The 288,358-nt window shown below is 37.7% G+C and overlaps 1 long non-coding RNA gene across 1 annotated transcript; it reads left to right on the forward strand.

Moving 5' to 3' along the window:
* The first annotated feature begins 69,969 nt into the window (after positions 1–69,969).
* Positions 69,970–199,048, forward strand: LOC149120968 (uncharacterized). Its single transcript, XR_016224998.1, has 7 exons — positions 69,970–70,108; positions 74,840–74,910; positions 101,286–101,458; positions 102,505–102,619; positions 109,036–109,179; positions 178,487–178,542; positions 198,693–199,048. It is a non-coding gene; the product is annotated as an uncharacterized LOC149120968 (long non-coding RNA).
* Positions 199,049–288,358: the final 89,310 nt, after the last annotated feature.

Genomic DNA, 288,358 nt, shown 5'->3' on the forward strand with positions numbered 1-288,358 from the left:
AATCACCACAATACCTTCACAACAGTTCATGCTTATAAAAAACATACAGTAAACAAATATATGGGAAAAATTGGAGGGGCCAGCATTATGGCACAGCAGTTTAAGTTGCCACCTACAACACTGGCATCCCATGTGAGCACCAGTTTAAGTCCTGACTGCTTGACTGGAATTGGCAGGGCCCAGCCCCAGCAGTTGCAGTCATTTGGAGAGTGAATCAGCAAATGAAAAATTTTTTTCTGTCTCTCCCTCTCTCTAACTCTCTAAATAAATAAATAGATCTTTTTTACAATTTTGAGGAGAGTTTAAAGAAACCCTGAAGCAAAATATGTATATATACATACTCATACATCAAATATTCGTAAAATATGGCTACATTCTAGTATTATAGAATGCACTTCCAGCTATTTGGAAGTAAAAATCAATGATATTTGTAATCTTTCTTCCCCGTTGTCTTTCAGTCTGTAGAAGTGAAGATTCTGAGAAAACAGTTGCAGAAATGTGATGAATGTCTAGGTAGAAGTGCGAAAGAAATGCTAGAATATGGCTGAGAATGTGGCCTCAGGACAATTGGACCATTAACAGTTCTCTGAAATGAGTGGCATGCAAGACGAATGGAAGATGAATGGAATGCTGTCAGATAGATAGAGTGAGGCATATTGAGAGAAGAAATCACCAGAAAATGCACAGATGTACACTTGTGACTGCAAATGGTTCATTATGGCATCTACAGGTCCATACAACACAAAGGCTCAAATCCAAAGACTTATCTTGGAGAGTGACAGCAGAAGCTGGGAAAGTGGTGTGCTGGGATCAGATCCTGAACCAAGATGATGAATGCACAAACATACATTTTATTCCTTTTTGCTGCCATTTTGGAACATCTCCAGATTACACACATATGTGTATAGATACTTAAATATAAATGTATATAAATTTTATATCTATATACTTAGAAAAATTTATAAATGTGTGTATGTATGCATATATATAGATAATATAGTATATATAATTATACTGAAAGGCATGTTCCAAGTTTATCAATTAAAGCATATATGCAAAAGAATGCACTAATAATTATTTTCTTTAATCTTTTTAATTTTTGGCTGTTTTCTCTCAGTAGTATTTACATTTTGATTCCTCCTGAGCTATCTTACACTTTCTTATTTTATTTTGCATATTACTTGCATCTTAAATGACTCTTATAGTCATTTAAGAGTTTCTTCCTTATTATTTTTAGTCTTGTTGAGAAGTGATTCTCATCCATTGCAAAACCTGACACACAGTACGACTCCATGTCCTCTATTTCCATAGCTATGTCATGCCATGTTGCCTGCCAGCAATTGAATTGTGTCTTGATGCTTCATAAACCCCCAGGAGAAGACTTCTTTGAGGATTTTGTATCACATGGCTTGTGTGGGGTGTGTGCTCATCAGAGTGTTCTTTTTGACCCATCAATTCATACCTTACAGGATCATCTATAGGAATAGGAATCCTGATATGCTCTGCAAGTGACTGTCAGATCGCTGTCGATAGCTGCATTTTGTCAAAGAGTCAGAGTAATAGATAAATAAAAAATAGCTTTATGTAAAAGTATACGAGTTATCTAAATCCCTTTGTTCCTTATTGGATGATCATGGGCGTATCATCACCATTTTATTCTCCAAAATACTAGTTCAATTGCACTTACAGTTCCTCTTTCATAGCTAAGCTGCATTTTGTGCCACTCCTAATCTGAATTTGAAAGATATCTTTAGTTTCCTTAAGCAGGTTATTGAGTTTTCTAAAATAAGATAACTGTCTGGTTTTTTGAGAAATTGAGAGCCTCTTCAAGATAGACTCTTCCATCCCTTTCCTTTGAAGGTAATCATTTGTTGGAAACAGTGAGCCAAGAACAAAAGAGTCACTGAGACATGACTAAAGCTTAGAGAATTTGTTCAGAAAAGTTCCCCAAATGCACATTTTTTTGGAGGCAATGATTTAAGCCTTTGACACACTATCTTTCTGGTCCCCACACATAGGACCATCTGATTATGCCTATTCATAAATGGCTGAATTAATCTCAATCCTTTAAAAAGTTATTTTGTCTGTAGTCAAGAATGTGTTGCTTATTTACTGTCACTCCTAGAAGGTTCAATTTCTCTGGTAGTAACTGATAAAGAAGGGGATTTCTCAAAGTCAATCTCTCAAAATAAAGAACTTAAATCCATTTAACATACCTCTGGGAAGCAGATCTGCATTACCCTAGTCCATGACTTCTCTGGCAATAATAAGATGTAAGAGAGTACACAGTCACTAGTGATTTCTGTAAGTGATACAGTGAGGGGACAGAGACAATGAGGCAAAAACAAAATGGGACCTGGGATTAAGGGATCTTCCACTCAGCCATGTGAAGAACGTTGAAAATTAATGTGGTATTGTTTAGCAAGCAGCTGTCAAGTTATTGTAATTTGCAAAATGATTTTTTTTTCTCTTCTCTTCTCCTTTACTGCAGGCATATTAGAAATGGCTTCATTTCTGAGAGATGACAAAGTTAATCCTGTTTTGAGTTCTATTGGATGAAAATGGCATTTTGAGCTTGCTTTGCATTTACTGAATAAGCCATTGAGTCCAACATTTACTGAGTGCCATTAAGTGGAAGACACAGTGTTAGACATTAAGGTTATAAAGGTAAGTTAAGAATAATCATTTCCATCAAGATATGGAATGTTTGTTGGGAGCTACAAACAGAGCAGAGCATTGTAATTTTCTCTTTTTGTAAATATAGGAGTAGAGATAAGCAAGGGTGATGGACAAGACTCTGGTCAATCTAATGAATTTCTCCAAAGTGAAAGTGCATTGGCCTGGAGGCAGAGCTAAGTCAAACCCACAGGAAGGAGTCTTTGTTCTAAAGAAGGTGCCATGTCACTGCTGGGTTTTTTGAGGCTCTTTCAGAAAACACTCAGAGACAATCTATCCATGGAAACATTTCCCTCTATTGTAACTAGACACTAATGTACACAAGGTACTTCAAAAAGTTCATGGTAAAATGGAATTAAAAGATATTTATTTTGAGGCATAAAAATTGGAAATCTAGGCATAGCTTTTTTCATAATATCCATTTTCCATGAACTTTACTTTGACTACTCTTCTACATAAATTTCAAAAGTGTTTGCACCAAAATGAACTCATCTTTTAGTTCCACTTTCCATGAACTTTTTGAAGTCCACTTATGTTAAAATAACTGAGATATATATCCACATGAGCAGGGGTACTGTGTTTTCAAATCCCAACACCTAGCAGGGTGTGGTATCTTGTATAAACAAAGTAAATATTTGAACAATTGAATCAGAAAATGATAGAAATTTAATTCTACTTAAAATAAGATCTTGAGAACGTTGTTAATACTACAATGTTCAAGTGCAAAAAATCACAAAATTAGGGCTATTATTATGACACAAAATATCAATTCAGATGTTAGGGTGGTTTTACACACTATGGGTCCAACATGGGCAAGGAGAAACTGTCCAGGTTTTGTTCATCGTAAGTGTAGAAATATCTAATTTATAAGAGTCAGTGATTTTTTGATGTGGCAGAGTCAGCTGTTGAGATGACGTGTGAAAAACAAAACAAACCAAGCACCTTTCCTAATCATTCCATGCCACCTACTTTTATGCCAAAGAATGCCAGAACTACAATTCCTTTAAATTTCAATGAATTTTTACCTATATTGCTTTATCAATAAAAACTTTTTTATTATAAGGAATGTACTGCACCCCCAAATGGCAACCATGATGTATATTTTAATCTTTTTGAAAGATGTATTTATTTGAAAGACAGAGTGACAGAGAGAGAGAGAGAGGCAGATTTTATACACACACACACACACACACACACACATATGGAAGCAAGGGCCAGCCTGGAACAAGTTGATGTCAGGATGCTAGAACTACAACTGGGTGTCCCGCATGAGTGGCAGGCATGCAAGTATCCAAGTATTTGGATTATCACCTGCTGCTCTCTCCGGTGCATTGGCAGGGATCTAGATTGGAAGCAGAGCAGCTGGGACGTGAATCTGCACTCTGATGCTGGATGCCTGCAATGCAAGTGGTGGCTTAACCCATTGTGCCACAATGTCAGCCTCTATGATGTTTATTTTGATAAATCACATGCATTCTGTATCTGAGAGGTCTACCCTGAGTGAAGCATATATCAGAAAATTACCCCGGTTCCCTTTTGTTGGAGACTTGCCAACTGTCGGGTAATTAGGGACTGACCGATAGCTATAGTCTCGGTTTGGTCCATTATGTTTTATTCTTTCTGCAGTCAAAAGACTTGTCATTTAAACAAAACTGTCATCACACGATAGTGGATATGATTATGCCATCCAAGACACCCACTCAGTGGCATCACACTTATCCGTCTCTCTGGACACAGAAACAAAGATGCTTTAGAAAACATTTTTCCCATTTCCGTAGATTTTCAAAGTTGGAGTTTCACTTTCGGCCGCCTATTTTGTTTCTAATTTTTTCAGCTTGGGTGAACAAACTATAGAGGGGAAGGAGAGAATTCAAATACTCTATTCTCACCCTTAGACATAAATGACATGGGCAATAAATGTAGATCTGCCACTTTTTATAGCTTCTGATTAAACACTCAGTCTTTCTAAGTTGCATTTCACTTATCTGTAAAGACTTGTGTATTCTTCATTCTTACATCCATTTCTTTTCAACAAGTGTGTGGATATACTGAAAATATAATATGTACCCACATAGGTGCTAGGATCACAATCATAAAGAGAAAGACAATCAATCATGAAGCTTAGTATGCTCCGTGTTTACTGAAAAGCTTTCATATTATAAACATGTATTTTGGAGACTTTAAACTAGTGAGAAACATGCCTGTAAGAAAATGACCTTTGAATGGCGATCTAAAGTCTAAAGATAAGTTAACTAGCTGAAGCAGGAAAGAAAAATTTCAAGTGAAAGGAAAAATCTCATTTGCAAGGGCCCTGTAGTGTGAAAGTTTGAAAAAAAAAAAAAAGGCCAGTGTGAATTTTACAGAGAGGAGAAAGACTATTGCTGTATCAGGACTTTCATGTGATCTTTCATGTGCATATGAACACCTAAGAATTTTCTTTTACATTCAGTTTCCAACTCAGCATGTTTGAAGTGAAACCTGAGATCTTGCTTTTCCAAAACAGACTTCCCAAGTATTATCAGTATTTTTGGCCCATAGACCTCACTTAGAGTAGCAAAGTCCTAATTGTAGTTTGGTTTCTGCTATTCTGGTTAATAGAAGGTAAGTATACTATTTATTTTCACATTACTTAGGAAAGAGTGAAGAGAGAATGTCAGGCATATCAATACAATGGCCGTGTCATTCTCTTATTTCCTTCTCCTCTCACTTTTTCCAGTTTTTACTACTAACCCCTTTCTAAAACATATGTACAGGAAAAAGTATTTTGCTCTACTGTAAATAACTATTCTCTACACAAAAGAAGTGGGATATGATTGGCTTGGCTAGGGTCTCAAACCAAGTGTCTTAGGTATGGTTAAGTTATTGGCTCATCTGTTGTAAAGAGGTTACCCAGGTTAAGGATAGATATATCGGGGCCGGCGCCATGGCGCACTAGGTTAATCCTCCGCCTGCGGTGCTGGCATCCCATAGGGGTGCTGGGCTCTAGTCTCGGTTGCTCCTCTTCCAGTCCAGCTCTCTGCTGTGGCCCGGGAGTACAGTGGAGGATGGCCCAAGTGCTTGGGTCCCTGCACCCGCATGGGAGACCAGGAAGAAGCACCTGGCTCCTGGCTTCAGATTGGCATAGCTCCGGCCATTACGGCCATTTGGAGAGTGAGCCAACAGAAGGAAGACCTTTCTCTCTGTCTCTCTTTCATTGTCTGTAGCTCTACCTATCAAATAAATAAATAAAAATCTTTAAAAAAAAAAGGATGCGTGTATCAAGATGTAATATTTGCGGAGGAGTAAGTCTGAGTTTAACAATGACTCCAGCTTTGTTTCTCCCAAATATATTAAAAAAATGAAGCCATAATTCAAGAGTTTTGAGTAACTGGGCAAGAAACAGAACGAGGTGTCACTTACCTTTGAATAATTTATTTATGCATTAACTTGAGTAAACTAGCTGTTTAAGAAGGGAAGAAAGAAAATTACAAATGTAATACTAGTAATAATAACTCCTCACACTGTATGTTGGAAATAAATAAGTGATTAGAGTCTACCTTTAGGTGCACCAATTCTACAAATAATTTCTGTGGTATCTCAGAATAGTCATTGAAAGTCAACATTACAGGTGATCTGAGATCTCATCATAAGCTCTGCTGGTAGATGTAGACTTTTTATGAAACCACAGATTCTTTGTTTAGTAGGTACCTTTCAGTGGAATGAAAGTTGAAAATGAAGAAGCCAACATAATAATGTGATATTAAGGAGTGTATGTTGTCATAATAGGTAGGCCCCTGCTTGGGATGCCCGCATCCCATCTTGGAGACTATAGGCTTGAGTCCCAGCTCTTCCCCCAATTCCAATTCCCTGCTAATGTATAACTTGGGAAGAAGTAGGTGATGTACTGCTGACATAGTTGTATCCCAGCTGCCTAGGTAGGAGACCAAGATGGGGTTTCCAGTTCCCAGATTCAGGTTGGCTCTGCATGGGTTATTGTGGGCATTTGGAGAATGAACTAATGGACAGAAGGTCTCTGTCTCTTGCTAATTTTCTATATCTTTGCCTTTCAAATAAATAAATAAAAATTAAAAAGAAGAAAAATGTATCAAGGTAGTTTTGATATGATTAAGATGGTTGAAAACAATCCAACAACACATTATAAAACAGCACAAGCTTCAGTTATCTCATGTGACCCTGCATACACCATTGGTTCATCTACTATACACTTTAAGTGTATTCCACGAATATCCTTGACTTTAACATGTTTACCTTCTACCAGCAAGGACAATAATGGTTATGATCAATTTACATAAAAGTTTGAGTGATGGGAAACATTCCAAACTTGCCTGTGTGAGTCAGAAAGATCTTTATAGGAGTGAAAGCATATCAGAACTTTCTGCCAAGGCTTAGAGAATTAGTGGGGGATTATACAGTGGCCGGAATCTAAAGGTAGAACAAAGAGCCATTTACAATTATCTCACATATTCTCCAAGAATTTATTGGTAGGTCCCAATAACCGTATATGAGTATCTGTGTGTGAGTCAAAATAGGATACAAGATCAGGAATAAATTCTGTTGAGAGGAGATTAGCCTAGAGAGGTAGGAGGGAGATGTCACAGACACACATTATTTGCCCTTTAGTTTTATACCTGTTCTCACTTAATGGTCAGGACAACCCTGCAGATAGCAAAAGAAGTATTGGGCAGATTGTTAGCACTTAATTGATATTGATATCAATGGAGTCCTATTGGCACTAAAAGGCAGAATGGTGTGTGTGTGTGTGTGTGTGTGTGTGTGTAAATAAGGGTTGGCAAAACTTTCTACAAGGAAAATAATGGAAAAGAAGTATCTTTATTACTAGATTTTCAGCATTGAGGATGCATAACCAGTGAAAATCCACAAATATTTTAATGAAGATTTAGTAAGAAAAATATTATTTCATTAATTAAAACATTTTAAAATGTTGCGGAAAGCTTCAAATAACAGGCATTGTTGGTAAATATTTTAGAGTAAAGATCCTATTTGATTCCATAAGTACTCACACTTCCAGATCAATGTAGTCTCACTGCAATTCCACTAGGAAATTATTGTTAAAAGGTTATGAGTGAAGAATTGTGTGTGTGTGTAGTTTGGTGATTAGATAATTGGACAGTTTACAATGTTAAGCAGCAGTAACTATAACACAGGTGATTGTAGTAACAGCCTTCTACAAAACATAAATGTCAGTCTAGCTTCTTTTTTAAAAAAACATTTAAAATGCAGAGTGACAGAGAAAGAGGGAAGGAGAGAATGTGAGAGATGGGGATAGAGAGAGAGAGACAGAGGTAGAGATCATCCATTTGCAGAGTCATTCTCCATATGGCTGCAATGGCCAGGAGTAGGCCAGGATGAAGCTATGAGTCAGAAACTCTATCCAGGTCACCTGTATGCAGGGCAGGCCTCCAAACACTTGGGCCATTTATCTGCTGCCTGCCCAGGTGCATTAGCAAGAGGCTGGATGGGAAGTGGAGCAGCTGGGACTGGAACCGGGACTCTAATATGGGATGCCAGTATTTCAAGTGATGTCTTTACTCACTGTACCACAACTCTGGGCCCTAGTCATTCTACCTTCTTTAAGTCAGATCTCATGCTATAAAATGCAGGGGGAGAAGGAAGAACATACAAGATAGCAATTACCTGTTTTCTTTATTGTTTAGTTCACGCTTCTCATTAGGAGACTGCTAGTGGTCTACATATTGTTGTTGAACGAATGTTGTAACTGTGACATATATCTACTGAAATTTACTGAAATTCTTTTCTTGAATGTTGTGTCTGTCTAAAAAACAAAACCATATAAAAAGAAATATCCACACACAGGCACCCATACAAAATGAGATCATGGTCTAGTTTAAATGGCAAAGCTAGGAGGGAACAGAAGAAGGGAACAGAGAGGGAAGATAGTTCTCAATTTACTATGGTTCAGCTTAGTTTTTCAACTTTATGATGGTGTAAAAATGTCCCCATAAAGTCATTCTGTTCTTCACTTTTAATACTCCATAATTACACAAGATAGGCAACACTTAATTATAAAAAGGCTTTGTGTTAGATGATTTCACTTAACTCTAAATGTTCTGAACACATTTAAGGCAGGCTACACTAAGCTATGATTTTTGGCAAATTAGGTGAATCAAATGCACTTTCCATTGGCAGCATTTTTAACTTTAGGAGAGATTTTCTGAAATGTAAACCCATTATAAGTAGAGGAGCAGGGCCAGCTCCATGGCGCAGTAGGTTAATCCTCTGCCTGCACCGCTGGCATCCCATATGGCCACTGGTTCGAGTCCTGGCTGCCCTTCTTCCAATCCAGCTCTCTGCGATGGCCTGGGAAAACAGTAGAAGGTGGCTTAAGTCCTTGGGCCCCTGCACCCTCTTGGGACCGGGAAGAAGCTCCTGGTTTCTGGCTTCGGATTGGCGTAGCTCTGGCCGTTGCGGCCATCTGGGGAGTGAACTAATGGAAGGAAGACCTTTCTCTCTGTCTTTCTCTCTCTCTGTCTGTAACTCTACCTCTCAAATAAGTAAATAAAATCTTAAAAATAGAATAAAAATAAGTAGAAGAGCAGATGCTATTTCTTAAGATACAAATGTCTTTTGATATGAAGGAAAAAACAACACATAGAGAGTGGAGGAGAAATAGGCTAATGAGGCTCATTTTGCTTTCCTTAGAAGTTATTAGTATCTACTAAGAACTCAACACATCATGGTACTTCCACAATTCTATAAATCTACAGTTTGTTGAGAAAAGGGAAGTTTTGTATACACATTCGTGTCAATGTGATATGCACTTCATGACTGTTACAGTTATACAAAACCTGATAGATGCTTAGGAAACATTTATTGACTGCTTAATTAAAATAATGTAATTGTCAGAAGGAGAAAGGTAGTTGTGTCTTTGAATAGGCAATGATGTGTTTTTTCCTCTTTTTCTTTTTTTGTCCTTTTTCTGTAGCATCTCATCTAACTTCTTCTTTCATCTTAAAGAATTCTGTTCAACTCCAAAGGTAAATTGCAGAAATGTATGTGTGCATACATGTCTGTGTGCATCTGTATGTACGAGTTTGTACCTATATAAATATCTGTACTGGTGAATACATATATATATTCTTGTGTATTTATGTACGTATTAATGTGTACGTGTTTATAAGTGGTGTGTGTGCACATAGATATGTAACTGTGTGTAATTGTATCTGTATATGTGAATTTTTTCTGCCTATGTTTCCAGCAATGTGTGTGTATGTGTACATGTTTATATATACATGAGCTTGTATCTGCTTCTCCATATGTATTTGTGTACCTATGCAGACATCTGTGTTTCTTCGGGTGTATATGTCTGTCTGTATTATGAATTTGTATGTTTGTGTATAGATGTTTATCTGTACATGTATCTACTTATGTAAGTTTGTGCATCCCTACACATCCACTGTTAAACATATTTGCTACTTTCTAAATAAATGAAACTGTTGCTTGCAGAAAAAAAATAAGCTATTTAGAATCTAATGTTCTGGAAAAATTCATATTACAAGACATCTGCTTATACCAAATTCTATTTTGTCTACATTTAGCCACAGGTGTTAAAAAAATGATAAGCACTTAGAGAGCAGACAAACCAAAAACTGTAATAGCATTCTTACTCAACTCTCACAGTGAATGAAAGTATAAGCAATGCGAAAATGTCAGTCCAAGATTTTCCTAAGTGAGTTCTTGTTGATGTAAACAGGACTCATTTCTTGTAGAATGTGCTGACACAGGACACACTGTAAAAGTTTATAGTGCAAAGAATCTGCTTACCTGATATTAATTTACTTTTAACAGTTTAATATAATATTGATTGAATTAGCATTTGGATTAATGGCCTTTAAATTCAAAGGGTCTGAAGCAGTAGTCTCTCTCTCTCTCTCTCTTTTTTTTTTTTTTTTGACAGGCAGAGTTAGACAGTGAGAGAGAGAGAGAGAGACAAAGAGAAAGGTCTTCCTTTTTCCGTTGGTTCACCCCTCAAGTGGCCGCTATGGCCGGTGCCTTGTGGCCGGCACGCTGCACTGATCCAAAGCCAGGAGCCAGGTGCTTTCTTCTGGTCTCCCATGCGGGTGCAGGAGCCCAAGGACCTGGGCCATTCTCCACTACTCTCCCGGGCCACAGCAGATAGCTGGACTGGAAGAGGAGCAACCGGAACAGAATCTGGCGCCCCAACCGGGACTAGAACCCTGGGTGCTGGCGCCGCAGTTGGAGGATTAGCTTAGTGAGCCCCGGCACTGCCAAAGCAGTAGTTTCTTAATATAGAATGATAACTGAAAAGTCAAAAAGTTTGAATATCAGTTTTCTAAGTATGTATACCTATCTATCTCACATATCATTACATACTCACAGTATGTGCTAGTATTAATTCATACTATGTAAGGATATAAATTAAATATGCAATTTAGGTGCTATACAGGTATACATGTCACACATAAACACACACACTCATGTATATATGTCACAAGCACACATATATAAAATACATCAAATTAGATTAATGTGAAGATCTCAGAGAGCACTTGTTGAGTGCCTGATGAATGCCAGATGTTATGCTTGGCACAGAATAAGAAAATGAAAACCATGTTCCCAGAACTTAAGGGACCCAGCTTTAAATGGGAACAGGGCTGGCTATACCTTTTTTTAGGTCCTGCTTAAAAAATGAAGGACGTTAGATTTTTGTTCAAAAGGCAGAAAAAGCGCCATTAAAAGTGCATGAAATGTTTCCTCTTCCTCCATATTTTCTCCCTCTCCACTTATATTGCCTTTTTTAAAATTTGCTGGTACATGCTATTATAAATAAAGGCAATTAAAATTGTACATTATTAGTGTTAATGTTACCATTGGTCTTTCTATCACACAATGATAGAGCATTTAACCCTTTTGCAGAATCAGTGACGTTGCACACTGTCTCTGCATGGTTCATCTTTGGAGGGTGCCTTGAGTTAATCAGAGCAGACAAACACAAGCCAAGCTCAGAAAGGCTGGAAGGACAGGAGCGGGTATTTAGCTTAGTGGTTAAGGTGCCTGTGTCCCTTATTGGAGTTCTGGGTTTGATGGCTGGCTCTGGCTGCTGTCTCCAGTTTCTGCTTAATGCAGACTCTGGGAAAAGGTGGTGAATTAAGTAATTGCGTCCATGCCAAGCACAATAATGATGTGGTTTGAGTCCTGGCTCCTGGCTCCACCCCTGGACCAACTGTGGCTATTGTCATTTCAGAAGTGGAGTAGTGCGTGGGAGCTCTGACTGCTCTGTCCCTCTCAAAAAAACATAATGAGCTCTTCAATGAGAAACATAACAGGAACAGATACACTGTACAGTCTCATAATGTCAAAATCCTTCATTGATATTCAGCAGCATCAGTCATTCATAGAATATTGATGAATGATTGATGGAAGAATGGAGCATGCCTGTTACTAGAGTCTTTGCTTTTTGAGATTTCTCTGATTAGCTTTCATTGGTGCATATTATTCATGCTTTTAGGTAACTAGTTAAATCCAACTTGACAACGTGTGGTTAGACTGTTATCACAATAGATATGTGCCTGGGTGCCCCAGATAAAGTCTGCTTATTGAGTATAGACATATATTTTAAAAATTCCTATGGCCTTTGTGTTTGATTGTTCAGGAAGAGAGTCTGTCAACTTGAAGTATCCACATAGAGAAACAACCATTCTTTTTCTCTCTCATCCAGCTTGTTCACAAAGATGAGATTATAGGTCTGAAGTAGGGATTAAAAATAAAGTCAGAAATATTTACAAGACACATTCTTTGTCGCAGACTCATGACAAAAGATGCGACTTCAGGCAGTTACTATGAAATCTGCTTTCCTATTAGGGAGTCCCTAATTTTTCTTTATCCTGTCACTTCATAAAGCTGTCTTCTTTCCTGGCATTCCCAAAGTAACATGTGTTCTTCCTGCTTTATACATATCTGAAATCCTATATTCATTTGTCACAGTGATTGTAAATATATTTGATTATGTGTGTATGTTAAACTAAGTTTAATTTAGTATTGTCTTCAAAACTAAATTACTCAGAGAAGATGGGCTGTGTTATTCTTTTTCCCACTGATACAAGTTACCAGCATTGATTTTTTTGTTGTTTTTAGAACCTTCTCAGTATGTGTTATATTAAATTAAAATCAATTAAATTAATTAGTCCCAATAATTCACCATGACTTTAACATCATACAATGAAATTATTTTTCAAAAACTGGCCTATTAAATGCTTTTTCTTAAGGTATAGCTTAGGTTACAGATTCACAGCCTCTGAGTTATAGACCACTTTATCCAGGTAAGGAGAATGGGAGGAGATCATTTAGGGATGGGTGTAGGTTTTAAAAAGGATCTGATAATACATAAACTTTATTAACAGTTCTTTAATGGTGAATAGTAAATTTTAACCAATATTTTATCAGAGTCTTGAAACTTGGACTTTATAGAAAAATCTCCTCATTTCTAAAAGAGTGAGGAATCTATGACTTGTTAGAAATACAAAAAAAAAAGTCTTTTTTTTAACTTTTATTTAATGAATATAAATTTCCAAAGTACGACCTATGGATTACAATGGCTTCCCCCCCATACCGTCCCTCCCACCCACAACCCTCCCCCCTCCCACTCCCTCTCCCCTTCCATTCACATAAAAAAAATATCTTTTTACATTTGGGGTGGGTGGGGCTAGTCCCTAGGGACACATGAGAGACTTGTATCTGTCCTGTTAAGGAATTCTACTGCACTACAACATTTGCCTGTTTTATTGTCACTATCCTCATTTTTTTTTACTAGTTTAACCACATTTTAATTATTTATTTGACAGAAAAAGAGACAGAGAAAGGGAGAGCTCCCATCTGCTGGTTAACACCTCAGATATCCACAATGACCTGGACTAAAACCCGGAGCCAGGAATGAAATCCAGGTCTACCATGTGAGTGGCAAGATCCTCATTACTTGAACCATCACCACTACCTTCCAGGGTCTTCATTATCAGGAAGTCAGGAATTGGAGTCAGGAGTTGGAGCTGAGAACTGAACCCAGGTACTTCCATGTGGGATGTGGGTATTGTAACCACTAAACTAAATGCTTGATCCTGTAACAACTTTTCAAGTAAGCAGTAATTTATTGAGCACTTGCAAAGTATAAGCAGAACATGTGACAATGAACATACATAAATTTTCATCCTCAAAACAATTCTGTCTGGAAAATATTCTTATCTATATTTTGTAAAATAGGAAGTGAGGCTGCCAGGGAGTCTCAGGTTTCCAGAGTCTTTCATTAGCAGAGCCGAGGATTCAATCCAGGTCACTCTGACTGTAAAGCCATTGTTCTTTCTCCCTAACATGTTTCTTAAAATGTAGCATCTGCTGGCTGGCAGCGTTTGCAAGGACTTCAAGCTGATTGGACTGGACACCAGGTTTTAACATTGGGCAACATTTCCTGTGGCTATGACTTGGGCCTTGGAGCTGCAGCATATATGTTTAAGTGTGTGACATCAAGGTTCTATTTTCAGACATTTAAGCTGATTGGGACTTTCTTAGTCTTTGTTTATTTTGGCAATTCATTTAATCTTTATATATTCTAAGAAAATGTCAATTTTAGCTCCAGTGCAAATGCTGCACTCTGATGTAAACTCCAGAGCTGAACTTGAACAAACTTAATGCATTCCATTTTGTAATGTAATAACCAAGTTTAAATCCGACTGCTCTAGGAAACGACCAAGAATGTAAGGGCGATTTAAAGCCTAATGATCATATTCGCTGCTACTGATGGTGATGATGATGTCTGCTGCTTAAAATGACTGTAGCCAAGACATGCAAAGCAATCAATTATGAGCTCCTAACATAAATAAATAAATAAAAAAGAAGAGGAGAATGTTATTTCATTCAGGAAATACCTTCCTCATTTCCCATAATAAAAAAAAAAATTCAATGGTAGTATTTCTGTTTCCATCTTCGCTGGCTCAGATCCCAAATCAAGAAACACAAAGTTTATAACTCTTCATCTGTGATATATTGATTCTAGGTATTTAAGAAATATTTCTTAGCTTCTGCTTTTCTTGGTTATGGGCTTGCTGCAGGAGGCAGCTTAAATTTAGGGTTAACAGCAAAGGTATTGCAAAAGAATGAGCCATGAATCAGGAGCCTACCTCTCTATAATTGTGGAATACACTTGACCTTGTCACTGTTTGAACTATTACTCCATCACCCTAAGAGGGGATGAAAAGAATGCCTATCTCACAGAGACTGTTTTGAGTATTAAACAAGGTAATATATGTGAAACAGTAAGTCCAGAAGTTGCCATATATTATGTTCTTAGTAATTTAAGTTATTTTAATAAACCATTATAGATTATAGATTTTAGAACAAGGGACTGGTGACTTCATTTCTAAAGATAATTGATTTAGAGGTCTAGACTGGAGAGAGTTGGTCAGCATGCTAGGAGCAGAAAGAGGTGGTGATGGTTCTGCAGCATAACATGCAGAGTGTTTCTGTGAAACTGGTGACAAGGTAACTTCTTAGAAGGAAAAAAAAAAAAAAGAGAGAGAGACCTGGCATTGATTAATTGATCTGTAAGAGTCAGTGCTATACTCTGTGGTGCACAATTATTAATTCATGTATCCATATTTGAAGCTCTGAGAATTAACCAGGAAGCAATAGCCAGAAAAGTTGGAGTGGGCCATTTATTTTAAGGGGATCACAAGTTATAGTGAAAGTAACAGTTTGAGTCCATAACCTTTACTTGCTCTAACAGTTGGAACAGGTCATTTTATGTACAAGTATCTCTACTTTTGCATCTATAAAATATGGGTAATACTGCTTAGGGGACAATTAGAAGAGCATTTGTATAATATTGGAATTTATACAGTAATTTTTTAGACATTGTAACATAATTTATTCTCAATTTTTTTCTCCTCCCACATCACCAGATTTCCTTCCAGTAAGGAAATCTGTCTCTCTCTGTAACTCTGCCTTTCGAATAAATAAATCTTTTTTTAAAAAAAAAGAGAAAGGTCCAGCCTTAAAACTTTAAAAAAGAAGCTGATATTCTCACCTCCTCACTAATTGCTAGAGTTGCTACAACTCATCTGTACAAATACTTGAGTTTATTTTTTGTGTCTTATAAAAAAAGTCCATTTACTTTGGTTTACTTTGCAAGTGAGTCCTCTTGTACTCTATTGCATGAACTTTCATTATACTTTAAGATATATTGGCCGGCGCCGTGGCTCAATAGGCTAATCCTCCACCTGCGGCGCCGGCACTCCGGGTTCTAGTCCCGGTCGGGGCACCGGATTCTGTCCCGGTTGCCCCTCTTCCAGGCCAGCTCTCTGCTGTGGCCCAGGAGAGTAGTGGAGGATGGCCCAAGTCCTTGGGCCCTGCACCCGCATGGGAGACCAGGAGAAGCACCTGGCACCTGGCCCCTGGCTCCGGATCAGCACGGTGCACCGGCCGCAGCGCACCGGCCCTGGAGGCCATTGGAGGGTGAACCAATGGAAACGGAAGACCTTTCTCTCAATCTCTCTCTCTCTCTCACTGTCCACTCTGCCTGTCAAAAAAAAAAAAAAAAGATATGTTGTAATGTCCTCTCCTCCATAAGGCCTTCCTCAGCATTCCTCACCCCACCACAAGGTCTCCCAGATTTGGTCACTTGTTACTGTGATCACATAGCAATGTCCATTTACCTATTGGTACTCACATCCAATAATGTGTGTGTGCACATGCCTGTCTGCTTCTCCAGAGAGTAAACTTCCAGAAGTCAAGCCTTACTCTGTGTTTTTTTTTTTTTTTTTTTTCATATTTATAGTACCTGGTAGAACATCTGGCAAAGAGACAGCACTGAATGGATGCTAATTAATATAATAATATTAGCCCAATGGGTGGCTGGTTAGCTCAGTTGGTTACAGCATGGTGCTAATAATATTAGCCCATTGATATTGCTGCTATGATATGATGAAGATCGGAAATAAAGAAGAAATTTCCATTATGTTTCAAATAAAGTGTGAAAAAATTCTTACATACACACTATATGAGAAATAACAGCAGAGGCATATTATCAGTACATAACTTTCACAGCCTATCTGTGAGTCATAGCACTTCTTCAAAATGGATGCTGGATGTTTCTAGCTCTAAACGACTAAAAGGGTTTTGTAGTTTCATTTGGAATTAAACACCTTTCTCTCGTCTTCCTTCCCACTTTCACCATCAGTACACACAGTCACACCCTAAACTCAAATGCCTCCTGATCTAGTTCCTGCCTTTTAGTGTTTTCCTTAGGAGCATTTTGTCACGAGCAACCAAATCCAAGAACTTTACTCTCACTGTTCTTTCATACATTCACTTTACGTTTGGCCAGGTTATCCCCAGGACCGAGGAGTTGCCACGTGGTGGGCACACTGGCGCCAAATGGAGATGCAGTCAGTTGTTGCTAAGCTATCTCACTCTCCTTGGTAAGGTAGATTGGCCCTGGGCAGCTGAGAATATGTTTTGAACACTTGGCCAACAGCACTTGGATTCCCTAATGGCTCCATCTCGGTCTATAGCTAAGTGGACGTGAAATCAATACGCACTCGTGGAAAGCTGGCCCTGGTGAGATGCATTCTAAATAATGCAGCGTATAGTAACAATCGGATGGTGCATAATTCCCTCCATCTAAAACAAAATTGATTTTTGTCCTCTAACTACTATCCCTGCTCTGCAGAGGGATCTATTTTCATTTAAAGTTTCAAACTTTTCAGCCATGCACCATAAACAAACACTAAAAGATTTCATAATATTCTCAAGATTGTCCACTTTTAGCAGCGAAGAAGTGCCACTAAGAATGCTAAGGGCTAAGAAGTAATAAACCATCAAAAAGCTCCATTGCAAATGCTCTGAAAAATCCTTTTCCTTCCCTAGCTCAGCAGGATGCAGCTCTGCTTGCACTTCCAGGCCAGGATCCAAAAGGTTGCCTTTGGCCTTATCTGACCCCCTTTATTCCATGCCTGAGAGGGAAGAAGAAATACTCCGAAGATAGAATGAATGAACTAAATGGTCTGCTCTGGTCTCTACTCTCTCAATGTCTGCTGCTGGGAGAAAGAAAAGAAAAGAAAAGATTAGATTCTAAACCAGGGCTTCTTATTAATATGCATTTGGATCTCTTGGTGATAGTGATAAATTGCTGCTTCCATAGATTTGGGGTGAGGCCTGAAATTCTGCATTTCTAACAAGCTCCTAGGTGACACTGATGCTGCCAGTCCAAGGACCACATTTCTAGTCTTGTGTTGGGCAGAATTCTAAAGATGTCCCTCTCCCTCCAAGATTCATGGACCTTGGTTATTTAATCAAATAATCATCTAGTGACTCTGGGAAGGGAGTTTGCAATTGTAATTGAAGTCCAGTGTCAGTTTCAATTGACTTTAAGAGAGGGAGGTATATGTGCTGCCGAATCGAGCACTAAGAGGGGGAGGTTATCCTGGTAGATCTGATCTAATCTCATGGGACCTTTAAAAGGCAGAAAAGAAGGCTGGAGTCAAAGAAATGCAACACAGGAGAAAGGTTGACACACTGTTGTTGCTTTGAACATGGGGGAGACTAATCACAAAATGTTAAGGAGACTTCAGCTGGCATGAAATAGGGCCCTCCCATCCAACCTAGGACTGCAAGGAACTTGATTCCACCAAAACCTTGTATGGTCTTTGGAGGGAATGCATGCCCAGAACCTCCAAAAGAGAATGCAGCCTCGCTGGCACCTTGAGTTCTGTCTGGAGAGGCTCTAAGGAGGAAGCCCAGCGTAGTCTCTGAGCCCAAACTACAAACACACAGGTGCTATGACAGGAAAGGGAAATTGTTTTAAGATGTTCAATTTGTCATAATTTGTAGTGTGGCAGTAGAAAACTAATTCATCAGGAAGGTTCTAATTCAATAGAACCTACCAAAATCTTGCCATTCATGTGTGAGTAAGAAGTAAATTTAGATCACTGTCCTTGAATATGTAAGGATAGAATGGCTTTTAGGAAGAGAACAAAGAATTTGTAGTTGGAAATACACATATGACAGTCTCATGGTGCGTTAGTTATCTTTTTTCCTAGTATAATAAAGCACCTGAAGCATGCTAGCTTTATAAACAAAAGGAGTTTGTTTTAGCTCAGCCTTCTAAAGGCAAAAGGCCTAGTGGCCTCATCTAACGATGGTCTTGCTGGCTGAGTCCCAGGGCAGCACAGAACAACGATGGCAACACAGAGGGAACCTCCGCGTGTGAATCTGTTTTCTTAAAAAGACACCGTTATTTGTCAAAAGGGATCTTCTCTAACGACTACATATAATCTTGGTCATTTTCCAAAGGCCCTACATAGAAACACTGTAATGGATTAAGTTTCCTGAAGTAGCATTACCTTATGACTCTGGAGTTTAAATTCTTGCATGAGTTTGGGCGCCACATCATCTTAAAATCATAGATATGTGCTCTCAGTTCTTTCCCTATTGCTTTGACCTTGCAAAACATCTTTAAACTTCTTTGGGCCTCAGAGTGGTCAATGCAAAAGAAACAAGCAAAGCCTGTTTAATAGTACACCTCCTAAACGATTGCTAGAATTGGGTTAAGAATAACATTCAAAATAAGTGAAAAAGCCATCTAAACTATGAAATGCTACAGATGTATACTGAATCAGATACAGTACACATTTAAATTATGCCTCATTGAACTTCTCTCTGGCCATAAAAAGTTCTTGAGTTGCTAAAATACGGTAACTTATTGTTCAAAAGTCTCATCGTTCCTAGTGAGATTAGATGAGAGTGAATATTAACACGTTGAAAATACCTTGTTGTCACCTACTCTTTTTATCAGATAGCAATTTTATAGTGCAATCGCAGACATAATTCTATACCATGTCTTTTTTAAGAGCTGTAAAGTAAAAACTATTTTATTGGATTAATTGGAGAAACTTGTCCAATCCAACTTTCTTTCTCTTTTGCTGTCAAATGCACTTATGGAGATTGTAAATAATTCAGGTATTATTTGCAAACAAGAATGTTCTAAGATGAACTCCATGAACTCCGTGGAAATTGTTAAGAGATAAGATACAGGTGAATTGCAAGTTAGGAAAAAGCAATGCAGAAATGTGCTCAGGATTAATAGGAGTGTTATCTAATATTTAGTATTTTCCTCTTGCATGGTGCCAAATCATTATTTTGTGGCAACCTTTCCCCTGCTTTTAGTGTGTGTTAACTTTCTGTGGTGAGCAGATGTGGCCACACACATTCTGTTTGGCAGAAGGCAGATGCCCGCCCCTGAAATGGGTGCCTGGTTCCAAGGGCAACATCTGGATCACTGGCTTGGCTGTGTTCCTGTCTGTGCTTGTGGCTATACAATGCTCCCTGGAGACATTTTATGATTAGTCTGCGACAGAGTTGGCAGGAGTGTCCTGTCTCCCTGACAACCATTTTCCCTTTGATTCTTATACATCTGCTCAGTCACATACAGTACTTGGGAAACTTCTCCCAGCTCATTGCTGATCACAAAGCAGATGACAGAAGACTTTTGTTGAATATGATATCATTTTTCCTGGTGTCCAAAGCTCTTGTTTCCCAGCATCCTCACAAATGCTTCATACTGCAGTGTTCCTCTCCACAAGGCCACATGGTTTAGGATGGAGTGCTAGACTCTTCTGAGTGCTCACTGGCACACCTTGAAACGGTAAGGACTTCTCAGAAGCCAGGTGGTTGGAGAAGCTGCTGCTTGGCCAGGCTTCTTGTTCTTGAATAAAGATCTGGTTGGATGAACCTGTTTTGTATTCTCTCTCTCTGTCTTCTTTAGAGCAAGCCTCTTATGGCATCAAGAACTCAGGCTTCTTTATCCGAAAGAGCATTAAGCTATACTCTTATTTTTTTCTTTCCTAGCAAATAGCTATTGGTACCAAGTGACGTCACTCAGACTATTCTCTTGTCTGCAAAGAAACAAGAATGTGATTGAGGCATTTCACAAAGCGAAGTCAGTTTTTAGTCATTATCCAGGTGCTATTGGAGAAGAGATTAGAGCTCTGAGGATGACTTTTTTTTCCCAGCATATCTTTGTATATTTTCATTCATAAAGGTTTTGAATTATACACAGGAGGAAAAGAGTAAGATTCACAAGAATCCACTATGACTAGTAATTTAAAGATATTAATTAAAATTATAATACTACCCTTAAGGATGAGAATGTTCATATTCCCATTGAAGCACAGAGAATTCACACAATTTGAGAGTGCAGTAGGGCAATCCTAGTACCTAGCACTTTGTTCTAATGACCTGTGTAATGGGAGTAGTACAGGCTATGCAAAGTGAGGATGATTAATCTAGCAGGACAGAGTTCAAGAATAAATTTAGCATTACTGTTTTCTCAGATCCATTGAAATGATCAGGGTGGGATTAAATATGCTTCCAAACAGAGGGTCTCTCAAGCTGTGGTTTATGGGCTAGAGGTAGGATAAGAGGACATGAGGGGCCTAGGAGCTATTTAAAACAAGTCCAACTCCCCTCTACTGATTCATTCTACCACTTCCTATTGGAAACCTCCATAAATGTCACCCTGACATTTTTCATACTTCCCTGCCAAAAATAAAATTAATTGTGACAAAGATATTAATATGAGATATTAATGGGGAAATGGAAATGGGGTAAGAGGTATATGGGAACTCACTGTATTACTATCTCACCATTTTTGTTTTGTAAATTTAAAACTGTTATAAAATAAAATGTCATTTTCAAAAGGAAAATTTAACAGTAGAGAAGCAGGTATTAGGAGCCTAAAAATCAAGAGATAATTCAGTTCAGGAATGATGTCAGCATAACAATGAGTCTGCAGCTTTTGAGAATCTGTAGGTTACCTTGTTTTATCAGAACAGAGTGTTTGTTTGTTTGGCTAACTGCAAGTTTTGGGTGTCAAGGATTCCTTGCATTCTAGGGTGTATCAGCCCAACATCCAACATAGTGGTACCAGTAAAAATATAAGGTGTCTGAAATTACTTTTCAGGTCCATATTTCTTTCTTTTAATCATTTCTTCTTTATTCTGGATATTACCAACATTCTGTCTGCCTTTTTTCCTGTTATAAATATTATTAAAATATAGCTCTGTGGACTTTTTCAGAGGACAATCTTGGATTCAGATGACTAGAGTAAAAGGGATGGGCACTTGGTCTAGTGGTTAAGGTTCCATTTGGGACGCCCACATCCCATGTTTGAATGTGTGTGTTCAGTTCCTGCCTCTGCTGCCTGCCTCCAGCTTCCTGCTTATGTAGTCTCTGGGCAGTAGCTGATTCCCTTCCACTGCTATGCAAGACCTAGACTGAGTTCCTGACTTCCAGCTCTGTTCTAGCTCAGCCCTGGCTGTTGGGGCATTTGGGGAATGGACCAATGTAAGGCTACCACAAAACACACCAAACACCAGAGTAAGGGAAAGGGTTTATTGCGAGAAACCCAACAGACCAGAGGGAAGAGGCAAAGAGAGAAAAGAGAGAAGAAGAGCATAAGAGAGAGAGAGATCAAGAGACGGAGAGAAAGAGAGCCACGTGTTCAGGAACAGGTCCTCTTAAAACTTTGCTTGGGGGCGGGCAGGGAAGTAGGAGCAACGAATCCCATTAGGATGGGAGTGAAGCTGACTCGGGTGGTTGGACCATGTGGCTACCTGGCTTGCAGCAATGGGGGCTAGAGCCTGGGGTGTAGATCATGCCATCTAACAATGAGGAGATGGGAGTTCTCTACCAGTCTGTCTCTGTCTCAGTCCACCTCCCTCCCCTGTCTCTCTCACAATTAAAATAAATATTTTTTAAAGAAATTAGAGATAAAAAGTATATAATGAGTGAACATGTAATTACAAGAGTGGGGAACATCCGGCACAAGGGTCATATAAGGCCTGTGAAATTTTGGTTTGGCCATGCCAAGGCAACCGCAGGCAGGACTTGAAATTCAATGAACTTATGGCAGGCTAATTTTTAAGTTGATAACTCTGTGTGTGTCATGAATGATGTTATAAGTATCCAAATGGCCCTTGGCAGAAAAAAGTTTCCTCACACTGATAAGAGTGCCCAGTATAGCTATAAAATACTCCAAAAGCTAGCTAATGCTGGACGTTCCTACTCCTATATTAACTGTGTGCTCTTCAGTCACTCAACTATGAGATCTGAAAAAATTTTGGTTTCTTCATCCCTACAATGAGAATCGATAAGAGCACTTACTTTTTGAGACTGTTGTGAAAATTAGAACTGAAGGAAAATATCTGGACAGAGCCTGACTCATAGTAGAACCGTGACTGTAAAAATTGTGCTTTGGGGTTGAGTGTACAGACTTTTAAGGTAGAGATTAGCATGAAAGAGGATTATTGATAAGTGATCTCTAGATCTGTACCTGTGAGTAAAGGCAGGGAAACCAGTCGGACAGGGTGAGCAGTTGGACGGGGAAGCAGCCCGAACAAGGTCTCTACCCATTTCCCCACATAGCTTTGAAGCCTAGATGTCCCTCCTAAATTATCCTGATTTGGGGTGAGGCTCTGTCTCTTTTCTTTTGGGGGAGATAACTTTTGAACAGAAAGCAGTTCCCAGAGAGGATTAGTCCCAGTGCCTGTGATGTTTTATCAGGTTTGAGGGCAGATCTAGGAGCACAGTTGAGCATTTTATAAATGTGTGCTAGTATTACTTTTATGATTCCTTTTGTTCATTTATTAAGGTTGAACTATTTTTCTCCATATTTAAATTCCTTATACCAAAAAAAAAAAAAAGAATTTGCAGAGCCCCAAGCAGTAGTACAGATGGAAGACCATGTGCCATACTTCTAGATATGTAAAAAGTATAAAGCAAGCTTCTAGAAAATTAAATGCATGCAATTCTTATGAATGATGCACTTCATAAGGACCTGAAAAGTAATTTCAGACACCTTATATTTTTACTGGTACACAGTGATGTGGAAAAAACGAATCCCCAGATCCCAGACCATGATCTGCCCTTTTTCCTATCCCCTCTTGGTGTAGCTTCACTCTACACCACAAAAAGCTTACAGTGATGGATATGGAAAACCAATCTATTTCCAAACACATCCTCAAACTCCCACAAATTGGCTGCTCTTTTGTTGTCTCTCAAGCAAGGGGAGGCATGTTGTTGTAGTTGAGAGGGTGGGAACTTTCAGGTTAGAAGGGCTCATGGTTGAATTAATCACCAATAGCCAATGATTTGATCAGTCATGCCTACATAATGGAGCAGACATAACACCCAAAACGGATGAGCTTCAGAAAGCTTTCAAGGCAGTGAACACCTGGAGGTACTGGGAGGGCTGCACTACTTCACAGAAGTTCTGCTCCCCTGTCCCTGTAGCTTGCCCTATGCATCTCTTCCATCTGCTGTTCCTGTTTGTACCTTTTGTTAATAAGCCAGCCATCTAGTGAGTAAACCATTTCTCTGAGTTCCATAAGCCATTCCAGCAAATGATCAAATGAGAGGTTGTGGGAATCTCCTATTTGTAAGCATAAGCACAAATGATAATGTACTTGCTTGGAAGTAGGGAGCACGCTTAGTGTCAGTATTCAGTTCAGTTGTAGGACTCCCATTTGGTGTTTGCAGAAAATTTGACAACTGCTTTGTGTAGGGAAATTGCATACTTCTGGTGTCAGAAGTGAAATATTGAACGTGGCCTGAGCACAGGAAAAACTGGTTTGTTTTTCTTTGTTCAGACCCTTTTACGTCCCCATTCCTTCTGCTTCAGGATCTATGCACACACTCCTCTTTCTCAGGAAGATTGGTGCCTCCTTATACCCTATGCAACTACAACTCTTGTGTACTCTTCAGATGTCAGCTCAGTAGGAGGACTCTGCAGATCTCCTTAAAAGGGTGGTTTGATCTAGCCTGATGCTCTGCATGTGTCACCTGATGATGGCTCTCATCATGTTTGCAAATTTACAACTTTTCCCACAACAGAAAATCATTTGTCAGTCCTTAGCATTCAGAGCTTCTTGCCACACATGCTGCCTTATTGAGTACAGTTGCTCATTCTCAAGTGCTCAGCAGCAGACAAATTCTCTTCGTTTTAGTACAGAGTCTTATGATGCAGAATAGGCTGTCTTGGAAAGCGCATTAATTTCCTCAGGGCTCTGACTGCAATGCTTATTAAATGCTTGGTTGGAGAAAAAGACTTTCTGAGTTTTCTTTTCAGTGTGTGACTGATTTAGAGTTTGAGCAAATTTCTAAAGTACAATAAATTAGATCCTTTGGATTTTTGTGGTAAATTCTTCCTAAGTGTAGGGGATGTCAGTCCTAGTGAATTGATTGATTAATTAACAAACATTGATTGAGCTTGTATAGGCCTGCCTCCCTAAATGCATACTATCATGTAAGATAGCGATTAGAGCTGTAATGAAAGTAAAATAGGATAATAAGACAAATCCCCTCTATTTTGGACATCAGGTTCAGAGATGGCATCTTTGAATGTGACACCTGCAAAGACAGAAGAAATGAGCCACTGCGGTGTCAGGGAGAACAGAAGGCACAACAATACTAAAGGCTGTGAATCATGGTTGCTTTTGCAGGTGGAAGTTCACGACAACTGGAAGCCAAGCACAGAGAAGGGGGAGAGGTTGATGGAGAACTGCATGGAGACCAGAATGCATAACACTTCTAATGCCATGTTGTGGAGTTGGTGAGTAGTAAGTGACTGTTTCCACGCAGTCACCTCTGCGGACTTAGTGTGTGAGGTCCTAACATGGGACATCTGGACTTGACACTGATGTGTCTACAGGACAGAGGAGAGCACCTGACCCCTTGTCTCAGTAAGGAGGCCAGCCGAGGGAGGGGGTTTTGAAGTCAGGAAGAACATAAGATGAGCAGAGAAAGGATGGGAAATAGAAAATACTGGATAAATGCTACCTGTTATTAAAAGGCCAACCTGCTAATGTGTTTTAAAACACTCAGGTGTCACATCTCTGTTCCGTATATGTATAATGGGGATACTAATGCTTCCTACTAATAGCGTAGTTGGATTGCACATGTTACATAGCTTCCCCACATTTATACATTTAGTGAATATCTGAGGCTGGCTGTGGGACCAAGGGGTTTGACGACAAAGCCCAGGCTCATATGCGATTACACTGTACAACCATCCTTACCAAGGAATGGAGTGGCTGGGGAGAAGGAAAGCCAGAAAGGCTGCAGGACACCTGCAGCAGGCCTTGTTTGCATCAGAATTCTTTAAAATGTAATTTTATCATAAAAATGTTTTCTTAAAATAGAAAATAACTACCATTTGAAGCAAATTTTTAGAGAAGAATTGATTGTACATTCTAATATTTAAGGATAAACCCTGTGAACTTTCCAATGTGATATAGTCCATCATTTTCCATGATATGTTAACATATATATATATATATATAAATAAAATAGCTAACTTTTCCACCTTTCTTCTGTAGTTACTTATGTACTCCCACGGTATTAAACATGTTTTGAAGTCATTTTTTGATTGTCTACATATTTATCATTGATTCAGTGATTCATTTTGCCCATCCGACTTTCTGATCATTGCATTTGTTTTTAAATTTATTATTACTACACCAGTGCTTCAGTGAATAGTCACATAAATCATTGGAAATACAGTTGGCCTTCTGTGTTCATGGATTCCATATCCTCAGATTCAGCCAATATGAAAAAAAACTACCTGCATCTGTACAGACCTATACATACTTTTTCATGTCAATAATTCAGTATAACAGCTGTTTATATGGCTTTTACATTATTGGGATGTACTATAAGTAACCCAGAGATTATTTATGGTATATTAGAGGGTATGCATAGATTCTGTGCAAATATTGTGCAATTTTATAAATGGGACTTGAGCATCTTCAGATTTTGATATCTGCAGAAGGGTCTTGGAACCAATCCCTGTGGATATCAAGGAACGATTATGTAGTTCAAAATTATTTTCTCATGTGAAAGAATTAAACTATATGCATGTATATGTATAAATATATAGTAAGTATAGTAATAATTTATATACATATAAATATCTTATGTGTATAGACATATATTTTATAGATATAATATATCTGCTTAGTATTTTAATTCTTATTTTCTCTCCTACACTATTTTACTGCCATGCCTAGATCAGTGCCTGACTTATAATAAAAACTCAACAATTATTTATTGAATGAGAGTCTGAATGCAGTTCCTGGTCAAGAGTAAGTTGAAGGTAAAATGTCTTTTAAAGGGATGAAAAGAGTACAAATATTAGGACTTTACAAGACAGGAATGAATCCAGCATTAGCCTTTATGCTTCAGCAAGAGGGAGGCCATGTGTATATGCACTGTAAAACAGAAGACATCTTTAATTGCCCTGTGTTCAGACAGTCCTGGGGTGCACTCATTTCCTGATATTCACCAGAACACCAATCTTCACTTAACACAGTTAATGATATAATTTTTATTTTTAAAAGGGAGTGCTGATGTTCCCACCAGCTTCAGAAGATGTTTCAAATCTGGTTGTGAAGTCGTTCTATTTCCAATTAAGCAGTGGGGGGATTCAATTACAAGCTGTGGGAAGCAAGGCGTTTGTGTCAATAAACCAGCAGTGGTATTAAGGGTGGCTGTCTGGTTTGCAAACACGAGCAGCTTGAATCCTAAAGGCGTATGCTTTTGAAATTATCTAACTATTGCTTCTCATGGAGACAGGATTAAGCATACCTGAAACCCAGCCTGGGGTTTTCTTCAGGAGCATTTTCTCTCCTTGAACTCACAGTGAATTTGGGCATTAAAGAAGCATATTAAAGGGCTCATTGGGAGCCTGTTAAGGAGGTTAGAACCATATTTTAAAAAAGTGTCAAAAAATTATCCAGAACAAGGCAAAACAATTTGTAGTAGGATTTGTTTAGTGAGGGAAAAGTGAAGATTCTTTTAAAGTCATAAGTTTTCAAAGTGATAAGGTTTTTGGATCTCTCTCTCTCTCTCTTACTCTCTCTCTCTATATATATGTATCTATCTATCTATCTATCTATCTATCTATCTATATGTATCTGTGTGTATGTATGATGGTTATTCAAGAAGTTCATGGGAAATGGAATGAAAACTTGTTTATTTTGACATAGATGTTTTTTAAATTCATGCATTGTTTTTCATCATAGGCATTTTTCATGAACTTTTGGGAGGAACTTATATCCATGGATTTCAAAATTTCTTGCACCAAAATAAATTTGTGTTTTTGTTCCACTCTCCATGAACTTTCTGAAGCACTTTTATGTATCATAAAACAGGAAACCGAGGCCTCCAAAGGTAAAGGCAGTACCCTCTTCAGTGTCAGCGCTGCTCCTGGTGCTCTGCTGAGAGGCACACTTACAAGTGCAATAAGCATCTGCAGTCCCCTCTTGGGAACTTACAGTCCAGCTAGAATGTATTAGTCACTCCATAGCTATTTTCCTTTGATTCTATGGACCTATGATCCTTTTGCCAAACCAGTGATCTTCCAAAAGCTCACATTTCCATCCTCTACATTGTCATCTTTCCTGTTGCCTTCTTACACAAGTTTTTCCTGGTTGGAACTACGACTTAAAATTGCTCTGTTATAGTCGGATTTGAAAGAAATTTTTGAAATAGGGCTCCTTGAGAGCATTTAGCCTACATGTCACCCCCGAGGGAAGGAAAATTTCCCTGTTAGATTGGAACATTTAATTCCAAACCTGTATTGTTTCCAAAACAAGGGCTCTTTCCACTTAATTTCCCATGAAGCTGAAAGTAATTCCAGCGTCTCACAATTTGCCACTCACTGTTCCCCTGGGAAAGAGAATAATTCACCTGATTGGTGACTTTGGGAGTGGGAACTAAGCATGTCTCACTCTGCCTTTTTCTCTTCTTTTGTTCTGTTGATCCTTAGGGTAAACCCAAATGGGCATATACTCAGAGCATTGTGCTAAGGTCTAGCTGCGCATTTTGCTTCAGGAATAAGATGCTAGCATGCCCGTTTGGTCATAGATTTGCAACCACATTTTCCAATCTGCCTTTACAGATTCAAAGTTTAGGTTTGACATCTACCTTTAACTGTTGGCTTTTCAGTTGGTTCCTGCCTTAAAGAGGAGGAGAAAGAGGTTTGTACTGGACAACGTGAGGATCTGGAACCACGGTACATAAGTGAGACTACAGAGCATCTATGGAGTAGCTGGATTTTGCTACTGAATGTACCTATCGTTCAAGACAGAGAGAATCATGTCTCCTCACTGGGCCCATGAGACAGCACATTCCTAGTTAGCAAGGCAAAGAGATGGAAGAAACACATTCTTGCTTCTCTCTCTCTCTCTCTCTCTCTCTCTCTCTCTCTCTTCAAAAGACATGGGATTAGTAAGGGAAAGGAAAGGGAGGAGACAGCATACAAAGTAAATTAAATCATGACTTCAAAACTTGAATCCTATGAACTAGCAGAAATTGACGTTTTTCTGGGAGCTTTAGACCATAAACTACAGAAGGCTGGAACATTGCTTTCACCTTTTCTTCCTTTTCTTACGGATCTTCTATTATTTTAAGCATGTGGAGAGAAGATATGACCTTTGATGTATTAAACTACTATCCTAGATATATCCATGCTGCCTTATAGATTAGGGGAAAATTCATCTTTAATAGACTTTCTCCCAGAATGAATTGGGAACTTTGTGTCAGAGTGTTTGTGTATGTGGGTGAATGTGTGTGCAGGTCTGTGTGTGTATACAAACAAAGTCATATATAGGTTCAAGTCTCTGAGGACAAGGGGAAACAGTTAAGGAAAAGAATAGAAAAGGACTAGAAAATTGGCTCCCTAGACTCTGCTCTCTCCCAGAGAAGAAGTATTAGTTCTTTGAAATGAATTCAATATGGAACTGAGGCAGGCTGAATAATGGCCTCCTCAAAGATGTCCCCATGTCAATGCCTGGAACCTCTTAGTGTGGTTTTCATATGTGAGCAAATTGAAGCCTTTGAGATTGGGAGAGTCTTATGGATTATCTGTATGGTGCCAATGGAGTCTTTAGAGTACTTACAGGAAGGAGGCCAGAGGTTCAGAGAAGGAGAGGATGATGGAAGCCAAGGGTAGAAGCCACATCAAGTGTGAGCTGAGGAATCTTCTAGAAACTGCAAATGTCTTCTTTCTAAAATCTACATATGGATTGAAAACTGAAGAGTCTGTTTTAAACAACTGAACTCCAGAACCATAAGACAACACGTGTATGTTGCTTTAAGTCTCTAAGATTGTGTTGATTGACTAAATAGCAAATTGATGCTATGCAATTATTATTTTTATTAGTGGTTTGATGTATTTAAGTATTTTTATCATTATTTCAGAATAGCCTTAAATTTATAAAACAAAAATTTGGAGGTAGTAATACAAAGTGTTTCCATATACGTCTCACCCAATTGTCCTGTTAGCATCTCATCAGTATCTTTCTCACAATTAATTAACCATGCCCAACTTCTACTATTTTTAATCCAAAAATCTTTCATCTCTCCCTCCCAGTCTCTAGTATCATCATGCCATATATGCAGATTGTTTTTTTCCCTTTAATTTTAGCTCCCAAGTATACGGGAAAATGGGAAAACCTGTGGTATTTGTCTTTCTGTGTCCTGTGTATTTCACTCAACACAACATCCTCCAGTTCCATCCTTTTTGCCTCAGATGACAGGATTTCATTTTTTATATCTGAATAAATGCAATTATTGATTTGCATTTATTTGTGATAAAATTATACAACTTGCTTTTACATATGTATAACCTCTGTAATGGTGAGTACATTTACAAACAAGATATGGACCTTTTACTGCTATTTCTTCCCACTGAAAAGCTTTCATGTACATTCCAAATCTTTCATGTCTAGATTTTCAGGTTTAGACCTTGAAGTCTCTGAACTAGTGACTGGTATCAGTTAGCTAATGTATGCTTCCTGAGGGAGACTCTGGGGAAGAGAATTAACCCCTTTAATCCTCCTCATAACCATTTAGTGAACAAGTTAGGGAACTATTATTATGAAAAGCTCTTAGACACAGGGGATCACGCTTTGGGCCTGGCCCGAGTCTTAGACAGAAGAGAAGGCAGGTTTGATGTGAACAGTTATGAGAAGCTTGCAGGCAGCAAAAGCTGAGGATTCATTAACACTAAAAGCCCATTAACTATCATAGAGCCATTCTTCTCTAAGCTCTTCAGTTTGCTTCTTACATAGGAAATAAGTTTAATAGCTTATTCAGGGCATAATTGGATTTTAAAAACCTTAAAATTAATTATAATATAAAATTACTGCATTTTCCTTAAACAAAATAGAGTAGTAAAATTTTGAGTGTCTTAACTAAAGCCATCTTTTTTTCTATAAAACTTTCATTTCAAAGAAGTTCAGATTTTAATAGTTCTTAAGTCTCTCTTTAAAGAAATCCTAAACTTTACTATTATAGTTAAAATTGGATTATAAAATCAATCTAATATAAATTGAATCATTAATTAAGACAATTTAAAAGGAAATAATTCAATTTCATTAAGGAATTGTTACACTGATATTATAAAGTGAATAGATTTCTGTAATTAAAAAGCATTGAATTCCATATGAGCATTTATCGTTTCCCTTCTTTTAACTGTTTTGGTGAATTTCTAAAACAGAATTTAATTAAATGCTGAAACAAAGATATAACTCAAAATTAAAATTCTGTAGAACAACTTGCTAGCCATTCATCTAATGAATTTTCCCTCCAATATTTTAAGAAACTATAGCAAAGTGAAATACTCTCGTATCTAAAATGATGAGAACGTATTTAATAGAATGACAGCTTTAAGTGCCATTCGCTATCCACGTGAACTCCCACCAAGTAAAGGAACCCTTTTCTAAATGTCTTAGATGAACATTTATGAGGTGATTGACATTTTCCTGGAGTGTAGACCAAGACTCAAACTGTGTTTCCCAGCATTAGATTTAGTGTTGTTCAGATCTTACAGATAATAAAGCAGACATTTCTCAGATCATAATTTTGAAGAAAGACTTTTTCAGATTCGAGGGACTTGAGAGTTTGCCCTTTTCTAGTGGTGTTGAGCTTTGTCAAACTGTTAACTTTTGAAGGGTGTTTGGCCTAGTGGTTAAAATGTCCCTAAGTCACATTGGAGTACCCAGGTTGATGATTCCTGTGTCCAACTCCTAATTCCAACTTCCTGTGTTTTTTTTTTTTACTTTTATTTTCTTTTTTATATTCAGCATTTTTTTAAAAAATATTTATTTATTTATTTGAAAGGCAGAATTATGGAGAGGCAGAGGCAGAGAGAGAAGTCTTCCATCAGCCTCATTCACTCCCTAAATGGCCACAACAGCCAGAACTGGGCCAATCCTAAGTCAGGAGCCTGGAGCTTCTTCTGGGTCTTCCACATGGGTGCAGGGGCCCAAGGACTTGGGCCATCTTCTACTGCTTTCCCAGGCCACAGCAGAGAGCTGGATCAGAAGTGGAACTGCTGGGACTAGAATCAACACCCATATGATATGTCGGCACTGCAGGTTGTGGCTTTACCTGCTATGCCACAGTGCTGCCCCCCCAACTTCCTGTTAATGCAGACCTGGTGAGGCAGCAGGTGATGGCTCAAACAGTTGGATTCCTGCCACCCACGTAGGAGAGCAGGATTACGTTTCTCACTTTGGACTATGACCTCAACTGCAGGCATTTTGGAGAGTGAGCAGCAGATAGGTGCTCTCTTGTTTGTCATTCTCACTTGTTTCTCCATATCTCAAAAATAAAACTAAGATAAAATAAGTTAACTGATAACTTCACTGATTCTCAGCTTCTTCATCTGTCGAAGGAGAAACATCTTTCATACAGAGTTGTTATGAGGGTTAAATATAAAATTACTTCTCAACTATCTACTGCAGTCCCCGGAACAGTAAATATTAGAATATTAGTTCATTTTCCTTTCTGTCTTATAAGACTGTGGAATTGTAGCAGAAAGGGGACGTTTAACCTCTGTTAGATGGTATATGCTAGTGGGAAAGACTATATTCTATCATGGCTTCAAAATTATACGCTGCAATTTTCATTATGAAATTTAAGTGGACGTCTTGTAGATAAAACCAGTCTATGACAAAATGGCTTTGACAGTAGGTTTGTAAGTGATGAAAAATGTATACACATACCCATGTGAAGTAATAATGTTATTATCCTACCATTCTACAAGTTTTAGTTGTTGCTATTTTTCATTTTCTCTTCGCCTTCATGGATATATTCATGTGAATGACTTTCATCAGTGATTTCATCCACAGACCTGCATCTTTAAAAAGGCTTTGACTGGGCCTCCTGTTTTTGCCTCTCTCCAATAATTTGGACCACAGCAGTTAATTGCAGTGTCTAATTGTATCCTCAATTGGCTGATTGCACCCACAATTAACTAAATATAAGCACCAAGCATCTTGGTACATTCAATTTTATGCCTCAAAGGGAGCCTGTGTGAGAGGGTAGTTGGCAGTTGGCTTCTCAGCTTCTCAGACTTGGAATTATAGGTCTAATTTTAAAGCTTCCAAATATTTTCTAGTTGGCACAGTCCATAAACCTGGTGACTATCTTAGCTACACTTTCAAGGGCATAAAATCTGGATGGATTGCAGACATGCCACAATTTAAGAAAATGTCAGTAGAAGCTTGAGATTACATCTCATCAGATCTCTCCTTATAATATGCTTGATCAGCTCATGGGATTACTATCCTGACCAGTGTGTGTGCAATCATGGCAGACTGGAACAGAAGTGCATCTCAATCTGACAGCAAGTTGGGAAGCCCATCTTTAGCAAATTGCAAGATCTCTTTGAAGAGTAAGTTGCAACAATGCTTTTGAAATGCAAACACACAAGGCAGGTATCTCAAACCTGACTAGGAGCCAACTTAAATCTTGGAAATCAGATTAGAAACACATTGATGATGGAGGCCTGTCAATTCCTGGGCTTGAACATCCAAATTAGCTCACATCTGGGACAGATGTGCAGAGATAATACTGGTTAATCCACCACTTAAGAGAGAAATTAAAACTCACAGAGTTTTGCAGAGTTTACCCTGCAATCACTAGCATGTTGTTTTGAAAGCAAATCAAGAGTCTTTAGAAGTTTTTAGATTTAGTAACAAAGCAAAACAAAAGTTCCCGAGGCAGATCTATTGAAATGTACAGTTTGGAAACCCAGAGAAAAATGAGGAAAGAGAGATGTAGATGGAACGCCTTTCTAGCCTTTGCTTTCATTTCATAATTTCAGTCTGAGTAGCTCCATTCCTCTGCCACTGTTTTGAGTATAGTCATTGTTTAATAGTTTCAGCAGTAGCCTTTACTATCTCATATCATGTGGAAATCCTACCTAATAGGTGAACTAACCCCAGGATAAGGGTAAGCCTTCTAATTTCCAGGACAAACTAATGTTTCCATAGGATAAACCATGGTTGCACAATGCTGTAATTTTGAGCTGGACAAACAGATCCTAAAACCCATGTAGCTCTAAAAACCATATACTCAGTACGTTAACTAGAGTCTTTAATCCTCTAGTATAATGGACCCGCACCAGCTTACTATAGATCAGTCTTCATATGTGTCTCTTAATTCTTCCTTATAAAAGAGATGAGGTTAAAAAAATCTTACCAGCTGAGAGGTAACCAACACTGTCTGATAAAAGAAAATAAGTGATAAGTGTATTCAAGGTTTACGAGAAGATTAAATTTACAAAAATATTTGAAGATTTTCAAAAATACAAAAAGAAGGAAAGATAAATTAATTGTTCCAACCTGTAGGTGTTGAGGGTGAAAGGAACAACATGAAGGAAATAAAAGGAGAAGAATTAAGGGAGAATGTAAATGCAACCCTTGTTTGGAGGGATTTCAGAAAGACTAATGTCTAACATGAGATTTTTCATTTAGTTTGAGTATGCAAAGCATAATCTTACCTCAGTAAGGTCTCTATTTATGGAAAAATACATCAATTATTTGTGTATTGAAACCAGAGGAAGGACTGGGCTTTGAGTCTGGTTCTATATACCCTGTTCATAATGGAGGAAGAAGGCACGGAAAGGATCATGGAAGAGAAAGTTCTTGGGGCCTCACCTAAATGTAGAGAGGCCCTAGACTTCTCCACATCATGGACATGGGTGTTCCAGACGACCTTGCAAAGAAGCAGCAGCCCAAGAATGGATGCTTGGCCTGTCAGTTTACGACACCGATGTCCCACAGTGCCCAGTTTCAGTCTTGGTGCTGCTCCTGGTTCCAACTTCCTGCTAATGCACGCTCTGGAGACATCAGGCGATGACTCATGTAGTTAGGTCCCTGTCACCCAAGTGGGGTGTCCCTGACACTGGCCTGACCTGGTGCCAGTTGTCATGGGCATTGGGGGAGCGAACCACATTAGTGTTGTTGGGAGTTCTTTCTCTGTCTCTCTTTCATTCTCTACCTCTCAAATAAAGATATATAGTGAAGGAATTTTGGAGTTCCCAGCTAGCATCTGAAATACATAGACATGTTTGTGAAATATATTTCATCTCATTTCCATGAGATGCCCCAACATGGTAGGAGACATCGTCATAGTCAAATACTAACAATATAATGTGATTCAAGCAACAATAGCCACATGCACAACTTGCCGGGCCATTCCTAGGCTGCTCAAAGTCTCTGTGATATAGACGGATTCTATAGTATGAGTTCAGAGGACAGAGGCTGCTTTATCTTGTGAGCCTTAACTTTTGGGAGATCTTATACCAGACATAGACATGTTAGGGTTTCCCAGAACCATGAAAAATCAGCAATTTCTAGCCTTGCCAAGATCCCTTTGAAGAGTCATCTTTTGATACCTATCTCTTATCCTGTTCGGTCTTCACATTGCAACTTTTGTAGGTAGGCTCTGAGAAATCTGAAGTAAAAGCATGTTATTTTCAAGATTGTGGAGTTTTAAAGAGTTTAGAAAGTTCAAATAAGGTTTGCCTGGCAATTTACAATTCTGAGTGCTTTATCAGAAATGTCGTGACGATTGGCAAATCCATCACTAAAGAAAAGCCTGAATGGTCCTTCTTTACTTTTCTTAGAAACAACTCTGCCATGGCAAATGATTCTATTTTTCCATCTTTGAGAGAAAATACTCTGCCTTTACCATTATTAAGCAAGCAGCTGTCATTTATTTTTTGGCATAATTTAAAGTCCTTTGAATGCTTCTTTTTAATTTTAATAATTTCTGAGGTGTTCATTTGTGCATTAAAATTCAGTAAGCTGGCATAGCCCTAGGCTTACCTTCAGGGCAAAACTGTGTGCAAGACATGCTTCTATGAGATAATTTGTTTCCTAATTGGCATCCGTTTGCTGAAATACAATTAAAGTTATTGCTCTAATATTAACATCAACATCTTGATTGCTCTATAAAATATGAATATTTATAAATTTTCTCTTCCATGGCAGATATCTTTGAGGCACTTTATTTTTGGTGTTGATAGTTTCTTATTTATTTAAAAGTTTTAATTTCTTACAGACTAATAATGAGATAAGGAGGGTCTACATGGCCTGCTGAGGTAAGGTTTAAAACTTACACTCTGAAAGTGTTGTTCAGAGTCATTATTAATGAACTGTGTTTAGCCTGGAGCCCAAATATTTTGCAAACTTGGGGGTAGAATCATCTGGTCTACCTAATTTGCGCCATTGTTGTGAAGATTTAGTACCCCTTACTGAATAAGGACAATTCATTGCATATACCCAACCCTTTAGGATTTGTAGTAGCCTTGTACTAATTTCAAGTGTGACAGGTCTAGAAGACATATTTCACTATGAAGTTCTGAGAAGCATAATTTTCACATTTGTAGGTTGTTTTGTTTTGAGAATGAATTGGACCATTCATAGTCGCTTAGAGGCAAGAATGTAAGAATACAGTTCTATAACTGTATATTCAGAATAAAAGGATTAATTTTTATCAGTTAAAATGTTCACGTTGCATTTATTCACCCATCAAATTCTTTCAATGTGCCTTTCAAAATGGAAAAGTAATCCAGGTCATCATTCATGTTAAAGATATCAAATCCTAAGACAAGAAATAATCTTAAAAAAAAAAAACAAACTACCGTTATGTTTGGATATGTAATACACCTCTCCAAAAGCAACTGTAAGAAAGAGCTCCTTTAGCTCCTGCAACTCCTTTTTCTTATCTGGATGACTATCTAAATCATGAGATGAGCCGCCAAGACAGACATCCTGAAGGGGTAAGAAATTCTTCAAAAGTCCAGCACAGTGGTCAGAGCCAGAGCAAAATGAAAAGGAGAGGAGTGCTACTTAATTTGGGTGTAAGTGCATGAGAGGGAGAATAGTGGGGTGTGTATGAGAGCAATTAAAAACTCAGTGGAAAATGCATATTGTGAAAAAACTAAGCATGAATATAAAAAAATCACACCAAAGTAAAGCATTTCATTTTTCCACGAGCATTTGATTTTGACGTACTGTCATGTATAGCGGGTGAGAGTTCAACAACAGGAGTCACTGTGCACTTACTCCTCATGTAGGATCTCTGTCCTTAGTGTGCTGTACATTGAGATTTAATGCTATAACTAGTACTCAAACAGTATTTTTCACTTTATGTTTCTGTGTGGGAGCAAACTATTGAAATCTTTACTTAATGTATGCTAAACGGATCTTCTATATATAAAGAGAATCGAAAATGAATCTTGATGTGAATGGAAGGGGAGAGGGAGTGGATAAGGGGAGGGTTGCGGGTGGGAGGGACGTTATGGGGGGGAAGCCATTGTAATCCATAAATTGTACTTTGGAAATTTATATTCATTAAATAAAAGTTAAAAAAATATATAGTAAAAAAAAAGGAGGGCATCTTCCATCCATGTGGTGAAGGGGACGTTGAAGAGAGGATTGCTACATGCAGAGTATAAATCAATAACTGCTAAATTAATAATGGTAAGAAACCCGGCTTCTCATTATCAGATGAAAGTGTTTTGAATGGAAAAATGGGAGATTATGATGGACCCTGTTGCTGAATTGGAAGGTTTTAGTTTTCAATATATAGCTCTATACATAGATGTATTAGATAAAATACACATACAGATATGAATTGTGTCTATGTTTCTGTGTACATAAATTATTTCTTTTTTTTAAAGATTTTATTTATAAGTCAGAATTACAGAGGGAGAGGGATAGAGAGAAAGGGGGAGAGAGAGAGAGAGAGATAAATCTTCCATCTGCTGGTTTACTCCCCAAAGGGCCACATAGCCAGGGCTGGGCCTGGATGAAGCCAGGAGCCAGGAGCTTCTTCCAGGTCAGCCATGTGAGTGCAGGGATGCAAGCACTTGGGCCATCCTCTGCTGCTCTCTCAGGCACACTAGCAGTGAGCTGGATTGGAAATGGAGCAGCTGGGACTTAAACCAGTGTCCTTATGGGTTGCTGGCACTGCAGATGGTGGCTAATCCACTGCACCACAGCATTAAACCTAATAAATGCATTCCTAATCCTGTCCACTGAAAGGGTTTGTGAGCTCACATCCAAGAACAAGCAGCACAATAAGTAACAAGGTCATGATTTCAAAATATTGCTTTCATTAAATGCAATCAGGACTGCTTGGAGAAACAGCGGATTCTAAGTTTGAAGCAGGGAAAAATAAGTCCAAAAGCACATTAGAAAGTAAAGACAATGCTGGTCTATAAAGATAACACAGTTACCCACTTAAATGTGCTCCTATTGACCAAATCTGGATGAATTTCAATATCATATTAAATAACAAAGTGAATAAGCTAAAATCCATGGAATAAACATAATCCATAGAGGGATGACGCTGTGGCACAGTGGGTTAAAGCCCCAGCCTGCAGCACCGGCATCCCCGGTTCCAGTCCGGGCTGTTCCACTTCCAATGCAGCTCCCTGCTGATGTATCTGGGAGGGCAGCAGAGGATGGCCCAGATCCTTGGGCCCCTGCACCCATGTGGGTGACCGGGAGGAAGCTTCTGGCTCCTGGCTTTGGTTCAGTTCAGCTCCAGCTTGTGGCCATTTGGGGAATGAACCAGCTGATGGAAGATTTCTCTCTCTCTCTCTCTCTTTCTCTCTCTATCTCTCTCTATCTCTACTTCTCTCTGTAACTCTTTCAGATAAATAAAATAAATCTTTAAAAAAAGAATCAATAAAATCATAGTGATATTAGTAGTAAAATTAATTGAAGGTTTGAGGAATGAAGTATTTATGTAATCTTTTCATACCAAATATCTCTAAGTAATAATTAGAAAATAATCTATAATGATGAAGCTTGGAAACACCCCTTTAATAAACTGGTCAAAATTAGCATCCCCAATAATGGACTACATTGAAATGCAGTAAGATAATGTATTGAGAAGAGAGCATTACTTACATGATATAGCTGCCAAGGAGGCATCATCTTGATATAAAAATAAGGGGGCATTAGACAAATCTAAATTGAGGGAAAGTACATAGGGTAACCAGCCTATAAAATGAAAATGAATAAATAGGCTCCCAAAGGATCAGGATCATGAAAGTCAAGGAAGGTCTGAGGAATTGTTCTAGATCAAAGCAGAATAATAGGATAGCAACTAAATTCAGTTTAAGACTCCAGATTGAAAACTTTTGCTATAAATGGTACTTGTTGGAACAACCGGAGAAACTTGAATAGATCAGTGTTGAAACTTGAAGTGTCTGTTGATTAAATAGAATAAAATAGCAAAGTTAATATCCTCTTCTATCTAGTAATATTCTATCATGTTAAACATCATTATGTTGTGGATGTCATTGTTGTTAGGAAATAATCTTAATTACTGAGGGATTGGGGCAACTTACTCTCAAAGACTTAAGAAATTTTCCTATGAGTTTTCAAAATAAAAAGTAAGGGGAAAACTATAATATTTTTCAAGAATACCATTTTAAAATGAAAGTGATTGTTAGAACATATAAATAAATATTTATATTTCCTCATGCAAATGGGAGAGTACATATGTTGCTCTTCATTTGGACTTTTTCTCCTATTGGTGAACTTGGCAATTATCACTTACTAACATATGTACCAGACACTCAAAAGTACTCAAATAAATACTGAAATAAGTAAATCACTTGATTTACTTATTCCAGAGGGGCAGAGAGAGGTGGGAAATAAGAGAAGAGAGATATCTTTCATCCACGAGTTCACTGCAAAAATGGCATCAACAACTACTTCTGGCCAGACCAGAGCCAGGAGCCGGGAACTCCGTTCCAGTCTCCTACTAAGGACACACATACTTAGAGCCATCTCCTGCTGCCTTCTCAGTCACATTAACAGAAGGCTGGATCTGAAGTGGAGTAGCTGGAACTCAAACCAGCACTCTGATATAGAATTCTGACATTTCAAGTGGCAGCTTCAACAGCAGCACCACAACACTGGACCCTCATATTTTTGAAAAACTATGAAATCAGCCATTTATTTCCTTTGAATCACAATTCTGAGTAAAGCTCTGTGATCATATCCTGACCTCAGTAGAAATAGGTCACGTCCTGTAGTTTGTATGTCTTTCTTGGGCCTAGGTATAGCATGGTTTCTCCTGTGTGGCTACATTTGATTTATTTGTACTCTTTTAAAGTCATCTTTTTATTAATTAAATATTATTCACATATATGTGTGTCTGTGTCATGGGGTGAAACTTCTAGGAAAACCCAAAATATTTATTATTATTTTCTTTGATTTTTTTAAACTTTTATTTAATAAATATAAATTTCCAAAGTACAGCTTTTGGATTATAGTGGCTTTTCCCCCCCATAACTTCCCTCCCACCCGCAACCCTCCGATCTCCTGCTCCCTCTCCCATTCCATTCACATCAAGATTCATTTTCAGTTATCTTTATACAGAAGATCTTTAGGATTAGAAAAACTTAAAAAGTCTTTATTTTTACTTATATTTTAATATATTGTTTTGAAAGATAAATCACAACCATTGGATGATTTAAGAATTACACTGTTGATGGAAAGATACTCTCTCAGAGCTCCTGCTGTTTGAATCCTTTTGTTAAGCAAAATTCCTCAGGGTACAAGTACCTGATACCTGTTTTTTCATAAAATGCTAGGTGTGGTTTGATAAACTGAAAGGGCAAAAAGAGTATATTCAACAAAACCACAATTCCAGTGAGAATTAGGTTAATATTGGCTCCTACCGAGTAATGGGTACATTCTGGAAGTTAGAATCTGTGACTTTTGGGGCTGGCGCTGTGGCGCAGCAGGTTAAAGCCCTGGCCTGAAGTGCCAGCATCCCATATGGGCGCTGGTTCTAGTCCCGGCTGCTCCTCTTCCAATCCAGCTCTCTGCTATGGCCTGGGAAAGCAGTAGAAGATGGCTCAAGTCCTTGGGAGACCCAGAAGAAGCTCCTGACTCCTGTCTTCGGATCTACACAGCTCCGGCCATTGTGGCCATCTGGGGAGTGACCCAGCAGATGGAAGACCGCTCTCTCTGTCTCTACCTCTCTCTGTAACTCTGCCTTTCAAATAAATAAAATAAATCTTTTAAAAAAAGAATTTGTGACTTTTGCAGGGAAAATGTAAAAGAGTAGCTATGGAACACTTGGCAGTGCCTCACCCGTATCTCTCAGCCTCCACTGTTTCAGTTGTGTCTTGTTTATCTCTCACCTGCCAGGATCTACATATCAATCTCTGAGTTTTCTTTCAGCATTATGGAGAGCTGCCTTACTTCTGTCTACCACAGATGAGAGGGGCCAGGAAATTAGCACCATGCTGGAGCAACCCATAGCTATTAAATGGCAACAGTTATACAAGAATCTAAATTCCCTAACTCCTGTGGGATGTGTGGGCCTGGTTTTACTCTGTTTTTCAGACATTCCTTCTGAGATTATGCTCCATTGCCCACTTTGTTCCTTTGTGTTGCTTCTTCACTTCTGTCAACATTCCTTCCACTTGCCAAATAAACCACTTACATTCAAATTCTACTGTTAGGATCTACTATGGTAGGGTTGCTAGCAGGACTGTTGGTAGCCAAATAAGGGCCTTGGAAGAAACATTTCATTTAGACATTTAATATGGCACATGCTATGAGATTGCTTAGAAATAAAAGGATGAAAGAATTCTAGGACAGCGTACCAAGTTCATCTAGCAACCACAAGAGCTGATTGAGATTTTTAAATTCTACCCACTTCCATATCTTCAAGGACTAGGAAACTAAGTCCTTTGAAGGTAAATAGTTCTACCTGATAGAAAAGTCTTTTTATATAAAAACAGAATTAGATCCTCCAGTCTTCCAACAAGGACACCAAATAATTTCAATCCCTCTTTCAGAGTAAAACTTTTCTATTTGAAAACAACTACTGTATCTTCTCTGAGATTTATCCAGATTAAATGTTTTCAATCCCTCCAACTCATTCGTATGAAAAATAGTGAGGAATCACATCTTGATCTTAATTTCTGTCTCCTGGAGATGGTGACAATGAGCCAATATTCCTTGGTGGTTCCCAAAATAATAGGAAGTCCAAGGAGGATACCGATTGCTTAAGAGTAAAGTAGGACTCTCATCTCTTCTATACATTGCACAAGTAGAAGTTTAGCCAACATTAATTTAGCTTTTATGTCACTATTTGATCTGGAGACAATTTTACCCAGCCTTCATCTCACCCCATTAACCTTATTTTCAAATGACCATTCAGATGCCAGCTAAAGCACATGTTTCTAGCTTTGTCTTTCTTTGCAGGTGGAGTATAGACTATTATGAACAATAAATATCATATTTCCATGGGGAAAAATCTGATAAAGAGAAATTTTCTTTGTCTAACCATTTTTGCAGCTTTTTTTTACCCCTAAGACAAGGAATACAAGGAACCAAATAATAATGTACACTGTGAAAGTACCTCACCCATGTCAAACCAGATAGAGCCGTCAGGCAGAGAACTTCACCCATGGCAGCAGGGAAAACTGCAAGTCTCTTTTTGCCTTTCTAACAGAGAATCCAGACAGAGTCATCTGCATGGGTCCACGTGTACCTGACTGCTTTATTTAAATTAAGAAAAAAAATCCTTTCAAGAACTTCAAGACATTGGTGACACTTACTGGGGTAGAGATTTGAGGCTGACTTTTAGAAACAGTGCCAGGGAGAATGACATCTGGGTGATACAAGAGGGGAGAAACAGAGCATTAGATAGGTCAGGAGAGGTTAGTGGGGTAGCATCAGTGGGATGTGTCCCACTGAGTCTTTGTGGTTTAATGAGGTCTTAAGGAGTGCAAAAAATGTGCATAGTTAGTTGCACATTATTGTTTAATCCCTATAAGACAAAAGACTCTCAGAGCCTTATTTGCACTTGTCTTTAGAATGCATGAAATTAATTGCATCTTAAAAATATTTCCTAAAGCCATCTGAGTCTTAGCGCAAGGTTCTTTTTATTTTTCCTTCCCTTACAACCATAGTATCAAGAAGGAAAAAAACCAGAATGTCCTAGTTTGGGTCAAGTTATGCTGGATTATTGTCAACCTAGCATGCTGGCCTTGCTCCTCTAATATATCTCCTTTTCATGTGGAGACATCAAGGTCTACCATGAAATATATTCAGTTCTGGATACAGCATTGGAACAATATTATTGGTAAATGGAACCAGGTTTTTCAGAAACAGAGACCTTATAGCATGACTCCATACAATGTCCAATGAAGAAAAGTGGAAGGCATTCTTTTCTTTGAATGATTAATTTATTACATTTGTCCCTCACTTGATCTGTAGCATTCTTGTGTATTAAAACTGCCAACTATCTCTAGCAGAAAGATTCTATGTTCCTTACCTATAATTGGGTTCAGTAATGTTTATCAACATCTTCCTAATTTTAACGTAAAATTCATACTCCAATGAGGGTAACCAAGCTACTTGCTTTGATATTTTATAAGACCACCCATTACACTGTGTATATAGCATCAGTTTCACTATATTGGGAATCTTTGCGTTTGTTGGTCTCCTCTATTAGGCCTCGAGATTGATAAGATACAAAAGAGTCTTGTGACTTCTATGAATTATGAACATATCAATGTACTAAACACATAATATCTCATCAATAAAAGTTGAATAAATAAGTGAAGACCTTCTAACTTTTGGCTGAAGTCATCAGATGAGTACACTTGGAGGGTTCTTTTTTTTTTTTTTTTTTTTTTTTTTGACAGGCAGAGTGGACAGTGAGAGAGAGAGACAGAGAGAAAGGTCTTCCTTTGCCGTTGTTTTACCCTCCAATGGCCGCCGCGGCTGGCGCGCTGCGGCCGGCGCACCGCGCTGATCCGATGGCAGGAGCCAGGAGCCAGGTGCTTTTCCTGGTCTCCCATGGGGTGCAGGGCCCAAGCACCTGGGCCATCCTCCACTGCACTCCCTGGCCACAGCAGAGGGCTGGCCTGGAAGAGGGGCAACCGGGACAGAATCCGGCGCCCCGACCGGGACTAGAACCCGGTGTGCCGGCGCCGCTAGGCGGAGGATTAGCCTAGTGAGCCACGGCGCCGGCTGGAGGGTTCATTTTCAATTTCTCCTTATTGTACTTTTCAGGTTTATGTAAGTTTAGGTTCTTTTAGGTTAGCAGATAAAGAGTACTTCCTCTTCACTCTATATATGATTTTTCCTTTTCCAACCAATAAGAAGTGACTCTGTTATTTATGATTACTACTCTTCTGCTAGCAAAGAGAGAGTTTGTATGAATCACACATGATGGAATCACATTCTGCAGGAGATTTCTGGGCCTAATCAATCCCAGCTGGCCTCCATATTTGGAGAATGACAGGGTATAAGAATGAATGGTGGCCAGCGCCGCAGCTCAATAGGCTAATCCTCCGCCTGCAGCGCCAGCACCCCGGGTTCTAGTCCAGGTCGGGGTGCCGGATTCTGTCCCGGTTGCCCCTCTTCCAGGCCAGCTCTCTGCTGTGGCCCGGGAGTGCAGTGGAGGATGGCCCAAGTCCTTGGGCCCTGCACACGCATGGGAGACCAGGAGAAACACCTGGCTCCTGGCTTCGGGTCAGCGCGGTGCGCCGGCGGCAGCATGCTGGCCACAGCAGCCATTAGGGGGGTGAACCAACGGTAAAGGAAGACCTTTCTCTCTCTCTCTCTCTCACTGTCCAATCTGCCTGTCAAAAAAAAAAAAAAAAAATGAATGGCATCTTTGGTAGAGTAGTTCATTTCCCCATTGCCTTGCTTTGCTGAACTGGCTTCTCTTTTCCTAGCATCCAACTCTCTGAATTATTTTCCTTGAGAATTGAGAACTTACTCTCAATATAATCACATTTGTCAGACTCTTTTGCCAGTTCCTACAACGTATCTTTCAGTGATCCCATTGTTAGTAGCCAAAGAAGTTTCCAGAAATATGTGGCATGGCATAAATGCAACCCTCTTTGGAAGACTTACTAATTATGTTCTTTTTTTTTTAGTAGACTTGAATTACATATTAATTCCATGGCCATTAAAATTTGTGTTTGTCTGCAGTTGTGACAATTATGTTCAGAGTTGCCATTATTGCTCTGCTGAATCTAAATCCCCTAACCTCTACAATACTGTGTAAATAGAGGAATTCCTTTTTTTTAAAGATTTATTTGTTTATTCAAAAGTCAGAGTTAGATGCATAGGCAGAGAAAGAGAGAGAGACAGTTTTCCCTTCCACTGGTTCACTCCCCAAATGGCTGTAACAGCTGCAGCTGAATTTATCCAAAGCCAGAACCCAGGAGCTTCTTCCAGATCTCCCTCATGGGCGCAGGGATCCAAGCACTTTGGCCATCTTCCACTGCTTTTCCAGGCCATCAGCAGAGAACTAGATCAGAAGTGGAGCAGCCAGGACTCAAACCTGTGGCCATATGGGATGTCTGGGCCACAGGCAGCATCTTTACCCACTACGCCACAGCGCCGGCCCCAAGGAATTCCTTTTTGATCTGGTGTGCAAGATTAAATGAACTTTTAGACATGCAAACTGAATTATATAGCCAAATGCTTATGTCTTGTCTCCATTTGTTATTCAACAAGCTCATGTTATAAATGCTCACACATAGTTTTAGAAAAGTTAAAGAATTTGGTAAAAAATTAGAAATACATTATGTGGCTAAACTGAATTTTATATTCATTTTTGCATAGCACCAAAGCTTGGCTTGTGTTTATTCTACCAAACTCTGCTGACTTTGAATATTTGTGCAATACTGATGTTTAAGCAGACTTTTGGAGGGCACGCATTACTATAGTTTGTCAATAATAACATGACAACATGTAATAAAATTTTAAGGAATTTGTAAAATATGACATTACTTAAGCATATGACAATTCTCCATAAAAATGATTTTCAAGTTTCTTTTTGAATTAAGTGTGCACATGTTTCAGTCCATCACTAACTAACTCAAAAATGCTTCTAACATTGTATTCAGTTCCTAACCCCCTTCACGGTAATACTTCCTTGGCCTAGAAAATAAGTTTAAAAGTCAAAGGCACTCCCAAATGCTCAAATGATCCACAAAACATTTGGTCCCAGTCTTTTTTCTTATTTTACTTTTAATTTTGATTGACACCCAACAAATGTACATATTTATGAGGTACAATGTGATGTTTTGATATATATATATGCATTGTGTATTGATACAATCAGAGTAATTAGCACATCTATCATCTTAAGCATTTATTTTTTTGGAGAGACCATTCAAAATACTCTTTTCTACCTGTTTTGAAATACACAGTGTATTATCATTAGCTAGTCACCCTCCTGTGAAATTGAACACCAAAACTTATTCCTCTTGTGTGACTGTAACATTTAATTCATTGAGAAAACTCTCCCCTTCCATACTTTATGCCCTCCTCAGCCTCTGGTAACTGTTATTCTCCTTTGTACCCCAGTGAGATCAGCATTTTAGATTCCTCACGCAAGTGAGATTGTGTAGTATTCATCATGTTGTGTCTGGCTTATTTCACTTAATATAAAGTGCTGTAAATTCATCTGTGATTCATCTGTGTCATTGCAAATGACAAGATTTCATGTTTTTATGGGTATGTATTCCATTTAGCACAAGTGTGTGTGTGTGTGTGTGTGTGAAATTTTCTTTATCCATTCATTTATTAATAGACATTAAAGTTGGCTCCATTTCTTGGGAATTGTGGAGAATGGCCATATTAAACATGGATGCACAAATGTCTCACTGATATACTGATTACATTTTCTTTGGATATATACCCAGTGATGGGATTACTTGATTCTATGATATTTCTAAATTTTTTGAGGAAACTGTAACTTTTTGTGGCCACTATAATTTACATTCCTACCAAGAGATTATAAGAAATCCTGTCTCTCCAGGTCCTTACTAACATTTATTACTGTTTGTTTTCTTTTAAATAAAATTTTGTTTACTTGAAAAATAAAGAGAGATGAGCAGGGGAGAGAGAGAAATCTTTCATCCAATGTCTCACTTCTCAAATACCTGAGACACCAAGGCCTGGGCCAGGTCAAAGCCAGGAGTTCTGAAATCAATCCAGGTCTCCCACATAGGTGACAGGGACTCAAGTACCTGAGTTATAACCTGCTTCCTTCCCTGGTGCAGTTGCAGGAAAATGGAAAGTGAAACAGGAATTTGAATCCTAACACCCTGAAATGACATGTGGGAATCCAAAGCAGCATTTTTATTGCTGCACTGTATGTTTGAGCCTATTTTTTTGGTCTTTTTCATAGCAGTTATTCTAACTAGAGTGAGGTAATATCTCAATATGGTTTTGATTTGCATTTCCTTGAGTATTAGTGGTGCTGAACACTTTAAAAGTATATCTGTTGGCTATTTGTGTGTCTTTTCTTGAGAACGATCTATTCAAGATTTTAGACCATTTAGACATTTATTAGTGTGTTTAGCTCCTCAATATTTTTTTTAATTTTTATTTATTTATTTTTTGACAGGCAGAGTGGATAGTGAGAGAGAGAGACAGAGAGAAAGGTCTTCCTTTTACCATTGGTTCAACTTCCAATGGCCACTGCGGCTGGCGCACCGTGCTGATCCAAAGCCAGGAGCCAGGTGCTTCTCCTGGTCTGCCACACGGGTGCGGGGCCCAAGCACATGGGCCATCCTCCACTGGAGCTCCTCAATCTTAAACTACAATGAGAACAAGAAATCATAGCTGCTTGATAGAAGCTTTTATATGATTTTTTATTCTGTAAACACATTTCACCAAAATTTCAGTAGAAGAGAATGAGTCACTGAAAAATTCAGACTTTGGATCCATTTCCATAGTGTCATCACCCATGAATACTACTCATGTAGTTTATAATTTGCTTTAACTTAACCTTAAAAATAAAATTACAGCCAGTGCTCACAAAGATACAGTGAAATGAGTGCTCTTTTACAAAGCTGCCTTTTCATGATTCATTTGACAAGCAATGTGGTAGTATAGCAAGCACTTAAAATATTTACAAATTTGGACTGGGCATTCAAGCTCAGTGATCAAGATACAGGTTAAGATGTTTACATCCCACTTTAGGGTGACTATATTCAATACCTGACTCTAGATTCCTGCTAATCCAGACCCTGGGAGGTAGTGATTGTGGCTCAGATTCCCACCACTCACATGGGAAACCTGGATTATCTTCCTTACTCCTGACTTTGATTCAATCCAGTTTTGGCCATTGTGGTCGCTGTTGGAATGAACCAGCAGATAGTAGTGATCTCTCTCTCTTTAATAAATGAAGTTTAAAAAGTTAAAATATATTTACAAATTTTTTTTCCTAAAAAATATACTTCTGTGAATATAAACCAAGAAAAATATTCTGAAAACAAAGTGTAAAAAAAGAGCAAACTCTTAAGTGGGAAAAAAAAGTTTATTGTATCGTGTTTTATTGCAGTAAAAAATAGGGGAAAACATTAGGAATTAGTTAAATACCCTATGGTGAATATACTTGGTAGAATATTATGCAATTATTTGAATTATCATTTGAAGATTTCATAATAATATAAAGATGCTTATGGTGCCATATTAACTAAATTTGCTTTTACTTTAACTGCACCTGTATCAATAATCCCTTTGTACTAAATCTTCTATGCCTTTGTTTCTGAGAAAGTTTTCAGGATTCGAACTCATATTTCTATCCCCATGGCTCCTTCCACAACATGTCTTCATTAAAATCTAACAGCTTCTCATGGTCCTGGGAGAGAAGAGAATCTAAGTAGAGATGTAAAATTGATACAGGAGGGATGAGAAGCCCGCAGATGAACAATACAACAGTTCCAGTCTCGGATGAAATTCTGTATCTTTTTTTTCTCGTTTGCTTTCTGAAGATCCTTTAAAATCTTATTTCTCAGTGAGTAATTTTGTCTTTATGGTACAAAAGGTAATTCCCATACCTAATATTGTTTCTAAGCACATGTGAGTACCCTGCTGAGTTATATATGAGTTTTTTTATGAATATGACAAAAAATGAAAATTCCATTTCTAGACTTGAAAAAAAATGTAAATTGACTTTCACGCTCAAGTGAGTCATTTCAGGGATTGAAGGGGGGGCAGATTCAGTGCATCATCTCTTCAATATGCATACGTAATTGATAAACTTTTAGCAATTGTTCTACATTTACAAACTTCATAGTCGCAGAATAAAGTAACAGACATTATTGATTTTAAACAGATCTTAAGTTGCCCTCATCAAAAGTTGCCTACTCTTGGGTAAAGGCATTAGCAATGTCTTTAAAGGATTGTAAACTGCTAAGCACTACAAATTTTTGTGCTTTTGTTGTCCAAGTTAGCTTCCTAGATATCCTGCATTATATCTATTATGTTGTAAGAATTGGGCAGCTGGTATTCTAGCTGTCATCATTCATATTTCTTTCAATTTTTAGGCATTTGTTATAAAGTTCCCTGGATAGATAAACAACACTGTGACATGGGATGAGAAACTGTTTTAGTGACCCCAGCTGATCAATAATAGGAATCTCATTTCTGCCCAAGCAAGCAATTAAAGTTGTGAATAGACAATATATTAGTGCTGAACTGTGAGCTTTTCATTCCAGCACTAATGCAAATGTGATTGTGGATGAAGTTCCACAGAAATAAGATGGTAAAAAAGAAAATTCATGCAAATTGATGATATTTAAGATGGCTTGTTCAGACTATAAGGTATAAAGAGTGAAGTATCAAGTGTTATATAGTGAATTCCCCTTAATCTGTGATTTCATTTTCTGCAGTTTCAGTTACATGATTGGGAAAATATTAAGTGGAAAATTCTAGAAATAAGCAAGTTACATTTTTTTTTGCTTAAAATTTTATTTATTTATTTATTTATTTGAGAGGCAGAGTTACAAACAGAGTGAGGGAGAGACAGAAAGACCTTCTATTCACTGGTTCATCCCCGAATGGCTGCAATGGCCAAGGCTGGGCCAATCCTAAATCAGGATCTAAGAGATTCTTCCAGGTCTCCCATCTGGATGCAGGGCTCCATGCACTTGGTCCATCTTCCACTGCTTTCCTAGGCCATAAACAGAGAACTGGATAGGAAAAGGAGCATGTGGTACATGAACCAACACCTATATGGGACGCTGATGATGCAGGTGGAGACTTAACCTACTTCACCATAGCGCCGGCCTCCACAAGCTATACATTTTAATCTCTGTGCTATTCTGAGTGGTGTGATGAACTCTTTTGCTATGCCACTGCATCCCACCCAGGATGTGAATCATCCATGCTTGTGTATGTTACTCTCCTACTAGTCACTTATTAGCTATCTCAGTTATCAGATGAACCTGCAGTGATCTGCAGTGCTTGTGTGTAAGCAAGCCTTATTTTACTTATTAATTGTCCTAAGTCCCAAGAGTAAGATCCTGGCAGTTTTACTACTGTACAATGTTATAGTCATTCTATTGAGTTATGGTTGTTAATCTCTTATCATGCTAAATTTATAAATTAAGCTTTGGCCAGCGCCGCGGCTCACTAGGCTAATCCTCCGCCTTGCGGCGCCGGCACACTGGGTTCTAGTCCCGGTCAGGGCGCCGGGTTCTGTCCCAGTTGCCCCTCTTCCAGGCCAGCTCTCTGCTGTGGCCGGGGAGTGCAGTGGAGGATGAATGGCGCAAGTGCTTGGGCCCTGTACCCCATGGGAGACCAGGATAAGTACCTGGCTCCTGCCATTGGATCAGCGCGGTGCGCCGGCCACAGCGCGCCAGCCGTGGCGGCCATTGGAGGGTGAACCAACGGCAAAGGAAGACCTTTCTCTCTCTCTCTCTCTCTCTCACTCTCCATTCTGCCTGTCAAAAAAAAAAAAAATTAAGCTTTATCAGAGAGGTGTAACACATAATATATATATATGTGTGTGTGTGTGTGTATAGGATTTGATGCTATCTGCAGTTTCAGGTATCTGCTGAGGGCATTTGAATGTATATGTCAAGATAAGGCGGGAGAAAAATGTACAAATTAATTTTCACGTACAGGACTATTTAGTGTATCCACCTTTATCTTTCACTTCTAGTACTAGGTTGTAAATGTTAGTAGTTGAAGCAAAGTGTAAAAAGCTAATGCTGAAGTAACTGATCAAACTGAGTCATATGACTGCCAACCAATCATGTGTGCACACCTATGCATGTGAGTGCACATAAACACACACTGTATCTTTAATAAACAATATCGATTCAGTTTGACTTACCTCTTGTATGGTCCTTCTGAAAAAACTGAATTATTCTTGCTGATATGTCTGTAAAGGCTTTTATTATGTGAGGCTTAAAATCAGTGCTCAATTAATATTTTTGAAAATGTCTGAGCAAATATGCATTTACAGTGAGATATGTTAAGTGATTTTTAAGTGTGTCTTGGAAAAAATGCTTTACATATTTACTGACTCTAATAATCCTTAGCACAAATAATAGTTTTATTCAAATAATCAGTAGTAAAAGAGAAATTTCTTTTTCCTTAATCACAGGAGGGGATATTTATTTTTTACATTTTTATTTTTATTAATATAAAGAGAACAGATTTCATGTATTTCATTGGTACAGTTCTAAAAAGATAACCACACTTTCTTCTCTCCCTCCCTCTCTCCCTTAACCCCCCTTCTTCCTTCTTCTCTTTTTCTTTAATTTTTCAAAGACATAATTTCAATCCACTCTATAATTGCAGGATTAATGTACCACTAACCATAATATTCAATAAATAAAAGGTAGGAAGATAACAGTTCTACAGGAGTATAAACAAGGGCTACAAATAATAATCATATCACAAGCTGAGTATTTCATTATTATACATTTGTTCGTATTCTATATTAACTGCCACATATCAGAGAAAACATATGATATTTGTCATTTGGGACTGGCTTATTTCAATAAGCATGATAGTTTCCAGTTTTATCCATTTTGTTGCAAAAGACAGGATTGCATTTTTATATGGTTGAGTAGTATTCCATTGTGTATGTATACCACATTTTCTCTATTCAGTCATCAATTGTTGAACATTTGGGTTGATTCCATATCTTAGCTATTGTGAGTTGAAATAATCATGAAGGTACATATGACTCTTTCATATGATAATTTCATTTCCTTTGGGTAGATTCCCAGGAGTGAGATGACTGGGTCATTTGGAAGTCTGTTTTCAGATTTCTGAAGAATCTCTATACTGTCCTCTATGATGGCTGTACTTCTTTATGTTCCCACCAGCAGTGTATTAGTGTACCTTTTCTCCACATCTTTGCCAGCATTTTTTTTCTTCTGTTTTTGCATGATAACCATTCTAATTGAGGTAAAGTAAAAATTCATTGTGTTTTTATTTACATTTCCTTGATGGCTAGTGATCTTGAGCATGCCTATTCATGACCTTTGCTCATTTCTGAACAGAGTTATTATTTTTTTTTTTTGTTATTGTTGAGTTTCTTGAGTTCTTTATAGATTTTGGATGTTAATCCCTTATGAAGTTGCATAGTTTCCAAATATTTTCTTCCATTCTATTAGTTGCCTCTCGCCTTTGGTGAGTGTTTCCTTTGCAGTCCAGAAGCTTCTTAGCTTCATGCAATCCCATTTGTCTATTTTTTCTTTTATTATCTGTGTTACTGGTGTGTTTTCCAAGAAGTCTTTGCCTATGCCAATATCTTGAAGAATTTTCCCATTGTTTTTATTAATGGGATGCAGGAATTTTTCTTAAAGATTATTTATTTCAGAGGCAAAGTTACAGGCAGAGACAAAATTCTTCCACCCACAGGTTCACTCCCCAAATGGCTGCAGTGGCTGGAGCTGGACTGATCTAAAGCCAGGAGCCAGGAGTTTTTTCTGGGTCTCCCACGTGGATGCAAGGGCCCAAGCACTTGTGTCATCTTACACTGCTTTCCCAGGCCATAAGCAGAGAGCTGGGTCAGAAGAGAAGCATCTGGGACATGAACTGGTGACAATATAGATTGCTGGCACCACAGGCAGAGACTTAGCCTACGACACCACAACACCGGCCCCATCCCGATGTTTTCCTCTCATAATTTGATGACATCAGGTCATAGATTTAGATCCTTGATCCATTTTACATTGATTTTTGTGTAAGGTATATTGTAGTATTGTTTCATACTTCTGTATTCATAGATCTAATTTTCCCAGCACCATTTGTTGAAAAGACTGCCCTTTCTCCAAGTATTGATTTTAGCTCATTTGTCTAACATTAGTTGATTGTAGCTGTGTGGATTAATTTATGGGGTTTCTATTCTGTTCCGTTGGTTTACATTTGTAATTTGTTTTGCCAGTTCCAGGCTATTTTGATTATAACTGCCCTGTAGTTTGTCTTGAAATCTGGTATTGTGATGCCTTCAAATTGTTTTTGTTTGTAAGATTGCTTTAGCTATTCAGGGTCTCTTGTGTTTCCATATGAATTTCAGCAAGATTTTTTTCTGTCTCTGAAAAGAATTTTGTGGGTATTTTGATTGGGATTACATTGAATCTGTAAATGTATTTGAGTAGTATGGATATTTTGATGATATTAATTCTTCCAATCCAGGAACATTGAAGATTTTTCCCTTTTTTTGTGTGTCTTCTTCTATTTATTTCCTTAGTGTTTTCTGATTTTCACTGTAGAGATCTTTCACATCCTTGGCTAAATTTACTCTCACATATTTAATTTTTCGGTAGTTATTGTGAATGATACTGATTATATATACTCTTTCTCAGCCATGGCATTGTCTGTGCATACAAAATCTATTGATTTCTATGTGTTGACTTTATATCCTGAAATTTTACCAAACCCTCTTATGAGTTCCAATATTCTCTTAGTAGAATGGTTCCCCTATATATGGAATCATGTCATCTGCAAACAGTTATAGTTTGATTTCCTCCTTGGGCATTAGAGTTGAATAGTATAATTAATAACCTTTGTGGAAAGATGGCATCATTAATTTAGAATGGTTCTGTACCTTAGCAATGGAGGGTGGCAGAGTTGCAAAGACACCAATTGTTCCAGGTTATTACCTTGTTGTGCAAGAATCAAAAATATGGCTTATGTGAGAACATTTCAAGTATATAGACTAATTTTTATAAGTGCCTTTAATGGTCACCTCCTAAAGTCATTGGTCATTATTTGTAATATTACCTATCCTTCCAGAAAGGAAAATGCATCATTTATAGGAAAGAATACAGAGCAGAGCTCCATGCTAAGGATTAACTAATGCTAAACTGTTGAAATCTTTACTTAATATATACTAAATTGATCTTCTGTATATAAAATAATTGAAAATGAATCTTGATGTGAATGGGATGGGAGAGGGAGTGAGAGATGGGAAGGTTGCCGGTGGGAGGGAAGTTATGGGGGGGGGGAAGCCACTGTAATCCAAAAGTTGTACTTAAGAAATTTATATTTATTAAATAAATGTTAAAAAAAGAATTAACTAATGCTATACATAAGAGATGTTAGGGGAACTAAGGATTCAGTGGTCTAATTATAAAACATGGTTAACTGTCTCACTTAGGCAGTTTATAACTGCAAAATAATTGTATAAATGTTACTGCTCTGCTAGAAACAGTAGATAGTATATAGCCAACTCTTATTCAGGGATAGTCACAGAAATATCTTACTTGAATTTCCTGTTGCATGGAAAGTAAAGGTCTCCGGTGATATCAGGAAACATATGCCTTTACAATTTGAATAAAGGATTCTATCTAAAAATCTGGTCATATAACTTCTCTATAGATACTCAATTTAAATGGTGGAAAAAGAAATCTGTCTCAAAGCTTCTTCCTAGGGAAATCTTGAACCTCTGACTCTAGGCAAATTGAAAACATATATTTCTTCTATCTTTCTCTGCAACTGGAACAGCAACTGTTTTTTCTTTTTGTTTGTTTGTTTTGCATTTGAAGAGAAAGATTCTGTGAGCTTAAATTTCTACTATTATTACTGTTGCATTTATACAATAATTTCAGTGCTTTACTTAATACAGGTTATTTTTTACATGAAAAGTTAATAACTGAATTGACATTGTGAAATTTTCCATAAAGGAAGACAGTCTTTCATGAGTGAGAAAGAATTGCTCTGTTATGTTAACAGCAGCAAAGATTCCTTCAGAATGCAATGTCATATTCTATTTTTCATGACATTCTTAACAGCCTTTTTTTGTTGAGACCTTTGCAGAAGAAAGGTAATAGAGAAAAGACTAAGGTGAGACTTATAGGACAATCACCCAATGAGCATGAATTAGAGAACAAATAGTAGTGTACTCTCCAACTGTGAGTGGTCAAAAATAATGGATAAAAAGTCACTGAACACAGAGCCCAAAAGCAACTGGGCCTTTGCATTCATCAGAACATCAGAAATGGGATTTGAGAGGTGTTGGATGTATTATGTGTTCAAACTCAAAGTACATTCAATATAAATTTTCTGAGAGTCCTCTAACTTCTAAGAAAAATGCTAATTGCTGAGCAGATAAAGATAAGGAAGAACTAAGCCAGATTAACACATAACTTATTTGGTGACATCATCAAAAATATAAATAAATGTGATCTATTCATTGTAATAAAATGCCCAAGTTAGGTATGAATTTTTTTCCCTATGAAAATCAAGAGGAAAAAAGGAGCTAATTCTGAATCATTTTAGAGGGGAGAGAGAGTTTTGTGAAGACAAAGATGAGCAATACCAATATCCTGGATATTGTATAGAAAAATATTTCTTCATCTACTCAAGTAATTGCTACTGTTAATGAGTTTTTGAAATGAATATGATAATTCATATGTGATAGAAATATAGTCCTTGACTTTACTCTCTCACTTTGTGTATTTATTCCTGATTCTCTGGCATCCTGAATGTCCAGGTTCTAACATCATTTCCATTGTGCCAATTGTAAATATTATAGATTTGTGTGTTTAGTGTGAGAATTTTCCTGAAAGTGACAGTAAATGGTGTTGAGAAATGACAGGTTTATTGTAACTCTCCAAATATTCTGTATGTAGATCTGTGCTTTCTACCAAAGTCCTTCCTCTTATAATCCAAGGAATCAGCTATAGTGTCAAGAATCTCTGGAGCATCTTTCCAGAAACAGAAGAGTGTAACAGAAAGTATAAGGAGCATCCTTGGCTGTCTTTGAAAGGGGAATTTGTGTTTCCTAAATGTGTCCTTGTCCTGTTTTGGCCCCTTTTGAATGCATTAGAGCTGGCTTCACAACAGGGTTTTTCTTATGTTTTGTACTATGTCCCATTGGTGGACACATTCTACATAATCATTTTCAGTAGGTATGTCTGTCTCATTCTAGACTGTGCATAGAAGGAAATATAGCCTGGGGTCCAAATGCCTTTCTAGAGTCCATTTCTGTGTATTATATTTCATCTTGTCTTTGCCATTTCTACTAACAAGTCATGCTCTTCTGTTTTAAGTCTTGTATCAATAGCCAGTCTGTTATTTAATATTACTACTTCCCCTGCTATATTCAACCTCAGTTGCCTTTCAAATGTGTCTGAATTTTCATGTAGCAGACTTAACACATTTCCTCACTCCATCTAATCTAGATTTATTAATGAATAAAGGATTCTATCTAAAAATATAACATATAACTAGGCAGGGACTGAACAGTCTTCCATGTGGAACCACTTTATGTTAGAGAGTATAGATAGGCATATTTATTTATTTATGTATTTATTTATTTTTGGAATGGGGTCCAGAACCCGCACCCCTTTAAGGGAGGGTGTGCTGACTTTTTGGTGATATTTCTAATGATATAAATGGAACAAAGGTCTTGGCCCTCATTTTTTAAAATTGTTTTTTCTCCTTATTTTGTGCACCTGCCTACCCCCCTCTGACCCTGCTTTTAGATGCTTTGACTTCTTAAATGAGCACCATGTTGATCGGAAGATTTGAATTCTTCCTGGTATTCACAATCATGCCCCTGAGCCCTACCTTGAAAGATTTTCTGCTTCCCTCTTCTAGTGTATACAGGAACTACTACCAAGGAAAAATCCAAAGCTCAGCCCATCAAGACTGGGGCAGGATGCATTCATGTGACAATCACATAATGAGTTGTGAAATCATGATTTTTAATGAAACTCTATTGTCTGCTGTGGCAGATCAGAGTATGTCATCCTCTTGAACAAGCGGAAACATTTCCAGATTGATTGAGCCATCTCCACTGAAGCAGGATCTCCATTTATTTTGCAAAAACCTTTAACCCCTAAGAATAGTAGCTGATTGTAATTGCATAAATGACATAATATTTTAGAGACCTATGGAGAACTTGTGTAGAACGCCTTTTTTTGAGCAGAGCCTGCCTACGTAGTTCTTATTCATCATTCCTGATTTCATTAGTAAGAACATTTGTATGGAAATGGATTAAGGTTTATAGGTTTATTTTATTGTGCTGCAGATTCTGCTGTAATTATACTACTGATGGATTGTATGAAATTGCTTTGTGGGAAGCTTTCAAAACACATCAGATTCCAGAAGTAATTGTGGTCCACAAATCAGCTTTTTTTATGACCCGCCCAGAGTTACAGAGAGAGTCTGCCCTCACTTAACTTACTCACACCTTCCCACTCTTATAATTTTTCTCCTGGACTTGAAGAGCAGCATTAAGTTGGCTGAGATAAATATACTTTTAATACTTTCCAATGCCAAGTCTCTACATTTTCATAAAATTTAAGCAAGATTGCATAATCAGAGAATGAATAACAAGCTTAGTCTTCTTATAGGACTTTTTAATCCCAACCTCTGATATTTTTAAATAAGGAATTCCTGGGATGTAGAAGCATTATAATTAGTGTTTGGATGACCAGCAAGATGAAATGTTTTGTTGTCCTTCTTAGGTAGTTTATGACTTCTGAGGAACTGATGAGGGACAATTTGAACAGATTTTTTTATTATGGAGCCATTAGACTTCAGTTTATTTATCTGCTGATCAGACAACGATCTGGGGTCTTCCAAGCTTGAAGTTGCTTCCTTATTCTTACTTCCTTAGTTTGGAAAGCTGGCATAAAAAGTTTGTAAATCCACAACCTGGCTCTAAGACTATTAGAACATAGGGACTGAAGCCTCTGGCCATTGTTTCATTTAGAAGCTTGTGAGCTTGAAGAAGGTGGAGTAGAATTCAACAGAGATAGTATGTAGTCCTCTCCTGCAAGCACCGAATTTGTTTATCCAGTTACCTATTCCATATCTTCACATATAGAAATATCCAATATGTGCCTGAAATTTCACCAGGTCAGGAAGAAGAAAAATAACTCCATCTTCACAGTCTCAGAATCCTATTTCTTCTCAAATGTGTCCCATCTCAGTAAATGACATCATCATTCCTCAGGACCCAAACACACATCATCTTTCATCGTTCTCACACATACTCATATTTCATTCAATCCAAGACCAGGTTTTCCAGGCTCTAATTTAAAAATCTATCTCACGTTGATGAAGTTTCAGGGCCTCAGCACTATCTACTCCAAAAAAGCAGTGATCTATCTTCTAGATTCTGGATCACTAAAACAACTTCCTTTTAGTGGGTATTCCAACTTCTACTCTTATATGTCAAAGGTCTATTCTCCACCTAAAAACCAGAGTGAATTCTTAAAATTGAAAATCAGAACACCAGTTTTTCTGTGTACATGGCTGTTCCAGGGGCCAGGAGTGTGCTATTGCAATCAGAGTAGATTCCAGACTTTGTGCTGGAGACAGCGTACCTCCAGTATCTTCCTGTTCACGCTCCCTCCCTAATCACGTGCTCAACTGTTCTCCTTGGCTTATTCTTCTTCAGAAACACTGGACTTCTTCTCATGGATGTGACACGCCCAACTCATATTTTTGTTATCTCTTACCCACAATGTTAAATCTTGGCAGCTTTATTAATCTTGCCTCTTTTTCATTTAGATTTCTGTGCAAATATTACCTCCTCACAGACATCTTTATATTTCCTCTATCTAAAATTGCTGTCGACTTGCCCCATATATTCATTCCCTATTTTTTTTACCTCATAGCAAGTCTGTCTGTCTATATATCTTACATTTATTTATTTGTGATTTATTCCTATTTCTCACAGTAAACTTTAAAGTTCCAGGAAAATGAGGATTTTTGCCTCATTAGCTAAGCACTCAATAAAAATTTGTTGAGTTAATGATCAAATGAATGAATGAAGAAAATAAGGTTGAGGCTGAGTCCCAAGAATTTTAAATTTTTAAACCCAAGGAAAGAAAAACAAAGAGATGGAACTAGAAGATTTGAGAGAAATGAAGAGAGTTGCTAAATGTAGTACACCCTTGACTTCTCTTCCATGAATAGGTAGCCCAGTGAGATATTCAGTGCTTCTAGAAAAACAAACAAGTCATCAAATTGGCATCTGGAAACAGGAGGTGTAGGGTGCAAAGGAGAACAGGAATCATTTAGAAGCTGCAGACTGTCCCTTTACCAAATGACTGAATGCTAAATTTAATTGGATGTGCTCCACTAGAGAAAATAGTCTACTCATTAAAACATCAATATATGAAGTTCCGAGCAATCTGGCACTTTTTAAAAATCACAAATGTGCAAAAGAATGACTCATATAATATTTTATTCCAATGGGGTAGTTTTTACCCATAATTTATATCAGGTGTACAACTTACGGAGGTAAGAATTTTCTAGATATTGATCATCTACTTTTGAATCAATGTTACAAACATACCGACATTTGTAAAATTGATAGAATACTACATTCTAGTACCCTGAGCTTAAAGTCAGTTCTAAATGCACATTTTCATTTTCTTTTTGAGTTAGAATTCAAAGTAAAATACCAGCTTTGTGCAGTGGAGAGAACAGAAGCAGAGCAAAACCCTGGGTTTTTGTATTTGGTTTAAATTTTAGTAGTTCCTTAATCTCTGGCTAGTTCTTCCAACTCATTTTCCCTGTGTACATATTTGAAATTGTTCACAGATCTTTGAGAATACCAGATAAAGCAATGTCTATGACTAAATTTCATAAGTGTTAAATTTTCATTAGGAATATTTTAACGTTAAATGTTAATCCAGTGTAGAAGTAACCATAGTCGGGGCGGGCACTGTGACAGAGTGGGTAAAGCCATGGCCTGCAGTGCTGGAATCCCATATGGGCAACAGTTCTAATCCTTTATGGGTGCCAGTTCAAGTCTCGGCTGCTCTCCTTGTGATCCAGCTCACTGCTATGTCCTGCAGAAGCAGTAGAAGACGACCCAAGTCCTTGGGTCCCTGCACCGATGTGCGAGACCCAAAAGAAGCTCCTGGCTCCTGGCTTCAGATGGCGTAGCTCCAGCCATTGTGGCCATCTGGGGAGTGAACCAGCAGATGAAAGATCTCTCTCTTTCTCTCTCTGCCTCTCTGTAATTCTGCCTTTCAGATAAATAAATAAACCTTTAGAGAAAAAAAAAAAAAAAAAAGAAGTAACCACAGTAAGATTGATTTAAACAGTTGTTAATTTATGTATCAGTTTGGGAGTAGAATGTCAAATTTGTCCTATCATCGTCTTTTTTTTTTTTTTTTTTTTTTTAATATTTACTGCATTGTGGCATAGCAGGTAAAGCTGCCTCCTGTGACACCAGCAGCCCACATGGGTGCTAATTCCTGACCCAACTGCTCTACTTATGACCCAGCTCCCTGCTCAGAGCCTGTGAAAAGCAATGGAAGATGGCCAAAGAGTTTGGGTCCCTGCACCCACATGGGAGACTCAGGTGAAACTCCTGATTCCTGGCTTCAGCCTGACCCAACACGGGCCATTGTGGCCATCTGGTGAGTGATCACTGAGAGAAGATACCCCTTTCTCTCTGTATCTCCCTCTTTCTGTAATTCTGATTTTCAAAATAAATAAATATTTTTAAAAAGTGTACTTCTATTCATCTATTTGAAAAGCAATGGCCAGCGCCGCGGCTCAATAGGCTAATCCTCCACCTAGCAGCGCCGGCACACCGGGTTCTAGTCCTGGTTGGGCGCCGGATTATTTCCTGGTTGCCCCTCTTCCAGGCCAGCTCTCTGCTGTGGCCTGGGAGTGCAGTGGAGGATGGCCCAAGTGCTTGGGCCCTGCACCCCATGGGAGACCAGGAAAAGCACCTGGCTCCTGCCTTTGGATCAGCGCGGTGCGCCGGCCGCGGCGGCCACTGGAGGGTGAACCAACGGCAAAAAGGAAGACCTTTCTCTCTGTCTCTCTCTCTCACTATCCACTTTGCCTGTAAAAAAAAAAAAAAAAAAAAAAAAAAAAAAAAAAAAAAAAAAAAAAGCAGTGTGCAGAAAGTGACAGGAGGAGGAAGTGGAAAGGTATTCCATCCACTGACTCACTCTCCAAATATCTGTGACAATCAGGGCTGTGCCAGGCTAAACCCAGGAGCCCAGAACTCCAACCAGGTCTCCAGTGTGGATGCCAGGAACCCTAGCATTTAGACCATCATTTGCTGCCTCTCAGGATCCATTAGCAGGAAGTTGGATTGAATGTGTGGAATAACCAGGACTTGATCAGGCATCACAAATGGGGCTTTAATCCAGATGCTTTGGTCTTTTGATAAGTATATAATGTACCTCAAATAAAATGTTGTCCAGTGACATTTCTTGGCAACTATATGTAAACAACTATCCTGTAGAAATACTTTGTGGCAAATGGGGTTATGCCATCACCTGTGACTCTGGCATCCCATATCAGAGTGCTTGCTGGAGTCCTGATTGCTCTGCTTCTAATGCAGCTCCCTGTTAACGTGCTTGGGAAAGAAATAGAGAATGACCCAAATACTGCATTGATTGGGGAGACCAGGAGGGAGGTCTGGGCCCTGGCTTTGGTCTGGATCTTCTCTTCCCATTGTGGCCATTTGGAAAGTGAGCCAACCAACAGATCTGTTTCCCTCTCTGTCTCTCCCTCTATTCCTCTTTCACTCTGCCTTTTTCACAAATAAAATAAATCTTATTAAAAATGTAAAAGAAGCACCAAGTCCACACACACACATCTTCACAAATAGATTCTTGCTTGCAAAATTTGCATTGCCAAGTTGTATTGACATATAGCACTTACTCACTAGTATTTCCTTCTTATGAATTTTTGGATTCCTTTATTTTCTGCTGTCACTTCCCACTCTACAAAGAATGTTAATCCCATAAAAACAGGAACTCATTCAGTACTATATCCCCAGTTTTAGGTCTGTGATTATAGAAGAAAGGAAGGAAAAAAGGAAAAACAAAAGAAGAAAAGCATGGTATTAAACTGGAAATTCTTTGTGATGAGATTGTGATATTACTGGGCATGCATTCAATGCTTGATAAGTGATAGTTGTAAGTATGGTAGTTTTTGCTCTTGTAGTCAGTGCTGTGTAGGTTCATTGCACAGTAGACAGTAAAATCAATCTTTTTTCCCTTAAGATTTGTTTATTTGAAAGACAGCGTTACAGAGAGAGAGAAAGAGAGAGAAAGAAGGATCTTCTATCCACTGGTTCACTCCATAAATGATTGCAATGGCTGGGGCTGTGCCATGCCAAAACCAGGATCCAGGAATTCCTACGAAGTCTCCCACATGTGTGGCAGGGGCCAAAGCATTTGGGCCATCCTTTGCTGATTTCCTAGGTCTATTAGCAGGGAGATAGATTGGAAGTGGAGCAGCTGGGACTCGAACAGGTACCCTAAGCCACAGCTCTGGTTCCTTTCTATTCCTATTTAATTGTCAGTGAAATGATTTTAGTTTTTCCATACCTGAGGGAATTTAAAATTCTTTTGCTTTTGAACTCTGATATACTGACTAGTAATCCCCTAGTTGTCACTAGGCATATGTAAAGAAGACCTTTCAAAAATAGTAGACATAAAGTTTTCATCATTTACTATCAATAAGGCATCCAGGATTTATGGAGGAAAAAATTCTAAAAACTAACTTGGAGGGAAATGATTAAATACATAGTTAGAACTCAATAGGATACTGATTTTATATTAGCACTGAGAATAATAGTTATTAGGAAAATATAATTATTATCTTTGTTAGTAGTTATTGCTTTTATTATTCTGCATGTTGTTTTGGAAAATTAAGAATATTGATCAGGGAGATATTGATAGTCAATGTCCTGCTTCTCAGGTAATCTTCTATATTAGAGACATACACGACAGGGAGAAAATGGGATAAAAATAAAAATGGAACAAATACTTTTTATTTCATATTGATTTATCCCAAATCCCTCTATATCTCAATAGGTTAGGCTTTCCTGATTACTCAGCATAGGTTAATAAATCTGCAAGAAGTTCAAGTTGTATTTTATTAGGTCATATCTACAAAGTAGCAATTTACAAATGAACTACTTATTGTAACTATTAGAAAGTTTAAATTCAAATGGCACTATTCTGAAAAGAAACATCTTGCATCATTATCTTATAGTCCTAAGAGTCCTAGGTTACATATATTTTTGGGGTAAGTAATCACCCAACTAATATTTGAAACTCTTGTACTTAAAATGTGGTTCATTCAAGAGCTACTACCAAGCTGTAAAAAGAAAGTCTTAAGCTTAAGTTACCTTGTATTCTACTGATTTTGTATTTATCATTCATTTTCTATTCTGCAAATTATCTCTATATTATTCTTACCCTTAATTGGCTTCACTCTTTTTTCATCTTCTCCATTCCAAAGATTACAGAACTTTTCTTTTTTAACTTTTATTTAATGAATATAAATTTCCAAAGTACAGCTTATGGATTACAATGGATCCCCCCCCATAACTTCCCTCCCACCCGCAACCCTCCCCTTTCCCGCTCCCTCCCCCCTTCCATTCACATCAAGATTCATTTTCAATTCTCTTTATATACAGAAGATCAGTTTAGCATATATTAAGTAAAGATTTCAACAGTTTGCACCCACATAGAAACACAAAGTGAAAAATACTGTTTCAGTACTAGTTATAGCATTAAATCACAATGTACAGCACATTAAGGACAGAGATCCTACATGAGGAGTAAGTGCACAGTGACTCCTGTTGTTGACTTAACAAATTGACACTCTTGTTTATGGCATCAGTAATCACCCTAGGCTCTTGTCATGAGTTGCCAAGGCTATGGAAGCCTTTTGATTTCACCAACTCTGATCATATTTAGACAAGGTCGTGGTCAAAGTGGAAGTTCTCTCCTCCCTTCAGAGAAAGGTACCTCCTTCTTTGATGACCTATTCTTTTCACTGGGATCTCACTCGAGGAGATCTTTCATTTAGTGTTTTTTTTTTTTTTTTTTTTTTTTTTTTTTTTTTTTTTTTTTTGTCAGAGTGTTTTGGCTTTCCATGCCTGTAATACTCTCATGGGCTTTTCAGCCAGATCCACGTGCCTTAAGGGCTGATTCTGAGGCCAGAGTGCTGTTTAGGACATCTGCCATTCTATGGGTCTGCTGTGTATCTCACTTCCCATGTTGGATCATTCTCTCCCTTTTTGATTCTATCAGCTAGTATTTGCAGACACTATTCTTGTTTATGTGATCCCTTTGGTTCTTAGTCCTATCATTATGATCAATTGTGAACAGAAATTGATCACTGGGACTAGTGAGATGGCATTGGTACATGCCACCTTGATGGGATTGAATTGGAATCCCCTGGTATGTTTCTGACTCTACCGTTGGGGGCAAGTCAGCTTGAGCATGTCCCAAATTGCACATCTCTTCCCTCTCTTATTCGCACTCTTATATTTAACAGTGATCACTTTTCAGTTAAGTTTCAGCACTTGAGATTAACTGTGTATTGATTACAGTATTCAACCAAAAGTATTAAGTAGAACAAACAAACAAAAATACTAAGAGGGATAACGTATTAAGTTGTTCATCAACAGTCAGGGCAAGGGCTGATCAAGTCACCGTTTCTCATAGCATTCATTTCACTTTAACAGGTTTCCTTTTTGGTGCTCAGTTAGTTGTCACCAATCAGGGAGAACATATGATATTTGTCCCTTTGGGACTGGCTTAATTCACTCAGCATGATGTTTTCCAAATTCCTCCATCTTTTTGCAAATGACCGGGTTTCATTGTTTTTGACTGCTGTGTAGTATTCTATAGAGTACATGTCCCATAATTTCTTTATCCAGTCTACTGTTGATGGGCATTTAGGTTGGTTCCAGGTCTTAGCTATTGTGAATTGAGCTGCAATAAACAGTAAGGTGCAGACAGTCTTTTTGTTTGTCAGTTTAATTTCCTTTGGGTAAATTCCAAGGAGTGGGGTGGCTGGGTTGAATGGTAGGGTTATATTCAAGTTTCTGAGGAATCTCCAGACTGACTTCCATAGTGGCTTAACCAGTTTGCATTCCTACCAACAGTGGGTTAGTGTCCCTTTTTCCCCACATCCTCTCCAGCATCTGTTGTTGGTAGATTCCTGAATGTGAGCCATTCTAACTGGGGTGAGGTGGAACCTCATTGTGGTTTTGATTTGCATTTACCTGATTGCTAGTGACCTTGAACATTTTTTCATGTGTCTGTTGGCCATTTGGATTTCCTCTTTTGAAAAATATCTATTGAGGTCCTTGGCCCATCTCTTGAGTGGGTTGTTTGTTTTGATGTTGTGGAGTTTCTTGATCTCTTTGTAGGTTCTGGTTATCAACCCTTTATCTGTTGCATAGTTTGCAAATATTTTTTCCCATTCTGTTGGTTGCCTCTTCACTCTCCTGACTGTTTATTTTGAAGTACAGAAACTTCTCAATTTGATGCAATCCCAAATGTTAATTTTGGCTTTGACTGCCTGTGATTCTGGGGTGTTTTCCAAGAAGTCATTGCCGATACCTATATCTTGCAGGGTTTTTCCAATACTCTCTAGTAATTTGATGGTGTTGGGTCATAGATTTAAGTCTTTAATCCATGATGAGTGAATTTTTGTGTCAGGTGAAAGGTAGGGGTCTTGCTTCATGATTCTGCACGTGGAAATCCAGCTTTCCCAGCACCATTTATTGAATAGACTGTCCTTATTCCAGGGATTGGTTTTGTATCTTTGATCAAATATGAGTTGGCTGTAGACGTTTGGATTGATTTCTGGTGTTTCAATTCTGTTCCATTGGTCTATCCATCTGTTTCTGTACCAGTACCATGCTGTTTTGATAACAACTGCCCTGTAGTATGTCCTGAAATAAGGTATTGTGATGCCTTTGACTTTGTTTTTGTTGTACAAGATTGCTTTAGCTATTCGAGGTCTCCTGTGTCTCCATATGAATTTCAGATCTGAGAAGAAGGTCTTAGGTACCTTGAGTGGTATTGCATTGACTCTATAAATGGCTTTTGGGAGAATGGACATTTTGATGATATTGATTCTTCCAATCCATTGGCATGGAAGATTTTTCCATTTCTTGGTATCCTCTTCTATTTCTTTCTTTAAGGTTTTGTAATTTTCATCGTAGAGATCCTTAACATCTTTGGTTAAATTTATTCCAAGGTATTTGATTGTTTTTGTAGCTATTGTGAATGGGATTGATCTTAGAAGTTCTTTCTCAGCCATGGCATTGCCTGTGTATACAAAGGCTGTTGATTTTTGTGCATTGATTTTATATCCTGCTAGTTTCCCAAACTCTTCTATGAGTTCCAATAGTCTCTTAGTAGAGTTCTTTGGGTCCCCTAAGTAAAGAATCATATCATCTGCAAAGAGGGATAGTTTGAGTTCTTCCTTCTCAATTTGTATCCCTTTAATTTCTTTTTCTTGTCTGATGACTCTGGCTAAAACTTCCAGAACTATGTTAAATAGCAGTGGTGAGAGTGGGCATCCCTGTCTGGTACCAGATCTCAGTGGAAATGCTTCCAACTTTTCCCCATTCAATATATGATGTTGGCTGTGGGTTTTTCATAAATTGCTTTGATTGTATTGAGGAATATTCCTTCCATACCCAGTTTGCTTACAGTTTTCATCATGAACGGGTGTTGTATTTTATCAAATGCTTTCTCGGCATCTATTGAGATAATCATATGGTTTTTCTTCTGCAGTCTGTTAATGTGGTGTATCACGTTCATTGTTTTTGCGCACATTGAACCATCCCTGCATGCCAGGGATAAATCCCACTTGGTCTGGATGGATGATCTTTCTGATGTGTTGTTGCATTATATTGGCCAGAATTTTACTGAGGATTTTTGCATCTATGTTCATCAGGGATATTGGTCTGTAATTGTCTTTCGATGCTGCATCTTTTTCCAGCTTAGGAATTAAGGTGATGCTGGCTTCATAGAAAGAATTTGGGAGGACTCCCTCTTTTTCGATTGTTCTGAATAGTTTGAGAAGAATTGGAGTTAGTTCTTCTTTAAATGTCTGGTAGAATTCAGCAGTGAATCCATCTGGTCCTGGGCTTTTCTTTGTTCGGAGGGCCTTTATTACTGTCAATTTCTGTCTCAGTTATGTTTCTGTTTCTGTTTTCTATGTCTTCCTGGTTCAATTTTGGTAGGTTTCATGTGTCCAGGAATCTATCCATTTCTGATTGGTTTCCCTGTTTGCTGGCATACAGGTCCTTGTAGTAATTTCTGATGATTCTTTTTATTTCTGTGGTGTCTGTTGTTACATTTCCTTTTTCATCTCTGATTTTATTGATTTGGGTCTTTTCTTTTTTTAGTTAGTTGGGCCAATGGGTGTCAATTTTGTTTATTTTTTTCAAAAAACCAGCTCCTTGTTTGGCTGATTTTTTGTATTTTTTTTGGATTCAATCCTGTTGATTTCTTCTCTGGTTTTAATTATTTCTCTTCACCTACTAGATTTGGGTCTGGTTTGCTGCAGATTTTCTAGATCCTTGAGATGCACTGAAAGGTCATCTATTTGGTGCCTTTCCAATTTCTTGATGTAGGCACCTATTGATATAAACTTTCCTCTTAACACTGCTTTTGCTGTATCCCATAAGTTTTGGTATGTTGTGCTGTTATCCTCATTTACTTCCAGAAAGTTTTTGATTTCTCTTTTAATTTCTTCTATGACCCATTGTTCATTCAGGAGCATGTTGTTCAATCTCCATGCATTTGCATATGCTTTAGGGATTCCTGAGTTGCTAATTTCCAACTTCATTGCTTTATGGTCTGAGAAGCTGCATGGTATGATTCTAATTCTTCTGAATTTGCTGAGACTTGCTTTATGGCCTAGTATGTGGTCAATCCTAGTGAAGGTTCCATGTACTGCTGAGAAGAATGTAAATGCTTTCTGTGTAGGATGAAAAGTTCTGTAGATATCTGTTAGATCCATTTGGGCTATAGTGTCATTTAAATCTACTGTCTCCTTGTTGATCTTCTGTCCTGTTGATCTGTCTATTTCTGAGAGTGGGGTATTGAAGTTCACTAGCACTATTGTATTGGAGTCTAAGTCTACCTTTAAGTCCCTTAACAAATCTTTTAAATAAACCGGTGCCCTATAATTAGGTGCATATACATTGATAATCATTATATCTTCCTGTTAAATTGATCATTATATAGTGCCCCTCTTTGTCTCTCCTAATAGTTTTTGTGGTAAATTTTATGTTGTCCGATATTAAGATGGCTACGCCCGCTCTTTTTTCATTTCTGTTGGCATGGTATATCTTTTTCCAGCCTTTCACTTTCAGTCTGTATGTATCTTTATTGGAAAAATGTGTTTCTTGTAAGCAGCAAATAGATGGGTTTTGTTCCTTTACCCCATCAGCCAATTGGTGTCTCTTAACTGGTCACTTCAGGCCATTAACGTTCAGTGTGACTATTGATAAGTAGTAGCTTTGCCCTGCCATTTGCCAAAGATATTTTCTGATATATGTTTTGAACTTCCTGTGATCTTTTGGTGTGAGATTTCCTTCATTTACCTTCTTTCATATTGATGACTGTGTTTCTGTGTTTCTGTGTGCAGCACATCTTTAAGCATCTTCTGCAGGGCTGGACGAGTGGCGACAAATTCTTTCAATTTCTGTTTGTTGTGAAAGGTCTTTATTTCACCTTCATTCACAAATGAGAGCCTAGCAGGATATAATATTCTGGGCTGGCAGTTTTTCTCTCTTAGTACCTGGGCTATATCTCGCCATTTCCTCCTAGCTTGTAGGGTTTCTGATGAGAAGTCAGCTGTGAGTCTGATTGGAGATCCTCTGAGAGTATTCTGACGTTTCTCTCTTGCACATTTTAGGATCTTTTCTTTGTGTTTCACTGTGGTGAGTTTAATTACAATGTGTCGTGGTGAGGATCTCTTTTGTTCATGTTTGTTAGGGGTTCTATGAGCTTCCTGTACTAGGATGTCTCTGTTCTTCTCCAAACCTGGGAATTTTTCTGCTAATATCTCACTAAAAAGGCCTTCTAATCCTTTCTCCCTCTCCATGCCTTCAGGGACTCCTAGAACCCGAATGTTGGGTTTTTTAATAGTATCCCGAAGATTCCCAATAATATTTTTTAGATTTCTAATTTCCTCTTCTTTTCTTTGGTTTGATTATATATTTTCCTGTGCTCTGTCTTCTAAGTCTGATATTCTCTCTTCTGCTTCCCCATTCTGTTTCTAAGGCTCTCTAATGTGTTTGTCATTTGATCTATTGAATTCTTCATTTCATTATGATTTCTCGTCACTATCACAGTTTCATTTTCTACTGGTTGTTTCATTTCATTTTGATTCCTCCTTAATATTTCATTTTCATGAGAGAGATTTTCTATCTTGTCCATTAAGGGTTTCTGTAGTTCGAGAATTTGAGAACTTCTTAATGTTCTTATCAATTTTTTTGAGATCCACTTCTTGCATTTCTTCTATCTCATCATCTTCATAATCTTGAATTGGGGTGTCTATTTCATTTTGGGGTGTCATAGTGTCTTCCTTGTTCTTGTTACCTTGGCTTTTGCATTTGTTTGTCATATTGGAGATATTCTTTGGTGTTTTCTCATTATACTGTTACTCTAGATTAAGAGGACTGTCTGCTTTTGATGGATCCTTAGAGGCTGTGATGGGTGTGGCCAGAGAGCTCTGGTTCTACAGGGTTAAGGGTGTGCCAAAGGTGATTCACCCTGATTGTTCTCTTGCTGGTGCTCTCTCTCTCTCTCTCTCTCTTTTGACTCAGTTGGGAAGTAATTCCACACAGCTGAGTGGAATTGAGAGTAGTTGATGTATGAAATCTGGCCCCTGTGGGTATTCGTTTGCTTACCAGAGTCAGGTTTTTCTGCTTGGCTAATGAGGTGCACCTGCTTTACATATGCAAAATGGCGCCTGCCCTTTGTCTTGCTTGGCTTTGTAAGGTGAGTGGAGAGGCTAAATGTCTGTGTCCCCTTATTTATTCGATTTTTTTCTCTCCTCCAGCTGCCCTGGTGAACTTTCCCCAATGGGGTTTCAGGCCTCGTTCTCTGCAGGCTCTTTCTGCCTTTCCCAGCTAATGTCCCGGTTACCGAGAAGTTTTTGTCTCACCTCCCCTTCCAGCGCTGGCGCGCAGACTCTGCAGCTCCGGCGGGTCTGGCGGGTCCGAGATTACAGACCTTTTCAAAAAACATTCTTGAATAAAGCCTGCAGGAGATCCTTAAGTTTCTTTTACTTTGATTAATTTTCATTGTATTTTTTTCCTTAATGTTTTCTTTAGGAATTGGATGGAATGACTCAGGCATATTACCCCATACAGTCTCTTGAGTTGACAGTCCATGTTTGAATAATTACATTTCACTAATAGTTAGAACTTCTGTTTGTGGTTTTGGGATTCTAATGTTCTTTTTTTCCTCTCTTTTTATTCTTTATTTCTTCTTGTTTTAAGTATTACTGCCTTTATCTTTTTTAGAATTTATTAGTTTATTTGAAAGGCTGTGTACAAAGCAAGGGGGAGGGAGAGAGAAGGGTGGGGAGACAGAATCTTCAATCAGTCTACTGTTTCACTCCCTAGAGCAATGGCAGTCCAAAGCCAAGAGCTGGAATTCTGAGTCTCCCACATGGGTAGCAGGGACACACATAATTAAGCCATCATCATTGCTTCTCAGGCTCATTAGCACGTAGCTGGATCAGAAGCAGAGTAGCCAGAACTTGAACTGGCACTCTGATACAAGATGCAGACATGACAAGCAATGGCTTGTGGCTGGCACTGTGGCATAGCCAGCATCCTGTATGGGTGCTCGTTTGAGTCCTGGATGCTCCATTTCCAATCCATCTCCCTGCTAGTGTCATGGGAATGAAGTGGAGGATGGCTTAAGTGTTTGGATCCCTGCACCTATGTGGGAGACCTAGAAGAAGGTCCTGGCTTCTGGCTTTGGACCAGCCCTGCTCTGTCCTCTGTGGTCATTTGGGGAGTCAACCAGCTGATGGAGGATCTCTCTCTCTGTCTCTCTCTGTAATTCTGCCTTTAAAATTGAAAAAAAAGGCTGGCGCCGCGGCTCACTAGGCTAATCCTCCGCCTTGCGGCGCCGGCACACCGGGTTCTAGTCCCGGTCTGGGCGCCGGATTCTGTCCCGGTTGCCCCTCTTCCAGGCCAGCTCTCTGCTGTGGCCAGGGAGTGCAGTGGAGGATGGCCCAAGTGCTTGGGCCCTGCACCCCATGGGAGACCAGGAGAAGTACCTGGCTCCTGCCATCGGATCAGCGCGGTGCGCCGGCCGCAGCGCGCCAGCCGCAGCGGGCATTGGAGGGTGAACCAAGGGCAAAGGAAGACCTTTCTCTCTGTCTCTCTCTCTCACTCTCCACTCTGCCTGTCAAAAAAAAAAAAAAAAATTGAAAAAAAAAATCTTAAACAAAAAAGTAGTGGCTTGACCCATTGGGCCACAGTGGCTGACTCTAATGTTCTCTTTTTAAAAATGTTTATGTATTTATTTTACTTGAAAGGCAGAGAGAGAGAGAGAGAGATAATATGAGAGAATGGGGATCTTCCATCTTAGGGTTGGTTCACTTGCCAAATGCCTGAAGCTGCCAGGGCTGAGGCAGGCTGAAGCCAGAAGCCTGGCACTCAATCTGGGTCTCTCACATGGGTGGCAGGGATCATACACTTGAGCCATCGCCTGCTGCTTCCCAGGGTCCATTATCAGGAAACTAGATCAGAAGCACAGGAGCTGGGACTCAAACTGGCACTCAGACAAGGTATGTAGGAGTCCCAAGCAGCAACTTAACCCACTGTACCCACAGTGTCTTCCCCTGATTTTTTTTTTTAATTTTCCTTAGATCACGTTTGAGAGTTAAAAAGGCTAAGACATAAAAAATAAATAAGTAAAAAGGCTAAGACATCCCACAGGGGGAAAACTAAGCATTTTCTAAATTTCCATTAGGAATAAGAAAGGACACTGAATTACACAAATGTTGGCTTAAGTGCTCATTTAAAACCAAATCCATGAAAAGCATTTGTTTTTAGTTTCAAAAAGTTTGATTATGTCTGACTTTAACTCATATATTCCCTGATTTTGATTTTTTGAAGCCATAAAATGTTTTTTCTTCAAACCCCAGTAACTCCCAAGTTTCAATACTGCAAATATTTCAATGACATAATATGTATTTCAAAGTTATAATAAGTGTTTCTGTATGCTCAGATTATTTTTTATTGCTCAATTTAAATTTTATTAGGTGTCATATATAGGATAGTGGGATATAATGGGTTAATACTACATCTTTGGGTTGGGCTGTGGTGCAGTATTGACATCATTGCTCAAGATGCCCTCATTCCATATCAGAGTTTAGATTCAGCCTCCTGGTAATGCACACCCTAGGAGGTGCAGATGGTGGCTCAGATGCTTGGTACTCTGCCGCTCATATAGTGGATCTGGATTAGGTTCTGAGCTCCTGACTTCTGCGTGGCCCGGCACTGGCTGTTGCATACATTTGGGTGTGAACTAACAGGTAGATCTCTCTCCATCTGTCTGTTTGTCTCCCTCTCTGTCTTTTAAATAAAATGAAAATTATTAACTACTGATGTATGTTGATTCTACCAAAATACATTTGGACTAAGGGTTTATTTACACACATGCATCCAATTACTTGTAAGCATATATATTCATTCCTATGAAACACACTAGCTAATATGAAAAATACTAACATGAATCCAAAATAGTCCCTGCAAACAATATAGGACAGAAACAATCTGTACTAAAACATTTTAACACATAGGATTATGGGAAAGGGGGCGATTTGGGCAATTTGGAAGACTAAATGAGTAAAACTTTGAGTTATTATTTTAACAAGAAGAAAGGAAAGTTAGTGAAGCTGAGGGCTAGCATGAACAAAAAAACAGAATAATGCAATGAGGTTGGAACACTTAAATACTATTCATAGTTTATTTTACTACTCTTGTTCTATGCCAAGTCAACTAATTTCAAGATTGTTTAATATATTTAGTGTTCATTGTTTTTTAACCTATTTGTAACTTAATTTCTTCATTTTTTTTTTAAAAAAAAGTTTGAAAGGCAGAGTTTACAGAGGGAGAGAGGGATAGAGGGAGAGAGAGAGAGAATCTTCCATTTGTTGGTTCATTCCCCAAATGACTTCAATGGCCTGAGATGGGCCAGTCTGAAGCAAGAAGCCAGGAGCCTCTTCTGGGTCCCCCATGTGGGAAGCAGGGGCCAAAGGACTTGGGCCATCTTCCACTGCTTTCCCAAGCACATTAGGAGGGAGATGGATTGGAAGTGGAGTAGCTGGGACATGAACTAGCGGCCATATGAGATGCCAGCATTGCAGGTAGCAGCTTTATCTGCTACACCACAAAACTTGCCCCCTGTAACTTAATTTCTTCCTCACTCCTTTTTGAATCTCAGAATTCTTTCCTGCTTGAAGAAGTTGCTTTAGTGTCTTTTAATGAGGATCTGATGGTGATGAAGGCCCTGTTTTGCTTATTTGGGATTTTTTTTTTTTTTTTTTTTTTTTTTTTTTGCTGCCATCATGCTTTGACCATTAATCAGAGGAGCTTATGTATTTGTAGTTACATAATTATTGTTTTATTTTGGTATTTTGTACTCTCTATTTGTCCCACCTTTTTAGGTTTCTTTCCTTCTTTCTCTCATCTGATTTTGATTGAGAACAGTTTTAACCACTTTTCCTATTTATTTGTGTAGTAGTAAGGCTAATTTTTAACCTTTATGACTAATGTGTGAATTAAACATGTATAATTCTCAAATTCTAAGGTCAATCCAGGCCATTATTTTCCCTCCTAAATAACACAGATATGTTGTATAATTTAAATCCTTTACAGTATTAGAGGAAATACTGAAAAGATTTGAACTGGTATTTCCAGTATTTCTTTTTTTCTTTCTCTTTTTTTTCCAAGATTTCTCCCAACTTTTTGCTCTGTTTTCTTCTGTTATCTTTTAATTTCTCTTGAAATTTACTATCTTATTTCTCTGTGCTGAATTCCAGATACTCTGGCTTATGCTTGACCCAGTTCACTCTGTTTTGCTTTGATCCATCAAAATATGTCGTTTGATTATTAAATTGGATTTTTCCATTTAATTATTTTCTTTCCCTTGCATGTATTTCCAAGCTTTTTTCATTTTTATTTTTTAAAGATTTGTATATTTATTTGAAAGAGAGAAAGAGAAACAGAGACAGGGAGAGAAGAGGGACACAGAGAGAGAGAGAGAGACAGACAGACAGACAGATAAAGAGAGAAAGAGAGAGCTGTTATTCAATGGCCACAACAGCTAGAACTGGGCCAGGCTGAAATTAGGAGCCAGGAATTCTATTCTGGTATCCCGTGTGGGTGGCAGGGGCTCTGCTGCCTTCCCAGGAACATGTGCAGGAAGCTGGATCTGAAGTGGAGCAAACAGCACTTGAGTCAACACTCTGATATTGCATGCAGGCATCACAAGCAGCAACTTAATGTGATATGCCACAATGCTGACATTTTCTTCCTTACATTTAATTATTTACTTTAACCATTTCTATGGCAGATGGAGAGAGAGGAGAGAGAGAGAGAGAGAATTACATCTGGTGATTCATACCCCACATGCCTACAACATCTGGGGCTAGACCAGACTGAAGCCAGAGTTATAACTGAATTTGGGTCTTCATGTCTCTGGCAGGAACTCAAGTACAGGAGCCATCGTCTGTTGCCTCCCAGGGTGCACACAGTGGAGCCTGGACTGAGACCCAGGTAATGCAATATGAGATGTGGTCATCCCAAGCTGCAGCCTAACCACTGCACCAAACACCTACAAGTTTTGTTCATTTTAATTTACAGCGCTGGTCTGACGTTTTCAATATTTAAAATTCAGTACATGTCTTTTTCTGCTGTCTTTTTTTTTCTGCTGGTTCTCATTCATTTTGTTTTTTGTAGTTGGTTATCTTCATGTGCTAGTCTTTGCCGTCCAATAAGTGTGCGAATTTCCTGAGGCCTGGAATAAATACACCTGCTTACAAACAAATGAGTGCTTGATTCTGCTAAGTGTCTGAGGGACCTGCCATGTGGGGACTACCCAAAATAAGATTTGTAGCTTGAGGTTTCCTGGCCTGTCCAGATTATGAAAGTCATGCATGGCTGAAACGTCTTAGGAACATTTTATTCTTTTCTCTCCTTTCTCATTCTAACCTAAGCATCAAAGATTCTTTTCGCTGCTTACATTTTTCAAGGGGAAATAAGGATCATATTTATGCTTGCGCATTCATCAAATTCCAACATAATGTGAGGGAGGATATTATAGAAGAGTCTTACTTCCATGAGGCTGGCCTTGAGTTGGGGATTTCTCACTAAGGAGAGGGAACACACCAAAGCCTGAGTGTGAGGTTGGTAAATGCTACCAGGAGAAAGCAGCTTTGCACTTTAATATTTCGTCTCACTCAGTATCTTTCCAGATCTGCAAACACATTGAGATAGTTATAAATTTTTATTCTAGTAATTATATTATTTTCAGTGGAGAGATGATTACAATGACCTCACCTATAACATTGCAGTTTTCACTGACAGCTCACTCTCCCCTTGCTGACTAACATTTATGGGATGATTTTTTGGGCAGATTTTCAAATATTATGGTGTCCTGTTCCTTGAAGTTCATAGGTTCTTTACAGAAACGAAACAAAAGGAAAAGAATCAGTTCTTTTGCATCACCTTAATTTGTTCCTTTTTATTCCATATTGTCTTATTTTGTCATTATTTTCTTGCCCTTTTGAACAATTTGGTTACATATTTTTTATTTTTTTTTTTTATTTTTTGACAGGCAGAGTTTAGACAGTGAGAGAGAGAGAGAGAGAAAGGTCTTCCTTCCATTGGTTCACTCCCCAAATGGCTGCTACAGCTGGTGTGCTGCGCCGAACTGAAGCCAGGAGCCAGGTGTTTCCTCCTGGTCTCCCATGCGGGTGTAGGGACCCAAGCAATTGGGCCATCCTCCTCTGCCTTCCCAGGCCACTGCAGAGAGCTGGACTGGAAGAGGAGCAACCAGGACAGAATCCGGCACCCTGACAGGGACCAGAACCCCTGGGTGCTGGCGCCACAGGCAGAGGATTAGCCAAGTGAGCCACCGCACTGGCCATGGTTATGTATATTCTTACAGCAGTCAGCTGTTTCTATTCTATTATTTTTTTATTATGTGGTTCTTAATTTTTAACTGGGTAACAATTTATAATTTTTGACATTTGTTCTTGTTTTGTAATACCAAAATTGGTATGTCTATATTGCAGGAGACCACAGCAATAGAAATAATGCATAAGAATTTAGCACAATACTGCTGATAACAACTGGAGTATTTCTTGTCCCTTTAGTAGACATTCTGTCATAGAACTATTAAGCATAAGATGATATATTTTTCTTTTTCTTTGGTTAATATGGATAAATGTTCATGAAGTAATGTTATCTTCACTGGTTTATTGCTGACATTTATTAATGACTTCATAATATAGCATTCCCTGATAGGCTCAGATTAAAGAATGCTTTGAAGATAATTCTCTGTATTTGATTTCTGGTTATCATTTGTATCCTGTGTAACTGTAAGTAGTATTCAAAAATGCTTAGAAGTAATTTTCATATTTATTAAGATGGATACTCACAGTAGCAGCAGATAATATGTGTAAAATCCTTATACATGTTTTCTGGAACATATTCAACACTCTGATGCTTGCTGTTTTTAATATCCAAAATTTCAAACAAGTTAGTTTATAATGATGCACAGAGTTTTTGATTTGAAATGTTCACACATTATCATCACTCAGACATTTGAGAGGCACAGGGCAGAAAACTAACAACCCAAAAAAATTGAAGTTCTTTTTCTGGAATTTTATTACTCTTCAGATTAAGCAAGTCAGATTCTCAGCATTTCAAGCAGAATTATCTTACTTATGTGGGTGGTGGGGGTTGGAGGATGTTATTATCACATTATTTTATCTATTTCTTGACCTTGGGACATTGGTTTAGCTGACTACCAGGAATTTTCTTTGCTTTCTAAAAATATTGCACATGAAGTCCACAGTGATAATAGACTGCATCATCACATATTTCAATCTTTGCTCTTCATTAAGTGGATTATTTTTCTCCAGGTGTAGTATATCTGTAACTCCCTCAGGATGTGCCCCATAACAGACTGATTGCTCCTTGCTTATCTCTCTCTCTTAAAGATTTACTTATTTGAAAGGCAGAATTATATATAGAGAGAGAACAGAGGGAGGGAGAGAGAGATGGAAAGAGAGAGAATCTTCCACCCTCTGGGTCATTCCCCAAATGGCCCCAACAACAGGGGCTGGGCCAGGCAAAAGCCAGGAACCAGGAGCTTCTTCCAGGTCTCTCAAGTGGGTACAGGGGCCCAAGGACTCGGGCTGTCCTCTGCTGCTTTCCCAGGCCCATTAGCAAGGAGCTGAATGGAATGGAGCAGCCTGGACATGAACTGGCGCCATATTGGATGCCAGTGTCACCAGTGCCAGCCCCAGACTGATTGTGTATAAAGTCCCTTTTCTCACACAGCTGGGTGTCTGTGATACAATGGAGCCTGAAATGTTCCGGGTTGCTGAACGAACAGCGTCAGGTGTGTACAAGGGCCACTTTTACCTCTCTAGAGCAGCTGGAAAGCAACTTAGAAGCCATCTTCATTGCAGGTGATGAGGGAGCTGAGCACAGCGAGTCACACCTATCACCGGCCTTTATCGTGGCAGTTTTACTTTAGTTACTTCTTAGGTCTCATTGGGCTGTCTCATCAGTGATTCAAAAAACTCCTGTAATCTCCCCGGATCTTCAATTCTGAATCATAATAACTTTCCCACAGCCCTCATTCCTTTGAAGACTTGCTTAAATTTTTCTAAACTCTTCCTAGACTTTCTACTTCATTTATAGACACTTACTTCTCTTTCAATTATTCATGAAGGTATGCAAACAGTTGGAAAATCTCAAAATGTGCACCCAATGATTTTTTTTTTTTAAATTTCAGTTGCTGAGTATATTTGGATTAAGTCTGCCTTGAAATGCCCTCTAGACATTAATTTTCACAAGTTGTCTTATAAGGCCTTATTTTACTTTGTTCACAGACAACAGATGTGAAATCTGACTTTACCAATTAGAAAGAGTTTGGCAGCTTGGAACAGAAGCACTCTGTTCAAATGGACTCAAATAAAAAAGGAAATATATTACCTCACAAAGTAATGAGTTGTGTTGAAACATGGTACACTGGGTGGATATAGGTTAAGCTATTGTAAAAATGAGATTCCAAAATACAGTAGTTAAACAAGATCGGAAATCTACTTATTAATATAGAGTTGAACTATGCATCTACCAGAAAGATGCACATGGACCGTTCAGGAGGTAGGGTGGCTTTGCTTAATGAAGTTTATTCCCCAAAAAGTTCTTTTTGTCATGTAACTCTAGCATCTGCTGTGTTGTTACTATCATTCTCTTGTTCATTTCTTACTAATTTACCCCATATATGGATTCTAGGTCCTAGGAAAGGGCAGTAAGGAGTGTGAAATAAGCAATTTCCTTTTAGAGAGGTGACAGGAAAGTTGATGAACATGCCAGTTTTATTCAAATTGTGTTTCTGAGGACTCACTCCCAATGCCAAGTGTAGCTGTGAAAATGGTTGGCACAATAAATTGAAGTGAAATTTATTAACTGAAAGGCAGAGGGTAAAGCAGATACCACTAGGACGGGGGTATTAGCAAGACTAGCCACATGGTGCATGATCAGCAGCTCGGTTGGATCAACCCCATTCCTTTGCTCTTCACTGTCATCAGTGATGTGTGTTTTCCCTTGTGCCTATTTTCTTCCCTGTCACAAGAAAGTTACCTGTGATCAGAACATATCGTTCTAGATGTGAGCTATTCAGAGGCAAAAAGAGCTATTCTCTTTGAAGGGTTTTATTTCAGGGGTGATTTGATCTTACCTGAAGTCCTTCAGCATACCTCCTCCCTGGGACACAAGCCATTGATGGAGCTATAAAGAGAATCAGAGCACTATGACTGCCCATACTGCCCACTATAACTGCTGAACTGGGCTGGGTCATGGTCCCAATGTCATAGAAATAAGGGTAGTTACTTAACAAACCTGGAATTTTATTTCCAAGAACAACAATGGAGAATGGATACAAGGTAATAATTGCCTACTGAACAACTACATTATAAGACTAATAAAAAGTACAACTGCCCAGCTGCAAGGCTTTCCAAGAATCTTACAGTCATCTGTAATGAAATTAATGCCTGTATAATTTAAAGGATTTACACAAGATCATTTAACAATCTATCAGTTGAATTGTATAAGGTCATTTTTCCAAAAGTCCAAAAACAAATAAATGTGCATATAAATGAACAATGCAGCCCGTATTTCAACATATGCTCATGTTGATAGAGCAACAGCTATGTAAGTTTGTACACATGAATGAACAGCTAGAATTCATTGTAACAATTTCTCAAAAGGGCCTTAAAAATAACAACTGCATTCAAGTTGTAATTTCCTACTTCTGATCTTCCAGAAAAGCAAATTCTGTTCTCTTGGTGACTTCTGTCAGGTATGGGCATTTAAATGGTAGCATGTTTTAAATCAAGTGGTTTTGATTGTGCAGCTATTGTGTTCTACTTCTGCAACTATCGTGTAGCACCTGCAAGGAAATGGAAAGAGCAGAGAAGAAAGATATTACAGCAATCAAGGGACTTCTTTGTTTTGTTTGTTTGCTTTTTTTAAAAAATGATTAGTTATTTATCTAAAAGTCAGAGTTACAAAGAGAAGGAGAGATACTGAGAGAAGAGAGTGAGATCTTCCAACTGCTGGTTCATGTCCCAGATGGCCCCAACACCCAAGGCTGGGCCAGGCCAAAGCCAGGAACCAGGAGCTTAATCTGGATCTCCCATGTGGGTGGCAGGTGCCCAAGCACTTGAACCACCCTCATCTGCTTTTCCCAGGTGAATTAGCAGGAAGCTGGATTGGAAGTGGAGCAGCCAGGACAAGAACTGGTGCCTATATGGGATGCTGGCATCGCAGGCGGCAGCTTTACCCATTATGCTACAACACTGACCTTATTTGCTTGTATTTTAGTAAAGTTTTGCAGTACTCTGAGAGACACAATAGGAAACAACACCAAGCTGAGTATATTTAAAACAATATTAGCTGGTCTGGGTGGGCATTGTGGGGCATTGGGATACTCCCATCCGGCATCTGAGTGCAGGTTCCAGTACTGGTATTTGCTTCTAATCTAGCTTCCTCCTGATGCATTCTGCAAAGCAGCAGATGATGGCTCCAGCACACTTGGACCCTTGCCACCCATTTGGGAAAGCTGGATGGAGTTTTCTCCAGACTTGCGTCTGGCCAGTACTGGCTGTTGCAGATGTCTGGGGAGTGGACCAAAGGGTGAGATCTCTTCGTGTAGGTTGCTAGGTCATAACCTATCTTTAATGGTCATAATTGGAAGTGATGCAAGAACACACTGTGACTCATAGATGATGATGTCTTTGCCACCTTGTAAAGTAGCATCTGCCCCATCCCTTAAAGTGTTTAAGCTGAAATTGGAAGAACACATGGCAAAGAAAGCTTTAACTTCTGCATTCAACCCAGTCAGGTGGAGATAATCAATGAAATTGTTCATCTTTATCATGTAAACACTTTATGATTGTAATGCGAAAGTGAGACCCGAAATGGAAGATTTTAACATACAAAATACACCACATATATGAATGAGAACCTCTAACGAAACACCATGCAGGTGTACTAAGCGTGTATACTAAAGGACAGGAAAAGAGAGCTTCAAAAGTTAGACTTCAGGTGTCGACTTTATATCAGTAGTTTAAATAAGCTGACCCAAAAAGACCAGGTTCATGTTTTCTCTGAACAGCGGTAGCTAATATATACAGTTCAATTTTTTTTAAACAGATATATGAGCAAAATTGACATCTTCTCAACTTTATACCCCTGACCTATATTCCTGTAGAACAGTGCCCTTTCTGCTTTTTACTTGTAGAGCTCTCTATTTAGAGAAACATTAAGCCTGTGATTCTAAAGTAAATTGAATGTATCTTATTGTAAAAAATTAAAAGACATAAAGGAAAGAAATGAAGGAGGCAAGGAGGGAAGAAAGTGTTATTACATTATTAGAATTTTATCAATGAAATACATGATATCTATTCCCTTTATATTATTAAATTTAAAATTGGGGAAAAATGGGAGCACATTTGTTTCCCAGACATTATTGGGAAATTTCTGAAAACATTTTGGTGTTTGCAACTGGGGAGGAGTTTTACACAGGCAATAGAGCCCCCTACCCCTACACCAGGGAAAAAAGAAAAAGCACACGTAGCTCAAGATGTCAGTAGTGCTGGGGTGAGAACAACCTGATTGAAATGAAAAGGCACACTGGCCACTCACTCAGCATTCTTGTTTCCTTTGAAATTGTGAATGCTGTTGGTCATATATTGTGCTGATTTATAGATACATGTGCAAGGGATGCAGGAGCTATGTTATTTCCCCAGTGCGTGCTGTAAGTAAAGCATTGAAAATAAAAAAAGTGTCTAGGATATTATAATAAGACTGCATCCTTCTCACTGTGAATAGCTTCTTATTGTATTTCATTATTAAAATAGATTTCTAGATTTCTCTTCTCAGAGGCATAACATTACTTCAATGTGACATCTCATTTAAAATTGTCCTTGAGAATAGCAGAAAATAATATTGTACCTGGCTTCATAATTTGGCTCAAGTGCTAAATACCAACAATACTTGTTAAGTATTTTATTTAAAATTGATTAATGTATGAAAAAAAAAGCACACATTAGATTGACAGCTTTCAAAAAGATCTATTTGAATCATGGCACAATAAAAATATTCCTTAAACTCAGTAGCAAATTTGATCAGTAATATAAATCTTGTGGACTATTCAGTCAAGGTTTTCTGACAATGACGATTGGTAAATGCTGGAAATGATGGTGCAGCCAAGTAGGGACTTTGCTGTGCTCTGATAATTAGATGAGTCTTCAGAAATCTCCTAGGTTTTAGTGATGGAGCAGAACACAGAGGAAGAATGTCCAAAGCCTCACATTTGATGCTAGTGACTTACCTGCAGTACAAACCCAGGCCTTCTGACCCCTTAACCAGTGCTCCTTTCAGCACCTCAGACCTCAGTTTAAGGAGAAAACCCATTTTTCCATGGAAATTTTCTATTGTAGGGTGTCCTCATGGTGGCATTTGGTATAACTAAGATACTCAAGAAGAAAAAAGGAAAAGCAAAACTTTTTCCCAGAATCAAGTAAGATTTAGAGTGTTGCATGTTATACTCATGAATATATTTGTCCCACATTCGCCTATGAAAGATATTCAAGTTCATTGCAATTAAAATATGTCCATCAATGATGACTGGATAAAGAAATTGTTGTATGCATACAGGGCAGAATACTACTCAGCCTTAAAAAAGAATGAAATTCTGTCTTTCATAACAAAATGGATGTGACTGTAGACCATTATGCTTAGCGAAATACACTAGTCCTCAACAGACAAATATTGGATGTTTTCCCTGATCTGTGGTAACCAATATACAGAGTACAAAATAAGTAATGTATATAAGCAAAATTGACATTTTGAGATTTAAATATTGTTTTTAGCCCTTATTTATACTCTCAAGGAACACTGGATTTTCTACTTACTACTTGTTGAATTCTGTATTTAGTGGAGCATTCAGCTTGCAATTATGAAAGTATGTTATTGAAAAATAAAAAGGAAAGTTAAGGCAGAGGGAGGGTAGGATGGAAAATGTCATTATGATCTTAAAATTGTGTATGTTAAATACATAAAATTTTTCCCTTTATATAAATAAAAAGTTTTTAAAAAAAGAAAACGTTTCATTAACTGAAAAGACACTCAACTTCTCACCTTGGTTTTGAATTTGTCCATGAAAATCTACATTCAGAGAGAACCTGTTAATGTTTCATCTTCCACAGCTTCTTTCTCAATATGAAATCAGCCCACGTCAGTCTTGCTCAATGATCCCTCTATCTGAAGTGACTTTCCCTCTTCTCCTTCTTGGCCTGACTCTCCATTGCCTTGCAAAATCTCACACCGAGCTTTGCATCCTCGGAAAGACTCTCCTGGACACACTCTGGCTTAGGTGTCACTTCTTCACTTGTAAGCCTTCTCGGAAGGTATCTAGGACAAATCACATCACACTGTAATCTGTAGTCATGCTTTCTCTGTCTCCCACTCCAAAAATTTTCTTTGCTCCCAGTTTACATGAATCCCAGGAATAGAGCTGATACATAATACGTCCAATCTCAGTATATATTAGATTTGTCAATTTTTCTTCAAGCTTCTCTAGAGAAGAAATCCCAGGCATTCTGTGCTCTTTCCTCTTGGAAAATATCGTGTTCAATTTTATTGAGATCTATTATTCTGTCAGCAAAATGCATGTCCGACTGGTAGCATCTGAGTTGATGATCTCTGAGTTCTTTAATACATTTGTATACGTATATGTATGTGTAAGTGTGTGTCAATTAATTATATATTTAACTATCAAATATAGAGATTAGAGGAATGATGTATTTCACTAACCTGTTTTTGATGCTTTTCATGAAGTTGTGATATGTTTATATTTTGTCAAGCTCATGAAAAGATAATTGATTCTTTAAATTTTTTTATAGATGTATTCATTTATTTGAGCAGCACAGTTACAGACACAGAGAGAGGTCTTCTGTCCTCTGATTCACTCCCCAAATGGCTGTAATGGCTGGGGCTGATACAGGGGCCAGGAGCTTCTTCCAGGTCTCCCATGCGAGTACAGGGACCCAAGCGCTTGGCCCATATGCTGCTGCTTTCCCCGGCCATTATAGGCAGCTAAATCAGATGTAGAGGAGCCAGGACTCGAACCAGCTGCCATATGGTATGCCAGTGGTACAGGCAGAGGCTTAACTTACTATGCCACAGCCCCAGCCCCAAAGATAATTGATTCTAATACATCTGCCTCTGGATGTGAACCAATGGCACCTGTGATTCCAATCATGCAATGCTTTCACAAGCTTGTGATCTGTGAATATTCTAGGAGCCATAGGATGTATATGCTAAATTTTGTAAACATAAGAATGAAGAAAAGCAGATTGGCTGTATCTTAAATGTGATGAATTTTAGTAGCACTTTTTGAAATTTATTGTTTTTAGTTATTTCCTAGGTAAGTTGAGTTAATATAACTATCTCTGAGAGGCTGCTCCAAACATTTGCAAATGTGCTGACTCATATATTGTGACACTATATTTAATGCTGTGATAGGGAACTTGAACAATTCAGGAACTCTGGGATGTGGGTGTCCTAAGCATCATATTCGTTTATTTTTAAGAATTATTTTATTTATTCGAAAGGTAGAGTTTCAGAGAGAGAGAGCGAAAGAAAGAAACAGGTCTTCCATCTGCTGATTCGCTCCTCAAATGGCCCCAGCGACCAGGGCTGGGCCAGGCCAAAGCCAGGAGCAACTTCTGGGTCTCCTGTGCGGGCACAGGGGCCCAAAGACTTGGGCCATCCTTTCCAGCTTTCCCTAGTGCATTTAGCAGGGAGCTGGGTAGGAAGTGGAACAGCTGGGACTCAAACCAGCACCCATATGGAATGCTGGTGCTTCAGGCCAGGGCATTAACCCCCCTGTGCCACAGCACTGGCCCCAGCAGCATATTCTTTAAAAAATATTAGGTTATTTGAAAGGCAGAGTAACAGAGGGGGAGAGACAGAGCGAGAAAGAGGTCTTCCATGTGCTGGTTCACTCTCCAAATGGCCACAATGATTGGAGCTGGGCCAGGCCAAAGCCAGGGTCTCAGAAGTCCATCAGGTCTCCCATGTGGGTGGGAAAGGCCCAAGTACTTGGGTCATCTTCTGCTGCTTTCCCAGGTGCATTAGCAAGGAGTTGGATCTGAAGTGGAGCAGCTGGGACTTGAACCCACACTCTCATATGGGATGCTGGCTTCACAGGTACCACTGCACTAACTGTGCCGTAATGCTGGTCCCCACATTTGGCACCTGCACTGCTACCCTCAATACCCAGCCTGGCTTCCACTCTTTCTGTGGTGGTTTGAGTTGACATGTTTCTGAATGTGTGTATTCATCACACATTTTAAACTTTGGCTGTTGTCCTTAAGCTTAGTGACTGCACCTGGCTACCTCTTTTTGACCCTTGGTTCTCTTTCTTTGGACTCAGGATGCTTTGTTGAAAATGTTTGTTTTACCCAGCCTGTGGCTGTGGTCTCGCTACAGTTCCATGTAATACAAGGAGTTCCAAAGGATCGACTGGTCAATATATTTCTCTGGTTATAATGCCCCCGTACAACAATGCACATGTGAAAAATTATTACATTCTTGAAGACCGCTCTCAATCCTTTCAAGAAAAAGCAGTTTATCAATACTGCTTATCTCCAGTTTCAGTCATTTCTTTCATAAGTGACTCTCTGTCACTCTTTAAAGGAATAGAGGAGAAAGTAAGAGGCAATATTATTTACTGCAGTGGCTCTCCAGATGCTGCCCTTGGACCAGTAGAAGCCAAACTACATGGAAACTTATTTGAAGTATGCCTGTTTAACTCTGATTGCAGACATACTCTGTAGGAAACTACAGGGTTGGAGCCCAGAACTCTGACATTTATGAAAGCTCTCCAGGTAATTCTGATGCCTGCTGAAGTTTTAAAAACTCTGATGTCACTGTTAGGAGTCCAGACTCTTCACATCTGCTGGCTACTAGAGACCGTTAGTTTGTAAACTCCTGGTACCCCAGGCCAAGTTCATAAATTGAATCCTCATCTCTTATGTGATAGTATGTGGAGGTGGGAGTTTTAGAAAGGGATTAGGTCATGAAGATGGAGCCATCGGCAACCCAGGAGAAACTTCTCACCAGAACTTGGCCTGGGTGGCCCCTGGATCTCAGAATTCCAGCCTCCAGACAGTGTGAAGTAGAGCCACCCTACCTGAGGTGCTTTGTTACAAAGCCTGGAACTCACTAAGACACTGGCCCTGCTCATTATATGCTATGTGGCTGTGGAAAGAAATTAAACTATCCTGTGCCTCTGTTTTGTTCTTGAAACACTGGATAATAATGGAATCAAAGTGAAGTATGTGTAATAAATACAGGCAATACATTAAAAACTGTGCTTGCCAACTAGTAGGGTGTCTGATACCAATAATTCTAGTAAAGACCAAAGGAAGTCATTCTAAACATTGGGCAAGTGGATAAAATACTAACATGCCAGACTCATAGATATATATTCACTTTATAGTTTTTGTTATTATTTTAAAGAATTCTGTCCTGTTCTGCCTGTTGCTTTGAATGGGAGACATTGATAGTGGTCAGGCCAAATTGGCTCCTTGATTTCCAGGGAAAGTTAGGAGGAGAAACAAGTGTACTTTTCCTCCTCTTATTAAAATGCTAAAAAGCTGTCTTGGAATAGGAAAGTAAAAGTACAACAATTATACGCTGAGTGTTATGTAATCAAATGATATTCCCATTGGAAGCATCACAGAGATCAGCAATTGCTGCTGTCTGACAAACACAAGCAACGTATTCCTGACAAGGCTTTGTCATCCGGGATATCCTTGGTAAGGGTGGACCCACCACCTCATGAAGAAGGCTGTCACTTTAGTGGGCATTTTTAATTGTCAGCATATAAGAAAGCTTACTATCTCTTACTCTCTATCCTTACATTTGCAATCTGCAGGACAGTGTACAAGCTAATTAACCTCCAAGAGCTTCTGATTTTCTGCTTTCTCTGGAAGGGAGATAAACATGTCAACCTTGCAAATGTATTCTGAGCGTTCGATGCAAAGACACCCACAGAGCACCAACGAATGATGGCTTACTGTAGAGAAGCTTCTGTAGGATAGGAGTAGGCAAATGCAAATGAGACTGAAAGTCTCAAATATTGCTGTTCCTTTAAAGCAGATAATTGTATGGGGGCAATATTTTAATATAGAGGACAAGATATGGAAAAACAATTGGGTCTTGCCAAAAGGTGGTCTAAGTTAAAAAAAAAAAAGTCTGTATACTTCAATACGTATGTTGCAGCTACAATATGCATGTAGCATGTTTTCTAACAATTCTACTTTGACAGTTCTCATTGCTTTTTATGCAATTGTTTTATTTTTGGCTATATTAGTATGTGATTTCCAAGCTTCCCTGCTTATTTAATCTTTCCTACTCCTTGATACGTTCTTCCCACTTGTGTTTGCAAGTGTTTGGATGTCACCTTTTTGTTAATTAACTCTTTTGGTTTTTTTGGTCTTCCTTTTGTGTGCTCTGCAGGTTTCTTTATTTCTTTTTTCTTTTTGATTTCCTAGTGACAGCTTCCTTTCAGTCCCTCTTCTCTGTTTGCCTCTCTGTAGAAGAAGCCAGTGTCAAAATGTTAGCTCAGTCGGGTTTCCCATTACTAGCTCTGCAAGTCCCCAGGCCCCTCCTCTATTTAACAGTCTAGGAGCCATTATGGCCCAAACATCATTTTCAAATTGTCATGTAAATAAATTCACAAGACTCAAGAAAATGGGAAAAATAAAAAACACCTGTGAAATAATGATTACTTTTGCCTTACCTCATGCCCGTCTTGTGTTAGATTTGTCCAGACTCTTTCACTGCAAGCTGATACTGCTATGCTGTAACTGTGAAATTAATTATCAGCTAGGAGGGTTAAGGACTTAAGGTGTGAAAATTGCTGGCTGACAAAGGCCGCGGCTCCACTACATCTTCAAAACCAAGTAGACATTATGAGCTAGTCTCAAAACCCGTCTTAAGTTTATTGGTTTGTTAACACATTCTCCTGTCCCATGGAAAAGAGTTAGCTAAGGAACAACAACAAAATAAAATGAAATGGAAAACTTCTAGATGTAGTATCCTTTCTGACATGGAAGACTCTTAAATAGATACTTGGGCATAAATTACAAGGTATTCATTTATTAAGAAGCATTTGAGGTTGTATGAAATAGAAATATGTAATGTGTCTGTGTAGAACAACTGTGGAGGAAAAGCTTTTTCCTGGTCACAGTTCAGTACCATGCCCCACCTCAATAGAGCAAGATTGTTATTTAGGCAGAAACAGATTAACCCAAACTGTGAATACAGTGTCACAGTAATTGTTACAAGCAGGATATGTGGCCAATAGAAGCATTACTAAAACTCCTTGATATGGGATAAACTGATGTTCTCTTCTGGGTTGAAAGTTGTAATAAAGTTACTTAGCTTTGTATTGTCAGTATTCATCTCTCCTCCTTCCTGAAAGAATAAAATGGAAACAGGAGTTGAAGGTGATTATTAGAGAGAGAAGTGTAAAACCCTTGACAAAACTGACTCTATGCAAATCTAAGTGAATTCATTCTCCGAACTTAAAAGTTTCTACATTGGTAATTATTTCAACTTGAGCTATCTACGTTGGCATTCTGATAGTTGCTACCAAAAGACTTGAGAGTAATATAGAATTTTTTCTAAGTCTGTCTCAATTCCAAGATGCACTATTTTTTATTGAATGCCTAAAATGATAGGTCTGTAATAAGACAGGGAGTACAAAGGTAGCTAAGAGACATCTTGGTTCAGATGACCTGTTCACCTCTTTGGGAAAACAGGACACACTGTATGAATAGATCCCTAATGGGGAAAAAAATGGAAAAAGGAAAACACAACAACGGGTATTCAGAAGGCTGACTGTAGCAACTAGAAGCTAAGAAATCAAAGAACAGTAATTAAAACAGCATAGTAATTGCATAAAAACTGACACATAGATAAGTAGAACAGCATAGAGAGTCCAGAAATCAATCCACATCTATACGGTTAACTGATTTTTGGCTAAAGTGCCTGGACCATGTATTGGAGAAAGGATAATCACTTCAATAAATGGTGCTGGCAAAATAGGGCACACTATATGAAAATTAGATCCTTCCCTCTCAACATACAGAGAAATCAACTCAAGATACCCCAATGACCTAAATTTAAGACCTGAGACTATGCCATTGCTGGAAGAAAATGTAGGGGATATACCTCAAAGACATTGGTGTAGGTGATGCCTTTTTCTTTTCTTTTCTTTTCTTTTCTTGTCTTGTCTTGTCTTGTCTTGTCTTTCTTTCTTTCTTTCTTTCTTTCTTTTGACAGGCAGAGTTAGACAGTGAGAGAAGGAGAGACAGAAAGGTCTTCCTATCCATTTGATCACCCTCCAAATGGCCGCTGTGGCTGGCACACTGAGCTGATCTGAAGTCAGGAGTCAGGTGCTTCCTCCTGGTCTCCCATGTGGGTGCAGGGCCCAAGCACTTGGGCCATCCTCCACTGCCTTCCCGGGTCACAGCAGAGAGCTAGACTGGAAGAGGAGCAACCGGGACAGAATCCAGTGCCCCAACCAAGACTAGAACCCGTAGTACCGGTGCCGGAGGCGGAGGATTACCCTAGTGAGCTGCGGTGCCAGCCAGGTGATGACTTTTTGGATAAGATCCCCAGAAGTACAGACATCAAAGGCAAAACAAGACAAATGAGATTGTACCAGATTCTGAAGCTTCTGCACAGTCAATAGAGCGAAGAAATATTCAACAGAATGGGAATGCAAGTTACCTATCTGACAAAGGATTAATATCCAGAATGAATCAACAACTAAAACAAAATGAAACAACAAAAAACAATCAATCCAGTTAAGAAATGTGCAAAGAACCTCAATAGATAGTTCCCAAAAGAAGAAATGTGAATGGCCAGCATACACATGAAAAAATGCTCAACATCACCAGCCATCAGAGAAAATCAAATCAAAACCACAATGAGATATCACCTCACTGCTGTCAGAGTGGTTATTCTGAAGACAAAATGTAACATGCTGGTGAGGATGTGGAGAAAGAGGAACTCTTATGCACAGTTGGTCAGAATGTCAATCAGTGCAGCTGCTTTGGAAAACATATGGAGATTTCTTTCTTTCTTTCTTTCTTTCTTTCTTTCTTTCTTTCTTTCTTTCTTTCTTTCTTTCTTTCTTTCTTTCTTTCTTTCTTTCTTTCTTTCTTTCTTTCTTTCTTTCTTTCTTTCTTTCTTTCTTTCTTTCTTTCTTTCTTTCTTTCTTTCTTTCTTTCTTTCTTTCTTTCTTTCTTTCTTTCTTTCTTTCTTTCTTTCTTTCTTTCTTTCTTTCTTTCTTTCTTTTTTTTTTTTTCCCAATAGGCAGAGTTAAACAGTGAGAGAGAGAGACAGAGAGAAAGGTCTTCCTTCCGTTGGTTCACCCCCCAAATGACCGCTACGGCCGGTGTGCAACGATCCGAAGCCAGGAGCCAGGCACTCCCTCCTGGTCTCCCATGCAGGTGTAGGGCCCAAGCACTTGGGCCATCCTCCACTGCACTCCCAGGCCACAGCAGAGAGCTGGACTGGAAGAGGAGCAACCGGGACAGAACCGGTGCCCCAACCAGGACTAGAACCCGGGATGCCGGAACCGCAGGCGGAGGATTAGCATATATATACATACATACAATGTATATACATACATGTATATGCATACATGTATATACATACATACAATGGAATATTATTCAGCTATAAAAAGAATGAAATTCTATCATCTGCAAAAAGCTGAATACATCTGGAGGAAATCATGTTAAGTGAGCCAGACACAAAATGACAAATATTGCAGTTCTCCCTTTTATGTAGGTGTTGAAATTAAAAATGAAAAAATGAAAGAAAAAAAAAATAAAGAAATGCCAGTGTGTCAGTATTGCAGCAAATATAGTTGTATCAAACTTTATATTTTTGTCAAACCAATGGTTAAGAATGATATACTTGCCCAGCGCCATGGCTCACTAGGCTAATCCTCCACCTGCGGCACCGGCACCCCAGGTTCTAGTCCTGGTTGGGGCACCAGATTCTGTCCTGGTTGCTCCTCTTTCAGTCCAGCTCTCTGCTGTGGCCCGGGAGGGCAGTGGAAGATGGCCCAGGTCCTTGCCCTGCACCCACATGGGAGACCAGGAGGAGGCACCTGACTCCTGGCTTCGGATCGGCGCAACGCACCGGCCATAGCGGCCACTTGGGGGTGAACCCACGGAAAAAGGAAGACCTTTCTCACTGTCTCTCTCTCACTGTCTAACACTGCCTGTCAAAAAAAAAATTGATATACTAATATACTTTTAATGATTTGTGATTATTTTAAAATTTACTTTATATGAATGAAATTGTCATCTTTTCATTTGATTATTATTTAAAGCCCTTGATTATTTTTATAGCCCTTGCCTATAGTCCTGTTGAACTATGGTCTTACTTGATGAATTATTTTATGTACTGGAGCATTAACCTTTGAGTTCAATGTAAATTGATAGATGTTATCTCAAAAATTAAAAGAAACAAAGGAAGGAAAAAAGAGAAAAAGGGAAATTTCAGTATATTTTTAGAATTATATCCATGAACTACATTGAATCTGTTCTCTTTGTATTTACTATCCCATTAAGAGAATTGATGAGAATTGTGTTGTAGTAATTATCATACATTTGCTCTGACCTGAGACTCTAATGTATTAATAAATTCCTTTTAAAAAAAGAAAGAAAGCCATGACAGTGCTGTTTTACAAACAGATCCTCAAAAACTTCAAGAGTTAGTATAAGGGCTTCTTCAAGGGAACTCAAATGTACTTTAGAAAGGCCAATGAACTACAAAAAAATAGTGTTCATGGGAAGGTCATACCTAAGTTAAACCTTGTTTAATTTCATATTCACTCTGTACATATTTTTTTCATTAACCTTATTCATGGTCTTTTGAAAGCTACAATTCATCTTAGCAATGCTGTCAAAGGCATTATTGAGTTGCTAATTAGTGGGGAATTTTCCTTTTCTTAGTGTAGATCTTTAAAAAGTGTTACTAATAAAAAAGGAGATAGAAGTGGTACAAGAAATACAAAATAAGATGGGAAAATATTTGAAGAGAAGGTAGTATTAAGATCAACAGAATATGGAACACATGCTCGAGCTGTCCCCATAGATATCACCTTGGAAATTGTGTGTTTTATGTCATCAAAAGATATAATAAGATAATGGATGAAACTGGTTCTATAGGAAATCATCATTAGCTATGTATTCATTTATGCATTGATTCACTCTTTCAATAAATACTTATTACTAACTCTAAACTAGGCACATCACAGAGGTGATGTGGTGACTAGGTGAGATATGGCTGTTTTCCTCATGGGGCTTAAATTTTAATAGGTAGAAGGATCTTTAAACAAGTAAACATATGCAAAAATGGCTTATAATATTTAATTTTTAGAGGAAAAGAAAATGAGCAAGAGCATTTTTATCCTCTGGTTCATTCCCCAAATTCTTGCAATGTCTGGGGCAAGGCCAGGCTGAAGCCAGGAGCCTGAAGATCAATCAAGATCTCCTATTAGAGAAACAGGGCCCCAACTGCTTCAGTCACCGCCTGTTGGCACACAGGAGGCTGGCGTTGGGAGTAGAGCTGGATCTTAAACCCAGGCATGCATCCTAGCTGGCGTCCTAATGTCTAGGCCAATCATATAACCCAGGAAAGTGCTCTTTATAGCTTAGAGAAAATATTTATTCCAAAGACCACAGACAAAATGGAAAAGGGCCCCTTGGGTTATGATATTCAAACTGACACACAAAGAAAGAGATGGAGCCAGCAATTTCAACAGCCAGCAGCAGAGCTTTCAAAGAAGAGGTCACAGCAAGTGCCACACCTTGACATCGCAAGGGGGCTTGAAATCCATGACGCAGCAGGAAGCCAATGTGGCTGCAGTGTGCTCAGCAAGAGGAATTGGCATTGTTGCATTTGGAGACCTCTGCCACGTGAAGCAAGATTTCGCAGGGCTTTGAATGTCATGAGCAGCACTTAATTTCAATCAAATGGCAGCAGGAACAATTAAGAGTTTTAAGAGGAAAAGTGGCATGATCCATATAGTCATAATACCACTATGGATGTTCTGAGTAGAGTGGAGTAGAGTGGATTATGGTAGAAGAAGGAGAAGAAAAAAAGATACAAGTGCCTCACACAAGGGTAAAAATTGCCAACACTGGATGCATATTTTTGAGGTACAATTAATGTATTATGGGCTCAGTAATCTGTATGGCCCCTTTCAAATCTACTGTAGATTCTTAGAAACGTTTCTGCACATTTAAGGGTAAAGATAAAATATTGATAGACACAGCTTTGTAACACTATGTACTCCCTCCCATTTATTTGGGCCATATCCCGCATAGATACCAGGTATTGCAGAAGCTATGACACTATTACCTCAATAACTGTTCTTCTATCAGATACATTCTTGAGAAAGATAAGAATTTCCATATGATGTCAGGTCACAGGCTAATAATTTCTTGTCCTACAGTTTAGTGCAGCTTTAGGAAGATGCTGTCCACACAAAGTCCTCCAGGTTGACATCCTGTTCCATGAGCCCAACTCTTGCCTCTCTGATCTGCGTTTATCCTTGAATCCTCTGCACTGACTTCTGCCATTGTTTGTGATTAATAACTGCTGTTTTTGAGTTAGAAACCATCTTAGAGTTGTCCTTACCTGCATTGTACTATTTTCCCATCTCTGCAAGCACTCTGAACCCATCACATTTTCTCTGTTTGTCTTATGTTACTCTGTGGAGTCCAGACACCCCCAACACAATGGAAGTTGAGAGAGGCAAGATCTCGGCCCACTAACTCCCTTGCTTGGACACTCATTGTTGGTTCACAAAAATTTTACTTCTTTGTATTTCTTTTTGTTGTCCCCATGATCTCTTCTGAAAACAGATGGAGCCGACTCGCTTCAGTTTTACTCTGTCGTGAGGTCTAAGAGTGCTTTCTGAAGTTAGTCCCCTGCTCAAATGCAGATTGTGAAGGGCTTAACTTAGTAAGCAGTGATAGTCAGTGAGAAAATAATGCAAGATAGGCAAAGCATAATTGTAACTGCAAGCACATGGCTGAATTTATATGACCCCTGACATTTACATTTAGTTCTAGTGTTTTATAATTTTTTTTTCAAAATTTGTTGACAATTTAGACACAATTATTTGAAAGACGAAAGAGATCTTTCATCTGCTGGCTCACTTTCCAAATCCTACAACAGTTATGGCAGGGACCCAAGAATGTGAGTCCCTGATGCCTCCAAAGGTGTACATGAGCAGGAAGCTGCTTTCAGAGACAGAGGCAGGATCCAAATCTAGGCAATTTGATGTTGGGTATGAGCATCCCAAGTGGCGTCTTAACCCAAGTACCCAGGTTCCTGCCACCTCTGTGGGAAACCTAGATTGAGTTTCATACTCTTGGCTTTGGCCTGGCCTATCTCTGGTCATTGTGGACATGTGTCTAACTGGCTCTCTGCTCTCCAAATAAAGTGAAAATAAATAAATAAAAATTGAAAAACAAAATGTTCTTTTCACTGTGTCCTTGCTTACTTCCTTATTTAAAATTTCCTTGACTGTGTGTGAAGAAAACATCAGGAATGCTACTGAAAGTAATTTGTTTTCCAAAAGAACACTTGGAAACACTCTTGGTGTTACTCATATCCTTAAATTTTCATTAATGTTTAAAATGGTTATTTCTTAATACATCTAATTTATGCAATTCATCTGTTTAAATTAAATTACTCAAAACTTCTACAACTTCATTTTGAGTTATTTGACCTGCCCAAAGCTGGGAAAATTATAATAAAGTAACATTCCATTTTCTAAGAGATTTTACTTAATTTAGTTCAGTTCCATTTTTTTGTTACTTAATGGTTTATGATTCTTAACTATATTATGAATTGTGTCTTTTGCCACTATGAAATGATATTTGTCCTCCTATACAAAGCTGTTTCGCTTTGATTTTCACTCACTTTGAAATAAATAATATCTCAAATTATCTGACAATCATTTTAATATTTTTGTAGCTACATTCATTTACACAGCAAGCACTTACATTTGGATTGGGAGAATAGGGACCCTGAAAATAGTTATTATATTTGAGATCTTCGGAAACCATTCACATCTCTGTCATAATTAACATATTTCTACAAATGAGATAAAAATTCTGATGTACAAATACAATCACATTTTCTTCACCTTCAGTAAATGTTCTTTTTTTTTTTTTTTAATTTTTTTTTGCCAGGCGGAGTTAGACAGTGAGAGAAAGAAAGAGAGGGAGTTATAGACAGTGAGAGAGAAACAAAGAGAAAGGTCTTCCTTCCCTTGGTTCACTCCCCTAATGGCCGTTACAGCCGGTGCTGCGCTGATCCAAAGCCAGGTGCCAGGTGCTTCCTCCCAGTCTCCATGCAGGTGCAGGGACCCAAGCACTTGGGCCATGCTCCACTGCCCTCCTGGGCCATAGCAGAGAGCTTAACTGGAAGAGGAGCAGCCGGGACAGAATCCGGTGCCCCAACCGGCACTAGAACCCAGGGTGCCAGGGCCACAGGCAGAGGATTAGCCAAGTGAGCCACGGCGCCGTAGTAAATGTTCTTTAACAAATACAATCTTTAGTGAAAATTGAGCTATCAAAGGTATTTGTATATTGATATATGATCACCATATTAGTTTTCCATTTCTGTGTTAATCAGAATAGGGCAGATTATTCTGTGGCAATAAATGCGTAATGTAAAGGTAAGGAAAGAAGGTGGGAAGGAAGGGAGAGAGAAGGAAGGAGGAAAAAAGTCTCAGTGACATAAGGCGAGACAGTCATTAGACATTGCTGTGGACCACTTTCAGGTGCTTCTCCTGATGTTTCTCTTGCAAACGGTGACTCAGAAATCCAGGCTGTTTCCATGCTATGGCTACACTACCCCCGGGCAGCGTGGCTCCCGAGTTGCTGTAGCGCAGTGGGATTGTGCCCTGTACAGCACTCTCACCTCCCTTCTTTATTTTATAGACCTTTCACGTTTTTGCTTGTTTCCTGGGAGAGCTTCTTAATTTGTCCCCTCTGCTATTAATCCCATCTGGTGCCATGTCAGTTCTTCGTTTTACTGTCTGCATACATAAATCCTACTGTTGCCTTTTCAATCTCCTTACAGCTTCTTTCCACTATCAAACAGCTGTCTTTTTCTTCCTCATAATGACACATTGTTATCCCAGAGGCAAAGTGCTGAGGGGAGAAAAACTGTTTTGCAGATACTGAGGCAATTGGGGTTCTTGGAAAATGCAAAACATTTCCCTAAATCTTCTCCTGGCTCTAACTGTGATTTTTTTCAGTGATAGGGTCATCTGAGTCTTCATGATGCTATCCTATTCTTTTCTTCTCACACCCGCAAGTCTTGCTTTTCTTCCATCTACCGGCTCTGCCAAGAACGAGGAGTGATCTGAACTGACTCAGTTCCATCAGTCAAACTGAATCCCCTGTCAGGTATCTTTTTTGCCTTTCTCATACCCTCACCTCTGATTCTAGCTGAAGGTAAAATTCTAGGTGGACCACAGCTCATTTTTGCTTCATGCGTGGGATTTACTGTCTTCCCTGGAGTTATTTGGCTAATTCTGAGTGGGCCTCTTTGCGCTCCTAGAAAGGCTCTGGTGAGATCTGGTGCTACTTGTACATTTGCCAACTTAATAAAATGCATTCATGGTACCATTCTTTCCTGTTTCCCTCTCCATGGCCCCTTGTTCCTGTTTTCTGGTATTATTTTCCAAATAAATTCCTCTTTTTTCTGCATTTTGAGTGAATCATGGTAAGACAATGTGTTTTGTTATCTTGATTATTGCTGAACCTCTCCCCATTTCATGTCTCTATAGGGAGAGTTCCTGGATTATGAAAAAAAAAAAAAAGCTTTTTGCTTTTTCCCCCCCTGCAGTTTGTAAAGTAACCAATGAAGGTCGTTTGATGCATTGAAGTGTATCTTTAATTTTATCTCAGTTCCCTAACATATTTGGCAAAGGATATATCAAGAGATAAAACCACCAGGCTTAATCTTACTAAGGTTACCCATATCTGAGTTCCATTGTGTGGTTTCGTACTTCCAAATTTGCTGAACTACTCTCTCTTTTCCTTCTCTGTCATGCCATGTTAATTTTGATAATGATAAGTTGATGTTTTGATACAGAAAAAGAAGTAATAATAAAGTCAGTGCAAGGAGAAATAATATACTATAGTCACATCAAAAAGTAATAATTACATCAAAAAGGAATATTTGAGAAACTTTCTGCTTGAAACAATTCTGGAGTCCCTGGCTCAGGGGAAGAGAGTGAGAGAGTATGCATTTTTTTCTTCTAAAACTAGCATGTTTTTCTGCAGTAGAAAATGTGAAAAATTGGTGCCCAGGAGTTCAGATTCCCAACTGAACTACAGGGTGGTAAACAAAGTTGATAGTAATCTGGCTTGAGAGAATTTTACACTGTCTGCATTGACTTGTTTCTGTGGTCCATTTAAGATATTATGCATTTCTGTAGGAAGTAGGAAAGCTGAGATATGCAAACCAGGTATTATTATTTAGATGCCACTCTAAACTTTTAGAATCTGTAGTTATATTCCTCAGTAGTTTCTAACTCATAAGGAAATAATATTATCTTGCATTTTCCAGTTTGCTAAAGCAAATTAACTGCATTGTTGACTTTCCGTGGTCTCCCTTTGAATGGGAAAAGCAATAAAAATGAAATAACGGTAATAATCACAGTTGCTGGGAGGTTTTCTCCACTGTGCATCTATAAATGAAAGCCTCTGTGATCAGATCTTGCTGAAACAGGTCACTAATTAGCTTCTATAATTAATACCTCACTCTAGTAGGGAAAGCCAGGTAATTATCTGGTATATTCTAAAGGTGAGTCACCCCATTTTAAGTAGCCATCATCTTAGAAATACAATTTTGGATAACAAGTACTTCTGCATGTTTAAAGGAGTCATGAACCTCTGCAGCAGTTCTAACTCCAGCTGTATAAAACAGATTTTCCTGTTTGTATCAGCAAAGAGATTTTGGCATAGAGCTTTATCTTTTTAATATGATGCCAATAAACAGCTTTCTTCATTTTGAAGAGGATACCCATACTTTTTGATGCAAGAGATTTAACCTATTTGAACATTTCTTAAGCAACTAGAATTTTTGAAGTTGTCTTTTATATATTTCTATTTCCTAACCCACTCATACCTCACACTAACGTTAACTTAGATACTTACTCCTGTACAAGTTATAGTATTTATCCCTTCTATCTAAGCTCCATTCAAAGAGGAATTGCACAGGTTGAGGAGAGTTACTAGAAAAATCATAAGCAAAGTTAGCAGATCAGAATTTATAGCCTGCATTATGTATTTCTGCAATATATAGGTTCATTATATCCCATTAAGACACCAAGACCCCAAATTTTAACTTAATTCATTGACCTATATTCTAGTATATCCATAATTTTATATCTATCAGAATCAGGAAAAATATACCCACACGTGTGTAGACATTCATGGTATTATCTGCTTATGGTGATTAAATTTCCTGTTACTGCTATAAGAATAGAACATTAGCTGTCACTTAAAAAATCTTAAATGGATATGACACCATTTTAAGTATTTTGCCTCTATTAATTCTAATACTTAAAAAATGTTAAGAGTCATGATTCTCATCCCCATTTATATGCATTTAGTGGTTCATGTCTCAGAAATGTTCACAAATTCAGATCCATTTTGGTAATATCACTTGCATTACTCTGTGTTGCTTTATATGTTACCACTGTTTGCCAGTAATATAATTGGCAGTTTTCCTTAAATATGTTGATATGAACATATCAGGGAACTATTTTGTAAAGAAAATATTGTGCTGACAGTTTGATTTGGTTACCCATTAGACTAGGAGTGGGATGTCTTTGGCCTATGGATAATTCAGTTAGCCACCTGTTTTCATAAATAAAATTTTATTGGAAGACAGTCACGCCTAATTGTTTCCATATTGTCTATGGGTATTTTAACATTACAATGGTAGAACTGAGTAATTGTGACAATGACTATAAAGAAATTTAGGCTAAAAAATTACTCTCTTATCATTGATAGAAAAACTTCAGTCCTTGGACTAAATTATATATAGTAACTATGTGGATGTAAGGCTTTATAAAAGCAACCTACCTATGTATCATTGAGTGATAGACACAAAAATATTAACTAATTTTCCTTCCATTATGTAAAATTCTGCCTTGATATCTAAACCCCTCTTAAAACAAAAAATTATAATCATGTATTTTTGCATTTTTCTTTCGCAATATATTCCTTAAATTGAATCTAAACCTGATGGTAACACTCTGTGGTCATTTTCTTATCATAAACATCTTTAAATAATGCCTCAATTATGTGCAGCCGATCACCAGCTGTGGTCCATTCTGCCTCTGACAGGGTTTTTGAATTCAAGAATTCCTTTCTTTTCACATTTTCATCATTTTACCCTTTATAACTTAAATAGTATGGTGACCTTCTTCTAGACCCCTTCTTTTCTCAAAATATGCAATTTTAATTTCTTCATTCCATCTGTCATGAAAGTAAAAATAAGAACAAGAGAAAAAGTACACTTACATAGTATTTACCACTTACACACATTTCTATCTACTTGTCACCGCTGTTCTATGAGTTTTGATTGTCACAAAACAGATGAGGAAACCCGGGCAGTGGGGGATAAATAACTCGTACTGGAGTAAGTATCTAAGTTAACGTTAGAATTCATATTGTTCTTGACCATATTCCTCATGCTCAATATAAGTATTTCTTTATCGAGACCTCTGGGACTGCCTGTGTGATCTTAGAGTGGCCATTCTCGTTCAGATTTTGTGAGCTGCCCCTGCTGTCCCCTGCATCCCCTCCTTCAATGCATTTCCACCTCTCTGAGAACCATGGTCTTTGGTCCACCATGGCATTGGGAGTACATGATGTGAAGGTTCACAGAGCCTCTTGGAACCAGAGAGCTTAGAGCACATGCTTCCAGCATGGTGGGCTTTGGGCTGAGTATTGATGGCTACTTCTTACCTCATTTGGTAAAAAGGAAAGAGAGCTGGACTTTCAGCTGAATCTTATCTGTAGATTAACCTTACTGTTCTTTTTTTCTCAACTGGGCCTTGCTCGTATCAGCGCTTGCTATGCTTCTTCAATTATGGTTTTCTAAATATACATTTTTTTTCCACTGTGTTCATCTGATTTCTCCTGTCTGGATTCTTTGTTTTGGTTTCTCACCTTTTTACATCAGAACTGACTTTGAAATTCAGCTGAGGAAAGGCAGCAGAGAGTTTGAGAAGAGTACACAGCAGTCATAAGGCTAGGGCTTCTATCCCACTCACAGCGCTCCATGACTCTAAGGCCCAAGGTAAGAAACAGGTCATTTCTGAACCAACACTCCATTTCGCTAAAGTCAGATATCAAAAGAGTGGCTACCTACTACAAGATGTTATTATGGACACTTCCTGGGATAATCCATGGGAAATGCTTAGCGTATGACTGGTACATGCAGTTTCTTTAGGAATGCATACAATCTTGGGAATATATAGCTCCCTTTTCCAGGATAGGGTTTAGTAAACTTTTTCTTTGAAGAACAATATAATACATGTATTAGGATTTCTGGGCCAAGAGAAAAAAGCAGGGGAGAGTAAATATACTTGGTTTTGTAGACCAAAGACAAAATTGAGGATATTGTATAGGCGTTTATATGACATTTAAAAATTTATACCATTCCTAGTTCATGTATAATATAGAAACAAATGGTGAGCCAGATGTGGCCCAAGGATTCTACTTTGACATCCCCTACTCAAAGAGCTGAATAAAAAATACAATTAACAGTCTTTTTTTTTTTTTAGTCTTTACAAGTAGATTGCAAACTCTTATATGCCAACATTTATTTCCTACCATTTTTGTTATTTATCTCTTTAAAAAAAACATACTTCAGTGCAGAGTGATCATATAGACATTTCTGTATGTGTATATGTAAGTGTATAGAGAGATAAATGTGTCTACATGCCAAATGCCAGTCCCTGTCAACCATATTTTAAAGTATATTTTTCCTTCATTTAGGTATTAAGGAACTTTTCTTCCTGTCTTTTTATACTTTGTATTTTACATTTCTCTCTACAAAAAACATGTGCTTTTTATTTTATTTGAAAGGCAGAGGGAGTCAGAAACAGAGGGAGACGATAGTATCAAAGATTGAAGCAGTAAATACATTGAATTAGGTTAGACATGAGGGTAACATCCATACATACTTGTTTTCTGTTTAAGGTAAAGATTCAGATTTGACAGTGAATTCCCTCTGCACGACTTTCCATTGGAAGGCATCTGAGGCTGGTGCAGGCGACAGAGCAGTAGCATGTCTCGAAAGCAAATGGAGACACTTTAAAGGAGAGGTTCAAAGGAAAACAGCCCAGGTTCTAGACGATGACACGTGAATAAAGGTTGGTAAATTCAGTGCACTTCTTCTTAGGAGAAAAAGTAAAGTGTCAGAGGCTTTCTGGTGGCTGTTGTTTCCTTTGTCTTTGATGTGGAAATAGGAAGGCCATATAGTACTGAGTATTGAGCCTGAGATGGGTACTTCCCCGGTATTATTAAGTAATCATCACAGGATATCTCAGTATACTCATGCAGATGAGAGACTAGTGTGTGAGAGTAGTCCCTAAAACTAATGCAACTATTAAGTGACGAATCTATGAATTATAGCTCACATGCATTTTATTCCCATACCTGTGTAGGTATCTGAGAATATATTTTTTAGCAAATTAATTTTAAAACCAGCAACCCGCTATACTTTTTGAACATAACACACTAAATTATTTTAATTAATATTATTTTCTTTAATAGCCTTATTAATTCTAAATATATATTTTAATTTATGAGCTTATTTGTAGTGTGGTAGACTGTAAAATCTTAGAGGAAAGGTATATCTGTTTTGTGAAAGTAGATATGGTTTTTGGTTTTTTTTTTTTTAAAGATTTATGTATTTATTTGAAAGGCAGAGTTACAGAGTGGCAGAGAGAGAGAGAGAGAGAGAGAGAGAGAGAGGTCTTCCTTCTCCTGGTTAACTCTTCAAATGCCCACAATGGCTAGAGCTGGGCCAATCCAAAGCCAGGAGCCAGGAGTCAGGAGCTTCTTCCAGGTCTCCCACATGGGTGCAGGGGCCCCAGCACTTGGGCCATCTTCCACTGCTTTTCCAGGCCATCCATAGCAGAGAGGTGGATCAGAAGTGGAGCAGCCGGATTAGAACCAATGCCCATATGGGATGCTGGTGCTGCAGGCGGCAGCTTTACTGGCCACAGTGCCAGCCCCGCCCAATATGGTCTTAATAGCCTTGTCCCAGTTTTTTAAACTAATCTTGGTACATTGCGGCAATATTCTTGGTTTCACGGATCTTTCTACATGAGATGCTATGTCTTTTCCTACATATTTTTTTTTTTTTTACTTTGTCTGTGCTTAGTTATTTACTCTACATTCTTTGCCCCTGCAGTCTTCATCTGGCGTCGTGGCCTCAAACAGACACACAGTTCCAAATCAAGCCCTGCAGCTGCATCTCCTGAACTCTGATCCAAACCATGCTCCTGGTCTAGAGGAACCACTGAAAGGTGATCTGATGGAAAATGACCAGTGTGACATAGTCAGCTTTCTGTACTTAAATTGTTGGTGTTTTATTCACGATGGATTTTTTGCATTAGTTTTGATTTTTTTAAGTTGCATTTCACATCATTTATCTTAATTACTGAGGTTTTCAGCATCCTCTTAAATTGTGTGCCTCACATAATCCTAGTTCCTTCCCTGATGGGAACAAATGGTTCCCAAGTCCAAAAGCCACTATGACTGTGCTTCAATCCTAGATCCAACAATTCCTGGCCAACTTTCCATTAGCAAGTTTCTTAAACTCTGTAGACATCATTTTGACCATTTGAAATGATAGTAACACAACCCGTATCTTTGTGATGAAGGGGTGTTTAGACAAAAATCTATCTTATGTAATTCATTTACTGAATCAGTTTCTCTCACGCTAAGGCTTAAAATAAGTATTTAAAGAAATGAAACAATATAAAGCATATCCTTGTTTTATAAGGATATGTTTTATATTGTTTCTGATGATCAGCCTTGTTTGGGAAGGACTGTGCAGGATGACTTCACAATCCTTCTTTTTAGCCATTTGTCATTCTTCTCAATATCTTAGACTAGGTTCATATCTTAATTGATTCCTGCATGTGTTTGTTAAAGAATATTCTGTATGATTCCCTTTCATTAAAATTATAGTACTGTAAAAAGTAGAACGGGATAGTTATTGAAAACCCATTGCGGGAGCTGGCCTTGAGGCCTGGAGGATTAAGCCACCATCTGCAATGTCAGCATCCCACATCAGAGTGTTGATTAGAGTCCTGATTACTCCCCTTCTGATCCAGTCCCTGCTAATGTGCCTGGGAAAGCAGTGAAAGACAGCCCAAGTATCTGGGCTCTGGCCACCCATGTGGGAGACCGTGGTGGAATTCTTGATTCCTAGTTTTGGCCTGGGCCATCACTAACTATTGTGGACATCTGGCGCATGAACCAGTAAATTAGCAAATGGAATATCTCTTTCTCTCTGGCCATCTCTCTCTCTAACTCTGCATTTAAAATAAATAATTTAAAATTTTTAAGAAGAAAAACTATCTGACAATATCATTACCTTTCTTGAAAACCTTGACAGTGAAAGCTAGAGACAGCCAGAATTCTTTTTAGAGGGTACTTAAGCCCCTAATGACAGAGAATTTGTCAAAATGCCGAGGTTCTTCAGTCTATGCAGTTATAGGTAAATATTTGAAATACTATTTTCTAATATGGTATTGATATTTCCATGCATTTGTAAATATTGTGCTCTTTGTTTAAACATTCACATCTGTCTATGCCACTTCTTACATAAAATTTTATCTTTTGAAAGACAGAATCAGAGAGAGAGGGTTTGCTGGCCCACTCCACAAATGCTCATATTAACTAGGGCTTGGCCAGGCTGAAACTAGAAGCTGGGGGTTCAATCCAGTTCCCCCTAATGGGTGAAAACAACCAAGTATTTAAACCATCACTTACTGTCTCTCATGGTGTGAATTAGCAGAAAAGTAGAATGAGAAACAGAATCGGTACTGAAACCCAGGCATTCCCATACATGGTGCATCTTAACTGCTACCCCAACTGGCTGCTCTTGTGCTTCTTAATCTAATATGCCCTCCTCCTTCAAAATTCAGTTCAAATGTAATCAAATGTAGGGTGCTTTGTTGCAACAGATGTGTCTTTTCCATGTACCTATTTTGGTCAAGTCTGCACTTGGTGCTTCAAGGAGCACAAATGAATATGCCCAGCTATTTCTTTGTAAATGCATTGAAGTCACTTAGCCTGAATATATAATCTCTGGTTCCTAACACATACATTGCTCATTGTGGGACTCAAAAATTACTGAACAAGTGAGTGTACAAATAGATTGAACATAAGTCTTTTACACTAAACTGCTTGAGAAATCTAATGGCTCTATAAAATTTAAGCTAATAATGCCTGTATTTTTGTGATTAGGAGATAGCTGAATAATTTGCTTCCAACTCTTTCTCTCTTCTGTCCTTATAATCAATCTGTCACCAAGCCTAGATGGTTTTATCTTACAAATAATTATTTCATGAAGCTATTTACTTCTTTCCATTTCTACCCACAGCCCAAAGTAGTTATTTCAAAACATGCATCTGATATCTGACACCTTTATGGATAAAGGCAAAGATTAAATAGTCTTCCAGGCCTTCTCTAGTCCAATTGAATGCAACCTCATTATGGTGGATAATATTTCTTGAAAGACAATTGCAACCATATGTCTTCCTGCACAGGATGTCCACACTTTCATTGAGTCAATCAGTGTGCCCATTCTTTCCTCTAAACGGGGATACCTTTGTGACCAACTTGATGAATGCAGTGTTGTCAAAGCACTGCTAGGCCATAGAAATATCAGGCACGTCCATCTTTTTCTCTGAGTACTGACTCTGGATTCCCAGCTGCCATGCTGGGAGGAAGCAACATGAGTGTGATCCGGCTGAGCTTTCGGTTGACAACCAGTAATCCTTCCAGCTACGTGTGTGATGCTGTTGGCCTCTCCCTTGGAGTCACACCTTCCAGCCGCCATTGCTCCAGCCACATGAAGCAAAGAAAAGCTGTCCCTACTCAGCCCTGCCCAGATTACACAGCCATCAGAGAAATAAATGTCATTGCTATCTTAAGAAAATAAGCTTTGTAGTAATTTGTTTCAGCACTAACTATAACACACATCGTGTGCTGTACTCCCACTGGTGGCGCTCTGCGCTCTAGCCGCACTTGCCCCCTTTCTAATACCCATCACGTTCCCCTTTTCCACTGCTTTCACACACTGTTTTCTCTCCCTAGGATTTTTCTGTCTCCCTGATAAATAACTTTATCTGCCAATTCTTATTTATCCTTTAAGTCTGTGTTTAAGCACAGACTTCCAAGACTTAGAGTCTACTCTCAGTTCTTCCCTTTCCAGTCTTTATCACAGTTACAAGTTTTCCTATTGCGATCACAGTTTATTAAAGCCTAATCAAAGCAGACAAAAATCCCATGAAAGTCAACTTCTCGAAACATGCATTATTCTAGGTACTAGGAATTTGCTGTGAGCCAACAATATCAGACCCTATATTTAAGAGGATCATGTTCTAATGCGGCAGAGAGAAAATACTGGGGACTGGTGCTTTGGTGAAGCCAGTTAACCAGACATCTACAGTGCTGGCATCCCATTTGGGGTGTCCTGGCTGTTCCATTTCAGATCCAGCTTCCTGCTAATGTGCCTGGGAAAGCAGTGGAGGATGGGCCAAGTGCTTGGGCCCCTGCACACATGTGGGAGACCCAAGTGAAGCTCCTGGCTCCTGGCTTCAGCCTGGCCCAGCCCTGGTCATTGTGGTCATGAAAGGAGTGAACCAGCAGTTGGAAGATCTCTCTCCACTCCCTCTCATTCTCTCCCTCTCTCGTTGTAACTCTTTAAAATAAAATAAATATTTAAAAAAAAATGAAATAATTTCACATAATGGTAACATGCTATGGAGAAAAGCAAATCAGAGTAATAGAGGAGAATGAGAAGAAAGATGGGATGAGTATTTGATAGGACTGATGGAAAAGATGATGTGTAAAAGATGATGTTTAAGTAGGAACTTGAGTGAAGATGCCTTCAGGATAAACTCCTATAACAGAGTCAGGTTTAACATTTAAAAACTAGAAAGAAGTAGGATAGAATGAGCAGAGAGTGAAAATGGGAGAGAAAGATGAATTAGGTGATTTTTACTATAGATTGTTGAATAAGACGAGATTTTCTTTCTAAGTGTGATGGGAAACTACTGATGAATTTTGAATAAGGGAGCCTATGTGGAAAAATCTACTCAGTTGAGTGGGATACAGGAGTGTACTAAATGTACTAAACACTAGCATAATGGTTCGGAAGAGAGTATCGTAGCTTATACTAGAGGCCTTTAAAAGGTAATGAGAGGTTCAGAGAGAAGATTGATATAGAAGGTAGAACTAATGGAATGTGCTGCATTAATGAGTGAATAATCCACCCTCTCCAGGTTTGACCACGTTTTCTTTTTCTCTTCCAATGCCTTCCAATTTCTTTTTCTCTTCCCTTTCTTCAAATGCCCTTTCTTCTGTGCTCCTATCGATTCTGACTTTTCTCTCATTACTATTCAGTTCTTTAGAACTCTGGCCAAATATTCAGGTCCTCTGTAACTTTTTATGTGCATCTGGTACTTAATGACAAAATTAAAGTCTTTGAGTTTGAGACCGTGCTTCAGTGAATCACTATTTCCAGAAGTCTAAGTTCTTCAGATCTGCAGTTCTTTTCCCTGTTGCAATAAACAAGAAATCCTCCTTGGGTACTTTTGTTAATATGTATGATTGTAGTCTTCTTTCCCACCCATGTGAGATTGAATGCAATCTCTTCCCCCAATACCCAAATGCCTATGCAGCTTTAGAGGTGAAATTAATTGTTCATTTCATTTGATTTTCTACAAATGAGCTCCAGTTTATTTCTCCTAGATTTGTCATTGGCAGATTTATTTTAAAAGTCTTTTATTTCAGTTTCTAAAGTATTTATCCTCTGGGTCTCTTCTCTTTCCTGTAAGATGGGAGACTAATTATTCTTCTTCTAATGAAGTTCTAAATGTATCCCATATGGTGGCATCTGTGTGTTCAGAACAAAGATGCTTTGGGATAAAATAAGTAAATTTCTCTCTTGGGGATTCCCTGCAAGCTTCACTTTGTAACAGAGATAAGTTCAGATATTCACAGACTTCAGGTTGCTATAGAGATCGTCTTCTTCCTCCTCCTAAACTTTGTCTTGCATTGGAGGGGAAGCTCAAGAACCACTGAGTCACATCATGAGAGAAATGAAGAAACTTGAGATCTATTCTTAAATTTTCCAGTGACATTTTAAAATGCTTTTTATGTTGCAGCTACTTGATTTCCAGATGAGAAAACTAATTCAAACAGACAAGGAGGTGATAAATTCCTCAGGGGAGTGTTGCCTGGCCCTTCCATTCCAAGTCAGGCTTCTTTCCTTCAAAGTAATTATCTGTTTGTAAATAATATAAATCAAGTAATTACACTAATGACAGTCTGAATCCCTCCCGCCTGATCAAACAGACTTTGTATGCTTTTGTTCACCCTATTTTATAGATTGTAGTCACTAAATAAATATTTGCTGAATGAATGAATCAATTATATAATATTATGAAGTACATATTAGGTGTACAATAGTATAGCAAACACATAATCTATGTAAATTAACTTAATGCACAAGAATGACGACATTAACTTAATCTTCATAGGAAGCTAGTAGTATCTGGAATTAATAATGCTTTTGAGCAATGAGAAACTGAGCTTAAGAAAGTTTAAAATTACCAACCTGCAGAAATATAGCATGGATGTAAGGGGACTTTAAAAAGTTCATGAAAATGAACAATAAGATAAATTTATTTTGGTGCAAAACATTTTGAAATCCATGTGTACAAATGATCTTCAGAAAGCTCATAGAGAGTTTTGAGCACAAAGTTGAAAAAAACCCATCTCTTAATGGAAACTGTATGTGATGAAAAAAAATAGATGAATTTCAAAATTTTTATACCACAATAAATTTAAATCTGTTTTCCACAGACTTTTGAAGTACTCATATAAGTCATCTTATATCTTTTTTAAAAAATATTTATTTACTTATTTGAGAGGCAGAGTTACAGAGAGAGAGACATCCACTGGTTCACTCCCCAGTGGCTGGACCTGGGCCAATCTGAAGCCAGGTGCTTCATCCAGGTCTCCCAAATGGGGGCCCAACCACTTGAGGCATCTTCCACTGCTTTCCCAGGCCATTAGCTGGGAGCTGGTTCAGAAGAGGAGCACTCAAGACAGGAACTGGCACCCATAAGTGATGCTGGCACCGCAGGTGGAGGCTTCATCTACTATGCCACAGCGTTGGTCCCAAGTCATCTTATATCAAAATCAAAACTATTTCCAAAGCACCAAAGCAATAATTATCATTTTTGCTAACATCTTTATGTATTAGGTGTCATTAATTTTTCAAAACATCCCCCTTAGAGAGAAGCAGTCGTACTTCCATAATGAAATGAAAACTGCATTTCTTGATTTTCAGGGTCAAACCATTAATAAATGGCTAAGAATTTGAATCCAGATTTGTGTGACAAGGCTTTACATTCTGAATTATTGTATTGTAAATTGTGATAAGTTTAACATTCACTTTACCAGAGCAAGACTTATATAATTTTGAGAATTAAAATGAAAACTTTTAATAGTTTACTGAAGATATGAATTTCTTCAATGAAAGCAAAAAGTATTTAATATGGCCTTACACTGATGTTCCTGGATATAAAAGTAAAGGACTGTCATAGATGATCCAAAAGATTTTCAAATAAATATGTCAAAGATAAATGGTAAATGCTGGACAACTGGCAAATTTACAAGTTTGGTTTGGCTTTCACAGAAATTTTGTGATTTCGAACCACCATGTCCCATGACCACAGCTGTGGGAGATGCTGACAGTCAGTTATTTGCTGAAGAGCAGCGCTAATCACATCTCCTTGGACTTCTCAAAAAGTAACTCGGCTGCCTTCCCCAGGTCTTTCAAGTAAGTTCCAAATTCCTTGCAATGGGTTTACATCTTAACCACAAATACTTTTCATGCTCATCTTCTCCCACTCCTCCCTATGCAGTTTTTTCAAGTACTCAGCTGATAGAGCTTCCAGAACCTTGAGGTATTTCATGTCTTTGAGATTCTGCCCATCCCCTCTTTCTTCTCTCACTTCACCAGGCAGCCAGCTGCTCCAGCACACCCTGCATTACCTATTCAAATGGTAGTCATATTCCCCAAGAATAGGCCAGCCTGCTAAAGATATATTAAATGCGAGGATGGAGGGTGAAAGTGAGTTAAAGAGGAATTGATGAGTCTTATTTCTAACAGTGTCACAGATTTCACCGTTTTCAACATGTACCATGGGCTTCATAAATCATATAATTATTTCCCTGCTGCAAACTGTGATTTTGATGAAAAAAATCATCAAACTTCTTTCTAGGCATTGAGTTTGATAAGAAGCTTTTTTGCAATAATAAGTTTTTGTTGCTACATAGTGATTGTGTGTGTATGAAATACCTAAATATGCATAACTATACAATCTGGGTGATATAAACTTACTCTAAGAGGAAAATGGAACATAAAAGAAGGGAAGTACCATTTGTGGTGGGATAACCACTTGCCAGAGACTGGATCAATCATTTTCCCTGCTATTTGTTCCCATATTAAAGTCATCAGGGCCATCTGGTGACCTCTATGTTGTAGATCAAGAAAATGAACTCTTGAGAGTGTAAGTAATTTGCTCAAGGTCACATGTAGAGTAAGCACTAAAGTAGAGTTTAAATCTAAATCCACCCCTATCTGGCTCTAAAGACATTCACTAATTTATTTGGGTGAAAAGCTCATTGTAAACTTCAAATACTTAAACCGTTTTATATCAAATCTTCTATAATTAAATGGAAAAGGCTTTTCGGAAAAAAAAAAGCAAGTCAGCAGCTACAGCCCCTTCACCCAGAATTAGCAACTGTTAACATATTTGCTTATATGCTTTCCTCGTTTTTGTTGTTACCCAATGAGTTTTCTGGGGGAAATCCTGCTATTTATTTTTAGAAGAGGAAAAATGTGTATTACAAAAATTAAATCAATAGAGAAAGTTACCAAAAAGAATATATAAAGAATCACATCAATTTCTACCATTAAGTGCACATGTGAAAGTGGGATGGAGGGACTAAGGAAAGAAAAGTGAGGAAGGAGGAAAGCAGGGAAGAGCAGAAGAAGGAAGGACGCAGACATAAATACCTCTTCAAAATTAGATCACATCAAAATGCAAATTAGTTCTTCATCAGAAATATCATTTGCTGAAAGATTCTCTTAAGTTAAAATAAATGAGATTATGGAAGAACTGTTGAATATTGTACTCATTTTTGTGGGGGGGCCAGGCGAGCATGCACACACACACACACACACACACACACACAGTCTTTTACCTGCCGTTTCATGCCCAAATGCCTACAACAGCCAAGGCTTGGTTAGGCTGCGATCAGAAGCCAGGAACTCCATCTAGGTCTCCCACAACATCAGGGTCTCCCTGCATAGATGTTAAGGACTCAAGCAAGTCTGTAAATCTGTGTGTGCTGCCTCCTACACACATCAGCATGGAGCCAGATCAGAATCAGAGTGGCTGGGGCTTGAACCAGGTACTCTGATATGGGATGCAGCTCTGTCAGTTAACAGCTCAATCTACTGCAGAACAATGCCTGCCCCACAGGCCAGTGTATTTTTTTTCCTCTATGTGAATAAGGTGTTTAATTTGCCTAAATGCTTGCAGAATTCCTTTATAATCTAAAAGTTTGGCAGTTTATCTGAGATATATATTTGTCAGATTATTTTGGTATCCTATGCTGCTATGTATTCCTTTGATCCATTTATTTAATTTGTATTTCTTTTCAGCAATATGTATTGCATACAATTAGACTTTTCTATTTTTCTCTTCTATATATAGGATATTTTACTTGAGGGGCACCAATTACCTTATGCCAAATGAACACATCTTCCAAATATACTTACATCTAATTGTTTTACTCTATTGTTTTCATCTGTATTCACTATGATTATCCCAGTGTCAATAATTTAGGCTTAGAATATTCCATTTTTGCATGCTTTTTCAGGTTATTAGTTGCATAATGGTAATAGTTAGTCCCTAATGTGTTTCCGTTATTCTGCAGCTTCCCTTTTAGTCTTATTTGATTGTGATAACACCTTCTGTTTAAAACTGCCTTATTGAATCCAGATTCCTATTAATTTATTTGATGGCATGAAGAAATTTTAAGGAATCATGAGTTAGGTTGGTATTGTGTTCTTGGATTCTTGTCTTTATGGTACCTTGCTTTTTACTGAAATTTTTAAGTGTTGGTTGTAAATATTCTATAAAAGCTCTTTGCTCCTTAATTTTTAAAAATATTTTTATTTATTTATTTGAAAGGCATAATTTCAGAGAGGGAGAAGGAGAGCAAGAGAGAGAGACAGAGTGATCATCCATTCGCTGGCCCACTCTCCAGATGGCCGCAATGGCGGGGGCTGGGCCAGGCCTAAGCCTGGAGCCAGGAACTTCCTCCAGGTCTCCCACATGGGTGGCAGGATCCCATGCATTTGGGACATCCTTCACTGCCCTTCCCGGGCCACTAGCAGAGAGCTGGATCGAAAGTGGAGCTTCTGGGACCCAAACCGGCATCCCTATGGGCTGCTGGCCTGGCAAGCAGCAGATTAACCTGCTGTGACACAAGGGCGGCCCCGCTTCTTAGTATTTTGAATAACTCTTTGTAGACTTTCTATTATTTTGCTTGTCTGAGCAGAGTTTGGGAAAGTCTGTGACTCACACTATACAGAAGAGCAGTTTTTTTTGGTTTTGTTTTTATTTTGAAGAGCTTCAGAGAATTCTCCTTTGTGTTTTGTCAACTTTTCTATACCTAAACTCAATGAGAGAGCACAGATGGGACTGCAACCTTTGTAAAACTTGTGGGTTTTGCTTTCTGGTAAAAGTATTTATGATGGATTCATTAAATCCTCAATCGAAATCTCAGAGGTTGAGTTCTTACTATTCTCACCAATTTTAACCACTTCCCATTTAACGTGCTCAAGTTCCCAGTTTACTCTTCTTGCTGGAGTAGGGTTTCTAGGGCTTGTGGGGTGAAACATGTAAAACAAGACAATATGGTTGCTTGCTAATTATGAGAATTTCAAGGATAGTGTCATCTTAGCACTTGACTTTTCAGGGAACATCGGAATTCTGGGAGGTGGTGTGATGCAGTGGGTACAAGCCAGGGCCTGTGAGGGCAGCATTCCATATTAGCATCAGTCTGAGTCCCAGCTGTTCCGCTTCCGATCCAGCTCCCTGCTAATGCACCTGGGAAAGCAGTGGAAGATGGCCCAAGCACTTGGGTCCTGTCACCCACGTCGGAGACCCAGATAGAGTTCAGGGCTCCTGGCTTCAGCCTGGCCCAGCCACTGCTGTTGTTTTCATTTAGGGAGTGAATTAGCGAATGGAAAATCTCTCTCTATCTGTCTCTTCCTCTCTATCTGTAACTCTGCCTTTCAAGTAAATAAATAAATCTTAAAAAAAAAAAACCTCTCCACTTTATTTCAAATTATTTTCTTTCTTCTTCTGGGCAACAATTGTGAGTTACTGTATCAGGTTTTACTGTTTTTTTTGGTTTATTTTCTGTTGGTTAACCTTAAAAATTTTTAGTAGTCAGGTTATTATTTATTTATATACAGAGAACAGATTTCATGTATTTAATATATGCAATCTTAAACATTTAATGATACTTCCTACCTTCTTCCTTCCCTTTTTTTCCTTTTAATTTTCTCAATAACAAATTTTCAATTTACTTTATAGTCATAGGCTTAATGCTCCACAAAATGAGAATTCAACAAGTAGAAGTTAAAAGGACACTGTTCTGCAGGAGTTTAGATAAGGCTATAAATAACAATCAAATCTCAAGATGTCAGTTTCATTCATAAACATTACATTTTCATACTCTATGTATTAGCTACCATAATCAGATAAAACATGATATTTGTCATCTTGGGTCTGACTTATTTCACTAAGCATGATGTTCACCAGTTGAAGCTGTTTGTTACAAAAGACAAGATTTCATTTTTTTAAGGTGGAGTAGTATTCTATCATGTGTATATCATTATTTTATTAAAACAGGAAGGGAGAAAATTCTTTGAGTTTTAAAATACTTATTTAAATCTGAATTCTAAAGTATGTTATGAAGCCTCCATACTCCAGATCACAAGCCATGTGTTCCAACTCTTCACCATGAATTCAATTCAGCTGGAAAATCTAGCTCATTACTTTTTAAATCACATTTTCTTATTTGTGCAAATTATTCTGTTGTCTTCAGGAAATTATAGGCTCCTTGAAGGCAGAATATTTGCATTCTTTCTTTTATTTTTGTTCTCCTAGCACCAAGCCCATTTCTCAATGGGTGTATTAGATGGAGCCTGACATATTCTCATCATAAGGACTTGGCTCCTAATAGTTGGGCTGCCTAAAAATTAATGCAGAGATTTTTTTTCAGTGGAGTGTCCATTGGTAAAAGTACTCAAACTGGGGCTTGAATGTTTTTCTGAAAAGGTTGTGTGGAAGGAGATAGTCTATGTAGTTGACATTGATAGGGTTATGTTAAAAGAGTTCCCAAAAGTTTTCCACAGACAGTGCCAGCTAAAGTTCCCTTAGGAAAAGAAAGAAGCTGTTATTCCCCTAATATTCTGAAAACACCTAGTTCTAAGATGGGATTATAGCCTAAGTATTCTTCACTGTTAAGTTTGTCACTCACCATCTCTTTCTAGCTGGCCTTTTTTTTTTTTTCAGTTTTCTTTTGTATTTATTTATTAAGATTGTATTTCTTTATTTGAAAGGTAAAGTGACACACACACACACACACACACACACAGATCTTCCCTCCACTGGTTCACTCCCCAAGTGGCCATAATGACTGAGGCTGTGCCGGGCCAAACTCAGCAGCCTACACTCCATCTGGGTCTCCAAAGTGGGTGATAGGGACCCAAGTACTTGGACCATCTTCCACTGTCTTCCCAGTTGCATTAACAGGGAGCTGGACTGGAAGTGGAGCAGTCAGGACTTGAACCGGTGCTCCAGTGTTGGGTGCTGGCATTGCAGGGGATGGTGTAACCTGCTATACCTGGGTGCTGGCCCCTTCAGTTACTTGTAATACAAACAGAATGACAATAATAACAACAATAATACTGCCAACACAGCAATAGCAATAGCAATAAGAAAATAAATATGCCAACCTTAAATAAATCTCTTTTGGTATTCCTCTTTTGAATATGAAACTCTGAGGTTGCGTGTGACTGTTTTGAAGCCAGTGCGAGAGTTCACTCAGGTGCATTTTTAAGCTTATGATTATTAGCTTTCGGAACCTGGCAGTTCCCTGGTGGTCTCTTCAATAGCTGTGTCCTCTACCTGACTTTCACTCTCTGCCCGCAAACAATCATGGGAGTGCAGACCATTTTAAAGTAAAATCACTCCAGCAGAAAGGTTTGTTTCCCCTCTTTTGTTGCCTATGTAAACTTGAAGGAAAATTTCTGATGTCCTTGCTTTCCATTCCTAGAGATCCAATAAAGCACCAGTTTCTGAGAGTAATCATCTATTTGTAGATTTAGGGGAATGGTGAATAACCGAAGTAGGATAAACTACAATAGGTCAGGACTTAAAAAAAAAAAAAAAACAAATTCTGAGAATTCTGACAACGTGGATATATATCCTTCAACATTTTTATGTGACTAATAACATCTGCATAATAATTATGATAATTGTGGAGTATACCATGTCCAAGTATGGTAGCTGCTCAAAATACCACATGATAGCATTTGAAAATTGCTTTTTATTTATCTGAGCAGGAAGAGTTAGATCCAGAGTAGACAATCAAATTGGTAAAATTTTGAACTGAAAGTTGAATTGAGTTCTTTCTGATTTTAACATTTTTATGAAACAATATCCCTGTTATTAAGGAGGCCTGACAACAAGTTTGGAATAAAAGACAATGCCTGGCTTTAAAATAAAATCAAGATTAAGGTAAAGTTCTGGGAGGGTATTTTATATAAGGAGCAGAATATTTTGATAAGCTAGCTCATAGAAAAATAAGTAAATAAATATTAAGTACTTCAAAAGGCTTATGGAAAAATGGATATTTTAGTACAAAATATTTTGAAATCCGTGTATGGTTTTTCTACAATATGCATTTTACATGAATTTTTTGAAGACCCTTTATAATTACAAATTTCAAACATTTTTCCACCAAAATAAACTTGTGTTAATGTTCATTTTTCTACAATTTTTAAAAAAGGTGTATTTTATTTATTTGAATGGCAGTTTCAGAGAGACAGCTGGAGAGGCAGAGACCTCTCCATCTGCTGGCTCACTTCTCAAATGGCTGCAAACAGCCTGGGCTGGGCTAGGTGGAAGCCAGATGCCAGGTCTCCCATGTAGGTGCAGGGGCCCAAGGACTTGGACCATCTTACACTGCTTTCCCAGGCCATTAACAGAGAGCTTGATTGGAAGAGGAGCAGCTGGGACTTGAATGTCACCCATAGGGGATGCCTGTGCCATAGGTGACAGTTTAACCTGCCATGCCACAATGCCAGCTCTAATTTTTTTTAAGTACCCTTGTAAAATAGAGCAGGGTAAGGGGATTCTGAAGGTGTGAAGTTTTCAATGAATCTATTAAATAGTTTGGACAGAAATCCTATTTCCAAAGATGACATTTAAGCAGAAAATTCATGGAGATAATATAGTTGAAATTCACTTATATCAAAGAAATGAATTAGAGTCAGAAACATTGATCCCTGTGAAGACTTCATGGCAGGAGCACCCTTAGAGAAGTCATGGAAGGACAGATAGCTGAGTGGAGGCGGAGAGGCATAGTTGGGCTGGGTAGCTGGGGAGGAGTCGGAACTGAGGGTAGGTGATGGAAGGTAGTGAGGTCTCAGAAACTGCATGACCAGCTGGGTGCCAGTCACTGGGCAGTAAAGTCTGTGCTGACCTAGAGAGTGCACACCACACAAACCTCTGTGATTATATTTTATCATTCCAACAGTTCCATTCAACAAAATGCATGGAGGGCCAGAGTGTGACCAGTGGCACACTAATTTTTAATTCCTGATTAGGTTCAGGTGTTTGTATAAAATGATGCTGGGCCCATAGACCCTTATATTACAGTGAGCATGTGCCTAATGTTGGTTTTCTGCAATGTCCCTTCATTTTCCCTTTCCTTTACAAAATGTACTGTGATTTGGAAGAGATTTAGAAAATGATTTTGTACATCAGCTAGGAGAAACTTAAATCCCCAAAACATCATGGAGTGACTTAGAAACTTTGCAATATGATTGCATAGTCCGAAAGAACAAGTTTGCTTTTTAAAGACCAGTTTGTTCAATCCAGAGAAATGTCTCTAAATCCCCATGATAGAGTGCGGAATGCAGCATCAGTTGAACTTCCATCAGAGTAACCTAGTGAAATGACTTTTGGATCAAGTTAATCCCTTCCTTTTTTGGTCTAGTTCTGTAGAAACTATCACTTCAGATGATAAGGACTCTTCTTCAGCATGCGTTTATCTCTCTTATCTTTTAGAACATTAAGCTTTAGGAGTGCAGCAAGAGACTGTCAGTGCCTCTGTTATGTGGTCTTTAAATTACTCTCTATGAAACATCATGGTGAGATGGAAAGAGTGTACTCTATGGTTGAAGAGCCCATGATGTACATATGTGGGTAGATGATAGTTGGTAGATGATAGATAGATAAATAAAGAGATAGGTAGAGCTGGAATATTGTATGTGCATGTGTGTAGTTTTCTTCTTTTGTAATCCAAAGAACAAGATAAAATAATTCATGCTGTACAAAAATTTCTATATGGCTTAGTACACTCTAAAATTCATTTCTAAAAAATCCTCTTCAACAATCGTAGAAGAGTTCTACTTTAGATCTTACTAAAGACTAGTTCCTTTACATGTTTCTATGTGCCATATAATATATGCAGCATCATGTCTTCCAAGTAACAGTTGACTTTGACTTATAGCTAATTGGATGAATGTGTAGGTGAACGGATAGGTGGGAAGATACGTGAATTCATTAAAGAATAAATAGACTGAATTACTTTTCAAAGTTGAGTACTTCAGTCAATCAATCTTGATATCTAATATGTCATCTGGTCAATGACAATATCTAAAATTACATCTGAGATTCAAATTTTATAATTTCATAAGTCATGTCAATTTCATACATCATCAAGTTTGCATCATATTTGGAAGAACTATTTCCTTCTTTTATTTCTTTTGTTTGTTTGTTTTTTGGCTTTGTGTTATTATTTTTTTTTTTTTGACAGGCAGAGTGGACAGTGAGAGAGAGAGACAGAAAGAAAGGTCTTCCTTTGACGTTGGTTCACCCTCCAATGGCCGCCGCAGCCGGCACGATGCGGCCGGCGCACCGCACTGATCCACAGGCAGGAGCCAGGTACTTCTCCTGGTTTCCCATGGAGTGCAGGGCCCAAGGACTTGGGCCATCCTCCACTGCACTCCCTGGCCACAGCAGAGAGCTGGCCTGGAAGAGAGGCAACTGGGACAGAATCTGGCGCCCCGACCGGGACTAGAACCCAGTGTGCTGGTGCCGCAAGGCGGAGGATTAGCCTAGTGAGCCGCGGCGCCGGCTCTTTCTTTTATTTCAAAGTTTGATGTATTAGTTGCATACATGAAGTAAGAATATGGGTTCTAATGATTCACAGAAAATTGAATGGGATTAAATGTGAGGATTACATTGGTAATGTAATATACCATTATACGTTTACTAGAGACTTGTATTTTATTGAAAAAAATGTACTAGTAGATACAAGAACACTCGAGAACTTTAAAGGGATATTCTCTGCGGCCAGTGTTGTGGTATAGTGGGTGAAGCCTCTACCTGCAAGGTCCGCATCCCATGTTGGTGCCGGTTTCCATCCAGGGTGCTCCATTTCTGGGCTAGATCCCTACTAATGGACAGGGAAAGAGCTGCAGAGGCTAATCCAAGTATTTGGGTCCCTGCCACCCATGTAGGAGACCCAGATGAAGCACCTGACTCCAGGTACTAGCTCTTGTGGCCATCTGAACTAGTGGATGGAAGATCTTTCTGTCTCTGTCTCTCCCTCTCTGTCACTCTGACTTTCAAATAAATGGATGGATCTTCAAAAAAAAAAGGGGGTAGTGTTCTCATTTTATAACAAGGGATTGAGCTTTATTTTCTTTTCACTGTAATATAAATTTAAAGGATGTTATCTCAAAAACTAAGAAACAAGAAAAAAGGACAGAGAGGGAGGGTGAAAGGCAAAGAGGGTAAGGCAGGAAGGGAGGGAAGGTGGATGGGATTATCATTATATTCTTAGAATTTAGCTATGAACTATATTGAATGTGTTAAAAACCAATTAAAATTAAAAAAATAAAGGACTGAGACTACAATCAGAAACAACTTTGGTCTGATTACATTTATTGCTGTCTGAGGTTACTTTAGGCTTATTCTTAATATTTATAAAAAAGATTTATTTATTAATTGAGATGCAGTTACAGAGAGAGGGAAAGACAGAGAGAGAGGTCTTGCATTTGCATCCCAAATGGCCGTAAGGACCAGAGCTTGGCTGATCTGAAGCCAGGAGCCAGGAGCTTCTCCTGGGTCTCCAATGCTCATGCAGGGGCCCAAGCACTTTGACCATCCTCCACTGCTTTCCCAGGCCATCAACAGAAAGCTGGATCTGAAGAGAAGCAGCCAGGACATGAACCAGTGCCCATATGGGATGCTGGTGCCAAAGGTGGAGACTCTACTTGCTATGCCACAGTGCTGGCGGCCTAGGCTTATTCTTTTTAACATGTTAAAGCAGAGAATGTTTTTAAGACAATGAGACACAGGTCAAATATTAAATTTAGACGAATAGAAATGTAACTTGCTGATGTTTGATAAAGCTGTACAACCTTTGTAATCACTACACACTCTTATAGAAAGATTCAGATAAAAACCTGTGTTCTTTGCGGATTTTCTTTTTCTGATAAGTTAAATTTAAAAATTAATCCAATGACCCCAATTCTATGTTTCTTGTTTTACAAAATAGTTTATTGATTGGCCAAGGTATAAACAAAATTTCCTACATGATTTATTGATCAAAAATAAAATATGAGAGCTTATTAACGCCATTGTCAGATGCATTCCCTTATTCCTAAGTTTCTTTTTTTCCTACTTTCCTTTTACAGTAATAAAAGCAAAAGACTTACCTACTTTTACACTTTACCAAGCATAGATCATTCACCACTATCCTATTTTTCCATTGGGAATGCTGGAGATATTGTACATTTCATAAATGAAACCCCCAAAATAAAATTATTTAATAATCACCAATATATATATTAGAGAAAATGTAGCCACTAGTTCTGCTTATTTTGAAATAAAAATTTCTAGAACAATCTAATCATGATACAACATATAAACATTAAGAAAATAGAGATTCTTTTGGAAACTGTTTTTTGACTATTTCTCATGGAAGAGGGATTCTCTCATAGAAACTTTCCATTTTGGCAATAAAATTTGAATAGACTGATGACTAAACTTATTTCATATTTATTCACAGCTTCCATGTATAAAACCAGTACCCAATTTGGATAAGTTGTCCCACATTTACATGCATGCATTTTAATCTGTATTTATAAGATGTCATCTTTTGCTATGATAACTATAAAACTTATCATCTAAAGATAGCAAAAGATAGTGTCACTAATAATTATAGTGGAATAAACGAATCGTATACATTGGGGACTTAGAATCACCTTATACTGAGTTGAATACATGATAGATCCTGCTTTCTCCTAAGCATAGGCTCTACTTTAATGATGAGTATTTTAATCATTATCATACCAGGGTATATTTCAATGAAAAAATTTTTCTCTTCAAATCCTCTAATTCTACGCATCTCTGATTCAGTTTTCGCAATGAATTTCCCTGGCCCCATTGCTCTCATTAATTGCGCTTTCAGAGTTTGCACTGCACATCATCACTGGCCCTGAAATTGTTTACTTTTGTTTATATATGTGTAAGTTTTGTCTTCCCAAATATAGCATACATTTCTCAAAAGCAGGGAGGAATTCAATTTCCTTGAGGTCTTACATACAAATCATCACAAGTGATCATATATTGAATGATCCAACTTGATGGAGTATATTTTTCTCTCGAACATCTACCTCCACATTTTCCATTGCTTGTTGCAGCAACACTAGGCTAATACATCTTCAACAGTCTGAGCATATCAACTATGTAGTGTTCATTCAGTCAGCCTATCAGGTTTTCTTCCATTTATTTGCACCTTGAGTTTCTTGCTTTACTTTCTGCTCAAAAGTTGTTTTTTTAAAGATTTATTTGTTGATTTGAAAGGTAGAGTCAGAGAGAAGACAGACAGGAAGACAGACAGAGAGAGAGAGAGAGAGAGAGAGAGAGATACCTTCTGGCTGCTGGTTCACTCCCCAAATGGCAGAAATGGCCAGGACTGGGGTAGGCTGAAACCAGAAATCTGAATGTCCATTCAGGTCTCCAACATGGATGGCAGGGGCCCTAGACGTGGGCTGTTTTCTTCTGCTTTCCCACGAGCTAGATCAGAAGTGGAGCAGCGGAACTCAACAGGCTGCAATATGAGATGCGGCATTGCAAGCAGCTGCTTAACTTGCCACACCACCACAACGCAATCCCAATTTAGAAAAGAATTTCCTGGCACCATCTATATTATACCCACGTCCTACTCCATGAGACTTTATCGCTACATTGCTTAGCTACTCTGTAACTCCTATTTGCTTTCTAATGTCTAATATTAAAGTGCGAAGATGTCACCTCAATCTACAATAATAGGAAAGTTTCATATCTTGTTCATTCCTAGAAATGTGCTAGGATATAGTATGCCCTAAACAAATATATGTGTCTTTCAAACAAGTATTACAAGTTAAGAAAAACATGTTCAAATAAAGTGATAGTGGGAATAAAGGAAGAGGTGGAGCAGTGTATTTTTATAGAATATGAATCATATTATTGCAATGTGGAAACTGTGCTTCTGTACTTGAGCTCAGATCTGTCCTTGACTTGATTCCCCATGAGATTAAGTACATCATACTTAATGATCACCAAGCCTCACATAAATTCTGAGAAATTTTCCGTCTCTAAAAATTCTTCAAAATATCTTCTTTACGGAGATGTGAATGATAAGTAAGATTTGTTGTGAATTTCTTTCTCAGATGTTAACCAAAAATGAGCAAATAGTAACATCATGCAGTATTGTTTTTTTTTTTTTAATCAGATTTTGGATCTGAAAATGAAGAAGTATGGAAGTAATCTACTCCAGTTGTCTTAGATACTTTGCATATAATCATGTTTTAGGAGACAAATTGAAGCTCTGTTGCTTTAAAATAACCATACATGGCTCAATGAAAACGACATGCTTCAAACAAAGTACTTTAATGGATTTTTGCTTTTGTGTTGTCAGTGTACATAAAATTTAACCATTTCCTGGAAGGTCCTTTTTTTGTTTTTGTTTTTACAAATGTAACCGTATATATAAAACTTGTTAGACTATTATCCCACACTAATTTCCCCTGCCATCTTGAGAGTCATTTTTTCTTAGTGATTATATTGTCAGAATAGAAGATGCTACCATTACAAACGATCCACAGAGTGGAGACTTGACCCAAGTTCAGCTCACGGAGATAGCTTGATCATACCTGATCAAACCCACACCAATGAGAATCTTTCTCATGGATTTATCAAATTTGGATTATCAGGAGAAGCCATTTTCTCCTTGGCGACAGAAGCCTGGAACTAAGACTTAATTTGGCCTTTATGTGTACAAAAATCTGCTTTTACAAGTAAAAAAGAGGACAGAAAGCAAACTAGAAAACAAAACAATGATAAAATCAAAGTACAAAATAGTTTGACTATATGGGTATTTGACTGTTGGGTTCCAGTTGCTCAAGATAAACTAGTTAGTGAGTTATACCTTGTTTTCCTTTGCTTTAATGAAATAAATAAGGAAACTCTTTCTGGAGCTTTTGGTATTTTTGTTTTTCTCTTACTCATTTTTGGAATACTAAACAAACCCTAATTTTTGTTGCAAACCTTTAGGGGGATCTTCTCCAGGGACATCTATATTGAAATGTTAGATTAAGTTATTCACTCACTCTTTTCTACCATATTTTCTATTTCTTGTTCAGATTTATATAATTACATGTCCTATTTCAGTGTTTGTGTGTGTGTATGTGTGTGTGTTTTGTTTTGGATGTGAGCTCTGCTATATTCTACTCTCTGTGAAGAGTAAGTTTCTGTTTTATCTCCATGTCTAGAATTCAATACCTTAATGTCAAACATTGGGTACTCAAAAGTACGTAAAGCAATAACCTTGGGAAGTGGATCTCTTTGTCTTGCTAAGAAATGAGAACTCTCCACCAGGTTTCACTCCTGACATTGAAAGAAATAATAATAATTACAAGCAGATAAATAAAATGACAAAATATTGAAATGGACATTGGAGACAAAAATCTATTTTATATATTCTATACAACTTTTTGGTAAATCCCAATGTTTTTCTTTTGCAATTTCAGTTATAATCTCTTTCTCTGGAAATGCTTCTTCAAAAATACTCTTAGCTTGCTCTGTGATTCCCTTGGGTATTTTTATTATAATCTCTTAATTAAATGATACTCAATATTATTTTATACGTGAAAAGCATAAATATGCACATAATGCAAATAAAATATCAAAATGTTTTCTAACTAAATATTATTCTACTTAATTCACCTTGTTCCATGCTATAGAATTTTATATCTAACATTAATGATAATTTTTTGTACTTTATGTGGATTTTTTATTTCTATTAAATATAGAGTAGAAGAATGAACTTTCCTGGCATGGAAGTGGTTATTTTAATGGGTGGTTTGCTTTTAGGTTTAGTATCATAAATGCTCATGTAAAATTCCAGATATGTCACCTATTTGCATAAACTTCTATAATTTTATCATACATGGATTTTAGGGAGTGATATTTAAAATTTATTTATGTGAAAATCAGATTTATATTGAAAAGCATCCAGGGGAAATACATAGCAAATATTTCTGTTGTTAAAATTATGCCATTAGGAGAATATTCAAGGAGAGTGCACTTTGCAAAAAGGCTTAGTACAGTGTGTTTATCTTGGTACTGGCAGGAGCAGAGATGGTTTTACCTAAAGTATATTAGATAAGAATCACCCTCAGTGAATCCAAGCTAAATTTTAAGTAAAAAAGATTTCTAGATTCACACACTTTCTTCCCTAATGGAATTACATTTGTTTGAATTTATGCTTTTTTTCTGTGTCAAAAGTTCAACCTTGCAGCTATTTTAACCATTCAGGAAAATTTAATAAAAGACCAAATATTTAATCTACATACCAGAGAATCTTTATTATATACAAGAACTCAAAAATTTCCACTTGTTTCAAATTTCAATATGACTTATTCTAGGCCATTATGAGAATTGAGTATCCAAAGATATGAGTATAGTTAGCCTAAGTGCAATGATGTTTGTACTGACCTGCCAGCTAAAGACACTTTGTTTCCTCTGTATTGGAAATATAAGCTTCACTGTAATTTAGCCTTCCTAGACTATCTTCTGATTTTCTCTTTTTTAAATTCTCTTCATTCGTTTACAACTGGATCCTATATTCTAAATGTATTGATCCCATTTTAATTCTCTAACTATGTCTCCTTATTTGCATGCATTTTTGTGTGTGCCTCATCTGCCTAGCATATCTTTCTCATCACTCAATAACTGTGACATATCATTTTTTTAAAGGATGAGCAGATTTCCATTAGGTGGTCAAGAACTTAACTTAAGCATTAGGCACCTTTTGCTGTGTCACTAATTGTTTGACGATGGGCAAATTGCATAAATTCTCTCTCTGCTCCCGTTTCTTAAGTGTAAAATGGTGATACCATCTTACCTGAAACACTAGTTTCTCTGTGCATAGATTCAAGTATGTAGGTGTTGCTTGTTGGTATAAACACTACCAATAAAAGAGTGGACATTTGGCCTCATTGGTTAAGACATCCACAGCCCAAATCAGAGTACCTGGGTTTGATGGCTGACTCCAGCTCCTAACTCCAGATTCTTTTAATGCAGACCCTGGGAATCAGCAGGTGATGATGCAAGCAATTGGGTTCCTATTGAATTCCCAGCTGTTGGCTTGTTTTGGACTATACCTGACCACTGTGGGAAAGGGGAGAAAACTAGTGGACAGGAACTTTCTCTTTCTTTAGCTCTCTCTTGCTCTTAAATAAATAAATACATATTAAATGCAAAAAGACTACCATAAATAAATAAATAAAAGTGAACTAATGTAATTCTGTCTATACTACTGTTTCTTTGACCTGATGATATGCAGATAGAAAAAAAAATAGCCCAAATGATACTTCCAGTGAGAAGTAGTGGATGGCATAGAATGAGGATGGCATATTATCAGAACTATCTGATGACTTTATAGAAACCCAGTGCTCATGGACTTCACTCCTCTCAACTCCGTAAGTTGATGTCAAGTAGCATGCAGCAGCATTAGTCCCAGTGTTACTGGGGCCTGTTCTCAGCTGCTATGTGGCCATCGTATCATCATCTTCTTCTTCTTCTCATCTTGCTGATGTCCTCATTATGCTCAACTAATACATTCTTTGAAGCTGAAAAGCTAACTGAAGTCTCTCCTCTACTTCTATTGTTAGGCACATATTTTTTCCACAGATTTTTAAAAAATATTTTATTTATTTATTCGAGAGGCAGAGTTACAGACAGTGAGAGGGAGAGACAGAGAGAGAGGTCTCCCTTCTTTTAGTTCACTCCCCAAATGGCTGAAACAGCCGGAGTTGCGCCGATCTGAAGCCAGGAACTTCTTCCTGGTCTCCCACGCGGGTGCAGGGGTCCAAGGGCTTGGGTCATCTTTTACTACTTTCGCAGGCCACAGCTGAGAGCTGGACCAGAAGAGGAGCAGCCGGGACTAGAACCGGCACCCATATGGGATATCACCACGGCAGGCAGAGGATTAACCTATTGCACCATGGTGCCGGCCCCTCCACAAATCTTAATTAAGCCTTCTTTACCTGTGGGTAGTATGCTCTCTGCTAGGTGTTCATTGTTTACTATTTATTCTAATGGCAGTTATGATGCATGACAGGAATTCAGACCTCGTAGTCTTTAATTCCAGGTAAACCAGTGCCATCTGTTGTGTCACACTGAATGGCCTCTAACTCACTCATCATTGCTCAAACATCTGTAACAGGTGCACAGCATCAGCCTCTCTGGATTTTTTGTGAAGTCTTATATGAGATCTTTGTTGTTATCTGATAAGTAAAACATACTAGTTATAATTTTTGTTGATAGAGATATTAGTAGAAAGGAATATGATATAAGAAAGTCAACAAGTGAAAAATTAGAAGGTTTGATAAGGTCTATGAAGGCCAAGAACTCGAATGCTGGATGAAATGTAGAAAATCAAGATTCAATAAAGTGATCCAAGAAAGCTTCTTGAGTTGGTACATAAATGATAAGAATGGAAATGGCCCAAGAAAACCAGAAGCAAAATATTTCTGGCAGGAGAGGTGTATCTGAAAGATTGTCTCAGAGAGTTATCTAGCATATTCCAGAGACTGGAAGGAGGGTGTACAACTGTGGTATACCAATGGATTATTTCAAAGAAGTTATCACCCATGGCTCAAGGGCCACTAATGCACCAACATCATCTAAAGACGTTCTCTGCCCCTGGGCATCATAGCTCTCTCCTAAGGTGGTGGATAGTGTTCTTGTCAGAGGTAAGAGGTCATCTATGTAATCTATGATAAGTATAGCCAACCCCACCCATGCACAAGATAGACTCTGTAGCAGTTACCCCCCTGGAGTCCCTCTTTCTTTCTACCCTGTGTCTTCTTTTCTGAAAATTGTTACTGCATGTGAAATGCCTTTTATATTTTAAGTGTTTTATAAAAGTATTAGTAAATAGTTCCTTTAGGCTAAGTTTCAGACACACGTTACTGGATGAATAAGAGTTAGACACAAGTGTCATATTATGATTTATACTCCTGTTCTGCTACTTAATTGCTTTGTGACTTTTTTATATATGTTTTTAAATGTTACATTGAAAAATTAAACACAAACTTAGTGACTTAAAATGAGACTCATTTATTAGCTCACTATTCTGTTAGAAGACTGAATGCGGGGCCCATGCCGCGGCTCAGGCTAATCCTCCATCTTGCAGTGCCGGCACACTGGGTTCTAGTCCTGGTCAGGGTGCCAGATTCTGTCCTGGTTGCCCCTCTTCCAGGCCAGCTCTCTGCTGTGGCCAGGGAGTGCAGTGGAGGATAGCCCAAGTTCTTGGGCCCTGCACCCCATGGGAGACCAGGAGAAGTACCTGGCTCCTGCCATCGGATCAGTGCGGTGCACGGGCCACAGCATGCCGGCCGCGGCGGCCATTGGAGTGTGAACCAATGGCAAAGGAAGACCTTTCTCTCTGTCTCTCTCTCTCACTGTCAACTCTGCCTGTCAAAAAAAAAAAAAAAAAAGACTGAGTGCGGAATGATTGGACTCTCAGCTCAGGGGTTCTCAAAGCTGAATTCAAGGTCTCAGTCAGGTTCTTATCTTGACTTCAAGGTTCAAGGTAGCCTTTCAAGCTCAAGTCATGGTAGATGAATTCATTTCCTCGCTGTTGTAGTATTGAGGTCTTTGCTTGCTGGCTGCTATCCATGAACTTCTTATAGCTCCTAGATACTATCCCACTATCCACATTATTCTTTATGTGACTTCCCCCATTCCCAAAGAAGCAATAGACTCTCTCTTATGGTGAGTGCCACTCACTTTTCAAATGCTTTCTTCATGAGATTGTTTCTTCTTAAGACTTTATCATGTTCGCTCCAATAATCTCTTTCTTAAATTTAACCATGTCTTATAATATAAAATCAACTACCTACTATTTCTTCATGTTCAGAGTGCATACTTTTTTTTTTTTTTGACACAGGCAGAGTGGACAGTGAGAAGACAGAGAGAAAGGTCTTCCTTTGCCATTGGTTCACCCTCCAATGGCCGCTGCGGCCGGCACGCTGTGGCCGGCACACCGTGCTGATCCGATGGTAGGAGCCAGGTACTTATCCTGGTCTCCCATGGGGTGCAGGGCCCAAGCACTTGGGCCATCCTCCACTGCACTCCCTGGCCACAGCAGAGAGCTGGCCTGGAAGAGGGGCAACCGGGACAGAATCTGGCACCCCGACCAGGACTAGAACCTGGTGTGCCAGCGCTGCAAGGCGGAGGATTAGCCTAGTGAGCCGCAGTGCCGGCCCAGAGTGCACACTTTTACCTGAGGGCATTGACAGAAATACTGAAGGCATTCTTGGAATTCTCCCTCCTATGCTTTTGTCAAAACTTTCAGCCATAGAACCCCTTTTTGAATCAATTATAATGATGGTTTGTTTTTAAGACTGATGTGATAAATAAATGGAATAATTGGTATGGAGTACTTACGATAGTCACTGGCATATGAGAAATCTTATGGTTTATCAATCATATTATACTCATGGTAATATTAATACTATGATCACCATTAGCCCCTACATAGCCATATTTTTAAAATACAAATGGATCTGTGGAAGATGGCATGCCGTCTATATTCCAGTTTATCTTTTCCCTTTGTTTTCTTTTGTTCTCCTCTGAAGTGATTATATGCCTGAGAAACTGTCTTGGCTCCAAATAGACTTCTAGAAGATTTTTATTCCTCGTTATGCCCTAAGGAATGTGTTCCCTTGAATTAACACAGTGGGGCTTTCATATACTCATTTCCTTCAATACACCCCCCCCCCACCACCATAAACTCTAAAGCAAGAGACGTGATCATTTCAGATGTGTTTCAAAATTACATGAAATCTTAATTACGTCCTGGCTTTACCTGGATAGATAACTTCAGGGAGCTGCCACATTCCATACTGTAACACAGATGTGTTGTTGATGACTATCATGCAGAGCAACAGCCAGAATTAAATTACTATGCAGTAACTTCTGATAAATTATAGTTATTTTATAAGTAAAATCTAGCACAATTTGTTAATCCAATCATGAAAATTAGTCTTGTTGAAAATTTCAAATCTGATACCCCCAAAATATAAAATGTGTACTTTTTTGCATTTTTAATTCAGAAAAAAGATGCACATTCCTATTTGTACATCACTAGGTGAAGTTTTTTGCTTTCTAGATACCCACAGGATGATGCCACTTTTTAAGGAAAACTAAACATTCAGTGTTCTGCAGCGTTTCATCTTTGCGTCTATGCAATCCAATCCAATTTATTCTAGAACAGGTCTCCGGGTGAAATCTCAAATCCTTGTCTTATAGGACATGGAGAATGCTGTAGAGGGGTGGATTTTGATGGATAGCCTGATTGGAAGCATCCGAGTTAGTTTCTCTTACCCTGAGCATCCATGCTGATTGAGCAGGAACAGAATTGAGCTTTTTACGTCAATTTGTGACGTCTGCTATGATTCTCCACCTTAGCCACCTTAACCAAAATGTGTTATCCCTACAGAGCAAAAGAATAGTTACAGTTGAAACCGCAAATATCAGTAAAAGCTTTTCATAAGGTAGGAAGCTAAAGTAGGAGAGATATATTACCTTTACACCCCAAAGAGGATGAAATGAATTTGGTGACATTAGATATTTCACTCACTGCTATGTATCTCCAAGGTTGAATTGGTTTTTTTTGGTTATGTTTCAATATAAATATAATTTTTTTCTTATCTTCATTTTGAATGACATAGTGTTATGCTTCAGAATTTGAAATGTATTCCAAGCACAGCCATACTCCATTGAAATGTGATTTTTTTGGTTTGTCATTAACATTTTATTTCTGATGATTGGCTTTATTTTTATTGCTGATATGCAAACATGCAAAATAAAGATCCTAAGACAAAAACACAAATTTTTTTTTGAAAAATAAAAAAGTGTATGCTCCTGTGTAATATGACTCTATAACATGAGGCAAGCTGGCCATGAGATTCCATGCCACATCTATATAAACACCACATTCACACTGCAGAAGTATACACGTGACATAAAATTTACTGTCTTAACCATCTATAAATATACAGTTCAGTGGCACTAATTACATTCACAAGATTGTGCACCTGATATGGGGAACCTAGAAGGAAGGTTAGGTAGGAAGAAGTGAGTTGGAATTTTTGCCAGCCCTGGATTTTTTTTTCCCAGAACCCTTTTATTTAAGGTACACAAACTTCAAGCATTTTATAAATATGTTAGGAAAATAGTGATAGTAATTATTCCTGCTGTACCCACCCTCCACCCCCACTTCCATCCTTCTTCCTTCTCCCTCTCCTATTCCCATTCATATATTTTTTACTAAGATCTATTTTCAATTAATTTTATACACACAAGATTAACTCTATACTAAGTAAAGATTTCAACGAATAGTATGAAAACCTTCTTCAATAGTTTTTTGATTTCTGTTTGGATTTCTTCTATGACCCACTGCTCATTCAGGGGCATACTGTTCAGTCTCCATGTGAAGTATATGTTCTAGAGACTCTAGAGTTGTTGATCTACAGCTTTTTTATTTTGTGATCGATTTAAATTCCTTTGAATTTGCTGAGACTTGCTTTATGGCCTGGCCTGTAGTCTATCCTAGAGAAAGTTCCATGCACTGGTGAGAAGAATGTGTCTTCTGCAACTGTAGTATGAAAACATCTGTAGGTACCTGTTAGGTCCATTTGGTCTATAGTGTCAATTAACTCTGTTGTTTCCTTGCTGATTTTCTGTCTGGATTATCTGTCCATTGCTGAAAGTTGGGTATTAAAGTCCTCCATTACTATTGTATGGGAGTCTATGTCTCCCTTTAGATTCATCAACATTTCTTTTAGATAGCTAGGTGCCATGTAATTAGGTGTATATACATTTATTATAGTCACATCTTTCTGTTGAATTGATCCCTTAATCACTGCACATTGCCCTTCTTTGTCTTAACAGTTTTTGTATTAAAGTCTATTTTGTTTGATATTAGGATGGCTACACCAGCTCTTTTTTTGTTTTCTGTTAGCATAGAATATCTTTTTCTATTCTGTCACTTTCAGAATGTGTCTATCTTTATTGGTGAGATGTGTTTCTTATAGGCAGCAAATAGATTTTTTTTTCCATTCAGCCAGTCTGTATCATTTAACTGGAGAGTTGATTCCATTTACATTCAAGGTGATTATTGCTAAGTAACGACTTCACATTGCTATTTTTCCACTAATATTTCTACTGTTTACTTTGGATTTCCTTTGTACTTTTACTGGGAGAATTTCTGCCTTCACCTTCTTTCATAATGATGTCTATGTTTCTGTGTTTCTGTGTGTAGCACATCCTTAAGCATCTTTTGTAAGGCTGGACGAGTGGTGACAAATTCTTTCAATTTCTGTTTGTTATAGAAGGTCTTTATTTCACTTTCGTACATGAATGAGAGCTTTGTAGGGTACAGTATTCCGGGTTAACAGTTTTTTTTTTTCTCTTACAACTTGAAATATATCTTGCCTTTCTCTCCTAGACTGTAGGGTTTCTGGTGAGAAGTATGCTGTGAGTCAAATTGGAGATCCTCTGAAAGTAATCTGCATTCCTCTTGTGCACATTTTAGAATCTTTTCTTTATGTTTTACTGTGAAGAGTTTGACTATATCGTGTCATGGTGATCTTTTCTAGTCATGTTTATTAGGAGTTCTTTATGCTCCTTGTGCTTGACAATCCTTTTCTTTTTCCAAATTAGGGAAGTTTTCTGTAATCATTTCACTAAAAAGGCCCTTTTAATCCATTCTCTCTTCAGGAACTCCTAAAACCTATATGTTGGGTTGTTTGATAATATCCCATAGATCTCCAACACTGCTTTATAATTTTATAATTTCTTATTCGTTTTTGGTCTTCTTGTAAAATTTCCAGAGATTTGTCTTCTAACTCAGATATTCTTTCTTCTGCCTCATGATTCTATAAGGCTTTCCAGTGCATGTTTTATTTGATTTATTTTTATTTTATTTTATTTCTCTTTACAATCTCAATTTCACAAGAAAATTTTTCTTTCATGTCATGTGCAGATGTCTGATTATTTTTAAGTAATTCTATGGTCAATTTTTTGAATTCCTTTCTGGCATTTCTTCAATCTCTTCATTTTCACATTCTGGTATTGAATGTTGTTGTGTTACTTTGGGGGCATCATGTTGTCTTCCCCATTCTTATTTCTTGAATTGTTGTGTTTATTTTGAGGCATTTGTGGAGATATGTGTTGGTTTTTTTTCCCTTGTGATGGGTTTTATCTTTAGACTATTCCTCTGTGAATTAGAGAAGTGTCTACTCTTTCAGTGAATACACTGAGACTTGTCCTGGGTGTGGCCAGAGAGCTCTGTTCAGTGCTCCAGGGTGAGAGGAGTATCCATTGTGACTCCCAAATTGGGTGGTAAATCGCTTCCTCCCTCCCTCCCTCCTTCCTTTCTTCCTTTCTTCCTTCCTTTCTTCCTTCCTTCCTTCCTTTCTTTCTTTCTTTCTTTCTTTCTTTCTTTCTTTCTTTCTTTCTTTCTTTCTTTCTCAGAGGGGATATTTGCTTCACTCTGTTGGCATAGTCTCATGCTCATCTCCTCTCCTCCAAGGAAATCAATACCTTGGCGCTAGCTCCAGTGGATACAATATTCAACCATGATGCCACAAGAACAACACAAAGGATTGATGCAGTCCTTGGTGTGAGCACAGCAATGACCCTCACTTGGGAATTAGGAGCCTCTAAGCATGCGGAGCTACCCAAAGTGACTGCCAAAAGACCCAGCCACACCTTGTGCCCTCTCATGCAGCCACGGTGTTTTCACAGTCCTAGCACATGAGCCTCCCACAGTCACCCAGCCCCCTGTCAACTCTCCCAGCCAGACTCAGGCATCTCCTCCAGACTGGTTTCTGGGGGTGCAGACAAGAGCTGGCGCAACTGTTACCTATCCAAAATTGTGCCTGCCAACTTTTGGCTAGTTACAGGACATTGGTGCCAGGTAGTTGGGGAGAGAGAAACACTTATTTCTCTTTCTTCTTCCTCTTGGTTGGCAGGTATACTGTCCCCCACAGGACTCCAAGCCAGACTCATGCCAGGCTCTTCCTGCAGCTTTATTGCCAGTGCCTTCAGCTGCTACAGTCTGGTCTCACCTCACTCTCCAAAGCTGGCACTGAGGCTCTCAAGCTGCTGAGGTCCTGAATTGTGTGTGTCCATATCCTACACACAGATCCACAGTGTTCCTCTAATTTGTGTGCCATTTTTCCTTAACTCTTCCCTGAGATTGTGCTCTCTCCATTTTTTTTTAACTATCTTTCCCTAGACTAGAGCAGTAAGCTCTGTCTTTAACATTTTGATTGTACATTTAGTAATTAATGCTGCATTTTGCTAAACAAAATTATTTATTGGTTCAATAAATAAATACTCATTCAATATATAGTTATTTCTAGGCACAAAATTGGGCACTGAGATTACAGATAGCAGCATTTAGTTGCTTTAAAAGAAGAGAAGAATCAGATTGTATGGGATTCATGCATACTAGCTAAAGGAACTTAAATAAGCTACCTAATATCCTTTTGCATCATTTAAAAATCTGTATAGTGTAGATAGTAATATTACCTCTCATAAGATTGCCATGAGGAAAAATCACATTAATTATAAAATGTTTAAAAGATCTACTTAATATATAATGAGTTTTGTGTATGCTTAAAAATTATCAATAAAATTGGCACCTCTACCTTCATATAGCTCAGTCTTTAGGAGGACAAGTGACTATAAAATGGCCACATCTCATTATGTACAATATTAAAAATGGAGCCTTTACAAAGTGACATAATGTAACACCTAATGCAATAGAGACTATGAGTATAAGGGGAATAGAATGGTCTTCAAAGGAATAAGCTCCACTGTTAGCATTGTAGACTGAGAAGGGATTGATGAAGAAAAAGGGTGAGAGCATTCCAGGCCATGAATACTTAACATTGCAGCAAAACAACCATAAGATTGGGTAGCGGAGTCATGGATGATGAGGCTGCAGAAATAGACAGGCATCAGATCATGGAGAGGGTGTGTGTTTGATTTTTTTTTTCCTTTGAGGGTAGTAAAGTCACTGAAGTACAAGTAAATTAAAAGAGTTTGTGGAAAAATGGAATGAAAAAAAGGCCTATTTTGGTGCAAAAAGAAATGACATCCATGCTTAGTTTTTCATGAACTTTCTGAAAACACCTAATAATTTGACCAAAATCAATTGGAATGCTTGAAGAACTGTGCCAGTAAGGATGAGGAGGGAAGAGGTTACAGGGAGAGCATCCAATCAGCAGGCAACAGCACCAGATTTGGCTATGATATGTCAACAATGATGGGTTAAATAGACCCAATACATGATGATAGGATGCAGGTGGCACAGAAGAGGAGGGTGTTACATTCCCATTTGAGGAAAAACAAGGAATTTGACTTACTAAACACCAGTTTTTTAAAGTGTAATTCATCCATTTATAATATGTGTCAAAAATAGCATTTATGAATTTTTAAAAATATTGATGGCAAATATTACATTGTCAGAACTTCGTGAATCAGTTGAACAGAACAATAGACCAGGCACTTGACTTTATCGTTAGAGAATTAGAGAAGAGCAGAATATGGTGACTGGTTCAAGTCCTAACTACTTCACTTCTGATCCAGATCCCTGATAATATGCTGGGAAAGAAGCGGAGTATGACTTGAGTACTTGGGCCCCTGCCACCCATGTGGGAGACCAGGATAGAGGATAGAGTTCCAGGCTACTGGCTTTGAACTGGCCCAGTCCAGCCATTTGGAGAATAAACCAACAGGTAGAAGATTCTCTCTCTCTCTCTCTCTCTCTCTCTAACTCTGCTTTTCAAATAAATGAATCTGTAAATCTGTTTTTATAAGTTGGACATAAAGATGAACTTAGTTGTCACAGTTGAGATAATATTTGAATTGATTTTCAACAACTAGATAGATAAATTTTGCAGAACTAGGGATAGTTTCAGATCTCCTGCTTTCTAAGACAGTACATTTTTTACTACACCAATAAATGCATGGATTAAGAGTAAAACACTATCTGAGGAGATTCCCTGCCGTTAATTAAGAGCCATGTACTCTTGGAGGAAGGTTAACGTAAGCATTTTTCAGCTTGTGTGTTTCATTTTGAATTCTGCATGTTGAATTTTGGAGTCACATTTGCTGCTCTATTTTCCTCTAAGTAGCCCTGCATTTTGTAGTTTTCCATTATGTTGCTATCTTATTAATGAAGAATTATTATGGCAAAGAAATCTTTTGAGGCAGTTTAAACTGGGAAAGTGCTTAAGGGGGAGGAAAGGATGTTTTCAAGTTGTAATCAGGGACTCCTAAACATTAGGACACATATCATCTTGCTCCCAATCTCCCACTTGAGCCACGATCATAATGCATTTCTTTTTGGAGTTTCAGTAGGCAGGGGGAGAAATAAATAGTACTCAATAAAAAATAACTGTGTAGAATTTTTAGTGAAGCAGATATTTACACAGGTATTAAACCTGGAAATAAGAAAAAGGTGAATCTCTATAGACAAGTAGCTATGTAGAATCCAAAATTAAATTATGGAGTATGGAATTGTCTCTTTGAAAATAAATGCTAAATAATCAACAAAGAGAAAAAATGGTCAAAGAACTTGCCTGTGATGAGGCTGAGGAAAGTAACTGACCCATACATTCCCCAAGGAGGTAGAGAAATGAAGATGCCTTTCTTTTCTTTCAGAATAAGGAGTATTATTTGTGTGATGTCAGTTTTTACTTTCCACCTAAATGCACATTCTTTCTTTCTTTTTTTTTTCTTTTTGACAGGCAGAGTGGACAGTGAAAGAGAGAGAGACAGAGAGAAAGGTCTTCCTTTGCTGTTGGTTCACCCTCCAATGGCCGCCACGGCTGGTGCACCGCGCTGATCTGATGGCAGGAGCCAGTTACTTATCCTGGTCTCCCATGGGGTGCAGGGCCCAAGCACCTGGGCCATCTTCCACTGCACTCCCTGGCCACAGCAGAGAGCTGGCCTGGAAGAGGGGCAACCGAGACAGAGTCCGGCACCCGACAGGGACTTGAACCCTGTGTGCCGGTGCTGCAAGGCGGAGGATTAGCCTATTGAGCCACGGCACCGGCGCACATTCTTTCTTACTATTCTCTTTTTTTTTTTAACTTTTATTTAATGGATATAAATTTCCAAAGTACAGCTTATGGATTACAATGGCTTCCCCACCCCCATAACTTCCCTCCCACCCGCAACCCTCCCCTTTCCCGCACCCTCTCCCCTTCAATTCACAACAAGATTCATTTTCAATTCTCTTTACATACAGGAGGTCAGTTTAGCATATATTAAGTAAAGATTTCAACAGTTTGCACCCGCATAGAAACACAAAGTGAAATATACTAGTTATAGCATTAAATCACAATGTACGGCACATTAAATACAGAGATCCTACATGAGGAGTAAGTGCACAGTGACTCCTGTTGTTGACTTAACAAATTGACACTCTTGTTTATGGCATCAGTAATCACCCTAGGCTCTTGTCATGAGTTGCCAAGGCAATGGAAGCCTTTTGAGTTCGCCTACTCTGATCATATTTAGACAAGGCCATGGTCAAAGTGGAAGTTCTCTCCTCCCTTCAGTTGATGACCTGTTTTTCCACTGGGATCTCACTCGCGGAGATCTTTCATTCAGGTGGTGGTTTTTTTTTTTTTTTTTTTTTTTGTTTTTTTGTTTTTTTGTTTTTTTTGCCAGCGTGTCTTGGCATTCCATGCCTGAAATAGTCTCATGGGCTTTTCAGCCGGATCTGCATGCTTTAAGGGCTGATTCTGAGGCCAGAGTGCTGTTTAGAACATCTGCCATTCTATGAGTCTGCTGTGTATCCCGCTTCCCATGTTGGATCATTCTCTCCCTTTTTTATTCTATCAGTTAGTATTTGCAGACACTAGTCTTGTTTATGTGATCCCTTTGACTCTTAGTCCTATCATTATGATCAATTGTGAACAGAAATTGATCACTTGGACTAGTGAGATGGCATTGGTACATGCCACCTTGATGGGATTGAATTGGAATCCCCTGGTATGCATCTAACTCTACCGTTTGGGACAAGTCAGCTTGAGCATATCCCAAATTGTACATCTCTTCCCTCTCTTATTCCCACTCTTATATTTAACAGGGATCACTTTTCAGTTAAGTTTCAACACTTAATAATAACTGTATATTAGTTACAGAATTCAACCAATATTATTAAGTACAACAAACACAAATAATACTAAGAGGGATAACGTATTAAGTTGTTCATCAACAGTCAGGGCAAGGGTTGATCAAGTCACTGTTTCTCATAGTGTTCATTTCACTTTAACAGGTTTCCTTTTTGGTGCTCGGTTAGTTGTCACCATTTCTTACTATTCTCTTAAGATCTCAATCCAAATCAGGACAATAAAATGTGCCTCTATGATGGGGAAAGACTTCTGATGTGTTCCAGGATGGGATACTTCGTGAACCCTGGGAAGTGACTAATCTACAGGTCAGGATTTAGTAAATTCAGTATCATTTCAGGCCTAATGATGTTGGAATGAAAACAAACAAAAGGAGGAAACAGAAATTTGATATTACAAAATGTGTTAGTAACAAGGATTTATGTCAGTTTCCTCTTCTGTGGATTCTAAAAACAACAATTGATGAGGTGATTACTCCATTATTATCTGTTCCTGTGGAACAAATTGCCTCAAAATTAAGACACATGTTTATTATTCCACAGTTTCTGTGGCACAGTAATTCAGGAGAGGCTTAGCTGAGGGATCTAGGGGTTGGAGTCACACCATCACTCAGGCCTGTCGACATCTGAAGACTTTGCTAGGGTTGGAGAGACAACTTTCAAATGGTTGTCTCTGATAGTTTTTAGGACTCAATTCTGTGCCGTAGACACCTCTCAATACAACAATTATGAGTGTCCTAAGGTAAAAATATAGGCTGTCTAGTTAAATTGGAAAATCAAGCAAACAACAAACACATTTTTAGTGTAAGTATATACCCGAGATTGCAAGAGATACAAAAATAATCATTTTTTTTAATTTATTTGAGAGATAGAGTTAGTCAGAGAGAGAGACAGAGAGAAAGGTTTTCCTTCCATTGGTTCACCTCCCAAATGGCTGCTACAGCCAGAGCTATGCAGATCTGAAGCCAGGAATCAGGTGCTTCTTCCTGGTCTCCCATGCGGGTGCAGGAGCCCAAGTGCTTGGGCCGTCCTCCACTGCCTTCCTGGGCCACAGCAGAGAGCTGGACTGGAAGAGGAGCAATCGGGACTAGAACCCAGTGCCCATATGGATGCTGGTGTCACAGGTGGAGGATTAACCAAGTGAGCCACGGCTCCAGCCCTCATGTATTATTTATCTGAAATATAAATATAACTTTTTAATATTTTCATTTGATAAATATAGCAACTCCATCACACAGAATGGCAATTGGCTTCTCCCATTCCATATATGACCAAAGGAGAAAGAAAATCAGAAGCCATTGTCTTTTTGACATTTTTTGAAAGTTACATGCTATCATATTTTATTCATCAGAAGCAAGACATACAGTCTGGCACACACTCAAGGCATGGGCAATTAGTATTCACATTTTGTAAACAGACTTGTCAGGTAATTTGTACATATCTGAAAACCACCATAAATATATACACAGTCAATACATTTGTGTATTGTAAGGACATCCTTTTATATTCAACATTGACCTTAATCATGTATATTTAAACACACACACACACACACATCAATTGGACTTCACTGTACAGAAATGTATTAAGTATACAGTTGGTCCTCCATATGCAGAAGTTACATGTATGGTTTCAAGCAACTATAGATTGAAAATGTTCAGGAAAACATATTTCATTTGTATTGAAAATCTAGACTCTTGTCCCTTTTATTATTTCCTAAGTGATGTGGTATAGTGACTATTTCCACAGCATGTACATTGTATTAGGAGAGATGGAGATCTTCCATTGCTAGTTCACTCCACAGAGAGCAGCAACTGCTTGGGCTGGGCCAGGCCAAAGCAGGAGCCAGTAGCCAGGGTCTCCCATATGGGTGGCAAGGGCCCAAGCATTTGGGCCATTTTCTGCTGCTTTTCCCAGGACATTAGCAGGAGTTGAGATGGAAGTGGAACAGCCGGGATATAAACTGGCTCCCCATGTGATACTGGCATTGCAGGTGGCAGCTTTACCTGCTATGCTACAACACTAGCCCCTCAGTTATTAATTTTCCAAAAACATATTAATACCGATGCAATTTTTATGTTTTTCACTTAGTAATATTTTGCTATCATTCATGTTGCTGAAAATTCTGAAAGTTCATTTGTTATAATGGCTGAATCAGACTCAGGTTGTTACTGTATTAGATTATCCATTGACTTAATACCTTATTGATGGACGTTGATATTGTCTAAAAATTTAGCATGAGCAATATTGCTGTGATAATACTTACACCATTTAATTCAAATATCTAAAAGATTAATTAGTACATATACATATGAGTGGAATGAAGTTATATATAATTCTTTTTTAAAAAAGATTATTTATTTATTTATTTATTTGAAAGTCAGAGTTACACAGAGAAAAGAGAGGCAGAGAGAGAGAGAGAGAGAGAGGTCCTCTATCCACTGGTTCACTCCCCAGTTGGCTGCAATGGCCGGAGCTGCGCCAATCTGAAGCCAGGATTCAGGAGTTTCTTCTGAGTCTCCCACATGCGTGCAGGGGCCCAAGGACCTGGGCCATCTTCCACTGCCTTTCCAGGCCATAGCAGAGAGCTGGATTGGAAGTGGAACAGCCAGGACTTGAACCGGCCCCTGTATGCAATGCTGGCACTGCTGGCAGCAACTTTACCTGCACCACAGCACTGGCCCCCAAAGTTATAGATGATTCTTGTAGTCAAGAAAAAACAACTCCTACCAAGATTAAGAATAAATTTCTGGATTTTGTTAGTTTTAAGATGACAGGGCCTGGAAAATATCAAATAATGAAATAGTTTTGTGTATTTCATTGCTCAATGTTTCCTCCTTGCTATTTTGTCTTTTGTTAGCTATTAACATGTGATGCAAAAATCACCACACTTCTTATCTTTTCCTATATACCTGGATCCAATGTAGCCCTGCTTTTCTCTGAGCTTTTCATCAATTTCCTTCAGTTTCCATGAATCCATAAATATTCTCACCTTAGACCACATTTCTTTCTACATGAAAAGCAGAATCAGCTGTCACTCTTGAATCTCTGCTCATTGTAAAGATTTTTTTTTTCCTTTGACACTATCTTTTATGGCTATGCCTGAATAAAGCTTTAATACATTTGACATCCATTTTGGGCTTGAATACCTTCAGACTCTTGAATTATCCATAAAACATATCTATATTTTTCATTCTTTTTGTTGTTATATAGTGCTTTGTCTCATGGCCATAGGTTCAAGGATACAAAAATGACTTGTGAGATGGGAATTTGGGCTCATACATCTTGCCCATGCCCTATGGTCCTAAGCTTAATCGTGAATATATCATTTTCTTTTATTTTTAAGATTTATTTTATTTATTTGAGAAGCATAGTTACAGTCAGAGAGAGGGAGAGACAGAGGGAGGGGTCATCTATTTACTTGTTTACTTCACAAATGGCTGCAATGGCTGGAGCTGGGTTGATCTGAAGTCAGGAGCCAGGAGCTTCCTCTGGGTCTCTAAAAGTGAGTGCAGGGGCCCAAACAGTTGAGCCATCTTCCACTGCTCTCCCAGGCCATTAGCAGAGAGTTGGATCAGAGAGGAGCAGCAGGTACACAAATAGGATACTGGCCTCACAGGCAAAGGCCCAACCTACTACACCACAGCGCCAGCTCCGTGAATATACCATTTTAATCCTGTGATGAATTGCTGCTAGGTCTGCTCCACTTTCTTGCTTGTTAAATATAACAGAACACAACTCATCATAGGTAGTTACTAATAAGATCACTCAGTCTCAAGATCAAGCATTCCATCTCTACCAGGGCTCATTAGGGCATCAGGTATTTTTGCAAAGGTTGTATAAATCTCCACTACAGATATACAGCCTAACTCCAGAACTATGATTTTCACACTAGAAAACCACACACAGACATACCTACACAAAGCATCTTCTACTACACTGATATCTGCAAAAGAACATTCTCATTTACTGAAGCATCCCCCCAAATCTGTAGAGGATCTATGACTTCTCTGCTTATTGATGCTCCCCCCAGCAATAGAGCTTTGTTGCTATCCAGTTTCAAATTCCTATCATACTGCTGACTTTTTCAGGCCTTTCCTGAGACATCCTTTTGGAATCAGACCTTGAAAAAGGAGGTGTCAGATAATTAGCAGCAAAGAGAGATGTGTTGAAGTATTCTTTTTGGATGATGGAGGGAAAGAAGCTTTCTGAGATTGTAGTACCTGGAAAGGATAAATGGGAGAGAGGAGGAGTGGGACTTGTCATATAAGTTCTTCATATAGTAATGCAGATCTGACTTCTGTGAAAGCAAAGAGAGGAAGAAGTAGAAATGGATAGGGGAAACCTCAGCTAGAGAAGCAAAAAATAATTGAATAGACTTCCTTGACATATTTCAAATTTTAATTTTTGATACTTATCTACTCTTTATTAGAGATGGAGATAGAGATAGAGAGAGAAAATATGTGTTAGTTCACTCCCCAGATGCTTGTATTGGCAGAGTTTGGACCAGACTTGAGCCAGGAGACAAAAACTCTATCCATGTCTTCTCCATGGGTGACAGATTCAACTACTTAAGTTGACCTCCAGGATGTGTCATTAGTGGGAAGGTGGAATTGGGAATGGAACTGAGACTCTAACCAAGTCAGTCTGATTTGGGATGTGGGTATCCAAACTGGCACCTTAGCCAATGGGGTAAATACTAACCCCATTTTAACCTATTATTTTACTATGACTGTCTGTGATAGAATCTACAATCCAATGTGTTGCGTTCCCTTTAAAATATCCTTATTTCTTAAATGTCCTGTTTTTCTGGTCTATGAATTTTATTTCCCCTAGAATATTAGCTGTGGGGAACTGCAGGCTGGCCACCTGTGGGAACTTCCTCACTTTGGTGTTTGCATGGCCTGTTATAACAGCTTGTGCAAAACAAGTTAAGGAAGTGCTGGCCACTGAGCAAAACAAGTCAAGGAAGTGCTAACCACAGGATGTGCCTGAAGACACACAAACAACCCTGATGGAGCAAGATGAACTTTCGACCTGAGGCACTATGTGCCCTTCAACTTGATTGGACTGTGCCTGCATGGACTGCATGTGAACAGACTTGCCATTGGCTGAGGGTGTTATGCTAGGGAAACCTTGGGTATATAATGAGGATAGTATTGTGCAGGGGGGCTTGGCTTCTTTTCTTTCACCTTGCATCTGGATGAATAAAGTTCCATGAGAACCGAGCAAGCAGCGATCGTGTCTTTACTATGCTGGACTCTCGCTGGCGAGCGTCCGGCAATTAGCCACTTACCAGACCACAATGAGGCATGCTGCTCATATTTGACTCCTTATGCTACCATGGCAAGATCTCTGAACCATCAGATACAATAAATGGATACTCTTTGTCTTTAGTAGTGTTCTTTGACCACCCTGTCACATCCATGCCAGACCATTTCCTACTCCAGGTCAAAGTCCACTGCCCACCCTACACAAAGTATTTCAACATAGTTCCATCAGTTGTATATATTTTTTTCTGCTTTTGTCCCTTTGGTGTTTTCATTTTATAGATCCTTTACATTTAATATTGGGAGCAGGAAGTAGTAGTTCAATAAAACAGTAAAACAATGGACTGGCATTGATTTTCAATCCTTATCGTACAGTATCTTATATGTGTAAGTACAGTATGTTAAAATGTGTAACCAACTTTGGCATTGCTTTTCATTCATGTTGAATACTATACAATGCAATCTATATATTATCTCTTTGAGGTATTTAACTGGTGTATTCTTCTCCAAGGGCATGGCATTTGAGCAGAGATCACAATGGAGTAGAGGAGAACCCACTTAAAGAATTGTGAAAGAGTATTCTAAATTAAGGACTCCAAAAGTTGAAAGCCCTAAGGTTAGATGACCTTGATGTTTCGCTAGTGAAACAGGAAGGTCAGTAAATGCCTAGATGAAAGGGTATGGTGGCATTAGCTAGAAAGCAACAAGATAGATACCAGCCAAAATTGCTGGGTAGGTGTTAGAAAACTTTTTCTATAGATAGAAAATAAATATTTTGTGCTTTGTAGACCATATGTTTGTTCTCTGTTGCAATCACTCAGCTCTTCAGTAATAACATAATAATGTCAAATACAGTATTCAAATACATGGGTGCAGCTTTGTTCCAATAAATTTTATTTATTAGGCAAAGAAAAATGTATATGAAATAAAAGAAAAAATAGATTGGACTATATCAAAATTTAAAATTTCTGGACATCAAAGGGCACAATCAACAAAATGTAAGGAATGTATGGAATGGGAAAACATTCGCATATCATATATCTTATAAGTTAACATCTGGAATAAAGAACTCTTTACAAACAATCCAATTTTAAAAAATGGGAAAGAATTTGAATAGATATTTCCCTAGAGAAGATAAAGAAGTGTTCAAAAAACCCCAAGAATCTACAACAAACATATTAAAACATACTAACACTAATCATTGGAGAAATGTAAAAAAAAGACACAGACACACAATGTGTACCCACAAAGTTGGCTACTATAAGGAGAGTAGAAGCGGTAAGAGGAAGAGGGGTAGGAGGAGGGAAAGTGTGGAAAAGGGAAGGGAAGGGAAATGAATGTTTGGCAGGATGTGAATAACTTGGAATCTTTATGCATACTTAGTTGTAATGTAAAATGGTAGAACTGCTATGGAAAACATTATTATAGTTCCTCAAAAAATTAAAAATTAAATTGTCATGTTATCCAGTAATTCCAACTATGAGTATATGCTCAAAAGAGTTAAAGGCAAAGTCTTAGGGTGGGCATGTGTAGCAGATGGTTAAGTCCCCAATTTTAGATGCCCACATTTCTTATCATTCGCCTGATATCAAATCCTGCCTCCATTTCCAATATATTTCCCAGCTAAAGTGTCTAGGAAGCAGCAGATGATGGCCCAACTACTTGGATCCCTGTCACTCCCATGAGTAACCCTGATGGATTCTTGGTGCCTGACTTTGGCCTAGCCCAGCCCTGGCTATTGTGGACATTTGGGTAGTGAACCAATAGATGGAAGATTTCTCTTTCTTCTTCTCCCTCTGTATCACTATGCTAACATTACTGTTTTTTTCATAGTAACATGATTTGTCATAACCAAAAAGTGAAAGGAAACTGTGTCCATTGGTAGATAAGTGAATAAACAAAATATGGTATTATACATATAATGAAATATTATTTGACTTATAAATAAAGGGCATTCTGACATATGTTCCAACACAGATGAACCTTGAGGACATCATGCTAAATGAAATATACAAATTATAAAAAGACAACTACCATATGAATACATATATATGAAGTAAATAGAACTCTTTAAAGACACAGAAAGTAGAATTACATTTTCCAGGAGCAGGGAGGATGACAGAATGAAGTTACTCTTTAATGTGTTTACAGTTTTAGTTTTACAAGATGAAAATAACCTTTGAGATTGAATTCACAATATTGTAAATATACCTAACACTACTGTATCACATACTAAAGATGGAAAATATGGTAACATGTATAATTTACCACAATTAAAGGCAAAAACAAAATCACAGGCAATGTGAAACATTTGACCTATGGGTCTAAATTAACTGACTCCTAAGGAAAGATTTTGTAGATTATTAGAAGATTTTGATTTATTGTAAGTATGATAAATATTATTTCAGTTTAGCACAGGAATTATAAGTGCCACTTATAACAGATATCTTTGATTATTGAGAAAAACAATGTTATCAAGAATATGAAGGAATAGAAGGAAACAAACCAGCTATAATGATATTGAAAAAGTCCAGGTATGAGAGGCCAGTTTCCAAGTAGGGAGATATTATCAGAGTAAAAGCATATTTTGAAGATAATGCAGATTGGCCATGGTTATATGCCATACGTATAAAAAGAGAATAAATTATTAATTTCTGGATTTCGGCTATAAGTGAGTTAATGATGGAGCTATATATTGAATTTAGAAACTTGTAGAATGAACAGATTTGAGAAAAAAGTAAAAAAATTATATGCCATATTTGAATGTCTATTATGAATTTAAAGGGAGATATCTGACATGAGGGAAAATGTGATCCTTGAATTCAGGAAAAGGGAGAGATTCAATATGTAAATGTGGAGCTGGGATGTGGCACAGCTGATTAAGCCAAGTCTTGAGACACTGGCATTCTTTATCAGAATGCTGGTTTGAGTCATGGCTGCTTCCAAACCAGCTTCTTGCTAATGTGCTTGGGAAGACATTGGTTGATGGTCCACGTTTTGGGACCCTGCACCCACATAGGTGACCCAAATGGAGTTCCTGGCTCCTGGCTTAGTCTTGGTCTAGTCTAAGGTATTGCAAGCATTTGGGGAGTAAACCAGCAGATGGAACAACTTTCTCTTTGTTCTGCCTTCTCTCTCTGTCATCTATCTTTCAAATAAATACATTTTTAATATAAATAAATGCCTTTCAATAAGTGCATTTTAAATAAATAAATTAATTAAGAGAGCGAGCGAGAGAGCATAGAGTTTTCAGCGTGTATGTTTATGTATTTCAAATCATGAAATTGAGAATAGGTGCTAGCACTGTGGTGCAGTGGGTTAACGCCCTGGCCTGAAGCACTGGCATCCCATAAGGGCGCCAGTTCAAGACCTGGCTGCTCCACTTTCCATCCAGCTCTCTACTATGGCCTAGGAAAGTGATAGAAGATGGCCCAAGTCCTTGGGCCCCTTCACCTGCATGGGAGACCTGGAAGAAGCTCCTGGCTCCTGGCTTCAGATCAGCACAGCTCCAGCCTTTGCGGCCAATTGGGGAGTAAACCAGCAGATGGAAGATCTCTCTCTCTCTCTCTGCCTCCCCTCTCTCTGTGTAACTCTGACTCTCAAATAAATAAATAAATCTTCTAAAAAAAGAAACTGAGAATAAATGGTTCCAGAAAAGAGGAGTAAGATGGATGGATAGTTGACTAAATAAATTAATAAATAAGTTAATTAAAAATAAATACAATTCAATAACCTGAAAATAAAGTGAAGAGACTTGATTGTTCTTTACTTTACTTACAACACTAGCTAAATGATGAAAAGGTGCCTGGTAAGATGACTAATCAGTGATTGTCCAGATTGATATCACTGAAAGTAGTCTTGTTGAGATCGTCGATGAAGTAGTGATTAAGAAGGCTCAATGGGAAGGGCTGAAGAGAAAATGGAAAAAGTTGAGACATCATAACATATGGATAGATATCAATGATGGCATATTTAAAAATTTTTATCTGTGTATTTTATTTTCCTTGAAAAATAGAGAGACAGAAAAAGAGTGAGAGATCTTCTATCTATTGCTCCATTCCTCAAATGCCCTCAACTGCCAGGACTAGGCTGAGTGAAATTCAGAACTCAATCTGAGTCTCACACGTGGGTGACATGAAACCATGTACTTGACCAACCATCTGCTGCCTCCAGGGTGCCTATTGTCAGGAAGCTGAATTGGAAGTAGACTAGGTGGGCGTGAAACCAAGGACACAGGTGTTCCAGACAGCATTGTCACTGCTGTGCCAATACCAGTGCCTGGGGTTATATTTTGAAGGTAAAGTTGTCATTTTATCATTTTTGTAGTTCAATAATTTATTGAGGTGTATTCATGTACAGGTAAATTCACCTTTTTTGTATGTATATGTTGTGACAAACATAGATAGTTATGTCACTACTAGCTCAATAAAAATATAGAATTGATCCATATGCCAAGTCAAGGTAGTTTAGCTAATGCCAAGGTTACTAATCATTGGATTTAATGTAAAATTTCTTTTACTGATCTGAATTTTTGTGACAGAAATTCAACCAGAAATTAATATTGTTTTTCAATATTTTATAATACAGTTTTTACAAGTTAGTATCCTGTGAGGAAACCAAGATAGGAATTTAAGAAGTCACTAGGTACAGTAATTCAAATTCGGAACTCAAAAGGTCCCACACTATGCAGTTAAATACTGAAAACAAGGGGCCAGCATTGTGGTCCACAGAGTTAGTGATCCTGGCATCCCATATCTGAGTGCTGGTCTCATACCAGCTGTGCTGCATTAGATCCAGCTCTTTTCTACCGGGAAAGCAGTAGAAGACGGCCCAGGTACTTGGGCCCCTGCTTCTCACTTTGGAGATCAAAATGAAGTTCCAGACTACTGACATCTGACTCCTTTTTGTCCCAAATGTTACAACCATTTGGAGAGTGAACTAACAGATCTCTTTCTTTCTGACACTCTGTCACTCTGCCTTTCAAATATATAAATTATTAAATCTCATAGAAAGTGTAGATAAGTAATTTTTCGGGAGAAGTTCTTTTTAAAATGATGTTCAGGAACACTGTGGTTTGGACATCCTTAGCAATCTTTCTCTGAACTTTTGTTAGTGATGCCTGGATGTAAAATTGCGAAGTATTAAATCATGACAGAACTGAAGGAAAAATATATGCTGAACACATTCTTTGTTTGACTATTTGTTGTAGCCTAGAAGCACATGAGAAAACATTTCAAATCCTCAAACAAAATAAGAGGCTGGTGCTCAGCATTCAGTATCCTAAAAATAACCTCAAACGTCTCTTCAAACATTTTATCTCCCCCAGAGATTAGAAGGAACAGAGACTGATGACATCTAAGTGTTTTATAGCGGTAAAATGAATAAGCCCATTTTTCACATTCATTTTAAAAAAATTAATAGCAGAAATAAAACACATGCCCTGTTAAATCATCTGTTCTGAGAAGCAATGACAAGTTCTTCTCCTGATGCTGATTTCAGACAGGGCCAAGTGCACAATTCCTGCTCAGTGAAGATTTTAATGCATGCACACTATCTCTATATCCAAAAAACTGACAGTGGAATGATTGCTTTGTAGTAATATTCCAAAATGAAGATAAATATCAGCAAGAATTGTTTGAGAGGACTTCAAAGTCTGCCAGTCCAATTTTAATGAGAGTTAAACTGCCTATATAATAGTACATTATTTATTTCATAAAGGCAAGACCTTTGTTAAAATGAACAATAAAGATCTGAGGATATATTTAAATACTATTAGAAAATAATAGATAAATAGATTTCTGTTTCCTACTTTAATGTACAAAAAGGATCAAGAAAACCAGGACTTCGCAGAATGCCACTTTGACTCTGTCAAATTCAGCATGCCCTGCCACCCACTCCATGCCTCTCCACACACCTGCAAGAGCCTTTAACAAATAGACAACTTACATCTTTCAAGCAATTATCCTTCAAAGCTATCATTTAGGTCATAACCTGAGAGTGCTAAGAAGGAATGGAAGCATTAGAGGACAAAGAGATGAAAGTACGAAAATAACGCCAAGCTTTAACAGATGAGAGCACTCGAATGCATTGTAATCACAAACATGTAAGTCAAGTGGTGGAGAAACAAAGAATAAACTAGAACCACGTATTTCAATGGCATAATAAACTGACATAGTGTTTTTCTGTGATATCAATAACAATAAAGAGCTTGGCAACTGGTGGTTTATAACGCGGGGTGAAACGGAAAGATCTGAGTATTGAATAGGGCAGATTTCTGTCATTTTTATGTTCCTCATTATCAGTGTTATCATTTGGACCTTTATTTATTTTACTTTATTTACATTTACTATTCATTTTAAACTTATCATTTCACAGTGATTACTTCTTGACTCAAGAATAAATAGATAATACACATATATTAACATGTTAGAAATGACATACCAACATTTACCCAAACACCATCAAATGTAACCTTGTACCATTGCTAGTAAATGCACCATTTTCTGGAAGAAAGTGTGGCAGTTGAAGTAGTTTCATTTAGTCATTCTAGAATTAAGACTTGTATATTTTTCTTAGTTCTTGTAATACTCAAGGCCCAGTAGGGAAGAAAATTCACATAATCAGATTAGGCTGGATCATTCTTATGATTCTTTTCCACTCTGAGATTCTATGATGTTCTGTAGGAATGGGGCAAGTTAGAAGCCAACTTTGTGAATTCTGTAGAGTTATTTGACTCTGCAAATATCTCTAAAGAGTTAACATTCATCTGATATTTAGAAACTTGAAAAAGCAATTTCAGGGAAAAAAGACTTCTTCCAAGAAGATATTATAAATCTATTAGATATATCAAAATAAAAGGTCACCGAGTCAAGTGAGCCAGGAGGCTTATATCCAGGAACAATATTTGTAACTATGAATATAATGAAATCTTTTGCTTTGAGAGTTAATTTCCCCAGTGTATAGTTGGCTGAATAATTGGCTCAACCAACACAGACAAGATTTCCTACTTCTCAGAAGCAGTACTGGCCACTGCTCATTTGAAATCACCTGACTTTTTTCCTGGGATGGCACATGTCCTGTTGCTATTAAGCAAATTGAGTCTGTGATAGTTGTCTGTATGTGACAAAAATATGGGAGACATTCTGTCACTCAGCATCAATTGAGAGTTTAATGCTAAATGTTCTTGTCATCAAAAACTCTGCACATGAGTCCTAACATGGACAGTGCTTCAGTTCTGATGTCACTGTCAAGTTGAAGACAAAGGAGATTCAGATATTCAAGTCCTGATGCATACTGCAGCTTAAATTTAGAAATGCCCTTTCAACATTCCGAAGAAAAGTTTCTGAAAACTGTGCTCTCCAAATTTATATCTAGGGTACAGCAATTGGATTTATGTTTTGGTTCTGTTAACCTGCCTTGAAACTACAGATTTGTATTAATTTTAAATGTCCTTCAATGACAAAGCAAAATGAGGGCTTTCCTAAGGAAATTTGCATCATAAGACTAGAAGAGTTTGTCATTGTCAGGAAGGAATTTTTCCTATCTCATTTTCCAATTTCATCATGCCACCCACTAAAAGAGTTGCTCTAAAACAGTATAAGTATCTTTGTCACTTCTTGGCCAGTGTTCTCTCCATATTATCCATGGCACAGGAATTAGCAGGAAGTCCTCTGAAACCACAGGAGTCACCATGGAACTTGTAAAGGAAGGGGAGTTTCTTGTCAAAGAACTCAGGAACACTTCTCTGGACGATGTTATTTTATCTTTTTAGCAGACATTTTAGGTTCCTGTAGCCCTGTGTAATAATCCTACATGATGGAGTGAAAATTTAGTTCAATCGTTACTCTAAGAGGGAACAAGAGTAGGAGAACAACGCCACAAAACGGGATTTCATCACGCTATGCTTTCTACCTCTCTCTCTACCAATCTTCATCATCTCTCCATATCATTCTGGACATAAAAAACAAATAATTTAGTGGAAAACTTGTGTTGTAAAGGCGGGGTGGGGGGATCAACTTTGAACTCAATCGACCTCATGTTTGAGTTTTGTGAACCATCTGAATTTAGTCCAGGTGCTTAAGTTACTGTCTAAGCTTTCAAACTTGTAAAGAAAGAGAATATTTGACATATTTTTGTCTGATAAGTGTCTAATAGGTGCTTGAAAATGATCACCTATAAATATTCTCATCATCTATGTTTTATCAAGATGAAATAACAATTCCTCAGGCATGAATAGGATGTTCATTTATGGCGAAACTTACAGAAATGATTGCACCAAAGGGAAGGTGGCAGAAGTAATTGTCTTGATGATCTTATCATCCTATATGTAGCCATCCAATATCTCAGGATCAGACAAAATCTCTCTAGAATACATACGTTTTTGAATTTAAAAAGCCTAAACTATTCATCTCTGAGGCAATGGTCTATCATGATTCGAATTCCACAAAAGCAACATTAAGCAGAGGAATGCAATTTCATGGAAGTTTTGGATGTTTTTTGCTCCCGAGCAAGTAATCACAACTTGAAAAGGTTAGTGAGTTTTAGTGCCAGATAATTAATCTTGGCTCTTTTTGATATCACATCACTTTTATTCACTAATAATCAAGAACTTTCTCTCACCATAAGTAGCATTTCATTTTAGCAAGCGTATGTTTTAACCTTTCCACTAGCTTTTTCTCTTCAATGCTGTTGATCCTGTTATCTCTAAAAAACAAATCTTCAAACTGTGTGTGAACCTTAAGCTAATCAATGTCAGAAATTTCCAATTTTTTAAAAGAAATGGATCAATTTCTCCAATAAAAATCTCATACAGATGCCCAAGACATAAGACAAATGAAAGTAAGCATTGTTTGAATTAGCATAAGTTTGATGTCTCTTCACTGGTATAAAGCATATTATTTTCATCAGTGCAATACAGATGTCTTATCTTGTTTACTAAAAAGAATTATCAGGGCAGGTTTTCAGGTACAATGGATTATGTTGATACTTGGCACATTGGCATTCCATATCAGGCTGGTGGTTTGAATCCAGCTTTCTGCTAATGTAACCAGGAATCAATAAATAATGACACAAGCACTTAGGTCTCTGCTACCCTTGTGGGAGACTCATATGGGTTTCCCAGCTCCTGGCCCAGCCCTTGAAGCTACCAGCATTTGGGAAGTGAACCAGTCAATGGAAGATATATTCATTTCTCCCTCTCTCTCTCTCTCTTCTCTTTCTCTTTCTCTCTCTGCCTTTCAAATACATAAATCTTTAAAATTTAGAATTTAGAATCATCTATACTTCAATTCATATATCCCCATTAAGGCATCATCACTTCTTCCATTCCATCAATATAACCTAGAACAGTCTATCACATGACACTATCTCTCTTGTTTTTTGCAATGACAGAATTCATGGCCTATTTTACTGAAAATTTGTTTCCATGATTGGTAAGGAAGACACAGTGCGCTTTTAGAGATGGAGGTTATTATGTTCTTAGCATTAGAACAGTGTAACATGGAAAGAGATTTCCTGACAATAAAGTTAGAACGTTCAGAGGTAATGCAATCCAGAACCCCAGAAGAACAATTTATATCTAGACCCAGATACAGTCCAGGTAAAGAAACCTCCCCCTCTAATACTGCTGAGGTATTGGATGTTGTTAATTCATCAGAGTTATTCATCAGTGGTTCCTCAAAGAGACTGACAACCTCTCTTTCATCTCTTTTTCTTCTTTGTCCTCTGGCTCATGGATCCCACTTCTTTTTTTTTTTCCCCAAGATTTATTTATTTATTTGAGAGGCAGAGTTACAGACAGAAAGAGGGAGAAGGAGAGACAGAGAGATTTTTCATCTACTGGTTCACTCTGGAAATGGTCTCAATGGTCAGAGCTGGGCTGATCCAAAGCCAGGAGCCAGGAGCTTCTTCTGGGTCTCCTACATGGATGCAGGAGCCAAAGCACTTGTTCCATCTTCCACTGCTTTTTAAGGCCATCAGCGGGGAGCTGGATCGGAAGTGGAGCAGCCGAGACTCAAACCAGCACCCAAATAGGATGCTGGTGTTGTAGGCAGAAGCTTAATCTACTACACCACAGAGCTGACCACCAACTTCTTAAAGTGGCAGTTTCCTACAATGATACACATTCAATAAAAGCTAGAGAGTTTTTTTTTTTTAAAGATCTATAGATAGAGTTTTTTCAGAAAGATAAGCAATTTATCTTCCTAAAATCGGTTGTTCAGGAACCAAAAAATGTATACAACTAACTGGTAATGGTAGAGATTAATGCAATGCACAAATATAGGGGAACATCATTACCATTCTTTTCTTTAGATTCTAAAACATAAATCATTGTAAACTTTACTTTGAGTGTAGTTTCTTAATAAATGCTGAGCACCCATTGTGGTATATATGAATTAACCTGAATATCAGAGTGAAACATGGCATATACACAGACACACACACTCACAAAATGTGCCCCACTTTGTTTCCCTGTAGTTGGGGATGACACCATTTACTTTACTTTAAAAAGCAGAGACAAACTTATTAATTGAGGGAAGAATCTAAATATTCCCACATCTTTATGAGTTCAAAATAATTACAAGGTGACAGATCTGATATTTGAAAACTGAGGGAACTGAGAAGATTTTAAAAAAAACTGTCATTATTCCTCAATTAGCTCGTTTCTGCCTTGAGTAACTGCCTATGTGCCATTATAGGGTATCTCAGCCTTTTTGTTATTCTCTGGATCTTATATGTCAAAGGCTTCTCAATTTGTTTATTCCTCAATATATGTTGATCAAATGTTTATTTATGTATTAGGTTCTATGTTGGATATTAAATAATAAAAACAAATATGAAGTCATGTTCTTTCCCTCAAAAAATTATTACATTATTACACATTCAGTAACAACATTGTTTAATTATGTCAACTACTCTTGCTCTTAAAAATGCTCAAAAATATGGAAAGAAATAGGGACAGAAATCATAAAATTGCCATGCTATATATTTCATTCATATAACTTTTTTGTGCATTTACTATGTTGCAGGTACTATATTAGATGTTGGAGATAAAGTGATTAGCAAAAAGTTCCAGCTGTTGTGGTCAAACAGGGGAAATTCAATGTATAAATAATTTGAGTGCTAGATAGAAGGTCTAGAACTTTTTGAACAGTCATAAGTAGGATGTTCTGTCTGCATATCTAGTCAAAATGTGTAATCCAGAAAAGAAGAAGCAAAACATAACTTGAAGAAAGAATCCAGGGTATCCAGACAAAGAGGGGATCAAAGGGGAAGCGTGACAAAGGTACAGTGAATATCAAGGTATGGGAAGACTGTCCATAGAGGACATCATAGAATATCACAGATAGAGAATGGGAGAATGAAAACATAAGAGATAAGAGGGCCTTTGTAGGCTCTATTAAGATGTGGGCTTGATGGAAAAAGCAAGAGGGGAATACAGAAAGTTATAAGCCAGGGGATCATGGTTAATTTTTTTGGCTGCAGTATAGAAAATGGTTTGACATAGAAAGTTTATATTTTCTTTTTAAGATTTATTTATTTATTTGAAATGCAGAAATACTGGGCGGAGGGGAGAGAAAGAAAGAAAGAGAAAGAGAGAAAGATAGCTTCCATCCACTGGCTCACTCCACAAATGGTCATAATGGCTGTGATTGGGCCAGCCAAAACCAGGAGCCAGGAGCTTCATCCAGGCATCCTAATTAGTGTGGAGGACCAAGCACTTGGGCCACCTTACACTGCTTTCCTAGGCACACCAGCAGGGAACTGGATCAGAAGTGGAGCACCAGGACTAGAACTGGGGCCCAAATGGGATGCCAGCACTGCAAACGAAGATCACAGCACCAGTCCCTATATTTTTCTTAAAAAGTACGTAAAGATCATGCTCTGGAATTAGGATCAGAGTCTTAGAGTAGTGTTTTTAATGCATTTGTCCAAATCCTCTAATCTTGCACCCTTTGTACCATAACATTCTTGAGGTAATTCCTGGAATATGCACAATAAATTAAAAAAATAGTGTCTAATCAGCTATGTAATGAAAGGAATATATTTCTTGTTTGAATCCAAATGTTTAACAAACTCTACCTTATCATTATCAGTTGTTTAAGTGCAGAGTCAAGTTGCTTAAAATCACAACCATAAAAATAAATGTTTCAGAAATAAATATCAGCTAGTACAAAACTATTAAAACTACACAGCACTGGATATTATTGATGTGCTAGGAGAGTGATCTTGTTTAATTGTCTCAGTTATCCTTTGAGTTACATACGAGTATATAAAAACTTAGGAAGTAAACTGAAATTCAGACAGATTAAGTAGTTTAGCAGTCATGCAGCCAGTGGGGTGAAAAGTCCAGGATTTAAAACCAGGCTTTTATGTTTACATTAAAAAGCAGAAATAACTATCTATTCTATCTATGAAATACATGAAATGTGTCCTCGCTATATTAGTAAAAATTGTTCAAAAAGCAGAAATAATTCTTACTTTCTGTGGAGACTGTGGTAGAGATATTTTGGTATTCTAGTCCCATTTCACTTAAATTTTCCTCTATTTTTGATCCTTGAACTCTTTTTTTAAATTTATTTTTAAGGAAAACAAATTTCATGTAATTCATATTACAGATTTAGGAACATAGTGTGATACTTTCCACCCTATCCTCTCTCCTGCCCATACTCCTACCTTTCTCCTTCATCCTAATTCCCTTTCTTAATTTTTACAATGATCTGCTCCCAGTGTACTTTATACTAAGATTAACCCTAAACTAAGTAAACGATTACAAAATACTAAGAAGAAAAAAACACTGTTTCTCAACAATAGAGATAAGGATTATAAACAACCATTGAATCTCAAAATGCCAATTTCACTCCTATAAACTAAATTTTTGGAAGTAAATTAGTACAACCATTGTGGAAGACAGCATGGAGATACCTCAGAAAGCTGAAAATAGATCTACCCTATGACCCAGTAATCCCACTCCTGGGAATTTACCCAAGAGAAATGAAATCAGCATATGAAAGAATTATCTGTACCCCCATGTTTATTATAGCTCAATTCACAATAGCTAAGATATGGAATCAACCCAGATGTCCATCAACTGAAGACTGGATAAAGAAATTATGGTATACATACACTGTGGAATGCTACTCAACTGGAAAAAAAATGACATCCTGTGTTTTGCAACAAAATGGATGCAACTGGAAGCTATTATGCTTAGTGAAATAAGCCAGTCCCAAAAAGACAAACACCATATATTTTTCCTGATCTGTAGTAACTAATAAAATACCTAAAATGTAATGTAGAGGATCTTTGAACACTTAAATGAGAGGGAATATTGGGATGCCCATTTTCCATCTCTCTCTGTGAAGCAAGAGGGCAATGGAGAACCTCCATTTAAAAGCAGGGGAACAGAGATCCTTGCCCTAATGCCAACACATACTGAGACAAAATGAGTTTGGAAAGGGGGAAAGCACATGTTTCCCCATTATCACCTAACCATTCTCACGTGGCTGCAGTTTTCATCCTCGCTCTGAGAAATACTTCCCTTTACCCAACAATGAACAATTATACCCAAAACCCAATGTTTTAGAAAATGTAGATATATAATTATATGATTAAAACTTTGTGATGATCTTATCAACAAAATTGAAGTTAAACCCTTGACTTATTGTATGCTTCATTATGTCTTTGCCCAAGGGAAGGCAATTTGACTTTTGATGTTGCCTTCTTTTTCTCTCCTTTCAAAGCTATGATTAAGAACTAATTTATTTAGATCTGCTTGTGATTAGTTGAATGATTCTGCTCCTTGTTGTAATTAATTTTCAGACACTTTAATTGATAGTACCTGTACTATATTTAATGGGTTTTGAGGTGCCAGAATAAAAATGTTGCTTGTAGAAACATTCAGATTTCACTATACTAAATACAAAACTGATGTGCTCTATGTCATTTTTTGTATTTGTTTCATGACTATCATGGAGGGGAAATGTTAAAATCAGTTGTAGGGTTAGTGCCCAAATATATTAGTAGAAATAGCGGAATAGTTTAAAAAAAAAGTGGACCTTAGCCTCAGATTTTGTAAAATCCTTAAAATTATATTTACATATGCACATACATGCAATTTTTGGCAGTTTATCTAACAAATACTTGACCTCAAAAATTTTTCCATGCCTATTATACGTTTGAATTCTACATGTATATTGAAACACCTATTAAGCTTTTAAAACTACTAACAGAAAATCGATATTAAAAGTGGAATACCTTGGATTTATATATTGAGACTTACCCAAGTTTCAGACCCAAGGTGTACACTGGTATGCACTATATAATAGTTAAGTAGTTATGTTTTTTAAACCTCATAAAATATTTGTGACATTGCATTGTCAAGATGAAGGAACTAAGAAGTTAAGTTGACATATGGTTGAAATATATGTGTTGATTACGGATTAGTTTTAGCCATGTTCAAACATTTTTGAAGCATACATATTTTTAGAAATATAATGGAAAACTTTTTTGTGTTTTATATTCCTGAATTTAGTTACATTCTTTTTTTCAGTTACTGTCTTCTTGACTTTTTGATTTACTTATTTTCTTTTATTTATTTATTTATTTATTTTATTTTTGACAGGCAGAGTGGACAGTGAGAGAGAGACAGAGAGAAAGGTCTTCCTTTGCCGTTGGTTCACCCTCAAGTGGCCGCCGCTGCAGCCAGCGCACCGCGCTGATCCGATGGCAGGAGCCAGGAGCCAGGTGCTTTTCCTGGTCTCCCATGGGGTGCAGGGCACAAGCACCTGGGCCATCCTCCACTGCACTCCCTGGCCATAGCAGAGAGCTGGCCTGGAAGAGGGGCAACCGGGACAGAATCCGGCGCCCCGACCGGGACTAGAACCTGGTGTGCCGGCGCCACAAGGTGGAGGATTAGCCTATTGAGCCACGGCGCTGGCTCGATTTACTTATTTTCTGAAAGGCCTGTGTGTAATAGGCAAAATACGGCTACATAGTTTTAGATCTATTGTTCTACTTTACTCTTGAAAATAATATTATTGAAAATAATCAGTCTGTCTGAATTTCCTGGTCTCCCATTTCCTTCCTCTGAGGGAATACAGTATTACCCCCTCCTCTTTCACTGAATTGCATTAAATATCATACCACACACTTTTGACATTCATCATAATAATCACAGAATCTTTTCCACCTAATATTTCATTGATAGATCTTCCATATTATAATGTTATATCCAAATATTGTGTATTTTAAAGCATTTTAAAAATCATTCCATTTTTTGGCTGAAAGTTTCCTGACAGAAATGCATGGGGGAAAGAGCAATGCAATTTAAATGTCACATTTATCCCTGCAATAAATTGTACATTCAGGCAGTTGTAGTCTCAAGGAGGTTTCCCTGTCAGTTATAAGCTCTCAGTTAGTTGAAATTATAAGGTTCAGGAAGATTTTCCTAGGCATAGCCAACTTGTGCCTTAAGAATGTAGACAAATACAGCCAGTGCTGTGGCATAGCAGGTGGATCCACCATCTGCAGTACCTGCATCCCCTATGGGTGCTGGTTCAAGTCCTGACTGCTCCACTTCCGATATAGCTCTCTGGTTAGGCCAATGAAAGCAGTGGAAATGTTCTACATCCTTGGGACCCTGCACCCAGGTGGAAAGACCCAGAGGAAGCTCCTGGCTCTGGAAGACCTCTCTCTCTCTGCCTCTCCTCTGTGTAACTCTGACTTTCAAATAAAATATATCTTAAAAAAAAGAATGTGGGCAATGGCGGGCAGAACTTTTATTATTATGATTCATGTTTACTTAATGAATCTGAGGACAATTACAATAATTTTCTATTTTCCTCCCAAATGCTTGCTCCATACCTTAGTGTAAGATGGAAATTTCTACAGGTTAGTATATATCAGAGTAGCTTTTTCTTAGAAAATTACGAATACTCAGGGAAGAATTTAACAGTGTAGTCTACAGCTGCTCAGCATCTGGTTTTCTGCTCCTCCCCTACCTCTTCCAAACAGGAAGCTTATATTTCCCTAACACTTTGAAATTTAGGCCTGATCATCTGAACTTCTTTGCCCAGTGAAATATGAATGTGGTGATATGTGAAACTGCTAGGTGGAAGTATTTAATCACTGATGCTTGAGGCCTCATTTCATTGTGTACATGTATGAGAGAGCTTCTTAAAGTGCATGTAAAATGCATACTATGGGAAATATGCACAGGGTTCAAAATTTTTCCATTAAATAATATTTTCATTCATTTTTATTTGGAAGACAGGGTGGCAGCAGAGAGACAGGGAGACAGATGGAGAGAAGTGTTTTTTAGCTGCCGACTCCTTCCCCAGATGCCTGCAACACTCAGGCTGGACCAGGCTGAAGCCAGGAGCCTGGAACAAAACTCACTCCCCACATGGGTGATGGGGACTGAAGTACTTAAGCCATCTCCTGCTGCTTTCTAGGAGGAGCACTAGTGGGAGGCTGGATCTGAAGGGGAGCAGCTACTCCAGTGTGGGATACAGGCGTATCTCAACTGCTGAGACAAATGCCCACCACTAAAATAATCTTTTAATTCCATTTGCCACCAAATTTTTGAAGTTTCCTCACATACTCTTTGTTGTCTTTTTAAAGATTTATTTATTAATTTGAAGAGGAGCCTGTATTCAAACTGCTTCATCTGCTCTAACAAAACAACTGTTGCTTTAAACATCTCTGTTAAGTTAAAGTCGAAAAGTTGACCTGGAGGTGCAAAGCTAAGCCAGCACTTAGAGGACCATTGCACCTGGACAGTATCCCAGCCCACAACAGACTCTGTGAGCAGTAAATAAAACTAGCATATGGTGAGTGATACTTTCCCTGCACAGCAGAACAATCCCAATGTGATTCTCTGTCCTTCGATGTCAAATAAGGGCTTTAAAATGCCCTAAATTTTACTTCAGAAAACACCTTTTTACAGAATGTAAATTATTATATGAACACCCTGCCTTGTTTCTATAGTTTTTCCAACATTTCATCTACAGCTTTTCTAACACTGTATTAGTGTCTCCCATACTAAGTGTGACGACTTCAAAATACCTGGAATTGCAGAGCATATATTTTGAATAACAAATGCTAAAATACTGTATCAAAATTTTAAACAAGAAAGCATCTGTCCAATTCACAAAATCAATGCCAAAGCCATTCATCCAGTGATTGTTAATGGAGATCTTGAATCCATGTCCACGTGATTCTAAACTTTATAATCTTATCACTAAAATTGGAAACCTTTTCCTAGCTAATGAAACCTAGCTCCCAAAGTTGTCATGAGAATTAAATAGGATTTCATGTGCAAAGCAACCAGACCAGAGCCTAGCTCCAAGAAATAATAAATGTTAATTTATCTTCAGAAATACTCATGATGCCCCTTAAATTTTAATCAGATGCCCCTACATATTAAAATTATCAAACAGCAATCAGTATGGTCCTCAGTGATTAGTATCTTTTCCACAATAGATCATAGTGCTCTTTCCAGACCTTTAAAAGGAAATTGCAGCTTAATCCAGCATACCTTTGTTTCAGCTTGCTAAAGCATGAACCTGTGCCTGGATCTACATTATGAAACAGATAAAATTTTCAGTGCATTTTATTTACACAAAATTGCTTATTTTCTGGCTGGAACCACTTCTTTTGGCATCATGTTGATAAACCATGGAGGAATCCATTCCTAAATTCCTTCTCCTCTAGCAAAATTCACTTTATGTAACCTTTAGACAACACACACACACATAATATATATGAAGGGAACTCAGAGTCTTTAGAAAATGGAATTAAAAGATAATTTCGATGCAAGAAAATTTTGAAATCCATGCATAGATTTAAAATTTTATATCATATTACCTCTCCACAAATTTTTTTAACACAACCTCATATATATCTAATCTGAGTTTAACCAATGTATTGAATTTACATTTATATACTCCTTTTATTGATCTGCATGTGTGTTTTATTATTGATTTTTACAGGATAAGATAAAATTAAACCAGTTTCTGAATTGTGGGTAAGATAAGGGTATTTTCCAGTGACTCTTAAATATAATGTTACATATATTTCATCCATTTCTAAGCAAAAAAACAATTTCATAGTTGATATTAGAGACTGGTTAAGGATATACACATATATATATACATATATATAATATGTGCATGGATTTCAAAATTTTAGCTATAATTCATATATATTGATATACGTAATTAATGATCAAGCGAAAGAATGTAGTAGATTTGATGTTCATTAGGAAACATGGGCAGAATTGACATATTGTTGTTTTGTTCATAATATTAATGCTGGCTTACTCTGTTAGGCTATTTGCTATCCCTAATGCATGTGAATACAGCATTTCAAAACATGTTCACTTGTTTTACTTTTCTAGTACTTACTGAATATTTATCACTGGGTTTCTACTTGCAGATTAGGAAATGCATTTACAAACACTTAGAATATTGGAATTTAAAATATCTTTAAACATCCTCTTAATATGCCCTTTCAGTTTACACAAATGGCACCTACACTTAAAAAAAAAGACTAAGTAAAATATTGTGCTTGCTTATAGCTTATGACTGGTCATAGTCACGTTACTACTTGGGAGGTGGGGTGGGCACAGACATTTTCAGTTTCTGAGAAACAGTAAAACTTAAACATTTGATTATTTCACGTGAATTCAGGATTACAGCCAGACCCAGTCATGTCTCTTACATTTACTAGCTATGTGAGGAAACTTAAATATATCTGGGAAATGTTAGGCATAAAACATTAAACCACCACAAACATCAACAACACCAAATCAAACTAACCTCTTTGACTGGAAAATTTAGATGGGTTATATCATCCTTAGTGTCCTACCTTTCTCACTGGATAGATGTAAAGTTAAATGTGAATATATATCATAGAGGATAAGATACTTTGTAAGTATAAGCCAGTCTCAGCCTGGACATTGCCACAGGGGGGTTAAATATTTCAACACCCAACCTTAGGATATTGTATTGTGGAGCATAAAGATAAACTTCTACTTTAACAGTGTGGACTCTGATGATAAATTGCCTGGAATTTAATCCCAGCTCTTGACTTGCTAGCTGTAAATTGACCTTAGACATGCCACTTAATCCCTCTGTCTCAAGGATTTTTCACCTGTAAAATAAGATACTAACACTTCTGAATTCAGAAACTAGTTTAAGAAATAAACAAGTTCATACATGAACAATGTTTGGGAAACCAGGTGAATTGGCACGTGCTGAATGTAATGTATAATAAACATAAGTGGACTTATTTTTTATTGTTGGTTTATTATAATTTTCAAGACTGCTAAGAACCTCAAGCCAGTGTAAGTTCCACATCACTTCTTCCTAAGGTTATACAAGAAATATTTTTGCACTTAGTTGAAGATAAGGGCTTGGCGTTTTGTTCCTTTTTTTATTGACCATCCTATGTGATTGAAGTATCTACCTACATTACTTAGGTTTACTGTCATGCCCATGGTTCAAACTCCAAGTCCGGGTCTTTGTTAGACTCTGCTAACAGTGTCTATCAGTTTAAATTCCAAGGATTTATTGTCTCCTGCGTCCTAAACATCTTGATCAGGGATTTCTCCATGATGAAAAGAAGACACTATTTCTTGTTCTTTTAATGATTTATTCATCTATTTGAGAGGCAGAGTTACAGACAGAGAAGGAGATACAGATGGAGAGGTCCTTCATCTGCTGGTTCACTCCCCAGATGGCTGCAATAGCTCAAGCGGGGCTGATCCAGACAGGAGCCAGGAGCTTCTTCTGGGTCTCCCATAGGGGTGCAGGGGCCCAAGCATGTGGGCCATCTTACACTGCATTCCAAGGCCGTTAGCAGGGAGCTGGATCAGAAGAGGAGCATCCAGGACTAGAACTGGCTTCCGTATAGGATGCCAGCGCTTCAGGTGGAGGTTTGACCTACTACACCACAGCGCTGGCACCAAGAACACACTATTTCAAATGTGAAGGATGCTTTGGCTTTCCTTCATGAAAGCTTTTGCTTTCATGCTGTGCTCAGCGTTTTCTCCTGATCCACCCGCCCACGTAGTTTTTAGAGAATTTGAAAGGAGCTTTCGCATCAACACAAGATTTAGCTAATCTCAAGTCTAAATGATTAATCTTAGTGATTTATCATTGAACATAAATCCATTTCATTTTGTCAGTCTAATATTGTATTTTGATAGATCCCTTTGACTATTAACAGTGCTGACAAACTATCTAATAATTAGACACAAAATTGATTAATAAGGTGTGATGGGTAACAATTCGAGTTTACTGTCTTATCTTGACACTTATTGAAGATTTTTCTGCTGTTAAGCTGATAACTTGAATGATACATGCTAATTGATTTGCATCTATCATCCTCTTCATTTACTCATCTGTGCTGTACTTGTAACCATTGGGTCGCCTGTGGTACGTATTCAGAAGGTATTCAGAAACCAATCTCTCCCCAAATCTTTGCTTTATTGCTACAGATTATTAAGCAGTTCCACCTTATAGACACAAAAAATGACTTGGGATTCAAATTAAAACAAGTTTAAATAGACTGCAGAGGCTTTCCTCAGCAGACTGGCTTCTACATTAAATACCCAAATTAATGCACATCACCATTCAGGCAGAGGAACTACCATTTTCTGGACTCTAAAATATAAAGGCTACTCTTTAAAAAAATACAATGAAATTTACATAAAATATTAAGTTAATTTTCTATATCATTGCATATCATATTTAATATATCAAAGCAAAAACTTTAATATATTTTAGTTATTACAAATATCATCAGATAATATTCAAATTGTACTTAAAAGACAAAACTGATATTATCTGAGCTTTACATATTTGTTCATTCATTGAATCATTGGTTCATCCATCCATTCATTCAACTATTTGCTGGATTCCACTAGCCTTTAGTTGGTTCTCACTAATTATTACTTTTGCATTGATTGCTTTTTTCTTCCTTCCTAGAAGTACTCCATATTTTCCAGTCCAGAAATTTGGAACATTTTTATTTTTGCATGTGGGTTTGGATTAGCTTGAGGCAATCAAAATCATCATCATTCTGTCCAAAGTGATAGGATCAGGTTGTACTTGAAGGCCACAATTTACAGTGATGATATAAGAAGTAAGGATATTTCTATAATAAGTACCACAGCATGTAACTTCACAAAGCAGAAAACCCTGGAGATAAACAATATAAGAGAGACAGAGATATAGCAAAACAAACAAACAAACAAAAAACCAGGAAACTGCTATATTCAAAAACTGGTATTAATAAATGTTAGCATTTACCATTTATTTTATATTAGATATCAATTGACATAATGATGCTGTAATAACAACCCCAAAGCCTCAGTGGCATAATAAGCATCTATTACTCAGGCATCAGGGTGCTCAGATGGGCATCACTTGGCAAATATCTGAGATTTGGCAAGCTGTTATCTGATGAAGGTACTTTTGATAGGAATAATTGGAGCAGTTTACCCTCTGATCCATGTGTCTCTAATGCTTCTTTTGGGATTGCTTGCTTAGCTTGGGCATTTCTTTCTCGTGGTAACAGGTGGGGAGAGAATGACTCAGCCCACTAACTCTTCCAATCCTCCTTTTATGTTAAGCTAAGATTCATTTGACCCAAATCAAAGCACATGGCTGAACTCAGAGTCAAAGAGGGAGAGCGCTACAAAGATAGATGATCAAGGAGATAGGACCTGGAAGTGTTGAAGAATTTTAGGCCATATTACAATCTATAGCAGACTTTACTCCTACTAAGGCTGCATTCTGAGAACATTGTATACCTAAAATAATGTCATCTCTTTTTTTTTTCTCCCTCAGTTGCAATCTTACAATTTATCTTCTACTCTCGCTTTCATGGTCACTGTTCTATACTTCTTAATTTAGCCATCCTTTGTAAACATGTTACTGCTTTTTGAGGCTACCTGAGTACAAATTTGGTAAGCAGAATGGTATTTGCCCTGTCGGTAATATTTATTATCCTGTAGATAAATCAAGGTGGAAGAGAGGGACCATATCATAGGATGAAAAGAAGTCTGGATTGTTGACTTGTAGTTTTGAATCCTGTAGCTTCCACTTAACATTATATGTGTTTGGGCATGTGCTTTAAAAGAGAGAGAGGTCTTCCATTCTTTGGTTCACTCCCCAAATGGCTACAGTGGCAGGAACTGGGCTTATCCAAAACCAGGAGCTTCTTCCGGGTATTCCATGTGCATGCAACAGCCCAAGGACTTGGGCCATCTTCTGCTGTTTTCCCACAGAAGAGAGCTGGATTGAAAGTGGAGCAGCTGGGATTCGAACCGGCACCCATATGGGATGCTGGCTCTGCAGGCGGCAGCTTTGCCTGCTATGCCACAGCACTGGATCCATGGTTTACTTTTTGTAGCAGGTATATAAGCCCCAGACCTAAAAAGAATTTATCTCAGTGAAAGAAGCTCTTCTACTTTTCTTCCATTTCAGAAAATAGCACCAGAAAATAAATACGAATACTACTTTACAATAAATATCCAACTGTGCTAATCTGTTTCAAATTTTATTTAATTTTTCCTTTAAAGACTTATTACTTTATGATTTAATTATTAATTTGAAAGGTGGAGTTATATAGAGAGAAAGACACACACACACACACACACACACACACACACACAGAGAGATACCTTCCATCCACTGGTTAACTCCCCAGACGGCCACAACAGCTGAGGCTGGACCAGGCTGAAGCCAGGAGCCAGGAGTTTCTTCTGGGTCTCACTTGTGCGTGCAGTGGCCCAGGGTCAGAGGCCATCTTCCAGTACTTTCCCAGGTGCATTAGCAGGGGGTTGGATTGAAAGTGGAGCAGCCATACCTCGAACTGGTGCCCATGTGCAGACTAGAACCAGCTTAACTTGCTGCACCATGGTGCTGCCCCCTATTTTTTTTATGTAAGGAATTTACTAATGTTAGATTATCATGGTCACATCAAATGTATGATAATTACTACAACATAGTTCTCATGTTCATATGATATTGATATGAAGAGAACAGATGCCTTGTAGTTCATAGATACAATTCCAAAAATATACTAATACTTCCCTTCCTCTTTTCCTCGTCCCCCCTTTCTTTCAATTGTATCTTTTACTATAGGATTCCAGGGTAATTTCCTTTCTAGCAGCTGCAAGAAAGGTATGTAGAGGGCAAGTACATAAAATGGCTGTCTGACTGTCTCTGCTTTTGGGGGCTGCATCTTGCCATCTGCTTTTATTTGCATTCTGTTGCCTGTTAGAATCTGCACATCCTCCAGCCACAGGTTCCACACAGAGCTTCCAGTAAGATGAGCTTTGTTCTGGAATTTCTCCGTTATGAATGAAGTATTCCCTTCCTGCCAAGGTCATTCCTCCTGTTCCAGGTGCTAATTTGTGCTGCTCTGGATCCACTAACATTATTGATAGTGGAGTCCTTGGCACGTGTTATATTGAAATATTACTAATGTATGAACTGTAACATTAAATTTCTAATCTAATCAATCAAGTGGCATATATATGCAGTAGATGCTTGGCTAGTAAAAAGATTAATTGCCATGTGCAATGAAAACTAACTCTCTATAAGGTGAAATATTGTATGTCTCCCACAGAAAGATGGAAGCCTGAACACTGTGTTAAGCTAATGACTACTTCTGCCATTCAACCATATGGATTGCCTTTAAGACAAACTGAAATGAAGATTAAAGGCATGTAAAATCAACTCTCTATTAAAGCAGTTAGGGCTTTTCTCCAGATTCTACAGGAAAATTTTGCAATCTGTTGCAAAAGCAGACACTTGTCTCCCAGATGGTGCCCAGAATCTATCTAAGCAAACACTCTTTCCTTGCTCTGTGTAACAAACGAAGCATATTTTTGATTTTCTGTGCTTGATTATGCATCTGAAGACATTTACAGGGGAAAGACCTTGTAGAGTTGTTGTGGATTTGCATTGTAAAACTCCACAATGTTGTGGTAATATACACTTCTGAGAGCAAACCTGGAGTAAAAGATGATCCTGTTTTCTGGGATGCACTGTGTCCTTGATTTGTTAGCTGGCAATATTTTTCTGCTTTTTTTTTTTTTTCTGAAAGTGTTCTACATGCAGTTGTTTCTTTTTTTTTAATTTTTTGACAGGCAGAGTGGACAGTGAGTGAGAGACAGAAAGAAAGGCCTTCCTTTGCCGTTGGTTCACCCTCCAATGGCCGCTGCAGTTGGCGCGCTGTGGCAGGCGCACGGCGCTGATCCGATGGCAGGAGCCAGGTACTTATCCTGGTAGCCCATGGGGTGCAGGGCCCAAGGACCTGGGCCATCCTCCACTGCACTCCCGGGCCACAACAGAGAGCTGGCATGGAAGAGGGGCAACCGGGACAGAATCCGGTGCCCCAACTGGGACTAGAACCCGGTGTGCCGGTGCCACAAGGCAGAGGATTAGCCTAGTGGGCCACGGCGCCGGCCTGCAGTTGTTTCTAAAGTAAACCCATGAGTTTCTCCGATTTTGAATAATGTCTCGAAAATTAATGTAGGATCTTACATTGTGGCATAGCAGGTAACGCCACTGCCTTCGATGCAGGCATACCTTATGGGTGCCAGTTCATGTCCCAGCTGCTCCTCCTCTCATCCAGTACCCTGCTAGTGGCATGGAAAAAGCAGCAGAACATGGCCCAAGTGGTTGGGTCCCTGCCACATACGTGGGAGACCGAGATCAGGCTTCTGGCTGCTGGTTTTCACCTGGCTCAGCCCTGGCCATAGCTGCCACTTGAAAAGTGAATCAGTGGATGGAAGACCTCGCTCCCTCTCTGTCTATAACCCTGACTTTCAAATAAATAAATAAATATATCTTTAAACATGAAAACAAAAAAGACAATTAATGTGAACATGACAGTTTTTTCAGGCCTACTGTGAAGGAAATGCCTTATTGGTATTAGGGCACATGCATTAATTATTATTGAGGGCATTTTGTGCTGGAAAGTCCTTTCATTTGAATGGATGTATGATGGTGTGTTCTTTTCATTCCACAAATGTAGCAAATAGCCTGTGTCATATGTATGGAATAGGGACTGCTAATACATGATATTGCACGCGGAGGTCAGGCAACACATCTTTTCTACTATTTTTTCCTCAGTCTTTTTACTTGTCTTTTTAATGCTCGAAACACATTTCTGTCATTCTTTGATTTGACTATCTCTCCATATTTTCATCCTCACATCAGATTTCAGGAAGATGTTTTTCATCATTTGGAACTGAGTTGGGTGCATGCTATTTGCTTTCAAAGTACCAAGAATATACCAGTCTCATAGACTTATGCCATGCTGCTGTCATAAAGCTAAGCTCTTAGAAATTCAAACGCACTACATTTAAATCTTTTACCTCTTATTTCTTTAGCTTTTCCCCCAGCAAAAATTGTGGCCCTTGACAGGCACTCACAAATTTATTTACTTACTTGCTTGCTTGGTTACAGACCCATAAATAGTGAATGCAGAAGTGAATGAATCAATTAACTGGTCTATATAATGCATGAAGAGAACTTAAATACACACGCACACATACACACACACATGAGCTTAAATACATAGACACACACGTACTTGAAAATGTTAATGGGAAAATGGAATTAAAACATAAGTTTATTTTGATGCAAAATCATTGAAATCTACTCATAGATTTTTCATTATATGCATGTTCATGAATTTTTGAAGATGCCTTCTGATTTCTGTTTTGATGTGTAGAGAGTTGGAAGTTATCATTCTTACTCTCCCAATAAGAGGAGAAACTGACTAAACTGAGAATCAATGGCTTTTCTTAGCTGCATCTGAGAATTGATCACACCAGAAATAACTGGAGAGGGCTACTTCAAAGAATGCATGCCAGTTTACCTGAAGCAGAGGCCCATCAGAGCCAGTAACTGAGAGAAGCACTGAAATGCATTGCTGGCGACAATGCGGACTAGTCTGAAAGTTAAAATCTCCAAGGGGGCCAAACTAAGGGGGTTCACACTTCCATGAGTTTTGCTTGCAGGGGTCCCAGTGAGTTCTGTTGGAGAAGACTGAAGAACTATCCCCTAAGAGCGAGGGTACAGGACAACATATTGAGATAATAACTCAGGGATTTCTCTAAAACAATGGCCCAGCAAGAGAAAAAACTTTACCATTGATTTTCCCCTCTACCTGGTTGCCTGAGCATCAGCTGCCATCACACACAGCCCAGTAACTCTCTACCAGAAAGATCATGGCCATAGAAATGCAATTTTTGTATATAGATTCACACCCCATATGGCAGTGGCAAGAAAACTGACTTTGGCATGATTTAAAGCCAAATACAGACTTCCATGACATGGTGGATGACAAGAAATTGACCTCAAAAAAGAAAACAGTGAAAGAAAATCAAGAACAGAAAGAAAAAAGTCAGGAGGACTGCAAAAGCCAATGTGCGTCATGGTAAAATTGAGTTGGAGATCGGATAATAGCAGAAATGGTGAAGCTTCTTGATGTCTCTGTGTGTGGTGATTGTGCAATTTTTTTCCACGAGAGCATTAGCAAACTAAGGATTATATATTTATGACTTTGTGGCCAGCGTTGTAGCGTATCAGGTAAAGGTGTCACCACAATGCTGGCATGTCATATGGGTGCAAGTTCAACTCCCAGCTGCTCTACTTCCAAACCACTTCTTTGCTAACGGCAAGGGAAAAGGAAAGATGGTCCATGTGCTTTGGCTGCTGCCACCCATGTGGAAAACCCGGATGAAGCTTCTGTCTCCTGGTCTCAGCCTGGCTCAGCCCTGGCCATTGCTGCCACTTGGGAAGTGAGCCAGTAGGTGGAAGACTTTTCTCCCTCTCTCTCTGCAACTATGACTTTCATATAAGTAAATAAATCTTAAATTAAAAGAAAAAAAAGACTTTACCAGAGCCTTAGGAGCCTGAGGGAAGCAAAGCATCCATTTTCTATAAACTTACTGTCTCCCTTTAAAGGGAAAAGACTTAGAAGAATTTATGAAGGTTACTGTCAATTAACACAGCGCTACTAAAAGCCTGCAGCACAAGTGTAAAGTTACAGAATCCTCCTCTTCTTCTATACATTTGCTCCTCATTAACAGGAATCCCATAGAGTAACAGTGGATTATAATTTAAATGACTACAAGGATAGGATTCTATTTAAGAAGAAGTTTCCAGGGAAATCCACATATAACAAGGGAAACAGAAGCAAGGACATTGGTAGCTGCAGTAAAGAGTAAACATAGCTAACTCTTAACTTCTTACAAGTGAAAAAAAGATGACTATATAAAAAATGAAGAATGTCACAGGATTATATGTATTAATATAAAAACCTTAATATTTCTTATTCCTATCTAATGTAATACATAAATATTTGCTCAAGTTATCAATAACAACAGCAACAACGTATAGCAAAGGGATAAGCACAGTAAATGGCAGGCATGTCATATGGCATGAGAAGGAAGGACTGGGAATGCTCTGTTGTAAGTCACCTACACTATGTGAAGTAGGATTTGCACTATTTGTGAACTTGAATTAGTTTTGTAAGTGTATATTGAAACCATTAGGCCAAATGCTATTTTTAAAATAAGAAGTAAAATTCATGGATAAGAGAAAAAAGAAATATAAGCATATTAAATACTCATTTAAAACCTGGGGCTGGCATTGTGGCACAGTGGATTAAGTCACCACCTGCAATACTGGTATCCTGTAAGAGTGCTGGCCCACGTTGCTACTTCTCCACTTCTGATCCAGTTCCCTGTTAATGTGCCTGGGAAGGCAGAGGAAGATGGCTCAAGTGCTTGGACCCCTGCTACCCACTTGGGACACCTGAAGGGAGTTCCAGGATCCTGGCCTTGGCCTGGCCCAACTCTGGCCATTTTGACCATTTAGAGAGTGAACAAGCAGATGAAAGCTCTCCCTGTCTCTCCCTCTTTCTCTGTAACTCTGTCTCTCAAATAAATCAATCAATAAATCTGGAAATAAACAGTGAATACAGAAAATGGGGGAACATTTTCAAAAATCAATAAAGAACAAGTATAGCAATTAGAGAGTATATACAAACATGAAAGGTGAATTCAGCTATGCTGATGATCACTTTAAATGTAGGTTAGTCAAATATGCCAAATATGCCAGTGACTATCAGAGCGTGTAGAAAACAACACCCAGGTATATATCATTTATAAGATGCTTTCTTTACATATATAGACACAAATAGATTAAAAATAAATATATGAACTCTTATTCATTGTCAGTTGGAATGCAAAATGGCACAGCTGCTCCGTTTGTCAGTTTCTTACAAGGCTGAGTGTACTCTTTCACATGATCTGATTCAGCAATTGTGCTCCTTGGTATTTACTCAAATGAGTTGAAATCTTATGTCCAAACAATCCCTGCATATAAATGTTTAAAGCAGCTTTCTTTATAATTGCCAAGCCTGGAAGCAACTAAGATGCCCTTCAAAAGGTGAATGAATAAATAAACAGTGGCACATTGATACAATGGAATATTATTCAGTGCTCACACAAAATGAGCCACCAAGCAAGGCGCAGGTTAGATGGAAACTTAAATACACATTGCTTGGTGAAAAATGCCAGCTTGAGAAGACATATGGTATTATTCCGACTCTATGATACAATGTTCTTGAAAAAGGCAAAAACTATAATAAGAGTAAAAAGGATCAGTCATTGGCAGGGATTCAAGGGTAGGTGAGAAGGGATGGATACGAGGATCACAAGGTATTTTCAGGGCACTGAAACTACTTGCATGCAATATATGTCATCATACATGTGTACAGACCCATAAAATTTACAACACAAAAATAGATATTAATGTAAACCATGGGCTATAATAATAAGAAAGTGACAATATTAGCTCAATAATTGTAATGAATGCACTATACCAATAGAAGATGTTACATGTGTTAGAGTGAAGAGTGGGGATGTGGTGAGTATGCATTTATTGGTATTACTTATTCTGCAAATCTAACACTGTGATGAAAAATAGTCTATTAATTATTAAAATAATGCAACCAAAATGTTGCAACTCCAATTGTACAGTGGTTCCAAATCATGAAAGGTTTTAGTTATAGTTTTGCCCTTTTACCTATCTTAATCCTTCAAACAAGTGAATTATCTACAGAACTGCCAAATCAAAAGTTAGATTGAGAACTTGGTGTTTTTATTCCATATTCAAAAGTTAATAGAGTTGCATTGAGAAAGGAAATAGATCAGTGCTTAGACATCATATAAATCTGTTTTTTAAAAAATCTTGTTAAAGATTTATTGATTTATTTGAAAGTCAGAGTTACAGTCAGAGAGGAAGAGATAAGAAACATCTTCCAAATGCTGGTTCACTCCCCAGATGGCCGGAATGACCAGAACTGGGTCAGGCTGAAGTCAGGAGCCAGGAGCTTTGTCCATGTCTCCATGTGGGTAGCAGGTACCCAAGCACTTGGCCAGCTCTGCTGGTTTTCCCAGCTTATCAGCAGGGGTACGATCATTGCAGGTAGGCACTTTTATCCACTGCACCACAAGGATGACCCCAGAATCTGTTTATTTTATGTAAAAGAATGAAACTCACATCTTGTGATTTGATTAGTGTTTTTAATCCCTTGTCTGTACCCTTGTGGAGTGATGGTCTTTCTACCATGTTGAACATTATGGCTAGTAGTGCACTACTCCTGTGATTATAAAGTAGTTTGAAATTATATTATTGCAAAAATTAATGGAAAAAAAAGGAAGGAAGAAGGAGGGATTGAGAGAGGGACTGTTAGGAGGGCAATATCATCACCATCTTAGATTTGTATCTATGAAATACATGAAATCTGTTATTTTTATGTTAATAAAAATGTTTAAAATGAAAGGAAATATGTATGTTGAATATGGATTTTAATATCACTGAACAAGATTATCTATATTACTTTTTAAGAAAATTTATTTAGGGGTCATTGCTGTGATGTAGTAGGCTGAATCTCTGCCTACAGTGGTGGCATCGCACACGGGCACTGGTTCGTGTCCCAGCTGCTCTTCTTCTCATCCAGCTCTCTGCTTATGGTCTGGAAAAGTGGTAGAAGATTATCCAAATGCCTGGGTCCTTGCACCCACATGGGAGACCTGGAAGAAGCTATTTGGAGAGTGAACCTGGGGATGGGAGACCTTTCTCTCTGTCTTTCCTTCTCTCTGTCTGTAACTTTACCTCCCAAATAAATAAATAAAATCTTTTTAAAAAGATTTATTTATTCATTTGAAAGGCAGAATGACATGGAGAAGGGGGAGAGGAGACAGAGATCGTCCATCCGCAGGTTCACTCCCCAAATCGCTGTGCCATAATGACTGGCCCCAACTATATGACTTTTATTGACTTAATATACATTTATTCTTTAGAATCAATTTCTTTGTAATGACTTGGGTAATGCAATGACAAACTGTGGTTCCTGGATAAGGGTTCATAGTAAATATAAAGTGACATATGAAGGAGCTTCCAAAGCTCATGGAAAATGGAACTAAAAGACAAGCTTATTTGGGGCAATATACTTTGAAATCCATGCACAACTAAGCCATCAGAAAATTTTGAATATGACACACACATGATAGGTAGTTTACTTTGTATCAGTGACTGTAAGAATACTTCAAGCCATGGCTTCTTTAATGCAGAAAGAGAAGGATTTGGCCCGGTGGCTGAACCTCCCATTTACAGTGAATGCTGCTTAATAAGAAATGGTTGGGAAACAATGATTTCATTAGAATGGGTAAAAGGACAGAGCAAAGGTGTGGGGAATTTATTTCTAAGCCATGTGAAGCACAATTAGATGGACTTAGCTACTGATTGAATCCTTGCTTTCTCTGTTCCAAAGTGACTCCTCTTTTACTTGGATGGATTTGGGATTGTTTTATGTCATTCCCCAGGAGAAATCCCTAGATGACTTCGTCTTTGGAATGTCACTGGTTTCTGGGGTGGGCATTTAACCAGATACTCTTCAGCAGCATTAATCCTTGTAGTTTAAATTTCAGTAGCCACTGTACTTACCACATACCAAATTTTTGAGAATCTATTTGAATAGAATAATTTACGATTGAGGGACTTAAGAATTAATACAGGAAATAGAGTTAGAAAACCAAATTCTGTGACAAGTTATTAAAGCATTTATATTTCATGATTATTTAGTATTTTATTGCAACTTTTTGTTCTAGTAAAGATGATATCTGACATTTTAATACATTTGAATGCATAGAACCTCTTACTCATAATTTAAATTCTATTTAGTATACCTGTGTAATTCAAGCTCTTAAGGATTTCATGCTAAGTGAAATTTTTTTGTACTATAATAAATATCATCTAGAGATTTATTTCAGAACTGACTTATAGTATAACCCATTTCCCTTAATATTTCACAGCATTTTTGTGGAAGGATCATGAATACATATATTATTTTTTAACAGTTACAAAGAGGGAGCAATTTGGGGGGTGGAGAGAGGAAAGAGGAGAGGGTGAGGGTGAGAGAGAGGGAGAGGGAAAGGGAGAGAGAGAGAGACAGAGTCTCTAGGTAGTCCCAATGGCTAAGGCTGGGTCAGAACAAAGCCAGGAGCCAGGATTCAGGAGCCAGGAGCTTCATCCAGGTCTCCCATGTGGCTGGAAGGGTCCCAAACACTTGGGTCATCTTCTGCTGCTTTTCCCAGGCTATTATCAGGGAGCTAGGACAGGAACCCATGACTGGCCCCTACTTTTTTTTTTTTTTTTCAGAGTGTAGATTTTTTTGAAAGGAAAAGATAACCTCCATGTGACAGCTTTACATACAGTTTAGAAGCCCTTGTGATTGAAGCAACCTTTTATCAGAGAAATAGTCAGATCTAGGACATTACAGCTTCAGAGTCTTTAGGTTCCCTTTAAACCTTTACTGTGGTGTATTCACGCTTGCTTTAAAGAATGTTATGCCAAATAAAAAATAAATAAAAAATGAAAAGAAAAAAAAAAAAGAATGTGATGCCTCAATCAAGGACAGTCCTACTCTACCCAGAGATTTCAGTTATATGGGTAATAAATCTTGTCATATCCACTCGGTGTTCATGTGTGCATGGTGTCACCAGTCTTGACATGAAAACCAAACTTTGGGCAGGAGCCTCCTGATTTTGCACAATGACTTAATAGTTGTGCTTAGAACAACTGATTTGTATCCAGTTGTGAAACTGTGAGTTTCTTCTTGGTCCCATTGTAGGCCTAACCACCACAAACATTGCTGTCATCAGATTCCTTTACATAGTACACATGGTTAATGCATACATCAGAAAAGTTCTTCTAGCACTCTGTAAGGGGTGAGGAAAGAGGGAATGGCTTGAGCAGAGGTTAGCCAGGTGAAAGAAGGAAGAGCAAATGGAGTGAGCAAAGGGAATTTGGCAAGTGGCTGAGTTTGTGTATGTGCAAAGTACCACAGATAAGAGAGTAGGGAAAACTGATTCTTGAGAACAGTTTGATATTATAATGTCTCATAAGTTATAGTTATGCCTAAGAGCTCACAAAAATATATCATCCTTGGGTTCTTCTTTAAAGACAATTAATTTTCTAAAAGGAAAGAAGGGGGAGGAAGAAAGGGAAAAGAGGAAAGGGGAAACAAATTAAATCACCTTCAAGAAGCAAAAACAGAACAGCCCATGCCTAGACTGTTGAGAAACAGTTCTCTTAGTTTTTTCATTCCATTCTTCTTTTTTCTTTCTTTCTGTTTCTTTTTCTTTCTCGGACTAAACAGGAGAAGGAGGAGCAAGGTGGGGAGTGGGTGCGAGGGCAGGCACAGTGGGAAGAATTACTATGTTCTTAATGTTGTATTTATGAGATTCATACAAATAAAAAGAAGACAATAGGAGGAGAGAAAAGCCAAAAATAAAATAATCAAAGGTTGTATTAAGGCTTCAAGTATAGTTCTTAGGAAACCAATAATAGTATTTGTGTGAAATATAATGATAGCTACCTTTTAGATATGCTAGATATGATCTTTTTATGGGTCATTCACTTAGCAACAACCAGAGGAGCATTGCAGGAGAGTTACAGTTCAAAATATTGAGCAGAGGCCTGCAGATGATGTGTGAGACACCATCTCCAAAATGCTAGTCAAAATTGTATTACCATATAAACTCCTCAGCACAAAAGTGCAAGAAGAACAGAAGTGGACAGTAGGAGAATTTTACATATTGTAATAATATGTTTGGAAACACTCTGAAGTAAAAGAAGTTCTCTAATACTTCCACAGGAAAATAAATTGTCCCCTCAGAACAACAAATCTTCAACACTAATATGAAGTCTCAATATCAGACTGCATTCTGGAAGAAAATTGTATGGATACACTGAAAAGAATTTGAAAGGCCAATGAAAATGGAATCAATTAGAATTATATTTTGTTTATTGAGTCGATTCAATTAGGATACATAAATTATGAATATTACTGATAAGATATATGAAGTATAAGGCCATTCAAAATTCAGAGTATTTTCAACTTCCCACACGAAGAGTCAAACCCGGGCCGCCTGGGTGAAAACATACCAGGGGGCTACAATTTAATCCCATCAAGGTGGCATGTACCAATGCCATCTCACTAGTCCAAGTGATCAATTTCAGTTCACAATTGATCATAATGAAAGGACTAAGAGTCAAAGGGAGCACATAAACAAGTCTAGTACCTGCTAATACTAACCGATAGAATAAATAAAGGGGAGAGTGATCCAACATGGGAAGCGAGATACTCAGCAGACTCCTAGAATGGCAGATGTCCTAAACAGCACTCTGGCCTCAGAATCAGCCCTAAAGGCATTCTGATCTGGCTGAAAAGCCCATGAGAATATTTCAGGCATGGAAAGCCTAGACACTCTGGCAAAAAAAAAAAAAAAAAAAAAAAAAAAAAAAAAAAAAAACACACAAAACAACAACAACCACCTAAATGAAAGATCTCTGTGAGTGAGATCCCATTGGAAAGAACAGGTCTTCAAAGAAGGAGGTACCTTTCTCTGAAGGGAGGAGAGAACCTCCACTTTGACTATGACCTTGTCTAAACAAGATAAGAGTCGGAGAACTCAAGGGGCTTCCATAGCCTTGGAAACTCATGACTGGTGCATAGGGAGATTACTGATGCCATAAACAGGAGTGTCAATTTGTAAAGTCAACAACAAGAGTCACTGTGCACTTACTCCTCATGTAGGATCTCTGTCCTTAATGTGCTGTGCATTGAGATTTAATGCTATAACGAGTACTCAAACAGTATATTTCACTTTGTGTATCTATGGGGGTACAAACTGTTGAAATCTTTACTTAATGTATACTAAACTGATCTTCTGTAAAAAAAAAAAAAAAAATCAATTCCCAACTTGACTCTCGCTGGGATTAAACATGACAATAGGTCTGATCTGATTTCATCATCATTTAAAAAATCATCTATTATTTTTCACTTTATGTTTCTGTGTGGGAGCAAACTGTTGAAATCTTTACTTAATGTATGCTAAACTGATCTTCTGTATATAAAGAGAATCCAAAATGAAAAAAAAAAAAAGAAAATGACTGCAAAAAAAATTCAGAGTATTGCTAATAGTATTTAAAACTATCAGATCATTCAACCATTCTGATCAAAGAGGCGTAGGGGAGGGCAGTGATTTATAATTTCATGATGCAATGACAAAGTGAATACTGTTAACTTCCTTAGTTATTATTAAAATAGTACTCCATGATGGAAGCAATGGGGAATTTTTTGGAGTTATGGTTATTTTCAATTTCACCCAAGATTTTCTCTTAAATCGAATGTATCACAGACTTTTAAGAATCCGTGTGCTTCTCTCTCAAATGTCCTTAGACTTTAAAAATTATTGCCTATGAATTATTTGTTCTTAAAAGAAATATAACTAAATCACAGAAATTACTGTACATGAGTGAGGCAACTAGAGAGGAACTTAATGCACATTTTACTTATCCCTGAACACTAAAGGAAAGGGAGTGGATTTGACGCTCCTTTTGACTTCATCATTCTAGGTGCTAGGAAGAAAACTGACAATGTGATGGTATTCCATGTCTTAAAATTGCCAAATATTTAAGCTAATATGAGTGGTAGAAAAGAGGAAAGTAGCAGAATCAGTAATAGTTAACTTTCCTTCTTTAAGTTGAGAATGTTTTGTCATATCCTCTTTGACACATATAAATTCAACACACATCCTGTATTCTGTAATTCTAAGACTGCTATTCTCTGTTCATGATTGGCAAGCATAGTCTTTGCTTCAATTTAAGAAAGATATTGTGGTGCAGACCGAGCCCCTTTGGTGTTTCCTTGACTAGTGATAGAACTGCTATACTTACCTCTGTACTTTGGGGAATAATAAAGGATGGAGGGCATGTTTCAAGAATGATAGACCATGGTTTGCCTTTTTGCTTATGTCTTACAATAATGAAAGAAATTTCATTATATACACACAGTTGTAAACTTCCCCATATTGTAATGAGGTCAATTAACTTCTACCTTAAAGCTTAATACCCTCAGAGAGTTGGGGTTCATTTGCTTCAGTAAACATAACCCAATGTATTGCCAAACCAGAACTGTAGAATTCAAAGTGTCTCTACCACTGATATGTAAGTATCCTCAAGCATGTTCAATTGTTGTGGAAGTACCGTTCTTATAGTTACAATTCTGGTATTTACAAAAGTAAAGGAAAAATGAATGGTATTCTAAAAATCCATATATGATTTCTTTCTTTCTTTTTTTTTTTTTGACAGGCAGAGTGGACAGTGAGAGAGAGAGACAGAGAGAAAGGTCTTCCTTTGCCGTTGGTTCACCTTCCAATGGCCTGCGCACCGCGCTGATCCGAAGGCAGGAGCCAGGTTCTTCTCCTGGTCTCCCATGGGATGCAAGGCCCAAGCACTTGGGCCATCCTCCACTGCACTCCCTGGCCACAGCAGAGAGCTGGCCTGGAAGAGGGGCAACCGGGACAGAATCCGGCGCCCCGACTGGGACTAGAACACAGGGTGCTGGCGCCGCAAGGCAGAGGATTAGCCTAGTGAGCCGCGGCCCCGGCCCATATTTGATTTCTTTCAATCTGGCATTTAAGCCTTTTTGCTCCCCCCTTAACTCTGTGGGAAAAATCAGAGGAATTATATACTCACCACCCTTTTGTGTGTGCATTTTATTAGAAACATTGCACTGAAATCTGTGGATTCTAAGGACAAAAAGAAAAGTCCCTTAATGCAAAAAATATAAAAGTAATTCAGTGAGAAGGAAGAGAAGTTTATGCTTATAATGAAATAAATTGTTAAATATTGTAGGATGAATTTTTCTAAAGCAATACATATTGAATATTATATTTCTATAGAAAGACACATTAATTGCCTGGGAGTTGAAGTACAGATGTGCAAGAGGCATAGCTTTTATTGCCAGAAAAATAAACAATTATGCAGACTATTTACTGAAGGCCATGTTCATGAATAATATGAAAGGAAATTTCTAAAAGCATTAGATTGTTTAAGAATAATTTTGGATTTTATTTGTTTCTTAAATATTTAAGTTGAATTGCTCAAGTGTGTTATAGCATCACACATTTTATTAAACTTATATAAAATGCAATCATTTTATTTGTTTCAAAATTTTTAATTTTTCATATGCTCTTCACTCTTTAAGAGTAAGAGTTTCCTACTAATTATATCATAGTTTTCAGAGAAAATAATAACAATAAAATGTTCTCTCTAGTTTCAGCTTTCTGAAAATTTCTTCTCAAGATATGAAACTGAAATCATAAGGCTTGTGTGAGTATCTGGAAATGATCTAGTTATTCTACATTACATGGTCAGCACAAGTGGCTATCATTTTCTTGAAATAATAATTGCTGTATTATTTTTCATAATCATGGGGGCAACCATCTCATACTAGCACTCATGTACCTTCCTTATTGAAATAAATTTAAAAAATTTGGATTTTAGTCTTTGTAAGCAATTTATTTCAACTTTCTGACATATTGTTGCTATGTAGGTGAAGGTGACAAGTAATTGCAGGTTTAAAAATCAAAGCATAAGAGTAAAGCTGGGTAAAGCTGCCGGCTACAACACCACAACACTGGCATCCCATATGGGCTCTGATTCTTGTCCCAGCTGCGCCATTTCTGATCCAGCTTCCTCCTAATGTCCTGGGAAAAGCAATGAAGGATGGCTTATGTGCTTCGATCCCTGCCACCCATGTGGGAGACCAGGTGGAAGCTCCCAACTCCTGACTACAACATGGCACAACCCTGGCAATTGTGGCCACCTGGGGAGTGAATCAGTGGATGGAAGATCTCTTTATCCATCTCTCCCTCTCTCCATGGAACTCTGACTTTAAAATAAATAAATCTTTAAAAAACTCAAGCAGAATTTTATAGGATTTATGTGGTTGGTGTGCCTAATGCATCCTTCATAGTACTTAAAGAATATTAAAAAACTAATGGTTATTTTCAAAAAATAAATATATTTTAATATTTATAGTTATGCATAAATATTAAGTAGAGTGACTGAAACTTCCCCATTAAATAGTAGCTTTTGAGCCGAACGCATGAAATCTTAATTTCCAAATGCCATTCTCAACTTTTGCAAATGCTGTAGTTTCTCTTGCTCACCATCACATATAACAATAATTTAGGTTGGGGAGCTAGTTGATAGAAGTTTTATCTTTATTTTCTTAGGGACCAAAATAATCATGAAATAGAAAACTTGTACACTAATGTCTTTGATATTCAAAGATTCTTATGATAAAAATACTGTCACTAAAATACCACATTTGTTAATATCCATGATGACTATGGATTTACTTTAACCCATTTGTACATTCAGTTCTTCCCAAGCAAACATCATATACTTTCCTTACTTATTAATAAGAGCATATGAAACATCACAGGTAATATCTTCCAAAGATCTTGATTTTTAGAGTCAGTTTGGTTTTATAACTATCATCTTCCCTCCATTACTTTCCAAAATTTTTTAATCATGCAACCTAAGTAAAAAAACATTGAGACATAAATCAGATTTTTCATTTCACTTATGAATAAGTCTGGCTGCATTTATCAGAAAAAATACTATTGACTTAAGCAGTGTAGAAAGTTTATATTGTTCTTGTTTTCCTTTGGAATAGACACTTATCCTGCTTTTCCCCAACCAACAGAGTTAACAGACTAGATTTGGAGATATTGAGGTATAAAAATCAGAATTATGGTTAATTACTTCTGCATAATAATACTGGCTTTGAGCAATCACTATATAACAGATTGGGATTTTCTGCATCATCTTCCTTGGTTGACTTAATTTACAACATTTTAAGAATAAATGTTTAGTTCTAGCCTCTCAAAATTTCAGAGGTGTTTAGCCAAAAATGCAGAAAATTTCAACTGAAGAATGTCATTTACAGTCAGCTATACCCACTACTGATGAGAAATGGCATCTGAAAGTTGGCATGTGTTCTTTTAATATTTAATAATTTTATATTTAGAGTTAGATTAATTTAAGAAGCAGGATACTTGACTATAGTACTATTTAAAGTTAATAGAGGTGAATGCATTGTTGGCTGTGACTTGAGTTCACCCTTCACTCACACTGTTCTCTCTGGACCAGACAAAAGGTACAGGATCAGTGCTCACAGAAATAACTAACATATTTTATTTGTACGACCTGCATTTGGGGAAAGGTTTCTGAAATTCCTTTTTAACCAAATATTTTCTAAAAATATTGTACATTTTATAAAATCTATTGTTGCTAGTCTTCAAAAGTTTTCATAGTTCATTCATATGAGTGTAAATATAAATCAGATACTTTTTTATTTATATTGATTATTAGTCAACCCTACTTGTAAGAGAGGCTGGGAAATCTATTTATAAGAATCACATGAGTACAGTTTTTTTTTTAAATAAACAAAAGGGGATTTTTCTAGGAAACTAATAGCTCCTGCTAGTATAATGCAAATTTTTATCCTATATCTACTAGTAATAATTTACTTTATGTTCTAGAAAACTCATTGCTTGCATGAGCAAATGGAACTTTATTGGGGCTGGTGTTATGGCCCCACAGTGGGTTAAGCTCCCTCTCGTGACTACAGCATCCATAACAGAGTGCCAGATCTAGTCCTGGCTGCTATGTTTCCCAACCAGTTTCCTGCAAAAGCCCTTGGAAAGGCACAGGAAGATAACCCACGTGCTTGGGACCCTGTCACTCAGTAAGAGACCAGGATGGAGTTCTTGGCTCCAAGATTCAGCCTGGCTGAGACTTGGCTGCTGCAGCCATTTGGGGACTAAACCATGGATAGACGATCTCTCTCTCTCTTTCTCTCTCTCTCTGATGCTCTACATTTCAGAAAATAAATAAATCTTTAAAAAATGGAACTTTATCTATTCACATATTATTGTAGAATTTCTGGAATTTATTCCAATGGTTTGTAATACTTATCTCACCATGAAAAGATAAGTATTTCGGTTCTATGTTCTTTCTTGCAAGAGATAGAAAACATGTAAGGCCACCACAAAACATACTAAACACCGGAGTTAAGGGAAAGGGTTTACTGACAAGGGAAATCCGACAGGCCGGAGGGAAGGGGTGAAGATGAAAGGGAGGGGGGTGGAGAGAGAGAGAGGTCTAGAGAGCACACGCGCAGGAAACAGGTCCTGTGAAGCTCTTGCAGAGGGTTCGTAACTGGGAGCAACAAATCCCATTAGGATGGGGGTGCAGCTGATACTTGCAGTTGAGCCATTTGGTCACTTGACTTCTAGCAATGGTGATGGGGGCCAGAGCTTAGGATGGTGTCCAGGGTGTAGATTGTGCCACAGAGAAGGCTATGCCATTTTACTAGCAAAACACATGGGGTGCTTCAAAAAGTTAATGGAAAATGGAATCAAAAGATGAGTTTATTTTTGTCCAGAAACATTGAAATCCATGATAGCTTCCTTATAATAATCATTTTCCATAAACTTCTTGAAGAGTCCTCCTTGTATTGGCTTCAAAATTTTTGCACAAAAATAAATTTATCTTTTAATGTAATTTTTTTCATGAGCATTATGAAACATACTCATTGAATGGTATTGTGGCAAAATGGGTGAAGCCTTGGTTTGTAATGCACTCATCCCACATTGGAGTGTTGGTTTGATTCCCTACTGCTCCTCTTCCACTCCAGCTTCCTGCCAATGCACTCGGGGAGGCAGTGGAATCTAGGACTTGGACCCTTGTCGCCTGTATGGGAGACCTGGATGGAATTCCTAGCTCCAGGCTAGTCCAGACCTGACTGTTATAGCCATTTGGGGAGTGAATCAGTTGGAGATGTCTTTTTTATTTTTAAAAACATTTTTATTGAGGTATAATACACATTTATTTCACTGATCTATTTTTACAATTAACTGTCAGTTTACTCTGTTTCATGATATAAAGAATATGCTTCATCTCTCTTCTGGAATTAAAACCAGAAAGAGATTCCTGTACACATTGTAGAACACAATTTTAAGGAGTTTGTAGGCCACAGAAGCCCATCCATGAAACCCCTGGGGGACACATTGGCCAAAGGTACAAACAGACTCTCCCTGGAAACCTTAATCAGAGGAATTCAACATCTGCAGTTACTCTGCTGCTTCACCTCTCAATTCCCCAGTGCTACTACCACTACTATTATATTTTCCCTTGCCTTCTGAGGTATAAATGAATAAAAATGGGGAAAAGTTGGGGGAAAACACTTCTAGTACTTAAATGGCCAGCTACTATTGATAAACATCATAAACACACAAGTGTACTGTACTCTAATGTACATCCAGTGAAAGTGCCAGAAAACAAAATTGGGAATTTTAATTTTATTATCAAATTCACATAGGCTTTTTCTAGTCCACTTTTAAGACTCCTATTTGACAGAACTAAGCTGCCTGTAACTTTTTAGACACATAATTAAATGAAGACATTCACACTCAATTTACATATCTTTAAGGGGGAAATCAGGGAGACATTAAGATGAGAAATTAAGGCTGAAGTATTTATAATAATTCCAGAAAAGACTTCGTAGATTTCACTACATAAAGTTTATTTACTATTTTACTAAAAACGTGTATACCATCACCTACTTTTTAATCGATTAATTTATGAAACCATTCTCTTATAGAATACACATTGGCATTGAAACAGTTTAAAAAATGTAATGGCTATCTACAAAAAATTAGTTTTGATTGTTATATTTCTTCCATACTTTAAGTGTCTTCTCACAAAAAAAGAACCTAAATGTTTTGAACATTTTATATTCAGCAATTTTTTCTTTTTTTTTTTAATTTATTTTTTATTTAGTAAATATAAATTTCCAAAGTACAGTTTATGGATTACAATGGCTTCCCCCCCTATAATTTCCCTCCCACTTGCACCCCTCCCATCTCCTGCTCCCTCTCCCATTCCATTCACATCAAGATTCATTTTCAATTATCTTTATATACAGAAGATCAATTCAGTATATATTAAGTAAAGATTTCATCAGTTTGCACCCACACAGAAACACAAAGTGTAAAATACTGTTTCAGTACTAGTTATAGCATTACTTCACATTGGACAACACACTAAGGACAGATCCCACATGAGAAGTAAGTACATAGTGACTCCTGTTGCTGACTTAACAATTTGACACTCTTGTTTAAGGCATCAGTAATCTCCCTAGGCTCTAGTCATGAGTTGCCAAGGCTATGGAAGCCTTTTGAGTTCGCCGACTTTGATCTTATTCTGGCAGGGTCATAGTCCAAGTGGAGGTTCTCTCCTCCCTTCAGAGAAAGGTACCTCCTTCTTTGATGACCTGTTCTTTCCACTGGGATCTCACTCACAGAGATCTTCCATTTATGTCTTCCTTTTTTTTTTTTTTTTTTTTCTTTGCCAGAGTGTTTTGGTTTTCCATGCCTGTAATACTCTCATGGGCTCTTCAGCCATATCCGAATGCCTTAAGGGCTGATTCTGAGGCCAGAGTGCTATTTAGGACATCTGCCATTCTATGAGTCTGCTGTGTATCCTGCTTCCCATGTTGGATCGTTCTCTCCCTTTTTTATTCTATCAGTTAGTATTAGCAGACACTAGACTTGTTTGTATGATCCCTTTGACTCTTAGACCTATCAGTGTGATCAATTGTGAACTGAAATTGATCACTTGGACTAGTGAGATGCATTGGTAACATGCCACCTTGATGGGATTGTATTGGGATCCCCTGGCATGATTCTAACTCCACCATTTGGGGCAAGTCCGATTGAGCATGTCCCAAACTGTACATCTCCTTCCTCTCTTATTCCCACTCTTATATTTAACAGGGATCACTTTTCAGTTAAAATTTAAACACCTAAGAATAATTGTGTGTTAATCACAGAGTTCAACCAATAGTACTAGAACAAAAAAAAAAAGAAAAAATACTAAAATGGATAAAGTATTACATTGTACATCAACCATCAGGACAAGAGCTGATCAAGTCATTGTTTCTCATAGTGTCCATTTCACTTCAACAGGTTTCCCCTTTGGTGCTCAGTTAGTTGTCACCGATCAGGGAGAACATATGCTATTTGTCCCTTTTGGACTGGCTTAATTCACTCAGCATAATGTTTTACAGATTCCTCCATCTTGTTGCAAATGACCGGATTTCGTTGTTTTTGACTGCTGTATAGTATTCTATAGAGTACATGTCCCATAATTTCTTTATCCAGTCTACTGTTGATGGGCATTTGGGTTGGTTCCAGGTCTTAGCTATTGTGAACTGATCTGCAATAAACATTAATGTGCAGACAGCTTGTTTGTTTGCCAATTTCATTCCCTTTGGGTAAATTCCAAGGGGTGGGATGGCTGGGTTGAATGGTAGGGTTATATACTGTTTTCCACTGCTATGTTTTTTATAAAGGTCTTGACATAAAGTTTCAATTAAAAAAATTAAGGTACTAGGATAAGTGTTTTGTCTTAACAGCATTTTACATTTAACATCTTCAGCTGGCATGCAACTTCTTGCTGTCACATACCTGTTATTTAGGGAAAATTACGCCCATTTTTCAGAAAAATCCCAACATATATACTGCAATTAGCTCAAAACAATGTTAAAAAGATGAGTATGAATGGCACAGAAAAAATGCTTTTTTATAAATAACTGGAATTTCTTATCAGGTAGTAGGCACAGGGAAATCCAATCCTTACGGCTTTGCTCTCTGGAAGAACACCTTTAGGTAATTTTTAAAAACTTTAGCATCAGGCTGCTGAAGTGATTGACTAAACTCCTGAATTATTTCTGGAGCTACCTGCAAAGAGGGCAGGTATTCTTGTTGAAGATACTGAACACATCCTGGGCCCCGTTTGAGATGAATGGTTTTCAGTGTCATTGCACATTCAGATAAGGCCAACACTGTTTGTGCATCTGCCAGGTCAAAGGTTTGTTTTAAAGGTGCTAGGAAACATGCAGGGACAATGTGCTTATAAACAAAATCAGCAAATCCCACTGGTCCATCTTTACCTCCCCAGAGTTCTAGCAACTTTGAAAGAATGATAAAACAGGTTTTCTGGGCAATTGGAGTTGGAGATCTCTTTCTCTGCTTCTGTCTCTTTTTCTCTGTCATTCTTTAAAATTAATTAATTAAAGAAATCTTTTTAAAATCAAAGAAATGTCTTCATATATTAAAGTTTTATTTGAATTTTTATTCCTAAAGGAAATACCTGTTAACCTCAATTTTTTTTTCTTTAGCCAAATGTTGTTTTCCATTGCAAGTAAGATACATTTAGGTATAGGTACCTATTAACAGGATAATGATACAGCTCAAATATTTGCAAGAAATGTGAAAGCAGTTCTGAAGAACTGAAAGCCTAGAACACTACACTGGGGTCTCTGCTCTTTTTATTCTTGTCTTGTCTCTACTTCTGTCTATGTTTCTCTAGTTCTCTCTCATAGCAATAAACTCCCCTAGCTGGCGGACACATAGACCATTTCTGAAGCAAATGCTTCACTTCTTGGATCTAGAAGATGAGAGAACTCTCTCACATTTTCCATCACCAAGATTCAGAAAATATTCCAAATGGCCCAGATTAAGTCTCAGGTCCATCCCTCATCCAAGCATAGTAATCAGGACACAGGGTACCATAATTAGTTCATGTTAATGATATGTGCCAGTCTTTGTTTCTAAAGGATCATGACTTACTGACAAAAGAGGTACAGGATTGCCAGGTAGCCAAGGATAGGCTGGCATCATTTGATCACTCTATTATGACATTATTAATTACTATTATTACTCAGAAAAAAATTGTTTCACTTAATTCATAGTAAAGTGAAATAAATTTCCAGACAATTATAAATATCTGGTACATGGGTCTGATGGTAAAATCAAAGGTCATTTTTGTTGAATGCAAGGGTACTTCAAAAAGTTCATGGGAAAATATAATGGAAAAATAAATTTATTTTGGTTCATTTTATAATCTAGACTTTTGAGGAGCCTTCAGAAAGTTTGAGGAAAATGCAAATTATGAGAAAACAGTGCATGGATTTCAATTTTTTTGCACCAAAATAAATTTACATCTTATTTTTCTTTTCCACAAATTTTTGGGTACCTTTATTCCTAAACAGGAGAGTAATGAGAAGAGACAAAGAATTAAGCACAATGTAAAATCCATAGGCCTCATTTAAAAGCCTTGGAATTTCAGGCCAGAGGAGTTTTTTAAGGCTGTCTAAAATATTTTGATCATTGTAATTTTTGTAAATAAAGACAAACAACAACCAAAAATAGCATGTTAAAGTCATCTTGCCTGAGGTAGTGATAAACACACCTAATGTCATTGAATGAGGGGGACAGGAAGACCAACAGAGAAGCTACGTTTTTCCAGATGTTAAAGATTTGTAAACAGGTTATAGCAACAGCACATTCTGCTTTAAATTAACTTTGCCAAGCAGATTGCTAAAGCTAAAAGAAAGGAAAAACAGAGAGTCTCAGCCACCCAGGGGATTTTCAGTGAGAGGAGTGTGAAGGATGTTTGCTGGTACAGATCACTACATGGGATAAACCTGGTTTTATGTTTCTATTTACATATTAATTGTAATTCAACTATGGCATAATTAGAAAGACTCAACACAAGGTTGCATGAAAACACCAATTGCATAAACAATAAGTATTGGGCTTTTGAGAATTGTTACAAAGTTTACTTAAAATACTGTCACAGTTTTTGTCTCGACTTTATTCATGCATAGTTTCCATTTTAATGATTGATTAATTATTTCTCATAAATTGAAATGAAGCTGGTTTTGGCAGTAATACTCTTTCATTCCATTATAATTTCTCATGGAAAGAATTTTCTTGAGGGCTTTAGACATCACAGTTAGTGATTTTTTTTCAAACAAGGGAGCAGATTAAACAAAATCTCTAGTGATAGAGATTGAAAGTATTTGTTTTTTGCATGGAAATTAGAATAGTATCATGTTGAATTAATATGTTACATTCTTTAGGGGTTCAGATAGATAAAATGAGAATATTTAGGATTCTTAACGTTAAAGCAACTGTGCGATGGTGTTAGAAATAAACCATTGCATACAGTACATACATTCTAAATAAATATCAAGTTCTTTATCATTTCTTATTCCAAAACAACTTTATTTTATGATTAAAAAGAATCATTGTTCCTAGGAAAAAGCGAATTTGTTTTCAACCATGTATTTTTTGCAAATATTTAAAATATCAAATATAATATAATAAACATATAAGATATGATACAACCTGAATGTAATATAATTTGAATTTGGGGAGAAATAAGGTGTTAGGTGGTTATTTTCTAGTTGATTGTGAGATGTATGGGAGTAGGATTTGAAACTATTGATTAAGGAAGAGGAAAGTGGAAGAAACCTATCACTTGTTATTTCAATTACTTTTCTTCTTTATTATCTTATACTTGTTTTACCTTTTTCATCTTATTGTTGGCTGCAGTTATTTTTATCATTTACCTTTCTTCTCTATTGCATCTGATTTCCTCAACTGTATCAATAATTGCAGAGCACAGTAAAACATCATTATAATGAGTAGGTACAATATGTTGGGATTGGTGGGAGTGTATAGGCAGAGCTTGTCAATGAAAAAGTATTTACTATGCAGGAATATTAGAAGTAACAATATGGTCATGCTGTTTCTCTGCCTCACTTTGTAAAAATACCACTTTATTCAGTGGAGCAACCTCTAGGTCAGAAGACTGAAAGTTCTACCATCAACCTTAGAAGTACTCTGATGAATATTTTTTATATATAGACTAAAATGTTTATTTTTGGGGCCGGCACTGTGGCATAGTAGGTAAAAGCTGCTGCCTACAGTGCCGGCATCCCATATGGGTGCCAGTTCGAGTCCTGGATGCTCCACTTTCGATCCAGCTCTCTGCTGTGGCCTGGGAAAGTAATGGAAGATGGCCCAAGTCCTTGGGCCCCTGCACTCTTGTGAGAGAGCCAGAAGAAGCTCCTGGCTCCTGGCTTTGGATTGGCGCAGCTCCAGCTATTGGGGCCAATAGGGAGTGAACCAGCAGATGGAAGTCCTCTCTCTCTCTCTCTTTCTCTCTCTCTGCAACTCTGCCTTTCAAATAAATTAATAATTTTTAAAAAATATTTATTTTCAGACTATTTTTGTATGTAGAAAATAAAATACAGAAGATTGCAAAGAAAATCAATCACATCAAAATATACTGATGAAGGGGTTAGTGTTGTGGCATAGCAGGTAAAGCCACAGCCTGCAATGTTTGGCATCCCTTATTGATGCCGGTTTGTGTCCCAGCTGCTCTATTTTCAATCCAGGTTTCTGCTAATGGCTTGGGAAAAGCATCAGAAGATGATGCAAATGTCTGGGCTCCTGCTACCCATGTGGAAGACCCTTATTAGGTTCCTGGCTGCAGCCTGATCCAGTGCTAGTTATTGTGGTCATCTGGAGAGTGAATCAGCAGATGGAAGGAGATCTCTTTATGCCTGTCTCTCTGTAGTTTGGTAATATTTCTACTTAAATTTGTATTTGAAGGAAGTATAAAATTTAAGTTACAAACTGATGGATTTAAAAATATAATTGATTTTATTTGCCATTTACACTCAAAGAGCATCTTAACTGAATCCATAAAAAACTATATTAACAATCTTGCTATAGATACAAGAAGCCATATTATTATTTCATATTTCAATTTATACCATCAAATTCAGTAGTCCAGAACTTGCCAATTTAAGGAATATAAAACCACCTGGTGACTTTATCATTTTTTCCAAAAAAACACCAGCTATTTATAGTCCATACCAAACAGAGGTGCTTTAGTAAGTAATTTTCAAGGGAACTATGATGCTGACTTGTGTTGGAAAACATTTAAGAAAAGTACAGTCAACTTAAATATCCACTAGTTCTTTGTCCATGGATTCATTCAACTATGGTATCAAAAATACCAAAAAAACTTTATATTGTTGCTAACAAGTATTATATAGTTAGGCTTGTAATGGCTGCAAATGTACACTGACTTACTTTTATTGCCATTGTCTCCTGAACAATACAGTGTAACAGCTATTTTCAAAATACTTATTCTAATAGCTATTATAATTAATGTAGGGATAATTTAATATAAAAAGGAGGATGCTCATAGGCTATCAGCACATATGTCATTCGTGTGAAAGATTTCAGCATGTGCAGATTCTGGCATCTCTAGGGGCTCTGTGGAGACCAAAGAACCCTGCAGTTTCTCAGAAGCCTGGAACTGTGCCTAGTATATTCTCAGTCTAGGTCATAGCGCTCTTACCAACAACAATGACAATACAACAGAACTATTAAGGAAATAATCTCCTACCCAAGTAACTTTTGACAAACTGCCAGATAATTAATCTTTTGTAGGTATGTATTGATGTGTATGTGATATTCTTGAAATTTTAGCAATATAGAAAAATGGGATGTATCCAAACATATAATAAAATCCACAGGAGATATATTTGACTTATTTGTCTCACTCTAACTCTATATATGGTGTAGAAATGAATTTATTGTAAACGCCAAGTTGGAGGAGACAAAAATGGCATTTATACAGAACCTATTATAGTATTAGAGAGTGAGCTCTCGCATAATTTTGCTGTTACAATTTCTGCTTCAGGACTGGATTTTTTTCCCCTTCTTTCATTCTCTATTGTTTTTCATGCTAATCCTGGCTTGAGAAAATGACCTTGTTAACAGGCAACCATTAGTACCTTTCTAAGTATTTTGTCTATTTCTTAGTTCTTTTAGGGCAGTTATTGATATAAACAGGAATGACAGTTGTTTGCAGTACAGAAGTACACCAGGGCGAGAATGAAAACCTTAAACTTCATTACAAAATTAGGGAGAATTGGGAGGTAGCCCCCAAATATAAACAGTATTATGATTCTTATCCAGGAAGCTGTAGAATGATTGTTGAAGATGTTCAAAAGTGAAAAGAAATCCAGATATCCTTCAGAGACCAAGTTAGTATGGGACAAAGTATGAGAAAAGTAAAAATCTCTTATTTACCCTGCAATGTTGGGTGAACAGAGTGTATCTTTTGATTTTTTTTTCTGAACAGTGGTACTTCCAACTGGCAAAATATGGAAAAACAAATCAGAAATTCATTACTAAAGCAATTCTGAAAGTTCGAATTCTAATAAAGTGAAAAAATAGGATGCTTCTCAATAAAAAAAGTAAAAACCACTTCAAAAAGAGGCCAAATATATTTAAGATAGAATAATAGCACTCACCCTATCTTTTCCATTGAATACAAGCAAAAGAAAATGTGAGGACGCTTACTGGAGGATTCTGAAAATTAAATTAAAGTAGGTGAGTGAGATAAGAGACCTCAAATTCAAATAATGAGCCCTAAGGCATATCGTTCTCTGATATTTCTCAGGATACACTTCAGGGCAGCCCACATTACAAATCTGTACATTCAGATAGTAGTCCTCTGAGGCAGAACTTAGAGAACTAAGAAGTGCTCCACTGTACAATGGAGCTCTTTTGATTCTCCCAGCTCTTCCCAAGGCAAACCTTATTTCCAAACTATACCTTGTATTGAGAGTGGTGATGGTAATGGGGTTAGGTAGTCATGTGCTGATCTCTTTTACCATTTACTCAATGTAGAGCCAATCATAAGAAGTGTGCAACAGTGCAGGGAGACCAGATTTCTCACTTTCTAACAAGAACATGAGGAAAACATGAAAGACTCAAGATTACATGTGTGTAGCTCATCATAAAAAGAATGGAGTTGGAAGAAGAGATTTTTTTGAACATATGTACAAGGCCTTAGGCTCACTTTTAACCTGTGCATTTGTGAAACTGACTGGATATAAAACAGCCAAGACTTTGAGAAATGAACTTCAAAACAGACCACTATCAATGACCCAGATTGGTTTCTGAGTGATGAATATATAAAGTGGACCATAATAGCAATGCAAAGCCTTTGAAAAATAAAATGACATAAGAGCTACATTCTACAGAAGGTGGGTCAAGATTTGCATTTTGCATCTAACTGGATTATTGCCTGCTAAAACAATAAAAACAGAAAAAAAGACTCTCTTGAAGACCTTAAAATATATATACAGTGTTTATATATACATATTTAGTGTGTTATTTATTTATTTGAAAGGCACACACACACACACACACACACACATAGACACACTCACACAAAGAGGGAGAGAGGCAGAGAGAGAAAGATTCCAATCCACTGGTTCACTCTTCAAATGCCCACACTGACTTGGGCTTGGCTAAAATCAAAGATAGGAGACTGGAACTGAACCCTATTCTTCCATATTGATAGAAAGAACCCAATTAGTGAGCCATCATTGTTGCTTCACAGGATCTGCATTAGCAGGAAGCCAGAATCATGAGCCAAAGCTGGTTGTTGAACTCAGGAACTCTGATGTGGGATGAAGGAAACGTAACTAACGTTTTAAGTGTTATGCAAGATATTGTTCACCCTTGAATGTATTAATAGGACAAACTCTAATAGTATAATATTCAGACTGTTCAAGATATAATTCAAAATAGCATTCATAAACTAGGGAACACAAGAAAATCAATGATCTTTTGAATTCAGTATATGGAAAAATTTTTAAAGATTTATTTATTCGTTCAAAAGGTGGAGTTACAGAGAATGAGAGAGAGAGATATCTTCTATCCATTGGTTCACTCCCAACTGGCCAAAATGTCTGGGACTGGGCCAAACCGATGCCAGGAGCCTGGAACTCCATCTAGGTCTCCCACATGAGGGATGAGGTCCAAGTACTTGGGCCATCTTTTGCTGCTTTCCTAGGCACATTAGCAAGGCGGTGAAATGGAAGTGGAGCATCCAGGACTCCATCCAACCAGTACTCCTATGGGATGCTGGCATCACAGACAGTGGCTTAGCCCACTGTGCCACAACGCTGGCCTCATATATTTGTATATTTATATAGCAAAGTATATTTGATGATATATAATATAATATAATATAAACCATTACAATGTGGATACACATTCACTAAATGTGTGAGGGAGTGAGACTGAAGTAATGATTTGGATGTTGAAAATTATTGCTACCTAAACATCAAGTATTTTTGCATAATTTAATCAATCCTGTAAATGTGTATTAAGATATATAGAGTTTCTTGAGACTGGCGCTGTGGCATAGCGAGTAAAGCCAACGTCTGCATTGCCTGCAACCCATATGGATGCTGGTTCAAGTCCTGGATGCTCTACTCCCAATCCAACTTTCTGCTATGGACCAGGAAAGCAGTAGAAGATGGCTCAAGTTCTTGGGCCCCTGCACCTGCATGGGAGACCTGGAGGAAGCTCCTATTTCCTGGCTTCAGATCAGCACAGCTCTGGTTGTTGTGGCCAGTTGGGGAGTGAACCAGTGGATGGAAGACCTCTCTCTCTCTCTTTCTCTCTCTCTCTGCCTCTCCTTCTCTCTGTGTGTAACTCTGACTGTGAAATAAATAAAATAAATCTTAAAAAATAAAGGTAATGTTTCTTTTATTTCATTATTGGGGTGATAATCAAAGCCTAGAAATTGTGATAAACATTGATGTTTTGAAAAATCAAAGGATAGATGCATGTGTGCTTTAAAAATTAATAATATAAAAGGTTTATAGTAAAAAGCAAAAGGTTTATGTTTTATGCCTTGTCACTTCCACCATTTATCTCCATTCAAAAGTTTCCTTTTAACCACTTCTTTTGTAGTCTTCAAATTAATAAATAATATACTCTCATTGTCATTATTTTATACCAAATTTGGATAATTACCCTTCTGTAATTCAGTTAGATAATATTCTGCTTTTCAATACCATCCCTCCAAACTTCTCATTCATCAATACAGTATTAGTTATTATTATTGATCATTTTTCAAACTTTTAAAGACATTTTCATACTTTTTCGCATTCTACAAACTGTACATGGCTCATCTTCATTTACCATTCTTATACATACAATCATTAGCACCCTGATTCTTCACCTCAGTTCCTCTTCTCTCTTCTAAAAACAACCCATAGGGGGAAGGCGCTGTGGAGCAGTAGGTTAATCCTCTGCCTGAGGCACCAGCATCCCATATGGGTGCCGGTTCTAGTCCCGGCTGCTCTTCTTCCAATACAGCTCTCTGCTGTGGCCTGGGAAAGCAGTAGAAGATGGCCCAAGTCCTTGGGCCCCCGCACCCACATAGGAGACTGGGAAGAGGCACCTGGCTCCTGACTTCGGATTGGCGCAGCTCCAGCCATTGTTGCCACTTTGGGAGTGAACCAACGGAAGGAAGATCTTTCTCTCTTTCTCTTCCTCTCACTGTCTGTAACTCTACCTCTCAAATAAATAAATAAAATCTTAAAAAACAAACAAACAAAAAACAAACAAAAACAAAAAAATAAGGCCGGCGCTGCGACTCAATAGGCTAATCCTCCGCCTGCAGCGCCAGCACCCAGGGTTCTAGTCCCGGTTGGGGCACCAGATTCTGTCCCGGTTGCTCCTCTTCCTGTACAGATCTCTGCTATGGACCGGGAGTGCAGTGGAGGATGGCCCAAGTGCTTGGGCCCTGCACCCCATGGGAGACCAGGAGAGGCACCTGGCTCCTGGCTTCAGGTCAGCTCGCCAGCTGCAGCAGCCACTGGGGGTGACCCAATGGCAAAGGAAGACCTTTCTCTCTGTCTCTCTCACTGTCCACTCTGCCTGTCAAAAAAAAAAAAAAAAACATAGTAATTACTCCTTTTTAATTCCTGGTTTAATAATGTTAATTATAATACAGACTATAAAATAAGTCTTCGTGTTGGTCTATAGGGCTTTTTTTTGCAGTTTCAAAATCAATATTCAGTATTTGATATTGGAATTTTTAATAGTAATGGGGAGTGTGTTCAATTAATATCTACATGAAACCTTATAATAAAAATTTCAATTTCTTAATCTTGGGTGGAAAAATAAAAAGCAACAAAAAGTCCTATTCTTGTCAATGAAATAAAAATACGTTTATACAGTGTTAACGGACTTATTTAACGTTTTAAAAGTCTGATTCTGGTATTCAGAATTCTGCACTATTAATCAGAACCACAGACAATTCTATTTCAAAAAATCTGTAGACACTAATGAAAAATAATAGTTAAGATCTTTGTTATTCGGCTGGCACCACAGCTCATTAGGTTAATCCTCTGCCTGTGGCGCTGGCACTCCGGGTTCTAGTCCTGGTTGGGGTGGTGGTTCTGTCCCAGTTGCTCCTCTTCCAGTCCAGCTCTCTGCTGTGGCCTGGGAAGGCAGTGGAGGATGGCCCAAGTGCTTGGGCCCTGCACCTGCATGGGAGACCAGGAGGAAGCACCTGGCTCCTGGCTTCGGATCCAGCGCGCTGGCCATTGCGGCCATTTGGGGAGTGAACCAATGGAAGGAAGACCTTTCTCTCTGTCTCTCTCTCACTGTCTAAATATGCCTGTCCAAAAAAAAAAAAAAAAATCCTTGTTATTCAAAGTGCAGCTCTCATAGAGCTTCTGCATAAAATTTAGAATGTTGTGTTAAATTTGAATCTTGATTAAATGAATTACTTCTGGCTCTATACAATGTGAAAGGAAGGTAATGCTGGGTTATAGTACTACTAAAAGCTATTTTTAAAATTTTCATTTTATTTGAAGAAAAAGAGAGAGAGAATCTTCCATCTGTCATCCCCAAACAACTGGGACTACTTCAGGTTCAAGCCAGAAGTTCAGAACTCAGTCAGGGTCTCCCATGTGGGTGTCAGAGTCTCAAGTACTTGAACCATCATTTGATCCCTTCTAGGGTGCTCAATAGTGAAACCTGAAAAGCTAGCATGGAGAGCCGAGCTAGGACTTGAACCCAGGCACTCCAATATGGGTTCTGGATGTTCCAAACTGCAACATAACTACTATCTTTTATTTATGATTGTCCTGAAATTCTTTAAACATAACAAATTTCTAATATTTCACTTAAAGCTAAGAGTCTAAAAATGATATTCCTATCTAGAAAACAGAAGTGCAAACAATATGACAAATTTTCATCAGTTTTGCAGTTTAATGCTCATCTTTCTTTTCAACATCACCATCTACCTTTTAAAGGTGGCTTCAAAATTAAAACTCAGGCAGCATTGATTCTTAACAAACACTACAAATTTGGAAGTTCATGTATCATGTTTTCCAGTTTTCTGATGAGAAAACTGAAATTCCTAAAGTAATTACAGGTCATACAAGTACAACTGAAATTATCTGCAAGGGCATTTAAATGAAATTTCATGAATAAATGAATCAGTGCATGAGTGTTTCGACTTAAAATATATTTCAATATAAATTAGAATGTTTAAAAATACATATTAAATAATCATTGGTTCAGCAGCTTAAAAACATATGAAATGAGATCCAAGTCTTTGAATGTCTAAAAATTATACTTTATTTTTCCTACAATTCATAATTCCCCTTAAACAATCTTAATAATTTCTGATAGCTGAAGAAAGAGTAATGTCCTTTGAAGGTCAAACAAGTTAGAAGCTAAAAAATAGACATAGAAGTTACAAGCTTAAAAGAGAAACATACAAATTTGTTTTTCAGCTAAAATGTATTACTCAAGAAGTAAATTTTACAATGAGGCAATCTCCTTAGGAAATTCTACAATAAACCCAATTTTCTTTCAGGAGAATTTTCACTGTTTCAAATCTCATTTTCTTTTATTTTTTCTAAATTTTTGGTAATACAGCTCAGGAGATTGGTGACAAAAACAGCATAATGAATTTTCAGCCTGCATAATTTATGACTTCATACTCATAGCAACAGTTTTAACCTCCACTCGTATTTACATTTGCCCTCTATTTCCCAGATTCAAATGGTCTTTCTAAGGAGATTGGTTTCGTGCAGAGACAGGATAGTAATCAAAAATTTCTATCTTACTCACAATAAATCAGAGTGATTTCTGTCCACATTTGTGGCTACCATTGAAACAAAATGCACCTCTGACTGGGGGATGCATGCAGGCTATTAACTGCTTGAGTTTTGATTTGCAATAAAGATACCTTTTCAATTTGTTCAGTACTTCCAAACCAGGGGTGTGGTCTCCTGGTGTATTAGAACAGGTTAACTAACAGCTGAAGCCCTTGTTAGTTCACAAAAACAACGTGTTAAACGTCCTAATTAGAGCAACTCTTTATGATGCAGGAAAAGAAAGAGGACATGAAAACAGAGGAGTATGTATTTTATTGATATTTTAAAAAGTGAGCTGCAAACACGTTCCTTCACCTTTTTAATTTGGTCTCTTTCACTGAAGCAAATCAGAATAAGAAAACTCCTCCTACCCCCAACATTAGACTGGAGACACTTAAGGGGATTGCTGCAAACCCGCCAACAACAACAGCAAAAGATGCATACATTACTTGAAAACTTGAGTCAGAAGAAATTGATATTCAAAAGACCCAGGCAGCCCAGACAGTCCATTATCCATTTAACCACATAACTGACTCAGACACAACCACCTGATCATTGCTGGTCCAGACGGTTTAGCTAGAAGACCGCAGCAGCTAGGCATCTGGATATACTGAGTCCTACAGTGAGGATGAGAATATTTAAAGAAACTATGAAAAGACAGGAATTTTTGTTTTTCCAGACAGAATCTGTGAACATGTTACCAAAGTAGCACCCACTACATAGCATGGAGTGTAGGGAAGAGCGAATGATTCATTTTAGTTAAAGAGCAGATATGCGCACAAAATGGAACACACTTGAAGTTTCTCAATGCTACTTAGGAGTGCTGAAGAGGCTGTCCCTACACTGCTTTTGTTATTAGAAATGGACCCAACTCTTAATTTCCAGGTAAGAGTTTGATTCTGTTAAGGATTCTTAATAGCCTGAGTGTTTAATATGTAATACAGTGTTAAAGACAAATATGTGGGCCGGTGCCGTGGATCACTAGGCTAATCCTCCGCCTTGCGGCGCTGGCACACTGGATTCTAGTCCCGGTCGGGGCACCGGATTCTGTCCTGGTTGCCCCTCATCCAGGCCAGCTCTCTGCTGTGGCCAGGGAAGGCAGTGGAGGATGGCCCAAGCGCTTGGGCCCTGCACCTGCATGGGAGACCAGGATAAGTACCTGGCTCCTGCCATCGGATCAGCACGGTGTTCATTGGAGGGTGAACCAACGGCAAAGGAAGACCTTTCTCTCTGTCTCTCTCACTGTCCACTCTGCCTGTCAAAAAAAAAAAAAAAAAAGACAAATCTGTGAAGGGAAAAATCAGGTCAACTGATGAAGGAAAAAGAAGAAAAATTGGAGGTGATATGTCTGTTGGTGTGCATTATGATAAAACAGCTGATAAATTCTGAGCTAAAAGCATTTAAATACCCATCTGGAGTTTCATTTATGAGAAATAAAAAAGGCCATATTTTTCAACAAGTTATTCTACTATATATGCATGGCAGGTAAAATTATATGGGACATTTGAATCTGTTTCCCAGAACAGTTGAAACAAGTTGAGTTAGAGTGAATGCCAAAGCCATGAGTAAATTGGGAAGTAAAAATAAAAGCCATCAACCTGGTGCTGAATAGCCAGCCATTCACTTATTTATTCCACAGATATTATTGAGTATCCGTGACCTGCCAGATGTATTGAGAAATAGTAAGAGTGTACAAGACAAACCATCTTTACTCAAGATGATCATTTCACTGATGATTGTGAGGCTGAAGTTAAATCACTGTTGTTGTCTTCCAACACTGCTCTGCTGGATCAGCTACTGTGGAACTTGGGTTTCTCAGCATTAATACAATCAAGGTTTCCACCTAGTAGGATTCAAATTAAAATTTGAGAACCACTGGTCTAATGAGAATTAAATTGCTAAACTGACAATTTCAATGCCACATCAGGATACAAAGGTTTACTTGTTTCTTTTTCAATGCAATAAATTTTAAAATCATATTAAGGATTTAAAAATTTAGTGTTTTTGATCCAAGTTTTATCATTCTAGTAAAATAGTTTATGTATATCTATATGATTAAAAATTATCTTTTCTTTTAAAGATTTTATTTATTTATTTGAGAGGTAGAGTTACAGACAGTGAGAGGGAAAGACAGAGAGAAAGGTCTTCCTTCTGTTAGTTCACTCCCCAAATGGCCACAACAGCTGAAACTACACCGATCCGAAGCCAGGAGCCAGGTGCTTCTTCCTGGTCTCCCACGTAGGTGCAGGGGCCCAAGGACTTAGGCCATCTTCTACTGCTCTCCCAGGCCATAGCAGAGAGCTGGATTGGAAATGGAGCAACCAGGACTAGAACCGGTGCCCATATAGGATGCTGACGTTGCAGGCGGAGGATTAACCTATTGCGCCACGGCGCCTGCCCCAAAAGTTATCTTTTCTAAAATGCATTTCAACTAAACAGTGAAGGAGAAAATAGCATGTCTTTTCATTTTATAGCATAAACATTATATAACATGAATCTATTTGTACGTTATTTCTACTATTCCAGTAAATTCATTCTTATTTCCTTCCAGTTAATCTCCATGCATTTACCAGATCTGAAGCTTTAATAATGGAACACAGTTGATGGGTACAAAGAAATTACATAGAATGATGAAAAGAGAAAAACAGTTTTGCAGAGTTAATGATTGAAACTATAGAATCAGAATGCCTGCATCCATCTTTGCATATTGGTTGTATGTGGTATGTTTAACTTTAGGAGATAACTGAAGTTCTGATTTTTGCCTCTGTAAATTCTGCTCACTTTTCATATATACAGTCTTTTGTGTCTGGCTTCTTTCACTTAACTTGATATTTTTATATTAAAAATTGTATTAATAGTTGCAGCAGTATATGTATTAATATATCAGTCCTTTTTATTGGGAAGTATTATAACATTGTGTGGATATTCTAACTTTACTTAATCCTATTGATGGACATTTGGTTCATTTAAAGAGTTTTGCTATTAAGAATAAAGCCATTACTGATGTTTTGCAGACAAATATCTTTGTTTTGCTTTAATAATACCTAGGTGTAAAAATGCATGACAATGGAGTTGACATTGGTTTCATTTTATAAGTTATCCAAACTGATTGTATAATTGTTCACTCCTGCCAAAAATGTTGAGAGTTCCACTATTGCACATACCAGTCAATACTGAGTGTCATCAATCATTCTGCTTTTGTTTTTTAACTCCTCTAGTAAATGCAAAACACTATGTAATCAGGGTTTTAACATGCATTTTTCATAGAATAAACATTTTAAATGCTTTTTATGTGCACATTAGTTATATGTATATCCTTTTTTGTCTTATCTGCTATTTATAACTGATTTGTAGTTTCCCTTCTATTATAAATGCAAGTACTTTGTTAGGGATATAGATTTCCATATAAATGGCCTGTCTATTTAGCATGTTTCTGTGTGAGCAAAAGATTGTATATGTGTTAATAAATTCAAATTCATCTATCATTTTTAAAAATTGGTACTGTTTAAACCTAGGGAATCATTGTCTCCCCCATGGACATGAAATGTTTTATATTTTCTGATACAACTTTTATATTTTAACTGATTGATTTATGTCAATGACACATCTTGAATAAATAATCATGCAGTGTGTGATATGGAGTTCAAAGTTAACTCCCGACCATATATGTGTCACTTTAATATGTTACAGTCATCTAAATAGTTTTCAGCTATCGCGTTAACTAGACTATCTTTTTAGAGGAGACTGAGGTTCCTAGTGAAACTGAATGCAGATTTCCCATATACCTCCTGTCCTCCCACCACAAACACACAGCCTCCCTCATTGTCAACACCTGTAGACAATGGAACATTTGTTACAACTGCCACTTCACTATCACCCAACATCCATACCTTGCCCGAGGATTTGCTCTTGGTGTACATTTTATGGTTTTGAACATATGTATACTCATCTTATGACATGTATCCTACAACGTTATACAAGGTAATTTCACTAGGCGCCCCTTCCATCAAAGCTATGCTTCTCTGATTCTTCCCTTCCTTCCATGTAACACTCAGAAAAAATTGATCCTTTTACCACCTTCATTTTACATTTGTACAGAATGTCATATAGTTGAACTCATACAGCATACAGATTTTGCTGAATGGCTGCTTTCATGTATTAATATGCATTCAAGTTTCCCCAGAACTGTTTGACGGCTTGATACCTACCTATTTCAGTGCTGAGTAATATTTCATTGCCTGAATATACTACAGTGTGTTTATTATTCATCTACTGGATGATATCTTGGTTGCTTCCAAGTTTGGTGATGAATGTAACTGTTATGAGAGCGGCTGTTACTCCACAGACTTGCCAGCATTTAGTTTTTTTTTTTTCTTTTTTGGCATTCTAGTAGGTGTATAGTGGTGTTCCATTGCTGTTTTAATTTGGATTCCTCTTATGACATATGATGTTGAGCATCTTTTCATATGCTTATTTTCCATCTATATTCTTTGGTAATTTTACTGTTCTATTGTTTTGTCCATTTTTAATTGGGTTAATTTGCTTATTGCTGAATTTTGAGTTTTTTCACAGTTTGAATTACTATGATTTATCAGTTATTTTTGTTCTTTTCTAGTTATTCCAGAAAAAAATTTCTTAGAAAGATATTCTATTCACCATTGAATTGCATTCATGCCTTCAAGTAAAATGAAATGTTGATTTTCATTCTGGAATGTAAAGTTTGGACTTGTCTTTCTCTTTTTCTCTCTGTTAGATACAAAGGAGAATTGTGAAAGTGGAAGAGTGCATGAACTGATCCCAGACCAGTGATGGGAGGAACAGTGTTGTGGCGAGGCATTTTGTGATCCCACAACCAAATGTAACCCAGGCATAGCATTTTCTCACTCCAATCTCACAATAAATGATGTTTGGTTTCTTCCTAGCATGGAATTGTAGTTGTGTAAGACACCAAATATACCAGAAAGAACTATCAAGGAAGATTAATCAAAAGTCTTGTTGAAAAATAGGGGTCAGAAAAATTTTTCTTATACCTTACAAGGCCTGAGACTCCCTCTTACCCAACCCAGGGACACGAGGGTAGGCAATGCAAGATCTCAGCAAAGAAGCTTCTAGTTTGGGAAGCAGTTTTTCCGTCCTCCATATATAGGGAGAATCCCACAACAGTAAGTCCCCAGAGTCTCCCTTCTTCCACCAGAGGTATAAAGAGTCCCAGTGCAGATCAGCTTCCTTTACACTTCAGGTAGCACATGGAGGGAAAAATAGCATGAGACACACTAAGCAGAACAAAAGATCACCACGAAGTATTTGTTTTCAAATACTTTAAATTAGCTTAGAAGCCAAAGCCCACAAACAAGCCAACGCTTGCAAGATAAACTTAAAGAGAGGTAGTAGTTTCCTACTATAAAAATCTGAATTAGGCAATGACTATAAACACTAATCAAATGAAATGCTTGCTTTTATTCTTTTTGAACAATGGTTTTTATACTTTTTATTTGTTGAACTCTTTATTTAGTGCATCATTAAGTCTTTGGCAATAATGTAAATTGACGATATGTTATCTCAAAAATAAAAAAATAATAATAATTTAAATTAAACCGCAAATCTCTTAAAATATTCCAGCAAGAATCATCCAGGAAACCTTTACAAAAAATCACCCATAATTCCAAAAAGGAAAATTACGACTTGGAAATAAAAAAAGAAAATCAACTGATGCCAATACTGAGAGGAACCAGATGTCAGAATTATCAGACAAGGATTTTAAAGCAATCTTTATAAACATATTCAAAAGCCTACTAGAAAATCTCTTAAACTGAAAAAAATTGAAAATCTCAGCAAAGAAATATGTTCATGAGAACCAAATGAAAATTTACTGTATAGCAAAAAAAAAAAAAAAACTTTCAAAAACTTTAACTGCAAGCACTGAAGAGTCGGTTGATATTAACAGAGCCTATACTCAGTGTACTTCAGGACCGCTCCATAGGCTTTCTCCAATACAAACAACAGAGAGCAAGGAGACTGGAAAAGGCGATGAATAGATTCTCAACTGTGGAATTCTCAGGCATCACTAGACTCCAGAAGGTGAGATGAAAAAGAGGTTGCAGAAGCATTTGAAGAAATAATAACAGCAAAATCCTTAAATTTGGGGTAAATACAGAAACCTATGGATACAGGAAGCTGAACAAACTTCACATAGGATAAACTTAAAGATTTCATGCCCAAACTCATTATAATAAAATGTATGGGAATAAAACAAAATTCTTGAAGAAAGCCTGAATGAAATGACATATTCCCTACAGAGGGAGACCCAAGTGAATGATTTCATATCTTAAATCATGAAATTCAGAAGCAAATGGCACAACATTTTTCAAATGTTGAAAGAAAAGAACTGTCAACCACTAGTGCTGTATCCAATGGATCTATCATTCATAAATGAAGGGGAAAAATACATTATCTGATAAAAAGAATCAAAAAGTTACTAGCAGATCTATCCTTAAGGAATAGTTACAGGGAATTTTTCAAAATAGTAATGAAAGATGAAATTCGGATCATCAAGAACGAACAGCAGTGAAAGAAGGGAGAGCATTTCAGTCATTGTAGTGGATTATCCCCTGATGAGTTTTCTAAAAATATTCTGTGCTAAAGAGAAAAAAAATTGTGAAAGTATCTGATATTCAAGACAATGATATTAGAAGCGAGGATGCTAAAAGGTACTTAATGATTTTCAAACTCATATATATTGAATATATATTTATATTCAATATCTACATCAATAGCTAAGATGATAGTTCAGTGTCCTAGTCTTTAAAATACCTATATAAACTGAGATGGAATCTTAAGGCTGTTTAACTAATACACAAGAAAACAAGAAAAGAAAAACAAAGGGGTAAGAGATAGTGATTAAAAGACAGAAAAATAAAAATAAAATGGTAGATATAAGCAGGAATATAACAAGTAAATTTAATGGAAACAGTATAAATCTGAAAAATAAAAAAATTAAAATATGATTTCTGTATAAGTCTATGTGGAGAAAACTATAATACTTTTATATAATACAACTCAACAAGAAAAAGGCCTAGACAAGCTGCAGCTGGTCCAGGTGAAGCCGAGTGCCAGGAACTCCATCCTGGTCTCCCACATGGGTAGCAGGGGCCCAAGTACTTAGGCCATCTTCTGTTAACTTTCTCAAGTGCGTTATCAGGGATCTTGGTGGGAAATGGAGTCACCCCAACGTCACCCCAACCCCATCCCTGGCACTCAAACTGGCACTCTGATATAAAATGTTGGTGCCACCGTCCATGGCTTGGACCAGTATGCCAGAATGTAAGGCCCAGATAGTTCTTATCCACACAGGTTTAGGAAACTTGGGATGGACATATGCCACTAAGAAGGAAGTAATGTCTAAGATAATCTTGATGAGTGAGTGGGAGTTAGCCTGATGCAGAATTCCAGAGAGAAGTAGCAACAAGGATGAAGAACATGGTGAGAAAACACAAAACTTGGCAGGACTGAAGTTTCAAGGTGGGGAGCTAGAGGAGAAGGCCCGGAGTGGTAAATATTATGTTGGCCATTGAAAAGATTAGGCTTTTACTGGTGGCCTTTCCATAGGAAAACAATTCAATAGTTGAAAGTGATTAGGTTGTGTCTATGTCTTTTGAATTCCTGTTCTCTTCTCTGTTGTCATTTTATCAGCCCATTAGAATTCCCATCTATTGTTGTTCTTGCTATCCCAAACTTGAAGAAAAGTAGAGATGTGGCATGTGTCTGGGATCACAGCATAATCAGTTTCTGTGTTTTAAAATGACACAGCATGAAACGTTGTATTGGACTTTTTAGAAGTCCAGAAGTCCAGGCATGAAGGGAATTAAAAATGAGCTAAATAAAATTGATCTAAATCAAATGCAACTTAAGAAACTCATACATAGATGTATGTGTTTTTAAATAACAGGTAGGGGGAAAACCATCTACCATCCTTCAAGTATAACCTGGATGTCAATAAATAAAAGCAAAGCCGGGTCATCATTGTGAAGACATGCCTGATGGTTGATTTGGAAAGGACAGATGCCTATGACATTGACTTCACTGTGGAGAACACAACAATATTTGGAAGATGAAAAATAAAAATGGACATTTTGTTTTTGTAGTGCAAAGCACTCTGACCGTGTCTGAAATTGCATTTTGTTTTGATTTTCAGAGGGAGATGTCATGGAGATATATGCAAAGATTAAATTGCAGCATGTTGGGTCAATGCAATGCCACACAAACAACATGAGAGTCAACTGAATTAAATTAGCTACTGCAACAGAAGTATTTGGAGTCACCAGTCACAGAAGAGCAGGTACTGTACAATCTCGGTGATCCAAAGGTCTGTTTTCTTATTCTTCCACAATGTCCTTGACTCAGTTGATAATATATGAGCTAATTTCTTTAACTCTTGCCTTTAAGTCTGTTTATTCTCTTAGGATTTTACTACAGGTAATATTTATCTACTAATGAAATCTAAATTTCCTCCAGGACAGTGACATTTTCTGTTTTTGTTACCAGTATATGCCCAGTACCTGGCATAGATCAAGTTTATGATATGCATCTGATGTTTGTGTTGATGAGATAATGACCAAAAGAATAAATTATCACTGAACTCTAGATTAAGAACCAATAGCAACTGTTACCTATTTAGCCTTTGCTGTCTGCGGCTTTTTGATGATTCATTATTTATACATATTTTATATTATTAAACTTACAAACATCTTAACCCTAGTGTTATTATCATAACTTAAAGGACTTCAATTAACATAATATTCATCCACAATTATAGGGTACAATTTGAGGTTTTGATTCATATAAATGGGAAAAATTTGAGGTTCTGAGGGAGCAGGCTATTTGCCCAAACTGTCAGGAATCAGCAGATCCAGTGTTTAAGCTCAGCAGCCATTTTTTCATAATCGAACGTATCAGTGCAATATACAATCCATGGGAAAGACACAGGAATCTAGGCTGTGGACAGAAAAGAAGATAAATTAATTAGATGCTTTATTTATCTCAACTAAATATCTCCAAGTGTCAAATGAAAAATTCATGACAGCTGTTTGAGAGTGTTAGGAAGTTAAACTCATCCTAATGCATATAATGTTCTTAACACAATAAGTACTAGTAATGATAATGACAATAAATAATAATCATATTAATATGTTGTGATTTAGGAATTTATAATATTTAACATTGTTACTGATTTTCAATAAAAAAGAATTCCTAATATTATTTTTTCTTCTCCAGAAAATCATATTCCTGTTCAGTCACCAGGTTAGCAAAGGGAAAAAACTCAATACTCTAGCTGATTAGCATGACTGGCTTTGCTGAGAGAAATAGCCAATAGAATAACATACAGAAAATTTCAATTGTAATTTTCAGTGAGATTTGAGGACTTTGTACGTCATTGTCCTTGCTGATATTAACCTTCTATGCAGGGCTGGGGTTCTGCTGCAGCAAATTAATCCACTGCTTGCAATGCTTGTATTCCATATCAGAATGACAATTCCAGGACTGTCTGCTCTGTTTCCAAACCAGCTTCCTAATATTGCATATCAGAAGAAAGCAGTAGATGAACCAAGCCCATCCCAAATGGGAAACCCAGTCCATTTGGGGAGTGAAGAAACAGGTATCTCTCTGTCACTCTTTGCTCCAAATAAATACATACATAAATCTTTAAAAACAATGGGCTTTTTTGGGTACATATTAATTTCTCCCAGCCTAACGACCTACCTGAAGAGACTTAAATTTTATCTTGAGTTCAGAATATTTTGATTTTGAAGGCACCTTTATGTAGAGACCCAGGCTTAGATGTTAGTCTTTACATAGTCTTCTAAGCATTATAGTCATTGACAAGACTATTTCCCAAAACTTCCTTCAATGTTACATCTTATGTCTCACCCTCTTGGATTTCCAGACTGGCGATAAAGCAACAGCTTCTCAGAGGGCCAAGAGTTTTGTAACCTAAGGAATGAAAATCAAATTGAGGGATAGAAGTCCTTCTTGTGAATAAAGTACTTACGATGCTTGCACGGAATAAGGAAAGAAAGCACTGAATAAATGTTAACCAATGGATTTTTGAAATCAATATATATATATAGTTCAAGAAAAAATAGCTAGTGATCCAAATGTAATTGCTTTTCTAGCTATCTTAAATTGTGTTTCAATAAATATTAAGAATGTGATATAGGCTATTATGATAGTTGTTTTGCTGGGTGGGGGTGACAGTAATGATTGGTAATGACAAAGGTGAGCAACTTGGGGAGATAAATCGGTGGAGTTTCCATTTCTATGTAGGATGATATATTCACTTTAAGATAGTTTATTGATTTCCACCCCTGGGAAAGATTTCTTGTTGGCCAATGGAAGATGAAATGTGGACAAAAATGTAAACAAGTAGTGGGATTTCTTCAGAGGATTCACAATGGTGAAGAAAGAAGCAAAAATTTAATGTATTTTCTTTAAGTAGGAAAATTTTCTCCACTAAACTAAAGCTATTTACAGCGAGAGCTCTCAAATGAACTTGCTAGCCTACATCTTGCTAGCTGTGCAGCCATGGATATATTTCTTACCCTTTTTAGCCTCTGTCACTTCAATTTAAAAAATCTGGTTAATAACATTTATCAATTGATTAGACTGTTATGAAAAATGAGATTGCTTTATAAGCTCGGTTGATACAGTGTCAAGGATCTGCGATTCTCTGTGTTTATGAACTTGGATTATTATTTAAGTATCAGATGCATATCCTGGATTCCAGGTCTATTGGTATGAATATAGTGACATCAGGTGAGAATGAAAAGAAAGCCTTCCAAAGCTAATTATTCCCAGCTGAGCTTCTCATACTTTCATTTTTACCAACAATTGTGACACAGACAGACAGATACAATACTTTTCAGAATTTTTATTGTTGTAGCTTTATGTTCTAGTGCTTTAATTCATGATATGGATATATCTGATCCAAGGGCTTCTAGTATCTTTCTACAGTGAAAAGAACTTAACCATATATTCCATGTTGAAAAATAAAAGTTACACCCAATGAGCTGAAAGCTTCACCTGACCTTGCTTCTCAGGTTGGTTTTGTTCCTGTTTGGGCAGGCATTAATTGAAGCAGAGCTGGAATCTGCCTGGAGCAAGGACTCAGCAGTGTGGGAAACTGAGCCTTCTGCTACCCTCACTTTGAAATACATCACTTAGAATTTATAGATTTACGTGATTTTTCTCTAAGATAATTATATATTGTGTATAAGTTTGGCATTTTATAAACATTCCTACTTATCTCCATTTGAATGACTGACCAACACCAAGGTTATTTAACAAGAGAATTTTATACTTTGTATATGAGAACATTTTATATTATGTGAGATAATACATTGGATATGCGTGATGGATAAGTTGCGTTACTTTAGGAAATGCTGTTTACCTTCTCTAAGCCTCAACTTCTTTATCTCTAATGTAGTGATAGCAATCATAGAATTATTGAGGATTGGATTATATTACATGCTTGTTCCTTCCTACCATCTGTGTTGTGATTATTATTTAAAAAGGGATTTGTTGTATCATTATGATCAATTTTAATTAATTCATTTACTTTTTACATAGTGGGCATGTTTGGATCTCAGGGACAGATAGCAACTTGACCAGGGAATTGTAGCTACCCAGGGGCAGAGTTGGATTTGAAACTCTGGTCTCCCAGTTCCTTAGTCAATATTTTCTTTAGTGAGAGCATGGTGACACCTGAAATTGGACAAAGTGAGCCCAGCCTTAGGACAGGAGCATATTAAGTAATGGAGAGGTAGAGTAAAGAAAAAATTAAAACACAATCGTGTGTGTGGTTCCCATAGATAATTTTGAAGGCATATATTGTCTTTGACTGCCTTCATTTGTAAGTACATCTATTGTATTTTGAATTTTGGATAATTTTAATTTATTCTCTAGAGAAATGAAAGCATAACAAGCAATAACATTATCTGCTTCTTAGTTATAAACCAGCTACTTGCAAATCAAAAATATAATGTTCTATACAAACAAAACAATTGAAAGACATTCAGGATTATTTATAGCTTATTCATTGTTATTACTTTAGCAAAAAAAGTTGATATCTTATTATTGATTATCACCATCATTTATATCCCTTGACTCTATTCCTATGGAACAATGATCTTTCTACTTTTTATTTGTTGAACACTATATCTATTGGAGTTTAAGTCTGTGATTATAAAGTATATTTAAAGTATTTATCACAAAAATTAAAAGAAAGGAAGGAAGAAAGAGGGAAGGAGGGAGCAAGGGAAGTGTCCTTAAGTTCATAGAATTGTACCTTTGAAATACATGAAATCTGTTGTTTTATACTAATAAAAATATTTTTAAAAGTTGTAGAAGAATAATGATCCCAAAAGATTTCTCTGTCCTAATCCTAGAACATGTGAAAACGTTGAGGTATATGGCAAAGGGGAACGTTTTGAAATTGTACAAAGGTTGTTAATCATCTGCCCTTAAACTAAAGAGATTATTTTAGTTTATGCAGGTGGGTCCAACACAATCACATATGTCCTTAAAAGTGGAGGCAGGCGGAAACTCTATGAAGAAAACACTTCCTTTTGAAATATACACAAATTGAAGAAATTTGATAGCTATGGGGTGTTTGAGGACAGAGTGTGAAGAAATGCACACAGTTAAGCCTTCAAGGCAGGAAGAAAGAACGGAGTGGGGAGAGGGAAGGAATTGCCAATTCTCAGGCAGCTGCTTCTGGAAGTGGAGATGTGTACTTTGGTTGATGACACCGTTGCCAGGAGAGTGGCAAGGCTTTTTTGCAGCTGGCTTTAAGATGACAGTTGGTTAAGGAAACCAGACTCTCAAGCACCAAAACTCAACACAATATGATTGATTCAGGTTAAGGTAGGAAGCTGCAAATCTTCATATATGAATTCCAAAAATGAATTCACATATACAAAAGTAAATACATATGAAAATGAGACTTTAGTCTGCCTTTGGAAAAGTTGAAAAGAATTGAGACAGTCGTAGTTACACTTTCATTTAATATCCCGTCTAGATTTCTGCAAATATATTTATTTGATTTCCAATTTAGTGATGTTATCCTTTGCTCCCATTTGTGAAAACATGCCCCCATCTGAGTCCAAGCACTCACTCCTCCTGTTCCATCTTTGTTCCAGCAATGATTCTGCCTATTTTCTTAAGAAAGTGAAATAAAGGAAGGATTTGTACTTGAACATGAATCTTAGTTTTACCAGTTACTAGATGGGTGATCTTACCTTACTCCTTCAGTAGTATTTTCTTTTCATATGTCCTGAGATGATTTCCTTAATAGCAGCAATTGACATAGGTTCTTTAAATAGGTTATTTATATTCTTTATTGCCTGTCTCTACCCATTAAAATGAAAATTATGATGTCAGCAACCATGTGTGTGTTTATATACAATCCCGCATGCCCCCAGTTACAGAACAGTACCAACAAATAGTAGGCATTCAGTTAATTTTGTTGAATGAATAAGTGTCTCTATTCATATTTTAATCATCAGTAAAATCCAGCTGCTAAAATAAATTTCCTGAGTTAATTGTGAAAAATGGAATGTATATTGAATATAAAATGATTAATATTATGTTTTTGGTGTTGAATAATAATAGATTTTTTTTTTGCTTTTGTTCTTCATTAAAACAAATAGCCATAAGTACAGGTAAGAAATAGAGTAGAGTGATTTTTGTCAGCAAAGAGGTTGGAGCCCATATGAGAGGACTGATTTGGGGCATAAGGAACACTAATAGACCGACAACACAACTTATATACACAACATGAATGAGTACTATTGTTTCTAACAGAACTTTCTGTGATGATGCAAATGTTCTGCTGCTACCCACATGTGGCTATGAAACAATTGAAAGGAGAATAGTGAAACTAAGGATATGAATTTTTCAATATTGTATTTAATTAAATTTAAATAGTCAAACACGAATAATGGCTACACTGTGATACAGCATGTCTTAAATCATGGTTCCCAAAATTAAATGAGCTTAATGAAGACTCAATTGAGAGCACTCATTAAAATGCATGTTTTCAAGCTTTACTTCAGAATTTCATTAGAGCTGGAGGTAAGTCCTGGGGCTCAGCATTTCGAAGAATCAATTTGAGGTTACTGATGGAGGTTACCTGTGAACCACTCCCTTTGAGCCTGTCTTTGTACCAATTCCTGGAGTTCTCTTCCTGTCATTCACTTTGTCTTTGGAAGCATCCCCCAACCTTCAATTCCATTTGCTCTCAATGTTAGCTTTGCTTTATCCCAAGAGTTCAGAAATGAAATTGCATTTAGAAGACAGAACTGTTTCTTTAATTTCCTTTGATGCTATTTTTAGATGAGTGCTGGTTTATCATTTGATTATCATTATTCCTCTCTTAATTTGACTCTTCTTATGCTTTTAGAAGATCCAGACTTTACTGTAAGTAGGGTAAGGAGTCCTGATGTCTCCCTATTACACTTGGACTAAATTTAGTAACACAAATTTTTAAATATGTCCAAAGTCATCTCTGAAGAAGGTGGATATTTAGGGACTGTTGGACCCCTTGATGTCCTACACTGTCATTCTCAAATAAGAAATTTGATAACAAAAAAAATGAAGAGCAAAGAGTCGATCATTGCTGTTTCCCTTTCTTCAGATGTTCAGTCTTCAGAGGTCAAAGGAAAAAGTCATGATAAAAGATTAGTGATGATTTTATCCATATGTGAAAACTTACCTGCTTCCCAACTTTCTAAGAAAGGTTACATTTCTGAAACTACATGAGTAATAAGATTGCTTGTGTCCGTTTCCTGCAGTAATACAAGTAGCTGGCACAAATAGGTGTATTTGTTACTATCTTTTGGAAAGAATGAAAAAATATATATGACAGAAAACATGGAAGTACCTGACCTAAATAATAAGCATCATGGTTCACAAATTGAAGTAGTTGGAATATTGGTACAGCAGTTCAGGGTTTCTATAAAAGCTCCAAGTTTGTCATTGGTGCTTTTAAGTTCCTCATACTGATTTTTTTCCTAAATGTAAAGTCTTGGTTGCCAGAAAGTTGTTACAGATCCATGTACATCACTTCCATCCAAAAATAGAGTGGAAGAAGTGGGGGTACGTTTTGGAGCTATCTCTTTGTCAGGGAAAATATTCTTTCAAAGATTCCATAAGCAAACATTTTGTATGTCTCATTGGCTAGAATTTTGACAACTGATGGATCTTACCGCAGAAAAGAATTGGAAACCAAGACTCCAACATTTCCAGTCTTTTTAATGGGAATCAATTTCTTCTGGAAAGGATGGAAGAGGAGATGTGCCTTGGCACAGTTAATAAGACCATGTGGGTTGCCATATAGAGACGCCTGGGTTCAAGTCCCATCTCTTCCTCCAGTTCTAGCTTCTTGTGAAGCTGGAGATGAAGTCTAATTACTTGGTTATCTTCCACCCACAAAGTGAGGACCTGGTGGAGCTCTGGTCTCTGGCTTAAGTCTGGCCCAGGTGTTGTGGGCATTTTGGGAATAAACCAGAGATTGGAAGTCTCCCTCTCTGTCTCTGTCTCTGTCTCTGTCTCTCCCTGCTCCATCTCCCTCTCCTTCCCTTTGTCCCCTTTCTCCTTTCAAATAAATAAAAATCAGAATTAAATGAAAGGACACAAGATAAAGGCAAATGTTTGGGGTTAGGCAACCAATTTCTTCCAGAAGAGAATACGGACTGGCTTAAAACTGTATAGGAACACAGTGGATGAAATAAAGATATTTCCAGCTTATTAATTCGTGTAGAATACTTTCCACCCAATGAATGTCATCTGGGAAATACTCTCTCTTAGAGTGTGGAGGAAATAAAACAATCATCAGATAAGAGGAATGAGCATTAATATGGAAAAAAGAGAATTGAACTTAAATAAAACAAGACTCTTAACATTTTTACCAGAAAAGGATTTGGTGAAGGAGTATAGAATAAATTCTTTATAGCTCTCAGTCTTATATTGAGCTGCCATTGAATAAGATAAACAGTCTACTAGTGTGTGATGCAGAGAAACACAGCGTGAATCAAAGCAGGCAATGTTATTGCTTTTCAAGGCAGTGGTTTGACTAGACTGAGAGTACTATATCTGGTATTTGTCACTATTTCTTAGATAGGGTATAATTTCCCTTGAAGGACTATTGCACTGAGTCATTTAATGATACCAAGCTTCGAAGATTTAAGATGTAAAGAAAGAATGTTAAAAGTTGTGCATTTGTTCACTGGGAAGTAAATGGAAGTTTAAATTCCTGTTTAGCCTTTACAATTCCTATCACTGGCAAACACTATTTCTTCTCCTCATTTTTCTCTTTATTCAGTGCTAGTCCATATTCTTCTGTTACTTCCCCTGCTCAACACTTTAACTGCAGCACTTTATGTGAGTGGTGCAAAGTGAAAAATCAGTGCTGCTCTGGATGAGTCATCTGTCAGCGAGATTTAAATGCGTGCTTCCTACCTGCCGAAAGGAAAATGCAATAAATGCATTTTGAGATAGGGAAAGTTATGTATCCTTAATAACTGGCACGTTTATTATAACCTAAACAGCAATTGTCTACTACTTCCAGGTTAACAACTACTGCTAGATAAAATATTCAGCTTTGTCCACAGGCACATCACAATTAGAACTAAGGCTGTAAGTGTGAGTTTTGTTGGTAGATATGGCATAATAAAGCAAAATCATATTAATCCCCTGCTCTGTTACTTGGTGACTGTACAACTTAAGAAAGACGCATATGCACCCTGAGTTTCAGTTTCTTCTATTGTAAACTGGAGAAAATAATAGTACTCATCAACTTAAATGTAACTTTGTATAAAATGAGATAATGCTTATGAGTGATTGAATTAAAACTGATTCATAGGATTTGCTTGATACACATTAGCTATGATGCTGACAATGATAATACCAACAAAGTCCAAGTAAATAGGCAATAAATAACTTCACTTTTCAGAGGCTGACATTGGGACAGAGTGGACAAGCTGCTGCTTGCAATGCTGGCATCCCATATTGGAGTGCCTGTGAGTCCAGGCTGTTTTGCCTCTGATCCAGATTCCTACTAATGCACCTGCGAAGGCGGGGGATGATAGCTCGTGTTTGGGCTCCTGCCACAGATGTGGGTGACCAGGTTGGAGTTCCTGGATTCTGGCTTTAGCTTGGCCTAGCACTGACTGTTGCAGTCATTTGGGGGAGTTAACCAGCTGATGGAAGATCCTTCTGTCTTTTCCTGTCTATACTGTGCCTTTCAAATAAATAAACCTTTAAAAACAGAAGTAAGCATTACTTTTCAAATAAAGAGAAAGGATATTTTTCATGAATGTACAAATGAATTGAAAGATTAAACTTATAAAATAAATATTTGGATTATAAGTTTTGAAAGCCTGGATTTCAAAGACTGAAAACCAAACCAGTGGAAATAATCATTATATTGCTGGGAAAAATGCTTCTCAGTATTTTAACTGGATATACATACACTCAAGTGTAGGTAATGCTATACTCTTTCTATCTCCACTATGTGGCATTAGAGATTAAGAGAGTGGGAGAAGCTTATGAATCCATGTGGTTCAAACCAGTCGAGACAGCTCATGGTCTTTTCAGAGAGAAAATATAATAGAAATTTTGTAAAATTGTTTTGAAGATTACATAAATGTATTTTGGAAAAACACTTGGAATAGTGCATGACATGTGGTAAGTATGTAAGTAAGTTAAGTGTGGAAAGATACAAAATTCCATCAGTTATTGAAGGGAAAAATGGCCTGGATCCCAACATTACTTATTAATGGCTTGGAATGCACATTTAACTCAAATCAGTTGGGAATAGAATATTATCTTATTCTGCATGTATTGAGACTTAGTGCCAAGAATGATAATGGCTTAAGCAAAATGGAGGCTTATTTTTTCCATCTGAAGATGTGCGCACAGGACATGTCAGGAATAAGAGAGCTCAGTGAGAAGAGAGGGTAACTTTCTGAAGACTTACTCTCATATGACACCGTTATTAAGACTTGACAACACTTTTGTGGTATAAAAGTATGTTTTAAAGAGCTCTGTTTTCCTATTATTCAAGTGCTCAATGGCCGCACGTGACTAGTGATGACTTTATTAGAGAATGCAAGTATAGAAGATATATATACATATAATCATAGAGAGTGTTATAGATTAGTGCTACTGTAGATTTCCCAAGGACTCCCCAACCCTACGTCCAACTCCATATATACATTCAGTTCTTTCATCCACACCTACTGTACTCCTTCATGATTTCCTTCAATCTACAGGAAGTTTCTGTTCATATTTTATATAAAGCAAATTCACACCTAATGCTTTCTCATCTTACAGTTTCAAATTAGAAAACTTCTGGACATAATGGGTTTTGATTTTCCTTAATATCATCAAAAATTTGGGGGAGTCCCCATTCAAACTTAATAGGATCTCAATTCTTAATATCCTCTCCTCTCCATATAAGATATCCAGTTATAAATCCAATATATACATATATGTATAATACACCCCCCACACACATGTATATATTTACTGTGAATCATATCTTCTTCACTCCAACCTAGATCTCAAGTGGTTTTCCATTTTTTATTAGAATATGAACAATAGTATATAACATATATTGGGTGTTTTTCTTTGTTCCACATGATCTTCCTTTTGGTTATATAGATTGCTCCTTTAATCCTCAAAACTATTAGGTGGTCACTATTATTGCCTCCTCTACTCTGACCTATAATGTAGATGAAGAAACAGAAGCAGGAAGGGATGAGATAATTTTTTGATGGCACACAGTAAGAGACAGAGCTGGCTTTAAAAACTAAAAGCCAATTGGTTCCAATAGTAAGCAATCAGATTATGATACTTAGCTTTAATATGTCAATCCTTATACCTCAGTCCATAAATAGATGCAAATTTAGATTGCTGCAGGTAACTGGTTTGGAGGAGAGACTTAACTGGAATGCATACTTCTACACTTATTTTTTTTTTCCTTCCCTACATCATCCTGTGTTATTGAGCCTATTCAGGCATTAAATTACAAAAGAACGTAATAAGCAGGAGAATCAGTCAAAAGGTACTTATTTACAACACGCTAAGTGCCATATTCTCTTTAGACACTAAGAAGTCTCCAAATTTGTAAACTGACGTTGCAAATATTATAATAGGACACCAAGTAATGGAATCACAGTTGACCAAACCCTCAAATGGCTTAGATTTTTTAAACACATCTACAGTTTGCATAAATAAAATTTTCATTATATGACAAAACCTATTGCACGAAGCCCATTTTCTTTTCAATGTTATTCACTAAGACTGCAGCAGCCTGGCATCATGCAGGCAAGCATAAAGCCTCTATTAACTACTGTGCCCAAAGTTTCATAGCTGTGGCATAACAAGCTTTGGAATTTATAGAACAATTATAGAATTATAGAACAATCAAGGCTTTATATAACTGCCATAACTGCTAGCTTCAGTACCACAGGTAGGAGTTTAGGAAATGCTAGTGCTACCATTGCAAATGTTTTTTAAAAAGTATTTATTGTTGTTCTTTGCTTTTGTTATTTGCTTGTTGGGTTGATTGATTTGGTCTGTTTTTGAACAAAGCGTGCTCCCTTTACATTCTACTTCTGCACAGTATTTTAAATGAAATATCTATTCATCTAAAGATTATTTAAAACATGCCCGTTGCTTTAACAAAATTACACTATTCAATTCTTATAATAATCCTTAGTGTTGAGATGGGAAAATTGGGGCTCAGAGTGATTGACGAGTTAAATTGCTTATGGAGAAATAGCAAAATAAGTCATGGCAGAAAATATTGAATCCTATTTTGCTGACCCACAAATGTATGCCTTTAAAACAATTATTTTTGGCCTCTATGTCCAGCCTCTCCTCTCTCCACTCCCAGTTCCTCTTTCCTGGAGCTATTTGGGATAATAAAAAGAATACACTGGATTTTTTCATTACGATGAGCTAGTTTACAGTTACTATCCTGAAAAATGCATTTCTGCCTTTAAACAATCTCCACCCATTATAAATTAAATTAATCATCCTTATTTTTATGTAATTCTTGGAGAATAAAATGAGACAACCAAGGAAAAGCAAAAAGTCCACTTTTTAGATCTGATCATCTTCTATCAGGGGGTTGAGATGAAGGAAACCCTCACCTGTTTTATTTTTTCCTTTGGTCAACATTTGCTTCTTCTTCATTCTTGACTTTTTCCTCTCTCCTTCCCCTACCATCCTTCCTCTTTCTGGCTTCCTTTTCAACATTTATTAGTGGTGTTTTGAAAAAATCAGACGCTGACTACTTCCGATCAAGTGCTACCCAGATACTAAATTGAATTGAATAAGGTTATGTAGGATTGTAACCTCAAATCTGTTCATCTATAAAACTCCAAATACACACTCAAATATTCTTCCCAGAACTTCCATTTTAAATTGTTGATGATATTTCTTTCAGACACTCCAGGCATTTATAAAATTTTGTTCTACAGATTTTATCCTAATGTTCCCACATTTCCTGACTGCTGTACCCTACCTTAATTTCCACATCTTTTATCTACTAATGGCAAGTTGTTAAACATTTGAAGTGGAATTAAACATCTTGCTCCATTGCATTTCACTTCTCCATCTGGCTTTTGCAATTGGAATTTAGTGGGAAATGTAATTTTGAGCTTTGGGGGGCATGTGTGAGCAAGAAATACTGATGCCATCAGCCCACATGTCTATACAACTCTGAACTTGGTAGTTTTCATCATTTTCTGAGGAACAGATGGCACAGAAAATAATCCTAAAATGTCCCCATCATGAGAAAAATAGAGAAAGATGTGTTGGGGTGAGAGGGAAGGAGGGAGAGTGAGAGATACAGAAAGAGAAAGAGAGTCATACAATGAATTTGTGTAGTTATTAGTTTTGAAGAAGTGTTTTTTAGAAAAGCCTTTAACTTTGAATTGCATGGATTCATTATGTAAAAGCGTGTATGAGTGGGTTCAGGCTTTTAGCCTAATTAATAATATACTCATATATTATTAGTAAATAATACATCCCACATCAGAGTACCTGGATTCCTTCAAATCCTGGTTGTGGCTCCTGACTCCAGCTTCCTGCTTGTAAAGACTCTGAAGGCATCAGTGATGGCTCAAGTAAATGGGTTCCTGTCACCTACACGGGAGTCCTTGATTAAGTTTCCAGCTCTTAGCTTTGGTAGGTCCAATCACAGCTGTTCTGGGCAGTTGGGGAGTGAACCAACAGGTGCGGGTTCTTTCTCTCTATTTGTTCTGTCTCAATGTCTCTCAAATAAATCTTTTTAAAGAAAATGTACAAGAAGGCTCTAAAAGTTAGGGATATGAAGGAAAGCACTAGAAATATCACAATGGGAGAGACAAAAGAGTGTGCCTTTCTTTAGTCATTCTGGTTATCTAAACCAATACTCTGAAGAATTTAATGTTTCACAAATTAAATCAACTCTAAGAGAAACCTTCCAGATGACAGCACAACAACATGTCAGGTAGGGCCAGGAGTTGGTCCCTGAGGTATAAATCTGCAAAAATTCAAAGCATAAAATAGAAAGAGACTTGGCAATCTTGATTTCTTCCTGGCTGAACAACTCTATGGTGAAAACACAATCCAACAATTGTGGTAACTGGCAGCAAGGAATTTTGTTTGTGTTTGTTCAGACCTTGAGGTACAATAAAATACCTCCAAAATGGGTAACTCAGTATAGTTATTTATTCTTGCTTTCGAGTCTGTAAACTGGACAGCATTTTGCTGATTCAGTGTGGATTTGGTTGAGCATCTGAAAATTAAACATATGTCAAATGGGTTTGGAGCCTAATTGCATAATAAACACAGATATAATCTACAGGTTTTATGTTTTCCAAGAAACATCAGGTTGCAGAGAATGTTCTTATTCTAGTCATGGCAGTAGCAACAAATAATAAAAAAAGAGAAAAAATGGATAAAACCTCTTGAGGTCTAGGCATACACATGTCACACAACCATTCTACCAATATGTCTTTAATCAAAGCAATCACATGGTTTTCTAGTTATCTACTGCTGTGAAAGAAGTGCCAAAGTTTAGTTCTATTAAAAAATGTATTATTGTACTCTTGGATACTATTTGCTAAGTGTTTGGAAAGGGCATGTGTGGTATGCGTATCTCTTCTGTATTGTGATGCCTGGTCCTCTCCTGAGATGAGTCAAGCGAGTTAAATAGCTGGACTGGAGTTCCCCTTCCAAGATGACATATTCATTCACGTGTTTGTTCTGAGTTCATAGGACAAACTCAGTAGGCCTGTTGGACAAAGTGCCTAAACATGAACTTTCTAGCCCCAGGATGTCACATAGTGACTCCTTGAACAAGTGGTTCAGAAAAGCAAGCAGGAGCTGCATAACTTCTCCTGACCTAGATTCTGCGTGCCTTACTGTTAGCTATAGCTAATCGTTAAGGCCACCTGAGATTACTGGGGGAAAGAATTGGCTCCTGTCTCTTAATGGGAGGGATTTTTGAGATTTTATCATTGTGAATAACTGAGTCCAAACTCAAATTTCAGAGAAAGGTACTCTTCCTCTAGTGAAATATAGTGCGATGTCACATGCATAAACCATGAACCCAGTGAGGTATGATGAACTATAGCTAATCAATCAGTAGCCACAAAACACAAGTGAAAACCAACTGCTGGACATAGGGATGACCTGCTTCACTAATTTCTTTCATGCTTTGTGAGTATGAAAAAGATAAATTGTCCTGTAGGAAGAGGAGACCTCAAGGTCACCTATTTTCTCAAGATTAAAACCTCAAACAAATGGAATCCAGTAATGCTAAGTAAGATACCTGATCAGAAGAAATCTGTTTATTGGGATTGAGCCTGAACAATGTGATACCAAATCCGAGGGAGCAGGACTAATATAAGGTCCCATTTCCCCAATGGAGCTGCGTTTATAGTACATATGACTTAACACACGAGTTCTGGAGCTGGGGATTCTACAACAATGAATGAAAATGATAATTGTTTAGCTAAAAAGGTATCAAAAAATGAGGACAGTACTCTCTAACGAGCTGAATATTTCTAGAATGTTTAAACAATTGTGAGATACAAAATGAAGATTTGTGTGTTGAGTTTCAGTATTATTGGCCACCATATTTTGTACTAGAAGAGCTTATATAATATCTTCTATAATATTCCAGAAACTGGAGTCTATTGAAACCTGTTTCATTGTCGAAAGTTATCAACTTTATGAAAATTTAAAAACTGAATATACTCAATTATTTTTCAGGATTTTTTAAAAATATTTAATTTTTATTTATTTCAAAGAGTTACAAAGAGAGATAGAGTTAAATAGAGAGGTTTTCCATCCACTGATTCACTTCTCAAATAGCTGCAATGGCCAGAGCTGAGCTGATCCAAATCCAGGAGCCAGGAGCTTCTTCTGGGTCTCCCAGGCGGGTACAGGAGCCCAAGCGCTTGAGTCGTCCTCCACTGCTTTCCCAGGCCATAACAGAGAGCTGGATGGGAAGTGGAGCAGCCAGGACTCGGACTGGTGCCCATATGGGATGCTGGCATTGCTGGCTGGGGCTTTAACCCACTGTGCCACAGCGCTGGCCCCAAGGATTTATTTTATGTATTTGAAACGCAGAGTGTCAGAGAAAGGGAGAGAGACACTGAGAGAAACAGATCTTCCATCTGCTGATTCTCTCTTTAAACAGCTGAGGTTGGGCCATTCCCACATGGATGACAGGGGCCCAAGTACTTGAGCTATCCTCCACTGCTTTCCCAGGCACATTAGAAGGGAACTGGATCAGAAAAGGAGCAACCAGGATTCCAACCAGATCTCTTATATGAGAAACAGCAGCTCAACCTGTTTTACCACAATGCCAGACTCTCGGTGATTTTTTTATAAACTTTAAAAGCTGTGTAAGTAATTTATTGATTTAAACATGTGAATATTTCCTACTAACCAAGACATATTTTCAATAATAGTGTACTCTGAATCAGATTTAATAGGAATGAAACAAAACTGAATTCTTACAGGGGTTGGAGACTCTGCATCTCCAAAAATAAAAACCAAAGTGATGCCAAGAGGTTACAATCACAGATTAAAATAAAAGCGTTCTCAAGGCTCTTTTGCCAAGGTTCTAGTTTGTAAAAGTAGAATATGAAAATTTCAGTCGGGGGTCATTACTATTATTCGTATTTTTGCTGACACAGTTGGTCACTCACAGAAGACCAGCTGCACAATCATTATTTCTGGTCGTATTTACAAAATGCATACCAAATATTTAATCTACATCAAGGTTCATCTGTTTAATAATAATCTCATTTTAAATTACTATTTAAAAATGTTTGGTATAAGGATTAGAAGGTTAAGCTTCTGCCTGCAGTGCCAGCGTCCCATATGAGCGCAGGTTCGTGTCCCAGCTGCTGTACTTCCAATCTAGCTCCCTGTTGATGGTCTGAGAAAAGCAGTGGAGGATGGCCCAAGTACTTGAGCTCCTGCCACCCACATGGGAGACCCAAATGAAGCTCCTGACTCCCAGCTGTGGCCTGGACCAGTCCTAGCTATTGCAGTCATCTGCAGTGTGAACCAGCAGATTCAAGAACTCCCTCCCTCCCTCTCTCTTTCTTTCTCTTTCTGTCTCTCCCACCCTTTCTGTAGCTCTAACTTTCAAATAAATATTTTTTTTTTAAAAAAGTGATCTTGACTTCTGAGGCACAGAGACTAGAATTAAATAGCTATTTTATGTGCCAGAAAATGTTTTTCTTTCCCTAGTATTTGGATGCTTTAAGTATAATTCTTAAAAAGCAAATATCCATAGTTCCCAAATGCAATTATTTTGTCTATGGAGAAGTTTACTGTCATAACCACGAGCATAGGTTTCAGTAAATAGGGGGCACAGGAATTCTGGATATTCCCCTAACCCTTGCTATAAAAGCCCAGGCAAACTGCTTTGTAGGAAGACTGCTTAGGAAACTACATCTTCCCCTTGCCTCCTTTACTTGCCACAGGTTAAATAAAGTTTTCCTTTGAACCATTCCCACTTGAGGTTGATTATTAGCAATACTCCAGGTGTACAGACTCCCTGTGTCCAATAACACTGAACTACTTGAATTTTCATTGAAGCTATCTGCAATGTTTAGTAGTTTACAGCTATAACTCAGTTTGTTGACAAGCTTGCCATACCATAGAAATGATCTGTTTTTCATAGAACACAGTCTATGAGTTTATGCATGAAAGATGGTAAGTAGATTATTGAAAGATAATTTTAAGTAATTCATATATTCACATCTTCTGATTAACAAAGCATTAAGATACATTTCACTGGTGACATATTCAATGCATACATAGAGAAATAAATTGTGAAATTTAAGACTAGAGCATTTTACTTTATGTAAAGTCAACCTCAGTTAAGATTAATACCAGGTAAGTAAGTAAGTAAGGCAGTGTCTATTCCTAAGAAGGTGTGTAGACACATATGGTATTTTTAAAAACTATACCTTGGAGACTTCTGCATATAATGCTCTCATTCTATGGAGTTTCTTGACATAAGAAGAAATTTAGTGATGGGCAATTAGCCTACTGTCTAAGATGTTGGTTAAGACTTCTATGTCCCATAGTGGAGTGCCTGGGTTACTTCTGACTTCAGCTCCTGCTAATGCACACCACAAGGAGGCAGCAGTAATGGCTGAAGTAATTGGGTTTCTCCCACCTATGAGGAAGATATGCACTGAGTTCCCCCAGCCGAGGACCTGTACAGATATTTGGGAAGTGAACCAGAGGATTGGAGTGCTCCCTCCCCTCCCCCATTAATTAAGTAATTTATCAAAAGGAAATGTAACCTAGGAAAGTGGACATGACAAAATTTCTCTCCCAGTGATGTATTCCTTTGTTCCTCCATTTATATTGGATTATTCAATAGTTTGACCTTGTCCAACAGGGACATATTTTCAAAATGCAAGCATCACCAAATCATAACTACTTCTTAACGTTTCAGATATCCTCATTACCTTGGTACAATGTTCAAGATTAGCATATAAAGCCTTTAAGCTATAGTCATAAATTGTGTTTACAAATTACCGCTTATTGTTCTACACCTCCAAGCTTTGTTGCATATGCTGTTTTCTTTTCTTGGAAAACCCTTTATGCCTTTTCCTATCTACCTTTCACAGTTCAGCTCTAGCAACATTTCTGTTTTGAAAACTTTTATAGATCTTAATCTTTTATGAGGTTATTTGCTTCCCAAGAATTCCAGGGTACCAAATAACATCATAGTATTATTGGTAGTATTAAGTAAAGTAATTTTGATAGAGCAATTGATAATATCAGAGAGTGATGTATTATGTTTAAATTACAACCAAGAGTTTAGTGTTATTCTGTAACTCAGTTGTGAAGTTTTTTTTTTTCCAGTTATTCAGTTTTATCAAAGATATGTCTGTCTTCAGTATCTTCACTAAATATTGAATAGAAGAGAGTCTCAGGCAAACGGCATTGTGTATAGTAGCACTGTTTTATTTGTTTAGACATCTCTTATATGTTTTGGGATGATGTTTTATATTTGAAGAAGCTTCTACACACAAACTACATCTTGGTTCAAGTACAACACTTTGTATAACTTAGGGAACTTCTGATTACAAATCTTTTACCTTGATAAATAATGTATGTTGGTTGCAGTTGCAAGCACAATCTTTTCTCCAGGGATACTAACAACTAAGTTATTCAAGAAAAAAATAAGTGGTGGAATATTGCTATTGCTTGTGTCACCCTTTTAGTAGTTTTGTAATATGATAAAATCTGTCCCTCAGTTTTATTCCTAAGGAATCTAGAGACTGTAGTAAATGTACATCAGTGTTCACATACTGCAACTAAGATGTCTGCGTGAAAGCAGAGTGTGGTGATTATGGATAAGTACTTAGAGATAGGTGACCTGATTAAATTGCAGCTGTATACTCATAGTTTGACTTCTAGCAGCTTACTTAAATTTTCTATTTTTCAAAATGCATGTCTATAAAACAATAATGATGTTAACAACTATCTCCTAGCATCAATGGGACAATTAAAAAGGAGGTAGTAGCCTTACTACATGTTATAATGCTTCACAAGGAGTAGGTACTCATTGATGTTTGATCATTGTTTTAAACCTCCTTAGAATCCTCTTATCCTGATACAGAACTCACATTTTATTAGAAATGTGATGACATCAAGACCATTATTCTTGCCTGGATTGACCTTTTGCTATCATTGTTTCTAGACCATTCTCAGGGTTCATTTTCTCAAAGCCCTTTCCTCTCTTAAGTGGTTAACTTAGGTAGTATGTAAAATGCACACAAGTATCCAAAAACATTTTTGACTTCACATTACTATCATATCTAGTCAGTCTTCTGAGATTTCATAATAGAAGATAGAGACTATAGATTTCTGTAAACAAAGTGAGATTTTTCTGTTTGAAAAAACATTAGTTTTTTTTTTAAATTTATAGCAAGAAGGTTTTCAATGTTGAGACATTAAGACTTAAGCAGTCACGCACATCCACATGCTGTTTTAAGAAGCCCAGATATGTTCATGTAGTTGCTTGCAAGCTGTTTGTTTTCTCCACTCTCCTCCAGCTGGCAGTTACCTATAGTCCTCTGTGAAGGGATTGTCATCACAAACAATGCAGATTATAAAAAATAAAAAAAATTTGAAACAAAAGCAATGCTAAATCTCCCAGGTCAATGTTTCACAAGTAAATCTTTTTCTTTGCAGTCTTTCATACCAGGAGAGTGATTTTCGCCTGTGGTTCTAAGCCATTCTGAATTTGTATCATGTGAATGAAGGCCATTTGTGGGAAGAGCGTAGTCTACTTCAGCACAATTCTGTTCCCTCAAGACCATTTCGTATATTTACTGTTCAAGCTATTCCAGTAGGAGTCCCTAATGTATGCAGTAAGTTTCTTGATCACCAGTACACATGCTGTGACATAAAATGATGGAATACTGACCAAATTGAAAGGATATGCTTTAAAACTTAAGTTTCTGGGAGATGTATGTGATTTAAAAATAAGCCATAGATCGGGCCAGCGCCGCGGCTCACTAGGCTAATCCTCCGCCTAGCGGCGCCGGTACACCAGGTTCTACTCCCGGTTGGGGCGCCGGATTCTGTCCCGGTTGCCCCTCTTCCAGGCCAGCTCTCTGCTGTGGCCAGGGAGTGCAGTGGAGGATGGCCCAGGTGCTTGGGCCCTGCACCCCATGGGAGACCAGGAAAAGCACCTGGCTCCTGGCTCCTGCCATCGGATCAGCGCGGTGCGCCGGCCGCAGCGCGCTGGCCGCGGCGGCCATTGGAGGGCGAACCAACGGCAAAGGAAGACCTTCCTCTCTGTCTCTCTCTCTCACTGTCCACTCTGCCTGTCAAAAAAAATAAAAATAAAAATAAAAAAAAAGTCATAGATCTAGGCTCAAAATGACTGCTAAATCTGTGCATTAAGCAATCAGAATAGCTAGTGAAGAATTAGAGGACAACATTTAGGCCCATTGTTGCACAATAAAAGATAATGTGATCCAGCTAGTATATTAAAAATCCAGTCTCTTATAAAAGCTGGTATGTATAGAAAAATTACTGTTTGCCTGGAGCCTTTTTACTTTATCCCAACAACACCCCAGTGAAGAAGTTACAGTTTATCTTCCATCTTTGTAGATGGTAAAACTCATGCACAGGGAAGTTAAATAATTGTCCAAGTTTATACAAATTCTACATAGTATGAAGTCTCTAGACTTTGTAATCTTAATGGCCATGCACTCTTTGACACTGGGGTGACAAAAAAATAGAAAGGAGAAAAGTGAACAGTGAACCACAATGTGCATCTTCCTCTCGTCTATCTAGCATTTGCTTATAAGGCCAATACTCATGCTGAAGACAATAGTAGTAAATAATAATAATCCCCATGGTCAAATAGGCAATTTAAACTATTAACTGTGATTTTCAACATGCTGAGGGTGCAAAAGTCAGGAAGAAATGGAGAGGAGAAACGAAGCTGAGCCACCATCATTGTGTTAATCAGCTTATGGAAAGTTTATCAAGGGAGGTGATGTGTTTTTGGCTTCTCACTTTCCTGAACCACTTAAAAGCAAATAGGCCTTTGAAATTATGATCATTGTGTATGATCAAGTGGACAAATTCTCATTTTAATAATGACAATAGCTACTTTTTCAGACATAATTCCATGGCTAGCTCAGTTTACCCTAATATATATGATCATAGCGTAATATTTCTTTTCACTTATTATAACTATCATTTCTTTGTGTAATTCTCCCATATTAATTGCCTTTCAGTTAAAACCCTCATTCTCTAAAGGTAGGGACTACCTCAGTTGCTTTTAGTTCAACATTGTATCTCCTAAATATTGTTACATAATAACTATAATTAGTAAGTTAAAAGATAAAATTGTGTGTATGTGTATGTGTGTGTGTGTGTGTGTGTGTGTGTTTGATTTTCAAGCCCAGGGTTTACCAAATAGTACTAGATACTACAATAGTTTTTTTTTTTTTTTTTTTTTTTTTTGACAGGTAGAGATATAGACAGTGAGAGAGAGAGACAGAGAGAAAGGTCTTCCTTCTGCTGGTTCACTCCCCAAATGACCAAGACGGCTGGTGCTGCGCTGATCCGAAGCGAGGAGCCAGGTGCTTCTTCCTGGTCTCCCAAGCGGGTTCAGGGGCCCAAGCACTTGGGCCATCTTTTACTGCTTTCCCAGGCCATAGCAGAGAGCTGGGCTGGAAGAGGAGCAACCTGGGCTAGAACCCGGGGCCCATATGGGATGCTGGCGCTGGATTAACCAAGTGAGCTATGGTGCCTGCCCTGATACTATCATAGTTTTAATGGTGGAGACAAATGCTGATGAGAATGAAAAGGACAGGCAAACCAAAAACAACTAACATCAGAGCACCCAAACAACAATAGAAATCAAACATAAACATTGAAGTAAAACCTCGAGGCTATTGATTAAAGAAATAAACTTCATTATGATTAAGTATTCTTAGCTCCATCCATTTCAATTTATTATTATTTGTGGCAAATAAATAATGTGGGGAAGAATTGAAATTTTTGTAAAATTATGTTTTAACTGTGGTGCACATGCACACTCATACACACGCATGGGATGGAGGAGGGAGAGAAAGAGAGAGAGATTTTAAAATCAGTTTTGAGCAGGAAAGAGAAAACAAATGAATACATAAAGCTAATATCTCTTTCAAACCTGGGACAAAATAAGATTGTCCTAGAGAGGGTAATGTGGGAAGTTTCCTTTTGATTATATATTCCAGATCTCTACTAAATAGACAACTTTTGTTGTATGTCACAGTGCACAACTAATTCAATAACATTCTGTCTCAATTTTATTCCTTAGCAACTGATTGCAATCATCTTTGTTTTTTTCCAAATAGACTCACCACCAGGAGTGAGGTGATAATTAGCAAGGGGACAATATAACTTCAAAGAAAAGATCACGTCCAATTTAGTGTGTCAGATACCATGTGGGCTTTATTTTCCTTTTAAGATAGACACTGCTTGAGTAAGCATCAAAATTACAGTCCCATCTTAAACACAAATACAAAGGGAACAGTAGAGAGTGAATAATCCCCAAATATGTGGTTTGGGTTCTAATGGAAAAACTAACACCAGAAACATTTTTTGTGATTTTCTCTTACCTAAGGTACAAATAAAATCATCATGATTAAAGGGGTCCAGATATAATAAACTATCATTTTCACCTGAACGACTTTGTGTTTTAAAACTGCAGTGTTCACTGTGTACACATGGACATGACCTCCGCACATCAGACACAAGAGAAAAACTGAAAGTACAACTTAGTCATTATGAGCAGTAATATTAGTGTTATGTATTTTTGTGGTTTTTAAACTTTAGAACTCAATAACTAATATTGGGGAAATTAATTAATCTTATCAAAAATTGAGCTTCTCATCATTAAAATGAAAACATTAATTCCTAACTTATGGGTAGAGTATCTAGGAAATAAGACCATAGAAAATATAAAGAGGATAGTACAGTAAATCTATCCAAACCCAGTAATAACACCCACACTACTTCTCCCTCCTTACTTCTATTCTGACACAATTATACTCAAACTGACAGCATACAAAGAGAAATGGTTTGATTTTTAAAATGGGGATATTTATTTACCTTGTATCAGGTGTACTTCACACACACACACGCACACAATCATTTCAAAGAGTTGTGATATTGGAGTAACCACAAGTTTTAGTGAGATGAAATGAATATAGCAGGATTTATGTTCACTTCTGGTATGTTGTACTAACAGCATTTATACAGTATATTGCCTATGAAATATTTCAATTTAACCATTAACTGGTATTTACCAGAGTATATGTAGGTCTGTAGGTACTATGTACATATTATAACATATACAATGATTCTGAAACATAGATATTTGGAACAAGATCTCTATATTGGAATTGCATACCTCACAAACTAAGTTCCATGATATAAAGGCACTATAACCCTTGGTACTATGTCTATATTCTTTTAACTTCCACCAAATAAGCTAACACATTTCTAGGTCAACAGTGATAATTAAATTATATTATTTATCTACAGAATTAAGAATAGGTATATAGTTAAAAACTAGCAAGCATTTGGAAATTTTTCAAAAAAGATTTATTTATTCATTTGAAGGTCAGAGTCACAGAGAGGAAAGACAAAGAGACAGATCTTCCATCCATTGGTTCACTCCCCAAATGGCCACATAGCTAGGGTTGGACCAGGAAAAAGCCAGGAACCAGGAGCCAGGAGCTTCTTGAACTGGGTTTCTCACATGGGTGGCAGGGTCCCAAGTACTTCTGCCATTTTCTGCTGCTTTTCCCAGGCCATTAGAAGGGAGCTGGATCAGAAGTGGAGCAACCAGGACATGAACCAGTGCCCAGATGGAACACTGACATCTTATGTGGCCATTTTACCTGCTGTGCCACAACACTGGGCGCAGCATTTGAAAACTTTTCAAGTTACAGCTCTGATGTTTCTTGTGCTTTATGATTGTCTTTTGATATTAGATTTTGATTGATAGCATTTATGAGATGAATAACATGGGGTTTTAAATCAAGAAAACAAGATTTAAATCTTTCAATCTTTTTGTGAGTTTAAATTTTAATATCTCTGAAATGATAATACCAACCAGTCAAGGTCATTGTGAGATTTCAAGAAATTAGGTATCATGATGGTTAATTTTATGTGTCAGTTTGGCTGGGTTAAAGAATACCCAGATAGCTGGTAAAAAAAAAAAAAAAAAAAAAGTCATGTCTGCGTGAGTCTGTGAACATGGATCCATAGGTGATCATCATTTGAATGAGTCAATGAAGATCTGCCATCACCAATGGGGTGACCACCATCCAAATTTTTGAGAACCCAGAGAAAACAAAAAAGGTGAAGAAAGGATTCATTACTTCTCCCTCTTTTTTTTTTTTTTTAGATTTTTATTTATTTATTTGACAGAGTTACAGACAGTGAGAGAGACAGAGAGAAAGGTCTTCCTTCCATTGGTTCACTCCCCTAATGGCCGCAACGGCCGGAGCTATGCAGATCCGAAGCCAGGAGCCAGGTGCTTCTTCCTGGTCTCGCATGTGGGTGCAGGTGCCCAAGCACTTGGGTCATCCTCCACTGCCTTCCCAGGCCACAGCAGAGAGCTTGACTGGAAGAGGAGCAACTGGGACTAGAACCCAGTGCCCATATGGGATGCTGGTGCCTCAGGCGGAGTATTAACCAAATGAGCCACAGCGCCGGATCCTACTTCTCCCTCTTATTGAGCCATCACATTCTTTTTTTTTTTTTTTTTTTTTTTTTTTTTTTTTTTTTTTACATAGGACATCACAGATCCTGGTTCTTGGGCTTTCCAACAGGTGAACAACTTACTAAGTGTCACCACTCTCCTCCCATTGCCATTGTTTCATTCTCAGACCTTTGAATAGAGGTTGAATTACATTTCCAGGATTCTCGCTTTTTAGTTTGCAGATGGAATATTATGAAATATCTGGCATCCATAATGTCATGAGTCAATTCCCATAATTGATATTCTCTTATATATCTTCTCTATATATACCATTGGTTCCATTTCTCTGAAGAAGAATCCTAACTCACATAGAATTAGAAGGAGCTTACTTCAATACAATGGAGGCCATATATGAAAATCCCATAGGGTAAAACTAAAAGCTTTTTCTCCAAGATCTGGAACAAGACAAATATTTCCACTTATGCCACTTATATTCAACATGATATTGGAAGACTTCCCAAAGCAGTTAGGCGAGGAAAAGGAATAAAAGGCATCCAAATCAGAAATAAGGAAGTAAGATTACCTCTGTTTATAAATAATAGAATACCGTGTATAGAAAACTTTAAATAGTCTCCCCAGAAAAACTATTAGAAATAATAAATGGATTAGTAATTCACAGGATACAAAATATAAATATAAAACTTGTGCTATTTACACAAATATTTAAAATATATTATTTTAAATAATTTGTTTGCCTGGTTCTTAAGCTTATCTTCTCCTCTGCAATATTTGATTTGTTTACCTTGTTTGTATCCAAAATCAGGACTCAAAAACCCCTTGATTTATATTTCATATTCAAAGTTAGAAAAAAGAAAACTTACTCTATTGTCTTCTGTCCGTCTACTCCTGTGTTTCTAGAGTCCAGTGCTATTCTTTTACAGAATAAAATATATCATTGTCATGGTTGTCCAAAACAAATGGCTTTCCTCAAACATTAATTTGGACTCTTAGTGGCAAGAAAATTCCAACATCAAAATAGCTTACAGTGAGAGACATTGCCTTATTTTCTTCTCTGTTCAACTGTCAAGAGTATGGCCTGTTTGATGGATTTGTGCAAAGAGTATTATCAAAAACTTTTAAAAATAAGCTACCTGATTCTTCAGCTAGTGGAATACAGCTGCTGACCAATATCCTAGTGGCAGAGTACAATCAATAAGCATTTAGTGAGTGCCTACTATGGATTAAATAAACACCATGTAAAATCTGTAAACATAAAGACTACAAGGTTCATGCAGAGGAACTTTTAATTCAGTGGTAAAGGCTGGTATGAACATAAAGAAGCAATACGCAAACTAAGTAAATTGTTCCAAGGACAAGCTGGTAAAACTTGAATTTTTACCACATAATACTGAACTCAGTGGTGACACTCTCAGCCCATTTTCTACTTTTTTGTGGTCTTTCTTTCAACTCATTGAAATGGAATCCACTTACCTATTCTTTATGATGTAAAAAAAAAAGAAATTAAATTTTGGACTGAAACCAAGTTAAATTTAAATCTTCCTTTGAATGATACTAGTTAAATGAAGTAGTTACTTTTTATGGTTGTCATGTAAAATTGTGCTTCTCATTTATAAATCATCTATTCTAAAGCACATACACCATAATACTTTTTTGAAGAATAATTGACATAATGCATAAGACAACTTTTAGCCCATTGGACAAGTTAGGTTTCTGAACCTCAGTTTCTTCAATAACAGCTGTTTGATCTGGCTGGCTCTGTTTCTGTTCCCTGCTTATGGGTTTACATAATTTATTTCCACTGAAGAAAAGACAAAATGAAAACAAATATAAAATTAGTATTAGTCCTAATGTATACGCAAAATGTGTCTTACTGATATTTCCCACTACATCTTCTAAAAATTATTACTGCACCTTAAGTTGATAGAACATTATGGATACTAAACATATGCACATAAAGTGTTTGAATAATCAGATAGGACTTGGACTTATGTCCATCTTTGAGGAAAGAAAGGTGATAGAAAAAAGGATGTTTGAATTTGTATAATGAAGTTTAATTAAATTCCTAGTTGCATGAATTCTCTTTCTGATATTCTGTCCCCATTGGTGATAACCATAAGAGCATAGGTGAACTACTAGATGATTTTTCACTTTAAATTTCATTTATGAACTCCAGGCAGATTCTGTCTTTGTGGAAAAAAAATAGTGAACAGTAAAAGAAATAACAAACAAGTTTTTATGCATTAATGCAACTGCATTTCAGGCAGTTTTAACATTATCCTTTCCTTTTTTTTTTATAAGGATGTCATTTTCTTTTATGTTACTTAAAAAAAATGTAGACTATAAACACTAAGGAAGAAAAGAGGCAATTCCTATCAACTACATTTGTATTCATCAATTTATCTGTCTTTACTTGACCTCGTTTGTTCAGTTCACATGTCTTTCCTAGATTTCAATTTACACTGAAAGCAGTGCCTGTCTTTCCATTTTAATTTGGACCAGGCCCAAATGAAACCACAAGAGAAGAAAGATATAAAGAAAGATGAATATGATTTATTACATGGAGAATCAAAATGACCTCTCAGATATTGCCCACTGAGGATATGACATTTTTCGAAGAATCAAAAAATTTGCAAATTCACAGTTTATATTTTTCTACCCACTTAATGATGGTGCATTCATGGGTGGTTACAAGAAAAGGCAGGATATAGACCCACTAGGGAACAGTCATTCATTTTAGGTGATTATAAGAAAGGAGCAATGGGGAAGGTTCCAAAATGCCAGTGTACACACAATATTGTTATAGTGAGATTAACGAGCCGGGGGAGAAATGCCCTTCAAGGAGGCCGACAACTGCCAAGTCCTCTGACATTTTATCAGGTGGCCACAGGTTCTTCAACTCCTTCTGATACTGAACTCCATTGTGAGATCAGAAAGTGAGGACAAGAGCAGAAGTTCCCTCTTCTTAGGAATTCAAGTTTCTTCTAGCACGGCTTATGAACCTCTAATTGCTGCTGCTGCTAATGCTTGGCCTTCCTGGCTGATACTCAGTGTCACACTTCTCATTAAAGGTTTCAGCTCTGCGAAAGAAGATTTCACAATAATGAAAGCTCTCCCTGGTTCAGCACTGGCTTAGTCAGCTTTTCATTGCTGTAACTAAAACACCTGAGAGGAGCCAGTAAGAAGTGAAGAAGGTTTATTTCGACTTGCAACTTGTTGGTTCACAGTGCAAGACCTGGTTGCTCCGTTACCCTGGCGTCTGGTGGAGGTTGCCATGGCAGAGTATATATGGAGGAATGATCACACGGCAGTCAGGAAGCAGAAACAGAGAGACATGAAGCATGCTCAGCTCATACAAATGACCTTCTGAGGACTATCTTCCATGGGCAAGTTCCCCAGATGACTTACAGACCTCCTATTCTCAGACACCATAATTAGGTCAAGTCTCCATCATTCATCCAGCAACCATTAACATGACTCATTCAACTGGTTTTTTTTTAATTTTTTTAATTTTTTTATTTTTTTAAACTTTTATTTAATGAATATAAATTTCCAAAGTACACTTATGGATTACAATGCCCTCCCCCCCCATAACGTCCCTCCCACCCGCAACCCTCCCCTCTCCCACTCCCTCTCCCTTCCATTCACATCAATATTCATTTTCAATTCTCTTTATATACAGAAGATCAGTTTAGCATACATTAAGTAAAGATTTCAACAGTTTGCTCCCACACAGAAACATAAAGTGAAAAATACTGTTTGAGTACTAGTTATAGCATTAAATCTCAATGTACAGCACACTAAGGACAAAGATCCTACATGAGGAGTAAGTGCACAGTGACTCCTGTTGTTGACTTAACAAACTGATATAAGACTTTGGACCCTAACTTCTGCAAGAGCATGGGGAGCCAAATCCACAAGTGCCTTCCTCAGATCTAATAGGACTTCTGTTTTGTTGTTTTGTTTTCTTGCTGTCCTTGAGTGTTCAAGCTGATTTAGGTTCATTTTTGCGTTTTTCTTTCTCCCTGCCCCTAAGGCTCACATATCTGTCATTTTGGTCATTCACTCTTGTATGTTCTTTCCTTAATGTTCAAAACAGATGTCAGACTAGAATATAGTTCCTCAGCTCTTCCTTACTGTGGTTGTCAGACACACATCTATCTTTTTTTTAAAAAAGGATTAGGCCTTGAATAAGAAGAAAGTAGAAAGATGCTAAGATCATAACTATGTGAGGAAGTGACAAGGATGTCAGAAATATATAAAGTTACTACCGTTCACATTCTTAGAATGTGATTTCTAACTACCCTCTGAAATAGTATGTGAAGTTTTCTTGTTGACTCACATTACTAATTTTAACTATGCTTGAGTCTGACCATTTCCTTCTACAATCTCCACACTGTGAAGCACTTTTGAAAATTCTTAAAACAAACATGTCTTGTGCAAACACACAGCACAGTAACAGCAAGGCACTTCCTTATTCAGAAAGTTAATCTGCGCAAGTGAGAGCAGCAGTGTAGGTGAGACTTCTTTCAATATTCATTCTGTCTAATAATGATTCTTGTGTCCTTAGACAATTTTGCTTAGGCCTTGGGTGCAAGTCACAAGAAATTTTGGGATCCTCAAGATGATCACTTGGCAACTGAATGAACCATTACCAAGACCTGGTGTCCAAGTTCCCCTTTACTCTAGTTTTTGTTAGTGGGTTCCTGCCCCTTCTTTCCTTGCTCTTTCTAATACTGCCATCTGCTATTCACACTATCTCCTACCCTCCAAGGCTTACAGTCTCCACAGCATTTGACTCATACCATAGGATGCTATCTGTGTTCATGGAGCCATTTACTTTTGTAAAATCTGGCTGAATGATTTAGAATCCTTCTAGGCCACTTCTTATGTTTAATTTCACTACTTATAGAAAATGTAGACTTGCCTGTAAATGTGGCTCCATTCAAAATTCAGACCTTTTTGTCATTACAGAAAGATCCACTTTGATGCACACCAAGATTTCTGGGTTAGAGAACAAAATGCCTCCAGGGGCCTGTTTTTAGCATCCTCTGACATAGTCACTAACAGTGATAGTCCTGTTCTACTCCAGTCCCTTGATTACCTCTCATATGTTTGTACACATAGATATAGATTTACTCAATGGTTCAAAGAATACCAAACCCAGGCAAAAATAATAATTGGCATTTTATGAATATCACTCGTGCCAGGCACCATATGGATGCTTTACAAACATATCTTTTAATTCCTGAAAGACAAGAAAAGTGGGGCTCAGAACTCAGTTAATCTACCCAAGGTAGCAAGGCTATTATGTGGCAAAATCAGCAGTCAGAATCAAATCTTTCCAATTTCCAGAATCCTTGCTGTTAATTTAATGCCAAAGCCATATCCAAAACGTGTTTCCTAGAGCAGGCATTTGGCACTGCGATTAAGTCTCTGCTTGTAATGCTTGCAAACCATGTTGAAGTGTCTCGGTTAAAGACCCAGCTCCCTTCTCAATTTCTGCTTCCTCTCAATGTGCATCTGAGAGGCAGTGGATAAGGGCTCAAGTAGTTGTGACCCTGCCACCCCGCCAAGAGATCTGGATTGAGTTCTTGGCTCCTGGGTTATAACCCTGGTTGTTCCAAGCATTTGAGGAGTGAACCAGCAGATGGGAAAGAGTCTCTCTCTTTCTCTCTTTTAAAATCATCCTTTACATCGCTGTCTCTATCTTTCAAATAAAACAAATACATACAAAAGTGAAAAATACATGCTTTCCCTACTGCAAAGAGGTCTTGAAGTGCAGACCTGCATTTTTGAAATGAAGACTCAAAACCACGGAGGAAAAAGTCACACCTGAATGTCTAGCAGCTAACACAGTTGCTGCCAGTTTTCAGTTAATCCCTTAAAATTCATATGTCATTTGTGGGCCCAAAAATACTGATGGCATCTTAAGTAATCAGAAAAAGCTTATTAGAAATGCAATGCTCAGGCGTCACCTACCAGGCAGGGAATCAGCATAGGCATTTTAACAGGATCTCCCAGATGATTTGTATGCAAATTAATATTGGAGAAATATTGGGTTGGAAATCATCAGAGTACTTTGAGGTAGAATGGCTTTGAATGTCTCCTCATCTACATAATTGACTTCTCTGTTCTTTTTGCTTTCTGCTGGTTGAGCAGCCTTCCTCCATTAAAGATGCTGCTATCCAGGACTAGCACCCATAAATCCTTAATAAATAAAGGTATAGTTGGAAAAGGTGGGGAGGAGGTCATCTTGCTTTTCTTGGTAGAACAATAGAGTTCTCTGCTATTTACAGTTTAGCCAAAGAACCGATTCACAGTCCTCTGCCTCTGATGGTATGAGCCACATATATCATGACAGTGTAAAATCAGAATCAGTAAGTTTTTCTTTACATGAGTTTTACTCCCTTTCCTCTGCTCCACCAGTACCAAGATGGCATCATCGTATACTTAAAAGTGATTATATTATAGGAATAAATTTATGAAGTAGTTGTTGTTTTTCAGTAATCTGGAACCTTTAAAAATCTCCATAAAATCTATCAGTAAGACTGATGACAATTATCATATGATGGTTAAAAATATCATAAAAATATTCATATGACTAATAAATCTAATGCTCTTTTAGCGCTCTTTTAGCCATATAGCAGGTTTCTTTGGAAATTCTTATTTTTTATTGCCTGGGAAATTTAGAGAATATTACTAAGGGAAATGTATTTGTTGGACAGGATGGTCTTTTTGTTAGTTCTCTAATTATATAACTGAAAACCTTAAAATAATTGATTACTTAATATGCATACAGTACTTTCAAGAAAAATGTAATAATAATCTTATTTGGGTTAGTTAAAAGAACACACAAAGCCAGTATGGTCTTGGATTCAAGTGCAGAATCTTTTCTATATTAATGCTTAATTGATAGTATCTACTTTCTGATCCATAAAGTAGGATTTCTACATGTGGAAGAGTGAATTCCATTCTGGCTATAAAGCTTAAAATATATGGACAAAGAGCAATTTGTCTCAGTCATAAAGAATCAAGATGATGAGGAGGGTATTGGGGGATGATGGAAGGATCCAGGAATACTTCAGAAGGGGAAGAGATGGTCCAGGGAGAGACGTGTACCCGACATATACAATGGAAAGAAGAATTGGAGACCCCATGAGTGATCTTGTATTACAGAAAAATTGTGGTTGAGACATTTGCCTGTCATAGACCTAGCCAAGAAACATCTTGCTATGAAAAATATAAATCAGAAACTAAAAAACAAAACAAAACAAACAAACAAAAAAACAAAAACAAAAACAAACAGGTGGTGAGGGAAGGAGGTGATCAGGACACAAATCTTATTCATTTCTGTATTCAGAGCTTGCAATTTCATAGATGATCAGGTATTGTGGACATGAAACCCTCTTATATCTTGCCTTAAGTGCATCTTTTGTGTGACTCTCTGTAACAGTTCCTCTCTCAAAGACAAAAGAGAGAGAGGCTAGTTCTAAAATTTAGCTAATGGACTTAATAATCCTTTTGGTCTCACCTGCCTTCTTCATTGCTTCTCAAGTATTTGTATTAACACTACTATGATTTCCACCATGTCTGCATAAAATCTGTATTCATATTTTTTTAAATTGACTTATTTTTGAGTAAATACATGGATCATAAAAGGAAAACTTATGTCGCTATTGAGGAGAATTTACCAGGCATTAATAGAGTGTCAAAGACTTGTTAGCATAAAACTGGAACTTTTTATAAATGGAATTATAATACTGACAAAGAATGGGCAAGGACATTACTTTCTCGGCAATGCAGTGCCATTTGCTCCCAGTGTCGGCCGAGCCTCTTCAAAAATGTGTGCATTACTCACACTTTCCAGTGAAATGCTCGGTGCCTTAGGGCAGTGTGGTTTTGTTGCCCATTGAACTGAGATCTTTAGATGGGTGTCTAGCTTACAAAAACGATTTTTCCTCTGACTTCTACTCTGTAGCCTTCCCCTTTCACACCAGCCTCCTCTGTATTGTCGTCCACATGTGCTGGGCATGCCTCTGTTCTATGCCCTTTATTGCAGTGTTTCATTTGAACTCATGACTCTTTACTCCTTTTTCTCTTCTGTTATGAGACCCTTTGACCCCCTAATTTATTTATGTCACAGCTTTTATCTCCCAGAATACCTAACATTGTACTCCATTTCAGTTACGCGATTGATGACAGAATCCTGAGCTTCTATATTTAATACTTGCCTGCTCTCTCTACATCCACAGACCAGTTATGGGTAATAAAATGATCTGGTTAGGGTGGCAGTAGAGGTGAGCCTGTTCTATACAATGCAGATACACAGTCATCATTTAAAATGTAAATTTCATGCCCTTTGAGCTTGACTTTTCAAATCATGTGTAAGGAAAAGGCAAAATGATCAATTGCCAGGTCTTGCATGCAGAGAGGGATTGATTCTTGTGCTGGTAATAAATTCTAAATCTGATTTTACCTCATGAAGGTTAGCATCCTTTAACTTCTAGGAGCTGTTTGGTATTACATAAAGCACTTGGTCTTTGAATTTCACAAACCCGAGTTTCAGTCTAAATTTCATACCAGTGTTGGGTTCTGGGCTAGCCTCTGAGCCTTTTAGAGTTTGTTTTCTCAGAATATTGAAATAAAATTGTTTTTATATGTGGTCCTGAGACATCTCAATATACCTTCCAGTGACCTTGAAATGAATTAAATACATGTTAGGAGTTACACTACAGGTCTAAGTCAAAGCACATCTCAGTGTGGCAACCAAAGAGACTCACATAGAAGAATCTTGGAGGCATTATTGGCAGATATTAGATGTCTACTGTTATGGGAAGAAGAAATAAAGACACCTCAGAAAATTAAACTTACATGAAAACTTGGGGTACTTTTCATTGGCTGTCAAATGGGAAAACAATGAGCTTATGATGAGCGCTATTTTTCACAAATATTGCTATCCAGATAAAAACATAAAGTTCATTTTTAGAAACAGCATCCTGCAAACAGGGAATCTCATTATTTTTCTTCTAGGTTTGTTACTAAGCTTTTAATTTTCTTGACCTTATTTAACAATGTGTAATTTGCAAGAAAACAATAGATAAAAACCAATGAAAACACAGTATGAGTCATATTAAGGTTCTTACAAAGTCCATGCTTTTGTGTGTGTGCGCATGCACACACACACACACACACACACACACACTGCAGGAATGCTCCTTGACAAGACTGTGTTAGTTAAGAAAAATGAATGTGTTTGGGAATTACTGTTCAGTAGTTTAGAGGATGGGATTTAATATTGTTTTAAACAAGGTGATAAAGAACTTTGAACCCTTTTCTATTTTGTTCTATATACTTTCATTTATGTATTAATCATGTTTTTGGCCAGACAGTATACCCTAGACAGATATATACATGTCTGACATAATGAAACAATGTCATTACTCTGTTCTAACAAATTCCCAGTGTAATAATCAGCCAAGTAACTTTTTACCCACCACAAATATCTGTGTCAAAGAAGAAAGAGAATTGCATAGACCGGAGCTAGTTCCCACTCCTTAGACTTCCATTTCTGGGTGTCTGTTTTCATAGTTTAAGCTATAAATTGAATGGCATAATTTGATGATGGACATAGAACTGTGTATTAGTTTTTATTTTGACAAAATCATTAAACATCACATAGGTTGAAAAATGAATCACAAGGCCATAAGCCTGCCTTAGAAGATTGCACTTCATAAACTGAATTGCTCACATGGGCAACATTTTGGTGGAAGTTATAGATTTTCTAGCATATCTCTGATAGATAGGACTAATATAACTTCAATAAAAAACTCTGGATATGTCAATATAAAATTTTCCCTACCATTGAAAGATGTAAGATACCCCAGCTAATAAATCGGAGGACAACCTATTCCTTAAGGGATACTCACATACATATTGGGTTACAACAAGCAACAAAATCATTGAGGTAATAAACCTCAGTCACAAAGGGGCCATTGGAGAGGTTTTCCATTACAAGATCCCAGCATGATGGCTGTGTGCATGAAATATCCCCAGAATGTTAATTTCTAGTAATTGTCTCAGCTATATGTTTAATGATTTAAAGCTACATATAAACTACACCTGAATGCTACACATGCCGCTTATATTTATGGTAGTTTATATGAATTGCACTACAGTAAAGACTGATGATACACATGTCCATTAAGGGCCACTACTTGTGAAATCTATTCATAATGCAGTTTGAGTTTAATGTATTAGTTTGTCTATGATATAGGAGATTGATAAATGAATATGCAGGTAATTGGTAATGGTGGTGTTGGGTAGTTAATTAAATTAATCATGAAGTGCTACATAGACTGAAGAACAAAATTTTGGAAAGAAAATAACCAAATAAGCTGATTTTTGCATTTATCAGTGATTTTGTTGCTGTTTGAGATGGTATATTATTTATGTCTCAGAAGTATCATTATTTAAAAGTTGAGAGCGATAATGAATATCTTAGTGAGGCTACAAGAGCTAAATTTTGAAGCAAGACTCACAGTTTTTGACAGATAAGAGTTGCTAGTTTCCTTGCCTCACCCATGCAGGTCACTTTTCACATTCATGACATATACTTCCCTTGATAGTATGTCTTCTTGTGATCCATTGCTTTCTACTTTATTTCATTTATTTCTGGGACATGAATCATTCCTTTCTACCTTTATGTTAGTCAGAATTCTCTGAGAAGCAGAACAAGTAGAGAGTATGTATGAACACACACACAAGAATACACAGACTCCCACTCACTCCTACACCCTAATATATAATAGATTTATTTTAAGGCATTGGATTTTATTATGGAGCCTGGGAAGTCCAAACTCTGTGGTTCAAGTTCAAAGCCCAATCATTGACAGAATTTGCTCTTGCAGGGGGGAGTATTAGTCTTGTGTTAGATTCAGACCTTCAACTGGTTGGACAAGGTCCTCCACATTGTGAATAGCAATCAGCTTTACTTAAAGTCAACACAATTAAATGTGTAATCTCATTGAAAATCATCCTCACAGAAATATTCAAAATATGTATAATGCTTGATCACAAATCTGGGCACAGCAGACCAGTCAAGATTACACATAAAATTAATCGAAATAGTTCTGTACCAAGCTCTAGATCCTAATTCCAGCTTCCTGCTATAGCAGATTCTGGGAGGAAGCAGTGGTGGCTAAGGTAATTGGATGCCTGCCACCCATATGAGAGGTCTGGATTGAATTGCTGACTCAGCTTCAGTCCTGTACTGGTGCTATTTAAGTCATCAAGTAGATGAAAAATGTGTATATATATATATATATATATATATATAATGTAAATAAATAAAAAGTAAGAAAAAATGGGTTATAAGAAGGGGTCAGGTTCTATGTTTTTAAATATATTGAAAGTTTATTTATTTATTTGAAATTTTAAATTACAGATAGGGTGGAGAGACAGAGAGAGAGTGAAGGGGGGGGGGGAGAAATTTTCCATAAGCTGGCTAAGCCAGGCCAGAGCTAGGAGCCAGGAGCTTCATCCATGTCTCCCATGTGGGTGGCAGGGACCCAAGCACTTGAGCCATACTCTGCTGCTTTCCCAGGCCATTAGCTGGGAGCTGGATCAGAAGTGGAGCAGCTGGGACAGAATCGACACCCATATGGGACAGTGGCATCACAGATGGCAGCCTAATACCCTGTGCCTCAATATCAGCCCCATTATTTTTAATTGTTATAAGCAATGGGCAGGGACTTTGACTTTCAGAGATTCAAACTTGTATCACATATATTAAAATATCTTAAAATACCAGTTGTTATAATGAATTAGAAGACTTTCCAGAATTAGCTTTTCTCATGATTTGACATGAGTAATGCATTTATTTTAAAACAGAGTATTCTTTCATAGAACAATGGCACCCAATGAAATACAGTAAAGGGGAAATAAAGAGCTGTTTTTTTCTTTTGGGAATATTTGATCCTAGGTCACTGCAATTATATGGTTCTTAACATATTCTGACTTAGATGTAATGGAAATATCAAAATAAATAGAAGCTCCTTTCCACTTACAGAAATAGAGCTATATGGTTTAAAATATGAATTTATAATCCTGTTGTGAACAGTGACGAAGACAGAAGTTCCAAATTGTCAGGGATAAAAATGATTCTACAAAATAGTTCAGCCATCTCTCTATATTATCCAAATGAATGGTTGATAAATTCTACCTAGGATAGTGGAAATATTTTGCTTTCCACTTAGTATTGATTTTTTTAAAAAAAAACTAAGTACTACCTATAATCACCTAAAATAAAAAGATTTAAGATTAGGTAATACTGACTCTAAGTATAAAACATAGGAGCAGGGGGAGTTCTAATTCTATTAAGTACAGTGTCTTCAGTGGGAAAATTGAACTGGTCAAGACTCGTCAGATTGTATTAAGTGAAAGAAAATGGCTAATGACATGTCACGGAGATCAATGCATGGTCCACCTCTGCCCAACTATCTTCCCATCATGGTGGATAGATGTGTAAATCACAGGAAATTGCAAAGAATAGTCAGCTGCCAAGAGGAAAGTTGGAGAGGTGAGTTCCTTTAAAATGACTATACAATACCACAGTGAAACATTCAGTATACAGCAAAGATTTAATAAACCAGAGACAGGTAACACACTTTTTGCATAAATGATTGTTTAACAATGGTTCTTTATGAAGACTGATTTGATAGTATTCATTATAGAGTATACAAGCTTAATACATGCAATTTGTACATGGAAATACTGGATGTTAATATATAGATTCTAGTTAGTCTAGTTAATAATAGTAAACTATTGTTATCTGAGTAATATTGAACTCTGCCATTTGCTTGTAATTGTATTATATCATTATATCTTGCAATGATGTCATAAGATGGCAACATTTTCTGCATTCTACCAACAGGAGGACAAATATGTTGCTTGCTGAGGGTCATGCTGCTAACATGATAGCAGAGTTGAGAGTTTATTAGATGACAGAATTTAAGATTTTATCAACATATACTGATACACACAATCTATCCTGTAGATGTTTGTATGGAGGAATATATGTGTACAGATATATACCTATGTATCAGTGCATATACTGTTGATAAGAATTGTTCTTATATATCTCTCAGAATTGCCCCTTGCCAGAGCCATTTGGGGAAGTGATAGGCACTATCCTTCAGGTGAGAATAGACTGGCCTTGGACAAGAAAGCACACAGGTAATAGGGAGATGCAGAGAGAAAGAAAAATTGCCAAGCTTTATTTCTACTATGAGAAGGTAAAAGGAACCAAGGTTGCAATTTAAAGCCCCATGTATCTTTTAAAGCATTCTAAGAGGCACATTAAGCTACAGTGAGAAACTGATATGGGATCTTACTGAAGTAGTCAGAATTTCCAGATTAAGGGAAATAAGCTGCTAAACCTTTCTTCAGCTCTTTGGATATGCCAAAAGCTTAATCTTTGCCACTGTCACAAAATATTCTTGTAAATGCAAGGCAAGTTTCCTAAATGTGGTCATAATTTCTTTTTCACACATAAATACTATGTAAGTGTGGTATGGATCTAAGTTAAGATACACATCTTTGTAGTATAGATGCATGCACTTCCTGTAATGTAGCGGCCTTCTACTGAATGAAACGGCAAAGCAAAAAACCATTGGTGTTCTCATTCTGGCAGTGATTGCTCTGGATTCAAATCCTAACTTTTAACAAGTATAATTTTCATTATAAAATTAAAATAGTGTTAGGGTTTTCATGAAAAATTTAAAACATGAATAAAGTCTTACAGTAATGATGTCATACTAGGACTTCTCTGTTTTTTTTTTTTTCCTCTTTATCATCAGTTCTATTCAAATCGTTTGGAGGTTTTGTATGTTATGTGAAAAGATATATTCTTTGACCACATTTGGACATGGAAGCAGAAGATTTTTATTTAAAGTCACCCAAAAGGGAATAAAATAACAATGTACATTGAATTTCATCAGTATGCATTGTTACCTTCGACTTCTATTATGAGTTGAATTAATATGTAGCAATATCTATTTCTTTGCTTTATATATGGTAGAGAGCATTAGTTTGTAATTATACTATATCAGAATTTATAGGACACATGCAATGATCTCTACATATACAGACTTAATACAAGGAAATAAAACATCTTTCTTGAGAATTTCAGAACATGGATAGGAACAAGGATAAGGAAATTCTCTATTATCACTAAACACTCTGTAAGTTTCAAAATAAAGAGAAATATAGCATTTTTTGAGAGCAAGTCACTGTAGTTTCTGATAATGTAGAGGAGAAATCTCATTTTTCAGAATTCTTAAATAGCTTACATGTTTGCTCAAGGTTAAATCCAAAATCTTCATAGTAGTTCACAGGCCTTACATAAATGTTGACTCCAGGGGCCAGCTCTGTGGCACAGCAGGTTAACGCCCTGGCCTGAAGCACCAGCATCCCATATGGGCGCCAGTTCTAGTTCCGGCTGCTCCTCTTCTGATCCAGCTCTCTGCTATGGCCTGGGAAAGTAGTAGAAGATGGCCCAAGTCCTTGGGCTTCTGCACCCACATGGAAGACCTGGAAGAAGCTCCTGGATCCTGGCTTCAGATCAGCGCAGCTCCGGCCCTTGTGGCCAACTGGGGAGTGAACCAACAGACAGACCTCTCTCCCTCTCTCTCTCTCTCTCTCTGCCTCTCCTCTGTGTAACTCTGACTTTCAAATAAATAAATAAATCTTTAAAAAAATGTTGACTCCATATAGTTTTTTTTTTTTTTTGACAGGCAGAGTTAGACAGTGAGTGAGAGAGAGAGAGAGAGAGACAGAGAGAAAGGTCTTCCTTCCATTGGTTCACCCCCCAAATGGCCGCCATGACCTGTGTGCTGTGCCGATCCGAAACCAGGAGCCAGGTGCTTTATCCTGGTCTTCCATGTGGGTGCAGGGCCCAAGCACTTGGACCATCCTACACAGCTTCCTGGGCCACAGCAGAGAGCTGGACTGGAAGAGGAGCAACCGGGACAGAATCTAGCACCCCAACTGGGGCTAGAACCCAGGGTGCCATTGCCGCAGGCGGAGGATTTGCCAAGTGAGCTGTGGCGCCAGCTGACTCCATATAGTTTTATGGTTCTTATTTCCTACTCTTCTTTACTCACTCCAATCCAATTGTTTACTATTCTCCAAACACGGTGCAGACTACTACCTTGTGCTGTTTGTACCATATTGTTCCTCTGCCTAGAATACTCTTCTATGACTATTCACTTGAGTCACATTGTCTTATATATAAGCTGGGAGAGGTAAATTTATTTCTAGGGAGAAATTTTTAAGGCCTTTAGCAAAATAAGTCATGTGAGATCCATCTTTAAGTGCTATTCCTTGGGATCTTGACACTAGAATGACCCTTTAGCAAGTATTGATGAAGATATAGAGAAGTTGACACAATTGAATAATGTTTCTGATACACACTCAATGGCATTTGACAATGGAATAAATGCAAGAATCAAATAAAGCAACAAAAATCACAGAAGTTTTGCTTGACTAAAATGACTGGGAATTCAGTAAAATAGATGGTATAACATAGAGATTGGTAGACAGTGCGTTCAGTTTTACACAGGAGTAAATAAGGAACATAGCAGGGAGAACAAAAAAGAGAATTGGAAAGAGAATTTGGAGGGACAATTAAAATTAATTAGCAAGCATATATCAGGTAGAAATATGGATATATGCAATCAATAAATGAGAGATATAATAGAGAAAATTTATCAGGTCATGCCTTTGAGAATACATCCATGAATTCACCATGAATAAGTATTATAGCAGGTTCATGGGTTAAAGGTGATAGAAGAACAGAGGGAGGAATGTATAATACTAGTTGATTAAGGAAGACTTCACAGATGTAGTCTTGGAGACCTGGAATAAGAAAGAATTTTACTCCAAGAGTATTTCAGGCAAAGCCCATAGAATTTTTCATATAACTACTATAATATAACTTGTGAGCTGTTTACAGTATATTGTACATATGGTTATAGGCCTGGGAATACTCATGTAGACAAGACAATTAGTGTCACTTTTTTTTTTTTTTTTTTTTTTAGAGGCAGAGTGGATAGTGAGAGAGACAGAGAGAAAGGTCTTCCTTTTGCCGTTGGTTCACCCTCCAATGGCGGCCACGGCTGGCGCGCTGCGGCCGGCGCACCACGCTGATCTGAAGCCAGGAGCCAGGTGCTTCTCCTGGTCTCCCATGGGGTGCAGGGCCCAAGCACTTGGGCCATCCTCCACTGCCTTCCCGGGCCACAGCAGAGAGCTGGCCTGGAAGAGGGGCAACCGGGAAAGAATCCAGCGCCCCGGCCGGGACTAGAACCGGGTGTGCCGGCGCCGCTATGTGGAGGATTAGCCTATTGAGCCGCGGCGCCGGCCAATTAGTGTCACTTTTAATATCCCTACACAATCTGGTAGTGCCCTAAAATTTGAATTGATATGGTAGATAAGGAGAAAAGAATACTTGAATGTGATTACAACTTGGTCCAATATATTGACTGGACATTTTATTTATTAATGTTTGGGAAAACTGAAATAAAGTTTAGTCCAATTTGATTTTACTTGGGCAGAGCAGATATGGAGAGTTTTGAATTAGCAGTTTGTAGTAGCTGCCATGAACTTGGGTGAGTAAAAGTCATTGTGCAATATTATACTCAGTTATTCTGACTTATACTATGCATTGCCTAAGTGGATAGCTGCTACTATAGATGCTTGTAATATAACTTCTCACTTTAATGTAATGTTTATGAAGCAACTTAAAATGACCCGAAAGTTTTATAGATAGAAGACATGGCACTCAAAATATGTTTCATGTTGTGGACAGTTTAAATGATTGGATGCAAAAATAATTTAATCCACTTAGGGATTATCCTTAAAACTTCAGCTTCAAATTCTGAAAGAGTGTCTAGTGTGGCACCAAATCTGTACTCAGTACAAACATAAAAGCAGTTTGAAGTTATCTGAATGCAAAACAAAACACAGGAAAAATGGTGAATGCATGGAGAAAAACAGGATTTTCTTTTCCCTTTTTAGTTTCTTATTTATTTATTTGAGAGAGAGAGAGAGAGAGAGAGAGAGAGGAATCTTCATCTGCCTGTTTACTTGCTACAGTGGCCACAGACAGGCCAGGCTGAAGTCAGGAGCCAGGAGTTTCACCTGGATCTCCAGGGGCTCAAGTACCTGGATTATCTTCCACTGCTTTTCACAGACCATCAGCAGGGAACTGGATCGGAAGTAGAACAGCCAAGACATGAACTGGTACCCATGTGGGATGCCAACGTCGCAGGTGATGGCTTTACCCTCTATGCCACACCACTGGCTTTAAACTCAGTGTTTTCCATTACTTTATATGTTCTTTTCTTCTGTTGGAGCATTATTACGGTGACACATAGAAATCGTGGCTCAGAGTTCATAACATTCTTCCAGGGCTGGAAAAACACAACACAAAGCTCAGGAATTTTGAAGTCCCAAGGCTCTTAGGCCTTGGTGCAGTGGGTGAATCCTCTGCCTGTGGTGCCGGCATCCCATGTGGGTGCCAGTTCTAGTCCCAGCTGCTCTACTTCTTCATAGCTCTCTGCTATGGCCTGGGAAAGCGTGGAGGTTGGCCTAAGTGCTTGGGCCCATGCATCCACTTGGGAGACTTGGAAGAGGCTCCCGGCTCCTGGTTCTTGGCTTTGGTTCAGCACAGCTCAGCTGTTGCAGCCACTTGGGGAGTGAACTAGCAGATGGAAGACCTCCCCTTCCCCTCTCTGTCTGTCTCTCCCTCTCACTGTCTGTAACTCTGCCTCTCAAATAAATAAATCAAATCTTTAAAAAAATCACTGGAAAAAAAATGAGAATAGCAGAAAAGTCAGCCTGTTTAGTTTAATCAATAGTTACATGCCAACATATAAACCTTAAGGTATAAGAGGTTAAAAATTGTGTACAAACCTTCCACTTACTAGATGAAAAGCCTAGCACAGCTTTGGCAATCTCACAGTGTTGAGGAAGCAAAACAAGTGAAGTCTAGGACTTGCAGGCGACTGGGAGCTATGGTTAGTAGGTAAAGCTTTCAGTTTAAGTTGAAGAAAGTCTCAGCTCTAAGACTGCAGCGTGCAAGAATCAGATCAGTCCAAAACTCATCCTCAAATTGACTCAAATATTAATTGGATAAAGGTAATCATGATACCCACCAAACGCTCACCAAACAAAAGTTAAATCATCTCTAAAAGAAGACAGCATTTATACTCTCTACCCCTTTTCCAGTATACACTGAGGCATTCAATCAAAAAATGCTATTCAGATTTGTACTTCTCAAGATGTAAAATGTTGCTAGAGAATGTGCTCCTATCTCACTGATGAGAATAAGCTAGGCAGTCTACAAAATCATGTTTATAAATCCAGGTAGAGGGCTGAGAATGTGAGTAAATCTAAGAAACTAAAATTGGGAGAGGGTTATTGTGCCTATCTTGGGAGAGAATCAACTATGACTGCGTCAACCTTTGTGGGACACAGGAAGTGGAGAAAACAAAAACGAAACTAAACAAAAAGCAGTTTAACTTTTAATGAATTTTCAAAGTTCAAGGGTGAACTGACATGGCAATTTAGAATCCCTGGGAACCAGAGACAGAAAATATCCATACCTGCTTGCCAGCTCTTTTTATCAAGGGCTTTCAAGAAAGAATAGGAGTAGGAAATGTACTCAATGTCAGGCCTCAGGTGCATGATAGATGTCTTAAAGTCTGCTTCTCCCCTACAGCACCTACCCTACCACAACACCTGTGATTTACCAGGCATTCTTCCAGCTATTATGGCACTTTACTAGTCCAGGAACCAACAGCTTCCTTAATAGCGTCAGACCTTGTGTTCCTCCTGGTTTCTTTCACTCCTCTGCTTCTACCATTATTCATCAGCAAGCTCGAAGGTGATAGCCATGGTTGAGACAAATTATGCAGGTGCTCAGAACCCAAGCTGTGACAAAGGAAGGGTAACGGCTCCTCCTTCCCCCAGACATTTGAAAATTATAGTACACATACACTATATAATGTTTTTACACAACAGAAACACAGATCAATAGACTGGTCAGTATACTACATTAGCAGCCTGACAAAAGATGGATGTAAATATTATTTCTACAAATTAAAATAGTTCAATTTGCAGTTCGATAGTCAGAGCTGACTTGATGCAAAGCCAGGTCTCCCATAGAGTTTAGGAGCCCAAGGACTTGGGCCAACCCCCGCTGCTTTTCCAGGCACATGAACAGGCAGCTGGATCAGAAGTGGAGCTACTGGGACTCGAACCGGCGCCCACATCGGATGCCGTCACTGTAGGCTAGGGCTTTAACCCCCTGCACCACAGTACCTACCCTAGAAAAGAACTTTTTAAAAGTAATGTAAGATAGAGGATCAGTGAGTTGTAGGTTAGCTTATGTAGTCGAGTATGTTTTTAATATTAATCTCTTTAAAATGAAGAATACATTAAAAGAAGCTTAAAGAAACAATGGCTGTTTGCAAAAGTTTGAAAATTTAAAATTTTCAGACACTAGAAGCTCAATGTACTCCAAAGTCAAAATACATCAAAATCAACATACTTAATAAAACAGTGATGAATTAAAAAGAGATGTTTGGGGCCAGTGCTGTGGCACAGAGGGTTGAAGCCCTGTCCTGAAGTGCCAGCATCCCATATGGGCACCGGTTCTAGTCCTGGCTGCTCCACTTCCGATCCAGCTCTCTGTTGTGGCCTGGGAAAGCAATGGAAGATGGCCCAAGTCCTTGGGCCTCTGCTCCCACATGGGAGACCCAGAAGAAGCTCCTGGCTCCTGGCTTTGGTAGCGGCCAACTGGGGAGTGAACTAGCGGATGGAAGACCTCTCTCTGTCTCTACCTTTCTCTGTAACTCTGTCTTTCAAATAAATAATATAAATCTTTTAAAAAAAGTTCAAAAGTAGCCAGCGAAAGACATATAATGTAGAGAAGAATAAAAATAAAGAGGAAGAGAAATAAAGATAACTAGCACATTTTTAAATTGCTGGAAAAAAAAAAAAAACCCAGTCTACTAAACAAGAATCCTTTACCAGGTAATAATATCTCACAAAAACGAACAGCAAATAAATAATTTTATAGAAATAAAAATGTAAGTATTCTTTATAAACATACTTGACAGAAAGTGTTAAAAGTAATCCTTCTGGTAAAATAAAAATCATAAATGGAAATCTGAATTATACCAAAGAATGAAAAACATTGAAAATTGTCATCCTAACCCTAACCCTAACCAATTAGAAGTTTACCTTCTAATTTAAATTTCTTTAATTTAATAAATAAATGAAAACAACATACAGTGAAGTTTATGACATTTGGAGTAAAATATTTAATGCAAATTGCAGAAAGCTCTTGTGCAGACAATAGGAGTATTCACTTGTGAACTTCCATAGTAGTTGAAGTGATGTACCATCACTTAAACCAGACTGTGATAAGCAAAGTTGTATACCAAAAACATTACAATGACAGTTACACAATTAACAGGTATAACTATTAAGCCAACAAAGGAGTTAAAATGAAATCATTACTCCAAAATAAATTGGGAACAAAAACAAATCTGATGAATAGAAAAGAAAAGGGAAAGTAGCAGATGTAAATTTAAACATATTAAACACCTTAAAGTGTTTTATTTTTTTTAACTTTTATTTAATGAATATAAATTTCCAAAGTACGGCTTATGGATTACAATGGCTTCCCCCCCATAACATCTCTCCCACCCGCATCCCTCCCCTTTCCCACTCCCTCTCCCCTTCCATTCACATGAGGATTCATTTTCGATTCTCTTTATATACAGAAGATCAGTTTAGCATACATTAAGTAAAGATTTCAACAGTTAGCTCCCACACAAACATAAAGTGAAAAATAATAGATGATTTTTTAAATGATGATGAAATCAGATCAGACCTATTGTCATGTTTAATCCCAGTGAAAGTCAAGTTGGGAATTAATAATTTCTTCTTTTTTTTTTTTTTTTACAGAAGATCAATTTAGTATACATTAAGTAAAGATTTCAACAGTTTGCACCCCCATAGAAACACAAAGCGAAATATACTGTTTGAGTACTCATTATAGCATTAAGTCTCAATGTACAGCACATTAAGGACAGAGATCCTACATGAGGAGTAAGTGCACAGTGACTTCTGTTGTTGACTTTACAAATTGACACTCCTGTTTATGGCATCAGTAATCTCCCTATGCTCCAGTCATCTCAATTTAACCTTACCAAGGAGGCAGGTACCAATGCCAGCACACTTGGTAAAGTGATAAATATAAATACATAACTGATCAAAAAGATAGGGTAAGTGTCAAAGAGATTACAGAAATAAGACCAGTGTAAGCAAATAATGAAAGATAGAATCAAAAGGGAGAGAATGATCCTGTGGGGGAAGCAGAACACACAACAGACTCATAGAATGGCAAATGCCCAAAACAGCACTCCTGCCTCAGAATCAACCCTTGGGACATTTGGATCTGACTAAAAGGTCCATGAGAGTCTCGCAGGCGTGGAAAGCCGTGACACAGTGGCAAAAAACAATCTAAATGAAGGATCCTGGTGAACAACACCACAGCAGAAGGATCAGGCCATCAAGGAGAGAGGCGCCTTTCTCTGAAGGGCGGAAGGAACCTCCACTGTGATATGGCCTTGACTAAACAAATTCAGAGTTGGTGAACTCAAGGAGCTTCCATAGCCTAGACAGCTTATAGCAAGAGTCTCGGGTGATTGCTGACATCATAAATAAGAGTGCCAACTGTTAAATCAACAACGGGAGTCACTGGGTTCATGCTCCCCACGCAGGATCTCTGTCCTTAATATGTTTAACTATGAAACTCAAAAACAACACTACTAGTTGAACAATACCCTATACCTGGTTCGGTTGTGTGAGTGCAACCTGTTGAAATCCCTGCTTAGTATATACTAAGTTGGTCTTCAGTATATGAAGGTAATTGAAAATGAAATGTGATGAAGTCGGGATGGGAGAGGGAGTGGGTGAGGGGAGGGCCACAGGAGGGAGGGAGGTCGGGGGTGGGGGGAAGCCACAACAATATAAAAGATGCATTTTATATTCTACTTAAAACTATTGGTTGAACTCTGTAATTAATACACAATTACTCTTAGGTGTTTAATTAATGCTATAACTAGTACTCAAATAGTATTTTACACTTTGTGTTTCTGTGTGGGAGCAAAATGTGGAAATCTTTACTTAACATATGCTAAATTGATCTTCTGTGTATAAAGATAATTGTAAATTAATCGTGATGTGAATGGAAGGGGAGAGGGAGTGGGAGAGGGGAGCGTTGTGGATGGGAGGGAAGACACGGGGGGGAGGAGGCTATTGTGGTCCATAAGCTGTACTTTGGAAATTTATGCTCATTAAATAAAAAAAAATCTCAATTTAAAGAAGATTATCAGAGTTATCAAAAAAGATAAGCAAGGCATGTCTGCTTCCTGTTTTCTCCTCTGATCCCCAAAATAACCCACCTAAATATGAAGACACTAACTAGTTAAAGCTGAAAGGATGGAAAAGATTATATTAGCATCAGAGAAAATGTACTTTAGAATTAAGAATGTCATCGGGAATGAATAGTTATTTTACTATCTATTTATCTTTCTACCTACCTAACACCTAATGTACACTTTTCAATCTATCAATCTATTCCTGTAATTAAATTAGAGAACATAGGACGATTCAAGACAAGTGGCAAAAAACTTCATTAGGCAACTACCTTAGAGTATCTAGCATCATGATTCAGTAAAGAATGCCAATTAAAACCAAACAAAAGTGTATTTTACATCAACCACAATGAGAAAACTTGAAACCAACACACAAAGCAAGGCTTCATGCCAATTATTGCCAAAGATTGAGAGGAATTGCTTGCACAATGTGAAGGGCAATATATAAAAATCAACTCACATGGGAAAACATGCATAGAATTCAACCAGGCATTTTCACTTTGAGGTTATACCCAACAGATACGTGGAAAAGATATTTGGTTCAGGTGATTCATGATAATTCAAATTGGAAATGGTATTCAAATGTATACTGTATGACTCTATTAGTGTACATTTTAAAAACTGAAAAAGTTAATTTACGTTGAGACAAGTCATAGATTTGGCTCCCTTTAAGGGACATAATGGTCATGATGGAACATGAAGAAGCTATTCGGATGCTAGTAATGCTCACTTTTGATTTACGTTGTGATTAAATGGGGTATGCACTCTTCAAAGATTACTTGATTTGATCGACTTGTGAGTTGTGCACATTTTATGAGCACATACTTTAATCATAAAATATATTTAGCTTTTCAGAAAATATATTTAAAAATAAATGATCTAAACAGCCTTTTTAAAAAGTTTTTTATAAGGAAAGAGTCCTTGGACATTCTTTATTTGAATATTTTCATATCAAAAGGCATATAAAAAGATTTAGGGAGACATATCTGCCTCTTTATCACTAAAAATAAAGTCTATATGTGTAGTTTCTGTGAATCTGAACAAAGACAATGGCTATTTTCTTTATAAAAAGCATTAGCACTATGAAATAGAAATTAAATATGAAAAAATAGACAGTTCAGTATCAGAAAAGCTAAATATCATTGCTATATATATATATCATAAAACACATTTAATCACAAAGCTACTTCTGATTAACTTCCCCCATTATATACTTCAATTAATTTGTGTTTAAAAGATTTACTTACTTGAAAATGAGAGAGAGAGAGAGAGAGAGAGTGAGAGAGAGAGAGAGAGAGAGAGAGAGTGAATCTGCTGGTTCACTCCGCATATGGTCAGGGTGAAGCCAGGAGCTTCATCTGGATCTCCCGTGTGGGTGGCAGAGATCCAAGTACTTAGGCCATCTTCCGCTGCTTTCCCAGGAGCATTAGCTGGGAGCTGGATCAGAGATAGAGTGGCCAAGAATCTAACAGGCTTTCCTATGGGCTGCTGATACTGCAGGTAGTGGCTTAACTCACTGTGCCACAATGCTGACCCCTATATACTTTAATTTAAAATTGAATAAAATACACCAATTCAAATATTATTTTGTATACTCCGTGAGTTTTTGTTTTGTTTTGTTTTGTTTTTTAACTAAAGCTTGGTTTGGGTCAAAACAGTTCCCATCTTTTAAGTTTGTACAGACTATTTTGCACTTGATCTTAGCCAAAAGGCTGAGAAGCGACTATTTTGGATACAACCAGAGGGAACAATGCAAAGTAACAGAGGGACAAAGAGAAGGTTGAGGGGGGAAGGGAGTGGAGAGAGAAAGAGAGAGAATGTTGCTGAATGTTTCCTGATGCACGTTTCTAGTTCTGCTTGCATGTAAATACAAATGACATCCTGTCTCTGATTATGGACTATGAGTTTTACACACTTGAACAGGCTTGGTTTCTTCATGCTAATTTCTGCCCTGTGTGAAATCCCATAAATGTCACATCTGCCACAGTGCCTTTCTCAATTTAGCATATGCTTTCAATGGAGCAAAAGGTTGATCATTATCAAATGAGAAAATACATGCGGAAGCGCTTTGAACACTATTAATCACTGAGGAAACAGATATGACCCTCTGTAGTCATTGAGAGGGCCTTGATTTCTAACATGGCAAATTAGGACTAAGAGGAATTCCTCCAAGAGGAATGCTGCTCATTAGAAGACAAAGGCTCACTGTACAGTAATCCGCAGAGACTGAACGGGATTGAGTAATTTCAGGGGCTCACGGAGGTCAAATTGGGTCACCGTGTAACACATCCTCTCTGGAGACTGAGCAAGTTTTGAGTACAGAGGGGGAAACCCCAAGGATGGCTTTCTCTTATAGTTGTGGGCAAGAAGTTGTGGGGATGAATACTAATGAACCTTGGTCAATAGTGTCAATTGTCGGGGTTTGTGCTTAAATAGAAGCCAAGATATGCTGTGACAAATCATTAGAAATAACTTCAACTTTACTGAACTCTGAACCTAGGAAACGAACAGCCTTAATTTTTCTCAAAGTATAATCATTCCATTTAATCTGCTTTTCCTAAATGTAAACCTTTTTCCTTTCCTCCACCAACATCCTCCCTATCCCAACAAATAAGAGATATTTAACAATCAGGAAGGAAGATGATCAGGCAATTAAGGTGTTTAACTATCATTAGACACTCAAACTGTCTCTTCCTGTTATCGCACACTTCCTATCTCAGTAGATGAAATATCTGAAAACAATCATAGCAAGGAAGAACTTTAAGTAAAATCAGATATAAGCAACTAAAATCTTGAGAAGCACTGAAGCTTCATGAATAATTCTTGAATAGCGTGGTGTGAATGCTGCCTGGCTCAACTCACAGAGTCTTTCAAGATGTTAGTTTCATGTTTTATTTAAGCTCAACATAAATGTTAACGTGGTCCTCATCAGATTCCTTTTATCTACCTCTGAAGACTGATGTGTTGATGTTGTAATATGGGAAGAGGGCCTTGGGGATAGACTTTAAATGCCCATCCAGGTAATTCTGTGCAGAGCCACAATACATTTCTTTTCCAGAAACTGAGTAGTAAATTTGTCTCAGTGTACCACCTTGGCGTGCACGTCGGCTGATCATTGTTAATTAGCCATCAATTGTCCAGTTTGTGATCTAGATAGGTTTTATGGAGATAGAACTGATGAAACATCCTTGTGTAATCTTTCTCTGAGAAGATTCTGCTGAGCAAGTGAACAATAAATTGTGTGTAATGCAAACATTAATCAAAAGTAATGCCATTAAAAGCTTACTATAACTGAGTCTCCATTGTGAAAGAAAACTAATCTATTGTCCTATCTTCAATATGAATTGTTACTATTATTATGATTTTATGATTCTACTAATCAATAGTTTGCATAGGATATATGAGTCCTTGAGTTACTTACAAATTAAGTCCTGAATGTCATTTGTAAATCAATTTGTTGTTCCTTATGGAAAATCTGCTTTGAGTTACAGTATTCTATTTGGTAATTAGGGTTACTGAATATTCTGAATAGTGTATTGCTATTAGATTTAAACATTAAGGAGGGGAGCAAATAAAATATTTTAATAGTGCCTGTGATTTGATCATTCCTACTAAAACATAATTTCATCAGTGTCATGGATTACTTAATGGAAATCTGATAAGGACTTTGCAACATTTTATGTGATACATAAATAAAACATGAAACTAACACATGGAAATAATTTGCATTTAGCAAGGTAGTATTCGCACTAACTTCTCTTAAGGATAATTTTTCCTAGATTTTCTGGATTTGGATTTCACAGCCTCCCCTATATTTACCAAGAAAGTGGCAAAGGGGGCTTGAGCAGTTTCCTAGAATATAGTTCAGTAAGTTGCACATGTAGCCTGCCTACAAAGTAAATGAGCAGCCCCGTACGTTCAACTCTTTATCTGGGATGTGTAAGGGGTGATCCCATAGAGCAGACACCAACCTTATTGCTAACATATGGCACATCACTGTACCTAGATGGAATAGGCTGCTTAATAATTTTGCCCAATGGAAATCTTTTGATTAATGATCTTTTGAATAATGGTTATTTAGTTGACTAACACATGCATATATTTCAACTCCGGCCAAAATGCTTGACTCCCTGTACTATGACTTACAATGTGGTTTTCATTTGATTGAACTTTACAAAACTGGAAGGGTTTGAAATTCAGTATATCAAAACAGACCATCTGCCTGTATGTTTTGAAGCCAATAAGACAGTGAAACTTCAGGTTGTGTTAATTTACTGTATGAGAACTGACCAATCTCTTCTATTAGCTGCATTGTTAGAAAATGGAAACCAAGCTCTCATGGAAGGCAAATGAATTCATTGGTTCAAGAGACTACATCCAGATACCAGGAAAGAAAAAGTCTCCTTATATCATTATGAATAAATAATAATTATTACAATTTTTAGCATGTACTGAGGACAGTTTGCTAAATACTCATTGTGTATTCACAATTAGTTTTGAACTATTATTGTTCAAATTTCCAAAATAAAGCAGCTCAAGGATCAGAAATCAATTAACTTCTCCAAGATCACCTAAATAGAAACTGCTGATCTTGGATTTGAAATTGGAAACATTCGGAGCCAACATTGTGGCTTAGCAGGTAAAGCTGCCACCTGCAATGCCAGCATCCCATATAGGTGCTGGTTCATGCCTGGCTGCTCCACTTCCAATCCAGTTCCCTGCTGATCGCCTGGGAAAAGCAGCGAAAGATGGCTCAAGTGACTGGACTTCTGCCACCTACATGGAGACCAGGAAGAAGCTCCTGGCTCCTGGATTTGGTCTGGCCCAGCCCTGACTATTGCAGCCATCTGGGAAGTGAACCAATGGATGGAAGACCTCTTTATCTCTCCTCTCTCTGTAACTCCAATTTTCAAATAAATAAATAAATCTTAAAAAAAAAAGAAATTGAAAACATTTCACTCCAATGCAGTTGTCAAGCATTTCATCTGTCATGTTACTGCTAATTTGCTGTGCAGCTCACATTATATTCTACTTCAGTCCAAAATGATTGAAATATTTGAAGCCATTTGAAATCACTAGTAGGATCAGTACAGATTTTAAGATAATATATCCAAAGCTTTGTTTGAATATTTTCTTGACTTGTAGGTCATTTGGGTCACAGCATAAAACAAATGGAATGACTGACTCTGAGGAACAGGAGATCTCTTCCCTCATTCCTATCTTACTAGTTATGTGAACTTAAGCAATTCCCTTGACCTCTTTGGACTGTGATGTCCTCATCATTATAAGTGAATAAACTAGACTAAATTATATCTAAATCCTTTCCAGCTCTGACCTTCTATTTCTACAAGGCCATATCCTTTATATTCACGAGGGGATCAAGTCATAAAAATACTAATAAAATAAGTGTGTGTAAATACCCTCATAGATTTGATAACCTTGCACTCCCTGAATAGCATCTCCATTGCACTGCCTGAAATATATGCATTTTCCCCCTCAGCCCTGGTTGACACATGCTAATTAGAAGAAAAATTCCTTTCCAAGTGAAGGGTGCCTCTTCATCTTCCACTTCACTATATGACTCCTCGGCTGAAAGAAACATTTTATGGGCATTTTTAAATATGCTACTGTTTTAACCCATTGACCTTGTCTTGGGCACTTTATTTTCTGCCTTCAGTTTCAATATTCATTACTAACACTGTGACAAAAAAGAATATGAATGGCATTGGGAAATTGAGCCCTACTGAAGCTAACGAAACGATGTTAGCGTTCAGACATTGCAATACAGCAAAGATGTTTGATGTTTCCTTACAAAGGGCTGGATCCAAATGATCCTGAAAATGTGCTGAGACTTTTCATGTGAACACCACATTTAAAGACAAACTCATTTTTAAAAATAACAATAAAAGCAGAATTTACTTCCCCACCCCAAGCTAGAACTTTATTATGTGTCAAATATATTATTTGGAACTGGTATGGAGCGTGACATACTAAATGTCCTGACCATTGTAGCATATGCATAGATAATATATGTCTCATACAACTTTCATAAACCTCTCTGCTGATTCTCTTCTAATATCTCTCTAAAGACATTTGTGGTATCATTCTTCATTTATTTTGCATGCTGCTTTCGCCCATTGTGGATAAACATGAATAAAAAATTCTGAAGGTACGAACAGTTATCTTTGCTGTTGCTTGGTGAGATTTTAATAAAATATACATGACACTAGTGTCCGGGAATGTATCTGTGAGTCACAGAGCAGTGAGGAAATCCGGAGATAATTATGATCTTTTGTGATCATGGAGGAATTAGCACCTCAGTAATATGCGATGTGAAGTAGCATGGATGGACTCTCCTATTCGCCCTTGAACTATTGGATGTGAATGCAAATAACTAACACACGGAATTCTAATTTTAAAGAACCTGTTCAGGAGTAGCAATTCAGATGGAAAGAAGGATTTGTATAACTTGAGTGGAGAAAATCATGAAGTTAGATAATAGTTGTTGCCCAGACATTCGTCATCTGAAATCTGAGTTCTAAAAGGAGAGCCTGGACCCAGACAGTGGCTTCACAAAGAGTCCCGTCTGTATCCCCCACTTCAGCAGTGTTCCTTAGACCTGGACATTAAACAAATCACTTCATATTCCATGAACCAAATTCTCTATGGTTGTCTGTTTTGTTCTACTGTAGCAGAATACCAGAGACTGAGTATTCTCTCATAAATCTGGAAGTTGACACACACAAGATCAAGTTGCCCACTTTTGGTGTGGACCTTTGCAATGCATTCCCAAACGATGGAAGGCAGATCAGCAAGAGAGAGCAAACACTTTTGCCTTTCATGGCAGAAGAGCAGGAACCCACACCTGCAAACCCTTTCTCTAAAGGCCTCGCTCCATTCAGGAGGGTGGAGCCATCATGACTTAAATGCACTGGGGATAAGTAGCAATACCAAATTTGGAAGGAGCAAAATATTCAAACCATATATGTGGATTACTTATCTTGAATTTGTAAAAGTAAATCAAATGCACGGCAAAAATGTTTGGGTTCAGAAAAACAAAGGCCATCGCTCGTATCAGTCATTTCCAGTTTGTGAGAGATGAAGGCAGCGGAATCATCAAAGCAAGGCCATGCTTCCTACACTTATTGAGTAATTGTGAGTACCAAGATCATTCTGATATAAAACCTGGAGAGGTGTACACGGCCGTGTCACCAGTGGTTGCTTTTATGTGATGAGCATCTTTTCCTATTTCTATTTCTGATTTATTTACTATATAATTTTCTAATACAATTTACAAAAGAGCAACACTTACTAAAAACAAGCTAACAAAAACAAAGGACAATTCTGTGCCATTAAATGTAGGTTTTTATCATGGCTCGATTTTGAGAAACTGCCACTGAGTATTTTTATAAAACATGAAAACAAATAGGAAAGCATTTTGTATGTACTATGGACCAGATACTCTGTGAAGTACCTTGTACCACTATGGTATTTCTGTGAAGTCGTCATTATTTTCCTGTATTATTGGTGAAGAAGCAGAGATTGAGAGAGAGTTTATGTAATTTGTAAGTGGCAAAATTAGATTCATAAAAATTCATATCACATCATTTCCAATATTCTTTTCTTCTTGGAAGATACTCAGTAGCATGCTCTGCCAATATACGCTTCTATAGGTGGCTCCAGGCCAGAGTGTGACCAGAAGTATTAAAGTCACATTTGTGCAAGCTTCATTTGAGGCATTATCGTGTTTGTATTCCTTAAATATTTTTACATTAAAATCTGCTAATATGGGTCAATCAAATGATTATGGTAGTTAGCACACAATCAAGTGCTTCTGAAATCTAGTTTTTATTTACTAAGTGATGAAGGAAATTTTTAATCAATCCAATTCTTTCATTATTAAGTCAATTATGCCTCATAACATTACTATTTCATTTCTAGTGCTATTATTTGAGGTCACATCAGTGTCTGTTCTGGGGGAACACAACTCTCACCAGCTTAGATGCTCTCAGGATATCTCAGCTAGAGAGGAGAAGACATGAGTTATTTTACTGACTCCTCAAGAGAAGTGGTTTCTACAATGCACCCCCCATTAGTAGTCATGGTGAAGTTAACCCACAGGTAAGACCGTGGGCTGAGACATTGAGCTGACTGATCTGTTCCTTGCCCTGCAGCAGTTGTAGCTCTGTGACCTTAGGAAAATGACTTGTCTCCCACTGCTTCATCATAAAAGACAAATAAAACTATATCACTTGCCTTGTAGAGTTGGTGTTAATACATTAAAATAAAATAATCTACATGACAATAAATTCTCAGTATTCTAATTATTTTAATTTTAACTGTTATTTTTGCTTACCATTACAAAGATTGTTGATTATCAAATGTCAACAAAAAGTCAATAACCATCTAAAGTGTGGAACATCTCCTCATCTTAGAGTGTTCTTTAAAATTATCTTAATCATGGGATATTTTACATGTTCTTGGAAGAAAACATAAAAATCAAATTGTTTATCTAACCTCCACAGTCCCCTGTATATTATAAGATGAGACTATTTATATATTGTGTTGTAGTTTCTGATCTCTTCATAAGAACTAAACTTTTGCCTATTCAGAATTGGGACTGTCTTTTGTTTTCTATTCCCAATTTCTGGTATATATTAGACCTGCCCCAAATATTGGATAAGTATGCAATTCTTACAACTGATTAGATCTGGTATAATCAGAAAAGTGAGGGGTGCTCACATGCTTTGATCTTCATTCTATTTTTAATGTAACATAATACCTTCAACCTAATTTTTAGTCACATGACACCAGTGACACCTAAAACCTCTTAAGCCTATTGTCATCCACTTTTGCAAAGTCATTTTTCAAACCTAACTTCAGATACGTTGATTGGAAGGTGAACATATTCACATGATATCACTTTTATACAAGCTTTATTATTTTTAAAAGATTTATTTATCTATTTGAAAGAGATACAGAGAGAGAGAGTGAGAGAGAGAGAGAGAGAGAGACAGAGAGATCTTCCATCTGCTGGTTCACTGCCCAAATGGCTACAATAGCCAGGGCTGTGCTAGGCCAAAGTCAGGAGCCAGAAGCCTCATCAAAGTCTCCCATCTGGGTGTAGGGGAGTACTTAACTATTTTCTGCTGCTTTCCCAGGCACATTAGTGAGAAACTAGATGGAAAGTTGAGCACCTGGGACTCAACCAGCACCCATAGCTGATGCTGACAGTACAGGGGGTGGCTTAAACCACTTTGCCACAATACTGGCCCAATATTAATTAATTAGTTAATTAATTAATTAATTTTAGAGGTCTTTTTTTTTTACTTGACAGGTAGAGTTAGACAGTGAAAGAGAGAGACAGAGAGAAAGGTCTTCCTTCTGCTGGTTCACCCCTCAAATGGCCGCTATGGCAGGAACTGCGTAGATCTGAAGCCAGGAGCCAGTGCTTCTTCCTGGTCTTCCATGGGGTGCAGGGGCCAAGCACTTGGGCCATCCTCCACTCCCCTCCCGGGCCACAGCAGAGAGCTGGACTGGAAGAGGAGCAACCGGGACTAGAACTCGGCGCCCATATGGGATGCCCGCACTGCAGGTGGAGGATTAACCAAGTGAGCCGCGGCGCCGGCCCTCCCATAAATGTATATTTGTTATAAGCTATTTTGGGAAGGGCAGGAGAGGACACCCTCTCACAAATCCCAAACACTACAAATGTACTTTATAGGAACAAGAGTTATGTCAGATGGCTCTTCTCTTTTCTGACTGCTCTCAATGTTTCTAAAGTCCAGTTTCTCCTTTAATAATGGTAAACAGTAAATACATGTTCTTCACAAGTGCCAACACTGTGGCTGAATGCTTTAAATATGTAGTTCCCTGTTTTTATTAAAAAATTCTAATTAAAACAACAAAATTGACAAAAGCAAAAGTGAAAAATAGAGTTAGAAAGCAAATAGCTCAAGATTGTGTAGCTACAAAGTGGCAGTGCCAAGGTCCAACCCCAGTCCATCTGACTCCACAGCTTGTGTTTCCGATCACCACACAGTAGTGCTTCTAATGCCTGGGCTAATGTCACAGCTTTCTTCCAGCCTCAGCTCTTGAGCACCAGCAGGAAACAAAGCAGTAAGGCCTTGTGGAATTTTAACTGTGTTCTATACCATTCATCCACAGTTTCTGATCTTCAGAGAAAATTTGATTAACTCATCCTGAATTCATTTTCTACCCTTGGTCCAATCAATCATGGCTAGTGAACCATTTTCATTCTGTGCTTTGGGCTCTTGGGTGTAGGTAGAAAAGCTCTTTCTTTCTTTCTTTCTTTCTTTCTTTCTTTCTTTCTTTCTTTCTTTCTTTCTTTCTTTCTTTCTTTCTTTCTTTCTTTCTTTCTTTCTTTCTTTAAGACAGAGTGACAGAGAGAGGTAGAGACAGAGAGAGAGGTCTTCCCTCCGCTAGTTCACTCCCCAGATGGCTGCGATGGCCGGAGCTGCACCCATCCAAAGCCAGGAGTCAGGTACTTCCTCTCAGTCTCCCACGTGGGTGTAGGGGCCCAAAGACTTGGGCCATCTTCTACTGCTCTCCCAGGCCATAGCAGAGAGCTGGATCAGAAGAGGAGCAGCTGGGACTAGAACTGGCGCCCAGATGAAATGCCAGTGCTTTAGGCCAGAGCTTTAACCCACTGTGCCACAGAGCTGGCCCCTGGTTTCTATGAAAGGAATGCAAGGAGAGAAGGCTTTGTTAAAATTCGTAACAGATTCATTGCCCCCAACCACATTCCTGTATTGGCTTAGATGTATAGGTGCTTGAACGGCCCTCCCTTTTCTTCAGTTAATTCCTTTTTTGAAGTAGACCTTTCAGAGAAATAGCCTTGCTCAACTATCATGAGCAAAGCTCCTCATGTTGTTGATTATGATGATTTATGCATTTTCATGAAATTTTTGATGTAATTATAGTTAAGAAGAATGCTGAAATGGTAAGAAACAGTTTTGAAGTGCTGAAGAAATACTTTGTTGGGATTTTTAACTTGCTTCTTGTTGCCTTTTTTATGGAATAACCTATACCATAAATCTCACTTCTAAAATCAGAATATATGTATTATTTACAAAACCCTATCTGAGACAAATCAATTTCTTTAATTCCCTGAATCAGCAAGCTAATTCTGAGGAAATGAGACTTTTGGTGGGAAATGCCAAAGATTTTTGAGAATGAATATCTATGACAATTTTATTTTTCCTTTGTATGATTTCAACACTGACTTTTATAACTTATTCAAATTGTAAGTGAAACAATGGTAGTGCGATTTAAATATGACACAGATTCAGGTTAAGAAATATCCAGCTTTTCTGAATTGCTACACTTCATGTACGTAGTTAGCTCAGTAAGTCTGTGATGACACATTGTCTTAATCTGGTCAGGTTTCCATCACAGTATTCCATAGACAACAGAAATGCATTTCTCCCGTTTCTAGAGGCTGACAGTCCAAGTTAAGAAGCCAGCAGATTTGACATACAATGAAGTCACGTGTCCTGATTCAAGGATGGCACATCCTCTCTGTCCTCACACGGTGAAAGTGGCTAACAAGCTTGCTTTATCTGTTTGGTGAGGACCTTAATCCCGTTTATCTGTCCTCATCATCTTTTCATCTCTCCCAAGGCCTCCATCCCTCAATATCCTCAATTTAGGGGTTCAGATTTCAACATATGCATTTTAGGTGTACACAAACTTGTAGACTATAGCACACTTTCACGTATTTCTTCTTTGTTCGTAGAGTAAATCATTCCACAGTCAGGACAATCAGAATTCTAGGAGTAAAACTGACTTATATGATATCAGAATCAGTTGTATCATTTGGATTCCAAAGAACTGAACAAATTTGGGCCAAGATATCTTTTTACTGTTGATAACTGTGACGACAAGAAAGGCATAAATGGTAACAGTTATAATTTTTTTTGGATGTTGTTAAATATTCAGAAAAGACATTTGTTACAGCAGGTATTAGTTACAACAGTTAAGTCACTGGCCAGGACTCTCACATCCAACACCATTCTGGCCTGAGTATTGGCTGTTCTGCTTCTGATTCAGCTTCACGACAATGTATACCCCAGGAAATAGGAGATAATAGCTCAAATACTTGGATTCCTGCCACCCACATGGGGAACCCGAATGGAGTTCCGTGCTCCTTGCTTTGGCCTGGCTCAGCACTGGCTGTTGCATGTGTTTGGGAAGTGAACCAGCAGAGGTTAAGTCCTGACTGCTCCTCTTATGATCCAGCTCTCCACTAATGACCTGGGAAAACGTGGAAAATGGTCCAAGTGCTTGGGCTCTATACCCACTTGGGAGACTCTCTTGTCTGTCCCTCTCTCTATAAATTTACCTCTCAAAAAAATAAATAAAATCTTGAAAATAAAAGAAGACAAAATGTAGTTCTTTTTTTTCTACAGAAGAATGAAAGAAAAAATGGGAGATTGGAGCAAATGAGCCAGATATAGAAGTTGAATTATAAGCAACTATATTTGCCATTCAAATCCTGAAATTTTAACCTATAATATGAAATCTTGATCACATTTAAATGACTTTAATTAAATACTTTCCTAATCTCTCCAAAAGAGATATTTGAAAATGAAGATGTGTATTCTAATAACTTTTATCTTTAAAAAATAATTTTTGACAGAAACTTCTCTCCAGCTACTTCCCCAATAGTCACTGACCCTCAGAAAACCCTAAACCTACAGTTTTCCTTTCATCCTCCATGATTTACTCAGTACATTCCTTTCTTTTTTTTCCTTTTTCTTTTTTCTTTTTTTTTTTTTTTTTTTTTTGACAGGCAGAGTGGACAGTGAGAGAGAGAGACAGAGAGAAAGGTCTTCCTTTTGCCGTGGTTCACCCTCCAATGGCTGCCGCGGCCGGCGCACCGCGCTGATCCCATGGCAGGAGCCAGGTACTTCTCCTGGTCTCCCATGGGGTGCAGGGCCCAAGTACTTGGGCCATCCTCCACTGCAGTCCCTGGCCACAGCAGAGAGCCGGCCTTCCTTTCTTTTTAAAATACTGTTTGAGTACTAGTTATAGCATGAAATCTCAATGTACAGCACACTAAGGACAGAGATCCTACATGAGGAGTAAGTGCACAGTGATTCCTGTTGTTGACTTAACAAATTGACACTCTTGTTTATGGCATCAGTAATCACCCTAGGCTCTTGTCATGAGTTGCCAAGGCTATGGAAGCCTTTTGAGTTCACCAACTCTGATCATATTTAGACAAGGTCGTAGTCAAAGTGGAAGTTCTTTCCTCCCTTCAGAGAAAGGTACCTCCTTCTTTGATGACCGGTTTTTTTCCCTGGGATCTCACTCGCGGAGATCTTTCATTTAGGTCTTTTGTTTGTTTGTTTGTTTGCCAGAGTGTCTTGGCTTTCCATGCCTTTAATACTCGCATGGGCTTTTCAGCCAGATCTGTGTGCCTTAATGGCTGATTCTGAGACCAGAGTGCTGTTTAGGACATCTGCCATTCTATGGGTCTGCTGTGTATCTCACTTCCCATGTTGGATCATTCTCTCCCTTTTTTATTCTATCAGCTAGTATTTGCAGACACTAGTCTTGTTTATGTGATACCTTTGGCTCTTAGTCCTATCATTATGATCAATTGTGAACAGAAATTGATCACTGGGACTAGTGAGATGGCATTGGTACATGCCACCTTGATGGGATTGAATTGGAATCCCCTGGTAAGTTTCTAACTCTACCGTTTGAGGTAAGTCAGCTTGAGCATGTCCCGAATTGCACATCTCTTCCCTCTCTTATTCCCACTCTTATATTTAACAACAATCACTTTTCAGTTAAGTTTCAATACTTGAGAATAACTGTGTATTGATTACAGTATTCAACCAAAAGTATTAAGTAGAACAAACAAAAAAAAATACTAAGAGGGATAACGTATTAAGTTGTTCATCAACAGTCAGGGCAAGGGTTGATCATTCTGTCTTGTCCTTGTGAAGTCATTGATCTGCTTCATCTCACACACATACAGTACGAGACACATTGAGTAATTTATTCTTTATGAAGCATGTTGTTATGTGATCTCTGAGAATTCTTAATCTCGTAATTTTCCTACTTTCTGTTTGCTGCTTTTCCAGCTCCTTGGTTGGCTCCTTCTAGTTTAATCTTGATGTTTGAATGTTGGAATGACTAGGAATTAGTCATTTTTTCTTTCTTTTCTAGATATGTAGTCCATAACAATTCTCATATAGATCTATTTCTTTGAATATGGATTTATGTATCTTAGTAATAGACAAATGTGTAGTTCTAGCTCACTGTCTGACGTTCCCTCCAGACTAATGCCGTTCACCTTGGCATCTCCACTTGGCTACTTGGGGAGATGGCAAGCAGAGCTGTTGAGCTTTTGCTCTCCAGATAGGTAGACGCTAGGGTTCTTTTCTTGATACATCTCATGGATATCCACACACAGACATTTACTCCACACACCTCGTATCATTCTAGTGTCCATTCTTTCTTCTTTCCTCATAGCTGAGTCAGTTCTGTTGCTTTTACTTTCAAAATATGTGTGAAACTAACCCCCTTACAACACACATACAACTGTCAATAGGTCATGTTTTCCTATCTTCTGGCCCTCTCATGGCTTCTCCTAATGGCTCTTCTTTATTCGACTCTTACCTTTTTCTGTTTTATTTTTGTGTCCCACACAATAGACAGTGAGGTTTATTTTTCATCTTAAGTAGGATAACAAATATTTCTGCTTAAGTTACCAAAAGAATTCCCACAATGACCACAATGAAGCCCATTTCCTAACTATGCCTCATAACTGGTTAGACCTGTGTGGCCTCTCCTCTACATATTTTTAGGTGGATCACTTACAGCAACCCTTCTTGCTAATATGTCTCTAATATTCCCACTACTCATTGGATCAGACAAGCTTTCCTTGCCTAGAATAACTTTCTTTGGTATTTACCTGACTTCCTTTCTTTATGTGTCTCCCTGAATAGTCACTGCTCAGTGAAGGCATCCTGAGCAAACCCATATAGAATAGTCCAGTATGCCAGCATATTCTAGTTCCACACCTGCTTTATTTTTCTTAGCTCTTCACCAATAAACAATTATTGCTACCTATTGCTTTCTAAATTAAATTATGCCAGTTGCACTGTAAACTCCATAAGAAATGGTGTATTTTTTTGTTTTAACTGTTATCACACTCTAAAACATTGTAGAAATTTAATAAATATTTGCTGTATGAATCGCTACATGTTGGACTATTTTTTCATGTGAAGGTTATAGTAATCATATTAATTTCAGACAGAGATAGCAATAATCCTCTATACTTATTTAAGTTAAAAATCATAATAGTTCTATTATAATAAATACATCGTCTTTATTTGGTTTTAACATGCTTAAGAAATTTAAACATGTCATGGATATGCTTTTTCATTTCACACAATGGAAAATGCCTGCTATTTGTACCTTCTCTCTATGGGGTGCTTAACAGACCATCGTGATTGTCACAGAAAAAAGAGCAATTTCCAGGCCAATAGTTATCTGAATAATGGGAAAGAACAGATCCACATGTCTTTTGGAAAAGTGTTCTCAAATATTTTAGAAAATTTTTCAGTAAAGATATAAAGCAAAAGGTTTCATAGTTGGCTATCGGATATATAAGGGTTTCCATTGAGCAGAATATCACTGTCATCACTTTACATATTACAATTAATTGAGACATCATTTTTTGCATTTACACATGCTCCCATGGTTACATGCTTAGAAATATTTAAATAAGCAATTGCACCATGATTTGGTTATTCTTGATTAGTAAGAATTATTCCACTTCAAATATATCCTTTAATTTATTTAACATTTGTATTTACTTATTTTCACTTTACTTGAAATTCAGAGTGAGAGACAGAGAAGAGAGAGATCTCTTCCAACCACTGGTTCACTCTTCAAATGTCCACAGCAACCAGGACTGTACTAAGGCAAATGCAGGAGTTCAGAATGAACCCAGGTCTCCCTCTTGTGTGGCAGGGACCCAACGACTCCCATCATTACATACTGCCTCCCAAGGTGCACATCAGCAGGAACTTGTATCAGAAGCAAAGCCAGAAGTCAAACCAGGCACGCTGATGAGGTGTGTGTGTATCGGGAGCAATGTCTTCACTACTGAGTCAAACACTTGCTCCTATCCATGAATTAAAAAAAAAAAATCTATAAGAGAGCATTTAAAAAAATTCATGAAGGAGTGGGCAATAGACATAGTTGTTAAGATCCCCCATCCCCTTTGGACAGCCTGGTTTTGATTCCTGATCTGGACCCCAATTCCTACTTCCTGCCAATGCAGGTCCTGGGAAGTAGCAGTTGATAGCCTGAGTTTTTGAGCCCCTTCCGCCCACCTGAGAGACCTGAATGGAGTTTCCAGTTCTTGCTTTTGGCCTAGCCCAGTCACAGCTGTGGTGCACATTTGGGAAATGAGCCAGCAGATAGGAGCTCTCTATCTGCTCATCTCTCTGCCTCTTGAATAAATAGAGGGAAAAATGTTCTTTGAGAAATGAGATTAAAGGCATTGCATATGGTCCATGGGCTTTTTAAAGGCCCCCTGTATCTCTATGTCCACATATCTATACAGATGTTCCCTGACTAATGATGGTTCAACTTAATGAAGTTTCAATTTTGTGATCCAATTCAGTTGAAATCTAACTTAAACTTTCAAGCCTGTTCTTTCCCCAGGACAGTGATGTGCAGTTGGATACTCTTATAATATTGGCAGCAGCAGTAAATTGTAGCTCCCATTCATTTAGCCATGTGATCAGTCCACACTCTATCATGCACCATGTTGCTAATCCAGGATGTTTGGTGAGTTAGGTGTATTAAATGCATTTTATTATGATATTTCAATTTATGATGGCTTATCAGAGTGCTCCATTGTAAGTCAAGGCTCATCTGTTTCTCCATCTATCTAGCTGTATCTCTGTGAGTTAAAAATGTAAAGGCTTACTATTTTATTGTATTAACTTAATAGCAAAATATTATCTAGATTTAAAGCTCAAATTCTAACTGCCATCCAATTACAAACATTGCTATTACTTAAGCCAGAGAAATGCTTGATATTAGATATTAACTTGGTGTAAAATAGGGTACTTTAAGTGATGAAAAAGCCTATCTTTGAAAGGAAAATGTTGTTCAGATTAATGAAATTATATGAGAGGCACTTTAGTCTCCTCAGAAGAATATTAAAAGGAAAATACATATTATTAACTGATTTAGAAACAGCTAAAATGGAACTTCTTAAATAGTAATTGCTGTTTAAAATGCTTGAAGGACTCCAGGCACATCAAGTAAGAGCAGACCATTCCCTGTGTGGACAGCTTTCCCTGGTGTGAAGTCACTGACAAAACTCTACTCAATGTCCCCTGATACAAACATGTGGGCCTCAGCTTCAGAGACAATATGACCCCAGCTGTCCCCCAGCCCCTATCCGGGCTAGCTGGCGTATGCCTTTCACTGCAGAGTAGGTGGTCATGTGCCAGAAGGGATGAGCAGTCACCCAGTAACTATGGATGCAATTTCCTAGAGCATAAATTTAACTAACAGATTTGAGAGAAATCTAATGTTTTTTATATTTAAACGAACATGGCCGTATTATGAGTAGAATGTAAAATTTACATGAATTTTTCAAATAAATCTAGAGACTTAAAAGAAATTTCACTCTTCTAGTTGGTTGAGAGCCTCTGGAGGTTCTCATTCACTCCCCTTTGCTATTAGAATAATTCAGTGGGAAAGTTTATGAAACACCAAATCACTGAGTCTTTGATATTCCACATTAAATAAAAATGAATTTCTGTCAAGATGGCAGCTATGCATATTCTATATAGAAACTTGCTTATTCCTCTGTCCTCAGGGCCAGGTCTATCCCAGATTTCAGTTGAGAGAATTCGGTATGCAAGGGAACTCATTCCATTTTCTTCTGTCTCTTCCTCCCTCCTGGACTTTGCATGTTCATATTTCTCCTACTTTTCCTATTTCTCCTTTCCAGCTTCCTTATCTCTTTGTCTCTCTGTCTTTTATTACTATTATTATTTCTTCTGTCCTTCCTTCAAATATTTACCTCATGGCCACAGCACTGTGTTAAGCATTATGGTTGCAAAGATGGGAGATTATTTTTATTACACTGGATAATTCTGCCCTAAGTTACAAGATACATATTCACAATGATGTTACTAGTGTCTTCGATGGTATGTAGTGAGTAATTCTCCTGGAAAGGCTGCAGAAGTTGGCCTGAGCACTTGAGTCTCTGCCTCCCATATAGGAGACCTGGATGAAGCTCCAGACTCTTGACTTCAGCCTAGACCAGTCCCAGCCATTGTGGCTGAGAGAGAGAAACCAGGAGATGTAGATCTTCAAAATCTCTCTGTCTATATCCACTATGCCCTACAAATAAATAAATAAATCTTAAAATATACAGCACATAGCTTCTATTAGACACTTAAGAAATGTTTATGAATAAGCAAATCAAAGAGTGCATAAGTGAATATGTAATGTAACAACATGCTATTACAACATATACATTTTTGAATCTTGTTATCTGGGACTGGAACTCACTTAGAAGTGAAGGAAGAGTAAGAAATTAGATTGGAAACCTTATGACATGCTGATGTTTTCCTGAGAATATACATAGCATTGAAACCTGGTCTTGGTCTTGAACGAAGATCAAGGAATCTGGTATGTGTATAAGAAAGGAAAGAACAGGGGCCAGCTCTGTGGAGCAGTGGGCTAAACCTCTGCTTGTGGCACTGGCATCCCATATGGGCACTGGTTCATGTCTCAGTTGCTCTTCTTCCAATCCAGCTCTCTGCTATGGCCTGGGAGAGCAGCAGAAGAGGGCACAAGTGCTTGGGCCCCTGCACCTGCATGTGAGACCTGGAGGAAGCTCCTGGCCCCTGGCTTCAAATGGGCCCAACTCTGTCCACTGTAGCCATCTGGGGAGTGAGCCAGCAGATAGAAGACATCTCTCTCTGTCTGTAACTCTCTCAAATAAATAAATAAAAGCATTATTAAAAAAAGAAGGAAGAACAATTTATAGACAATAAGGCAGGAAATGGTATGATGTGTGGCAAAGGACATGAGTAGTTGTAAGAACAAGTTTGTTGGTATAAATAATGGAAAATAGTTTAGCAATCAGAACAAAGTGGCCTTGTATCAAGTGTTTTGTGATCTCCTCAAGTCTCTCTTATCCTGATGCCTATTTAATTCTGTCTAACATGGTTTCACAAGATTGTGAATAACCCAATTACCCTGTCCACCTAGCCATGTGTGTCAAAGGGTCTGAATCGAGTTCTACAGAGACCCTAAAGGTTTCCTTAATACGTAGAGCTGCTGAGCATAATTTTGGAGAAGCTGGTAGATGGTGTCAGCATTCATACATCTGCTTAAAAGGACTCAATTCCATCTGATTGCTTCCATCAGGGACATGAGTCAAGTGCACCATTTTTCAAAAAATGTAGGATATCTATACTCAAGTAAAAAAAAAATAAAATCTTAAATGCTGGTAAACTGTGTGAGTTTTCTATTGCTGTTTTTAACAGATATTTACAAGCTTGATGGTTTCAACCAACTCATAATCTCACAAACCTGGCAGATCTCATTGAGCTAAAATCAAGGTATAAGCAGGACTGCATTTCTTCTCACATTCTGGAAAACCTAAGGGAGACTCCATTACCTTTTTCTGCGTCTAGAAGTGGTACACATTTCTTGGCTCACAGCCCCATAAAATCAGCAACACTGTATATCTCAGAACCTTTCTTCTGTAGTCACATCACCCTCTGACTAGCTGGAAAAGTTTCTCCCCTTTCAAGGATTCACCTAATTAAACTGGACCCACATGATTAATTCAGGATGCTCTCCCAATCTCGGATACTCAAACTGAATCACATGTGCAAAATCGTTTTTGATGAAACATAACGTATGCAAGGTTCCTAAGGTTAGGACTTGAACATCTTAGAGGGGTGGAAAGGAATTTATCACACAAATTCGTGTTTGTTTGCATACTTTTATCATTGTGCAAATTAGTACCCAGAAAAAAGAAGCAAGCAACAATAAAACTACTGCCAGATACGCAATGTTTACAAAGCCAATCTTTGTTCATCTACACCTTAATACATAAATCTTTTCAACCATCTTAGAGTTGAAGTCCAGAGAAGAATTACACTAATAAGATGGTGAAATGGCCAGCGCAGTGGCTCACTCGGTTAATCCTCCACATGCGGCACTGGCACCCCAGGGTTCCATTCTCGGTTGGGGTGCCAGGTACTAGTCCCGGTTGCTCCTCTTCCAGTCCAGCTCTCTGCTGTGGCCCGGGAGGGCAGTGGAGGATGATCCAGGTGTTTGGGTCCCTGCACCCACATGGGAGACTGGGAGGAAGTACCCGGCTCCTGGCTTCAGATTGGTGCAGCGCCAGCCATAGCGGCCATTAGGGGAGTGAACTAATGGAAAGGAAGACCTTTCTCTCTATTTCTCTCTCACTGTCTATAACTCTCTCTCTGTCTCTCCCTCTCACCTGTCTTACTCTACCTGGAAAAATTTTTTTTAAAAAAGATGGTGAAATAGAAGTTCTCTGGCTCCAGTCCCCATCACAGAAATATGATTAGCAACCATCCATAGACAAGAATTCCATCATGAATATCCCAAAACTTGGGATTGAGGTTGAGAAACAGTCTTTGACCAACTCAGTGGAAAAGCCTTCATCAAACTGTAAAAGGGATAGTTTTGTTTAGTGGGTGTTGGCTCTTCCAAACCAGCACGACACTGCATAGAGAGGATTTCTCTGGACCCACACTTTCAAGTGCACAATAGACAGTTGGAGGCAGGCATTCACCTTCTCCAGCATTCTGAGAGCCTTCTTCACTATTCTGGGAGGATTACTTCTATTTTTTTCCACAGAAACCTTGTGGGTGTCAGCCTGGCTAGATCCCTGTGATCAGTTAGAAATAAAGAACAAAGTGGAAACCCACAGAAACCTTGCATATATGGGCTGCCTGCAGATTTTCGCAGGGGGTCTACGTTCTGGCCAACATAGGTGATCTGTCAGAGAAACTGGCCAATGGCATTGTTTGCAGGAAGCACAATTTACAGATATGCCAGGCTTGAGTCCCTAGCTGGCTTTCCCACCTAGCCCCAGTTCTCTGCTTCAGCATTCCTCAGGTGGGGAAGCAAGCATGGGTCTGTGGATATTCACAGACTGGAACATCTATTTCAACAGCCAAGTGGCCATTCCACAAAGCCTCAGTACTTTGCTTAAGTTTTCTTTAGGCCAGGTGGCAAGTGTAGATCTGAGACTATTTTTGGATCAGAAGATCTGTTCTACCTCCCAGCCCTGGAGGCCACGAAATTACCCCCAGCAAGCCTTAGGGGTCTGGGTAGGGCTTCCACAGGCCAATACAAAAGTTTGTGTTTTTGCACGTTAATGGGGTATAACCTCTGGCCCCACCCATCCTAAGTGGCTGAGCACTGATGCTAGAGACCTTACTTGGTCTCAGAGCTCAGCATATAGCTCTTACCCAACCACAGATTTTAAACAGCAGTACCATCCAGCACAGGAAGTCATCCCACAACTCTGATCACAAATGATCACAGAATTCAGCCACCAGTTCTGCCTGACTCTGCAATCCAGCAGTGGCCTCACCAGACCACAGAACATAGCCAGCAGCTCCACTGGATCTTGGAACACAGATTCCAGGCACAATCCATTAGGGAACCTTACCTATGTGGGGTTGCTACCAGTCCCAAACTAGAGTAAATAATAAAAGCTGCTGCTACCAAACTGAATCTGCAAAAAGCCAGAAGAGTAAGGGCACAGGAATTACAGAGAATCAGGGAAATGTGACACCACCACAAAAAAAAGCAACAACCACTATGGTAGTTATCAAAATCAATGTCAAAAGCATATCTATACTTCCATGTTCATTGCAGCATTATATGCAAGATAATGGAATCAACTCTAATATCCATCAGAGTATAAAGAAAATGTGATTTGTAGAATAAAATAAGATTCCATCCAACCTTAAAAAGGAAGAAAATCTTGTCATTTTTAAAAAGATTTATTCTATTTTGAAAGGCAGAGTTACAGGAGGAAGGGGGAGAGACAGATTGAGAGGTCTTCTATCCTCTGGTTCATTCTGCAAATGGCCACAATGGCTGGGCTAGGCCAGACCAAAGCCAGGAGCCAAGAGCTTCTTCCAGGTCTCCCACATGAATTTAGGGATCTAAGGACATGGGCCATCCCCTACTGCTTTTCCCAGGTGCATGGCAGGGAGCTGGATGGGAAGTGGAGCAGCTAGGACTTGAACATGTGCCCATATGGGAGGTTGGTGTTGCAGGCAATGGCTTAACCTGCTGTGCCACAGCACCAGGCCCAGATATCATGTCATTTGTGACAATATGGGTGATTCTGGATGATATCATTCTTCACGGGATAACCCAGGCACAGAAATGCATATGCTGCATGATTTCAATTACATGTAGACTCTAGAAGAGTTGCATTCATAAAAGTGAGAGTAGAATGAGGGTTACCAGAGAGGCCAGGGGAGGGGTTGGGGTGTTGTTTATGAATGGGTTCAAAATTCTAGGTCAACAGGAGGAATGAATCAGAAATCTATTGCATAACAGAGTGACTATAATCAATGGTGTATACTTCAAAATAACTCAGAGATTAAATTTCAAATATCTTATCCCAAAAAATAAGCGTGGTGACTTAGTAACTTTAACTTCTTTGATTCAATCATCTCACATTGTAAATACCAAAATATCACCTTGTACCTCATAAATGTACACAATAATTTGACAATTGAAAATAAGGTTGAATGCATAAACAGAAATAAATTGCAGATTCAACATGATTTTATAGTGAAAATAAATGTCCTGAGAAACAGTGAGATGAAAAGTTACTTATTGATATGTAAGTTAAGTTGTTAAAGTATTTTTCCCAGGGATGCAGTGTAATGCCCAATAATAGTCCATTTTAGAGCAATATTCCAATAAATTCCAATAAATCACATTTTGGACATGTTACTTAAAATTTTGATCCTTGCTTTCATTTATAAAATATAATTATAGTAGCACACACTATTTTCTTATACAGTGTGTCAAGAAAATCTTAAATATGGTAAGAAATCATGAAACCAATGGTAAAAACTCAACAATTTAGATACTTGGAGGTTTTTAATGGCACACAAGAAAGATCATTAAAATGTAGTTTTCAGGACCAGCACTGTGGCAAAGCAAGTTAACGCCCTGGCCTGAAGTGCCGGCATCCTATATGGGCACCCGTTTGAGACACGGCTGCTCCTCTTCCAATCCAACTCTCTGCTATGGCCTGGGAAAGCAGTGGAAAATGGCCCCAAGTCCTTGAGCCCCTGCATCCACGTGGGAGACCTGGAAGAAACTCCTGGCTCCTGCCTTCAGATGACTCAGCTCTCTCTGTAACTCTGATTTTCAAATAAATAAATAAATCTTTTTAAAAAAGGAAGTTTTCAGAAATTATTGTTTATACACTAAAATACTACATCAAGATTTTTGTCTAATTAAAAGCACAAAATTTGCCATCTTATTTTGAAAAAGGACGCTTCTGGATACAAAACAGTGTCTTGCTTGTGTAATAAATATATCACCAATTAAAAGCATAATCCATCTATTAACTTTAAAATGAATTTTAATTTTAAAATTTATTAGATTGACTAATTTAAAAATTAATACATATTTATTATTCTCAACTACTTGACTTTGGATTTTATTGCTTTCTATTCTTGTAGTCATAGTTTATTTCTATGTTCACCAGATATTTATTATGTGGCTGTTATTTATGCTAGCTTGTATTACAGTAATTGATGCATGAGGGAAAGAAAAAGCACTACGGGTATGACTTTCTATTTGGGGTTAACAATCTACCATTCTTTCCCTCTTTTTGTTTTCCCCATGAAGGTATCCACAGCATTACTTGCTGCTTCCCAAAACTCTTCTCCCGTCTTCATTCTGCTGTTTCACTCTGAAATAGTGGATCCTTTAAATTTCACTTAAAGGTCATTGTGAGCATTCTAGAGAGGAAACAATGCACAGGTGATATGAATGTTCTCCTTTCACCTGCCCTAGTGATTTGTCTGTGTTTTGCCACTTTGTCAAATTTATTGTGTATTTTTATTTATTATTTGAATTTTTGAAACACATCCAAAAACATCAAGTGTCAGTGCCAAATATTATGCTGTTTGAAATCATGTTTAGAAAACTACATAAAAATCTCTCTGGACTCCTTTAACTGAATCTATTGCACTGCTGCCTTAAAAGTTTTTCTGTTTCTCACTTCTTAGATATCCTAAATTTTTTATTTGTGTTTGGGAATAGGAAAATAAGTGTCTAAAAGCAATTTACATTTTTTTGAAATTTCATGCTAGTTCAAAATTATTTCAAAAGTTATTATTCAGTGTGTTTTTTTTTTTTTTTGCTAGTCTAAGTTGAATATGCATGCCAAGTTCAATTCCATATCCCTAGCATATAATGCCATGCTTGGCACAGAGTAACTTTTCAGTAAATGATACTCAAAAGACCCATTGCATATTTAAAGAAGAAGGAGGGATTTTGGATTAATCTGATATTCACTTCCAACTCGAAAAGGTAATAATTTAGTTTATCTCTTTCATGTAAATTTCTTGATGTCTGCCTGGGTGAGTAAGAGTCGAAAATGCTTTATTGACAGACAAATGTGCAACTTGGCTCCTGAAAAAAGCTCAAACATAATGTGGGAGCATATTAGAATTATATGGGCACATATCCACATTTTAAGAAATGATGGAAAATGAAAATATTTCATACTGTTATACCAATTATGTGCACACACATATAGACACACAATTTTAAATTCAGGAATGTCTTATTGAAATTCTCAGATACTTTCTGTTACTTCAAAGCACCTAAACCATCTTAGATCTGCCATACGAACCAAACAACATTTTTATAACCTTCATCAATAATTTCAGGGAATGCATGAGCTTATCCCTCTAGCTCCCAGGACAATTGCAATGTTGAAAATTGTGTATCTTTGCTCTCCAATATGGCAACCACTAACTTCACATGACAATTGAGTTCTTGAAATGTGGCTAGTGCAAATGAGCATATAAATTTTCAATTTTATTTAATTTTAATTAATTTAAATTTAAGTAGCCACATATGGCAAATGTCTACTCTAGTCATCAGTGTAGCAGAAGTTTCTTGATTGAATAGAAAGTACCTGATTATGTCAGAGGAGGTTTCAAGAATAATCCATTTGTTCTAACAAATGATGTGTGTTGAAAATGACATTGTGAGGATGCAGTGAGAAGCCATCCTCCTTTGTTTTTATGAGCACTAATATGTGCTAGGAATCTTTTGAATGATTAATAAGAATGACTAAGTTTTAGTTATGTGGGTTTTTTTTTTATAACATTACTAAGTTTATTTCTAATGAACATTCAAGAATGGCACTCCATCTGAATCCCTCCCAGGGCTCTGGGAATGATAACATTTACAATTTAAAAATGATTGAGCACTTACTAATTGCCAGATATATGACAAGTTGTTTGAGTGTAAATATAAATAAAATATGGTCTCCTGTATCAATCTAAGATTTTAGCATTATATCGATTGTGGAAACTTATAAAATATTGTGGAAAGTAAGATGTTAGTGTTTTTCCATTATTTATATGCCATTATGCTTCCTGTATATAAAGGTAAGACTTACAATAATTATTATATTGGTGGGGCTGGCATTGTGGTGCAGCAGGTTAAGCCACCCATGCAGCACTGGCATCCTATAAGTGAGTCCTGGCTACCCCACTTCCAATCCAGCTGCATGCTAATGCACCTGGTCCAAACACCTGGGCCCATACCATCCAGGTGGGAGACCAGGATGGAGTTCTAGGCCCCTGGCTTCAGCCTGCCCCAACCCTAGCCATTGTGTCCATCTGAGGAGTGAGACAGCAGAAGATAGAAGGGGTCTCTCTCTCTCTTTCTCTTCTCTCTCTCTCTCTCTCTCTCACACACACACATCTCTCCCCCTCTCTCTGTAACTGCCTTTCAAATAAGTATATAAATCTTGTATTCAAAAGTTGATTTTATTGGAAAGGAATAAAATCAGTCAATAAGAGACCAAATTGAGAAAATTTGAATGTTCTAAGACCATGTGTATCTCATGCAGTGGTATTAGATAGATGATGATAAGGCAAGAGACTACCTCACTGACTGAAAGCAATAAATAAAAATTAATATCTGGCCAGTGCCAAGGTTTATGAATTATGATCACAGTATGTTAGCCTGCATGTTAAGTATGAACTTGAAACTCTGGTAATATAGAACATATGAAATGGTAAGAACAGAAGAAAAGAAATTTGAAGAAAACTAAATGTGGAAAAGAGATCAGGTCATGAAGAAGGAAGAAATTAAGGAAAAGCAATGGTCAGATTAAACCATCTTTGACCCTTGTATAACAGAAACCAAATGTAGACCAAAAGAGAAGTAACTACTGGGGGCAACCAAAGCCTTCCGCATTTCAGCCATCACCAATTGTACCCTTGAGAAGCCCACAGAACTGCAGATGTGAGCGATCACGAGATTGTGTGTACTACAACCATTTAAATAGATACGAAGGCAGGTCTTCATCACAACATTTATTATGTTGATTTACTCTATGTGAAAATATGGCTTTTAAATACAATAACTACTTTAATATTTGAGAATTTATGAATTAATAGCCATTATGATCTATGTCTTCCAGGGGAGGAAATTGGATCACTAAGAGGTTCAGTAATCTATCCAAGGTTAAGCAGCAATTAAGTGCTGTTAGGGCTCCTTCATTTTAGATGAGTTATAATTTTTCCAAAATATTTTCATTGAAGCAAAAATGAATGACTAGACAGCTATTTTCAGGCACTAAGTACTATGTTTTCCCTATTGGGTGCACTACTCAGTGATCTACTACAACTGTTTTAGTTACTGGGTGCGAATCCGTGAAAACTAAAGGAGCTGATCAAGGGATGTTTCGTTTAAATAGTGGGATATCAGATGAGCATAAGATGTGATCCGTGCCTTTAATGAACCTGCAAAAACCTCTTTTTCACCTTCTTCTACTAATAGTTACAGTAAATATATATGTAATCCTCTTGCTTTAATTGAGATTATGTTTTAGGCTGCCTTAAATAGGTTGCCTAAATTCTTAAATCTTTTACCTTAGAATTACATGTTATTTTGAGATCTAACACCTTGTGACTGCTACGTTCTAAAACCTGTTTAATACCTATGTATTATTACCTTCTAGTGATTGTACAATACTGGTGTCAGAAAATAAACTTCTTTTTTTTTTTTTTTTTCTGACAGGCAGAGTGGACAGTGAGAGAGAGAGAAAGAGAGAAAGGTCTTCCTTTTCCGTTGGTTCACCCTACAGTGGCCACTGTGGCCGGCGCACCACGCTGATCTGAAACCAGGAGTCAAGTGCCTCTCCTGGTCTCCCATGGGGTGCAGGGCCCAAAGACTTGGGCCATCCTTCACTGCACTCCTGGGCCACAGCAGAGAGCTGGGACAGAATCTGGTGCCCTGACCGGGACTAGAACCCGGTCCTGGTGTGCCAGCGCCGCAGGCGGAGGATTAGCCTATTGAGCAGTGGTGCCTGCCAGACAACCTTCTCTTAATCTCACATAGCTGATAAAAAATAGATGAAATATAGCAGAAATTTGCAGACAGCAGTAGAAAGTACAATTAACCACAGCTATTTCTCAATAAAACTTTATAAAAACTGTATACCTCCAGATTTCACCTGTGGGCTATGATTTGTTAACCACTAAAAACAACTGCAGTGCAGATGAACTCACTCTTACCTACAGTGAACATCGCTGAATTTGAATTTTCTATCTCTGATCTATTTTTGTCTCATGTCATGACTTTTTTAAAAATATATTTGCCTATGCATTTATTGGAAAGACAGAGTGACAGACAAGAAGGGACAAGGGGAGAGAGGGAAAGAGAGAGAGAATCTTCCATCTTCAAATTTACTACTGTAATGCCTATATAAATCATGGCTGGGCCAGGCAGAAGTCAGGAGCCAGGAACTCCATCTGGGTATCTCACGTGGGTTGCAGGGACCCAAGTGCTTGGTCCATCATTTACTGCTTTCCCAGGCCCATTAGCTGGCAGCTGGATTGGAAGCATCCAAACCTGGACTTACACTGGTGCTCTGATACGGGATGCTGGTATCACAAGCAGTGACTTAATCTGCTGTTTCACAGTGACAGCCCCTCATGCCATGAATTTGAGGTCAATGAGGTACAGGGCATTCATGTTCATGAGAAATCGATAAAGACACATTTTAAAAGCAGACCATGGGCAATCACACTCATTTCCTCTCTGAACATTAAGATGGACCCTTCTTCAAAACTTCAGAGGATTGTGTCATTTTATTAAAGTAATTGGTGGAATTCTTCATATCACTCAGCCTATTGGCCTTGTAGGTAGTAGTTCAAAATATGAAGGAAAAAGTACATCTAACAGGCAAGAAGAAATGATTCAGTTCCTTATACTTAGAGAACCAAAAGAAAGAACAAAAGGATCACAGAAAAGTGGTGATACCTGGTGACAGATAATGATAAGTTACTGTGTTTTGGACCAGTTAATTTGTTCGATTCTTCTATCAACTATTTATATTCTCAGGCTTCAGAGAAAATGGGGATATAGATATACTACCTACTGGGTTAAGTGGCACTTGCTTTATTTCTTATAATCTGACCTTTATCAAGATTGACACGGGGGCGTTAATTTTCTTTCAACAAATCATTAAGTGACAGATCCGTGTTCTCGCTCTGATTCCTCTTGTGAAATGTGAGACTATAATCATCCACCTTTCAAGCCATCATCATTCCAGGTAAAGGTCTAATCCTCTCATGATTAATCCCAGACTTCAGGGACTCTCAGGAAATTTTCCATCTAATTTAAAAATGGAGAGACATATTCCAGAGTGAAAAACACAGAAACTTTGAGTTCTGTGAAATCCCCACTGCATTAGGGCCTTTTGCAAGGATCTAAATCAAGAGGCCAGCCCATCATTATGGGGAAAAACACACTTATCAAAGTGTCAGACATAATACTAAGATGTAGTGATGAAGTGGTGAACAAAATAGACGTTACTGCACTGTCTTTCATTTTGTGGGACAGTGGGGAAGAAAAAGAAATCTAACTTAGACACTTATTAAGTTAGACATAACATAACCATACCTGCTGCTCTATTTTTAAATTTAAATTACTATTATTTTTTGCATTGGATATACAGAACTGTAGGATGAGGGGAAATCATCAGAAAGGGAAGATAATGGGCATTCTAGTTAGAAGTAATAACATGGGTCAAGTTCTTGATATGTGAGAGATAATGGTAGAGATAGAAATAATAGAGATAGAGAGGCTGGAAGAAATTTGAGAGGGGAGTAAGAAGTGAGAGACAAGGGCTTGCATTGTGGCATAGCAGGTAAAGCCGATGCCTGCAGTGCCGGCATCCCATATGGGTGCCTGTTCAAGTCCTACCTGCTCCACTTCCAATCCAGCTCTCTGCTATGGCCTGGGAAAGCAGTAGAAGACCCAATTCCTTGGGTCCCTGCACCCACGTGGGAGACCCAGAAGAAGCTCCTGGTTCCTGGCTTTGGATCTGCACAGCTCCGTCTCAGCCAATTGGAGAGTGAACCAGCAGTTGGAAGACCGACCTCTCTCTGCCTCCTTCTATCTCTGACTTTCAAATAAATAACTTTAAAAGAAAAAGTGAAAGAGAGAGAGGAAATTAGAAAGAGAGAATGTGGAGAAGTACAATGAGAATGGATGAGAAATAGTCATATGTAGGCTGTGGGAACTCAAAGATGAAACTATGAAGCTGCTGAGGTAGATTGGAGCAGATCACTCAGCACCTTTTAGCCACATGTTATGAAGGCTAAACAAAAAAAGCCATTGAAGATTTTTGAGCAGGAGAATGACATAGGTAGCCAGAATTGGGTTTTTCTTAAGATTTATATATTGATTTGAAAGTCAGAGTTACACACAGAGAGAAGGAGAGGCAAAGACAGAGGTCTTCTATCTGCTGGTTCACTCTCCAATTGACCGCAACGGCTGGAGTTGCGCCAATCTGAAACCAGGAGCCAGGAGCTTCTTCGGGGTCTCCCACATGGGTGCAGGGGCCAAGGACTTGGGCCATCTTCTGCTGCTTTCCCAGGCCATAACAGAGAGCTGGATTGGAAGCAGAGCAGCCAGGACTTGAACTAGTGCCCATGTGGGATGCTGGCACTGCAGGTGGCAGCTTTACCCATGTGTCATAGTGCTGGCCCCCTAAAAATTATTTATTAAAATATTGTATTCCAGTCTTCATTATTTGTCTACTGACTCAAAGCACATCTTTAATCCTAAAACAACGGTATCTGAAGCTCTTCAAACCTAGCAGGTGAGCTGCTTTAGGAAGGACACTATGTTTTTCTATCTGTTTGTACTTGAAACCTATCCATGGAAAGAACTGAGTATGTTTTAATAATGTGTGTTAAATATAAAAACCATAATAGTAATGAGTCTGTATTTCAAGTACTGCTTTTTAAAATTTTTTATTTATATAAGGTGAACAAATTTCATGTATTTCACATACACAGGTTTAAGAGCATAATGATACTTCCCACCCTATACTTCCTCCCACCACTGCTCCCATCCCCTCTCCTTCCTCCTTTCTTACTTTTTCTTTTAGTTTTTATAGTGACATACTTTGTTTATTTTATAATCACTGATTTGTTTATTTCTCACAGCAATTTCATGAGGTAGATGGAATTATTTATAGGTTAGACAATATCAGAGAAAAATATCCTTATTAATTTCTGCAGTGAATAATACAATCAGAACCCAAAACTATTGGCGCCAAGGCTAATGCTACTTGTCCCTTTTTATTAGTGCCTAATTTGTATTGGGTAGTTTGGAGGAAGACAAAAAGGGAAGGAAGGCAGAAATGAGAGACAAAGAGGAGAGAATGAATGTGTCCATATGGGTATCAATATCAGAATGAAATTTAGGATGAAAATATAGCCATTGGGTAAATAATTTGGAGAAGCTCTTGAGAGGATGCCTAATACGTATCATTGAAAAAGATACTTCTAATGCCATAAAAAGAGTGCAGTCAAATCAATTTTTGATTGAAACCAAAAAATAAAATGTATATAAATTAGACATTGATCTGAGGTTAGAAATGGTCTGTTGTTTGAATTTGATACATCCTAGGGAAACAGTGAGGGCACCTTACAAGGAAGGCAGCACTGTGGCCAATGGGATGAGAGAGGATTCAGCATTAGATAATGCAAATTCTGAAATTGCTTCTACTCATGTTATCATTCACGGCTGAGGACTTTGGTCTTATCTATTCTAAAACATAAAGGAAGGCTAATTCATTTTAAAAGTGGTGTTCTATTTGTCCCTTTGCAGTCCACTCAAGGAGCTAATGTATTTAGAGAGCTTTTATCATGGAGCCAGCTTGATTTCGCCCTTCCTCATACTAAGTAAATTTCAGTGAATCAAATGACAAAAAGCCATCTGCTTTCTATAAATAAGCTCTTCTAATACCTGGCAAATCTTAAAAGTCAAGCTGACAATGAATCTCTGGATGATCAATGATCCACAATGCCTAATTCATCATTTGCTGAAGAAGACTGGTCTTGTTGTGGTCAACAGGGAGAGGATGTGTCCATGTTTCTAATTTGGAGGTCAACATTTTATAGGAAATTCAATTGTACTCTGATAATCATTGCATATGCTGTTCCAACTGTCAGAATCGGGTATCTTCTGCTATAATACTGGGACAGTGCCTAGTTATCCTGCAAGTGTTCTCAAATGCATCATCCTTATGACAACTGCTCTAACCCAATAGACATTTTGTATTTCTATAGAAATAGTAACTAGTAATAAAATTATTGTTGAACGTAATTATCATTGATTCATTAGGAAATTATTATGAACCCAAATGCTTTATTTACATTCATAAATACCAATATTACCTTTATTTTTAAATATTTAATTATTTATTTCAATGGCAGAGTGAGAAACTAAATGAAAAGGAGAGACAGGTAGAGAAGCAGAAAGAGAGAGAGAGAGAGAGAGAGAGAATTTTCTATCTGCAGATTCACTCCCTGAATGCCCTGAAGCCGGGAATAGTAGCCAGGATCTTCTCTGTGGGTAGCAGGAACTCAAACATCATCATCTTCTACTTTCCCAAGGACATTATCAGGAAGATGGATTGGAAGTAGAACAGCTGGAACTTAAACCAGCACTGTGATATGGAGTGGAGCCTTATCCTGCTGGGTCATGTTGCCAGCAGCTCCCCCACCCCACCCATCAGCAACATTTTTTAAAAAATTATTTATTTATTTGAAAAACAGAGTTACAATAGAGAGAATGTGTATACACATGTGTGTGTGTGTGTATGTGTGTGTGTGAAAGAGAGAGAGAGGGAAAGAGACAGATCTTCCATGTACTGGTTCACTCTCCAGATGGCTTAATGGCTGTGGCTGAAGCCAGGAGCCTGGAATTATATCGAAGTTTCCCAGAGACAGAATAATTTAAAAATGTTTTTAATTGCAACATAAAATATACATATTTATGAAATATGATGTGATATTTGACACATGTACATATTGTTTAATTTTCAAATCAAGGTAAATGTATCTATATCCTGAATAATTTTTGAATTATGTGTGATGAAAACACTGAAAATCCTTTTTCTAGCATTTTGGAAAAATACTTTATTGTTATCTATAATCTTCCTATAATTCAACAGAAAACAGAAAATATTTCTGTTAATGATACCAGTACCCATTTAACAGAGTTAAATGGAGACAGAAAAGCTTATCAGTTTCCCAAGAGCATATGGCTATATTATGATGGAGGAAAGTCTGGAGCCAGAACAACTTGAAAAGAAACTTTCTACATTAATCATGATATGAACTTGAAAATACAGCAATTTCCTTATTGTATCTTATATATTTATGTATATATCTAATATCAATCAGACATCAGATTGAGAGGTGCAGAAACAAAAATAAAGTTCTATGGCCTCTGCTTTTAAGACAACACTAGTTTGTTGGGGTTGGTTTGTTGGTCGTTTATGCTTTTCTGAAACTCCTTCATGTTTATCAGGTAAGAGAGTGCTAATAACACATACATTACAATTTGTTGATAGGATTCTATGAATTATCACATTAGGAGTTCTAGTCATGCCTGGCACATGGAATCTATGAAGGAGGTTGGAATTAAGTCTCACTGAAGTGTATGCCATCCTTCTGAAACCATGATGGGTATTTAGAAGAGAACTTTATTTTATTATATTTTAGGAATGATTCTATTTGTTTGAATGGCAGATTGACTGCTAATTCATTCTCTAGATAGCCACATTGCTCGGCGGTAGGCCAGGATGAAGTTGGGAACCCAAAGCTCCATCCAGGTCTCCCATGTGAGTGACAGGGGTCCAAGTACTTGGGCCATCTTCCCCAGCCTTCTCAGACCCATTAGCAGGTGGCTGGTTTGGAAGTGAAGCACCTGGGGCTTGAACTGGCACTCCAATATGGGATGCCTGTGTTGCAGGCACTGTGCCACAATGCCAATACCTAGAGGAGAAGTTTAAATATACTATCTCTCTTCTAAAAAATAGCAACCAGATATGAGTAGTAAGAACTAATAAAATCTGCTTTAACTATATAGGAGTCTAGTCAAATAAAGAGCCTCAGTAGCTTCCTCGATGACCACGTACATTCTCCATATCAGGGGACAAGGGAATGGGAATCTAGACCTTCATTTCCTATGTCTTCAGAAACATTTTGTTTCTATTTTCTGCCTTACAGGCTTCAATAAGTCTCTATTTCTGTAGCTGTGGTCCCTGCCTTCTCATTCATCACTAGATGGAAGACAGGAATGGTGTAACCCCGTTGAAGGCCATATTCAGTTGTTAGCTTTCATTGGATGTTTTGTTCTAATGCATTATGTTGTGCTTGTCTATAGTGAGATTGAGATAAAAAAATTACATATTATAGTTCAACTTTTTATAGTAACACATTTCTAACATTCTCTGGAAAAGGCTTTGATTTCCTATCTTGAATTATTGATCACATTGAACTCATAAGAATTCTTGTATCCTTTAATACATGAAAATAGTAGAAGATGCTGTCAGTCGCTTGATTTGATATTTGTAAAATGTCTTTTTAGGGATGTGTCATTTGGACAACCTATAAGAACAGGAGTGAATTGGGGCAATTAGATATTACTCTCTGATCAGGAGATATTTTTAGTCGGGAGGAGTTGAGAATTTTCAAGAGGCCAAAATAATGTCTGTTGAGAGATACTGGGAGAGGATTTTCATAAATAAAACACCAGGCAGGGAGCTCAGCCTTTACTTATGCCCAAGGAAAACTCAATGCCCCAATAATTGAATGTGAAATGTACCACTGATACATTGTTTCTGGTATTTCATGTATAATTCATTTCTGCATTGTAGTAAATCGATGTATATTAAGAAGAATAATCAATAAAAGGAAAACGCAGCAACCTAGGTATAGAGTGAGGGAGGAGAAGACAACTATAACAGAGGCTGTGGTTCCAACACGTAGGGTAAATAATGTATGTTAGATCTAATGCCACTTTATTCAAAAGATGTTATGAGTTTAGATCAACATTATTTATTATTTTTTGCATCCACTGTGCACACGTGCACTCAGACATACACACACATAACACCATCTTCAGATGTTAGATTAATCCATGGACTTTAAAAAGATATTTTCCCATGAAAATAAGTCTTACTGAACCCACATATTTTGTTTTCCTGTAGAATTTTTAAAAGACCTTTAGGAAACTGGAACCCAACAACATCATAGTGGGGAGTCAGAAAGGAAATTCAATTTGAGTTACAAAAAATATTCTCAGTGGAGCAATTTTAACAAAGGGATAAAAGAGGACTCAGGAGATAGTATAATGAGAAATAGTAATAACCCTTGCAGCAATCATGGCTCGATGGGTGAACATAATCTGAGATTAGAAGACCCACTAGGGAGCTGCAAAGTTACAGCACTGCTTGATGAAATAATTTAATACCTACTGGCTCCTATAAACAGCGTGCACAAAGAATGCTTGGTGACCTGGCAGGCTTACTATCCTGAAGCACGAGAGAACTTGCTTGGGGCAGTGATAGGTCTCATACTTCCCAAAGGTTTCCCACAAATCCCTCTTTATTGGTCTCTGTTTGATTCACTATGCTCAGAGTGTGAATCAGTACTTGTTGCTGTATTTTCTGGAATCAGGAAGAAGATTTACTTGAGAAATAAAACAGAAGTAAAAATAAGCTGGATATCAATATTTACTTTTTTATTTATTTGAGAAGTAGAGAGGCAGAGAGAGTGAGATACAATAAGGTTCACACCCCAAATGCCCACATTGTCCATGGATGGGTTGGGCCCGAGGCTGGGAGCCGAGCATGCAATCCAGGTCCTCCACATAGGTGGTAGGAACCCTTTTACTGGAGCCATCACTGCTGCCTCTCTGGGTCTGAATTGGCAGGAAGTGGGAATCAGAAGCTGGAGCCAGGAATCAAACCCAGGCAATCCTTTATGGGACACAAGCTTCTTAGTCAATAGGCTAAATGCCCACTCCTGGATACTATTATAATTATTAACATTGCATTTGTGTGGAATTTCATATGTTCCACAAATTTCTATGTCAGTTCATTCCCATTACAAATCTATTTATCTTTTTTGCAAGACAGATGTTAATAATTATTGTTACTACTACTACTACTATTACTAAAAATGCTAATATTTTAAAATAAAAGTGCTAACAACACGACTAGTGTTGCTTACTTGTTTATTCCGTGGCAGCCTCTTTCATGCCCTCATTATCTCATTTAGTTGCACAGCAGTAATATAAGGAACTAAGAGATAGAGGCTTTGGGACAATAAGCTACATGCCAAATGCAGAGCTACTGTTAGTGCAGTCAGTATTTGAACCCAGGCCAACTGGACCAATGCTCTTACATATCCACTGCCTTACTTTGAGGACAATATAATGGCTAATGCTTTCCCCCAGCTCACACAGATATCTGACTCCAGTCCCTCTTCCCTTTATGCAATCTTAAAAGCTAAGAATGAGTTTTGTGTGACCTGGGTAACAGGGGAGTAGGCAGGCATATCAACCCTCTGGAATTCCTCTAGCCTACAGCAAGTCCTTTATCCATGGAGCTCAGGACCATCGAACAACACCATTTCATTTGTAGTCTTCCTTCCAGGCAAACAGGGAACAGGACATATTATCCCCAACCTAATAAATAAGATCTCCAGGACCCTGTGGGATGAAATCATGAGCTGCCAGAACAAATCTTTGATTTATTTATATCAAACCCCAAGATAGGTTCAGATAAACCACACAACTGTCACACCCATCACGGGAAAGCAACCAAATACAGGGTGAGAATGTAATTTCATTTTTCAATTGTTGGTTGGCTCCTGAAATACCAGCAATTGGGACAATTAGCTTCAGTTGTTCAGACGGTATTAGATCCCTATCTAGTATCCATCATAGTGAAACCAATAATTCATTTCACAGAGGCACTGCAGTGCCATCAGATAGTAATGCCTTTTAGTTACTGCCAACTTGGGGCACTTTTGAAATAGTGACCTCAAGATTTAAGCTGCAAAATTCTATTATATATCCTCAAGCCAGCCAGAGCTGAATTTTTGAAATATCCTATTAAGTTTTCTGCTCTGATAAAAATTCAGAAGCCCTTTTCATATTAATCTTTCCATGGCAAATGAAATTTGCTGAGTGGTAGATTTA

This window comes from Oryctolagus cuniculus, chromosome 18 (genome assembly GCF_051225735.1).
Source record: "Oryctolagus cuniculus isolate XC-2025 breed Fujian yellow rabbit chromosome 18, ASM5122573v1, whole genome shotgun sequence".
In the NCBI taxonomy this organism is placed as follows: domain Eukaryota; kingdom Metazoa; phylum Chordata; class Mammalia; order Lagomorpha; family Leporidae; genus Oryctolagus; species Oryctolagus cuniculus.